Source organism: Schistocerca gregaria, chromosome 6 (assembly GCF_023897955.1).
Source record: "Schistocerca gregaria isolate iqSchGreg1 chromosome 6, iqSchGreg1.2, whole genome shotgun sequence".
NCBI lineage: Eukaryota > Metazoa > Arthropoda > Insecta > Orthoptera > Acrididae > Schistocerca > Schistocerca gregaria.
In genome coordinates this window covers 561,039,132-561,327,489 of record NC_064925.1, presented here as the reverse complement: position 1 = coordinate 561,327,489, position 288,358 = coordinate 561,039,132, and the positions used below count along the sequence as shown (strand labels likewise).

General features: G+C 41.0%; 1 protein-coding gene and 2 long non-coding RNA genes across 3 annotated transcripts; 2 read left to right on the top strand and 1 right to left on the bottom strand.

The window, feature by feature from the left end:
- Positions 1-124,984: 124,984 nt before the first annotated feature.
- On the bottom strand, positions 124,985-258,162 carry LOC126278495 (leucine-rich repeat-containing protein 9-like). Its single transcript, XM_049978654.1, has 6 exons — positions 258,078-258,162; positions 248,284-248,439; positions 207,805-208,041; positions 182,935-183,106; positions 155,528-155,721; positions 124,985-125,936 (listed from the first exon to the last, which is right to left on the bottom strand). Exons 4-6 carry the CDS (start codon positions 183,095-183,097, stop codon positions 125,775-125,777), a joined length of 519 nt encoding a protein of 172 aa, XP_049834611.1. The 5' UTR covers positions 183,098-183,106; positions 207,805-208,041; positions 248,284-248,439; positions 258,078-258,162; the 3' UTR covers positions 124,985-125,774.
- A 2,735-nt stretch (positions 258,163-260,897) lies between these two features.
- LOC126278497 (uncharacterized) lies at positions 260,898-261,658 on the top strand. Its single transcript, XR_007550712.1, has 3 exons — positions 260,898-261,045; positions 261,204-261,314; positions 261,493-261,658. It is a non-coding gene; the product is annotated as an uncharacterized LOC126278497 (long non-coding RNA).
- Positions 261,659-269,482: 7,824 nt separating this feature from the next.
- Positions 269,483-270,250, top strand: LOC126278498 (uncharacterized). Its single transcript, XR_007550713.1, has 3 exons — positions 269,483-269,630; positions 269,789-269,899; positions 270,078-270,250. It is a non-coding gene; the product is annotated as an uncharacterized LOC126278498 (long non-coding RNA).
- Positions 270,251-288,358: the final 18,108 nt, after the last annotated feature.

Sequence of the window (288,358 nt, the reverse complement as noted above, 5' to 3'; positions counted from 1 at the left end):
TATCCAAGTGGCAGCATAAACTCATGCTGATATTCTTTTATGCAGTGGAACAGGATTAATGGTGGTAGCAGCATGCTTTTACTTCTTAGAAATTACCCATAGCTAAGGGGATGCCTAGTGCACAAGCGTTAGTAGCAGGACATGGGACATTCTGGTACAAGCTGCATTGTTGCCAGAGTTTTGATGATGTCTCCAATGACAACATGCCTCATTGCCAAATTTCCCTCTTTATCCTCTCCCCACCTGTCTGATACCTTAGCCCAAATCTTCTATGTATAAAATGGTGGGAAATTCAGAAAATGGAGGGAAATTCAGAGTAACGCAGTTGTGCTACAGGTTTTTCCCCAGCTCTCTCATGTCACACCTCAGAGTCCAATTGTCCTTAATGTAAACTGGCTGTAAATTTAAAAAAATTAAAAATAAAAGCTGAACCATTGTACTATTGGACTATTGGTGAGAAATCCAAAAATCGAAAATGTTTAGTTGTGTTAAGCATAACATATTACATATTTCCAATATACTGTCGGTGAAACAGAGAACAATACAATTACTGAAAAGTATATGTTTTAGTCTATAATGGCAATTTATTTATTTTGCTTACAGGTTACCAGTTTCACTACACAGTATCATTGTGAATATTTGACACACCTTGAAAGTAGGCTGTTTAGGTTTTTATGTTGGTAACGACATGTAACGCTCTGTATGAAAATCACTGACTGTGCTGTGTGCAGTCTGTGGCTGGTTGGACTCATTGTTGGAATATTCGCTCGTGCAGTGTTGGGCAGTTGGATGTGAACAGCGTATAGCGTTGTGCAGTTGGAGGTGAGTCGCCAACAATGGTGGATGTGGAGAGAGAGAGATGCCAGAGTTTTGAGAGGTCACTATAAGCGGACGACCTGGACGTTGTCCGCCAGAAAAAAGAAATTCGTAAAGATGGATGTCATGAATTGTCTCATATATATATGATGACTTTTGAACATTATTGAGGTAAATACATCGTTTGTTCTCTATCAAATTCTTTCATTTGCTAAGTATGCCTATCAGTAGTTAGTGCCTTCAGTAGTTCGAATCTTTTATTTAGCTGGCATTATTGGCGCTCGCTGTATTGCAGTAGTTCGAGTAACGATGATTTTTGTGACGTAAGTGATTCATGAAAGGTATAGATTATTGTTAGTCAGGGCCATTCTTTTGTGGGGATAACTAAAAGTCAGACTGAAATATTGTGTGTCAGTTTAGTGAGAGAAATGTCTGAGTACGTTCAGTTTTGCTGAGCTGTTTGAAAATCAAATAACGTAAGAGGTTTTGCAGCACTGTCACTTTTAAATTTTTCTAATTTGACGTTTCATAACCTGCTTGCGAAATAAGTGTAACAGCTGCATACCAGGGGAGTCAAATACAGTATAGATTCCAAGATTTGTGACCTGGGAATACTGACATGGCCCTATGACGTCAGATTCCAAGATATCGATCCAATATGAAAGACCTGGCGTTACTGGCACAGCCTGTATGGTTGGCAGGTCACTTGTATTAACTTTAGAATGCAAGAGCTGAATGTGAAATAGCAGTAGATTCAAGAAATTCACTTACCCTAAATTTAAAACGCAGACAGCTTTCTTTTTTGAGCAGTTGCCCCCATTCCAGTAGCCACCCTACTTGCGCTGTTTAATCATTGCTGGTTTAAACATCTTTCACGCTGTGCCAACAGAGGAGTCGACGTGCAGTGCCTACATGGGGCAGAGTCATGCCGCGACCAGCTGGTGGTATTTCCGTGCACAGGGATCTACACACACAGTTCACTCACTTTCAGGAATTTACATTCAGCATGTGGTGGACGAGTCTCTCGGGCTGTACCCTTACATGTATGGATTTTATGGAACTGTCAGGCATGTCCTTACAGAGTTTACGATGCATAAGACTTCAGAACAAGTCTTTGCTACGAAATTCGATGCATGCTATGCTTTTGTATGGAGTTTGTATGACGCATCATCAATATCACTGTTGGTCGATAGTGTAGAATTATATGTGCACTTGAAGTTATTTGTATGCCCTACTATGTTAACCCAAATTACAAATGCGAATAATGAATGTTTCTCTGTCTCTCTAAACTGTGTTTAACGTCGCTAAAAATTTCAAACATTTTGAATAAAATACGCAGCTATGATTAATAAGTATAAATGGCAACTAGAATGATTTACATGTTGAATGATATACATAAAGAGGCTGTCAAGTCATATCTCAACGAAGAACTGGAGACATACTGACATCGACACAGCGAGGAAATTCGTCTGATCTGAGCATATCTGAGGCGCTACTGGATGCCTGCAGTTTCTGGCGTTCATCAGAAGTCAATTAGAAATCCAGAGGAAACGCTTGCTGTGTATGTCTGACCATTAACTCACTGCTCATCTTCTGCAGCACTTCTAGATAACCATGTGGTGCCAACAATAATAATCGATTGCAGACCTGTAACACTTGTCGCCTTTCAGCTACTGTACAGGAATGCAAGACATTCACCAATTAACATAGCTAATCTACTACGTCTACAACTGTTTATGGCATTTTCTCATTATCGTTAACAAGATAAAAACGGCAGTCTTAAAAAAGTGTCTATGTGACCTAATTCAGCGATTGTTTTAGGTTTGGTACAAAGTGATCCAAATCGCTGGAAAACGTTTGACCACAACAAAGTCACTGAAATCACGAACACCACATCTGCGTCTCAATGGTTCCAGTGTACTTAGCAAGACAATCCCCTTGATCTGCTCTCGCGACGTTTATCTGTGAAGTACGAGTATCTATGTTCGTCTTCCTTACAATGACAACATTCATTGACTTCGGCACAATATTAGCCGACATTAGCAAAAAATTGACCGATTTCGAGACATTCCCAAACCAAACCCCCGTCGGAGTTTCGAGTCCTCCCTCGGGTTTGGGTGTGTTCAAATGGCTCTGAGCACTATGGGACTTAACATCTGAGGTCATCAATCCCCTAGAACTAAGAACTACTTAAACCTAACTAACCTAAGGACATCACACACATCCATACCCGGGGCGGAATTCGAACCTGCACCGTAGCAGCCGCGTGGTTCCGGACTGTAATTATTGGTAACTTATGTAATCAGCATTACAGTTTTACAAAATATGATGATGATAATAATGATATTTTGAAATCGTTCACTTTCGAGACCCAAACATTACTAAACTCCGTTTTTTACCCCTTAGAAAATTTTATTTTACCCATCAGGAGGTAATTACCTGAAGATTCGGAACCACTGGGCTAAAGCATAAATATGCTTCATGCATTCTCAGATTTCCCACCATTTTAACGTAGGTCATAGGGTCTGTGATATCTGAGGGGTTGTGCCTCCAAAATCAATATGCTAATGGTGGAAGTAGGAACTGCTATCTTGGATTTTTTAGTTTTACAATTTTCATCTTAGGGCACGTGTGCTCTGTGGTGGCGTGGGAGATCACAGTTTGCACTAGACATCATGTAGTCAAGTCAGCAACATGCCTTCATTGTGATGCAATGGCCCTGTATGTGTCGAGCAGTCAGCAGCTGACTGTTGTAGGACTCTCACTTTGCTAGGCATTGCACCCTAACTCCTCTATCAGCGTGACGTGTAAAATGTTTAAACAAAGATCACGAATTTTTAAACAGCATAGATTCGGTGGCAACTGACGGCGAAGTTGGTTCAACCTGCAAGCTTTCTAAGTTTTCTACTTAGAATGTACGGATTTTTTTGAAATTTCTTGCAATTTTAAACTGAGAGCCTGAGTTCTAAACATAGCACAAATGACCTGACAACGATTCAGGCCGTGCTACATGTCGGCATTTTTTGATTCTATAGTTAGCACAGATGATCTGTTACCTTGCAGCCTGTGGCAGTATCTCCAAGCCAAGCATCTTCGCTCATCGTTTTGGATTCTGATGGCACATTGCTGGGGAAAACGCAGGAAACCTGACAATTATTCAGGTTGAGCCAGTATCTGCAGCTGCATTAACTTGGATCGCCATCTTGGTTTCTGATATCTTAGAGCTCTGTCAGTACCCCATGCCACTCGTCTTGAATGTATTCTTGACTCAAGTGAGAATTGCGGTATTTTGAATTTCTCGCCGGTAGGGCAATTGCCCATCTTGTATTTTTGAATTATAGATAAAGTTTACTCTTAAAACAACTCTGAGCTGTGGTGTCAGAGGGGTGGGGGAAATTGGGTTATTTTGAATTTACCCCAACTTTTTTGAACTTCATGCCATTTAATACGTAGAATACTTGTGTTATGACATCAGAGGGGTGAAGAGATGTGAGAGAGGAAAATCTTGCAATGTTCGGTGATGACATCAAATGAAATCATGACATCATTTGAAATCTGACAACAATGTAGTATGTGCCAGGAATCGACATTGTATGATTCTTATTCACTTGTGGAAATGATTAAGGCATAACTCAAAGTCATAAAGATTTAATTCTGACACATGCAAGACATGCCCCACAATATTCAGAACATCAAGAATGAAATCTACAGATGATGGTTGCATGTACGTTATTCTGGAACACATCGACAAAGCAAAAGCAAGTTGCAACACCATTACTCTAATATGAATTAAGGCCAACTCAGACACAGAAAATAACGATATTTTAGACCAGTTGGCAAAGGACAGCATCGAGAATGGGAGGTCTGGTGAGAAAGGTATATGAGACAGGCGAAATACCCTCAGACTTCAAAAAATGGTTCAAATAGCTCTGAGCACTATGGGACGTAACATCTATGGTCATCACTCCCCTAGAACTTAGAACTACTTAAACCTAATTAACCTAAGGACATCACACAACCCCCAGTCATCACGAGGCAGAGAAAATCCCTGACCCCGCCGGGAATCGAATGTAAATATTTGACTTTAAGCATGTAAGTGAGAAAAAGTTCAGGAAAGATTTGAAATTATACTTAAAGTTTGTTGTGGGTCACAAAGTGCTATCTTTACGACACACTGAATGAATATAATCTGGGAAATTTGCACTCCATTTTAAATGTTCCTGTCTGAGAGCACTCCTGCGGTGTATATGCAACGTAGCGCGACTCCGACGCAGGTATATAAGCATCAACATGTAAGCAAAGGACTAGTGTGACGTTCGCGTCTTTGCGTCGTGCGTGCTTTAAATGAAGAAAGTGCAAACAGAACCAACGTGCTGTTATTCTTTCCTGTCTGGCGAAGGACAGACACTGGTAGACATGCATCGGAGAATGTGTGCGGGACAGCACGTCTGTCGGAAATCATCGTTGTGGATCGGTGCGCCAATTTCTGGACTGGTAGCGGTTTGACACAAGACGGCGGACATCTGGGAGGCCAGCCTTACTCAAATGTGGAACAGTCGAGCACCCGCACTAAGGTCCTGACCTCTCCCTAAGTGATTAACACACCTTCGATCCCTTAAGAAAGGCCTTGAAGAGCCGACGATTCCTGTCAGACGGGGACGTGCAGCAGGTGAGTTCGGACTTTTGCACACAGGAGGACACAGTGTTTCCACATAAGTGTATCTCCAGCCTGGTGCGGCGGTGGTGCGATTGCCTCAGTGGTCACGGTGATTTACGTGATGGACCTACCGAATATGAACTGTACGGCCTTCGAAAGGAAATTTCTCATCGTCCCTTGTAGAAGCTAGTTTTCCACGCATATCGATCTTTTCGATATCACACCTCCTTAACTGTGTGTCTTACACTGACGTAAATTTGCAGGTATATTCAGTGGTATACAGAGTGTTACAAAAAGGTACGGCCAAACTTTCAGGAAACATTCCTCACACACAAATAAAGAAAAGATGTTATGTGGACATGCATCCGGAAACGCTTAATTTCCATGTTAGAGCTCATTTTAGTTTCGTCAGTATGTACTGTACTTCCTCGATTCACCGCCAGTTGGCCCAATTGAAGGAAGGTAATGTTGACTTCAGTGCTTGTGTTGACATGCGACTCATTGCTCTACAGTACTAGCATCAATCACATCAGTACGTAGCGTCAACAGGTTAGTGTTCATCACGAACGTGGTTTTGCAGTCAGTGCAAGGTTTACAAATGCGGAGTTGGCAGATGCCCATTTGATGTATGGATTAGCACGGGGCAATAGCCGTGGCGCGGTACATTTGTATCGAGACAGATTTCCAGAACGAATGTGTCCCGAGAGGAAGACATTCCAGCCCATGACTCGCGACTGGGGAAGACCTAGAACGACGAGGTCACCTACAATGGACGAGGCAATTCTTCGTGCAGTTGATGATAACCCTAATGTCAGCGTCAGAGAAGTTGCTGCTGTGCAAGGTAACGTTGACCACGTCACTGTATGGAGAGTGCTACGGGAGAAACAATTGTTTCCGTACCATGTACAGCGTGTGCAGGCACTATCAGCAGCTGATTGGTCTCCACGGGTACACTTCTCCGAATAGTTCATCCAACAATGTGTCAATCCTCACTTCAGTGCAAATGTTCTCTTTACGGATGAGGCTTCATACCTGATCAAATTGTAAATTTTCACAATGAACATGTGTGGGCTGACGAGAATCCCCACGCAATTGTGCAATCACGTCATCAACACAGGTTTTCTGTGAACGTTTGAGCAGGCATTGTTGGTGATGTCTTGATTGGGCCCCATATTCTTCCACTTACGCTCAATGGAGCACGTTATCATGATTTCATACGGGATACTCTACCTGTGCTGCTAGAACATGTGCCTTTACAAGTACGACACAACATGTGGTTCATGCACGATGGAGCTCCTGCACATTTTAGTCGAAGTGTTCGTACGCTTCTCAACAACAGATTCGGTGACCGATGTATTGGTAGAGGCGGACCTATTCCATGGCCTCCACGCTCTCCCGACCTCAACCCTCTTGACTTTCATTTATGGGGGCATTCGAAAGCTCTTGTGTACGCAACCTTGGTATCAAATGTAGAGACTCTTCGTGCTCGGATTGTGGACGGCTGTGATACATTACGCCATTCTCCAAGTCTGCATCAGCGCATCAGGGATTCCATGCGACGAAGGGTGGATGCATGTATCCTCGCTAACGGAGGACATTTTGACTATTTCCTGTAACAAAGTGTTTGAAGTCATGCTGGTACGTTCTGTTGCTGTGTGTTTTCATTCCATGATTAATGTGATTTGAAGAGAAGTAATAAGATGAGCTCTAACATGGAAAGTAAGCATTTTCGGACACATGTCCACATAATATATTTTCTTTCTTTGTGTGTGAGGAACGTTTCCTGAAAGTTTGGCCGTACCTTTTTTTAACGCCCTGTATATGGATAGTGTTTGCAAACTGGGTTGCGAACACAAGCAGTGGTTGTTGTTGTTGTGGTCTTCAGTCCTGAGACTTGTTTGATGCAGCTCTCCATGCTACTCTATCCTGTGCAAGATTCTTCATATCCCAGTACCTACTGCAACCTACATCCTTCTGAATCTGCTTAGTGTATTCATCTCTTGGTCTCCCTATACGATTTTTACCCTTCACGCTGCCCTCCAATGCTAAATTTGTGATCCCTTGATACCTCAGAACATGTCCTACCAACCGATCCCTTCTTCTGGTCAAGTTGTGCCACAAACTTCTCTTCTCCCCAATCCTATTCAATACTTCCCCATTAGTTATGTGATCCACCCATCTAATCTTCAGCATTCTTCTGTAGCACCACATTTCGAAAGGTTCTATTCTCTTCTTGTCCAAACTATTTATCGTCCATGTTTCACTTCCATACATGGCTACACTCCATACAAATACTTTCAGAAACGACTTCCTGACACTTAAATCTATGCTCGATGTTAACAAATTTCTCTTCTTCAGAAACGCTTTCCTTGCCATTGCCATGCCAGTCTACATTTTATATCCTCTCTACCTCGACCATCATCAGTTATTTTGCTCCCCAAATAGCAAAACTCCTTTACTACTTTAAGTGTCTCTAGTATTTTGCAGCTGTGACTTATTAAACTGTTAGTTCGGTAATTTTCACATCTGTCAACATCTGTTTTCTTTGGGATTGGTATTATTATATTCTTCTTGAAATCCGAGGGAATTTCGCCTGTCTCATACATCTTGTTCACCAGATGGTAGAGTTTTGTCAGGACTGGCTCCCCCAAGGCCGTCAGTAGTTCCAATGGAATGTTGTTTACTCCCGGGGCCTTGTTTCGACTCAGGTCTGTCATTGCTCTGTCAAACCCTTCACGCAGTATCGTATGTCCCATTTCATCTTCACCTACATCCTCTTCCATTTACATAATATTGTCCTCAAGTACATCGCCCTTGTATAGGCCCTCTATATACTCCTTCCACATTTCTGCTTTCCCTTCTTTGCTTAGAACTGAGTTTCCATCTGAGCTCTTGATATTCATGCAAGTGGCTCTCTTTTCTCCAAAGGTCTCTTTAATTTTCCTGTGGGCTGTATCTATCTTACTCCTAGAGAGACAACCCTCTACATCCTTACATTTGTCCTCTAGTCATGCCTGCTTAGCCATTTTGCACTTCCTGTTGATCTCATTTTTGAGGCGTTTGTATTCCTTTTTGCCTGCTTCATTTACTGCATTTTTATATTTTCTCCTTTCATCAATTAAATTCAATATTTCTTCTGTTACCCAAGGATTTCTACTAGCCCTCGTCTTTTTACCTACTTGATCCTTTGCTGCCTTCACTACTTCATCCCTCAAAGCTACCCATTCTTCTTCTACTGTATTTCTTTCCCCCATTCCTGTCAATTGTTCCCTTATGCTGTCCCTGAAACTCTGTACAACCTCTGGTTTAGTCAGTTTATCCATGTCCCATCTCCTTAAATTCCCACCTTTTTGCAATTTCTTCAGTTTTAATCTACAGTTCATAACCAATAGATTGTGGTCAGAGTCCACATCTGCCCCTGGAAATGTCCTACAATTTAAAACCTGGTTCCTAAATCTCTGTCTTACCATTAAATAATCTATCTGATACATTTTAGTATCTCCAGGATTCTTCCATATAGAGAACCTTCTTTTATGATTCTTGAACCAAGTGTTAGCTATGATTAAGTTATGCTCTGTGCAAAATTCTAACAGACGGCTTCCTCTTTCATTTCTTTTCCCCAATCCATATTCACCTACTACGTTTCCTTCTCTGCTTTTTCCTACTACCAAATTCCAGTCACCCTGTAAGTAGTCTGTTTAGGTTTTCTTATTGGTAACGCCACATAGCGTTCGGTATGAAAATCACTGGCTGTGCCGTGTGCAGTCTGTGGCTGGTTGGCATTGTTGTAATACTCGCCATTGTAGTGTTGGGCAGCGGCAGCTGTATGCTAACAGCGCGTAGCGTTGCGCAGTTGGAGGTGAGCCACCAGCAGTGGTGGACGTGGGGAGAGAGATGGCGGAGTTTTGAAATTTGTAAGAATTGGTGTCATGAACTGCTATATATATTATGACTAGTGAGGTAAATACATTGTTTGTTCTCTATTAAAATCTTTCATTTGCTAACTATGCCTATCAGTAGTTAGTGCCTTCAGTAGTTTGAATCTTTTATTGAGCTGGCAGTAGTGGCGCTCACTGTATTGCAGTAGCTTGAGTAACGAAGATTTTTGTGAGGTAAGTGATTTGTGAAACGTATAGGTTAATGCTAGTCAGGGCCATTCTTTCGTAGGGATTTTTTGAAGTCAGATTGCGTTGCGCTAAAGATATTGTGTGTCAGTTTAAGCACAGTCGTGTATAATTGTTCAAAGAGAACGTTTCACATAGACCAGTCTTGTATAAATTGTTCAAAGGGGACGTTTCATATGGCGACCCTGCCAGGATACCTCACTGGAATCTTCTGATTTTTTCTTGTAGTTTGTGTAATTAATGTAGATTTTTTTTATTGCTAGCGCATAATCATAGAGGGAATTTCCTTTGTAGTTGTAGTCTTTGATTGTTGTACAGTACAACAGTTGTGGCATGCATGTAGAGTTGCACCAAGTATTTCGCAGCTGCGCTTGCAATTATGTGTTCTCTTATTTTTGCTCTTCAAATTGTGTTTTTCTGTGATATCGTGTGAAATATTGTGACAATAACGGCATGTGAAAAACGTAATACTAGGCTACAAAGTAAACTGAGAAATGATTGTGAAGACGAAAGCAATGTGTTAGCGCCTCCATGTAATGAATTCACAAATGTTCAAAGTAGTAATTTGGTAATAGTGCATGGGGAAATGGAGCGGGCTGCAAATAATGGTGTAGGAAGTGAAACAGTTAGTGAACAGGTAAGCATTATCGATCGATTGGTCGGCAACAGCTCGCGTCAGGAATCCGATATGACAGGACACAATCTTGCAAATACTGTACATTTAGGTTTTGCGTCCTCACCGTTTTCTCAAATAAGCCGAGACACATTTTCTGCTTGTCAAACTGTGAATGTTGCCGGTGCAAATGCACTGCCGAAAAGCATAGATGATCAGATTCCAGACACTAATACATTATTTTTGCAATTAATGCAACAAATGAAACAAAACCAGAGACAAACACAGTAACAGTTAGACACAATGGAACAAAATCTTCAAAAGTTAGACACAATGGAACAAAATCTTCAAAAGTTAGACACAATGGAACAAAATCTTCGAAAGTTAGACACCACACTTGAACAAACACGTGACGATTTAACTACTGAGTTACGTAACATTGAATCGAAATGCCAAAAAATCTGTAATGACGTAAAAATACAAATTTGTGAGCATTTTCAACCTATTTTTTCGCGGCATGAAAACTCATTACAGAATCACGAAGCAGCCATAAAAGAATTGCAAACTGTTGTTCGTGAAAATCACGACACCTTGCAAGCTAAAATGGACTCAGTTGCATCCACCGATTCGGTTACGCAACTTGCAAGAACTCAGGAAAACTTAAAGGACACAGTAGATTCGATTTCCACACAAATGGACACTCTGAAACTTGGTTCAGAAAAACACACTGAGGAAATGTGTTCACTATCGGAGAAAGTAGCCGAAGTTTCGGATCAGTTCACTAATTTATCTACGAAGGTAGATGATAATTTGAATGAAACAAAACCGGTAGTCTTTAATGACACAGAAGAGTGCGAACAAATTAGGAAATTCAAACAAAGTCTGAATCAAATTAGTACGCAACACCAAAGAGAAATCCGGGAAGTACAAGATCAGCTGACACAGGTAATACAACAATTACGTATTTTAGAGGACACTCGCGCTCCAATACGGGAAGAGGGACATAGAAATACGGAACAGCCACAAAATAATAACACAGGGCACTTCGGAAGTTATGAAAGAAATTGGCAAGGTACACCGAATTCTGAGATGAGACCGCCGACACGACGTAACAATGACCGATATGCTACCCGCCGAGACGATGATTTTGACTATAAGCTGTTCATTACTACACGTAAATTCAAAACATTTAAGAATTCTGGCAACGACATTCATCCACAAGCGTGGCTCCATCAATTCTCTCATTGTTTCCCTCCCAACTGGTCACTAGAGCACAGATTAGAATTTATGTGTGGCTACTTAGAGAATGAACCAGCTGTAAGAATGCGATCGGTCATTCACGATTGCCACAGTGAAGGAGAATTTTACCATGCCTTCCTCTCAGCATATTGGTCCCAAGCCACACAAGACCGAGTAAAACATGGCATCATTATGATGAAACATTTCGAACAATCTGAATTTTCCAGTCTTGTGAAATATTTTGAAGACATGTTACATAAGAATCAATATCTTTCAAACCCATACAGCCCCACAGAACTCATCCACATTTGCTTAATGAAATTGCCTGAACATTTACGACATATTATTTTGGCAGGACGTTGCAAAGACGACATTGAAGCTTTTCAGGGACTCTTACAAGAATTAGAAATTGACACTTACAATCGCGGAACGCGAAAACAGAAGCACAATAATTACAGGTCATATCCGTCGCAATTCCGCGATGAAAGAAATAACAACTGGACACGACAAGGCTATTCTCACAACACAAATCGTGACCAAAACAGACACCACCCGTATGACAACCACTGGCAGAGTAATTGTTACAGAGAAAGATCGCATTTCCGTAGTAATGATTATAACAGAGACAATCGTAGAAACAGACAATATGGGAGCCAAAACAATTATTATCAAGGGAGACGGAATAACTTCAGACGCAACGGTCCAGCGCGCAGTTACGATTCAGGGAGAAATTCTCCACCACGTGACCGAAAAGAAATTAATTACAGAAATTACCGACATGACGACAGACAATATGATCGTTACGACAGACCTGAATTGCATCAGAACTGGCGAGCTTCAAACAGGGTAGGGCCCTCTCGGCAAGATGAATTTTCAGAAGTTAGGTGCCCTAATCCCATTAACGGCGCGCGCCAACAAAGAGACAGACAATGACTCACACCGCAGGCAGCCGCGTGCGCCGGCTGGCTCAGAGAAAAATAACGTAGACGCTAACCTTCAGAAAAAATTTTAGCATTCCGTGCCGACGTATACAACATGATAATTACTTGGAAGCTGAAACTCTGCGCACTAGAAAGGGTAAATGATTGCACCACATTTCACATGTAAAACCGTTTATTGAAATATAATCTGCTTTTTAACTTTGTCTTTGCCATAAAACATTTCACTTCACATTTCTAGTATGCTTTGTCACACTTAGAAACTGTTAACATGCAACAATGTTTTGAAGTTCACTGTCCAGTCTAGAACCTACGGAACATATTTAGACAGTATTTACGAATGCATTGTTATAGTGAACAGACGTCACAGTGTTATTGTGCGTGTACATTCTTGCTTGTTAGTTGCACGATTACATAACGACTATAAGGCTGACATACTTAGAACAGTTACCAGTACTGCTAATGAGATTTTAATGCAACATTTTGGTTTACTTGAAAATAAATTCTGGATTTAAAGTTCTTTCTGTGAGATTAAAGATGACTTAGCATTTGGTTTCTTTGATAGCTACACGATTATATCACGACACTACTAATATGTGACATGATTTACATTGTTGCTTTTGCGGTGTATCTGTTTTATATCTGCACAGTTTTTCTGTATTATTCTGGAAAGTAAAACATGTTTTAGTAGTAACTTTTGTGGTATAGCTACAATGAGACAGCCTTTATCATAGCACAACAATACGTTACATTATAGTACTTTCTTGATCACGGTAAGGCACGTAATAACTACGATATCTATACGGAAAGCATTTCACCTTCGTTTATGATGAGGTAAGTACATTGACTTCAGCAGAACTTTGCTTACAGAGGACGATAACTACGACAGTTCCACAGAATTATCTTACAGCAAAACGCACATTTAGCAACACAGGGCACGCATTTGAGTGATTAATTTGGTACTTAAACCATTTATTTATTAATATTGTTGAATTAAAAAGAAAGTTTTTTGTGATACATTTCATTCCATTGCTGTAATCTGTAACACCTGAGGGTATAATTACATTATTCCTCAGGGGGGTACACGCTTACTTTGTGTACCATGTGTTTGGCAAGCACAAGGAGCCCTAGCTAATATGGTATTTGTTTATACAACTTTACACATCGGTACCATATTTCTCTAACACAGAGTTACACAGCTATCTGATTATTTGACAGAGAAACATTTTCGGAACCATTGTGATGCTATGAGAGCTTTGAATGACATATTTGGTATTGGATCATGATTTTTTAAGTACGTTTGAGGTAGATGACACTTTTGACGTGAGCAGAGAATTTTTTTTAGGTTTTGAAATTATTGGAGGAAGCTACGACGATTTTGAGAATTTGACTGAGGTGTTGTGATGTTATTATTACGATGACGATGTGTATTATGCTGTTGTGGCATGTTTATGATCAATAAGCTGATGCTATATGAGGAATTTGATTATGCTACTTATTTGTTATGATGAAATATTGAAGAAGTGTGGACGAATATGTATATGTGTAATAAGGTAAGGAATAATGAGTAGTGGTTAGGGACTCTGGTTTGTGAAAAAGGTGGTTGGAAACCAAGAATCGTACTTTAAGAGATGAAATGTATGTAAATGCGTGAATGTACCACAATGCCGCCGAAAATTTTTTGGACACTGTTATATTTACAGGATTTTGTTTCTACAGATTTGTAACGCAAGTTCTTGACCTGTGAAATTTTTTTATATGAGACTGCCACTGTAGCGGAAACTGGTGTCGTAAATATTTCGATAAGACAGTTAAGTGACCACCTGCATGTAATGCGTCGTGGGCACCCAGCTGCGCGACAACCACCTGACAAAAGAAAGCCATTAGTGTGTGCCTGTCAGAGGCACAGGTGAAAAAAAAAGGAGGCCATTATCCTCGCTATTGACATTCCTTTGTAGAAAGCATCGCAAATACGACACGCTCATTACTTGGAAAGATAGATACATCTGCACATCTGATTATGACAAGCGTCTTTCTACGAGAATTGAGAGAATTTTTTACTACCTTATGAAATGCCATATGGCTAATGAATGATGATGTCTCATGCCTTTCTTTGTACATATTTGCTCATTTTGTTTAATATCTAGTTTCTAGCTGCACTGCAGCATTGGTTAAAATAAAATTTTATGGATGTACTAATATAAATATTTTATGCCTACAGATCCAGTAAATAATAACTTTATGATGTACTAAAAAAAAACGAAGTAGCACAAAAAGACATTTCCCTTCACAGAAATTGCATACAGAATTGTCTTTTCAAGTACATGGTAATATTTTTTTTACAATAAATTTTTGTGGTGCACCACTTTAATTGCATAGACATTAAGATGTGAATAGACATTGTCCTTATCTGCATTGTTGTCTTTAGTGTGCTATTTTTTCTGCTTGTGGGTTTGTCATGTTTAGGTATAAGTTATATCATTTGCTGCGGCTGTTTGCCATTCATAGTGCTACTGAATGTCACTTTGTATTACTAGGTTAAGCCAATTTTATTACTGATTTATTTTTCTTGTTTGCTGCGCATTGCCTTATATCAGTTTTTTTGCCAATTTCCATTTTTTTTATCATTGCTGTTTGTGTAAATTGTTTTGTGCTGCTGCATTGCCTCGTCCTTTATAGTTTAGCATTTGAGCTCAGTAGATTTAAGTTAGCTTAAGAGGGGGTAGCCTATATAAGAGAATGATTTGCGATGGATTGGAAGAAATGCATTGAGAAGTTATACGAAAAAAGTACAGAAATCAGGTATAGATAGGACTTTTTGGAAATAATGAAGAACGAAGGGAGATCTCCGAGAAGTAAAGAAAGTTTTGTTTGCAAAATACTGCAGTAAAACAAACCCTGTCCTTTCCTTGTGTTATCCCACTGTGTGTTTGTGTACCCTTGTGTATTTATGTTCTTCCTGTCTTTATATGTTCATCTGATAAGACTTATGTTGTAGAATTTTCTAATATTCAGCTACATTCACTATGATGAGGAATACTGTTATCCTCAAATATAATTTGCGTTAATAAAATGTTATTTACTTCGTAAAGATGTTTACACATTATTTATTCTGTTTTGTTCTAATGGTCATGTGTCAAGTTGATGTTGCAAAAGTTATTCTGATCTTTTATGTATGTACTTATGTCGTAATTTTTGCAACACCTATGAATTGGTTATTTCGATTCTTTTGTAAAGCCTGTACTACTGCAAATGTTCTCTGTATTGTTATGTTATTTAAAGATGTATTTTGTACCTTTGTTATTGTATTTTCATGTTATAAAATTGTAATTGACACCAGTTCCTCAAATTAAGTAACTTGTAAATTACATTTCACTGCACACATTTCTGTTGGTCATAGTATATGGACAATATGTGAGAAGTAGGGACTGATAGTGTTTGCACATGTGTTAATAACTCAGCAAGGGACTGGTTAACAGCATTGCTGGTTCTAAGGACAATTCCAAAAACTTTGTGAGTGGACAAGTGGTGGGTTATGGACTTGCTATGTTATCCGCAAGACTCTTGAATGGTGATTGTGCGCCTGCACAGTCAAACAGATGGCTGCTGGCCATCTCTACAAGGACTACAGTGGATCTACACCTTTGACGACCCCCCCGGTACCATTATTTCTACAAGGACTGCAATGGGTCTGCACCTCTGGTGGCCCACCAATACCCTAATCTCTACCAGGACTACAAGGGGTCTACTCGGTGATGACCTACCTACCAATATTCTTCAAAACTTCGACTGACTCTGCTGTGGGTTTGCTCTGTTGTGGCCCATTATCTGTCTGCATGTCAAGAGTCAGCACTGTATTTCGTTGGAAGGACAACACTACTTCTTCAAGACTGCTTAGAAATCCACTACTTCCAAGTGCAATTTCTTTTATTGCTCAGACTTTGAAAAAAACACTGCAATTTTACTGTGATGAACGATCAGGACTATCTTTATGGACTGTGAGAAAATTTTAGCTTCTGATCAACATTGTATCAATAAGTGTGTGTATTTGATATCTTTGTTATAGTAATTATGAAAAATTTTATCAAATCATTATTGGCCACTGACCAAAACAATTTGTAAAAATTTTTTGTGGGGAGCATGGGGGCTATGTAAGTAGTCTGTTTAGGTTTTCTTATTGGTAACGCCACATAGCGTTCGGTATGAAAATCACTGGCTGTGCCGTGTGCAGTCTGTGGCTGGTTGGCATTGTTGTAATACTCGCCATTGTAGTGTTGGGCAGCGGCAGCTGTATGCTAACAGCGCGTAGCGTTGCGCAGTTGGAGGTGAGCCACCAGCAGTGGTGGACGTGGGGAGAGACATGGCGGAGTTTTGAAATTTGTAAGAATTGGTGTCATGAACTGCTATATATATTATGACTAGTGAGGTAAATACATTGTTTGTTCTCTATTAAAATCTTTCATTTGCTAACTATGCCTATCAGTAGTTAGTGCCTTCAGTAGTTTGAATCTTTTATTTAGCTGGCAGTAGTGGCGCTCACTGTATTGCAGTAGCTTGAGTAACGAAGATTTTTGTGAGGTAAGTGATTTGTGAAACGTATAGGTTAATGCTAGTCAGGGCCATTCTTTCGTAGGGATTTTTTGAAGTCAGATTGCGTTGCGCTAAAGATATTGTGTGTCAGTTTAAGCACAGTCGTGTATAATTGTTCAAAGAGAACGTTTCACATAGACCAGTCTTGTATAAATTGTTCAAAGGGGACGTTTCAACCCATGACTATTAAATTATCATCACCCTTCACTATCTGAATGATTTCTTTTATTTCATCATACATTTCTTCAATTTCTTCGTCTTCTGTAGAGCTAGTTGGCATATAAACTTGTACTACTGTAGTAGGTGTGGGCTTCGTATCTGTCTTGGCCACAATAATGCGTTCACTATGCTGTTTGTAGTAGCTTACCCGCACTCCTATTTTTCTATTCATTATTAAACCTACTCCCGCATTACCCCTATTTGATTTTGTGTTTATAACCCTGTAGTCACCTGACCAGAATTCTTGTTCCTCCTGCCACCGAACTTGATTGATTCCCACGATATCTAACTTTAGCCTATACATTTCCATTTTTAAATTTTCTAACCTACCTGCCCGATTAAGTGATCTGACATTTCACGCTCCGATCCGTAGAATGGCAGTTTTCTTTCTCCTGATAACGACATCCTCTTGAGTAGTCCCCGCCCGGAGATCCGAATGGGGGACTATTTTACCTCCGGAATATTTTAACCAAGAGGATGCCATCATCATTTAATCATACAGTAAAGCTGCATGCGCTCGGGAAAAATTACGGCTGTAGTTTCCCCTTGCTTTCAGCCGTTCGCAGTAGCAGCACAGCAAGGCCATTTTGGTTATTGTTACAAGGCCAGATCAGTCAATCATCCAGACTGTTGCCACTACAACTACTGAAAAGGCTGCTGCCCCTCTTCAGGAACCACACGTTTGTCTGGCCTCTCAACAGATACCCCTCCGTTGTGGTTGCATTGGTAACAAGTCGTAAATTACTTATAAATATGACGCTGAAGTTTCACTGCATGAATAGCGAAAACATAGTAAGCGGCAAGCTTTTTTGCTGTCATCATTTCCTGTAGGGAGCGGGAGAGGGGGAAGGGGGTGTCAGCGAGGAAGACGTCCGTAAAGGGTTGAAGTTATGTGTAAAGTTTGCTGGAAGTCGCCAAATGCTCCCATTCTCAAATAATGAATGATTATATTCTGATTATCTGCGCGCCGTCGATTGTACTGTCTCAAGACGAACACTCTGTTCATAATTATTATACTTCTCTAATGAGTAGATTGATGCAGCATTTAGATTTTTAAAGTCGATCAATAACGACATGACACACTGACAGTCAAATGTTTGTTGCCTCTGGAAGCCGATAGATCGGCAACGTGCAGTTTGTACCACGTCCGAGGACAGGGGTTTAGTAATGGTACATTGCGCAACACATTTACAGAGCCACTTTTGCGAAACCTCTGCCTCCATGTGCGACACGTAAGTTGAAAATTTTGCTCAATGCTGGCGCATAGACTAAACAAACCCGTGACGAAATGCGCCACTCTTCTTTGGACCTCCTCTATCTCCTTTGTAAATTATATCTGGTCAAGGTCCCATAGTTATGAGCGGTACTCGAGCAAGTGTTTTGTAAACTATTTCTTTCGTGGGTGTCGTGGGTGGATGGCATTTTCTTAGGATTCTTCGTACAAACCGCATCCCAGCCTCTCTTTATCTTACAACTTGTTTTATGCGTTCGTTTCACTTTAGGCCGTTACAGAAAATGCTTCAAGATATTTACTGTCTTCAGCGATTTATATACAACAGCGTAACCTGATAGCAAACCTGGCCAGATAGCCGTCAAACTACCCGCTAACGAGCCACGGGAATACGGGCTGGCCATGGGTTCGATTCCCGGCGGGGTCAGGGATTTTCTCTGCTTCGTGATGGCTGGGTGTTGTGTGTGTCCTTAGGTTGGTTAGGTTTAAGTAGTTCTAAGTTCTAGGGGACTGCTGACCATAGATGTTAAGTCCCATAGTGCTTCAAGATATTTACTGTCTTCAGCGATTTATATACAACAGCGTAACCTGATAGCAAACCTGGCCAGATAGCCGTCAAACTACCCGCTAACGAGCCACGGGAGTACGGGCTGGCCACGGGTTCGATTCCCGGCGGGGTCAGGGATTTTCTCTGCCTCGTGATGGCTGGGTGTTGTGTGTGTCCTTAGGTTGGTTAGGTTTAAGTAGTTCTAAGTTCTAGGGGACTGATGACCATAGACGTTAAGTCCCATAGTGCTCAGAGCCATTTGAACCATTTGAATACAGGCTGGCCACGGATCGAACCCGACTGGCATATAAATAACAAGAGCCGGTGTGCGGGCCTGCCTGGATATGGTTCCCAGGCCATTTCCGACATGCAGTTAGCTGAATACCGGGCTAGTTCCTACATCTCGCTCAACATACGGGGTGTTAGTTCGGTAGGTGACGACAGTGTACTGAACAACACTACATCAGTGTTTACTTCAGTTACGGACTAATGGCCGAGCTGTCTACGGCGCTGCACTCATGGACTGTGCGGCTGGTCCCTCGGGCATGGGTGTGTGTGATTGTCCTTAGGGTAATTTAGGTTACGTAGTGTGTACGCTTAGGAACTGAGGGCCTTAGCAGTTAAGTCCCATAAGATCTGACACACATTTGAATATTTTTTGAACGGACTAATAAATCTACCTATCATGTTGTTATGTTGGTTAGTAACTTCAAGAAAATGTGGCACAAGCAAGCAATTACTTTTTATTTTCCCCTGGGCAGCAGGTCAGGTACTGAAATTTGGATGCGTGGACTCAAAACAGATAGCCTAAGTATATTGACAGGGATAGCCCACTTCACAGCATAGTTACGACTGTGCAAAAAACATCAAGTGGTAAAATATGCAACACGGTTGCCGCAAAACTGTTAGATGCGGAAAAAAAACAGCAACTCACTGAAGGTGGTACATATAAAGATACAAATGATTTCAATGCCTGTAGCTATACTCCTAACACCCCGTGTATGCTACCCAGACATTTAGAATACGTTTCGACACTTGAACTTGAGTTAACGCTACATCTTGAGAATGGGGTGGACAAATTTTATCCGACGGGGCTCTGAAATGCATACCTTAAGGGATTTGAGCACTTGTTCATCTTACGTACTGAGAAACACATCACTTCTATTGCAAGCTCTTTGCTTTCCATGTTTTGGAAAGAGTTAGTACAAACCAAGACAAGGAATAATGTCCAGTAAACGTGGACCCTAAACTGCGTGCCTTAAAAGCTATGAGCACTTTAACAAAAAAAGAGATCTGTTTCACAGTAGCGAACCGAAACAAGTGTCCAGAGCTCTTGTTGTTGTGGTCTTCAGTCCTGAGACTGGTTTGATGCAGCTCTCCATGCTACTCTATATTGTGCAAGCTTCTTTATCTCCCAGTATTTACTGCAACCTACTTCCTTCTGAATCTGCGTAGTGTATTCATCTCTTGGTCTCCCTATACGATTTTTACCCTCCACGCTGCCCTCCAATGCTAAATTCGTGATCTCTTGATGTCTCAGAACATGTCCTACCAACAGGTCCCTTATTCTTGTCAAGTTGTGCCACAAAATCCTCTTCTCCCCAATTCTATTCAATATCTCCTCATTAGTTATGTGATCTACCCATCTAATGTTTAGCATTCTTCTGTAGCACCACATTTCGAAAACTTCTATTCTCTTCTTGTCCAAACTATTTAACGTCCATGTTTCACTTCCATACATGGCTACACTCCATACAAATACTTTCAGAAACGACTTCCTGACACTTAAATCTATACTGGATGTTAACAAATTTCTCTTCTTCAGAAACGCTTTCCTTGCCATTGCCAGTCTACATTTTATATCCTCTCTACTTCGACCATCATCAGTTATTTTGATGTGACTTCTGAAATTTTCCCGGCGTATTTGTTCTTCTAATAATTTCCGGGTATGCAGCCGGATCCCGTCGACATTCTGCCACGATATTTCGGCCCAGAGACGTCCGGCCATCATCAGGTGAGTACACAACTACTGAAGAGCCCAGGTGCAGTCGCGGTATTTATACCGATTCTCGCGCACGTGTTGACATGCGCGGCATAGCCGAGTTGTACGTGCTGCCCTCGGTGGTGAAAGTAAAAGATCATCTAGTCATTGAGTATCGAATGACGCTGTCTATTCCGCTGTGAATGTATAATTTTAATAACAGGATTCCAAGTTTTATCCAGTTGAAAGCCGTTGTCACGATTTATAAGATTATCGGCAAGACGTATTTCCACTGATTCCTTGATTACGGAATCCCAAAATCCGGAAACCGGAGCTAAAATTTTTGTTCCATTGTATTCCATTGAATGTCCCAATGAAATACAGTGCTCTGCTACTGCCGATTTTGACGGTTGCCGCAGACGGGTTGAAGCAAAGCAAGCGCTGTATCATGTATAAGATACAGAGGCGAGCGAGTGCACGGGACTTACCCTAGTTCACTGCTAGTAGCGTCACGTCATCGTAACGCGCCTGCATATAGTATTGCACCACATTTAACATAAAAGTAAAAATTAAGATTTGTGTGTAAAACTTTGTTAAAGTATAGTTCTATGTAATAATGTTTCAGGTAACAAATCTTAATGTTATAAAATTAGTAGTTTACGTAAAATTCACGTTTTGAAAGAAAAATAGGAGGCGCTAAATAATGACGCTAGGAAGCCAAAATTTGGTGAGAAGGTGCAGTAAGAAGTCATTAATGAGTGGTGCTGGTTTCCAAAACCATAAAACTAAAATTGACTCCAGAATCCGCGTTTTTCGGAAAAATCAGAGGCGCGAAATAATAGAGCTACAATATTGAAAATTGGTAGGATGCTTCAGTTCACCCTAATAATAATAATGGAAATACCACAATCAGTTACCTCTTATAGTTTTTTAGTAATTTAGTAAAAACTACTTTTGTGAGTAAAATGTACATAAGCATTATAGATTAAGTACTTTAAATTTTAATGATAAAACAAATTCTTTAAGACCAATGATCAGATAGGACAATTAACAAAGCTACACCAAGTTTTAGTCTTGTAGCATAATTAACAGCTGATACAAGTCTTGATAAAGCTATGGTTCAGAGGTAACAATCTACCGTTAGTTCCATTGTAAAAATTCTAGAGAGTAAAGTTTTAATTTTAGCGGGCTGAGATTTTCTACGTGCTTCTGTACTGCTCAGATGTATGTATACAAAAATTGAGAAGTTTGTAAAGCTATTATTAAATGTGATATTTAAGATTATGTGCCTGAGATAGCGATCATTTGGACGCTGCAGGCATCTGCATAGGAATGGAAAGAACAGATGCTCTCTTGGCGGTACGCGCCGGAGCTATATAAAAAGAGCGGCAGAGGCAGTAGTAAGCTCACTCCGCATTAGACCAACGCCTAGTCCACGCGAGCTTAACGTCCGATCGCGCCTCGCCTCGGGTGACGTCATAGCGGGCTGTGACATGCGCGTACTTAGCAATGTAAACGGACATTGAAAATCGCGAGGACTGTACACCGTCCTGGATCGTTTAGACTTCGGTAACAAACTGTTATTGTGCCGTCCGTGTGAAGTATAATTCCGCGTGGCAAGTGGTGACTAACTCCACTTTTAAGGCGAGCATTAATCTTTTTTTTAACATTATTGCGAACTATTAATAGAGCACCGTTAGTTAGAGTAATGAACTATTCGGGAGGAACTTGCTGTAGAAGTCGCCTCTGAACTATTAAACGATTGGCTGAATTAACAATATTTAATGTCTTTAGCATTTTCAGAAGTTTCGAGTAATTTGTGTGAGCCTTTAAGATAATAAAATCTTGTTTGGAACTTTAAATTTTATTGAAGCAGCCCTAATCCCGTGAAGAACTATGGATATTTTTCGTTTAGCTGGGCTGTACAGGAATGTGGCCGTGCAGACTGGGAACTAAGGTCAGTAAGTTTCCCTTCGCTTTCTGACTGGCCACCAAATTAGTTGCCAGGCTCGCGTGATTTAAGGTGGCAATGTTCAACTTTCATTCAACATTAAACAACGACTTCTTCGCCGTCCCACATATGTTGCATCGGCAATAGTCTGTTACGTGAAATGAACATTCAAACAACTCATTCGACAACTTCTTCGCCGCCCCACATATGGTGCATCGGCCGGGAAAACTGAATTAAAAGCAAATAAAAGTGCTCGATGTGTGAAAGCGATTGGTATAAATTAACGAACTCGGTAGGCAATAACAGGACACTGAATTGAACTAGTGTGGGAACAGTGTTACCAGTAAAGGCAGGTGTAGTGTATAAACAATAAGTGTCTACCGCTGTACGTTGGTTAGTGACGATGGTGAGAAAGGCGACGATGCTGGATCGCGGCTGCCGACGGCGCTGAGACTAAAGGAAGACCGTGCGTCATCGCGGAGCTGCGCTGATCTGCGAGACAGCTGCCGGCTGCGCCGAGCGGTCAACGGTGCCTTGCTGCCCCCCCCCTGGAGCTATTGCAGTAGGCGATTCCTGTGGCGGTACTCGACGCTACAGCTGCTGCTGCTGCCTTCAATACGTCGCGACGCGTCGCATCACGATTGCTGGTACACCGCGACGACATCATTCGTCGAAATCAAGCATTTAAGTTAAGTCAAAGACTTTTAAAATATTTATTAACTGCTGCTAACAAACTAAAAGATATGGAAAGTAGTGTACATTTCAGAAGGGAACCGGTCTCTGACCAAGAATCCTCACGATCAGGAATTGAGTTTAATGAGGATGGTTCCATTAATCCCTCAAATATTGAACTAGAACGTAATTTGTCACCAGTAAATTATGACTTTAATTTAAATGAGAGTGCAGGGATGCAATCAATAAGTGAAATAGAAGTCAAAAGGGAGCCAGTAGAGTTGCTAACTTTGTCAGGTAGTGAAACTGAGCTCAATATATCTCCAGCTCAGTCAAGTCAAGAGATACAAAGTATCAAGGTAGAAGCTCCGGATTGGATGCAAATACTGTTTGCCAAACTCGAATCAAACCAAAATAAAATTGAGGCTAAAATTGAAAATAGTAATAAAGAGTTGGAGAATAAAATTGAGGTTAGTAATAAAGGGTTGGAAAAAAAAAATTGAAAATAGTAATAAAGAGTTGGAGAATAAAATTGAGGTTAGTAATAAAGGGTTGGAAAATAAAATTGAGGATAGTAATAAAGAACTAAAAGAAGAACTGCAATCAAAATGGAATAGTTTGAATTATAAGATAGATGCTATTCATCATGACATTCAAGTAAAAGTAGGGCAACAGTTAACTAAAATGCATAGTACTTTCAAATGTGAAATAGATCAAATTCAAAAAAATTATCAAGAGGCAGATGAACTTTTGGAAGTGAGGTTGTCCGAAAGATTGAGCAACGAGTCCAAACTTTGCTCTGACAAAGTTAAAGAGGTACAAATTAAAGTAGATACTTGTCAGAAAAACATTGAGAAAGTAAAAGAAACCTGTACCGAAATTCGTGGTGCAGTGGAACAAAGATGTTCTGCCAGGATAGAAGCAGTAGAGTCACAAGTAGAGGAATTAAATACTAACATTGCTAACCTAGAAAATAGAGTAACCTCTGTTAATTCTAGTCATTCTACTGTACAGCATGTGACTTCAGTTGACGCCGCTTTTATAGGGTGTCGACAGTTTTTGCGCTTTGATCCTGATAAGTACATTCACCCTCTTGAATTTTGGAATGACTTTGAGGATGTTCTCCCCAACACTTGGTCAGAAAGAGAAAAAATTTCATTTATAAGAAGTCATTTGTCAGGTGATGCTTTGCGATGGTCAGCGGATGTAATGATCAAATGTAAAACTTTATCTGAATTTAAGTCTGCATTTCTCAACGAATACTGGTCACATAACAAACAAAATGATGTGTTAAGGGAATTCTGGAGTGGTAAGAAGTTTTTCCCAGGGCGTGAATCAGTAAAGGATTTCGCTAGGAAGTGGGTTTCAAGACTGTCACATTTGACAGAAAAGATGAAGCCAGATATGATCATTATGGGTTTAGAAGGTAAGCTGCCGTGGTACTGGCAGAAGAGGATCATTTCCGCCCCTAGAGATAATATAGACAAATTTATTGAATATCTGGAAAGAGTGGAAAGAGTAGCTGCTGCTGAGGAGCAGGTGCAGCAGAATAACAAATCTTCTAACAATCACGTACAAAATAATGGAAACGTGAACGTTAGAAATATGGAAGTTAGGCACACCAAAACAAACTATCGAAACCAAAGCCGTGGCAGAGGAAGAGGGGGTAGATACTCACCACGCTTTCGTAACAACTACTATGACGAAAGTGGAGAAGTAAATCCTATGCCATTAAGACAAGAAGGGAGTCATGATGCTACTATATCTAGTGGTGTCACAGATGAACACAACAGGCCGCGTGTGGGAAACTAAATCCCGTCTATGAGGAAACTGGCGCTCACCAGGCGGTAACAGTAACACAGCCAGTAACGGAAACACAGACAATCAGCCAACATACACAGACAGACAACATGGATGACGAAATAAATACAGATAATACCAGTGATGTGTTAAGCCACTCTCACAAAATAGTGGATAGTATTTTGGATACACTAGAAAAATGGGTCAAGGAAGAACAGGAACTCAAGGTAGATAATGGGGAAGAAATAGATAATGGGTTTGAGTCTGATGGGAATAATGATGAAGTAAAAGCTTACATCTTCGATGAAAATGGCAATCTAAAAGCTGAAGTAGAAGTAGCAGAAGTAGAATCAGTACTGCAAAACTTTAGAGAGGAGGAAATGATGAATGAAGGGGGTAGAAATAGTAACGAGGTGAAAGAATCTAGTAGCTGTGTAAACGTGCCACAAATGGTTGAAGGTGACGACATTCTTATGAACAGCAATATTGCGCAGGGACGCAGTTGCTCAGAGGTAGAGGATAGTTTGGCTGATGTGCAGCAAACAAAAGTAGAAAAAGTCGTCAGATGCTTCGATTTAAAGTTAGTGGACAGATTAGAGAAAGCAGCTAAGATTATAGAGCATGATGAGCCCCAGGATGTAAATGTAAATGTAATTGCAACTGATCAGATTTACTTTAGCTGGAAGAACATAGAACGAGATTTATTAGACGAGGTGTGTGAGCAACCTGTTCAATGTAAAATAACTCACCCTGTTATCAAAGTAAACATATCAGGAGTCACTGTGCGTTGTCTGCTTGACAGTGGCAGTGAAGCAAGTGCTTTATCACAAACATTTTTTGACACCATACCCAATAAAGAGAAGTTAACAGTTATGAAAGTAAGTGGCTTAAAGATTATAGGTGCTACTGGAAAAGTCTCTAGACCAGTTCAACACGAAGCTTTGATACCCATTGGTATAAATGACGTAGTAATAGATCATCCTTGTTTGATTGTGCTAGGCTTAAGTGTTGATATGTTGATTGGTACTGATTTCTTATCAAAGTACCAGGGAAAGATCAATTTTGATCAGAACAACTTAATTTTAACTTTACCTGACTCTAAAGTGATAAGAGAGTCTTTTATAGGAAGTCATATAGGCGGTAGTAATGAAACTTGGGAACTGCCTATTAGAGTAATAAAGAATAAAGGATACTTGCAGGAAAATTTGGTTTTCAGTGAGAATGAGGAAAGTGCTAAGGTTGAAGAGAGACACATCCTAAAGGAAATAGAGGAAAAGGTACAATCAACAAAGCAAAGTGCTGACGAACAAAGATCAGAGTTAAAGAGTGTGTTAACTAAGCATAGTAATGTATTCTCAAACGCACCTGGTGAAGTTAAAGGTTATGAATGCCATTTGAATATCAAGCCTGGGAAGGTATTTTTTAAGAAGCCTTATCCAATACATGTTGCAAGAAAACAAGCAGTGCGAAATGAAATTAAACGTATGTTGGCATGGGGTGTCATAGAGCAAGCAATTAGTGAATACAATAGTCCTCTTGTTGTAGTGCCTAAGCGTGATGGAAGTGTTAGACTAGTACTGGATGCACGCTGGTTAAATGAAATTGTCATCAGAGAAAGTGATCGTCCTCAAAATATGGATGAGTTAATTCAAAAGTTCCGAGGGGTTAAGTACTTTACTTCCATGGACATAACATGTGGTTACTGGAATTTGCCGCTGGCTAAGGAATCACGTAAGTATACAGCATTTTTGTATGAAGGAGTATGCTACCAGTATAAAGTAGTTCCGTTCGGATTGAATATTTCAGTGTGTGCCTTTGTAAGAGTTATGGCTCATGTATTAGGACAGGAATTATTAGATCAAGTAACCATTTACGTAGACGATATTCTGTTGGCAACTCCCACATGGGAAGAACATATCAGTCTGTTGGATAGGGTACTAGAAGCTCTTGAAAATGGAGGTATGAAATTAAAGTTAGAAAAGACTGAATGTGTAAAGGACAGAATAAAATTCCTGGGCCATGAAATTAGCAGAGAGGGTATATTACCTGATCCATCCAAATTATCATGTATTGAAAAGTTTGAAGCGCCCCGAAATAAAAAGCAACTCAGGTCAATGTTCGGTTTGTTTGGATTCTACCGACGTTTTGTTAAAGATCATTTATTTAATGATCCATGTTTACTCAACCTGCTAAAAAAGAATACCCCATGGGTTTGGACTCCAGAATGCCAGTCTGCTTTTGAGGGATTAAAAGATTGTTTGATTAATAGTCCGCTCTTGCACCATCCCGATTTTACAAGACCCTTTTGCATGTCAGTGGATGCAAGTGGTTATGGGATTGCTGTAGAATTGTTTCAGCTAGAAACAGAAGGCGACCAGGAGGTTCATAAAACTATTGCTTTTGCAAGTCGTTCATTACAATCTGCTGAGCGAAATTATGCTATCTCAGAATTAGAGGCACTAGCCATAGTATTTGGTATGCAGAAGTTTGAGCACTATTTGTTAGGACAGAAGGTAATTATCTATAGTGATCACAAAGCACTTACATTTTTGAAGACTTGTAAACTAAGGCATCCAAGGTTGACAAGGTGGGCCATGTACCTTCAGCAGTTTGATCTTGAAATTAATTATATACAGGGAAAGAGCAATTTGGTAGCAGATGGGCTATCAAGAAGTGCTGAATTATGGAATGAATCAGAACTTCCTTTGGCAGAAAGGAATGAGGTAAGTATGTTGACAGTACATGAGCTCAGAGAGGAGAGTGCCTTAAAGAAAGTATTTAAGAATTTAAGACGAGAACAGAATGAGGATGATCAATTGAAGCTAGTTAAAAGCTATTTAGGGGACCCTAATTATCCAAAGGTAGCACAATATTACTGTCTACACAAAGGAATTTTGTTCCGTAGGAGGAAGGTAACTTTAGCAGAATGGAAAGTGTGTTTTCCTTCACAGCACGTAGATCTGCTAATAGATTATGTACATCTAAGGTATGGTCATTATGGTACAAAAAAGTGCATTGCTAAACTAAATGAGAAAGTCATCTTTGATAACATGCATCGTAGAGTTGCAGAAAGGTTAGCATCCTGTGTTATTTGTCAAAAGGTAAGAGCAGTAAATAAAATAGTGCAAGGGGATATGCATCACGTAGACCCAAGTGAACCCTTAGAGTTATGTGCAGTTGATCTTTTTGGACCTCTCCCGACATCTAAAGGAGGATGTACGCATGTTTTTGTGGTGATTGATGGGTTTAGTAAATATGTTAAACTGTATCCGATTAAGAGAGCCAATGCCAAAACACTTGTAGATAAATTGGAGAAAGATTATTTTGTGAAAATTGGCAAGCCAAAGAACCTATTGTCAGATAATGGTCCTCAATTTGTATCAGAAAAATTTAAGTTGTGTCTTGAAAGGAGCGGAACTCGGCATATAAGGATTTCAGCATACTTTCCGCAAGGAAATATGAGTGAAAGGGTTATGCGAGAACTGAATAGACTATGTAGAACCTACTGTGCTAGGAAGCATTCAACATGGGCTGATCATATTAAGTATTTTGAAGAGATAATTAATAATCTGAAACACGATGCCACAGGTTTTGCTCCATGTGAGCTGATGTTCAATCAGGAACCACATAATATCATTCCGAGTATGATTGACTTTACAGTTCTAAGTCAGAGTACATTGGATGAGAAGAAAGCACAGGCCAGGGCAAATATACGCAAAAGAGCTTTAGATAGGAAAAAGAGGCATGATGCAAGGGCTTCCCCCACTAGTTTTAAAATTGGTGAGCTAGTGCTGGTCAAAACAAAAGAAAAATCAAAGAAAATTTCTGCAGAAACTAAAAAGTTTATGCATGTATATCATGGACCATTTAGAATAGTAAGTAAACCTCATGCAAATGCCTATCGTTTGGAATATCCAAAGAGTAAGAGAGAACTAGGTCTAAGAAATATTGTGGATCTAAAGGAATTTAAAATTAACAGTAATTAATTACTGTAGGGAGTCTGCCACTCTTTGGCGGATACACGGTTTGGCGTACCGTGCAGTCCCAGCTGGGTGAAACTTTATTTCCTTTTCAAGTTTCATTCCCTTCTTCTGGTCTATCATAACAGGTAAGAATCACATATGTCTTCATGTTGTATATATGCTATTAGGTTTTAAGTATTCTTAGTAAGGATCTACCTAGTGAATGGCAAAACAAAAGTCTGAGTACCAATAAGAGGCAAACATGGCTAAAATAAATAAATCAAAATATTTCATGTAATTGTAAAGGGTTAGAAACTACAACTAAGAGAGACACTTTGCAGTATACGAAGTACGGTATGAATATGAATAATCCATGAGATTATGCAGAAGGTAGTATGTTGCTAGAAATAAGGTTGTCTGAAGGAAAACAGCGTAAGAAGGTAATGCTCATAGAGGCAAGCAATGGCGTTTTAGAATTAAATAAATGGAGATGTGTGGAAGTGGTGTGAGGATCGCACCAAATATATAGAAACAGGACGTCAATAGGCTGACAAAAGGAAAAGGGAGAAAGAAGTGGAGAAATGAAGTATTTTGAATCTGGAAGTAAAGGGAGAAAATGAATAAGGTGAAGAAGTGAAGTAAGTAAATTGAAGTAAATGATGTAGGATTAAAGAATAATTCCCTCACGTCTCGTGAAATGGTGAAAAACGCTAAATCTTGCTTGAGGCAAATAAATAGTTAAACAGACAACAGAAACACACAAATATTGGAAAATGCAGAAATTTGGAATCGGTATACTGAAAATAACTAATTTCTTTAGTAATTCATACAATAAAGCAAAGTGCTGGTCAGCAAATGACTTCTTTGATGAACTAATCCATACGATAATTAAGCCAGAGTACATTAAAACTAAAAGGTTACTCAATTTTCTAAGTTGAAGCAAGATCTTAATATATTAATTTGCTAAAAGAATTTTCACTATTTAGGAACCTAAAAGATTATTTATGAAAGAAGAAAGTAGGAGCTATTGTATCAGATACGACTTAGTGCTAAATGTCTTTCTGACAACTTCACAATTAGTAAAATAGTGCCAGAATATAAATTATAAAATGTACTTTGTCCTACCTTAGATATAAGTTGAAAACAGAAACTTAGACTGTATTGTCTGTTTCTCAGGGACATGCAGGCTGCATGAATGACTGACAACAAGCGGTAGGGAGATTGGAAGTAGAGACGCAAACCACAGTGAATACAATTTCCTCCCACAATTTTGTCAATCAGTGAAATTAAATGAGTGTTACAATAGGACACCCACCACAGTGCCGAGTATTATAGTAAAAGAAAAATGTGAGTGCGTTGCAGTGATAAAAGTCGTGTGTATTTTCTTTTTCAGGAAGAGACTGATTTTAAAGAAAAAAAAATAACTATTTTGTAACCATTGAAAAATTTATATTTCCATGTAAATGTATGTAAATAATTTGTGAATGTCTTCTGTACTAGGTTTTCTATGTGTATATGAGTATGGTTATTTTGTGTATGTAGTAATAAGGAATTTCCTAAGAAGAAGCAACTTAAGTTGAAAGAGGTATACTAAAGTAATCCATCGCTTGTTTGTTCTTTTAGAAATTTAATTTTGTTCAAAAATAGATTTTCACGAAAATTAAAAAGGGGGTGATGAAGCAAAGCAAGCGCTGTATCATGTATAAGATACAGAGGCGAGCGAGTGCACGGGACTTACCCTAGTTCACTGCTAGTAGCGTCACGTCATCGTAACGCGCCTGCATATAGTATTGCACCACATTTAACATAAAAGTAAAAATTAAGATTTGTGTGTAAAACTTTGTTAAAGTATAGTTCTATGTAATAATGTTTCAGGTAACAAATCTTAATGTTATAAAATTAGTAGTTTACGTAAAATTCACGTTTTGAAAGAAAAATAGGAGGCGCTAAATAATGACGCTAGGAAGCCAAAATTTGGTGAGAAGGTGCAGTAAGAAGTCATTAATGAGTGGTGCTGGTTTCCAAAACCATAAAACTAAAATTGACTCCAGAATCCGCGTTTTTCGGAAAAATCAGAGGCGCGAAATAATAGAGCTACAATATTGAAAATTGGTAGGATGCTTCAGTTCACCCTAATAATAATAATGGAAATACCACAATCAGTTACCTCTTATAGTTTTTTAGTAATTTAGTAAAAACTACTTTTGTGAGTAAAATGTACATAAGCATTATAGATTAAGTACTTTAAATTTTAATGATAAAACAAATTCTTTAAGACCAATGATCAGATAGGACAATTAACAAAGCTACACCAAGTTTTAGTCTTGTAGCATAATTAACAGCTGATACAAGTCTTGATAAAGCTATGGTTCAGAGGTAACAATCTACCGTTAGTTCCATTGTAAAAATTCTAGAGAGTAAAGTTTTAATTTTAGCGGGCTGAGATTTTCTACGTGCTTCTGTACTGCTCAGATGTATGTATACAAAAATTGAGAAGTTTGTAAAGCTATTATTAAATGTGATATTTAAGATTATGTGCCTGAGATAGCGATCATTTGGACGCTGCAGGCATCTGCATAGGAATGGAAAGAACAGATGCTCTCTTGGCGGTACGCGCCGGAGCTATATAAAAAGAGCGGCAGAGGCAGTAGTAAGCTCACTCCGCATTAGACCAACGCCTAGTCCACGCGAGCTTAACGTCCGATCGCGCCTCGCCTCGGGTGACGTCATAGCGGGCTGTGACATGCGCGTACTTAGCAATGTAAACGGACATTGAAAATCGCGAGGACTGTACACCGTCCTGGATCGTTTAGACTTCGGTAACAAACTGTTATTGTGCCGTCCGTGTGAAGTATAATTCCGCGTGGCAAGTGGTGACTAACTCCACTTTTAAGGCGAGCATTAATCTTTTTTTTAACATTATTGCGAACTATTAATAGAGCACCGTTAGTTAGAGTAATGAACTATTCGGGAGGAACTTGCTGTAGAAGTCGCCTCTGAACTATTAAACGATTGGCTGAATTAACAATATTTAATGTCTTTAGCATTTTCAGAAGTTTCGAGTAATTTGTGTGAGCCTTTAAGATAATAAAATCTTGTTTGGAACTTTAAATTTTATTGAAGCAGCCCTAATCCCGTGAAGAACTATGGATATTTTTCGTTTAGCTGGGCTGTACAGGAATGTGGCCGTGCAGACTGGGAACTAAGGTCAGTAAGTTTCCCTTCGCTTTCTGACTGGCCACCAAATTAGTTGCCAGGCTCGCGTGATTTAAGGTGGCAATGTTCAACTTTCATTCAACATTAAACAACGACTTCTTCGCCGTCCCACATATGTTGCATCGGCAATAGTCTGTTACGTGAAATGAACATTCAAACAACTCATTCGACAACTTCTTCGCCGCCCCACAGGGTGTATCTTTCAAGTTCTGTACATCGTTCATGGACAGTTCTTGTCGTCTGGCCAATATATGCAGAGCCACATTCACAGGGAATTTTGTAGACGCCTGCTTTCTTCAGTTGTAAATCGTCTTTAACGGATCCAACCAGGTCCCGGTTCTTTGCTGGTGGACGGAAGATAACCTTGATTTTATTCTTCTTCAGTAGTCGGCCTATTTTCGACGACACATTCCCGGCGTATGGAAGAAACGCAGTTGATTTAAAGTCGTCATCAGCGTCCTCAGTGCGCTGCTTCTTGTTATGACAGTTGCGCATGGCCTTTCTTATTTGGCGTGAAGTGTAGCCATTCTCTTTAAAAACCTTCTCCAAGTGTTGTAATTCTGCGTGGAGGTTTTCATCGTCCGATATTACATGCGCTCGATGTATTAAGGTACTGAGAACACCGGCTGTTTGTGCTGGGTGGTGGCAGCTTGACGCCTGGAGATACAGATCTCTGTGAGTCGGTTTCCTGTACACAGAATGTCCTAATGACCCATAATGACGACAAGAACTGTCCATGAACGATGTACAGAACATGAAAGATACACCCGTCTGCGGCAACCGTCAAAATCGGCAGTAGCAGAGCACTGTATTTCATTGGGACATTCAATGGAATACAATGGAACAAAAATTTTAGCTCCGGTTTCCGGATTTTGGGATTCCGTAATCAAGGAATCAGTGGAAATACGTCTTGCCGATAATCTTATAAATCGTGACAACGGCTTTCAACTGGATAAAACTTGGAATCCTGTTATTAAAATTATACATTCACAGCGGAATAGACAGCGTCATTCGATACTCAATGACTAGATTATCTTTTACTTTCACCACCGAGGGCAGCACGTACAACTCGGCTATGCCGCGCATGTCAACACGTGCGCGAGAATCGGTATAAATACCGCGACTGCACCTGCTGGTCCCGACAGTATCAAACCTCCCTTCCTCAAAAACCTTCCTGAACCCGCTATATCACATCTCACAGCCATACTAAACAACTGCCTAAAAATAAACTATTTCCCTTCAGCCTGGAAGGTTGCAAAAATCATCTCAATCCCTAAACCCAATAAAAACCATCTATTCCCACAAAACTACCGGCCAATCTCCCTGTTAAACCACCTCTCTAAAATCCTAAAAATCTTGATACAGATCCCATTGTTGCACTACCTCCAAACAAACAACATCCTCTGCCCCGAGCAATTCGGTTTTCGTGCTGGACATAGCACCATACATCAGGCCATTCGCCTGATAGAGCACATCTGTACAGAGAAATCCCAAGGACATAGCACAGCTGCAATATTTCTAGATATTGAAAAGGCGTTTGATCGAGTTTGGCATGGCGGCTTGCTCTACAAAATGTTCCAAGTAAACATCCCAACCCACATAGTAAAAATTATTAGATCCTTCCTCACAAACAGGAAGTTTTACTCAACAATAGAAGGCGCTGAAAGTGCACCGAAAACAATAGAAGCAGGGGTACCACAGGGTTCTGTGCTTGGTCCCCTCCTATACCTCTTATATACTAACGATGTACCTAAAGCACCAAGAGGAAATATAGCGCTGTATGCAGATGACACAGCGCTATATCACAGCGGCAGAAATTTAAATTACATAGTGGCCAGCCTGCAACGACACTTAGAAGATATGATCAAATGGTGCAACATCTGGAAAACGAAGATAAACCCTGACAAGTGCCAGGCAATAATATTCACAACCAAACGCAAACAGCCACTTAGGAACTTAACAGTAAACAACCAAAATCTACCGTGGAGAGAGACAGTCCAGTACCTAGGCCTAAAATTGGATAAACACCTGACATTCAAACAGCATTTAAATGAGGCGTGCAACAAGGGCGCTGCACGCCTCTTCCAGCTGTACCCCCTGTTAAAAGGAAGGGGTCTCACGACAGCAACGAAAATCAAGACATGGAAGGCAATTATCCTACCGGTTATACTATACGGATCGGAGGCATGGAGTATGGCCGCTGACACAAATTTAACAAAAATCGAAACGTTACAAAACAAAGCATTTCGCATCATAGCTGAAGCAAACCGCTATACCAGCAATGAAGAAATCCGAAACATGTTAGGACAACCCACCATCTATCATATCATCCAACAAAAATCAATCAACTTTTATGAGGCTGCACGCACATCACGATACCAACTCATCAACACCCTTGGCAGGGAAATCCACCCCCAAATTAAAACCCCAAAAACAACCATCAACCGAATCTTTAGGATCTAGATCTAACAAAGTTCAACCTCCTTACAAACACCACCATCTAAGCACCTCACAAAAATATCTTACCTACATCACTCATTAGGAAGGAGACCCCAAAATAATTACCAAAAAGTTAAAGCTCCGAAACACAAAAGAAAAGAGGAGAAGACAGAGTGCAAAAGGCACTGGTTCTTCTAAAACATGGGGGAAACCCAGCTAATTCGACTCGGCTCTTCAGTAGTTGTGTACTCACCTGATGATGGCCGGACGTCTCTGGGCCGAAATATCGTGGCAGAATGTCGACGGGATCCGGCTGCATACCCGGAAATTATTAGAAGATCAGTTATTTTGCTCCTAAATAGCAAAACTCATTTACTACTTTAACTGTCTCATTTCCTAATCTAATTCCCTCAGCATCACCCGACTTAATTCGACTACATTCCATTATCCTCATTTTGCTTGATGTTCATCTTATATCCTCCTTTCAAGACACTGTCCATTCCATTCAACTCCTCTTCCAAGTCCTTTGCTGTCTCTGAAAGAATTACAATGTCATCGCCGAACCTCAAAGTTTTTATTTCTTCTCCATGGATTTTAATACCGACTCCGAATTTTTCTTTCGTTTTCCTTACTGCTTGCTCAATATACAGATTGAATAACATTGGGGAGAGGCAACAACCCTGTCTCACTCCCTTCTCAACCACTGCTTCCCTTTCGTGCCCCTCGACTCTTATAACTGCCATGTGGTTTCTGTACAAATTGTAAATAGCCTTTCGCTCCCTGTATTTTCCCCTTGCGACCTTCAGAATTTGAAAGAGAGTATTTCAGTCAACATTGTCAAGACTTTCTCTCAGGTCTACAAATGTTAGGAACGTAGGTTTGCCTTTCCTTAATGTTTCTTCTAAGGTAAGTCGTAGGGTTAGTAATGCCTCATTTGTTCCAATATTTCTACGGTATCCAAACTGATCTTCCCTGAGGTCGGCTTCTACCAGTATTTTCATTCGTCTGTAAAGAATTCGAGTTAGTATTTTGCATCTGTGACTTATTAAACTGATAGTTCGGTAATTTTCACATCTGCCAACACCTTCTTTCTTTGGGATTGGAATTATTGTATTCTTCTTGAAGTCTGAGGGTATTTCGCCTGTCTCATACATCGTGCTCACCAGGTGGTAGAGTTTTGTCAGGACTGGTTCTCCCAAGGCTGTCAGTAGTTCTAATGGAATGTTGTGTACTCCCAGGGCCTTGTTTCGACTCAGGTCTTTCAGCGCTCTGTCAAACTCTTCAAGCAGTATCATATCTCCCATTTCATCTTCACCTACATTCCCTTCCATCTCTCAAGGGATGCATTTCCCCATGTTTACAAGACATCTTTTCGTGTTTTGGTGCAAGGAAGCAATACCCAAAGTTTGTAAAAGTATTTTTGAATCAATCTCAATAATCCCATTCTGGAACCTAAAGAGGGACGCCAATTCTCCGTGAAAATCAATTCCTGTGTCTTGGATCGTGATAGTGCATATAATAGTTCTGCTGAAACTGATTTTTTACTATCACCAACAAAAAAAAGGCCAAAAGTAAATTGAGAAATGGGTGTAAGACCTCCAGGATTGGAGTGAGAAGCCGACACTTCTGGCCTTAGCTGAACACAATGTGATGTACTTCTAAGAACAACATGTTGTGAACTGAGGTTCTTGATAAGTTTATACGTGTCACAACTCAATTTCAGCTTGTCATCGATCTAGGCCCAAACTGAATCTGCTAAGGCTCAGTTCTAAACGCTAGATTACGTTACCTGGACTGAATTTTCGCCCGTGTCTGCCGGGGTACGTGTGTCAGACGGACACTGAGGAAATAATACACAGCCCGCGAAGGACAGGTGGACTGAAATGCAGTACCTGCTCACCGCTGCGTCAGCCGACGGCCGTTGGGTCGTCGCTTAGCCTGGCTCGCAGGCGTGGCTGGGAAGGCAGACCGTGTTACTCGCACAGTGGAGGAAACGAGAGACTCAGTTAACATCGCGGACAGCCTGCAAGAACAGCTGGCGCTGCCCATGTTGTATGCGGTACGTGTGTGCTCAGGCCTGCAACGGAACCTGTTTTGCTGCCAGCGCGTGAAATATGAGGATGTGCGTAATGAATGCTGTGCGTAGGAGATTGATGTACCCACCGCCAGCACCGATAGCTACAAGGAACATTCATATTATCAACGCTTTGGCAGTGCTACATGCAGGAGGACTGTGGGAATGTACCGCAACGAAATTGAAATTAACTATTTAAACTTTATGAACTGAACGATATCTCTCTTTGGAAGTGAATAATGCTGGACTGTATCCTCGGCCATTGGAAAGATCGCAACAGTATTCTATTAGGATATTAGTGGCAAACTTACGGACTCTGTCACTTCATTTAAATATCTAGAGTGATATCCAGTGGGTCCAATAAATGAAATCTCTAGTACAGACAGTGAACGAAGTACAGTATTAACCCTTTCACTGCTCCAGACGTAAATATACGCTTATCCTTTCAGTGCTCCAGACGTATATATACCATTTGCTATAAAAAATACTTAAAGCGGTTCCCTGCTACAGTCGTATAGTTACATATAACGCCGACAATCGGGCCAGCGAGTCGGAGGTAATTGTTGCGCAAGTATGCAGTTTAATTGTTGGAATACTAGGAAATACCTGAACGACTATTGAATGCTGAATTCTCTTTTTGCTTGCTTCATTCGTAATGCTATATTACCTAGTTTGTGTGCGGCCGTTTTCGCGTTACCGAATAAAATGACGCGACGCTACCGTCCGTTTACAGACGATGAGCTGCTGAGTATTCTATACCAAAGTGACGACGAGGACATCATCATGCCCAACCCAGCTGATTATGGGTGGACAGATAATGATGATAACGAGCTGGCAGATAAATCTGTCACCACAAATATAAAAAATATTTGTGAACCAACAAACGTTGAACCAGTAAATGCAGATCCAGATTTTGATGCCATCGTCGATTCTTTCTCCGATTCCGAAGAAGAGTCTGAGGGTATGCCTGAAAAATGTCCTGAGAGACACAAAACATTTGAATTTAGACGGAAAGACTCTGATTTGCACCTTAAAGTGTATAATTTCGATAACAGTGGTTCCGGTTGCAAAATCGTCAATTTAGATGATTTATGTACTGTATATGACTGCTTCCAAGGTTTTTTAGCCAAGAAATTGTGAGCTACATAGCTGAGCAATTAATTTATATTATGAACACCTTTGCAATGATGCCAGTGAAAAATCAACTGCGACGTTGGAAAAACACAGTGACGAAGTTTACTGTTTCCTTGCTGTAAATTTTCTGATAGCTCAAGTGAGAAAAAATGAAATAACTAGTTATTGGACCAATGATCAGTTACTGTCTACTCCAATATTTGCGCAAATCATGCAGAGAGACAGATATCTTCTGTTACTTAGAATGTTACATTTTGCTGATAACAGTAAGGACCCTGGAGATGACAAAATCTGGAAATTATGTCTACTTGTGTATCATTTAAGAAAAGTATTTCCAGGCGCTTTCTATCCTTTTAAAAAGTTGTGCATTGACGAAAGTTTAGTTCTTTTTAAACGTCGTGTCTTCTTCAAGCAGTACATTCCTTCCAAACGCCACAGATCCAGTGTAAAATGTTTTGTGTTATGTGATTGTGAAACTGGTTATATTCTTGACTTTATTATTTATGTACAACAGACGTAAAAAAAGAAACTGACTTTGGTGTAAGTGTTGGAATACCAGGAAGCATCAATTCTCACTTCACTTGAACGTTACCTTGGTAATGGTCAAACATTATATGTTGACAGTTGGTACACTAGCTCAACGTTATTTTATTATTTGCATGACAGAGTGACTAATGCCTGTGGAACTGTGAGAACAAACCGCAAAGGCATGTCTGCTTTATTAAAAAAACTTTGAAAAGGCGAGATCGAGTTTATGTCAACAGATAAACTTCTTGCTCTGAAGTGGCAGGAGATGATAAACGATGTGACACAAAATATATTTGTGTAAAATTTAATGTGCCTTTATGTTTGGATTTTTGTTTCGAGAGATATCACACTCTGAAGTATTACTAATGTAATATGTTTTGTATTTTTTTCTACTAATAAAGTACCTTCTTTGAACAAAATAAGACTTTCTGAACAAAGATTTAAAAAAAGGGAAACGATTTACACCGACAATACTGGATTTTGCGTCTTATTTTCATCTCAATAATAATGGTAGACTGGTACAGTCGTACATACATGCACAGGGTGGGAGCCGCTAAGAGTAAATGCGCAGTGAAAGGGTTAAGGAAGGATCCTTCTCGGAAAGTCTCATGTACCTGCAAAGTAAATCTCGTAGAACACGACAGTACCACCAATTCAAGAATACTCTTCCAGTGTTTGGAGTCCCTAACAACGTACTGAATCAGATAAAGAATGAATTCAGATCCGGTTAGCTATGACAGTAACAAATCGGAATAGCACATTGATTTACTGACTGATTTACGTATGGAAACAAAACATTAGTCGTCTTAGCCCACTGTTGCCCGCACAGAAACTGTGTTTAGTCGGAGGCCTTTTTTTAGTTCTTTATTATACACGATTTCTTCAGGAATTAATGACCGCGAACATTCTGTGTATTTTAGTCTCCAAAGCTCCGCATTGAATGATTAAATGAGGTGCGGTTTCATCCCCCTCACCACACAGTCTGCACTTAGGGGCTTCCTTCTCTGTACCCACGTGTGTTCCTTAATGTTCCCACGGCCTGTTATCAGTCCTATCATGAGGATAATATGTCTCTTGTTCAAGCCCAAGATTACAGAACCTAGGCATCATTAGCTTGCCATGTTTCTGTTTTTGGATCATAATCCAACATTCTGCATGTTGCCTCCTAATCCAGCTACATCGTTTTGTTCCTACCCTCGCCTTAGCCCTCAAACGGAGTGGTGACTTCTTAGTATCATAAATGGTGTTGTGGGGTCCAAAAGGATACCACTCAATTTTATCCATAAAAATTAATTTACTTTACTTTCATTAGAAATATTTATTTAGAAATTCCTTAATTGCCAATGTTACAACACAAAACTTCTGTTAAACTAAAAAAATCTCTATAAAAATCACAAGAGGAACACAAGTTTATGCAACACTACTTAACATTGAAATGAAATGCATGTGAACATATGTTACAAGATGCCTGAGAATTGTGAACTATTCTATCGAAAATCCAAAAAATCGCTGCGGCAGGGTCATTTTTCTTTTTCTCATCTCTGCTATAAGCAGCAACATCAGCACTCTCTTCATGGATAGTGTGCCGCGGAAAATATCTCTTCCAGTCCGTCTGTTGCAAACATAGACTCCAGATTTTCATGATTATATTTGAAAATGGCACTTAAGTATAATAATCCAAATAGTGCCCTAAGTTCATTGACGTTCATGTCTCGTAGTTCTGTGCGCTACTGATCAAAAAATTTTGATCGATATGAAGAAATTTTCACATTGGTATGACACAATTTCTCCTAACATATCTCTGGTATACAAACACTCCCACACTTCCAATGGATTGCATGAGTCTCCCAATCGGCTTGCAGGGCCTTTCAGTGTAGGAACTTTTATTATCAAGTTGTGGGCTGGTGTTCTTACATTCCTTTGAGATTCTAGAGTGTACTACTTATACCTGTTTCTGCCATAGAAACTAGATGATTCCCCTCTGTGTTTTTTTCCCTCTAATTTATCTGATTCACTAGAGTCACGACTTTGTTCGGAAGCAGTTTCATGTTCACTGTTGCAAGAAGGGTCATTTCATCGTCCAGATCATTTGCATCACTACCCTATTCTCCTTCTTCTAGTTCTTCTAGCGTTTTCCTCACAAAGCCTGGAAAACTTGGATCGAGCACTGACATACGTGAATGAGAGCTCGAAGCCATAGTTACACTGACAATAAATGAAAACACTCACTATGCCTAAAAATAAAATGACATTTCGTTAATAAGTAAACTTTTGACGTAGGGCAAACAGAAACACTTACGGTGTCGTGGGGTCAATAACGGCACCACCCAAAATTTACAGCTGTACACTGGGAACGAGAACAGCTCGGCAATGGTGCTAGTTCGTCAGGAGGTTCACTATCAACTGCCGAGAAGGTATGTAGAACCACCAACAATAGAATGATCAACAGAGGAAATGGCACGTGTGTACAGTTTGACTGGTATCAAAAAGGACCCCACAGTTCCGTTTGAGGGTTAGTTATGGTTAGCAGGGGTTCCTGTCCAACAAATGGAGTCGTCGCACCTGTTCTCTCCAGCCTAACAGCTTGTTCAATGCCACTGATTCCAGAGCGGTAAGGGACCCACAATAAGTTTATTTACCCTGCCTCACAAAGGCTTCGTGGCATTCCAAAACGCTCTTTGATCTCATTGCGGAGGCTGATAGAGATTTCAGAGCTACTTGACTCCCTGAGTGAATGTGGATGCCACGATCCTTGTAGTACCTACACAGATTCTCCTTCGTGCACACTCTGAAAACAGATATTTCCGGGACGTCCACACTGCTTCAGTTCTGTGCTGTTGACAATTCTGTTATACAAATCGTAGTTTCCTATTGCAGGATCACCAAATCACTTGAGAATGGCCTAGAAAGGTGACATTAGTCTTGAGCAAATAAAATTAATACAGCAAAACTGGAAAATGCCACCTTCTTTTAACAAAAAAGATGCTATGAAAAAAACATAGTTTCATACTAAATTTGCTCATTTTGTTACGGCCGTATACAACCTTTTGACTTATAGCAGTAGTAACCATAACTAAAATAAATGTATTGATTTTACTTATATCAACTGACCTGCTTAAACATATTTCAGTTTAATAATTAATAGTTTAACATATATGTGTTAGTGTAGCTGCGGGAATCGAACCATAGCCAACAAAGTACCAGTCACTTGTGACGGTACGTCACATAAATGGACATTTGGAGAAAGGGAAAGAAAGTTTTTGTTATGAGACGTGTGAATTATAAATTATTTCAAGACTGTGTACCTGTGCGTGATGTATAACAAATAGTAAAGAACGTAAGTTATTATTATCAAAACACAAATATCGATGTAATTAAGAAAACATTACTTTTTGGTACAATCTCTGTGTAACATAGGCCATGAAGATCAGAGACAATGCTTTGACTGAACTAGCTCTCCTGTTTTGTTTCGTCTAGCGGTAGGCCGCCATTGTAGTGCTGTTTGATAATTAACGTAAGTTTTATCTGTATTTTGAAAAATATAATAGACATTGTCATCAGAAATGTGTATCATTGACTTAGTTGTCACCTCTCATTATTGCAACCATTAATTATAATTAACAAAGTTTTTACAGAACTTCGCAGTACAAGGAGCTCATCGCCCCTAGCAGGATTTAGTCGACCATTACGCTGACTGTATTATTTAATTAAAATATCATGTCATAATATACCTCAGTTAATCTTTATGTAATTTGGTACATAAATAACCAGTAGCCCCTGAGAGCCATATTAATAATTACAGTCTGCATAAGAATACGGATATTTTCTTTTCTCAATAGCAGCGCTCACGCAAACTATTTATAAAAAGGCGGTGAGTCGCGCTCTGTGTTTAAAAAATGTTATATCGTACGTACTTCGGGGCAGCCGATGTCCGTACGAGTGTTATCGCGGTATAAGTGAATTAAAAGTCTCATGCTAGCCCACAATATTTAAAGCCACCCCAACCAAAATCATAAAATATATTATTCTAAATAAATAAAAATAATACACTTATACCGTGATACACTGTAGCCAACCACTCGCCCCCGGAGCTGCTGGCGCAACCACTCCTCAAAACCCCCCACACTCTACGCTTGCACTATACATTTCACGCAATTTCAGATAAAAATATTGACTTGGTACTGTGAGCCATGTGGCATTCGTAGTGCTGGAAGGGATGACTTGGCATCAGAGCAAGCGCAGTAGTGCGATTTTGGCTCGCATTCGTATAGAAATGGCGTAATTTTAATGCGATCTCAGACTCGCATCAGAACAGAAATGGCACAGTTTTAGTGCGATATTTACAGAGCGCCATAGCACATTAGCACATGATAACCGGCCACCACTGCAGTCAATAAGAAACATCCAGCCAAACACAGCTCCGTAATTTTATCAACAAAAAATATGCACCTAGCGAAGATGCTCTCTGTCTGTTGAAAGTTAAAGACAATGAACAAAACAGATATTCACAATTTAGAAATGACAGTTTCGAAAAAGAAAAAATCAAAGCTTTCTCACGTTATCACAAAGGTAAAACCGCCGACAACGGAGAAGGAAGCAATACTTTAATTGTGAAACCAAAGACAGCATTAGTTTCCCAAAGATATACTATTGCTGCAGCCGAGAGAAGCATTCACATGGCTAAATCAAGAGGAGAAACTATGAAAGATATTTTTGTGATATGGTCAGTTGCTAACTGATATAATGTTTGATAGTAGTCGCTACATAAGTAAACGAGGAAAGAATGTACTATTAAGTGAATTAGAGAAGAACCTCAATCAGATGCAACATTGTTTTCAATAGTGTCATGTCATGGGTACTGCTGCCATAGTTGACTTTATCCCACAAATTCGACATTCAGAACTAAGGATTGCTAACTTTAAAAAATATATTTGATGATTTGTGGGCTAATACTAGTAATTACAAGAGAATTAAAAAAGCAGACATTGTGTTTGACAGCTGCATTGAGCAGACACTTAAAGAAGACGAAAGAGAAAGATGGAGAAATACTGACCCAATCGAGCTGATAAGAATCAACCAGGAGAGTCTTATTCCTATACAGACGGACAGTTTCAGGTCTTCAGAAAAAAACAAAGAAATGATCCAACTGGCTGCTGCTACTAGCTTGATCGAAAAGGCAAAAATAGCTGACTTCACTACAGTGCCAAGTGGAACAGTCACAGGAGATAATGACTGCAGAGATCCATAAATATTAACGAACAAAGAAGTTTACACTTGCTCGGGCCTTCGAACCTTTGTTGAAGAATGAGATAGCAAAATTATAGTCCACATTTCCATGATTTCCAGTCGGGCATAACGTAACTAAGTGCTATCAAGTTACACTGATGTCATTGTTGTTATCCTTGAGTATACCTATTTGAACTATTCAGTGATAGATTGAAACAATTGTGGAGCAAAGTAGGAGTGTTTGATAAAATGCTCCATGTGCCTTTGCATACACTAGGGAGGCAACTGGGAGCTGCATTTTGCACCACAGTTTGCTGTATACGACTTCACACACAACAGTAAGGAGAGGTAGGTACAGAGTGGTGTGACAAATGTCATCAGAGGACAGTTGGATAGGAGAAGAAATGATTAGCGATCAAGTTAACACAGTAAATAGAAGATTTACATAACTGGTATTCTCCAAATGTACAAAGACTCATTAGGAATAGTGCAGCGAGAAATATAGAGTCCAGCTAATACAGCAGCAACCAGGATTAGGCTCTCTGGATTGGCGTCGGGGCCGTGCTGGGCGGCGTCTGCGTAGCTTCACGTAGCGGAGAGTGCAAGTTGGCTTAGCGGTTGCAAGCGGTCGTCCTAGACTGCAGCGCCAGAGGACGCTGCTGGAGGCGAGGTCCAATCAGTGGGCGCACACCATTGGGTATAGTACATCCCGCGCAGCATTAGGAATTTGCAGCGAAATGCAGGAAGACCTGCAGCGGATAGGCACTTGGTGCAGGGAGTGGCAACTGACCCTTAACATAGACAAATGTAACGTATTGCGAATACATAGAAAGAAGGATCCTTTATTGTATGATTATATGATATCGGAACAAACACGTAGCAGTTACTTCTGCAAAATATCTGGGAGTGTGCGTGCAGAACGGTTTGAAGTGGAGTGATCATATAAAATTAGTTGTTGGTAAGGCGGATACCAGGTTGAGCTTCATTGAGAGAATGCTTACAAAATGTAGTCCATCGACAAAGAAGGTGGCTTACAAAACACTCGTTCGACCTATACTTGAGTATTGCTCATCAGTGTGGGATCCGTACCAGGTCGGGTTGACGGAGGAGATAGAGAAGATCCAAAGAAGAGCGGCGCGTTTCGTCACAGGGTTATTTGGTAACCGTGATAGCGTTACGGAGACGTTTAACAAACTCAAGTGGCAAACTCTGCAAGAGAGGCGCTCTGCATCGCGGTATAGCTTGCTGTCCAGGTTTCGAGAGGGTGCGTTACTGGATGAGGTATCGAATATATTGCTTCTCCCTACTTATACCTCCCGAGGAGATCATGAGTGTAAAATTAGAGAGATTCGAACGCGCACGGAGGCTTTCCGGCAGTCGTTCTTCCCGCGAACCATACGCGACTGGAACCGGAAAGGGAGGTAATGACAGTGGCACGTAAAGTGCCCTCCGCCACACACCGTTGGGTGGCTTGCGGAGTATAAATGTAGATGTAGATGTAGATGTAGACCGCTATCGACGTCAGGCGGAAATTTCCAATTCACTTGGCAACTTTTGACGCTGGTATGGTGGTATCGATAAGCGATACCACGTTAAGACAGGCCCACATACCTTTTTCAATAATAAATGGAAATATCAGAAATTGTTTTCGTTTTTTGTTTTACGGGAATGCTTAAACCTGTCAGAAAGCTGTTTTCCTGATACAAGCCTGCAGGTGATAGTTGGGGGAGGATGCAAAGATGTAAATGGCGTGCTGAAGAATGACCTGTGCCTTAACAAAATATCTTCTGAAACATTAATACAGTGTATTTGTACAGCAAGTGCTGCTTGTGGGTGTAAATGTAAAATGGAATATTTGACAAGAATAGAGTATTGAAAATGTGGTTCACCGTGTAGAAGAGAGAGTGAGAAAAAAGTAGGTTACTTTTATATTCAGTTTTCCATAACAGTGTTTATTTCTGTGTCTATAAAAATGTTGTGAAAATATAATTACATTTTGTATTGTAAAAATTACTTTCGACATATTTAAAATCCGAAAAACTGATTTTCTTAAGTAAACAGCAGTCAAGTAACTTCACAAACCACGTTAATCGATTCCATGCCTTTAAAAGCATATATTTAGATACCTAGATGATGAGTATGACTGTCAGGAGCGGAACTTTATACAAACTAAAATCGGTGCCAACTATTTTGGAAAATGGCATCTAAAACACCCGGTCGGGAATGTGGTGGTGTCTAGCCAAGTTTTGCTAACTCTTGTATATGTATCTGACTTATTCTGTTGGTTAGACAAATCGCTACTAAAATTTTTACGAGTCTCCATTACAGGGACAAAAATAGAGACTGCACTCCCTAGTGCAGGCTCTATTCCCATACATCCCAGCCCCAACGCCTTCACCTGTTTCTAACTCTTCATTAAACCAGACTGTGTCTCCTGAACGGTACTATGGCCCGTTCTTCTACAACCCCCTGCTTTCAATTATTATCTCTAAAGATTTATTGAAGCAGCTGGAAGTTGTTATACAGTGCACCGATATTTTCCCGACCATTTCTACATTCATCGCACTGACTTGCATTGGGATGAAATTCTGTGTTTTCGTAAAGGTTTCCAGTTATTTCCAGTTTTTAGCGTTATGTCCCTTCCGCTGTCTCCATTATAACCAAAAGTTGTAATGGGGACATAACCAGTATGATCTCCATTCCAATAGTGGTTGTGCTGTTAATTCCGCCAGTTTGGGTTAAATAGGTCAAATCTCTGCACCTTACCAAGCAGGTATATCCCACACCCAAAGGAAGCGCAAATTGTGACTAGTAAAAGTTAGCACAAATTCGTACGTCCGTAAGAAGGTCAGTGCGTGAAGCGCACAACTTCCACTGTCACACCTTAGGGAGAGATCTAGCCGAGAACCAGAGAAAAATTCTGGTCATACGTAAAATCACCAAGAGGGCAAAAGGTTTCTATCCAGTGATCCGTCGTCCACTCTTGGGAGGCAATAGAAGATAGCAAATGGAAAGCTGCAATACTGCAATATTAAATTTTGCTTTTAAGAAACCATTCACTCACGACGATCATACAAACATACCGTCATTTGAGTGTCGCACCGACTCCCGCAGGGAGGACTTAGAAATAGACATCCGCGGGTAGAGAAGCAACTGAAAGAGTTGAAAACAATACGTCTGCAGGTGCAGATGGAATCCTAGTCCAGCTTTACAGAGACTACTCTGCGGCACTAGCCCCGTATGTAGCCTGCATTTATCGGGATCGTCTCGCCCAGCTCGAATTCCCAAGTGACTGGAAGATAAACGCAGGCGACTCTCGTACATAAGAATGGCAAAAGAGCGTACCCGCGAAATCACAGACCAATGCCCTTAACATATACTGCAAATTTGTGAAACATATTCTCAGTTCGAATGTGACGTTGTCCTCGGCGGTGAGTCTTCAGCAGAAAGAAGCGTATGGTGAGGAGTGCCCCAGGGAGGTGTGAGAGGACGGCTCTTATTCGCCATATACATAAATGATATGGCGTACAGGTCATCAGCAATTTACGGTTGTTTGCTGATGGTGCTGTGGGAACGCTACTGCAACCCATTCTTGAGTACTTCCCGAATGTTTGGGTCGTAGTAAAGGAAGACATTGAAGCAATTCAGAGGCATGCCGCTACATTTACTACCGGTAGTTTCGATCAGCCCACAAGTATTACGGAGGTGCTTCGTAAACTGGGAATCTCGGGAGGGAAGACGACGTTCTTTTCGCGCGGCAATATTGCGGAAATTCAGAGAATCGTCATTTGAGGCCGACTGCAGAAAGATTGTACTGTCGCCAGCGCACATTTCGTGTAAGGACCACGAAGATAACCGCAGAAAAGCCAAGTCTAAATGCAGTTGTTCTCAGACGATACACCAGAAATCATACGGGGAGATAGAGTTAACAGAGGACGCCAGGCGTGTCAGAGGGGTCACAAAAGATAACGACGCAGCCAGATAGCCGAGGCGGCGGTCCAAGCGGCCAGGCAGCTGCGCGTGATAAGCAAGGAAGCAGACTCAGCTATTAACATAAAAAGGGCGCTCTGGGCAGGTCCCTTAATAAGCAATAACTTACAGTATCAACACTCTTGGCTAGAGGGAGAAGTCTGGGAGCGGAGAGAGAAAGAAAGGGGGCCCTAGGTGGGGACCGCACTACGTCATGAGGAGCCAATGAAGGGCTCAGGACGCAGTGCGTGACCATATAGGGAGAGGCCCCTCTACCCCTCCACCCAGCTTCTGAAGAAAAGTACTGAAGTTAATACTAAAACAATCCCTAATAAGGAAAAGTTGCACTCGACGCTACGTCATGCCAAGCGCTGGCGGGGTCGAAGGGGAAGAGCTAACAAAACTCGGAGGCACGCCGCTCCGGGGATCTCTCTCTCTCTCGGGTTTAGGCAGCGACGGTAGTCAGCGTGAGTAGCAGCCGACTTGGGCTGAGGGCGGGCTGCAGGCAGACAGTTGGAGATAGTCGCCGATGAGCGTTTAGGCAGCGACCGCGGGACTCTGACGTAGGGTGCTAGTGTGGGCAGCAAAGTGCTGGAAAGTTCTATCAGGCAGCCAGAACGGTGGAAGTCAGTCACCGTCTCTGTATGGGCTTGGCTATTCTGTAGGTACAATCACTACGCAGTTAGGGTGATCTGTATTCTTTATGAATAAATTAGAACTTTTATAACGTCCATACGAGTTTACTTCTACCAACATCCTAGCCTTGTACCTTCACACCAGGGAATTTAACATCTTAGCCAGATCAAAAGTCTCCCTCTCAATTAGGTCAACCGGCTAATTCCCGTTTACGAACCGTGTCGCTCAATCCCTCGCAAAACCCACGCTTGGGACGCGACATAAATAAAAGTTTTGGTGCCAGGTGTGGGGTACCACAAAGGCATATAGGCAAAAAGGAGATAGGAGCCAGTAGATTTTGCTACAGCGACTGTGGCAATTAGCAGGAAGTTGTGGCGACTCGCGACTTTCAGCATTAGTAGCCCCACTACGACAGAGTCCAGAGAAGTAGTCCTCGCGGGTGCAGGGCAACGCAGGATAGCGGCAGCACGACGCGGAGCGACGAGGCACAGAGGTGCCTAAGCAGCCAGCGTTCGAGACCGGGGGTCCGGGCCGAGCAGCGGCAGCAGCCGTAGCAGCGGCAGCCGAGGCGAGCGACGGGGTCGGCACAGCCCAGCAGAGCGGCGGCCGACGCATCGCGGCAGCGCGGAACAGCGCGGGCATAGAGAGCAGAGACAGCGCGGAGCAGCGCGGCACAACGCGGGACAACGCGGATCAGCGGAACAGACGGCGCTCCACAAGAGAAGCGGTACATATAAAATTATATTAAGAATTTTGTATCTTGTATTGTAAAGTGCTAACATAGTTAAGTTGGTAAGATGGCCCAAACTAACGAAGTTCCGCCATCCTCCAGTAGCGGTAAGATATCAGTGAAAGAAGCCTTGTGTATAGTTCCAAAAGTGTTTGAAGGAAATAAGAGAGATCTTAGGGAGTTTATTGAAAATGTAGACGCTGCATTTGAACTTGTGAAACCGGAGGAACACGAAACGTTACTGAAGTTTGTTAAAGCCAAAATAACCGGAGAGGCCAGATCGAGGCTGCAAGTAAGGGAACGCACGGGGACATGGCAGGAAGTAAAACATGTTCTAGAGGAAAATTATGCGAGTAAGCGTACCATTGACTACTACGCGTGCAAGATATTTCAATCGAGACAGGGACAAGGAGAGCCAATTGCGACATGGGCAAGCCGAATAGATGAAATGCAAAGGGATTTCAGGGAAGCAGTAAGCAGAGTTACGGCTAGGGAGAACTTAAAGGGCGCAATAGAACTGGTTGATTCACTAGGAAGAGCATGCTTTATACAAGGGTTAAGCAATGATAGAATACAGACGATAGTAAGAAGTAGAGGCGATGAAATCACGCTAGCAGCGGCCGTGGAACTAGCATTGCAAGAAGAAAGTGCAATACTGTCAATGAAAGAGCGGGGACTAGCCCCAAGAGTAACTTTCAACCGGGGAAAGGAAACGGTGAAGAATACCAGAGATATTAGAGATTTGAAATGTTTCAATTGTGGATTGAGAGGGCACATGGCAAGCAAGTGTAGAAAGAATAGGCCAGAGGGAAGAGTACGGATAATGACGGGCAAAGAGTTTACGAATTTTTGTTACGGGTGCGACAAGCCAGGACATACAGACGCGGAATGACGGGTAAGATTAAGAAAAATTCAGCCGATAGATACAAGAGACTTTAGAGGAAATCATAGGGAAGCTGATGGAGGGTTACGAGAGTGGAGGTGCCCACAATGTAATCTACCAGGGAACTGTGGAGTTCGGTGTACGAGGGTAAAAGACGTTTCTTGTTTCAAGTGTAAGCGGCCGGGACATTACGCGAAAGATTGTCACGCAGGGCCCTGGCACGCATGGAGAAAAGGCAGGGTGCCAGTATCGAACAAAACCGGTGAAGTGGTGCAGGGAAACTAAGAGGCGGCAAGGCCGCACAGTCGGGCCTTGTTGCGATAGGTAAACCCTCAGTTAGGGTAATCGACTGTGCAACAGAAAATGACGTTTTGGTTTTATACTGCATAGAATTAAAAAGATATTTGAAGTTGCTAATAGACACTGGAGCACAGTTGTGTCTGCTCAAGAGAACGAGTATTCCGATAAATAGTACACTTGCAATTAATGAAGCGGAAAGGCTTCGGCTAAAAGGTGTAACCAGTGAGGCCGTCAGCACAATAGGTACGGTACAGGTACACTTAAGTGTGGACGGTTCTGAGCAAGTAGGGCAAAAATTCCACGTGTACGGGAGAGGATTAGATATTCCGTACGACGGAATGATAGGCAGAAATTTCTTGACAGAGCATAGAGTTAAGTTAGACTATGCAGGTAAAATAGTGAGACTAAAAGGGCGAGATATACCCTTAGTAGTAGAGGAAGAGCCAAAGGGACATGAGAACGAACAAGATTCAGAAGTAGGCGGGGAAATAGGGCCCCGAGAGGAAAAAATAATGTTATTAAAGGTGGAAGGAAATGTAAAAAGGGGAAACGAAAAGGAAATGATTATTCCTAGGCAGGAGATTGCACAAGGGGTACATGTACCTGAAGCGTTAGTAAAAGTGCGAAATGGGAAATGCATAGTAAGTGCATTAAACTTGTCAGAAGACAGACGCAGTTAGGAAACGTCAGGTTAATGACGGAAGAATTAGAAAAAGTAGGGAAAATACGCGAAGTAAAATGTTGTACTAATGTCATAGGAAAGACAGAAAGTCGTACTAGTGTGTTGCGAAGGCAATTAAGAATGGATCATTTGAATGCTGAAGAGAAAAGCGCTCTAGCAGAGGTTTGCGCGGAATACGGAGATGTATTTCATCTACCCGGGGACAACCTGTCCTATACTTCCGCAGTGAAGCACAGAATACCGATTGCACCGGAACACGCGGGAAAGGTAGTAAACGCTAGACCGTACAGGATCCCGGAAGCGCAAAAGGAAGTGCTAAGGGAGCAAATAGAGCAGATGCTAAGAGATGACATAATTGTTGAGAGTAAGAGCGCTTGGAACGCACCGTTACTGTTAGTTTCAAAGAAGCTAGACGCTAGTGGCAAACAGAAATGGAGAATCGTAGTGGACTACAGACGATTAAATATCACTGTAGGCGATGCATTTCCACTACCGAATATCTCCGAGATACTGGATCAGTTAGGGCAAGCTAAGTACTTCTCGACGCTTGACCTCGCAAGCGGGTACCATCAAATATTGACGGACGAGAAGGACAGAGAGAAAACGGCATTTAGCTCAAACTATCAGCATTACGAATACAAACGAATGCCGATGGGACTGAAGGGAGCCCCAGGATGTTTTCCGAGACTGATGAATACAGTCTTGGCAGGTTTACAAGGAGTGAAATGCTTTGTATATCTAGACGACATAGTATGCTATGGGAAAAACCTGCAGGAGCATAACGAAAAGCTCCGGGAAATATTTGACAGGTTGCGAGAGCACAATTTGAAGCTGCAACCAGACAAGTGTGAATTCCTGAGGAAGGAAGTAATCTTCCTAGGTCATTGCATCACTGACAAAGGAATATCACCAGATATGGCGAAGGTGGAGAAGGTGAAGTTCTTCCCACAGCCAAAGACAACTAAGGAACTAAAAGTGTTTTTCTCGGATTGATAGGTTACTACCGCCGTTTCATTGCTAACTTCAGCAAGATTGCGAAACCTCTCCATGAGCTCTTAAAAAAGGGAGTGGAGTACCGATGGAGCGAACGTCAGAACAATGCGTTCGAAGAACTAAAAGAGAAATTAATAAACCCTCCGTTACTTCAGTACCCTGACTTTACGAAACCGTTCATCATTACAACGGATGCGAGTAACGCAGCCTTGGGTGCAGTGTTATCGCAAGGTAAGAAGATTGGCGAAGACTTGCCCATCGCATATGCATCCAGAGCATTGAACAAAGCCGAACTAAATTATAGCACAACGGAAAAAGAGTTGTTGGCTATAGTTTACGCAGTAAAACAGTTCAGACCATATGTATATGGCAGAAAGTTCACTGTAGTGACAGACCATAAGCCACTAACGTGGATATTTAGTGTCAAAGATCCGAGTTCGAGACTCCTGAAGTGGAGACTGAAACTCGAGGAGTATGATTATGAAGTAATATACAAGCCAGGAAAGTTAAATAGTAATGCGGATGCGCTGAGTAGAATAAGGCATGAAGGGAAGGAAGAGATAGATGCGAAGCAGAAGGTGGAGACAGAGATCTCGGCAGCAAAAGCAAATGGGGAAGAAAGTTCCGTAAACGTGCGGCAAACACAAGTGTCGAGTGAAATACAACAGGAAACGGATAGTGGTGAGGAAATTAGTCCCGAAGAAAAAGAAAATATACTAAAGGAAATGCATGACAATCCCTTGGGAGGTCACCAAGGAATGCACAGGACACTCGAAAGAATTAAAGCATACAAGCAGTGGCGCGGAATGAAGCGTGACATTGAAAATTACATTAGGAAATGCCCATCGTGTCAAAAGAATAAAAACACACAAATGAAAACTAGGATGCCCTTAGAAATTACAGACACAGCAGAAACAGTATTCGGAAAGTGTGCGATGGATATAGTGGGTCCACTAGATGTATCTAGGTACATGTTAACATTCCAAGACGATCTGAGTAAATTTACCTTAGCAATCCCAATTGACAAACAAGATGCCGAAACAGTAGCTGAGGCATTTGTGGAAAACGTAGTATTAAGGTATGGAATTCCATCAGTATTATTAACAGATCAAGGGTCTAACTTTCTGAGTGATGTATTTAAAAGTGTATGTAAATTGTTGAAGGTAAAGCGTATAAATACTACAGCGTACCACCCTGAATCAAATGGTGCACTAGAAAGAAGTCATAGAACTATTGTAGAGTATCTCAGACACTTTGTAACAGGAGATCAAAGTTCTTGGGACAAATGGGTACCGTATGCAATTTTTGTGTTCAACACTACACCACACAGCAGCATAGGATACACACCATTTGAATTACTATACGGAAGAAAGGTTAACATACCAGGAGTACTGCAGCAAGAAACACAGCAGGTAAGTTACAATTATGAAATGTATGTAAATAAACTAAGAGCGAAAATGCAAGGAGCTAAGTAAAAATAGGAGACTGTGCAAACAAGTATTCGCCTTGCTGTCAACATTCGACCACGAAGAGTGCGAAGCCAAATTGTTGCAACCGGTAAGAGAAATTCCGGAAGATTGTGTGCGAAAAATAGTCGCACTGAATCAGAGCCTTTGGACTCATCTAAACAGTAACGAATGGCTATATGTAGCACCGAAGGAAGAAGGCTTAACAGTATTGTGTGGAAGGGTTACCACGAAAGGACCTAGTAATAAAAGGGGTAGGAAAAATTAGTTTTTTACAGTAAATGTGAGGGGTATGGCACTAGAGTGTTCATACAAACAGATAGAGTGATTCAGAGTAATGTGACGAAGAAAGACATAGTTCCGCAGATCAATCTAGAATTCGATTGTTGCGTGGTAAACAAGGAAAAAAGGAATGTCTCAACGTTAGCATTAGATTTGCCATTGGACCAGGTAATAACACAGTTAGACGACTTGAAAGTCGCAGGAAAAAGACTGGATGATGTCCAGAAGATGTTAGAGAGACAAGAGGAGGAAATGAAGTACTCCAAGTACTTCACACATTACTCCATAACTACGTATGTAGCCATATCAATAGTTATTCTAATCATAATAACATGCTGTTGTAAAAACTGTAAATGTTGTAAAGACTGTTTTAAAAGTATATGGAAATATTTTGAAGACAGTGATTGTTGTGGAAAAGTATGTATAAGAAATACCATAGTGAACCAATACCCAGAGACTAGTTCAGCTAGAAGACACAGTAATAAAGAAACTGAAGAGATAGTAATTTATGAAAGATGTGGAAAAGACCAAGGTGATACGGTCGCTTTCAGAAACAGACGTTAAATAACTGTATTTGAAATGTGTAATTGAAATGTAACTGTATTTGAAATATGTAATTGAAATGTAACTGTATTTGAAATGTGTAATTGAAATGTAACTGTATTTGAAATGTAATTCTAATTGAAATGTGAATGTATGTATCAATGAAAGTGTCTTTTGATTTTAATGCAAATGCTTTTGACATAACTGAATGTTAGGCATGTATAATGTAATTGTATTATTGTGTGTTTAATGAATTTGACTTTACTAAATGAATATGAAAAATATAACATATCAGATGCTAATGTAATAAACAAATCTGTAAAGCATGTAATGGAAAAAAAATAAAAGAGTCACAATTGACGCTACTCTGAGGAGTAACGCCAATTTCCCTGGCGGGGGAGGTGTTGTAACCGCAGAAAAGCCAAGTCTAAATGCAGTTGTTCTCAGACGATACACCAGAAATCATACGGGGAGATAGAGTTAACAGGGGACGCCAGGCGTGTCAGAGGGGTCACAAAAGATAACGACGCAGCCAGATAGCCGAGGCGGCGGTCCAAGCGGCCAGGCAGCTGCGCGTGATAAGCAAGGAAGCAGACTCAGCTATTAACATAAAAAGGGCGCTCTGGGCAGGTCCCTTAATAAGCAATAACTTACAGTATCAACACTCTTGGCTAGAGGGAGAAGTCTGGGAGCGGAGAGAGAAAGAAAGGGGGCCCTAGGTGGGGACCGCACTACGTCATGAGGAGCCAATGAAGGGCTCAGGACGCAGTGCGTGACCATATAGGGAGAGGCCCCTCTACCCCTCCACCCAGCTTCTGAAGAAAAGTACTGATGTTAATACTAAAACAATCCCTAATAAGGAAAAGTTGCACTCGACGCTACGTCATGCCAAGCGCTGGCGGGGTCGAAGGGGAAGAGCTAACAAAACTCGGAGGCACGCCGCTCCGGGGATCTCTCTCTCTCTCGGGTTTAGGCAGCGACGGTAGTCAGCGTGAGTAGCAGCCGACTTGGGCTGAGGGCGGGCTGCAGGCAGACAGTTGGAGATAGTCGCCGATGAGCGTTTAGGCAGCGACCGCGGGACTCTGACGTAGGGTGCTAGTGTGGGCAGCAAAGTGCTGGAAAGTTCTATCAGGCAGCCAGAACGGTGGAAGTCAGTCACCGTCTCTGTATGGGCTTGGCTATTCTGTAGGTACAATCACTACGCAGTTAGGGTGATCTGTATTCTTTATGAATAAATTAGAACTTTTATAACGTCCATACGAGTTTACTTCTACCAACATCCTAGCCTTGTACCTTCACACCAGGGAATTTAACATCTTAGCCAGATCAAAAGTCTCCCTCTCAATTAGGTCAACCGGCTAATTCCCGTTTACGAACCGTGTCGCTCAATCCCTCGCAAAACCCACGCTTGGGACGCGACACCAACGCACATTTCGTGTAAGGACCACGAAGATAAGATTAGAGAAATCAGAGCTCGTACGATGGCTTATAGAAATTTGTGTTTGCCTAGCTCTGTTTGCGAGCGGAACAGGAAAAGGCATACATAGTAGTGGTACATAGTACCTTCCACCATGCACAGTACGATGTCTACTGAAGTACGTATGTAGATGTAAATGTAGCTACACTGAAGTGTAACAGAGATGATTGTGGAAGTTAAATGGTTATTAGGAAGAAAAATGACGCAATTATCACGAAGCTCAGTACCGTGAATTAAAGGACCTCTTTTCAAAGAAGATGGAGCAACTCCAACAAGCTGTTGTGTCTCATAAACGAAAGTCGGTATGCGTGTTTCTATACCTGAAAGATGACGTCTATTCAAATATCGCGCTAGACGCGTAAGAGTGGGGTTAGTAGCGTTACTATGAGGATGCACACGAGGTCGGTATAAGTATAGGCCGTAATGGTATTGAGCGTTAGGTACCTTTGAGATTGGACAGGTGAGTCAATGTTAGTCAGCAATGCCTTTAAGGCAACAAAGATGCCATTATCACTGAGCTCAAACGAGGACTTGTAAAAGGTCTATGAGAAACTGGACGTTCCTTCTGGGATACTGCAGAAAGACTTGGCAGGAATGTAGCCACTGTACGCGACTGTTGGCAGCGGTGGTCACGAGAATGTACAGTCGGAGAATACTGGGCTCGGGACGGCCACTGGGCACTAACGAGAGAGAAGATCATCGCATTCGGGGTATGTCTCTGGCGCATCGTACTGCACCTGCAGCAGCAGTTTGAGCAGCAGGTGTCACCTCAGTGACGAACTGTTACACATCGGTTGTAAGGTGGCATGGTCTCCTGACCTTCATTTCATACATATTCCGACCTCACCATCGTATTCTGCGTATCAAGACATTTCATTCGATCCCAAACTCCAGAGGGTAGAGTCAGTTTTACATATTTCCATTTAATCGATATGCAAATCTAATAAATAAATCGCAGGTGCGCACCGAGTTTAAAAAGCCAAGGCAGGCGTACACAAACATTCAAGACATAACGGCCACAGGAACTTTTGTTCGGCGGAGGTAACCAGCCCGCTGGAAAGTATGTAGGAGGGTGAGTTAGCACACAGCTGCGCCGGCCAGCCGACCACCCAGGGACCAAAACAGTTTTTGCCAGAGAAAATTGATACTGGCCTGTGTGTTCACCTTAAAAGCAAAACCCCGCTGTATTGTTTGGGAGAGCCCCTGCATACACATTTTTGACGGACCTACTGCGCAGTTTCAGAGTTCTCACAGGTGGACAGTAAACGCCTAATGCAGATGCTATATATTTCCAGATTGTGTCAGCTTAAATGGAGCGCCCTTCTCCCGTTTGTAAGAGTAACGCTAATTGGCGGATTATTTCTGACGAAACGAGCTGGAGGAGTGAGGGAAAGACAACGGATGATATGCCCTTTCGCTTTTTGAGTGGAGAGGGATCATTTTAGTGACGCTCTTGAAGCGGGAACACGTAGTGGGAGCGAGTGCGCTCGTGCGTGTACTCAGCGAGGAACCAAGTCTCTACTCAGTACTGCACTGAGAGAGCACCTCTGTATCTAGCGAATTCGAGTGACACTCTATATTGAGTCACACGTGATTAAGCGGTTGTTCACTGCGTTGGCTGCGACACTTAATGTGTGGTGTGAACACAGACAGAGTATTAGTTAGCGCCTGCGAGCGAACATTGAGTGCCATTACGGTGAACTGGTTATCTGACAGGTGTACCACACCAATAGTTAGACAAGGGGCAGATAGGACTCCTTGACTTTATCAAGGCATAGTGAGAGTTCGATTGGCGAAGGTCAATCCTGATAGAAAGAGATAGTTTTGTTATCGAAACTTCCTGGCAGATTAAAACTGTGTGCTGGACCGAGACTTGAACTCTGGACCTTTGCCTTTCGCAGGCAAGTGCTCTACCATCTGAGCTACCCAGGCACGACTCACTCTCCGTCCTCACAGCTTTACTTCTGCCAGTATCTCGTCTCCTACCTTCCAAACCTTCGAATCGCGGTACAGCACACAGTTTTAATCTGCCAGGAAGTTTCAAATCAGTGCACACCCCACTGCAGAGTAAAAATCTCATTCTGGAAACATCCCTCAGGCTGTGGCTAAGCCACGTCTCCACAGTATCCTTTCTTTCAGGAGTGCTAGTTCTGCAAGGTTCGCAGGAGAGCTTCTGTAAAGTTTTGAAGATAGGAGACGAGATACTGGCAGAAGTAAAGCTGTGAGGATGGGGCGTGAGTCGTGCCTGGGTAGCTCAGATGATAGAAAACTTGCCCGCGAAAGGCAAACGTCCCGAGTTCGAGTCTCGGTCGGGCACACAGTTCTAATCCGCCAGGAAGTTTCACATCAGCGCTCACTCCGCTGCAGAGTGAAAATCTCATTCCAGTTTTGTTATTTTTCAGAGGCGAACTACGCAGGCAGCAGTTGTCGCAGCGCACAGTATTGTGCGACAGTCTAGGCGAGCCCCATCTTTCCTCCATTAAAAATAACATACTTCATTCACGTCACTCCATTACATTTCTCACACGCCAGCCTCGACCGTTCTTAGAAAAATTCAATCGGGTAATTATTCAGGTTGAGTAGGCGCGGCTCTCAGCCATTCTGCCGAGTAAATAACATTATTAAAGAAAAGGAATAAAAGAGCTTTCCCACACTTTGTATATAAATTTCATTAACAACATTCCTATCCCTAAGAGGTAACCTCCTATCCCGAAAAGAACCAAGTAATTTGTGTATCAGTTTATAAATAAAGGATTCACTTCCAGTACCCAAGTATCCCACTAGTTACGTAAAAAAAATCCTCACTGCGGACGACTCCAGAAGATACTTATTGCTGAAAGTTTTTCAGGCATTTTTGGTACCTTAGGAGCGTTTGTCTGACTTCTGTAGTAGTGTGGGGTGGAAACTGCTTCTTGCAAGAGCCAAAGGGTACTTGTCAGATCAATCCGTTGCGCAACTCGGCAACATAACACCCACCTAGTTACACAGGTACTTCAAAGACAGATTTAAGCCAGACGCCCTGTGACCTGCATACCACTGACCCCAAATCACCGCCATTTGCGACTTCAGTGGTGTCAAGTGACAGCTCACTGGAGGACACAGTGGAGGTCTCTTGCTTTTTCCAATGAAAGGTGCTCCTGTCTCGGTGGCAGTGATGGCCGTGTGTTGGTTAGAAGGACCTGCAACTAACCCGTCTGTGTACTAGACTAGACACATCGGACCTTCACGTGGACTATTGGCCTGGGGTGCAATTTCGGGTTCACTCTCGTGGTTGTCTCATGCACCCTGACTACAAATTTGTACGTCAATCTGGTGAATCGACCTGTTGTGCTACCATTCACGAACAGCTTTCCAGGGGGCATTCTGCAACAGGATGACACCCGCCCACATACCCCTGCTGTGATGTAACATGCTCTACAGTGTGTCGCAACATGTTGCCTTGGCGTGCTCCATCTCACAGACGTCAGACACCTGCACAACACCCTGCACGCACATTTTCGTGCTTTCATTCAACATTCTACCAATTACTCTGGTTATTAATGTACCAACATTTCGCATTTGTGGTGGCTTATCTCCCTGTTACATTAACCTGTGATCTTGCAATGTTAATCACTCAAACATGTTACCTAGATAAATGTATCCCCAGATTTTCAGTACTCTACATGATTTATTTTTTGTTGTCATGATTCTCTTTTCCGTCTGTGTTGCGAACTTTACTGCCAACATTGTATATCTCACGTAGTGATCATGAGAGCGAGGTAAGAGAGATTAAGGCACATACAGAGGCATACAGATAGTCATTTCTCCCGCAAAGACATAAAGAGAGTCATTTCTATCTCGAACTTATTATAAAAGAAAACTGATAATACTGGTACGAAGTGCTGTCTGCCACACACTGTATACTCATGAGTCAAAATATTATGACCATCCCTGCTCACCGCGACACTGATGGCCGCCTGGTGGTGTTGGAGCAAGTGACGTGGTAAAGACAGTATGCAAGCGAAGCGTGTAATGCCGGAGATGCATATCCTCCTATTTCCATCTATTGTGCTATAATTTTTTTTACTTATTTCGTTACCTGAAGATATGACATTTCTGTGTCTTTATATATTGTAATTCTTTTACTATTTACGCATTTATGTCGATATATAATTGGTTTGTTTTGTAAATATTATTTGTATTTTTACGCTGGGTCTGGCCTAGGTAAAACTATGCTATCGAACGATTACATCGATACGCCGTGTGGAGAACCAAAGTGTTTAGGATCTTTGGTAGTGTTAACTTTGCTACATGGAGCGCAGGCAGAGCGGGGAGTCTGGCTGGAGTAGGGCAGTGGAGCAGGTGTGTTGTGTGATGCTCCCGCGAGTTGCCGCACTTTCTGGGTTTGGCAGCATGTAATTGCGCTTGACTTGCTATGATAGTTTCTGACACGGTGTCGCGCACGGGAAGCATTAGCTGGCGCACATCAAGAGCCCGTTTCGCCTGGTGACAGGATCGAGAAGAAGGCGCGCCAACATCCAGCTTCTGCAACAGCGACGGCCGACAATGGGTGACTGTCTCCCCCTCCTCGATCGACAACTTCAAACCTTCAATCCATCAGCAAGGAAGACTGGAAGCACGTAAAATTTTAGAACTGTATGGCAGACCTCAGCTTTTAAAATTGTTCCATTTGCCTCTTTAAATTACAGCAACGTAGCATGAACCTTTGTTGCTCATTGTCCCAATTGCATTACCAAGCAGGGTCCCTCCCTTTTCTGGAATGAACCCGAGTGTTGTAGAAATTCAAACGCCATCATTAAAGTAATATCATTCGATTTCACTGCTTTAATTTCAAAGTTCAGTTAAAGTATTCATAGCTGGCTACAATATTTAGATTACACAAGCACAAATTAAGAGTGGGAGTTTTGTTACCATATTTTAGCTTACCTGTGACTGCAGCTCAGCTTGGTACATACTAAATTTTACTATTGTTAATTGTTCAGAATCATTTAATTCAAGTTCAAAGTTAAATCTCTCATTTCTAAATTGCAAAGATTCCAGTAGCTTTTGAAATGATTGTTGAGGTAGCCCAAGACCAATCCTATTTTATTGAATTTCGTAGTGCTTCAGAAACAAAGTTCACTATTAATTTCAGTCACTAAATTAACTTTCAATTTTTCAGTTTTATTAATTCTTTTGCTAAATTAAGTCAGAATGTAGCGAAATTTATTACTTCTGACAAGCATTCAGTTTTCACACAACACATGTCAAGCTTCAGTTGCCACGCTTTTAGTGCTAATTATATGTGCATTAATCTTTCATTTTCAGTTATTATAGTAGTTGTCCATAGGACTGGCGACCGCAATTTCCCCCAAATCTCAAATATCTAATTAACGCCAGTTAACTGTTAACGCAACGACTGCACATTTACTTTCTTTATTAATTTTACCCTTTTCTCAAATTTAATTTCCACCGATTTCATTTGCATTTTTTCTTTGATTTAGATGCACTCCTTTCCTCCCTCTTTACCGACAGATTAACTTCGGTGACGATTGCTTTTCCCAAATTTCCATTAGGTACACACGGTTTAATTTTTCACTGTCATTAAGGTCGATAAGTGAGGGGGAGGTTACAAGCAGAAAGGAGTGGGGAATCATTACAGCGACGAAACGGGCCGAAACGGGGAAATCCACTGATATGAGCAAATCTGACGAAGGAGTGACTGATATAGCTGTGCGCCTGAGAACGAGCGTATCGGAACCGAGGAAACTGGACGACCGTTCGTGTAATACTGTTGTCATCTCTATGGAAAGTCGTTGAAGGACGGTGAAACCACGAGTAGGTGACCAGGTGCTCGACGTCCACGCCTCATCACAGAACATGGAGGTCGTTGTTTGCAAGCTCTGTATTCGCAGATCTAACGAGAGAGAATAAAGCCGGTGCTGCACAAGTGTTGCGGAGCACGCCTTTCATCGCACATTCTTAAACATGGCGCTCCGTGGCAGACCGCGCCTGCATATTCCTATGTTGATCAAACAACATCGTCAGTTACAAATGCAGTCGGCACATGACCATCGAGTCTTTACCGTGGCTCAATAGAAAAGTGTCGCCTGGGCGGATGAATGACGTTTGTCTTACACCAGATTGATAATTTTGTCCGGACAAACCGTCATCCAGGGGAATGGCTCCTCGATATCTGCACCGAGCCACAGATGCAGTTTGGTTCATTCAATACTGGGCTTCGGGTGGGACATTCATCAGAGCTTCTTTGAAAGCTATCGTAGTAATCAAAGCCACCATGGTAGATGTGGACTATCTGGACACAGGTGCAGACCACGTGCATCATTTCTTGCTTGATACTTTCCCCGACGGCGATGGTATTTCCAGCAGGAGAAAGGTCCTTCTCACTCACCCAGAATGATAGTGACTCGATGGAACACATTACCTGGTATCGGGAGGACGTTTTGCGAACACGAACAATCGGATCGTAAATTACGGATATTGTGTGACCTGTGGGTAGACATTTAGCATCACATACGCCCAGCATGCTTGTCGAATGCATACCACACAGATTCGCTGCTGTATTGCGTTCCAAAGCTGGACTGACAGGTTGTCAAATGGTTCATATGGCTCTAAGCACTATCGGACTTAACATCTGAGGTCATCAGTCCCCCAGACTTAGAACTACTTAAACCTAATTAACCTAAGGACATCACACACATCCATGCCCTAGACAAGATTCGAACCTGCGACCGTAGCAGCAGCGTGGTTTCGGGCTGAAGCGCCAACAGCTTGTCAATCGTGATGTCTTGGCTCATCGGTGTATGAGGATGTAAAACAGTATCACAAGATGAAAGTTTCGTGAATGACCGACGGACCAAGATCTATTCTACTAATAGGTCTTGCCCACATAAAAACAGGTGGCATAAAACCTGGTTAAAATATGTGACACACACTAAGGTGATTAAAGTCCTAGGACAGCGAAATGCACGTATATACATGGTGGTAGAATCGCTTCAAATGGTATAAAACGTAGTGCGTCAGCGGAGCTGTCATTTCATTTCATGTGATTCATGAGAAAAGGTTTCCAACGCGAGTATGACCGCACGATGGGAATTGACGGACTTTGTGAGTTGGAGAGAGACACATGGGACATTCCATTTCGGAAATCGTTAGGGAATTTAGTATTCCGCGATACCCAGTATCAAGAATGTGCCGAGAATACCACATATTACCTCTCACGAAAGACAATGCAGTGGCCGACGGCCTTCACTTAACTACCGAGAGCAGCGGCGTTTGCGCAGTGTTGTCAGTGCTAACAGACAAGGAAGACTGCGTGAAATAATCGCAGAAATCGAAGTGGTAGTACAACGAAGGGCAATCGTGGCCAATAATCGGGTCCACATCACAACATTCCGAGCAGCAGACTTGCCAACCTGGGAAGTTGCTCAAAGTGTGGACCGGAGCCAAAGTGATGTGGTGCGGACGTGGAATCGGTTCCCATTGACAGGAAGTGTTGAGGACCTGCACCACACAGACTGTCCACTTCGACACTGCACAGGATGGTCGATATTTACGTTCGTGTCAAAGGAACCATGGGCTGAGTGCTGCAGAATTGAATTAGCCACTTTAAGAAGCTACAGGACGTCATGTACGGCATCAGACTGTTAGGAGGTGACTGAATGTTGCGAATCTCTATTCCCGACTACCACAAGGGGTGAGGCAAAACTTTTGTCGATGTATATAAAGTTTTGGGGTTTGCCGACGACACTGTAATTCTGTGAGAGGCGGCAAAGAGCTTGGATGGAATGAACAGTGTCTTGCAAAGCGATTATAACGTGAACAAAAGTAAAACATGGTTAACTGAAAGTAGTCCAATTAAATCAGACTATGCTGAGAGAATTAGATTTGAAATGAGACACTAAAAGTAGCACATAAGTTTTTGCTATTTAGCCAGAAAAATAACTGAAGATGGCTAAAGCAGATAGGACATAAACTGCAGGCTGATATCAGGAAAAAAATCTGAATAAGAGAGACTCGAATATAAATTTAGATGTTAGGATGACTTTTCTGGAGACGGACGATAAACAGTACAGACGACAAGAGGACAGAAGATTTTGGAAATGCGGTGGCATAGAAGAATGTTGAAGATTAGATGGGTAAATTGAATAACTTACGGAGATGCACGGGGGAGAAGAGAAAATTATGGCACAACCTGACTAAAAGAAGGGTTCGGGTGAGAGGGCACATACTGAGCCATGAAGGAATCTTCAATTTTGCAATAGAGAGGAGTGTTGAGGGTAAAAATTGTAGAGGGAGACAAAAGGTGGAATACAGTAAGCGTTTCCAAACAGATGTAGGTTGCAGTAGTTATTCAGAGATAAAGGGAGTTGCTGAAGATGGACTAGCAGGAAGAGCTGTGTCAAATCACACATCAGACTGAAGACCGCAACAGCAATAACAAGGAAGCAGTATATGTTTCTAAAACGTTCCACATTCGCGGAGGGTTCACGATATTGTGAAATTATGCAATAATATAGAAATTGAAACAGCATTGTCAAAAATTAATATATTATTCGGATAAAATCTGAATACTCTCCGAAAGCATCGTGGAAGGACAGTCTGTAGCTACAAGTTGTGAACAGCTGAGGATGCTAATCGCTTAAAGACTTAGCGGTAACAATAGCAAGAAGTATGAAGTGATAAGATGAGGACAAATGATGTCAGAGGCGGATAGTGGAAGTCGTGGATTAGTTGGAAGTGTTGTGAGAAGGCACAGGACATCCAAAAAGGAAAGGTCGTACAAGACCGTTGCGACCCGTTTCATAACATGCATCAGTTCTGGAATCCTTATCCAGCAGTCAGTAGAACAGACAGCCAACGTGTTGACACATGCGCTACTAGGATCCTAACGGGCCTGTCAAGCTCGCGCGAAAACTGTAACAGAGATGATCATAGAGCTTAAGTGTAAATCACTGTAAAATGCTCGATGTTGTTCTCGCGAAGCCATGTTTAGTAAATACAGAGGGTCGGTATTCGAGGAAGATGGTGTGACATTTCCATTGTTACCATCTAATGAGCCAGAATTGCTTACACTGAGCTGCTACGGGACTCAACTCAATAGGAGAGTTATGCTAGTAATACACATCGCATGCCAAAAACAGCGAAGCACTCAAAAAACCTTGATGTCAATTTAGCATCGTACACATATGCAGCATCAGCAAGTGTGGAAATGATTGGAGCTACAGCTAGAATGACCATCAAAGTGCGTTATTGTTGTTCGTGTTTAGTGTTGTTATTAGGCAAGGTGGGCTGCTTAAGTGGAGGAGCAATGTCGGATGTTGAGTGATCACTGTGAAGAACACTGAGATGCCGCTTACTCGTGTCAGAAGGCCTCATCAGTGCCTGACGGGGTTTGAAATAGGCTTGATTTCGAGGCATTTAGCTCTGATGTTGGCCCAATGTTGGACTACATGGGAATATGAGGGTAGGCAACTCGTCGTCAAGCTTGTGGCCAAACACATCTGACCACAATAAAGGTGGATCGCCATATTGCACATCATAACCTAATCACATCTTCACTTGCCTTGACAGAACAAGTGTCATTCCTCACCGCTGGCTGGAGACCAGACTAGGGGTTACCACCCCATGTGCGGCCTGCTGCTAACAGCGCAACACAGATGACTGCATTTGGAGTAGTGCCGTCACTCTGTATGGAGTCTGGATTTTACAGACCTTACATGAGCATGATCCATTTTGACAGGACGAGACAGTATGCGATCCTCAGAAAATAATAATTAAATTATATGCAAAAAAAGGCAATTGCAGGTAATCTCATATACCGAGAACTAACGAAACAATCTCTACCAATATGGACAATGGCATGGAACAAACAAGTTAAAGTGAAACACATTTTGGAGATGAACCGAGCAGATGGCTAATGATATTGTAAAACTCCCATTTAGCAAGAGAATGGCGAGATTCAGTGCAGAAAGGTATAAGGCCAGAACAGTACAGTATTCCCTTTAACGTAAAAAAGGCTGGACCGAGGGGTAAGTGGCTGCATGTCATTACCAGGACTAGGCTGTGATCGAGCAAGAAAAAATATTTATTCACCTCTAGCGAGACAGTGATTGGCTGAAGACATACTTGCCGACACAGATGCGACGTCGTGGGGAGATCTCCATTATATAAAAACATTTTCAGACTTAAAGGCTCTATCTCTGTCTCTCTTGTCTCATGGTTGACCACACAAGTGTGTGGAATTCAGCGAGGGCATTGAGAGCTTTGCTCTCTGTGACGTGAGGACGATATGCTTCACGTATCATGACAACAGGTAGCAAAGCGATAGTTAATTATTCCTGTGGGAATTTTTGAGGGCAAAGAAATTGTGCACATCGCTCCAACCCATAACAAGTGTGCAATAGCCGTTATTTCGACTAGGGAAAGATTAACATTCTATGGAATGCAGGAAAGTTGCGACTGAGTGAATTCAGTCAAGGCCAGAGTAGGGAATTAGTGTTTCAGACCCAGCACACAGACAACCGTTGCAGATGCCACTTCGTAGAGTAGCACTGTGCATTAGGCCACAATAAATGTTGAGTCTGCTCACTCCAACTTGCTATTGCTATGACCATTGAATATCAAAAGCTTGGATACTAACCTACTCTAACATTGTTTACATGAGAGTTTGTTTTATATTGGTTCAAAAAGTAAATTTATTTTCCGCCAACTCAGTGCACTGACCAGCTACAACAATGTAGATTTTAATGAGATAATGAGGATTTTTAATAATCATTCTTTCCTGTGATAAAAAATTTTAATTTGTAGAGATAACGATTTTAATAATATCCATTTCAATATGTCCATGACTTAAATATTCTGTTACTGAGTGTCAGAAGTAACTGAACATGATTGTTGTTTATCACTTGACCCCTGAAAGCAACAGTTGATGAACATTATGTAGAATTAAAAGGGAATAGCTGTTCTGTCTTTCTAGAATAGACCGCAGACTTTCACTTTTAATAATTCATGCATTCTAGGTATGTGACAACAGCATTTCTAATGATATTTGTTATGATCTGCACCTGATATTAGCTGCCTTACAGGGCCAGGTTATTTACAATGTCTGTTTGACACCCTTGGCTTGAGATGACAGTTCAGAACTATTTGTGCCCTAAGTGGTAAGCTAAGTTTGCACACATTAGTACACTCACTGTGCAGATACAAAGGTCAGACATATGACCCTGCTAGGATGCTAAATTACAGCAGTCTGATAGATTGAGGGTTTGTTTTAGATAGATACAAAACACATAAACCTCCCAAACAATAAGCTGACACAAATTGGAGCAAAAAATATATAAATGTAAATGTGAATCAACTATGAGAATTGTTTTCATGTATTTCTTATTTGCTGGCGCACCACATCATTGAATTGGGTTGTGTTGGGTTCTGACTCAACTCCCATAACCAAAAGGCTATATAAAAGAGGAGGAAATGGGTTCAGATATTGAATATAGGACACTGGATGATATTTTGGGGTAGAATCAAGTCTTATGATCAGATGTTAACGCGTAGTGAGGTTTGGAAAATTCGCGAACTGCAACGCTTTAGTGGAACGCTGAAAAATGACAGAAAATAACCGATTAAAACAAAGAGAAGTCATGGAAGACCTTGATAGGATCGAGTTGGACACGCAATAGGTATATCAGCGTGAACAACACGAGACAGAACGCGTAGAAATACCGAATGAGACCGAAACTGCAACACATGATGTTCAACATTGTCCAAAGAATGGACGTGAGAACGGCGTTGCTAACGAATCAGACGTTGAGTCTGTAGATAGTGATTTACAGTATACCGAACCAAACATAATCATATTGAATCAGTCAGGCTTGCAATTGAATGAAAGTACAAGTGTTAGTGCTCCTACACTATGTTCAGAAGTGAAGGAATATCTCACAAGAAACGAGACAAGGAACGGTTGCATCAGATGGCAACTAGCGAAAATAGTGTAGGTGAAAACGCCAACATATCTGGAATGTTGCAGCGTTTATTACAACAATCTCAGGAATCAGAAAACCGTATAGATGGGCGTATAAAACATCAAACAACACAGTTTCAAGAATCAGTAATGCGTATAGAAGGGCGTATAACACAGGGGTAAAAAGGATTAGAAGGACGCATAACGCTGTGGCTGAAAGAAACTAACAAGGGAATACAAAAGACGCGTGATAATATTCAAGGCCAATTAGATCAAATGTGAACTGAAGATAAGGAAACGCAAACCACGCTTCAAACGTTCGTTAGAGGGCACAAACAATTGAAAACAGACACTGACATTGTCCAAAGAGACATGGCTACGTTGCGTGAAGATACGCATCAAAGCATCAAAAAGTTTAAACAACAGGTCGAAGTTTTGCCATCAAAGCGACGACGAAGGAGAAACATGTAATTGCTGAGACGATCCCTCATAAAAGAATGACAAAAACAGCATTAAAGAAATTCGATGCTCGTATTTGAAAAATACGAGAGAAAAACGAACACCAATTTTAACGGCTGAGGTCGGAAGTTTTACGTTCGATCGAAAGTCGTGGTGACGTAGAAAGCGTTAGTGAGGAGTCTCAGACGACGACAGAATCCACTATAGTGTCGGTAGATACTACTGTGAATACTGCAGAATCAACAGTTGTCGACAATACGACTGAAAGAGTACGCGAAATTACGTGTGAAAGATGGAAAGGCACATGTGGATGCCAGTCCGAAACCGCAAACCGCGAATGGCAAATTAGTCCAAACCAGCGTATGCCAGAGCATCACGGTAACGGTAGGGGACAGTTTGTATTGCGACCACTTGTTCAAGAAAGAACAACAGATCGAGCTGGAATAGAAGAGCGTGGTTTGCAGCAAGGTTCAGTACGTCGAGCACAAAGCGTGACATACGCTGATCAAACAACAGTGGCTCGTTACGCATCGCCACAACCTGTAGGACGAATACCGACGGGTTACAGTACGAGTCATAATTGCTTGCACGTCAGGACACAGAGCCGGTAGCGGGCGTTATGCAAGCGTATTGCGGGATGAGACCTGCGAGTGATTCTGCGGCACAAATGTCACAGAATGAACCAAGTTATACACGTTTGCGTATATCTGACGCAGACCAAGAACAGAATTAGTCTTCGAAACCCAGCAGGTACATCATAGAGACAATGCAGAGGTTTTGATGACAACCACTTTCTTACAGTGCGGAAATACCAGCAGTATAAGGAAGATGCAAATATTCTCCACCCCCCCCCCCCCCCCCCCACATTTATTGGTCAATTTAAAGTAGGAATGCCGACTCATTGGCCATTGAAGCATAAGTTAGATTTTATATGCTCACTTATGGAGTGAAGTGTTCCTGAAACTACGCAGAAGATAGCATAAACTTGCGATTCATATCATTCGTTTAGAGCTGCCTTGATAGCAAGATATTGGTCTCCTGAGGCTCAGATGAGAATAAAACGTGGATTATTACAGAATGTCTCATTCGAAAATTCGCGTGAGAAAACAGATTCTTTGAGAATATGGCTAAAAGGAACCACAGATAACCCATATAGCGTTGGAGAATTGATTCAAATATGTAAAACGAAACTGTCACTGAAGTATCAGCAAGCCTTGATAAGACGCGGGGACGATAATGTAGAAACTTTCAAAGGTGTTTTGAGAGAAGTAGAATTTATGTATGAAAACGACACTCAAAGACGTCGCGATTCAGGACAGAGTAATTCTGGAAGAACAAGAACAACAATAATGGTATCGATGGTAGGCTATTATTGGAATTGAATTTTGGACGAAATGGAAAAAAATTGCGGAAATGGGAGTAGTTGAAACACTAGACCATAGCGTAATGGATATGGTTTTAATAGTGGTTGGAACCCCCCCATGAACCATGGACCTTGCCGTTGGTGGGGAGGCTTGCGTGCCTCAGCGATACAGATGGCCGTACCGTAGGTGCAACCACAACGGAGGGGTATCTGTTGAGAGGCCAGACAAACGTGTGGTTCCTGAAGAGGGGCAGCAGCCTTTTCAGTAGTTGCAGGGGCAACAGTCTGGATGATTGACTGATCTGGCCTTGCAACATTAACCAAAACGGCCTTGCTGTGCTGGTACTGCGAACGGCTGAAAGCAAGGGGAAAGTACAGCCGTAATTTTTCCCGAGGACATGCAGCTTTACTGTATGATTAAATGATGATGGCATCCTCTTGGGTAAAATATTCCGGAGGTAAAATAGTCCCCCATTCGGATCTCCGGGCGGGGACTTCTCAGGAGGATGTCGTTATCAGGAGGAAGAAAACTGGCGTTCTACGGATCGGAGCGTGGAATGTCAGATCCCTTAATCGGGCAGGTAGGTTAGAAAATTTAAAAAGGGAAATGGATAGGTTAAAGTTAGATATAGTGGGAATTAGTGAAGTTCGGTGGCAGAAGGAACAAGACTTCTGGTCAGGTGACTACAGGGTTATAAACACAAAATCAAATAGGGGTAAAGTAGGAGTAGGTTTAATAATGAATAGGAAAATTGGAATGCGGGTAAGCTACTACAAACAGCATAGTGAACGCATTATTGTGGCCAAGATAGATACGAAGCCCACACCTACTACAGTAGTACAAGTTTATATGCCAACTAGCTCTGCAGATGATGAAGAAATTGAAGAAATGTACGATGAAATAAAAGAAATTGTTCAGATAGTGAAGGGAGACGAAAATTTAATAGTAATGGGTGACTGGAATTCGAGTGTAGGAAAAGGGAGAGAAGGAAACATAGTAGGTGAATATGGATTGGGGCTAAGAAATGAAAGAGAAAGCCGCCTAGTAGAATTTTACACAGAGCACAACTTAATCATAGCTAACACTTGGTTTAAGAATCATGAAAGAAGGTTGTATACGTGGAAGAACCCTGGAGATACTAAAAGGTATCAAATAGATTATATAATGGTAAGACAGAGATTTAGGAACCAGGTTTTAAGTTGTAAGACATTTCCAGGGGCAGATGTGGACTCTGACCACAATCTATTGGTTATGACCTGTAGATTAAAACTGAAGAAACTGCAAAAATGTGGGAAATTAAGGAGATGGGACCTGGATAAACTGAAAGATCCAGAGGTTGTACAGAGTTTCAGGGAGAGCATAAGGGGACAATTGACAGGAATAGGGGAAAGAAATACAGTAGAAGAAGAATGGGTAGATCTGAGGGATGAAGTAGTGAAGGCAGCAGAGGATAAAGTAGGTAAAAAGACAAGGGCTGCTAGAAATCCTTGGGTTACAGAAGAAATATTGAATTTAATTGATGAAAGGAGAAAATATAAAAATGCAGTAAATGAAGCAGGCAAAAAGGAATACAGACGTCTCAAAAATGAGATCGACAGGAAGTGCAAAATGGCTAAACAGGGATGGCTAGAGGACAAATGTAAGGATGTAGCAGCTTATCTCACTAGGGGTAAGATAGATACTGCCTACAGGAAAATTAAAGAGACCTTTGGAGAGAAGAGAACCACGTGTATGAATATCAAGAGCTCAGATGGCAACCCAGTTCTAAGCAAAGAAGGGAAGGCAGAAAGGTGGAACGAGTATATAGAAGGTTTATACAAGGGCGATGTACTTGAGGACAATATTATGGAAATGAAAGAGGATGTAGATGAAGACGAAATGGGAGGTAAGATACTGCGTGAAGAGTTTGACAGAGCACTTAAAGATCAGAGTCGAAACAAGGCCCCCGGAGTAGACAACATTCCTTTAGAACTACTGACGGCCTTGGGAGAGCCAGTCATGACAAAACTCTACCAGCTGGTGAGCAATATGTATGAGACAGGCGAAATACCCTCAGACTTCAAGAAGAATATAATAATTCCAATACCAAAGAAAGCAGGTGCTGACAGATGTGAAAATTACCGAACTATCAGTTTAATAAGTCACAGCTGCAAAATAACACGAATTCTTTACAGACGAATGGAAAAACTGGTAGAAGCCGACCTCTGGGACGATCAGTTTGGATTCCGTAGAAATGTTGGAACACGTGAGGCAAAACTGACCTTACGACTTATCTTAGAAGAAAGATTAAGAAAAGGCAAACCTACGTTTCTAGCATTTGTAGACTTAGAGAAAGCTTTTGACAATGTTGACTGGAATACTCTTTTTCAAATTCTAAAGGTGGCAGGGGTAAAATACAGGGAGCGAAAGGCTATTTACAATTTGTACAGAAACCAGATGGCAGTCATAAAAGTCGAGGGGCATGAAAGGGAAGCAGTGGTTGGGAAAGGAGTGAGACAGGGTTGTAGCCTCTCCCCGATGTTATTCAATCTGTATATTGAGCAAGCAGTAAAGGAAACAAAAGAAAAATTTGGAGTAGGTATTAAAATTCATGGAGACGAAGTAAAAACTTTGAGGTTCGCCGATGACATTGTAATTCTGTCAGAGACGGCAAAGGACTGGGAAGAGCAGTTGAACGGAATGGACAGTGTCTTGAAAGGAGGATATAAGATGAACATCAACAAAAGCAAAACGAGGATAATGGAATGTAGTCAAATTAAATCTGGTGATGCTGAGGGAATTAGATTAGGAAATGAGACACTTCAAGTAGTAAATGAGTTTTGCTATTTAGGAAGTAAAATAACTGATGATGGTCGAAGTAGAGAGGATATAAAATGTAGACTGGCAATGGCAAGGAAAGCGTTTCTGAAGAAGAGAAATTTGTTAACATCGAGTATAGATTTATGTATCAGGAAGTCGTTTCTGAAAGTATTTGTTTGGAGTGTAGCCATGTATGGAAGTGAAACATGGACGATAACTAGTTTGGACAAGAAGAGAATAGAAGCTTTCGAAATGTGGTGCTACAGAAGAATACTGAAGATAAGGTGGATAGATCACGTAACTAATGAGGACGTATTGAATAGGATTGGGGAGAAGAGAAGTTTGTGGCACAACTTGACTAGAAGAAGGGATCGGTTGGTAGGACATGTTTTGAGGCATCAAGGGATCACAAATTTAGCGTTGGAGGGCAGCGTGGAGGGTAAAAATCGTAGAGGGAGACCGAGAGATGAGTACACTAAGCAGATCCAGAAGGATGTAGGTTGCAGTAGGTACTGGGAGATGAAGCAGCTCGCACAGGATAGAGTAGCATGGAGAGCTGCATCAAACCAGTCTCAGGACTGAAGACAACAACAACAACAGTGGTTGGAACAGTCGGAATATAAACGAAAACAGGAATGGAGGCTAGAGAACCAGGGATAACTGACAGACTGACTTTAATCAGCGACCTCCAGGTCAATGGAGAGAAAGTAGATGGGGAGACAAATACTTTGGGTGATTACCGGAGAAACGAACCACAGATGGATGTGGAATCACGACCACCAAATCCTGGGAATTGGGAGGACTGACTGACGTCAGGTACTGCAGGAGTTCAAGCAGATAACACATTTTTCGCAGAAACGGATGACAAAGCGTCCGCAGCAATAAGTAGTGCAGGTATGACGTACAAGAGTCGTAATTGGGAACAGGAACGACAGAAGTATCATCAAAGGTATCTGCACAGATACTACAATTAGGGAGGAAGTCACAACTGAAGCGTCGGGACGAGATGGGTTGGGTTGACACTGGCGATAAGGATGAACTCCCAGCATTACCCACTAATGAAGCTCTTGATTACGACGAAGCATTAATGTATATGGTGAAGATGTTGGATTCTGCCCGGACGAAACATGAATTTCAGCAGGATAATACATATCCTACTGTAACCTGTGACGCTACGATTGATCAAGACAATAGTATTAACCGACAAAATACGGCTAATACAGGATATAGGAAAGGTTCAACACGCTACAGGATCTAATAAAATCCTTCCACAAAACATTGGTAGAAAAGCAGAAAGAGTCTGAGGCATTGTGGATTGCGGGAATCGAACAAAATCGGGAAGAAAATGTTGATCATGGAAAGGAAAATGACAGGGAAAATATGCCGTCTGGATCGGAAAACGAACCAGATTATAAAGTATGTGAAACGTCTGATAAATCAGATTCAAATGTATACAATTTTGGCACATTCGAGGACATAGTACGGCAGTATTACGGAGACTATGTTATCATCACACCAGACACAGAAAACAGCATCGTAATAAATGACGAACCAGCTGAAAATTTGAATCTGCAACTCTCAGTGGCAGATAACAAATATGATAACGAGTTGAATCAGGGTGAGAGTACACATACACTGAACGTGGAGTCTGACGACTCCCCGGAATCTAAGGGTGAAGTCCTGTCACACTTAAAGGACACTTGTCATGCTCTAAAATTCAAATGAAACACGATTACACAGATATGTGACGAGGAGACAAACTTAAAGGAAGTAGCAAGGAATGAAAATGAGGATTTAAAGTCTATATCAGTTACTTTAGAAGCTGATCTAGAAGCAGCGAGACTAGTTGGACAACTTAAAAAAGGGAAGTACTTCTCCCCAAACTCTCGATGAAGACAAAATTACTATATATTACATAAGAGGAGTACCTTTTGAAAACTACATAACAGCTTTCTCACACATTTCAAACGAACGGAACAAAGTTGTTAAGGGTCAAACGTAAGTGGAAATACAAGAACTCGGTTGACATTCGTCAGCATTATTTGCTGACGAATGACATGCTGTTCTACAGACGAGACCCAAGTACACGTTTATGGACAGTATGTGTTCCTGATGAACTCGTGAACAAGTATGTATGGTACACTCACTTAAGTAATGGGCAATTTGGGTCGAAGAAACTTAAAGATACTGCATATTCACCAACATGGAAAAACGTATTCGGCAAGTACTCAAAAACTGTAAGGATTGCTAATGTACCAAACATGTTACTTTTCAGACTAGACTTCTATTTTCACCCATAATACCGAAAAAGTTAAAACATTTAGCACTAACAGATTTGGTGTGACCGTTACCAAGGACAAATAATGGGAACACATTTATCTTTGTAGTTTTAGATTTAACATCAAAGTATGCCACTTTGACCCATTTGAAATGTGCAACTGGTGTCACGATCAGTAAGGCACTACAATGTGATTTTCTCAAGCAGGTAGGACATGTAGAAAGGTTAATTTCTGATAATGGGCCCCAATATAGATCTAAACCTTGGTTGGCGACTTTAAAAAGACATAAAATTAAACACATCTTCATATGCAGGTACAAACCAAGAGCCAATTGTGGAAAACGGATGATAAAGAATATTGGGGTGCCAATTTACATCATTTACAGACTATTATTAACGAAATGCCACACAGAACTACACGATCGCCAACAGCCACAGAGCTCAAAAATAAAAGACCATTGGATAGGGTAAGGGTAGTTGTATGTTTCCCCCCATACAGAAGACCCTCACACCAGCAGATAATAAAATAAGTACTCGATATAACTGAACAAGTAGTTGCAAAAAGGTAGCCCAGAGGAGACAAAGGTGCATCAACATCGGTATTCGCCGTGGGATAGTTGATTGTTGTTAGAACTCAATTATTGTCTAATAAAGGAAAACAGGTTTGACATAAATTTTAGACAGTTTATAAAGTGCCCATGTTAATTAGTAAAGTGGTTCATGCAAATGTGGTAGAACTGATGAACCCAAGAGTGGGAAAAATATAGGTCTACATCACGTCAGTCACCTTAAGGCTCATAATGAATGCTAATTCTTGCAGTGGTCATATGGCAATTAGCCATGAAAACTAAACTGTAAATGGATCACAGACGATACAGCAAAAGAATGTAGATATGTTTCAGGTAGCAGCAGATCTCCAGAGGCAGACAGGACGAGCTACAAACATGTAAACATGCAAATATAAGTACAATAATAGTAACCATTTAAATCATCAAAAGTAGGCTAGAAAAAATTTAAAGAAAACTAATTGCATGATGTACTTATCAACTAACCTACACATCATCAACCCATGGCCATTCAGGAAGCAAAGAAAGCGTTATAAAATGAAGTAACTTAATATGTCAGAGATCTATTTCAATTTCGTCTGTAAAGTACTGAAAAAACCATTTACACATTCTTTTGTATTATTCATGTAAATGTTCAAATGTAAAGCTCATAGTAAGTTTAGATATAGAAATTTGTAAGCAGTAACATTAAGCAAAAGTCATTGTAAAACAATTGAAACAAAGAAGGCACGCAACACAACGTCACTACAATCCTCTGGGGAAGGGAGCCAAGAACAAGACAGAAGCAGAAAGTCGATGGGTAGCTACGGTCTGAGTGTGAGAGTTTATACTATTGCACCATATGTGACTGACGACAAACTGAAGGCAGAAGTGAGGAATTTACTGTCTTTCGCTTCACAATAGTGCAGAGACGGAATATTTTGAAGAATATCGTCCCACACCTCACCCCAATAGCGAGAGGACGGGAAAACTCAGTAGCAGCGAGGGACACAAAGGCCGCACACCTGCGAGGAAGGCCAAGCGAACCCATTAGCAGGGACGCACAAGAGCAGACTGTCTGCAGCTGCTCATTACTACAACCGCCTGGAAAAATAAACTCAGAATATTTCTCTCAGTATTCCAGAAGGAGAAGCTGATAACTGAAAACAGATATGTCACTTCAGAAATTATCTATTCAGACTTGACCATATCTCAAAACAACATAGCTGGTAGTCCTTCCGAATAACTTTCGCTGAATAAGATATCCTATCCCTATGCCTGAGAAATATCAAGTTCCAAGAAAGAAGACATGAAGACACAGCAAGTAACAAAGCGAAGAAAAGGCCCCAAGAGGAGAGCATAAGACCGCAAGATTCCTTTCTATATCGTATTTCCTAAACCAATATGAGGTTTTACAGAGTCAACAGAAAGCAATATTCAACAAAACCATGGCAATTATTTTATTCTAACTATCAAACCAACCAAAAGCGGTCAAACCATAAAAAGGAGTACACATTATGGGGACATCAAAATGCAGCAACCATTGAGAGCCTACACATAACACCCTCAATGGTAACAACACCAATAAAGGACTACACCACCTATGTTGTCACACCATGGCATTGTCTTGGACGAGCAGTTTGTCGTCAAAACAATGCAACAAGGAATCGACCAGCTAATGGCATTCGTGCTTGAACGCTCCAATGTCGATAATCTTCATCAACATGACGCAGAATCTACAACTGCCTAGCAGCATCAACCACCACTGATCGACAGCAGCATCGGGAAGCAAACCCAGCCCAAATTTTAAAGTGTAAAGTGCGTTAAGAAAGAAAGTGAAGCATGTGACAAATTCATTGCAATATTTTGCATTCCTTAACTTCACTCTTCTTTCACAATCATCAATATCATGAATGTTTGAGAATTGTGGAATGCCTGAAGTTATTGTAAAGAGAGAATGAAAAGGGTTGATGAACCATGTCAGTATAAGTTAATAACAAGTACTAGAGAAAATTAGTCAAATAGCTGTCTATAAAGGATTGTAAAGCCAATTAATAATCATCTAAATGGAAAATGCGTTATAAAGCAATAAATTTAAGATCAAAATATAATGTCAAAACGACATCATCTAGCATAAGATAGACAAGAAGTCGGGCAATGATTAAATTATTTGAAAATTATAATTTTGCACCACAATGAACAATGCCTCAACCATTGATCACAGTAGCACAAAATTAATTAGGAAGGGAATGCATGTGTAAGGAATCCGGATTTTATGGATTTTACATAAGCTTGATCCATAATGACAAGACGATACAGTGTAAGATCCTCAGAAAATAATAATTACGTTATTTCAAGAAAAGGCAATTGCATTTAATCTCATATACCAAAAACTAACAAGACAATCTCTGCCAATATGGACAATGGTATGGAACAAACAAGTTAAAGTGAAATGCATTTTGCAGATGAAACGAGCAGGTGGTAAATGATATCATAAAACACCTATTTAGCAAGAGAACGGCTTCTTCAGTGACGAGATGGTTAAGACCGGAACAATACATTAATCCCTTTAACGTAAATAAGGCCAGGACCGAGGGTAACAGAGCTAGGCTGCGAACCAACAATAAAAAAAAATTTTATTCACCTCTAGCAAGACGGTGATTGGGTTAAGCCATACTTGGTGACGCAGACGTGACACGGTGGGGAGATCCCCATTATATGAAAACATCTTGATACCTTAAGGCTCTACCTCTCTCACTCTCATCTCGTGGTGGACCGCACAAGTGTGTGGAATTAAGTGAGGGTGTTGAGAGCTTTGCTTAATGCAAAGTGAGGACGATATGCTTCACATATCTTGCCAACAGATAGCAAAGCGGTAGTAAATTATTCCTGTGGGAATTTTTGAAGGCAAAGAAATTGTGCACATCGCTCCAACCCATAGCAAGTGTGCAATAGCCGTTATTTTGGCTAGGGAAATATTAACATTCTATGTAATGCAGGAAAGTTGCGACTGAGTGAATTCAGTCAAGGCCAGAGTAGGGAATTAGTGTTTCAGATCCAGCACGGAGAAAACGTCATTGCAGATACCACTTGGTAAAGTACCATCACGCATTAGGTCTCAGTAAATGTTGATTCTAGATTTGCTCACTTCAGCTTGTATAGGCTTTGACCATTGAATATCAAAAGCTTGGATACTAACCTGCCCTAACATTGTTTACATGAGACTTTTTTATATTGGTTCAAAAAGTAAATTTATTTTCCGCCAACTCAGTGCACTGACTAGCTACAACAATGTGGAACTTTATGATATAATGAGCATTTTTAATAATCACTCTTTCATGTGATAACAAATTTTCATTTGTAGAGATAACGATTTTAATAATATTCATTTCATTTTGTCCATGACTTAAATATTTTGTTATTGAGTGTCAAAAGTAATTGATCATGATTGTTGTTTATCACTTGACCCCTTAAAGTAACAATTGATAAATAATATGTAGAATAAAGAGGGAGTAGCTGTTTCATCTTCCTGGAATAGACCCCAAACTTTTACTTTTATTAATTCATGCATTCTAGGTGCGTGATGCAGCATTTCTAATGATATTTGTTATGTTCCACACCTGATATTAGCTGCCTTACAGGGCCAGGTTCATATTTATTTAGAATCTCTGTTTGACACCTCGGGCTTGAGATGATAGTTCACATCCATTTGCTCACTAAGTGGTAAGCTAAGTTTGCACACACTAGTACACCCTCTGTACAGATACAAAGGTCAGATGTATGACAACTGGGAAGGAAGCGTGTATTCTCAGAAATGTCTTCTTCATATTAGTGCCACTGTTAGGTAGCAGTGAAGCGGTATAAAGCTAGTAGTGGTAAGGTAATCCTCTGAACATATTTATTTACCACAGGTGCCAAATTTAACATCGCCAAAATACTTAATCGCCACAGAGACCAAGTTTAACACAAACAATTACGAAGCATTAAGCTCAAGAAAACACCCTGCAAAAAAAATTTAAATTACCGTTTCCATAATACTACAGAGAATTCCCCTTTTGTAATCAAATCCATAGAAACTCTTTGCACTTTATAGTATTAGAAAATCGCCCTAGAGGCAATTGCTGGCGCTAACAACAGTTTTGACTACTTGTAAAACAACACAACAAACATGACAATGTGCATACACTTTAATCATAAAAAGAATACTTTCAAGCTAACTGATTATGCAGCTCCCATACAGGATTCGAAACAAAAAAAGTTAGCATCAAAAATCAGCAAGCACAAGCAATTATTCACAAGAGCAACAAGGACAAATCCAAAGCAAATAAAGGGGCTGAAACGCATAGATTAACCAACACACCACAACCAACTTGAGCTCGGCCCACACCCCAAACAGTTGCTCCATTCAATCCACATTCTAAAACATACTGACAGAAAATACCTTAAATTTACATACCAAATCAAAGGCAAATAGCACATCGGCCTCCAAACATGACAGAGAAATCGAGGGCAGACAATTGAGTTCGTTTGATCCACGAGCACCTTGGGTTAACAGAGTGGGGTTTACATAACTAAACAAACGAACACAAGGGTCTTTTAATCCTAGCTGACAACGAAAAATATTAACGATGCGTAAACTTGGGGTATGCACCAGAATGCAGGTAAAGCCAAATATTTCTAGTTGAAAGTTAAGATCCCCAAACCTAAAAAACACATGCACCAGTAGCGCAGGTAAAGGCAAATCTTTCCACATCATGATTAACAGACAACAAAAAACCTTTAAAGACACCTAAGCGTAGAAAACACACACACCTGTAGCGTAGTTAAAAGCTAGTTTTTTCTAGAGCAGGTACTCACAAACAGAACAAGGTAAAATGGAACACCTCTTACAGTCGAATAAATGTTTAACTCGGGAACAATCAACAATGCTTACAGGAACAATAATATTTTAAAATGCGCATATTTTAACTAAATTTGGTGAATTCAGCTGTGAGCTAAGTGAAGTTTGGCGCTTACGTCTGTGACAGAGCGGTATGCAGCATGGCCTACAGAGGCTTAAGCATACAGGATACTTACAAATGGTGGAAAAATTGAAATTTATTTCATAACTCTGTTAAATTCTATAGTCTTTCCTGATTACATTGATTATAAGGTTTCAAATGAAAAATAACCTATATATACCAAATTTGAAAGCTACGGTCATGTATGCCGCCATGCCCCCTTTGTTTCTGTTACAGAAACCAGTATTATTTCGAAAAGAACTGTGATATTTCTGTTTCCAGCTATTATACGTACGATACAGTTTATATGTTGGTGACAGTGCAGGTTTCTAGTGTCTGTAAATGATTATCTTTTTAGTATTTTCTTTTGTTTTTCTGAAGCAGTCTGTTCACGTGTTACTGGATGTTTGCTGCCCAAGTGCTACATATATTTGTGGAAGTACATATCAGCCAGCCGCAGTAGCCGAGCGGTTCTAGGCGCTTCAGTCTGAAACCGCGCGACTGCTACGGTCGCAGGTTCGAATCCTGCATCGGGCATGGATGTATGTGATGTCCTTAGGTTAGTTAAGTTTCCGTAGTTCTAAGTTCTAGGGGACTGATGACCTCAGATGTTAAGTCCTATAGTGCTTAGAGCCATTTTTTTAATACCTATCCTATATTGTGCAATAAATGTGAACTGTGCCAGGCATCAAGAAATACAATAAAAGGAAATTCCGTGGTAACCAGTTCACACACAAAGCAAGCCACACTGTTGAAAGTAACCTAAGCATCAGCTCTTTAGGGAAGAAACACCAACATGGCATGCCTTCTGGTGGTTCAAACGTTTTTTGTTAACAATGACGCTGTTTGTAGTGGATTTGTTGTTGTTGATGTGGGCATATTATCTTCTTTGATAAAGGAAGTGGCGAAATGTAAACAATTAGATGGCTCAGGCTGATTAGATTGGATTAGATTAATACTTGTTCCATAGATCATGAATACGACACTTCGTAATGATGTGGAACGTGTCAGGTTAATAAAAGATGTCTGTACAAGATATTACATTATACAAAATATTGCATCACACTAATGTTTTAGTTCTTTTTGTTTTTTTTCCTCAATTTATATCTAAAAATTAAGACAATGAGTAGAAGGAGTTGTCATCTAGAAATTCTTTTAATTTATTTTTAAATGTTAGTTGGCTATCTGTCAGGCATTTGATGCTGTTTGGTAGGTGACCAAAGACTTTTGTGGCAGCATAATTTACCCCTTTCTGTACCAAAGTAAGATTTAACCCTGCATAGTGAAGATCATTCTTTCTCCTGGTGTTATAGCTATGCACACAGCTATTACTTTTGAACTGGGTCGGATTATTAACAACAAATTTCATAAGTGAATATATATATTGTAAGGATCCCTATATCCTTAAATAGATGTCTGCAGGATGACCGTGGGTGGGCTCCAGCAATTATTCTGATTACACGTTTTTTAGCAATGAATACTGTTCTACTCAACGATGAATTACCCCCGAATATGATGCCATACGAAAGCAGTGAATGAAAGTCGGCATAGTAAGCTAATTTACTGAGATTCTTATCACCAAAATTTGCAATAATCCTAATAGCATATGTAGCTGAACTCAGACGTTTCAGCAGACCATCAATGTGTTGCTTCCAGTTTAAACTCTCATCAATGGACACACCTAAAAAGTTTGAAAATTCTACCTTAGCTACAGACTTCTGTTCGAAGGTTATATTTATTACTGGAGTTGCGCCATTTACTGTACGGAACTGTATATATTGTGTTTTATCAAAATTTAAAGAGAGTCCGTTTGCTGAGAACCACTTAATAATTTTGTGAAAAACATCATTTACAATTACATCACTTAGTTCTTGGTTTTTGGATGTTATTACTATACTTGTATCATCAGCAAAAAGAACTAACTTTGCATCTTCATCAATGTGGAATGGTAAGTCATTAATGTATATCAAGAACAGTAAAGAACCTAAGACCTAAGCCTGTGGGACCCCATACTTGATAGCCCCCCAGTTTGAGGAATCAGCTGTTGTTTTAACATTACATGAAACACTTATTTCAACTTTCTGCATTCTTCCAGTTAAGTATGAATTAAACCATTTGTGCACTGCCCACTCAAACCATAATGATTTAGCTTATCTAAAAGAATTCCACGATTTACACAATCAAAGGCCTTTGAAAGATCACAAAAAATACCAATGGGTGATGTCCGGTAATTCAGAGCATTTAATATTTGATCAGTGAAAGCGTATATAGCATTTTCTGTTGAAAAGCCTTTCTGAAAACCAAACTGACATTTTGTTAGTACTTTATTTTTACAAATATGAGAGGCTACTCTTGAATACATTACCTTCTCAAAAATTTTTAATAGAGCTCTCAGAAGAGAGATTGGGCGGTAGTTGTTGACATCTGACGTATCCCCCTTTTTTTGCAATGGTTTTACGATGGCATATTTCAGTCTATCTGGGAAAACACCCTGCTCCAGAGAGATATTAGATACATGACTGAGAATCCTACTTATCTGTGGGGAACAAGCTGTAAGTAGCTTGCTGGAAATGCCATCAATTCCGTAAGAGCTTGTACTTTTCACTGAGAGGGAGAGGTTGCTGGAATTACAGTTGTTTCAAACTGCACAGGTATGGCCTCTTCTATTAGTGGCCTTGCCTCTTCTAGTGAAGATCTAGATCCAATTTTCTCCATAACATTAAAAAAAATCGTTATTGAAAATATTTCCAATTTCTGATTGTTTGTTAGTACACTTGTCATTCAGTTTTATGGCACTAAAGTCTTCCTGTGCTCTTGGTTGCCCTGTTTCCCTTTCAATAATATTCAAAATTGCTTTAATTGTATTATCAGAGTTGCTGATCTCAGACATGATATACATGTTTCTGGACTTTTTAATAGCTTTTCTTAGTACCGCACAATAGTTTTTATAATACTGAACAATTTCGGGGTCAGTACTCTCTCTTGCTATCAGATACAGTTCTCTTTTACGGTTGCAAGATATTCTTATTCCTTTAGTCAGCCAAGGTTTTTTATATGTTCTCTTGGAATTATGTTTAACTATTTTCTTGGGAAAACAATTTTCAAATACCATTAAAAATGTATCGTGAAATAAGTTATATTTCAAGCTTGCATCAGGTTCCTTATACACTTCATCCCAGTCTAGCTGCTGTAGGCTTACCATAAAGTTTGCAATATTTATATTGTTAATTGAATGCACTGCTTTGAAAGTCTGATTTGATATACTGCATGGAGCTATGTCATGTACTGTAACTAGCTGTGCACCGTGATCTGAAAAACCATTCTCAACAGGATAAGCATTTATGTCCTTAAACTTATCTTGGTCTATGAAAAAGTGATCTATCAATGTACTGCTGTTCTTTGTTATCCGAGTAGGAAAATCAATGACAGAGCTCAAACTGAAAGAACTGAGAAATACTACAACGTCATTCTTCCTATTACACTCTTTCAGGGAATCAACATTGAAATCCCCACAAATGATAATTTGCTTCCCCCTGTCTGACAAATAGCACAACAAAGCATCCACGTTTTCTAGAAATAGCTGGAAATTTCCTGAGTGGGACCTATACACTGTTACAATTATGAAAGTGCCATCATTTACTTTAAGTTCAGTGGTAAATGCTTCCATATGTTGCTCTACACAAAATATTTTACTTTCTAAGTTTTTTACACTGTGGAAGCTTTTGACATATATGGCAACTCCTCCTCTCATCATATTATCTCTACTTACATGTGCAGCTAATTTGTACCCATTGATGCTAACCTTTTGCATATCAGTGACAATGTGATGCTCAGACAGGCATAGTACATCTATTACATTCTCAGTTTCTATATCTTCTAAACAAAGCAGAAGCTCATCAATTTTATTCTTCAATCCCCAAATGTTTTGATGAAATATACTAACATTATTTTTCACTTTACTTTTGTGAGTATCTTTAACATTTTTAACATATTCAGCACCTGCCTGGCTGAGTTTCCCACTGGACACCAATCTTACACTAAAAAAGAGTTTCCACCATGAGATGTAGTTCCTCCCCCCTTTAAATTTCCTGCTATCAGCCCAGCCAGTTTACCCTTCCCTTTCCTGTTGAGGTGTAGGCCATGTCTAGTATAGTCCCACCTACAGAGTGAATCAACAGGAACCACACCAATGTGTGACCCTGCACCAGATCCAAGTAGCCGTTCCAACTCCAAATTAACTCTCCTGACAGAAGAGGTCAAATGAGGTCGGTCGTGGCGCTCCAGAACCGACACAAACCCAACACTGGTATGACTCGATGCCGATGCAATCTTTGCCAGGTCACACTTTATGCTGTACCCCGGATCTCTGTCAATACTGTTGCCCGGCCCACCCACAATAACCACGGTGTCTTCCTTAGTAAAACCTTTACATAGTGAACCTAAATCCTCTGTAACCTGCCCAAGTTCAGCACTAGGTTTGAAAAAACTTGTGACCTGGTAATCCAACCCTAATTCATCCTGCAGAAGTTGGCCCACACCCCTAGCATGCGAACTACCTAGCAACAAGACTTTCTTTCTCTTTGCAGACTTCCCTACATTCTCATTCAATTTGCTGCTGAAAGCTTGTTGAGCACTGTCTACATCTACGTCTGTGAGAGGCTCATCAGTTTCTGACTGAGGCAACAGGTCAAACCTATTTTGTACATTAATAACAAAGCTGTCAGAAGAATTTCTTGGCCTGTTCCTCATGCCTGTTGCCACTTCCCACCTCTGTTTACCCTTCTCCCCCCTTAACCTGGCCAGTTCTCGCCTAGCCTCATCTAACTGAGCCTGAAGGGCAGCAATTTTCCCCTCCTGTTCCACAATCTTTCTATCTCTACTGCATAGCCTACAGAACCACTGATGAGTCTCGCTCATTTTCCCAATTCCCACGCCACTACAATCGCCCCAGTGAAAAAAAGTTACTACGTCCATCACACCAGACCCCGGAGCTAACGATCCTACGGCACGTCAGGCTCTTTACACTCATGGTACAAATAGATTTTAGTGGCAGAAAGACAATTAAGTTACCGGAAAACAATGAAAATACGTGTACGAAAAATTAGGCCTACTCGCGTCTATGTAAACAGTGGTTCAGAAGTTTTTTTACTGGAAATTACTTAAGAGATGACGATACTCTACAGATATAAAGGGAAATAGCTGTCTTCATGGGGGCACTTAGAACATAAATGAAAGTTTCTTCCATTGCATACGGGAAAGATTACCCAAGGATGCTTTTGTAGGACTAAATACATAAAAAGCTGGTGTACTAAATGCAGTGATTTGTTTCAATGATAGAGTGATAGGAAGCTTGGAAGTCCTGAGAAATTTAGGTATAAAATGTGGCTCTTATATGGAAGATCAATTGCTTGCGTGTGGCAGACAACGGGTGCATGAAGCTAAAAGATTCGCCCTTCAAGTTACCAGAGAAGAAAGAAGTGCTAAAAGGAATGCCAAGAGGAAGCTCGGATATGAAGAGATGCTTCAGGATGAAGACTATCCTTCAGGAATTTTCTGAAGCACAGTTTAATTGGACTCATATCTTCATTCGCAGTTTCCTTCAAGTTGTATTTTTCAGAATTCAGGTACAAATATTTCATAAATTTTATAAAGCATTGCTATAATTATTTTCTGTAACTTGCAATAGTCCATACTTGTGTAGTAGACCTGAGCTTTATTAAAGGAACAACTAAATAATAGAAAATAACATTTTTATTATGAAAAAATTATAAAAAATATAAGATTTTATGTTTTTTACCCTTGTAATATACATAATATGTGGAATTAAATAGGTCTAGTACCTGAGCCATCCTGTCATGCATATATGGTAAAAATGTGTTCTCCTTCAAACGTATAACGTTGGATTAAATGGTAGGCCAATTTGAGGAAGCATTTTGGAAAAAAAACTGCATCCATTTCTTTGTAATTTTTTTAATAACCTTAAGCAGGTTAAAAAATATTCAAAATACTTCTGATTTGTTTAGAAAGTGTGCTGCATTACCTGATATCAACAAAAATCTGTAAAACATATACATTATACGCAGTGCTTGAAAGAAATAGGTGATTTTTAAATAATATTCAGCTGGAAAAGTGCCCTATATCCTTAATAGAATTGAGTCCACGGCTGACAGCTCACGAACGTGTGCAGTTAGTACCGATCAGCTGCTATGTTATAAATGTCAAACGGAAGTAACATGGATCCGGGAATCACCTTGCAGACGCGGTCATTTTCAAATGTGTCACGTACTTCTAGCAAGTAATATGAAATCGAATTAAGGCTGCTGTAATGGAATGCAAAGGGTAAAAGAAAAATTGTATTCAAAACATTTAGTAAACGTTTGTGATCGCGTCATTGCATTTACTGTTATTAGGAACACACTAATTTATGTAGTTTAAGATCCCAATATATTTTTAATAGGTGGTGCTCCACAGTTCGTACGTATTTAGTCAGGATAACAGTGTCCAATTCTCGGGTTTGCCATTTCACAATAATGATTTTATATTTTGCTTAACAGGAAGCTATGACAACTTTTATGAATCTGATGAAGGTTAATCGACCGAAACTGGTTGTATAAATAAAGAAATTCACCGGCGGTTAAAGGCGGTAATACAGGATGACATATTTCAAATAGTAAGATCGGTAGAGGAGGATGTAGTGAAGTAGCCAGGACTGGAAGAGTGGTGACTGCGTATTTTTTGCTGTGGATGGCGCTACTGCCTGCCGAGCAGTGGTCAGACTAGTTGATACAAAACTTCCCGGCAGATTAAAACTGTGTGCTGGACCGAGACCCGAACTCGGGACCTCTGATTTTCAAGGCCAAGTGCCCTCTCGACATAACTACACAAGTACGATTCATGAGGCCTCCTCAAAGCCTTACTTACGCCAGCACCTTATCTCCTTCTAGTTCCATACCCATGTCACTGTTGTCAGTGAATCTGACAGAGGAAGCTCGTTCCATTATTTTTTAGTAAAACGCTTTTTACCGAGCGAGGTGGCGCAGTGGTTATCACACTTGACTCGCATTCGGGCGGACGACGGTTCAAAGCCGCGTCCGCCAATCCTGATTTAGGTTTTCCACTGTCTCCCTAAATCGCTTCAGACAAATGCCGGGATGGTTCCTCTGCAAGGGCACGACCGACTTCGTTCCCAATACTTCCCTAATCCGATGGGACCGATGACCTCGCTGTTGCCGGCGGTTCTAGGCACTTCAGTCCGGAACCGCGCGACTGCTAGGGTCGCAGGTTCGAATCCTGCCTCGGCATGGATGTGTGTGATGCCCTTACGTTAGTTAGGTTTAAGTAGTTCTAAATTCTAGGGGACTGATGACCTCAGATGTTAAGTCCCATAGTGCTCAGAGCCATTTGAACCTCGCTGTTTGGTCCCGTCCCCCAAATCAAACAAACAAACAAACAAAATTTTGTTTTCGAGCCGTCTGACGCAAGGTAAGTGATTTACATTATTCTTGTTAGCTCACATACATGGAGAGTAATAATTTTATAATATCAATGTTTAAACAACGTCTTTTGGCCAACAAATGTAGTTCCTTCTTATTTATTTCAGTCTGATACTTTCTGCTGTGGATCACTAATGTCGAATGTCGAATGTCGGCCGACTGGGAAAAGTAACCAAAGTGTTCCCCCCAATGGGAGTTAGCTACTTAAAAACCACCCATAATGCAACATATATAACTGACTTCTAAACCCTTTTATATACGAAGCTCTCATTCTTTCTCATTGTGACAATTTCGAAGTAATTAAGTTATATTACTTAAAATCCCCTCTGGTCTGTTACATCTGACCTGCTGCAGCTGCTAGGCGTTTTTCCAGACATTAGGGCATCAAGATGGCTGGAAAATGTGTCCGAAAACCAGAAAAACAAACATAAGATCCTCTTGCGATGGCACTGGCCACAGTAGCCACTGAAGTATAGAAATTGGTCACTATGTAAGCATTTAGAAAAATATATCTACATCCAGTATAATATTTTCTTTTTCAGTTGAAAATATTTGGTGTGGTATTTTACAAATGTAGATGCAAAATGTGTAAACGATAAGCTACTATGGTGAAAATTAAATTGAATTTCACTTTCTGTGGCCACTTTAACCCCTTCCACACCCTGCTTATAAGGTCTGACGCGTCACCTTACGATGACAGTATTGGATCTTAATCAAAATAGTTTGGCGACTATTGCTCCAGTGTGAGGTAAGCGCGGCTGAATCCTGCTCGAGGCGCTGTTAAGAGCGCCACCTACCGAGACGCCAGAGAACCAGAGCTAAGGTGTTTCGCAAGCGAACGTATCTATGTGAGCGCGCGCAAGGCTCAACTAGTAACTTTGTTTGGACATGAATGCCCTCTTTGCCTGTGATAGTCTGCTTTCATTCTTTATGTACTATTTTGTTTCGAAGGACTAAAATTCCTCTACCTCGTCTCCTTCATGGCACTTAATTTTGATGCTAAGTTTCTCACTAATCTCGCTTCGGTTACTCTTCATTACTTTCGTCTTTCTTCGGTTTATTCTCAGTCCATGTTCTATCCTCCCTTAACTGTTCATTCCAGTCAATCTGCCCTGCAGTTCCTTCACTCTATGACTGAGGATAGCAACTCTTTTACGAACCGTGTCACTGATAGTCTCTGACCCGTACAGTCTTATTGTTCTTTCTTCGTTTTTATACTTATTGTAGTTTACCCTTGTTTCTCTATAGCTTACATCTTTTTTTCTGAGAATTTCGAACGGCTTGTACCATTTTAAATTATCGAATTTTTTGTAGATTGACAAATCCTATGAATATGTTTCGATTTTTCTTAAGTCCTATTTCAATTTTCATGTTCAACGTCAGAACTGCCTCATTGGTGCCTTTATATTTCCCATGGCCAAACTAATCGTCATCTAGTAGAACCACAATATTTTCTGTTCCATTGTTTTGTCTCTTGTCTCGGTCGCTATATTCTGCTTATTATACTCTTTATCGTGGTCATCACGTTTATTCGAATCATCGTTATTTTATAAAAGTCTGATTCATCCATTCTAATGTAGCTTTCTTTGTAGGACAGACATATTTGATGATACTGTTACAACGAACCCCATTATGAGTTCAACAGAAAGAATTTAGCGGCCAAGAGAAGAGTATATGACTTATAGTGTGATAGTTATTCGCACTAATATACCCTTATACCTTCAGGATTGTGCAGATGACATTTTCCCGAAAGTCTGAACGTATGTCTCAAGAGTCATACATTCTCATTTAACATGAGAACAAAGTAAAGATATTAGGGTGGACACAGTCGCACGTAATCATTTTCCCTCGCTCAGTACGCGAGTACAAAAGAAAATTGCCACGGCACGAAAGATTAAATATGTTGTTGTCGTCAGATCTTCGCATCTGCGTCTACATCTGTGTGACTACTGTTTAAATGTGTGTGAGTTCTTATGGGACCAAACTGCATAGGTCATCGGTCCCTAGACTGACACACTGCTTAAACTAACTTACGCTAATAACACCAGACACACCCATATCCGAAGGAGCCCGCCGCGCAGTTCGTTACATGACGCCTTAAACCGCGCGGCCACTCCGCGCCGATATGTAACTACTCCACAGTTAAGTGCTTGGCAAAGGGTTCATCGAACAACCTTCAAGTTGCATCTTCTACCGTTCCGCTCTCGTAGAGCGCGCGGGAAAGATGAACACTTAAATATTTCCGTTCGAGCCCTAATTGCTCTTAGTTTGGTGATCATTTCTCCCTATGCAGGTGGAGGCCAACAAAATATTTTCGGATTCGTAGGGGAAACTTGGTGATTTAAATTTCGAGAAAAGATTCAGCCCCAACGGAAGACGCTCTATTTTAATTTTTGTCACCCCAACCCGCATTTCAAATCCGTGACAGCCTCTCCCATATTTGCCGATAATACAGAGCAAGCTGTCCTTATTTGAACTTTTTCGATGTTCTCCGTCAACCTATATGATGCGCATCCCGTACTGCGCAACTGTACTCTACAAGAGAACAGACAAGCTTAGTGTACGGAGTCTCTTTAGTAGACCTATTACAATTTCTAAAGAGTTCTGTCAATAAACAGGAGCAATATTATATTTGAGATCGTTGCAGTTGAAGTTATCCGTAATTGTAATCCCCAAGTAATTAGTTGAATTTACGGGATTTGCAGAGGTGTTCTTCATTACGCAAACGAAATTTAACGGATTCTTCTTAATGCTCATGTAGATGACTTCACACTTTCCATTTTTTAGAGTCAATTGCCAATTTTCACACCGTACAGATATCTTGTCTAAATCATTTTGCAATTAATTGCCAGCCGGTGTGGCCGAGCGGTTCTAGGCGCTTCAGTCTGGAACCGCACCGCTGCTACGGTCGCAAGTTCGAATCCTGCCTCGGGCATGGATGTGTGTGATGTCATCGTTCTTGTAACACAGCTTTACAAGAAGAACGCGATCCAGAATGAGATTTTCACTCTGCAGCGGAGTGTGCGCTGATATGAAACTTTCTGGCAGATTAAAACTGTGTGCCCGACCGAGACTCGAACTCGGGACCTTTGCATTTCGCGGGCAAGTGCTCTACCAACTGAGCTACCCAACCACGACTCACGTCCCGTTCTCACAGCTTTATTTTGCCAGTATCTCGTCTCCTACCTTCCAAACTTTACAGAAGCTCTCCTGCGAACCTTGCAGAACTAGCACTCCTGAAAGAAAGGATGTTGAAGAGACATAGCTTAACCGCAGCCTGGGGAATGTTTCCAGAGTGAGATTTTCACTCTGCAGCGGAGTGTGCGCTGATATGAAACTTCCTGGCAGATTAAAACTGTGTGCCGGAGCACTTGCCCGCGAAAGGCAAAGGTCCCGAGTTCGAGTCTCGGTCGGGCACACAGTTTTAATCTGCCAGAAAGTTTCATATCAGCGCACACTCCGCTGCAGAGTGAAAATCTCTTTCTGGATCGCGTTCTTCTTGTAAAGCTGTGTTACAAGAAATATGACTGTGCACACGTGGCTCTGAAGAAGTTCCGGGCACTGAAGGGTTTGAAAAAGGCGTCGGTCCGATGACTGCCGTGGGTCTGCAGAAGATGATTCGGAAATTCGAAAAGACGGGTTCTTTCGGTGTGCAACCTATTAGAGGGAGGAAACGAATTGATTCGACGTCAGTGGAAGCAGCGGCCGCAGCAATGCAGGAGGAGACGAGAGGTGGTGTGCAAACGTATAGTGCACGGAGAATTGCCCGAACACTGGACATAACCCGTGGGCACGGTGCAGAAAATCCTACGAAACATCCTTCTTTGTTATCAATTCAAAATTACCCATGTGCACGAGTTGCTTCCTGTTGACCTGCCAGCAAGACAGGCCTTTGCTTTAGAATCTCTTGCTCACATGGAAGTGGACAATAATTGGCCGTGGAAGATTTTGTGAACAGATGAAGCCCACTTCGATCTGACAGGATATGTCAGGACACAGAATTATCTAATATGGGCAACGGAGAACCCACACACAAATCAACCAGTAGCACCTCAGCCTGAGAAGGTCAGTGGCGCAGGTTTGCGGCATCTTTTATCATACGGCCATGTTTTTTCGAAGAGACAGGTGCTTCCGGTCCTGTTACCTGTACAGTCACTGGTAAGTGCTACGAGTGTCTTGTGCGCAACCACGTCATTCCAGCTCTCCAAGAGCCTGGATGTGTGGGATCATTTTTATACAAGATGGCGCAAATCCAGTTAAGCAGCTGCTGGAGCGCCATTTCGGAAATGCTAGAATTATCAACCGCCATTTCCCTACAGCCTGGCCGTCTCGATCACCTCATGTTAATCCGTGTGACTTCTGGCTGTGGGGCTATCTGGAAGATGTCGTGTTCAGTGTTCCGACTGCAAACTTAGCTGCAGTAAAGGCGCCCATTGCGCAACACATTCTGAACGTAACCACGGAAACATTTTAATCAGTTGTGGAACATGCTGTTTCTCGACTTCAACTTGTTGCAGAAAACAGTGGACATCTTTTTCTCCAGTTACATGGAAATTAATAATCCGATTTGATTTTGACTTATGCTCATTATGCGATTTTTGGCCTCAGGACAATTAAAATCCAATTTTTCCAATCCGATGTGATATGACCTTGCTGTGGTGAATGGTCTTACGGAACTAACAGTATCACACCTATACACTCACGCACATTGAGTAGAACAGGTTGTTTAACGTCGAACGTCACCTCAGGCATTGTTTTACGATTCATCAGTCAAAGAAGAAGGAGAAACATATGCAGATTTACCAAAATCCTTATTAGCCAATTCCGAAATGTGGTAAGTGCGAAAGGCAATAATGTCTCTGTCAACAAAACTTTCAAGTCCAGGAACACTTGGTACTCCAGTACCTCCTCGAACAATGGCAACAGTTAACCATCCGTTACCATGACCAAACGTATCGTTTATATCTAAACTAAAATTAAGTCTACAACCGACGAAAACAGCAGGACCATCCAGCAGAGCTTGTGCAGCGACAGACTTAACTGGAATACGATTCTTCTTGTCTCCAGCTGTTGTGGCAAACTCGATGTTCTCGATGGTCTTGTAGACTGTTTGTTTAGAACGGCGGCGATATCTTCTGTAAGGCATCTTGGCAGCGTTCAATGCAGTTGCCTGTGCAGCAGCAGCAGCGCGACGTGCCACTATCAAATTATGATGCTTACAGCGCCATCTATTGCTACATTTTGTGACTATATATTTTTCTTCTGCCATACGTTTTCCTCCTACTCCGATAGTATTTAGTTGTCATTTCAGGTCACTCTGACCAGTGGTGTTATTTCTACAGCGTTTTGAAAGTTTAACTTTAATTATAACCACCCTGTAGATTATGAGCAAAAGAGGGCCTACAACACCTCCTTGAGGAACGCCAGATATCACTTCCGTTTTACTCGATGATTTTTCGTCAGTTTTTACCAAATGACTCCATTCTGACAGGAGATCACGAGTCCAATCGCACAGTTGAGACGATACTCCATAGATATGCAAGTACATCGCCTGCAGTATTGTGTTTCAACCTCCCATGCCGCAGTACTGTCGTTTAAGACGAAACAGTATCTCACATTCAGACAATTTTGAAGCACGAACTGCAACACCGCGACGATTCTCAGCTGAATAATATTTTGTACACTGGTACCGGCGATGAAGTAATACATCGGTATTGTTCTCTTTTCCAAAGTGTTCCTTCGTTTATCTTATTTATCCTTGCAGAAACTTGGATCGCATATTTACGTACTTGAGCTACTTTCTCGCCCTGATGACATGCGCGCAAATCTTTGTGTCGGTGGCTTCCTTAGAAGAATACCTGTCAAGCACCACTTACACACCAACGTGCTTGGCGGATTAGACTCTCCGAAGGCTTTCGCTTCCTCCTGCAACGCTATTACCGATGCGAGAAAAGGCAATTACGTGCCGGTACAGCAATTCCTGCTGTTTCGAGCACTTGCCAGAAAATTACGCAGACATGAAAAGAGCGATTTCGTTTCCCGCCTTCCAGCTGAAAACCTTGGGAGACACAATAGTTTACGGGCAGCCTCGGCGTCCCCCGTCATACACGGTTGACCATTCGTGTTGTTAAGGCATTTTAAGAAAAGTGGCGGGCCATCATGGCGGCGGTGAGAGCCATTAGGTGCCGAGCGGGCAGGGAGGAGAGAGGGATGTTGGGGCGGGGTAGAGGGGGTAGGGGAGGGGGAGCGCCTAATTATGGGCCCTCATTAGGCTGCGGGCTCTCAAGGTCGCGTCGCAAGGCGAGCGTTGGAACATCCAGTGTACTAGAGCTGCGCTATGAACCCCCCCGCCTGTTACACGTAAACACATCCCGGAGCTCCTTTTTTGGCGCACCAATGTTTTCTTTTCACTCTTTTTTGCTCCATAACGTGTTTTGGGCACACAGCGCGGATATCTGCAAAGTGAGGTACGCAGACGAGAATTTTTGTCTCCGATATAAATTACGGCAAGCTTCTGATTATCCGGGTTATACGGGTAACCGAATACAGTAAGGCCATTATAATCCGGCGCTAGATAATCTAGCAGACCCAATAGTCCGGCACGCATCAGCAATGTTTCCATATTTTTAACTTGGCACAGTCGGAAGCACGGAAACATAGGAACCGCTCGGCGCGCCGCGTCGTCAGTAACAGTTGCCTGTCTCACTGAGCGATTATATTCTCGCCAAGATCAGCTAGTTGCATTGGCCTAAAGTGGTCGCTATATAACTTACGATGAGTCGACAATTGATCGCTGTGAAATTCTACGACTGGTAAGTTCTGTATCCTCTAATGATCTCAGTACGTTTTCAGCTGAAAAAGATGACACATGGACGGATATTGTCAGATATTTAGCTGTCGAAGGAGAGCTACTGACGATACGATATACAACGTGTTTTCATATCGCAGGAGGCACCATAAGCCGAGATTAACGAGGAGGAACGCCCACCACTTGTATCTCTTGGGCTGAGGCTTCAGAAGACTTAAATAGTTTTGTGCAATTCGCTCACAGTAGTCGACAAACAAACTTCTGAAGTTACGAATCTCCACACCATATGAAATAATTTTCGTTAAAAAAAAGCACAGTCCATGAAACAAGTTACCATTTCTGTGATATTCCAGAGGGCTCAGAAGAAAACTTCAGCTAAAATTCATCAGTGGTAGAAACCATAGCTACTTATTCTAAGCCCTCGATAATGTCAGATGTCTCTGCTATTTCTAAAGACAGTGATTCGAATTAAATTGCGCAAAATTCTTGGTAATACTTTTTATTAATTACCTCATTCTTGATTCTACCAGGTAAATAGTGCTAATTTTATTTCCTAACTGGCGTAAATAAAATTTTTATGTAAATTCTTCTGTAAATTTTGAGCCTTAAACTGATTTAATAGAACATTACGGTATTCGACTTCATAATTAATATTGCTTTTATGGAAAAGTTACACATACTTTTAATTTTTTATACTGTACCCTCGACTGTTATGTTTATCAAATAGCAGTTACTTGTTTTTGTACATTACAAATGTATGTTTTTCTAAAGCAGGTTTGTACAAATGACATTGATGATCCGACGTATTAGATAATCTAGCGTTGATAAATCCCCGAGCATGCCGGATTATCAAGGACCCAATGTAATCCAACGTACGCATTTTTTTTCCGGAAACTGTTACGAATTGTATTTACTGAACATGCTAGACGTCACATATTTGGGAGAGCACTTTACTTACACGTTACTCGCCAGAAACTGACAATTCATTTACAAAGTTACGCTTAAAAAGAAAAAAAAAAAGACACTCTGTTGCGTATCACTTCCTTTCCTTTCATTTTCGAAAAATAATCGTCCAATATCTTTTTCTGTTCCCGTTTTTCACTCGTTTTTCCCCTGACGACTGTTATCAATTATCAGAGATTCAGAACATCGATATAATCAAACGAATTTCGTCCTGCGTACGCTTTAATTCATCAACGCATAGCAGTGTTCCGGCATGCTTGATGAACTTCCTCAGTCGTGTCGTCTTCGTCACTTAGCTGTTCAGTCTCGGTGCACCGCCGTCCCTATTTAACCACTCGCGAACATCATCTGTTTCTTCATAACCAGAACATTGTATTCTACATGAAAAAATTCGTTCTAATTATGGCAGAACCCCCCACCACGAATCTTTAAAGAATCGAATTCTCTTGTACAAACCAGCGAGAGAAAGTTTGAAATTATGTTTAAAATTCGTTGGGATTAGCTAAGTTATCAACCTCTGAATGAGTATAGCACCAATAATTTGCCTCCGGTTTTAAGGTAAGCTAGTTTTTCGCACATTTCACTGTTAAATCGTCGTATTGCTTGAACTACGTATATGTCGTGCAGTGATATACACTCCTGGAAATGGAAAAAAGAACACATTGACACCGGTGTGTCAGACCCACCATACTTGCTCCGGACACTGCGAGGGGGCTGTACAAGCAATGATCACACGCACGGCACAGCGGACACACCAGGAACCACGGTGTTGGCCGTCGAATGGCGCTAGCTGCGCAGCATTTGTGCACCGCCGCCGTCAGTGTCAGCCAGTTTGCCGTGGCATACGGAGCTCCATCGCAGTCTTTAACACTGGTAGCATGCCGCGACAGCGTGGACGTGAACCGTATGTGCAGTTGATGGACTTTGAGCGAGGGCGTATAGTGGGCATGCGGGAGGCCAGGTGGACGTACCGCCGAATTGCTCAACACGTGGGGCGTGAGGTCTCCACAGTACATCGATGTTGTCGCCAGTGGTCGGCGGAAGGTGCACGTGCCCGTCGACCTGGGACCGGACCGCAGCGACGCACGGATGCACGCCAAGACCGTAGGATCCTACGCAGTGCCGTAGGGGACCGCACCGCCACTTCCCAGCAAATTAGGGACACTGTTGCTCCTGGGGTATCGACGAGGACCATTCGCAACCGTCTCCATGAAGCTGGGCTACGGTCCCGCACACAGTTAGGCCGTCTTCCGCTCACGCCCCAACATCGTGCAGCCCGCCTCCAGTGGTGAATGGAGGGACGAATGGAGACGTGTCGTCTTCAGCGATGAGAGTCGCTTCTGCCTTGGTGCCAATGATGGTCGTATGCGTGTTTGGTGCCGTGCAGGTGAGCGCCACAATCAGGACTGCATACGACCGAGGCACACAGGGCCAACACTCGGCATCATGGTGTGGGGAGCGATCTCCTACACTGGCCGTACACCTCTGATGATCGTCGAGGGGACACTGAATAGCGCACGGTACATCCAAACCGTCATCGAACCCATCGTTCTACCATTCCTAGACCGGCAAGGGAACTTGCTGTTCCAACAGGACAATGCACGTCCGCATGTATCCCGTGCCACCCAACGTGCTCTAGAAGGTGTAAGTCAACTACCCTGGCCAGCAAGATCTCCGGATCTGTCCCCCATTGAGCATGTTTGGGACTGGATGAAGCGTCGTCTCACGCGGTCTGCACGTCCAGCACGAACGCTGGTCCAACTGAGGCGCCAGGTGGAAATGGCATGGCAAGCCGTTCCACAGGACTACATCCAGCATCTCTACGATCGTCTCCATGGGAGAATAGCAGCCTGCATTGCTGCGAAAGGTGGATATACACTGTACTAGTGCCGACATTGTGCATGCTCTGTTGCCTGTGTCTATGTGCCTGTGGTTCTGTCAGTGTGATCATGTGATGTATCTGAGCCCAGGAATGTGTCAATAAAGTTTCCCCTTCCTGGGATAATGAATTCACGGTGTTCTTATTTCAATTTCCAGGAGTGTACTTTTGCATGTACACATGCAAAATGTGTTGCCAATATAGTAGTAAAGAAGTAATAAATAAGAAAGTCAGGCCCAGTCCTGAAGTTTTGCTTCATCTAAATCTACAAACATGTTCCGCAAGTAAGTGTAGGGTGCATGACGGAGGGTAGAACCTAGCACCATCAGTCATTTCCTTTCCTGTTCACTCGCAAACAGAGAGAGGAAAAATGACTATCTATCAGCCTCCGTAGGAACTAAAGGTCCTCCAATCTTTTTTGCGTGGTGCATAGGCGAAATCGGATTCAACTACCAGTTCTCTAAATTTTTCCAACAGTGCCTCGCGAAAAAAAAGTCGTCTTCCCTCCACGGATTCCCATTTAAGTCCACGAAGGATCTCCGTAATACTACCGGTAACAGCATATCGCAGAGGTGCTTCGACATCTTCCTTTAATCCGACCTGCTGGGGGATCTCAAACACTCGAGCAGTTCTCAAGAATGGGTTGCAGTAGCGTTCAATACGCCGTCTCCTTTACGAATGAGCTACACTTGCCCAAAATTCTGCCAATAAAACGAAGTCGAGTATTCCATATACCAAAGTGACGTGACCATTCCATTTTATATCGCTTGGCACTGTTACGTCTAGATATTTAATCATAGTTACTGTGACAAGCAGTACACAACTAACGTTCTACTCGAAATTATTATGGAATGGTTTTTGCTACTCATCTGCATTAACTTACACTTTTCTACGTTCAAAGCTAGCTCCATTAATCACACCAACTAGAAATTTTGCTGAAGTCACATCGTATCCTCCTACAGTCCCTCAGCGACAACAGCATCCTCACTAAACAGCCGTAAACTGCTTCTCAGCGTGTCCGTAAGGTCATTTATGTATGCTCTGAATAAGAAAGCTCCTTGGACGGTTCCTCGAGGCACTCCTGACGATACCTTTGTCTCTGATGTACACTCGGTGTCGAAGACAGCGTACTTGGTTCTGTAATGTAAGAAGTCTCCGTACGCTCACACCTTCGTAAGCAATCTACAGTGGGGCACAACGTCAAATGCTTTTCGGACATTTAGGATTATGCAATCTGTCTGTTGCCCTTGATCCGTGGTTCGCAGGGTATCACGCGAGAAAGGGGCTGTCTGAGTTACGCACGAGCGATGCTTTCTAAATCCGTCCTAATTTGTGGACAGAAGCTTTCCTGACTCGAGGAAATTTATTACTTCGAACTCAGAAATTGTTCAATAATTCTGTAGCAAACCGATGATAAGGATATCGGTATGTAATAGTATGGGTCCGTTCTTTTACCTTTCTTATAAACAGAAGTAAACTGCGCTTTCTTAACATAGACTACATAAATGCTCTTACGGTCAGGCTGAGCAGCAGTTACGCCTGTTTACTGATGATGCTGTGGAACTTTGTGCTGGGCGAGAGATTTGCGACAAACGCGAGCTAAGTAAGAGGCCAACGCGGCGCGGATTTTTGCTTTCGTTATTTTCTGTGGAGGGGTGTAGTGGAGAAAAAACTGCCCAACTGGACTGTTGGTGATGTGAAGAGTATATGCGGAACAACAGCCATTGCTAAACCAGTACCTGCCGGACCTCGTGTATTGACGGATAAGGACCGTCGAACATTGCGAACGATGGGGTAAAAATTGCATGAAATCAGCGAAAGGAATCGCTTCTGATTCCCAAACTGCTACCGGCAGTCCAGCTAATACAATTACTGTGCGTAGGGAGTCGAAAAGAACGGCTGACAATGGTCGAAGAGCTCCACATTTCTACAGTCAATGCTAAGCGACGCTTGAGGGGTGATGTTAAAAGCGACGCCACTGTAGACGAGTGGCAATTCTATGGAAGGACCTTGGTTTGACGAGTTCTTGCAGACCGTTACCTACCGTCATCTGTAGTGCCAACGGAGAAGATGGTGTTATAGTGTCGGAGTGTTCCACGGCCATGGCGTAGTCCTCCCACTGTACTCAAGGAACACCAAATGTGGAATGATGTGAGTACATCTTACAGCATTGTGTACTGCGTGCAGTAGGGAAAGGAGTTCCGAGATTTGATGATTGTTTGCACCAGGCTTGATAATGCTCCCAGTCATAAAGCGGCATCTTTGAAACAGTGGTTTGCAGATCTACGAATTTCCGGACCGGGGCGAAAACTTGATAGTGCCTTACACTCGAGCGTGTGAGATGCGGCGTCAACAATTCAAAAAACGATTTTTCAAAAACATATTAGTTTTGGAGCGCACATCTTTCACAAGATGTTTATATGTAAAACATATATGTTCGAGGAAATGTAAGACGTGTTGTCTGGTCTTAAGTGCGCCAGAGTGCGGTGCCACGCCTCTTCACACAGCATACTTTCATCACCCGTCACTGTATTTCGCTCTGTGGAATTTAAACGCGTATATTTTTTAATGGAAGCCATCAAACCTATATTCAGGATAGTGGAAATTATAATGTTTTGTGGTGCCTCTCCAGTCGGCCGGTATAACAACCCACACACACACACACACACACACACACACACACAAACACAAACACACAAACAAATAAAAAGGAGAGAACTGGGTGGCATTATTTGTGACCGAGAGAATAAGAACTCTTCAGAAAATTTGCTCTCTTTATTGCCTATTAGCTAATAACTTTCTATTTTGTGTGACATATAATCAAATATAGGAAAATCAAATGAGTAAATACAAGACACAAGCAAGATAGTATACATTTCCTCAATCCTTAGGTCCCAGAATTCTTTTCTCTTGCTGCAGATTTACACGGACTGCTTTCCTTTCTGCGAAATAGTCTATTACCTCATCAAACGTTTTGCTACATGAAGAATCAAAATGTCGTTGTCTAATACTGAAAAAGTTGTTCATACGAATAGTACCCAAAATTGGTGTGGTCTATTTGGTTACGTGTAGTTTGGCACTGTTTGCTAGATAAAACGAAATGGGCCTTTCTAATATTGCAGCAATTGTAATACGCGCCAAATAAGCGACATTGTTTTGGCACAAATTCTCATTTTTATTTATCTCGTTTACAAAGATAACACGAGAACATAATTAGTCCCATTACAGGCATTACATTTCACATTTCATTCATAAGCTCCAGTTTGTCAAATAATAGATTGAAAAATAGTGGTAAAAATTTTTGTATAAATTTGGAATCCTCATATTCTCCCATATAATTTGTGTGATATCCCGTTTCTTCTCCTTATTCGTTGTAACAAACAATCTTGTCATCACTAATTCTGTAACTATTCCTGCCATTGATAACACACATTCTCCGGTTAACTTTACTAACCCTGCCAGCATCACATCCCGCGTTTATTCTCCGGTTAGACATTATTACGTGTTCGTATAAAGTTTCTCCCGCGCAGTTCCGAGAACAGAACTTACTCGTTTACTAACCGGGGACTGTACAACTAGCCCTTAGCAGTGTAGCGATCTGGCAAAATCTCGTTTTCTTGGATCCATTCCCGTTAGCCGTTTGTTTCCACTCTGGTAGTCTGAAACTATGGATTTCGCTAATAATTATAATAACGCTTATCATTCGCACACCATATCAACCCCATAAAGAAACAGCGATTGGTTTTCACCCGTTCGCGTTTATTCGGCTCAGGTCGTATAGCCTCGTCCTCTCCTGTCATTTCTTGCTGCGACGGCGATTCCCTTGGTAGAGACATCAGGTATACCGCGCACGCATTCAAAAATCAACTTACGTTTCGTTCAGAAATCAGCGTAGAATACGTTCATAAATGTTTAAAAAAACAACAGGGACACGTTTAAAAATCATATGAGGTATCGTCAGATCAACGTGCGCTTTGTGAAACTGGCGCCCGGGACAGATACCCCGGTTTGTCCCCCCCCCCCCCCCCCCCCCCCCCCACGCCAACCACCAGATCCGTGCCTTGTAGACAGTAGTATTCCTGGAATAGACTGAACTGCCCAAAGTCCCGACTTGAACCCAATGGAACACCTTTGAGATGGGCGGGAACGTCGAGCTCACCCCATACACCAGTGTGCAACAACAGTACCTTCTCTGGTTCTGGCCTAATGAAGAAGAATGGACTGCCGTTAAAAGTCATGCACGATGCGGCAGTTTTTCATGCATCTCATTGTTTATGACATCATGTCTCCTGAACTAGGATAGTCAGGTGGTTCCTGTCCCCACAGCTATAGTTACCAGACGGTAAGGGCTACGTGTACAATTATACATCCGTTTTTATAATATATATATATATATATATATATATATATATATATATATATATATATATATTAGTTTCGCGACCATATTGAGTTCTCTGCTAATAAGTAATACTATGAGTTTCTTCGTTAATCCTAGGGTTTTGATAACACCAGGGGGTATATCTGCCATATAGTTGAAGTCTGGCGCAAAGCTGGTTTTTTTCTGCTAAAATGTGTCCCCTTTGTCTTTACGGGATTCACTTTTACCTTACCTTTTCTACACCAGTCTGCCATAGTATCTAATTGACACTGGAGTCGCCGAACGGCGACTGACTTGTCCCTGTCGTAAGGAATGCTGTGTCGTCAGCAAATTAAGCAGTCTGGCCATGCGGAGCGTATGGGATGTCATTGATAAAGATCGTAAATAGCACAGTCGACAACGCCGACCCTTGTGGCAGTCTGGCGGTTGATATCTTCTTATCTTTGATTGACCTTCGACATACTGTCAGTTGTCTACTTGTATTGGGGACAAAGTTGGCAAAAAGAGGTTTGTAACATATTTTAAAGAGATTCTCCTTCCAAATTTTGTCGTACGCACTTTCAATGTATAGAAAGACAGCAACTATCGATCTGGCGTATTTGGTGTTGTTTGTAAAATGTTTGTAAGCTTTAGAAGTTCTTCTGCCGAAATTTGGGTTCTTCGGGGCATGTAACTGCATTCACACGAATGCTGCCTCTTCATTCCACTTCTTAATCAAACGTTTAAAAATTCTGCTCAAGCTGCTGAGTAAGTTAATAGGACGGTGATCAGTGACTTATGTTAAGTGTTTGTCTGTCTTCCGGATTGATACCACTTTAAGCCTCTTTCCAGGTATCTGGGGAGTAATTGTTTAAAAATCAGGCACTACATATCCAGGTGAGTATTACTAACAGTAATACAAACGGCTTCCTCAGGATATGCTTGATCTATGTATTTCTTTTCGGGGCCAGACACCTTTGAATTGTTCCACTTGTGAAGAATAGTTCTTACTTCCGATTGAGTTGTAACTGCACCTTCGTTTCATTGACTGAGATGTGCCCCAAGTTGGTTCGTTGTGAACTCATGTGTTAGTTCTGCTACACCCACATTCCCAACATTCTCACGGGAAGCGTGCAAGGGATACGTCCCTGCAGTCACGCTATTCGTCTGTGCCCTCGGTGGATCAGATCATAGAGCGTCTGCCATGAAGCAGGAGATCCCGGGTTCAAGTCCCAGTCGGGGCACACATTTTCAGCTGTCCACATCGAGGTATATTAACAACACCTATCGGCACCTGGGGTTGTCAGTTAGTCATCATTTATTCCAGGGAAAAGTTGCACAGTAATCAACAGTAACCGTTCTTTCGAGAACAAGTTACTGTCTTCGAATATATAGTTAAAAGGCTACCCAGCCACTGACCTTCATCTGTGTGAATGCGCACAGGTTGCCCAAACACTTACGGAAATCGCCAAAGTGTGCGCGAGTAATGAGTGGGTGGGCAAATGTCTATAAGGTACAGTACATATGTAGAATTGTGGACAGTTGGGAATGTGAGTCTCATGGGAAGCGTGCAAGGGATAAGTCCCTGCAGTTGCGCTATTTGTCTGTGTCCTCGGTGGCTCAGATGGATAGAGTGTCTGCCATGTAAGCAGAAGATCCCGGGTTTGAGTCCCGGTGGGGGCACACATTTTCAGCTGTCCACATCGAGGTATATCAACAACATCTGTCAGCATCTGAGGTTGCCAGTTAGTCATCATTTATACTAGGGATATGGACAAAAATGATCTTGTAGTTTGTGACATGTAAGCTCCCCTGCTTGGCAGGAGTGCTGTGTAGGCCTGCCTAATAAACCTGCTTTGCACGGCAGACTACATCTTAGGGGTAAGAACAGAGAGGACAGTCAGAGAGAGGGTAAATAAGAGAATATGGCCAGAGTGAGAGGGAGAGAGGAAACTGTCAGAGAGAGAGGGGGAGGAGGAGGTGGTCAGAGTGAGGGGGAGCAGGGGATGGACAGAGAGAGGGTGAAGGCTTAATTGGACACAGAGAGGGAGAGGAGGGGTGGACAGCGAGAGAGGGGGGGGAATCAGATGGGGAGGGAGATCAGGGAGGAGATAGACAGATAGAGGTGGGAGATGAGGTGGACAGAGAATTGAGGAGGAAGGGGTGTTCGCACTGGAAGGAGCGGAGAATACGTATGTATGTCTGGGAACTCCTCCAAGGCACCTAAACTGAAATGGTCCAAATCTGGGATACGAACTCCTTGCCCTGACAGGACCAACATACAGGTGTTTATAATGCTCTAGCCCTAATATTTGCCGAGATTCAGAGAGTGATGCTTTGAAGCCCCTGCTGTATTGGATGCCATTACCTGGATTGTTGTATGGGAATAATGACCAGCCTTATCTAAGTATTATGCAGAGCAGCCTATACATCAGGGGCAATAAATGGTTCTCAAGCCCCCTATGTGTAGGCTGCCCTGCATGCTGTGTTGGAGCAGTATCAACCTGATTTACATGGCAGCCAATACATCTTGGGAAAAAAAGAGTAGCCAAGCCCTTGACATATAGGTTGTGCTGAATGGGAGAGATGAGACAAGAAGGGATGGATAGGGGAAGAGGAGAAAGGAGGGGACGAGTAGGGAGTGAGGGGACTGAATGGGATGTACAGAAAAAGGGGGAGGAGACAGAGGGAGTGGAGGAGATAGACAGTGCAAGGGGGGAGGGGGATATGGACAGAAACAGGGAAGGAAATACGAGATGGGTTGAGAGGTGGGAGCAGATGAACAGATACTGAGGTGAGGAGGTGATGGGAAAAAAGGAAGGAGGAGGAGATATGAGCCCCTGGATTAATTTCAATCAAATTTTACACACAAACAACAAGATTCACGAACATTAGCACTGTGGGGCTTCTAACCTAGCTTCAATAGGAGCAGAGACATGGGCAAAAAGATTTTTTTCAGCCCCTAACATATAGACTGCTTTGCATGAAAAGTGCGTTGTGTAGGAGTAGTACTGGCCTGCTGTATCAACCTGCTGTGCAGGGCTTCCTAAGCATCAGGGACAAGAATTGTTTTCCTGACCGCAGCATGTAGGCTGCTCAGCATAATAGGCATCTTTTATTGGACTAGTGTCGGCCCGCCTTATTGATCTGCTTTGCATAGCAGCCAGCATACATGTGAGTCGTCAGAAAAGCTTTTAAGGCCCCTAAAAGTAGGCGGCCATGCATAATGTGCATCTTGTGGAAATAGTGAAACCTGCTTTACTGACCTGCTTTGCAGAGCCTACACGTGTGGGCTGGCATAGCTGCAGGGGGTTGAGAGGGGTACAGGTGGAGGTGGACAGAGAGAGGGGTCAGGCAGGGATTGATAGGGGTAGAGGAGGAGGAGGAGGTGGACAAAGAGTGAAAGTATGGGGGGAGTTGAGGCACTCGAAATGGAAAGGGAAGGAGGAGATGAACATAAAGGAGAAGATGAGTGCAATGCCTCTGATGAAATGCTACATACGTAGATTTTCTGATCTTTGACCTTTCTTCTAAGGTAAGCTGTAGGGTCAGTTTTGACTCACATGTTCCAAATTTTTCCTGAACTCAAATTGATCTCCTCTGAGGTCAGCTGATAACAGATTTTCCATTCTTCTGTAAATAATTCATGTCAGTATTTTGCAACCATTTGTTATCAAACTAGTAGTTTGGCAATACTCACACCTGTCAATACCTGCCATTATTGGAAACTGAGTTATTACACTCTTCTTGAAGGCTGAAGGTAGTTCGCCTGTCTTACATATTTTGTAAACCATCTGTAATAGTATTGTCATGGCTATCTCCCCCAGGTATCTCAATAATTCTGAGGGAATATTGTCTGCTTGAGGGGCCTCACTTTGAATAAGATCCTTCAGTGCTGTGTCAAATTTTTCTTGCAGTACTGCACCCCTAACCTCTTCTTCATCCACTTCTTCTTCTCTTTCTGTAACACTGCATTTGAATTCTTTCCTTCTAATAGCCTTTCTAAATAGTCCTTCAATCTTTCAGCTTTCCTTTCCTTGCTTAGTATTGGTTTTACATATGAGCTCTTGACTCCATACTCCTGCATTTCTTTTCTACAGATGTCTCTCTAATTATTCTATATATGGCTTCTATAGCCTTGCATTTGTCTGTCAGATATACCTGTCAGCCATATTGCATTTTCTCTCGATACAGTGTAGCCTCATTAACATGAATCCAAAGGGACTGAAAAATCAAGAGCTCATGTTAAAAAATTCACATTAAGTGAGAAACACAGATTGTAGGATGTATATGTGTACAGTACTACAGTAAAGTGTAATACAATGTATTATCAATCACTTTACATTACTGTAGACTTATAATACCATAAAGTGATTGTAGAAGTATTAGTACTGGCAAATTACACAATTTTCATGAAAAAAATTTAAGCATGGTTTGCTGATGTTCACGGGAATGAAAATATCTTGTAATTTCACAATTAGTCATAAATATAGTGTCTGTAAACCCAGCAGTGACATCATTGAAGTAAAGTGTTCTAAACTGTCCAAGACTGAAACATCTTCTGTTGGGCAGTTGGAACAGTATCTGTATTCTCCTCCTCCTCACTTTAACACCTCCTGCACCTCACTCATAGCTTTTAATGCATCAAATTCCACAGAAGCACATACAGGAATACCGTTATCTGCACTAATGCATTCCTTGAAATCAATCCCAGGGCTCAAAATGTCTTGCAGAATTGTACATTCAACTGGTGAAGAGGCACCATGTAACTAATGGACATCTTGAGTGCTGCTATGTCTCCAGGAAAATCTCATATAAAGATGTGAAACAATTACTAACAAAGAGATAGAGGGGCTGGCCAGTACTTACCTCAGCTCAGTACAGCCAATAGAAACACAAAAAACAACTGAAAATTTAAGTTCCTAGCTTTCGGAATAAATGTTCCTTCATCAGGGAGGAGGGAGGGGAAAGAAAGGGAAGAAGGGAAAGTGGATTTAGTTACTCACAACCCAGGTTATGAAGCAACAGGGAAAGGAAAACAGGGAAGGCCACTGTAGAAGAGCCACACTAAAAGAGCCACACAAGAAGAGGTGCAGTGATATTAACGATAGCAGTGACTTATGAACTTGTATAATTAGGTTGCATGGAAATTGTATATATCAAAGGACAGTGATTATTTGCATGTCGTCAATTGATTGTGGCCCATCATGTAGAAATGAAAGTAAAGTATTGTCAGTTCAGATACTGTAATAAACTCCATTAATATGATTGGCTTATGGGTTTTCTAGCTATTCGAGAACAGCTTCTTAGGCACCCTATAAGAGACGAGTGGGCAGGAGCTACAGAATAAGTTTACAAAAGCAATGAAGAAATGTTAAAACAAAATATTACATACAAATGTACACATTGTTAACATTCCTCATGATTATGATTTGCCTTCCTAGTCCTGTGTCAACCAACAAATTTGCATTATAAATAAACTAATCTCGTAAATATGTTCTACCTTCCATAACACAGAGATCAGAGTATCTTGCAAACTGAATTTTGTAAATGTACTCCATATCTGATGACAGAGAAGCTCTCTCCTGGAAAACATGTATTTACAAGCATAGTAAAGCCAGTGCGCAAAAGTGCCAGATTGATTGCATCATATTGCATTGTATTTTATGTTAAACATATCATGCTTAACAAGAGAAAATTATGTATAATGCCCATAGAAAGAATTTTCTCTGCTGAAAAATATGTTTATACAAACATTATGATAATGACCCTAGCAAATATTATTCAATGTAACAATGTTTAAATTAATTAAATATTGTCCAACATATGTACCACAAAGATTTCAGTATGTAAATAAAAAAAAATAAATTATTGATACACACCTTTTGGGAAGGAGATTTCATACAGCTCATCGTCAACATTTAAAAATGAAACTTTCTGACAGATTAAAACTGTGTGACAGACCAAGACTCAGACTCAGGACTTTTCCCTTTTGTGGGCAAGCGCTCTACCAACTGACCTACCCAAGCACGACTCATGACCTGTCCTCACAGCTTCAGTTCTGCCAGTACCTCGTCTCCTACCTTCCAAACTTCACAGAAGCTCTTCTTTGAATCTTGCAGAACTAGCACTCCTGGAAGAAAGGATATTGTGGTCTCATTCTGGAAACATCCCTTAGGCTGTGGCTCTGCAATATCCTTTCTTCCAGGAGTGCTAGTTTTGCAAGGTTCAGGGAAGAGCTTCTGTGAAGTTCGGAAGGTAGGAGATGAGGTACTGGCAGTATTGAAGCTGTGAAGACAGGTCATGAGTCGTGCTTGGGTAGCTCAGTTGGTAGAGCACTTGCCCGCGAAAGGCAAAGGTCCCAAGTTTGAGTCTCCGTCCGGCACACAGTTTTAATCTGTCAGGAAGTTTCTTATCAGCTCACATTCTACTGAAGAGTGAAAACCTCATTCTACATTTAAATATGTTTGGAAAAGACCAACTAGTAGAAAAGGTACAAAATCATATCTCAAGTAAACACCCCAAGTTTCAAAATAACTATGCAAACACAAACTACAGAACGGCTTAGACCAGAACCAAGAGAAGTATCAGCATAAGCAGAACAGTGTCAGCTACTCAAAATTATCTCATCTCTAGAAAATTTCCTTCAAGATGCCGCAAACAAAAACAATCAACATTGCAAAATTCTTATGGCAAGTGCTTTGTCAGAACCACTATTCTAAGATACTCACTAAGAAGCAACTATTGTAGGCAATTTTCCACATATGGTGGTGCAGCCACCTTTCTAAAGCACCAGACAATACTCTGTGAGGTTGGCCTAAATAAACGTCTTGCACTATCAGTAAATAATGACTTTGAGCTTTCTATGGTTAAGTATCCTGAACTAAACTATATACTTATAAACATAATAGAGGGAAACATTCCACGTGGGAAAAATATATCCACTCCCGGGATTGAAATAACTCCTTACCCTCTCCCTTAAAGCCCACATCCTTTCGTCTTTCCCTCTCCTTTCCTCTTTCCTGGTGAAGCAACTGTGGGTTGTGAAAGCTTGAAATCTGTGTGTGTGTTTGTGTTTGTTATTGTCTCTATCAACGTACCAACACTTCCATTTGGTAAGTTGCAGAACCTTTGTTTTTAGATATAATTATAAACATATATGTATGATTCGGTTACGATTATGGACGGGGCCATAATCAGTTACTATTGGTTGCCCTTTACAGTTACACACAATTTACTGTAAACCAGTAATTCCAGACTCAACAATAAATAAATTGTGTAAATAATAGCGTTTTCAGTGAGTTACAATTTAGTAAATCACCATTAAAGACAGATACAGCAGATAATATTTTAAAAGCAAGCAACTATGATCTGGGCAGAAGGCCTTACACACCAAGACTGGCAATAAATTAAGAATTGTTTAAGAACTCGCTGCATTTTACAACTTACAGGTACTGAAATATTAAAGGTAAGTCACTACAAATACAGCAGAAGGTATCAACTGCCATGAATGGCAGTAAATAAGGTTTTAAAGCTTACATCTAAAATACCAATACTACACTAGAATTTTAAGGCAAATGACCACAAAAATATATGTGAAGGCCATACACGCCAGGGAAGGCAATAATATAAAATTTTTAGAAGCCTCCTGTAAAACAGCAAATACAATAGCAAAGCTTAATTAATAAACAAGCAGCTGATCACCAAACGGGTGAAATAAGATGACGGTAAACTTTGTAACACAACCCTTAACATCCACTGAACACTATACTGCTACATTTATTCCAGAAGGCGATCAGAACTATTAACTACACATATATAACCTTTAGTGTAGGCATTGCAAGTTATTGTAATAAATAATAAAACAATAACACACAAGGACCAGTAGATAAGTTCCTTATAGGGTACTGAGGCAGATTATATCCACAGAAGGCATGGACTGAATGAACATTACACTGAGCTAATGGCCATCAGACCTCCTTTTACAACACACATGTCTTACAAGAACCAAGGGGCACATACGTGTTCCAGGAATTGACCTCTAAGAAGGTCCAGCAACAAACACTTTCACGAGTGATGAGGTAGGCAGCCAAGAGTTGCATTCACTTCACAAGATCGTAACTCAGACTAGTGGCACTCTAACGAATGACTAATGAGAATCTTGCTGAAGCTACAGAATGCCCGATAAACCAAATGCAATTATGGAACAATACACCAGAGCCGGAACAGGGGGTCTGCACTATGCCCCCAGAATACTGTGTTTAGAGTGCCTGGAATGAGAAAGGAACCTCTACCACCAGAGTAGAAGGGTCACCTCTGGCCTACAATCAAGAATGCTGTCAAAACTACATGCCTTACCAGACAGCAGCAGCAAGGCAAGGAAACATACACTGCTGTTACATACACAAACCAGCAGGGCAGGTAACTGGGGTTTTAGGGGCCACCAGACTAGAAAAATTATAACAAGTTGAACACAGTAAATAGTAATAAGAAGTCGAGGAAATCTAATCAGATCCACCTTCCCCAAACACTCCACTTGCTGCTCTTCACCTCAGCAACACTAAGAGCAGCAACATTAGCCCAAGTCACTGGAGAACTGCAAGATATCACAATGGTAGAGGTTTCTCTACTAGGTTTGAAATGCACTCATGTTAAAGCTTGTTGGATCTGCTTTACAACGAGGTCATGCATCCTCATGACCACAGCCCTTCCATCTGGCAGTCCGTGTGTGCTGCCAGTGGTTCCGGCATTCTCTGGCACTGCACAGATCTGGCTCGTCCTGAGTCTCCAACCAAACTGGCCCACTCACGACCCAGAAAAACAATGACGTCACCCCAAAGGTTGGGCAACAGTTACTACATATCGATAACTACTGCTGCTTCCACTAGCGGACAGGCAACACTTGTGAAACTGAGGGGCACCAATCAACATGAGAAGGAGACAAACAACCACAACCATGCCAACTAAACAACACTGTCTGGCCTCCAATGGAGGGCGGAAACCTACAAACACCACCAATGTGAGCCGCAGCACGGTTCAGACATCATCATACCAAAAAAACTATAATTCACCTTGCTGTCATATTACACAATAAGTATCCATATAAAATAAAACTTTCTCTAGTTCCACTATTTAAAAACAAACTGAAGGCATTTCTAATGAAGAAATTCTTCTACTCAGTGCAAGAATTCCTGGAAATGAAAAGTTAAAAAAGTGTTAATTAAATATTAACAACTTACTATAAGCTGACCTGGTAAACATGAAACTTCTGCTTCCTTTGTGAAATACTGTGATTAAATGTAGAACATTTGTATTTAAATAGTAACCTATAATTCTACAATGTTATTGTTGTGGTCTTCAGTCCTGAGATTGGTTTGATGCAGCTCTCCATGATAATCTATCCTGTGCAAGCTCCTTCATCTCCCAGTACCTACTGCAACCTACATCCTTCTGAATCTGCTTAGTGTATTCATCTCTTGGTCTCCCTCTACAATTTTTACCTTCCATGCTGCCCTCCAATGCTAAATTTGTAATCCCTTGATGCCTCAGGACATGTCCTAACAACCGATCCCTTCTTCTAGTCAAATTGTGCCACAAACTTCTCTTCTCCCCAATCCTATTCAATACCTCCCCATTAGTTATGTGATCTACCCACCTAATCTTCAACATTCCTCTGTAGCATCACATTTCAAAAGCTTCTATTCTAATCTTGTCCAAACTACTTATTGTCCATGTTTCACTTCCATACATGGCTACACTCCATACCAATACTTTCAGAAACGACTTCCTGACACTTAAATCCATACTCGATGTTAACAAGTTTTTCTTCTTCAGAAACGATTTCCTTGCCATTGCCAGTCTACATTCTATATATCCTCTCTACTTCGACCATCATCAGTTATTTTGCTCCCCAAATGGCAAAACTCCTTTAATACTTTAAGAGTCTCATTTCCTAATCTAATTCCCTCAGCATCACCCGACTTAATTCGACTACATTCCATTATCCGTGTTTTGCTTTTGTTGATGTTCATCTTATACCCTCCTTTCAAGACTGTCCATTCCGTTCAACTGTGCTTCCGAGTCCTTTGCTGTCTCTGACAGAATTACAATGTCATCGGCGAACCTCAAAGTTTTTATTTCTTCTTCATGGATTTTAATACCTACTCCAAATTTTTCTTTTGTTTCCTTTACTGCTTGCTCAATATACAGAGTGAATAACATCGGGGAGAGACTACAACCCTGTCTTACTCTCTTCCCAACCACTGCTTCCCTTTCATGCCCCTCGACTCTTATAACTGCCATCTGGTTTCTGTACAAATTATAAATAGCCTTTTGCTTGGAATTATTATATTCTTCTTGAAGTCTGAGGGTATTTCGCCTGTCTTGTACATCTTGGTCACCAGATGGTAGAGTTTTGTCAGGACTGGGTCTCCCAAGGCTGTCAGTAGTTCTAATGGAATGTTGTCTACTCCCGGAGCCGTGTTTCGACTCAGGTCTTTCAGTTCTCTATCAAACTCTTCAAGCAGTGTCGTATCTCCCATTTCATCTTCATCTACATCCTCTTCTATTTCCATAATATTGTCCTCAAGTACATCGCCCTTGTATAAACCCTCTATATACTCCTTCCACCTTTCTGCTTTCCCCTCTTTGCTTAGAACTGAGTTTCCATCTGAGCTCTTGATATTCATGCAAGTGGCTCTCTTTTCTCCAAAGGTCTCTTTAATTTTCCTGTGGGCTGTATCTATCTTACTCCTAGAGAGACAACCCTCTACATCCTTACATTTGTCCTCTAGTCATGCCTGCTTAGCCATTTTGCACTTCCTGTTGATCTCATTTTTGAGACGTTTGTATTCCTTTTTGCCTGCTTCATTTACTGCATTTTTATATTTTCTCCATTCATCAATTAAATTCAATATTTCTTCTGTTACCCAAGGATTTCTACTAGCCCTCGTCTTTTTACCTACTCGATCCTTTGCTGCCTTCACTACTTCATCCCTCAAAGCTACCCATTCTTCTTCTACTGTATTTCTTTCCCCCAATCCTGTCAATTGTTCCCTTATGCTGTCCCTGAAACTCTGTACAACCTCTGGTTTAGTCAGTTTATCCATGTCCCATCTCCTTAAATTCCCACCTTTTTGCAATTTCTTCAGTTATAATCTACAGTTCATAACCAATAGATTGTGGTCAGAGTCCACATCTGCCCCTGGAAATGTCCTACAATTTAAAACCTGGTTCCTAAATCTCTGTCTTACCATTAAATAATCTATCTGATACATTTTAGTATCTCCAGGATTCTTCCATATAGAGAACCTTCTTTTATGATTCTTGAACCAAGTGTTAGCTATGATTAAGTTATGCTCTGTGCAAAATTCTAACAGACGGCTTTCTCTTTCATTTCTTAGCCCCAATCCATATTCACCAACTATGTTTACTTCTCTCCCTTTTCCTACTGTCGAATTTCAGTCACCCTTCACTATCTGAATAATTTCTTTTATCTCATCATACATTTCTTCAATTTCTTTGTCATCTGCAGAGATAGTTGGCATATAAACTTGCACTACTGTAGTAGGCATGGGCTTCGTGTCTATCTTGGCCACAATAATGCGTTCACTATGCTGTTTGTCATAGCTTACCTGCACTCCTATTTTGTTATTCATTATTAAACCTACTCCTGCATTACCCCTATTTGATTTTGTATATATAATCCTGTATTCACCTGACCAGAAGTCTTGTTCCTCCTGCCACCGAACTTCACTAATTCCCACTATATCTAACTTTAACCTATCCATTTCCCTTTTTAAATTTTCTAACCTACCTGCCTGATTAAGGGATCTGACATTCCACGCTCCGATCCGTAGAATGCCGGTTTTCTTTCTCCTGATTACGACGTCCTCTTGAGTAGTCCCCACCCGGAGATCCACATGGGGGACTATTTTACCTCCGGAATATTTTACCCAAGAGGATGCCATCATCATTTAACCAAACAGTAAAGATGCATGCCTTCGGGAAAAATTACAACTGTAGTTTCCCCTTGCTTTCAGCCGTTCGCAGTACCATAACAGCAAGGCCGTTTTGGGTAGTGTTACAAGGCCAGATCAGTCAATCATCCAGACTGTTGCCCCTGCAACTACTGAAAAGGCTGCTGCCCCTCTTCAGGAACCACATGTTTGTCTGGCCTCTCAACAGATACCCCTCCATTGTGGTTGCATCTACAGTACAGCTATCTGTATCGTTGAGGCACGCAAGCCTCCCCAGAAATGGCAAGGTCCATGATTCATGGGGGGGAAGAATTCTACAATATACAAGTATATTTCAGTTACACTTCTCAAAAAATTTTAATACTTTTAATGTACCTAGAGCTTTTGTTAGTAGTAAATTTCACTATCTGTGATTCTCAATGGTTAATTACATGTCTGTGTATTTTTAAATGTTGTTCTCATTCTGCTGTATTTTCAAAGGTCTATCAGTGAATATTTGCATATTTTCACGAATGGCAATTCATTTGCCTACTTATTTTATTGTTGCTCGTATTCATTGTTTGTATACTCTGTGTGTTACTATCATCATCACTGAGCAAATTTTTATAAATTCTTGAGTGACAATCCATACCTCCATGTTTCTTAGTAGAGTAGAGTAGAGTTTTGATGTTAGGAAGAACTCTGCAAACAGCTGTTAACATTATTCTTTATTAAAACACAAACAGTTTCACAACCTAAGGCCACATCATCAGTTACAACCTACATGGTTAAAAGGAAAGTACAGTGTTGCCACATTTTGCAGATGTTAAAATGAATTAAGGAATGTCTCAAATATATCCACAATGTCAAAAGATCTTAGGCAAGTCCAAATTTACTCTTCAATGAATATCATCAATGCTACAGTGCGCAAGAGGTAAGCAAGACATGCTCCATTCTTTAAAATTTGCCTACATCTAGAAAAAAAAAGAAAAAGAGAAATATTTTATAGTGAGTGGATGCTAGAAGTATTTGAAAAATTGTCCAGATTGGCAATAAAAACAGTCATTAGTAACATGATTCATGGGGGGGAAGAATTCTACAATATACAAGTATATTTCAGTTACACTTCTCAAAAAATTTTAATACTTTTAATGTACCTAGAGCTTTTGTTAGTAGTAAATTTCACTATCTGTGATTCTCAATGGTTAATTACATGTCTGTGTATTTTTAAATGTTGTTCTCATTCTGCTGTATTTTCAAAGGTCTATCAGTGAATATTTGCATATTTTCACGAATGGCAATTCATTTGCCTACTTATTTTATTGTTGCTCGTATTCATTGTTTGTATACTCTGTGTGTTACTATCATCATCACTGAGCAAATTTTTATAAATTCTTGAGTGACAATCCATACCTCCATGTTTCTTAGTAGAGTAGAGTAGAGTTTTGATGTTAGGAAGAACTCTGCAAACAGCTGTTAACATTATTCTTTATTAAAACACAAACAGTTTCACAACCTAAGGCCACATCATCAGTTACAACCTACATGGTTAAAAGGAAAGTACAGTGTTGCCACATTTTGCAGATGTTAAAATGAATTAAGGAATGTCTCAAATATATCCACAATGTCAAAAGATCTTAGGCAAGTCCAAATTTACTCTTCAATGAATATCATCAATGCTACAGTGCGCAAGAGGTAAGCAAGACATGCTCCATTCTTTAAAATTTGCCTACATCTAGAAAAAAAAAGAAAAAGAGAAATATTTTATAGTGAGTGGATGCTAGAAGTATTTGAAAAATTGTCCAGATTGGCAATAAAAACAGTCATTAGTAACATGATTAGTCATGGCCCTATGCTAATTACTATGTGGAAAGTATCAGGTGGCAGTGTCTTACTGGTGTGACGGCAGGGCAGCTTGGTGCAGGGCAAGGCAAAAGTGGCCTGCAAAAATTCAATGAGAGACTATTTGTCTGATGGAACAAAAGCTACACAAGTGGACAGTGTGATATTGCATACTCATGATTCACTCGTAAAGGTAACGAACCAGCACTCCTTGTCATGAGTATATGACATCACACTGTCCTCATGGATAGCTTCCGTTCTGCCAGCCAGGTCATCTCTCTTTGTTGTTCATGCAGGCTGCCATCACACCTGTAAGACACTGCCACCTGGTACTTACCACAAAGCAATTTGCATAGTGCTATGACTAATCACGTAAGCATAATAATTTTTTATCACCAATCCAGTCCATTTTTAAAAAACTTTTAGAGTCTGATCACTATAAAATATTGTCCTTTTTTTTAAGGAGTGATGTGTGTGCCCATGATTATTAAATTATTAATATTGTGAGTATATTTTACACATCCCTTTATCAATTTTAATTTCCACAAAATGTGTTGACACTTTACTTTGGGGGGGGGGGGGAGGGGGGAGTGCTCTTTACTGAGCATGTTGCACCTGATGATGCAGCTTTAGGCTGTGACATTGGTTGTGTTTTAATAAACAACAATTTTACCAGCTGTTTGTGGAGTTCTTCCTAACATCATGGATTTCAACAGCTGCAATTCCCCAGAATATAAAATAGTTTGAGTGCAGAGTTTACCATCATCCTCAGGTCTTAAAAATCTTTTTTTCTGTTCAATGTGTTAATGCAACCAGCTGTTCAAACTTTCTTCATCCACTTTATTTGCTTCACCACATGTTTGTACAGATGAAATTGCGTTGAACCTCATGCCAAATTGTCAAGCAGATAAAAATCAGTACATTATAGGAGGTTTCCCAGAACTAAAATATTTAAAAAAATAAAGCACCTTGTGCAATAGGCCATGTTCGTATATACAGGTCATCGCTCACAGATGCTTGTTACACTACAAAACAACACTACACAGTAGCACATCTGTTTACATAAGACTATGTAAACAGTAGCACATCTCCTCCTCACTCTATTCTTTATGTCCATCTCCACCTCCCTTCCTCTCTATCTTTTGAAACTTTGTTGAATGTCAAATTTGGAACTGATACAACTTTATTTGTACAGGCAAAAGTTCTTGAAGACATTATGGTTATCCATTATCTACCCTTCTGAAGAGAAAAGGACTCAACAAAATATACCAATGTTTTTGGAAATTGCAACACTGTGAAATGCACACAGTTTAAGTTCTTGTGAGTATACAAGTGATTATTATTAGAACTGTACATGATCTCTGACTTAGAGAATTAAATATGACCGTGAAGCCCCCATTTGCTACAGTTAGAACTTTTAATGTCTGTGTGGACTCAAACAGGGCCCGACAATTTGCCCTCCACAAAGTCTGTCCCTGAGCCCACCCTGTAACAGCAGTGGTTGCTGGATGATCATAATGAACAAGTTGCAGACTAACCCTACCCCAGGCAGTTCAAAGGGTGACAGCTTAGGTGCAACCCATGCAAACAGTGGTACCTGACATTTTTCAAAGAAGAATTACACATCCTGTCAGCTGATATACAGTGATGGGAGCAGCCTAACAGGAGAGCAGTTTCTTCAGCTTTCCCAATATAGAGGTAGTTGTTCAGACTTGTAAGGATACAAGAGGGATCTACCTGCAGATTAATGTTACCTCTTGGTAATTGCACCTCTGGTACTTTAGCTGAGGATGTGCGTGATAGGATTGTATCTTTTAATAAATGAAAAGAAAAGGCCAGTAGTCCTTTCCAAATATTCACACAAAATCACTTTGCATATTTATTTATGAAGTTTTATTCCTACCACTAAAGACCAGGCCTCATTACAGATCAAAAATGTTTATGCAGGTCTCTTTGTACTCATATTTCATGGATAACTTTAAATTATATTCCAACAAAAGGATGAGAACCATGACTTAACCAGTACACAAAGTAATTTTTCCTACAGATTAACAAATTGTCTACAAGGTACACAGAATGATGATAATACATGCATCAAAAAAAGTTTTGCATCACCCTGGTTCCAAGAATTCCTGAAGGTAGATAGATGCTGATTGTGGATATTGTATCACAGACACAGTCCCTTTGACTGTTCAGAGATGTTACTAAACCCACCCAAAGAAGTTAACAACCATGCATGAACATCACCTATTAAACGGAGGGTGTCCAACAGCCGATCAGTTCCAGTCATTCACCAGGAAGGAGGTACACGGCTCATGTGGTCTGTAGTTCAACTGTACCTAGATGGTCAATGCCGCGGTTCAATCACATCCGCATTGTTACTTAGTGCAAGAAAGGACTCTCAAACAAGGGAAGTGTCCAGGCATCTCGGAGTGAACCAAAGCGATGTTGTTCAGACATGGAGGAGATACAGAGAGACAGGCCACCCAAGGGCTACTGCAGTGGATGACTGCTACCTACAGATTGTGGCTCGGAGGAACCCTGACAGCAGTGCCACCATGTTGAATAATGCTTTTCGTGCAACCAGAGGATACGGTGTTACGACTCAAACTGTGTGCAATAGGCTGCATGATGTGCAACTTCACTCCTGGTGTCCACGACGAGGTCCATCTTTGCAACCATGACACCATGAAGTGTGGTAAAGAGTGCCCCAACAACATTCCAAATGGACCGCTCAGGATTGGCATCATGTTCTCTTCACCGATGAGTGTCGCATATGCCTTCAACCAGACAATCATCGGAGATGTGTTTGGAGGCAAGCCAGTCAGGCTGAATGCCTTAGACACACTTTCCAGTGAGTGCAGCAAAGTGGAGGTTCTCTGAGGTTTTGGGGTGGCATAATGTGGGGCTGACGTATGCTGGTGGTGGCCATGGAAGGTGCCGTAACAGCTGTACAATTCGTGAATGCCATCCTCCGACTGATAGTGCAACCATATCGGCAACATATTGGTGAGGAATTCCTGTTCAAGGACAATAATTTGTGCTCCCATCATGCACATGTTGTGAATGACTTCCTTAAGGATAATAACATCACTCAACTAGAGTGGCCAGCATGTTCTCCAGACATGAATCCTATCAAACATGCCTGGGCTAGATTATTAAGGGCTGTTTATGGATGATGTGACCCACCAACCAATCTGAGGAATCTACGCTGAATCGCCATTGAGGAGTGGGACAGTCTGGACCAACAGTATCTTGATGAATTTGTGAATAGTATGTCATGATGAATGCAGGCATGCATCAATGCAAGAGGACATGCTACTGGGTATTAGAGGTACCGGTGTGTACAGCAATCTGGACCACCACCTCTGAACATCTCGCTGAATGGTGGTACAACATGCAATGTGTGGTTTTCATAAGCAATAAAAGGGCAGAAATGATGTTTATGTTGATCTGTATTCAAATTTTCTGTGCAGATTCCAGAACTCTTGGAACTGAGGTGATCCAAAACTTTTTTTGGTGTGTATAGTTTGTTACGAGATAGTGGCAAGTTTACAAATGTTATTTGTTAAGACTATAACTGAGTCTAATAGTCACTGCTCATATCCTTGAATAATCCCAAAGCTAGTCCAAACAACACTAGAACACACAGTCTACAGAATTCTGAAAACCTGGAGCAATTTACAAACTGAACAAGTCTTAACTCCAAGAAAAATTAGAGCTTTATAACAGAACTTTCATTCTTATATAGATTTGTGCTATATTACTATGTGATTTCAGTTATTTGATTATTATTATATGAGTTTTTCCCAGGTAAAATATTACTGTTTAAATAGATACAATAAGTACTGTCAGATTTTAAGTACTGTCAGATTTTATCAAATTACTGATATGAGAAGTGGCTATTAAAATATACAGAACCAAGTTATGCTTAGTCTAAGGGATTATCTGACTTTTAAATATGGCATCCATATGAATTATGAAAGTTTGGATATTAAAAATTATGCTCCCAGAATGAGATTTTCACTCTGCAGCGGAGTGTGCGCTGATATGAAACTTCCTGGCAGATTAAAACTGTGTACCTGACCGAGACTCGAACTCGGGACCTTTGCCTTTCGCGGGCAAGTGCTCTACCAACTGAGCTATTGAAGCACGACTCACGACCGGTACTCACAGCTTTACTTCTGCCAGTATCCGTCTCCTACCTTCCAAACTTTACAGAAGCTCTTCTACGAAACATGCAGAACTAGCACTCCTGAAAGAAAGGATACTGTGGAGACATGGCTTAGCCACAGCCTGGGGGATGTTTCCAGAATGAGTTCGAGTCTCGGTCGGGCACACAGTTTTAATCTGCCAGGAAGTTTCAAAAATTATGCTGTTATTAATTATGGCAATTACATACTTGTTATTGGAGTCATTGGGTTCAGAAAATTTAGCCAATCAATAGTACATTAACATATTCCAGCAATTCATACTGGTTTGGTCACAATATGAGCTAGAAGTCTGGGCTGGTTGAAATCTTGAATTAATTATATCTCTCTGAATCAATGAAGTTTAAGCTAAAATAAACATGTTTTTGAAATGAGCAAAAATTGGTCAACAGTTCAAAGACAATCTATTTTTCTGAAACTAGATTTTTATGGATGTCTTTTAAATCAAAAACTATGAAATACAATAACTTTTGAAATACATCATTTCCAGTGCAACTAATTAATACAAAATATTCAGGACAATGAATTGCATAATCTCAATAAAAAGGTTTTAAATCTGAATAAACAGGTTTACAGAGGAAATTAATTAACAGTAGTTCGTAAATTCATGTAATATATGCTCAGATAACGGATTCCACTATCAAAACCTTTAGGAAGAATAACAGCTAGAAAAAAAGTCCATAGACCCTAACTGTTGTAATCAGGAGTATAAAAGAAAAAAGTATGATGGTCGAGGCCAAAACAGCTTTGTCACAGGCTGACCACAAGATTTAATTTACAAGGGAATGCTGAAAACTAATACTTCCAAATTTCTTATGTGAAAAGTCTTAAAGCTCTTTAAATAAAACAAATGTTATTAGCATTCTAATCCTTTATTCTTCATGTCTACATATTTATTTCTCAACATAATCACCCTGGAGACGAACATATTTCTCCCAAAGAGAGGCCAGTTTGTAGATACTGTCACTGTGGAATGCTTGACTTTGTTGATGGAGCAACAATGTCACTCCTGCTTGCGCCACTTTTTCACTATCAAAGTGAAATCGTTTAAGGTGTTCTTTAAGTTTTGGAAACAGATGAAAATTGGATGCGGCTCAGTCAGGACTGTATGGAGGATGATCGATGATGGTGAACCCAAGGAAACTGTTTCTCATGCGACAAGCATAGTTTACATTACACATCACAATTTTGAGATGCTAGTGGCAGAGGGGTGCAAAAATACAGACTTGAAGAATAAAGATGTAGAATATAATAACGTTTATTTTATTTAAAAAGCTTTAAGAGTTTTCATATAAAAATTTGGTGGCATTAGTTTTCAGCATGTCCTCATCCAATCAGTATTTCAGTTTTGACTTATGGCTGTGTGAGATGAACTTCTAATGACAAAGAAAAATACTCAAATTTCAGAGTTTTGAACTCAGAGTTCAGTTCTCTTGACAGATTATCCAGTGCAGCACTGTAGTGTCAAACTTTCTGAAGTTTGTATCACTCACTCATATGGCCCTTTTCAACTATAATGGTGTTTTCAGGTGCTACAACACCAATGTCTGCAATGACAAAAATCATACACTACACTTATCTCATGTTACCAGTTGGGCTGGAGTTCTACAACATAAATTAGTAGTACTTACTTGCTGTCACAGCATTTGAATAGTCCACATAAACTATTGTTTATTCATGATGTGCTTTCATGGTTCTGGTATTTGTATCTCTTGTGCCTGCAATGGTATGCAGTTTCAGTACAATGATGCACTATTAATGCCTATGAGCACCTGAACAACAGGTGTCCTCGTCAATGAAACTGAATAAGAATTATTGGTCCATGGTCTTTGTGGTCAGTGGATTTCTCTCCTGTTTTTTTTTTTTTTTTTGCCAACAGAGTTATGTAAAATCTTTGATGTATGAAATTCCTGTAGAAACTGAAGAGGAACATGTGGGGGGGGGGGGGGGGGGGGACCTAACTTTCAGTCAATTTGTGCATCAGAAACAGAGATTTAAGAGAGATCAAACAATGGAAAATACAGGATAAAATAATAACAATAATGCGAAAAGTAAAGTTGCTACTCACCGTACAGCAGACATGCTGGGTCATAGATAGACACAACAGAAAGACTGTCAAAGAAACCTTTCGACCAAACAGCCTTTCATCAGAGTAGTCACAGGCCAGGCTTCACTTGGCAGGCAGGAACTGTGGTCATGTGTGTGAGAGTTATGATTGCTTGTGTGTGTGTGTGTGTGTGTGAGTTATGATTGCTTGTGTGTGTGTGTGTGTGTGTGTGTGTGTGTGTGTGTGTGTGTGTGTGTGTGTGTGTGTGAGTGAGTGAGTGAGTGAGAGAGAGAGAGAGAGAGAGAGAGAGAGAGAGAGAGAGAGAGAGAAAGAGAGAGTGTCTGTCTGTCTGTCTGTATCTGGGTGCGTTGTCTATTCTAATGAATGCCAGTTTGGCTGAAAACTTTGTTCAAGAGTCTTCTTGTTGTGCCTATCTGCAACCCACCATCTCCACTATATGATGAGTAACAACTTTCCTTCTCAGAATATGTGAGAGAGTGAGAGAAAATTTCTTACACCACTGAAATGAATGCTTTGAGCCTGGTTATCATCAGTGTCAACAGTTGCTACAAGCTTAAGTTTTTGCTATAAGATGCAAGCTGTTTATGCTGAGAAATGCTAAATATTCATATCTAATGATTAGACTCTTATATCACCTTCTTTTCTATGAATATATCTCAAGCACTATGCAACCAGTGCTACCAAGATTATGACTATCAGTGAACTACATAAACTTCTACAACATTATAACAGCACCTGTGGTATTTCTGTTATATTGGGCTTTTTTATTTCTGAACTCTCTAGAAATGCTTTTCCATAAACCTAGAGTTCCTGTTTACTTGTTGAAATACCATCTAAGGATTTAATATATTCATTAAATGCCTTTCTTAAAAGTAGTTTGTGTTGCTATCTTGATATTGTTTAAGCTCTTTAAACCAACACTGGTCTGTTGCCAATTTCTGGATTAGATTGACAGTCTTTAATAACAAACAGATTTGAATTTGAAACTTCAAGGCAGATTAAAAGTGTGTGTCAAACAAAGATTCAAAATCAGGGCCTTTACCTTTGACGGGTAAGTGCTTTACCATCTGAGCTACCCAAGCATGAATCACAACCCATCCTCACAGCTTTACTTCCATCAATACCTCATCTCCTATATTACAAACTTCAGGTGCCCTCCTGCAAATCTTGCAGAACAATCACTGCTGGAAGAAAAGATATTGTGGAAACTTGGCTTAGTAACAGCCTGAAGGATGTTTCCAGAATGAAATTTTTGCTCTGCAGCAGAGTGTGTGCTGATATGAAACTTCCTGGTAGATTCAAACTTTGTGGCAGACAGACTCTCAAACTCAGGAATTTTACCTATCATGGGCAAGTACTCTACTGACTGAGCTACCCAAGCATGACTCACAACCCATTCTCACGGCTTTACTTTCATCAATACCTAGCCTCCTACCTTCCAAACTTCGCAGAAATTCTCCTGTGAACCCTGCACGACTAGCACTCCTGGAAGAAAGGATATTGGGGAGACATGGCTTAGCCACAGCCTGGGGGATGTTTCCAGAATGAGATTTTCACTCTGCAACGGAGTGTGCTCTGATATGAAACTTCCTGACAGATTAAAACTGCGTGCTGGACCGAGACTCAAACTCGGGACCTTTGCCTTTCGTGGGCAAGTGCTCTACCAACTGAGCTACGCAAGCACAACTCACGCCCCGTCCTCACAGCCTTACTTCTACCAGTACCTCATCTCCTACCTTCCAAACTTCACAGAAAGGTAGGAGATGAGGCACTGGCAGCAGTAAAGCTGTGAGGACAGGTCGTGAGTCATGCTAAGGTAGTTCAGTCAGTAGAGCACTTGCCCACAAAAGGCAAAGATCCGAAGTTCGAGTCTTGGTCTGGCACACAGTTTTAATCTGCCAGGAAGATACATATCAGTGTACACTCCACCGCAGAGTGAAAATTTCAATCTGGGAACATCTCACAGGCTGTGGCAAAGCCACATCTCAACATTATCCTTTCTTCCAGGAGTGCTAGTTCTGCTAGGTTCACACAAGAGCTTGTGCAATGTTTGGAAGTTAGGAGATGAGGTACAGGCAGAAGTAAGGCTGCGAGAATGGGTCATGACTCATGGTTGCATAGGTAGAGCACTTGGCCATGAATGGCAAAGTTCTGAACTTCCAGTATCAGTCCTGCACACAGTTTTAATCTGCCAGGAAGTTTCACATCAGTGCACATTCCGCTGAAGAGTGAAAATTTCATTCTAGATCCAAATTTACTTGAGGGAAGGTTTCTCCTGATCAAATTATATCTTCTTTGATAAGTAATGCACTCTTGCCATTAGAGAGCAGAAATGTGGGTAAGGGGACATATCTAGAGAATATGGTAATATACTTTCTTTCTAATCCTAGATAAGTTGCTGATCTCATAGAAGGTGACTGTTTCTCAATAAGAAGGAATTCCTTCAGATGTATATGATGTTTTGTTGCTGCCAGTTATAAAAGTATTTTGTAACCTTACTGATGTTTAACAACTGTCCCAGTCTCATGGCTGCATACAGACAAAGAATTATCATATATTATGCCACCAAACTTCAATTTGATCTAAAAGTTCTCAAGAAAAGACTACAAAGATAGAGGACATGTTTGTATGCAAACTGTAGTATTATTTTTCCCTCATATAATACCAATATACGAAAAGTTTCATGTAGAAATACCAAGTGTGAAACTACATGATATCAACGTGTATGTTGTATCCATGTATAAACCTCTTTATGGTAACAATTCTGCCTTTTCAACACAACGCTGCTTGACAAATTAGGCAATAGTAAACTCAGTCATATTTTAAAGTAGGGAAGGTTAGGGTTTAATGATGTGTCGACAACAGGTTCATTAAAGCTAAGTGATCTTATTGTCTCATCCTTCTTAAGTTGTGCATGTGCTCTACTTTTTATGATGTTGGTGCTAATATTAAAATCTAATCTAGCTTAATTTCTATAAAGAAATTTAAGCTTGACCTTGCCTGAAAAAAAGTTTAAAGTTAATTTCATTTCAATACAATCTGCCACTGTCTGTAAGTGAGAAAGAACTGGACCACTGGTTTGCTAGGTGATTAATTTTACATAAATGTTTATTGTGACTGTAAGTGAAAATAGATTTACTCTTTTACAAATGTATATGAACACAACAGTTATTGAGACACTTTCATTAATGAATGGAAAGAAAAGCAGCTTCTTGGTTTCTCATACTTGGTCATGCATAATGATGTTTCTTGTGTGCAAACCTCACAAAATGACACAAGACATCAGATGAATGAATGCATATAAGAATCCAAGAAATGTCTGAACATGGGGCATTATATGCATTAAGTAAAGGAAAAATATGTATACAATATGATCAAGTGTTACAATTCTTACTGTAAACAAAAATACATACTGGTATCACAATCTGTATATACTGCTACGCACATCTTCCCATTGCATCTGGTTATAATATGATGTCAACAAACACACGCAATCATTTTAATTATAGAATCCATCCCTCAATGTACACTATATGTTCACAGTTGTTTAAACTGTAACGCCTCTGAAATTTACTTTGCTCTATAGAATGAAGCTGAAGATCAGGAGAAGAGTTACTTCCACATATATGAATATAAAATTAACATTCCTTTTCTGTAAATGAGCAAGCCTTTATAGATTTTCAAATCCATTTCCTCACAAGGATCTTTTCCACTGACTTGCCTTCCAAATATTGTGCACAACTGTGACTCATAGCTAACATTGATGGAGTTTCCTCTATGAATATCAATAAAATATTCCATGCTTTGACAGTAGTGGATGGGATCAAGATACTGGACAGACACAGAAATACAAACCAAATTTCCACACTCACAAGTCATCTGAATCACAACTATGAATATAAATATAGAAACGTGGAAGAATTGCAGTTAAATCATGATATGCTGTATGATGGGGACAGATGGGGTTAGCAATAAGCGTAAGTTCTTCCAAGTGATTCAGTGCAGCAACATACTTCAGTTGATCAAAATCCTGAAACACAGAAACAGTGTACATATGCACTGCTGGAAATCTACAGCCATTAGTTCTTACAACATCCATAAACATTTTATATTTATATAAATTAGGCAAGGGAGAAATGCAGAGAATTGGTAGGATTATGAGGGACATTCTGATTGTTCTGAGACTAATCTCATTATTATATTTTGAAACTCACACCCTTTTGAAGTACTCTCCCTGTAGTCCTATGCAACACTGCAGCTATTAAAACTATCTGGCAAAGGTTTTATAGCAATCATCTTTTTGGAGATTTTTGGTAATACCCCTTACTATGAGACGGCTGCTCTTGGAGATTCACATACATGACCACAAGGAAAAATTATGTGGAGTTAGATGAGAACTATAGGGTGGATGAAGAAATGCCTGAACAAAGGATTTCTCACAGAGATTTGCTTTTGTTAAGTGTTAAATTAAATAAATAGAATACATATAAAATGGAACATTGTCATGGTAGGCCAGGATTTCTCATAGTCCTTGATGCTTTAAAAGAGTCTGAGCAGGCAGTTTCCAGAATAAGAACCAGAAACTGGTGTCTTGTCTTCATCCACAAAAATAATGGAGAAGTAGACCTCACTTCAAAGAGTGTTCTTTTAACTCTTGTTAAGCCAGCTACTTCTTGGAAGAATACAATGGTGACTGCTCTTCTGTTTCAGAGTTGACATGCTAATGCCTCATTTCATGATCAGTAATGGCATTAATTAATATCTTAGATTAAAATCTAATGTTTCTAGTGCTTTCTGGTAGGATTCAACACAAAGAGATTTTTTCCTCAGGGGATTAGAAGATTAATACCCATGACTGCAAACCTTTTTATCTACACTTTCATCTACATTTATACTCTACAAATTACCATGAGGTGCATGGCAGAGGGTACATCCAATTGTACCAATTGTTAGGGTTTCTTCCTTTTCCATTCACAAATGAGGTGCAGGATGAACAATTGTTTGAATGCCTCTATGTGTGCAGTAATTATTCTAATCTTGTCCTCATGATCCCTAGGTGAGTGATAAATAGGGAGCTGTAGTACATTCCTAGAGTAATCATTTAAAGTCAGTTCTTGAAACTCTGTTAATAGACTTTCTCAGGATAGTTTACCTCTATCTTCAAGAGTCTTCCAGTTCAATTCTGACAACATCTCTGTGACATTCTCCCATGCATTAAACAACCCTGTGACCATTCAAGCTGCCCTTCCCTTTAAATGTCTAATGTCCCCTGTTAGTCCTATATGGTAAACGTCCCATCCATTTGAGCAATATTCAAGAGCTGTTCACATGAGTGCTTTATAAACAATCTCCTCTGTAAACTGATTGCACTTCCCCAGCTTTCTACCAATAAACCAAACTCTACCACCTGCTTTATCAATGACTTAACCTTTGTGATCATTCCATTTCATATCCCTATGAAGTGCTACACCCAGTTATTTGTATGAGTTGGCCGATACGAACAGTGACTCACTGATATTATAGTCATAGAATTCTATGTCTTTTCATTTTGTGAAGTTTAAAATTTTGTGTTTCTGAACATTTACTGCAAGCTGACAATACTTGCACCACATTGAGATCTTATCAAGATCTGACTGAATATTTATGTAGTTACTTTCAGAGAGTGCTTCATTATAGATAATTTCACCACCTGCAAAAAGCTTGATTTTATTATTAATATTGTCTGCAATGTCATTAATATACAACATGAACAGCAAGGTCCCAATGCACTTCCCTGGGGCACATCTGAAGTTTCTTCTACATCTGATGATGACTCTCCATCCAAGATAACGTGCTGTGTCCTCCCTACCAAAAACTGCTTAACCCAGACACAAATTTCTCTTGATACCACATAAGGTCATTCTTTTGACAATAAGTATAGGTGTAGTACTGAACTGCATGCCTTTCAGAAATCAAGAAATATTGAATCTACCTGGTTGCTTTGATCCAAAGCTCTCAGTATGTCATGTGAGAAAAGTGTGAGTTGGATTTTACATTGTGACGAAGCAAGTATTTTTTACTTCCCCTCTTGTTTTGCCATCTGCCTCCTTAAAATTCATTTTTGAACTAATTACCATTAACATACACAAGTATAATCTGCATTTTCATAAAACAGAAAGGTTGGCCCTCAGTTTTAAAGAATATAACACCAGATCTAATTTTGTGCTTAGTTTTCTGTATGTAAATGATTTCCTGATTTATTTGTACTATTCCTAGTTAATACTTTTATTATGGGGAGAAATCAAGAATTGTTTTGTAACTTAAAATTCTACTGTTGATCTATAAACAAATATAAATTCTGCACTAATTATAAACATTTGGAGGAACAACTAATATTATTCCTAAAGGATATATTTGGCTCTATTATAAAACAAGTTAGCAAAACCAGCCCTTCATTAATTCCAAAGTAATTAACAGTTTTGTCAAATGTATTGTTTACACAATGATACATGTTAATTTCATGATTTAAACATATAATTCGGCCTAAACCTTGTAGTAGAAGAAATTGTTAAAAAGACAGAATTTTTCGATGTATTCAGTTAATTTAATGAATTAATTTTTAATTGTAATTTTGGTAAATTAAACTTTGAACAATGGGTAGCTTCAGTACCTATTACTGTGATGATACATAAGGGCCCAAATTTTGGTCACTAAACAGTCTGTCCATGGCAAAATTTCAGACAAGGATCCTGTGTTGGTTAGAATGACAACAATGCATTAACTCAAGAGTGAAATAAGTGTTACACATTAGGCATGTGTTAAAGCAATGACAGTGTTGAATTTATTTGAAAGACCATGAACTGTGTGGTTAGGTTTTTACTGCTCATAGATGTTCAACAGTAAACTATTCTAGCAGTATGTGGATGTTCACCTGCAACCTATTAATGGGGCTTATTGAAAGTTAAACAATAGTGCGCTGGCCATATAACTCTGTAATATTGGGGGGGGGGGGGGGTTGTGACAGGGAATGCAAAAGACTGTGAAACACAACTGTGCATCTGTTGGCTACATCATTAACGGTAGACAGTAGCTGTACATCCACACCCATTTTCCAGCCCGTGTAGCAACACATTACGTTGACACCGAGGACATTAAACAAAGAGATAAAGCAGGGAACATTGTCACATGTGGTGCCTCAGGTGAGGAATATTGTACATAACCACAACAAACAAGGACTCTGGAATTGTGAGCTGTGAACTCGACAGCGGCTTACAGTGCAGTGGCGCAACAGCCAATCAACACATGGGTTTCATGGCCACACTATATGACAGTAGACAATCAGTGAGTGGGTTCTATGGAAGCAGCCATTGAGTACAGGAGCAGCCAATGAGTACGCAGGTGGACACAGTAGACTGGAGATAAAAAAAAGATGCCTTCCCGAGAGAATTACAACTTGCTGCAGCCTTGCAGATCCAGATGACAACAGCAATGGCAACAGCAGCAGCAGAGCAGCAGAAGAAGAGTGAATAAGAATAAGGTTATTTCAAAGCAAAAGCTGTTTTATGTTAAGTGATACATAATGAGTCGCCTTAACAAACAAGACAGTGTGACTGAAAATAAAGCTGTAGAGGATAAGTTTTTAAATAAACTGAAAGATTTAACAGGGAATGATTTGCAGGACTGTAGTCATTACGGAAAATTGGAAGCAGTTTTAAGGCAAATTATGAGTCGTAAGTGTACAAAAGACGATATTAATAGTCTGAAAGAAGACATTAATAGTTTGAAAGAAGACATTAGGTGGGTGGGAAATAGTACAAAGAAAGTACGAGGTGCATTCAAGTTCTAAGGCCTCCGATTTTTTTTTCTAATTAACTACTCACCCGAAATCGATGAAACTGGCATTACTTCTCGACATAATCACCCTGCAGACGTACACATTTTTCACAATGCTGATGCCATGATTCCATGGCAGCGGCGAAGGCTTCTTTAGGAGTCTGCTTTGACCACTGGAAAATCGTTGAGGCAATAGCAGCACGGCTGGTGAATGTGCAGCCATGGAGTGTCTCTTTCATTGTTGGAAAAAGCCAAAAGTCACTAGGAGCCAGGTCAGAGGAATCACTTCAAAGTTGTTATCATGAAGAAACTGTTGCATAACGTTAGCTCGATGTGTGGGTGCGTTGTCTTGGTGAAACAGCAAACCCGCAGCCCTTCCCGGATGTTTTTGTTGCAGTGCAGGAAGGAATTTGTTCTTCAAAACATTTTCGTAGGATGCACCTGTTACCGTAGTGCCCTTTGGAATGCAATGGGTAAGGATTATGCCCTCGCTGTCCCAGAACATGGACACCATCATTTTTTCAGCTCTGGCGGTTACCCGAAATTTTTTTGGTGGCGGTGAATCTGTGTGCTTCCATTGAGCTGAGTGGCACTTTGTTTCTGGATTGAAAAATGGCATACACATCTCATCCATTGTCACAACCAATGAAAAGAAAGTCTCATTCACGCTGTCGTTGTGCGTCAACATTGCTTGGCAACATGCCACACGGGCAGCCATGTTGTTGTCCGTCAGCATTCGTGACAACCACCTGGATGACGCTTTTCGCATTTTCAGGTCGTCATACAGGATTGTGTGCACAGAACCCACAGAAATGCCAACTCTGGAGGCGATCTGTGCAACAGTCATTCGGCGATCCCCCAAAACAATTCTCTCCACTTTCTCGATCATGTCGTCAGACCGGCTTGTGCGAGCCCGAGGTTGTTTTGGTTTGTCAGCACACGATGTTCTGCCTTCATTAAACTGACGCACCCATGAACATACTTTCGACACATCCATAACTCCATCACCACATGTCTCCTTCAACAGTCGATGAATTTCAATTGGTTTCACACCACGCAAATTCAGAAAACGAATGATTGCGCGCTGTTCAAGTAAGGAAAACGTCACCATTTTAAGTATTTAAAACAGTTCTCATTCTCGCCGCTGATGGTAAAATTCCATCTGCCATACAGTGCTGCCATCTCTGGGACATATTGACAATGAATGCGGCCTCATTTTAAAACAATGTGCATGTTTATATCTCTTTCCAGTCTGGAGAAAAAAAATCGGAGGCCTTAGAACTTGAATGCACCTCGTAGTACATAATAAGAGAAATTGACATTGAATAGTAAATGTATAGAAGAGAGAAACTTTGTGGTGACAGTAGTAGTAGGAAGGTGGAGGTTTTCGAGAAACAGTATGCTGAAAATAGGGTTAAACCTGAGAACCAAATCAATCAGCTTAAAAATGATTTTGAAACAGAGGTAAAAGCAAAGTGTGCGGTAGTGGTAGAGGAAAAACTGGAAAAAGTAAATGAAAATGTAGATTCAAAATCTGCTAAAAAAGAGAAGAAGGTGGAAGAAGTACAAAATCTAAAGCATGGAGAAGGAGACAATGCCTCTGATAATCATTTTGGTAAGCAGGATGACAGTTTTTCCACAGAAAAGATTGAGTATCTAATTGTGAACTAGGCAAATTGGATACTGTTTATATTGTGCAATTCATGACACTGCAGCTAGGAATGAGAGTGTAACAGAAAAGAGCAAAATTTTAGTGAGGTACAAGCCATATAACACTGCATCAGTGGATCTATATGTTATCTGTAAACTTCTATTTTTGTTCTGATGAATTATGAGCTTGAGTTGATAATACTGGAATAAAATACAATAATTTTGCCGATTAACTGATAACTAGGCTGATGTGAATATTCTGACAGGTCAACTATTTGGTAGCATTTTGTGAGTATTTAATTTTCTGGTTGAATGAGAGTGGTGCTGGGTTGAAAAGAGAAGTGGGACAACGATTTGGTACAAATTCCATCCCCCTAAATTTGATTAAATATTAATTAGGTTATGTAAAGGTGACTCTATTCTTTGTCATCATGATTTGTAAATCTATGGTACTGTGCATTTTGAGTTTTGCTATTTTGCAAATGGGAAAGAAACAAAAGTCTTTCAAGTGTGACCAGTTTCAGACAGTTATGACTTAGAGTAAGGTTTTGCCTTGTAATGTGCATCTGATTTTAAATTTTTACTAATCAACACCTTTCATACAACAGTCAGTTTTAGTGCTAATTATCGTAATGTTAAGAGAACTATGTAATGTATATATTTATGAAGTAATGACTATCACATTTTTCCTTAGACTTAAGTTAGAAGTAAAAGTAAGTGTCCTAAAGCACGATATTTTGTCTGATTTTTTCATGTATTCTGGCAGAGAACTACCTCCAAGTGAACTGATAGCAGTGCATTCCTTACCATCTGCCACTTGGAGCTGTTCAAGGTGTGGACAACTTGCTGACAAAGTTTGGAAAAGCTCATTAAAAGTGTGAAAGCGCTTGTGAAAAATGCCAAACTTTGAGCAAGTGAAAATTTTTGTCTAAACATGAACTGCAATATGCAGTGTAATTTAGCTTCTTTGCTACCCACGAGGATTAATTTTTTGTTAAGCAAGACAGGACTTGAATAAAATGATGTGTATCTTTAAATGTAATCTTCACTTACGCAAAAAGGATGTCACTTATGATGTAGATGCACAAATTTTGCTGAAAGTATAACTTGTGGATCTTTTGTGACATTGTACAATGCGCTGTATGTAAATATTTTATATGGGAAAGTTCGGGTTAGTTACATCAAACAACCTCAATTCAGCAGTAGTTCATTTATTCACCCCAAACACAAGCAAGGCTCACAAAGAACAGGACGTGCAGAAGAGGCCAAAGATAATATTAGCTTAGTTCAAAGATGGATGCATTGATGTCAGTGTCGATTTCATTGGGTCCACATTGCCCCTTCCACAGTACAGAGTACTCTTGACAGGCCGGGGGGAGAGGAGGGTGGGGTGACTATGGCGTCGGCAGGAGTGGTCCGCAGAAGCCGGACCATGGTCAGGTCGACAGTGTCATCAGGGAGCTGTGTGGGTAGATGTTGTGAAGGAAGGTTCGGCCACCGAAACTGTAAGTCGTTGAAGCGAGCCGGGCGTCGTACTGGGCGTGTGCTGGTCATGTGGCGACAGGTGTGCCGGCAGTTTGCGGGTGGAACGGAGCGACGACGGCGATGTCTCCGGTGGGTGTGGCGAACACACGAAGCATGTCCAGATCAACATCGGGAGAAAGGGAAACACATTTCACCAGGTGGCAGGGAACGGCAGAGGTTGTGTCATGGGCCCTGGATGAAGAGAAACACACGACAAACAGTGTATAACGGCACAGTATTATTGAGATGTCATAGATTATGTCCGGGGGAACAGGCACAAACACCTTGAGCAAGGGCACGTTCAAGATGGAGAAGGACCCAGTGGCGAGGGCGTGATCGTAGGTAAGTTCGACATGGGGAGCATGTGGTCACTCAATGGAGCCCGTGAGACTGGAGTAGAGGGCGAGGTCGGAGGAGAGCTCGACGATTGGTGCTGGAAGTCACTCGACCGAGTGTGTAAGTGCGACATGGAGGGAGTGGTCGGAGCATCATGAGCCACAACAGTGAGTGGCGTGGTCGTGGCCTGAAGAGGGGTAGAAGAAGGTTCGACATGAGCAGGCTTAAGTCTGTTGAGAGTGACTCTAACACCTGAATCTTTCATCTCAATGTCATAGGTGTTGACTGAGCGCTGGAGAACTCGGTACGGGCCGGTATATGGAGGTTGGAGGGGAGCACGGTCAGTGTTATCTCGGAGCATGATGTACTCGCAATTGTCCAGAAATTTCGGGACGTGAACATTAGAGTCGGATTGGCTGGCGGGCGGAGGGATATGGAGGTTGATGAAGTGGTGTCTGACACGGTCCATGAAGGAAGGAAAGTCAGACTGAGGGAGAGAAGCAGAAGGACTCACAAGTTCACCAGGGAGGACAATGCCCTGGCTGTAAACGAACTTGGCTATTGTGCCTTTGAGGTCTTCCTTATACACTCCTGGAAATGGAAAAAAGAACACATTGACACCGGTGTGTCAGACCCACCATACTTGCTCCGGACACTGCGAGAGGGCTGTACAAGCAATGATCACACACACGGCACAGCGGACACACCAGGAACCATGGTGTTGGCCGTTGAATGGCGCTAGCTGTGCAGCATTTGTGCACCGCCGCCGTCAGTGTCAGCCAGTTTGCCGTGGCACAGTCTTTAACACTGGTAGCATGCCGCGACAGTGTGGACGTGAACCGTATGTGCAGTTGACAGACTTTGAGCGAGGGCATATAGTGGGCATGCGGGAGGCCGGGTGGACGTACCGCCAAATTGCTCAACACGTGGGGCGTGAGGTCTCCACAGTACATCGATGTTGTCGCCACTGGTCGGCGGAAGGTGCACGTGCCCGTCGACCTGGGACCGGACCGCAGCGACGCACGGATGCACGTCAAGACTGTAGGATCCTACGCAGTGCCGTAGAGGACCGCACCGCCACTTCCCAGCAAATTAGGGACACTGTTGCTCCTGGGGTATCGGCGAGGACCATTCACAACCGTCTCCATGAAGCTGGGCTACGGTCCCGAACACCGTTAGGCCGTCTTCCGCTCACGCCCCAACATCGTGCAGCCCGCCTCCAATGGTGTCGCGACAGTCGTGAATGGAGGGACGAATGGAGACGTGTCGTCTTCAGCGATGAGAGTCGCTTCTGCCTTGGTGCCAATGATGGTCGTATGCGTGTTTGGTGCCGTGCAGGTGAGCGCCACAATCAGGACTGCATATGATCGAGGCACACAGGGCCAACACCCGGCATCATGGTGTGGGGAGCGATCTCCTACACTGGCCGTAAACCTCTGGTGATCGTCGAGGGGACACTGAATAGTGCACGGTACATCCAAACTGTCATCGAACCCATCATTCTACCATTCCTAGACCGGCAAGGGAACTTACTGTTCCAACAGGACAATGCATGTCCGCATGTATCCCGTGCCACCCAACATGCTCTAGAAGGTGTAAGTCAACTACCCTGGCCAGCAAGATCTCCGGATCTGTCCCCCATTGAGCATGTTTGGGACTGGATGAAGTGTCGTCTCATGCGGTCTGCACGTCCAGCACAAACGCTGGTCCAACTGAGGCGCCAGGTGGAAATGGCATGGCAAGCCGTTCCACAGGACTACATCCAGCATCTCTACGATCGTCTCCATGGGAGAATAGCAGCCTGCATTGCTGCAAAAGGTGGATATACACTGTACTAGTGCCGACATTGTGCATGCTCTGTTGCCTGTGTCTATGTGCCTGTGTTTCTGTCAGTGTGATCATGTGATGTATCTCACCCCAGGAACGTGTCAATAAAGTTTCCCCTTCCTGGGACAATGAATTCACGGTGTTCTTATTTCAATTTCCAGGAGTGTAGATCGCACAAATGCCGAGTAGCACAAGGGGAATGGCCTCTGTCCATAGAGAGTCATGGCATCGAAGAGCCACCTTGAAAGCGAGGTGCCAGCCCTCAACTAGCCCGTTACTTTGCGGGTGATATGCTGTGGTATGGATGCGCCAGATGCTACAAATCTTACAAATCTCGTTGAACAGGGCCGACTCAAATTGTCTGCCCTGGCCAGTCGTGATGATAGCTGGACATCCGAATGCGATACCCATGACTCAACAATAGCTCAAGCAACAGTATCTGCCATAATACTGGGGAGGGGGACAGCCTCTACTGAGTGAGTTGTTCGGTCGATAGACAAGAGAACGTAACGAAAGCCGTTAGAGAGGGTAGAGGACCAACAATGTCATTATGAAAATCCTGGAAATGCCCAGGAGGGATCGAAAAGGCGCTGAAGGGGGTAGAAGTGTGCTTGTGTACTTTGCAGCATTGGCGCGCAATGCAGGAGCGTGCCCATTGCTGGCAGTTCTTGTTGACTTTTCTCCACACAAAGCACTACGCTACAAGGCGGGCTGACGCACGAACACTGGTGTGGGCTAAATTATGCATTGCGTTGAAGACAGCTCAATGGAGTGTGGTTGGGATAAGGGGGCGTAACATGCCCGTACTGTCGTCGTACCAGATCTCACCAGAAATGCTAGGGAAGGTGATGCGGACGAAGTGTAGTGAAGAGGTAGAGTCTGAAATCAGGTTTTGTGTTTCCTCGTCGGCGGGTTGGAGCTTACGCAGTTCAGAGAGGTCTAACAGCGAATGGACGGCATTGACTCGTGAAAGGAAATCAGCAACTATATTGTCAGCACCCTTTAAGTGTCTGCCATCAGTGGTGAACTGGGATATGAAGTCCATGTATCTGAAATGGCGAGGAGGCGGGTCAGCTGGCGGGTTTGCAATGGCCGCAGCCAGGGATTTGTCATCCGTTAAATCAAAGAAAGGGCATCCCTCAATATCAGTTTTAAAATGATTGATCGCTTCGTAGTCCTTGAGCAACTCCGTGTCAAATGCGGAATATTTCCATTGTGCATTGGTGAGCTTGCGTGAGAAGAACTGCAGAGATGAAGTATGGCCGTCGACTGTCTGGCTAAGGACAGTGCCGATGGCAGTATCGCTCGTGTCTGTGGTGATGAAAAGCTGCACATTGGGATGAGGATGCGCGATGGTGCAGGCCTCAGCAAGGACATTTTTGAGGGCAGTGGAAAAGACAGTCATAACAGGGGTCCATGGAAGGGGCCGAGATCCAGAAATGTTGGTGCCTGCCAAGGCATCCGTTAGTGGAGCCTGAAACTCTGCAGCCCGAGGTAGATGTCGGCAATAATAATTAACCGTCCCCAGAAAGCGCCAGAGCTCTTTGAATGACAAATGTCTCGGTAGGTTTAGTATTGTTTGTACTTTCTCAGGGGGTGGTGAAATGCTGTCGGAAGCGACCCCGAAGACCAAGAAAAGTGACAGCGGGTTGATGTAGCTGTGACTTGTGCTGGTTGGTCTCGATGCCTGCTGCCATGAGAGAGTTCTTAACATTTTGCACATGTCGAATGTTGTCCTCGACAGAGGAGCTGAACACAAGAATGTCATCAAGATATGCAAATCAGAATTTTAGGTCAGATAGCACTTCGTTGATGAAGTGTTGCCAGGTCTGGGTTGCATTTTTCAGACTGAAGGGCATGAATCGAAACTGAAATAACCTGATCGAGGTGGTGATTGCTGTCTTCTCGATGTCTTTAGGTGCCATGGGGATCTGATGGTAGGCCCGTTTGCAATCAATGATAGAGAACGTGGTCGCACCTGCGAGGGAACTGGTAAGTCGGCAATGTTGGGTATGGGGTAGGTGTACATAATTGTTCGTGCGTTTAGTCAACGGTAGTCTCCGCACATGCGCCAGGACCCATCTTTACTGGGTGTCATATGTATGGGTGTAGACCAGCTACTGGCAGAGGGTTCAATGACACCGGAGCTTAGTAGTTCAGAAATCTGATTTTTATGGTCGGAGAGGCGCTCACGACAAAATGGACGTGGTTTACTGGAGATCGTGGGAACTGATGTGAGGCGAAGCTTGTGAACCGTGCCATTGGTAATGATGGAAATGTTGCCAGCGGGGCGGGAGGTGGTTTGTTTACAATGTGTGGTGGACAGGAAAGGTGAGGCGTAGTCGTGGTGTTCAGAGCCACTTGGCACATCCGACAGGAGCCGAGGCGGCAAATTGTCCCAGGAGTCAATGTGACAAGATGGCCGCCAGCCCGAAGTTGTGGCACCGTGGTCAGGTGAGCTTGGTAGAGCTCGTGAGCCGTTAGTGAGTCCATTGTCCGAGGGCGCGGCCTATGGCAGCACGGTCGCAGGTGAAATGCTTGGCTCGAGTGCACTGTTTGTGTTGTCAGTGGTTATTGCACGGCGGCACGCAGGAGCTGAAGTTGCGTAGTTTGAGGTGCTGTCCACAAGGGGCGGGGTAGGAGCCGTTTGTGTCTGGCCAAGTGTCAAACGCTGCCATGTTAGTAGGGTGTGGCCCTGTGGAGCTGTGAGTACATTGAAGCAAAGCAAGCGCTGTATCATGTATAAGATACAGAGGCGAGCGAGTGCACGGGACTTACCCTAGTTCACTGCTAGTAGCGTCACGTCATCGTAACGCGCCTGCATATAGTATTGCACCACATTTAACATAAAAGTAAAAATTAAGATTTGTGTGTAAAACTTTGTTAAAGTATAGTTCTATGTAATAATGTTTCAGGTAACAAATCTTAATGTTATAAAATTAGTAGTTTACGTAAAATTCACGTTTTGAAAGAAAAATAGGAGGCGCTAAATAATGACGCTAGGAAGCCAAAATTTGGTGAGAAGGTGCAGTAAGAAGTCATTAATGAGTGGTGCTGGTTTCAAAAACCATAAAACTAAAATTGACTCCAGAATCCGCGTTTTTCGGAAAAATCAGAGGCGCGAAATAATAGAGCTACAATATTGAAAATTGGTAGGATGCTTCAGTTCACCCTAATAATAATAATAATGGAAATACCACAATCAGTTACCTCTTCTAGTTTTTTAGTAATTTAGTAAAAACTACTTTTGTGAGTAAAATGTACATAAGCATTATAGATTAAGTACTTTAAATTTTAATGATAAAACAAATTCTTTAAGACCAATGATCAGATAGGAGAATTAACAAAGCTACACCAAGTTTTAGTCTTGTAGCATAATTAACAGCTGATACAAGTCTTGATAAAGCTATGGTTCAGAGGTAACAATCTACCGTTAGTTCCATTGTAAAAATTCTAGAGAGTAAAGTTTTAATTTTAGCGGGCTGAGATTTTCTACGTGCTTCTGTACTGCTCAGATGTATGTATACAAAAATTGAGAAGTTTGTAAAGCTATTATTAAATGTGATATTTAAGATTATGTGCCTGAGATAGCGATCATTTGGAGGCTGCAGGCATCTGCATAGGAACGGAAAGAACAGATGCTCTCTTGGCGGTACGCGCCGGAGCTATATAAAAAGAGCGGCAGAGGCAGTAGTAAGCTCACTCCGCATTAGACCAACGCCTAGTCCACGCGAGCTTAACGTCCGATCGCGCCTCGCCTCGGGTGACGTCATAGCGGGCTGTGATATGCGCGTACTTAGCAATGTAAACGGACATTGAAAATCGCGAGGACTGTACACCGTCCTGGATCGTTTAGACTTCGGTAACAAACTGTTATTGTGCCGTCCGTGTGAAGTATAATTCCGCGTGGCAAGTGGTGACTAACTCCACTTTTAAGGCGAGCATTAATCTTTTTTTTTAAACATTATTGCGAACTATTAATAGAGCACCGTTAGTTAGAGTAATGAACTATTCGGGAGGAACTTGCTGTAGAAGTCGCCTCTGAACTATTAAACGATTGGCTGAATTAACAATATTTAATGTCTTTAGCATTTTCAGAAGTTTCGAGTAATTTGTGTGAGCCTTTAAGATAATAAAATCTTGTTTGGAACTTTAAATTTTATTGAAGCAGCCCTAATCCCGTGAAGAACTATGGATATTTTTCGTTTAGCTGGGCTGTACAGGAATGTGGCCGTGCAGACTGGGAACTAAGGTCAGTAAGTTTCCCTTCGCTTTCTGACTGGCCACCAAATTAGTTGCCAGGCTCGCGTGATTTAAGGTGGCAATGTTCAACTTTCATTCAACATTAAACAACGACTTCTTCGCCGTCCCACATATGTTGCATCGGCAATAGTCTGTTACGTGAAATGAACATTCAAACAACTCATTCGACAACTTCTTCGCCGCCCCACATATGGTGCTTATTGGCCGGGAAAACTGAATTAAAAGCAAATAAAAGTGCTCGATGTGTGGGTGAAAGCGATTGGTATAAATTAACGAACTCGGTAGGCAATAACAGGACACTGAATTGAACTAGTGTGGGAACAGTGTTACCAGTAAAGGCGGGTGTAGTGTATAAACAATAAGTGTCTACCGCTGTACGTTGGTTAGTGACGATGGTGAGGAAGGCGACGATGCTGGATCGCGGCTGCCGACGGCGCTGAGACTAAAGGAAGACGGTGCGTCATCGCGGAGCTGCGCTGATCTGCGAGACAGCTGCCGGCTGCGCCGAGCGGTCAACGGTGCCTTGCTGCCCCCCCCCCCCCCCCCCCTGGAGCTATTGCAGTAGGCGATTCCTGTGGCGGTACTCGACGCTACAGCTGCTGCTGCTGCCTTCAATACGTCGCGACGCGTCGCATCACGATTGCTGGTACACCGCGACGACATCATTCGTCGAAATCAAGCATTTAAGTTAAGTCAAAGACTTTTAAAATATTTATTAACTGCTGCTAACAAACTAAAAGATATGGAAAGTAGTGTACATTTCAGAAGGGAACCGGTCTCTGACCAAGAATCCTCAGGATCAGGAATTGAGTTTAATGAGGATGGTTCCATTAATCCCTCAAATATTGAACTAGAACGTAATTTGTCACCAGTAAATTATGACTTTAATTTAAATGAGAGTGCAGGGATGCAATCAATAAGTGAAATAGAAGTCAAAAGGGAGCCAGTAGAGTTGCTAACTTTGTCAGGTAGTGAAACTGAGCTCAATATATCTCCAGCTCAGTCAAGTCAAGAGATACAAAGTATCAAGGTAGAAGCTCCGGATTGGATGCAAATACTGTTTGCCAAACTCGAATCAAACCAAAATAAAATTGAGGCTAAAATTGAAAATAGTAATAAAGAGTTGGAGAATAAAATTGAGGTTAGTAATAAAGGGTTGGAAAATAAAATTGAGGCTAAAATTGAGGATAGTAATAAAGAACTAAAAGAAGAACTGCAATCAAAATGGAATAGTTTGAATTATAAGATAGATGCTATTCATCATGACATTCAAGTAAAAGTAGGGCAACAGTTAACTAAAATGCATAGTACTTTCAAATGTGAAATAGATCAAATTCAAAAAAATTATCAAGAGGCAGATGAACTTTTGGAAGTGAGGTTGTCCGAAAGATTGAGCAACGAGTTCAAACTTTGCTCTGACAAAGTTAAAGAGGTACAAATTAAAGTAGATACTTGTCAGAAAAACATTGAGAAAGTAAAAGAAACCTGTACCGAAATTCGTGGTGCAGTGGAACAAAGATGTTCTGCCAGGATAGAAGCAGTAGAGTCACAAGTAGAGGAATTAAATACTAACATTGCTAACCTAGAAAATAGAGTAACCTCTGTTAATTCTAGTCATTCTACTGTACAGCATGTGACTTCAGTTGACGCCGCTTTTATAGGGTGTCGACAGTTTTTGCGCTTTGATCCTGATAAGTACATTCACCCTCTTGAATTTTGGAATGACTTTGAGGATGTTCTCCCCAACACTTGGTCAGAAAGAGAAAAAATTTCATTTATAAGAAGTCATTTGTCAGGTGATGCTTTGCGATGGTCAGCGGATGTAATGATCAAATGTAAAACTTTATCTGAATTTAAGTCTGCATTTCTCAACGAATACTGGTCACATAACAAACAAAATGATGTGTTAAGGGAATTCTGGAGTGGTAAGAAGTTTTTCCCAGGGCGTGAATCAGTAAAGGATTTCGCTAGGAAGTGGGTTTCAAGACTGTCACATTTGACAGAAAAGATGAAGCCAGATATGATCATTATGGGTTTAGAAGGTAAGCTGCCGTGGTACTGGCAGAAGAGGATCATTTCCGCCCCTAGAGATAATATAGACAAATTTATTGAATATCTGGAAAGAGTGGAAAGAGTAGCTGCTGCTGAGGAGCAGGTGCAGCAGAATAACAAATCTTCTAACAATCACATACAAAATAATGGAAACGTGAACGTTAGAAATATGGAAGTTAGGCACACCAAAACAAACTATCGAAACCAAAGCCGTGGCAGAGGAAGAGGGGGTAGATACTCACCACGCTTTCGTAACAACTACTATGACGAAAGTGGAGAAGTAAATACTATGCCATTAAGACAAGAAGGGAGTCATGATGCCACTATATCTAGTGGTGTCACAGATGAACCCAACAGGCCGCGTGTGGGAAACTAAATCCCGTCTATGAGGAAACTGGCGCTCACCAGGCGGTAACAGTAACACAGCCAGTAACGGAAACACAGACAATCAGCCAACATACACAGACAGACAACATGGATGACGAAATAAATACAGATAATACCAGTGATGTGTTAAGCCACTCTCACAAAATAGTGGATAGTATTTTGGATACACTAGAAAAATGGGTCAAGGAAGAACAGGAACTCAAGGTAGATAATGGGGAAGAAATAGATAATGGGTTTGAGTCTGATGGGAATAATGATGAAGTAAAAGCTTACATCTTCGATGAAAATGGCAATCTAAAAGCTGAAGTAGAAGTAGCAGAAGTAGAATCAGTACTGCAAAACTTTAGAGAGGAGGAAATGATGAATGAAGGGGGTAGAAATAGTAACGAGGTGAAAGAATCTAGTAGCTGTGTAAACGTGCCACAAATGGTTGAAGGTGACGACATTCTTATGAACAGCAATATTGCGCAGGGACGCAGTTGCTCAGAGGTAGAGGATAGTTTGGCTGATGTGCAGCAAACAAAAGTAGAAAAAGTCGTCAGATGCTTCGATTTAAAGTTAGTGGACAGATTAGAGAAAGCAGCTAAGATTATAGAGCATGATGAGCCCCAGGATGTAAATGTAAATGTAATTGCAACTGATCAGAATTACTTTAGCTGGAAGAACATAGAACGAGATTTATTAGACGAGGTGTGTGAGCAACCTGTTCAATGTAAAATAACTCACCCTGTTATCAAAGTAAACATATCAGGAGTCACTGTGCGTTGTCTGCTTGACAGTGGCAGTGAAGCAAGTGCTTTATCACAAACATTTTTTGACACCATACCCAATAAAGAGAAGTTAACAGTTATGAAAGTAAGTGGCTTAAAGATTATAGGTGCTACTGGAAAAGTCTCTAGACCAGTTCAACACGAAGCTTTGATACCCATTGGTATAAATGACGTAGTAATAGATCATCCTTGTTTGATTGTGCTAGGCTTAAGTGTTGATATGTTGATTGGTACTGATTTCTTATCAAAGTACCAGGGAAAGATCAATTTTGATCAGAACAACTTAATTTTAACTTTACCTGACTCTAAAGTGATAAGAGAGTCTTTTATAGGAAGTCATATAGGCGGTAGTAATGAAACTTGGGAACTGCCTATTAGAGTAATAAAGAATAAAGGATACTTGCAGGAAAATTTGGTTTTCAGTGAGAATGAGGAAAGTGCTAAGGTTGAAGAGAGACACTTTGCAGTATACGAAGTACGGTATGAATATGAATAATCCATGAGATTATGCAGAAGGTAGTATGTTGCTAGAAATAAGGTTGTCTGAAGGAAAACAGCGTAAGAAGGTAATGCTCATAGAGGCAAGCAATGGCGTTTTAAAATTAAATAAATGGAGATGTGTGGAAGTGGTGTGAGGATCGCACCAAATATATAGAAACAGGACGTCAATAGGCTGACAAAAGGAAAAGGGAGAAAGAAGTGGAGAAATGAAGTATTTTGAATCTGGAAGAAAAGGGAGAAAATGAATAAGGTGAAGAAGTGAAGTAAGTAAATTGAAGTAAATGATGTAGGATTAAAGAATAATTCCCTCACGTCTCGTGAAATGGTGAAAAACGCTAAATCTTGCTTGAGGCAAATAAATAGTTAAACAGACAACAGAAACACACAAATATTGGAAAATGCAGAAATTTGGAATCGGTATACTGAAAATAACTAATTTCTTTAGTAATTCATACAATAAAGCAAAGTGCTGGTCAGCAAATGACTTCTTTGATGAACTAATCCATACGATAATTAAGCCAGAGTACATTAAAACTAAAAGGTTACTCAATTTTCTAAGTTGAAGCAAGATCTTAATATATTAATTTGCTAAAAGAATTTTCACTATTTAGGAACCTAAAAGATTATTTATGAAAGAAGAAAGTAGGAGCTATTGTATCAGATACGACTTAGTGCTAAATGTCTTTCTGACAACTTCACAATTAGTAAAATAGTGCCAGAATATAAACTATAAAATGTACTTTGTCCTACCTTAGATATAAGTTGAAAACAGAAACTTAGACTGTATTGTCTGTTTCTCAGGGACATGCAGGCTGCATGAATGACTGACAACAAGCGGTAGGGAGATTGGAAGTAGAGACGCAAACCACAGTGAATACAATTTCCTCCCACAATTTTGTCAATCAGTGAAATTAAATGAGTGTTACAATAGGACACCCACCACAGTGCCGAGTATTATAGTAAAAGAAAAATGTGAGTGCGTTGCAGTGATAAAAGTCGTGTGTATTTTCTTTTTCAGGAAGAGACTGATTTTAAAGAAAAAAAAAATAACTATTTTGTAACCATTGAAAAATTTATATTTCCATGTAAATGTATGTAAATAATTTGTGAATGTCTTCTGTACTAGGTTTTCTATGTGTATATGAGTATGGTTATTTTGTGTATGTAGTAATAAGGAATTTCCTAAGAAGAAGCAACTTAAGTTGAAAGAGGTATACTAAAGTAATCCATCGCTTGTTTGTTCTTTTAGAAATTTAATTTTGTTCAAAAATAGATTTTCACGAAAATTAAAAAGGGGGTGATGAAGCAAAGCAAGCGCTGTATCATGTATAAGATACAGAGGCGAGCGAGTGCACGGGACTTACCCTAGTTCACTGCTAGTAGCGTCACGTCATCGTAACGCGCCTGCATATAGTATTGCACCACATTTAACATAAAAGTAAAAATTAAGATTTGTGTGTAAAACTTTGTTAAAGTATAGTTCTATGTAATAATGTTTCAGGTAACAAATCTTAATGTTATAAAATTAGTAGTTTACGTAAAATTCACGTTTTGAAAGAAAAATAGGAGGCGCTAAATAATGACGCTAGGAAGCCAAAATTTGGTGAGAAGGTGCAGTAAGAAGTCATTAATGAGTGGTGCTGGTTTCCAAAACCATAAAACTAAAATTGACTCCAGAATCCGCGTTTTTCGGAAAAATCAGAGGCGCGAAATAATAGAGCTACAATATTGAAAATTGGTAGGATGCTTCAGTTCACCCTAATAATAATAATGGAAATACCACAATCAGTTACCTCTTATAGTTTTTTAGTAATTTAGTAAAAACTACTTTTGTGAGTAAAATGTACATAAGCATTATAGATTAAGTACTTTAAATTTTAATGATAAAACAAATTCTTTAAGACCAATGATCAGATAGGACAATTAACAAAGCTACACCAAGTTTTAGTCTTGTAGCATAATTAACAGCTGATGCAAGTCTTGATAAAGCTATGGTTCAGAGGTAACAATCTACCGTTAGTTCCATTGTAAAAATTCTAGAGAGTAAAGTTTTAATTTTAGCGGGCTGAGATTTTCTACGTGCTTCTGTACTGCTCAGATGTATGTATACAAAAATTGAGAAGTTTGTAAAGCTATTATTAAATGTGATATTTAAGATTATGTGCCTGAGATAGCGATCATTTGGAGGCTGCAGGCATCTGCATAGGAACGGAAAGAACAGATGCTCTCTTGGCGGTACGCGCCGGAGCTATATAAAAAGAGCGGCAGAGGCAGTAGTAAGCTCACTCCGCATTAGACCAACGCCTAGTCCACGCGAGCTTAACGTCCGATCGCGCCTCGCCTCGGGTGACGCCATAGCGGGCTGTGACATGCGCGTACTTAGCAATGTAAACGGACATTGAAAATCGCGAGGACTGTACACCGTCCTGGATCGTTTAGACTTCGGTAACAAACTGTTATTGTGCCGTCCGTGTGAAGTATAATTCCGCGTGGCAAGTGGTGACTAACTCCACTTTTAAGGCGAGCATTAATCTTTTTTTTTAAACATTATTGCGAACTATTAATAGAGCACCATTAGTTAGAGTAATGAACTATTCGGGAGGAACTTGCTGTAGAAGTCGCCTCTGAACTATTAAACGATTGGCTGAATTAACAATATTTAATGTCTTTAGCATTTTCAGAAGTTTCGAGTAATTTGTGTGAGCCTTTAAGATAATAAAATCTTGTTTGGAACTTTAAATTTTATTGAAGCAGCCCTAATCCCGTGAAGAACTATGGATATTTTTCGTTTAGCTGGGCTGTACAGGAATGTGGCCGTGCAGACTGGGAACTAAGGTCAGTAAGTTTCCCTTCGCTTTCTGACTGGCCACCAAATTAGTTGCCAGGCTCGTGTGATTTAAGGTGGCAATGTTCAACTTTCATTCAACATTAAACAACGACTTCTTCGCCGTCCCACATATGTTGCATCGGCAATAGTCTGTTACGTGAAATGAACATTCAAACAACTCATTCGACAACTTCTTCGCCGCCCCACAACATGATATGGCAGTCTTGATAGCACAGTTGTGAGGGGTAGCGGGGGGTAAACACACGGAGGCTCGATTGCTGGGACTGCACTTACTGACCTCGCTTTGTCCTTGCTGTAGTGTCTGTAATTCCTTTGCAGCATCGGAGAGCTGGAGCTGAGTTTCATGGAACCAGAGGGAGAGCTCGAAGTTTTCCTTGCGTAGGCAGGCGATGTTTTCAAGCTCAACAAGGCCCTTGTGCATAGTTTCTTGTAACGTCATCGACAGAGACGAGCATGTACAGATGAGATGAGCTCAGACCAAGGTGTCATGGAGGGGTTTGCTCGACGGAGCACAGGGGAAGTGAGTCTTGGACGGGTGATGAAACACGGTGTTTCGCACTAGGTCCAGTGAAAGTTTGTGGTGTCACAAGAAGTCAATGCCTAGTATAGGTTCATCAATTTCGCACACTAAAAAAGACCACTTGAGTTTACAGTTTGCGGAGAGTGAAGCCGAGCATTGCAGTTTAGTTGAATTCACGGCCTGCAGTGAAGTATGATGAGAGTGGATATTCGATGATGCTAAGGACGTAGGCAGCAGTGAAACATCGGCGCCTGTGTCCACTAGGGAAAGGTATCCCGACGAAATGTCTTTAATGTAAAGTCGTCCGCAATTACCTGGTCGTTCCTGGACAGAATGGAGCACTGGAGGGTGTCTGTCATGTTGTGTGCAGGAGGCAACGCCCGGACCTACCTGCGATTGGCCTTTGGGAAGTCACAGGGTGGTCTGCAGTTCCGTGCCCCCTCACCAAACTGTATGTAGAAGTAACAGTATGGGTAGTGCGGTTGCATTTCCTGTGGAACATTCGTTGCCAGTGGCAGTGGCCAAGGTTCGGTGGCCGCACCAGGCTCAGTTGCAGGAGGGGGCATGACCATAGGCGGAGTCAGTGACATTCCAGTAGCTTATTTACTGCTTCCCGGAGTGAGAGGAATGGTCGGCACAGTGCAGCCGGATGATGAGCCTGAACCTGAGACTTGTCAGGTAGGCAGTGGCTGACGAAACAGAGCAGTGATACATTGTGCAGCCTGTCAGCAATTGTCATTCTTTGCTCGACAGGTTCGGGAGACCCCTAAGCCAGAGCAAAGTGGATGTGCGGAGATAGTTTATCTGACCAGATGGCGACGAGATCTGTGTCAGAGAGTAGACCAGGGCAAGTAGCCATCTCCAGAGCTGGGAAAGTTTGTCAATGCCTAGTTGCTCGACATGGAGCACTTGCTGTATTGCTGCCTCAGTTGAGCGTGCAAACCGATGTAGAATTGTCTTTTTGGCTAGAGTGTACCAGGTAGATGAGTCCGGGGCGTCGACCAGGTCAGAAATCAAGTCCTACTGGTTGTGCAGGTGGGTGATGAGGCACAGAAACCTGGCTGACTCTCAAGTTTGTAATGGTCGAACACCTCATCTGCAATTTTGAACCAGGTTGTAGCTCTTTCGGAATTAAACGGCGGCAGCATCGGTAAGCGTTGTAGGATGTTTGGAAGAACAGCTTGAGTTAGGAGGTGAACTACTCATGCATCAAATAAACATTACATTTGCCCCAGGTTTTTTTTATTATAAACTAGCTACACACCATCACTTCAAACAGAAGTTAAAGAAGGACCTTTGCCAACCATTGCTTTTTAGGGTTCCATGCCTCAACTCGTAAAAAATGGAACCATTATAGAATCACTTTGTCCAAAAGTTCTTTTTTCACAGCCAAGAAGTCAAATATAAGTGAAACCAATCAAAAGAAACAAAGCAATTTCAGTCAGTTTTTAATACATAAAGCAAAATCAGTAAATACATATGTCCTAACCAAGTAAATTCAATATTAGCCTCTTCTCCCAGAGATAGGCATGCAGCACTTAATTCTGTCACTGACACATAATTCCAAAAATACTTGTATCACCGAGGTAAAAAATTAACAGTGACATCTGTTGGTTCTTTGGTGTACTGCAAAACTAACAGTGCCTGCTATTGGTTATTTGGTATACTATGCTATCACTAAAATATACATCTGACCACCACATTCAGCAGACTCTTAAAACTTTAATTTACATTATCCTTTTTTGTCTTCATCACATTTTGCTAAAATAAAGCCCATATGTTGCCCCATACTCACGTTACATGTGGAAACCCCATGCCAATTGGTATAGCAATTTTGAAGATTAATGTGTTCAAACAGGCAAACAGAAAGACATGAAAGTTATAGACAAAAATTTAAATCGCGGAAACTTTTTCCCCTGATCCATTTTTTATTAGATAAAACCTATACATTTCCCCAAGCTATAATCAAGTTACCTGTGAAAATCACTTGAATATTCACCAAGTTGTTTTGGAGATTAGCATGTTCAAACAGATGAACGGGCATGCATGACAGTTTTACAGTTTGATTATTGGTATAGATCTCACAAGTATTTTCATAGCTATTAAAAATTCACAATCATAGATTTTCAGAACAATATACACTGTGCTAGGAATCTGTATTGGGCTAGGTGAAATCATTTTATACTTTATACTCTGATTTAAAAACATATTACATTAAAAACTTAATTTTATTTAAATAACTATGTTCTGCTTTTTAGTCTTGTGTGACTGAAATTTCTAAATGGAAAGACATGTGTTAAACCTCAGGTTTGTTTCAATGTCTTTTTAATGTGATTGTATCTGAAATAGAATAGTATTCTACCTACCTAATAACAATACAAATATCCATTTCATTGTTGTTTTCCTAAAAATTACACAAGCAAAAATTAATTTTATACATTTTTATAGGATTTTTATTTCAATACTACATCTACATCGATGCTCTGCAAATTACATTTAAGTGCCTGGCAGAGGGTTCATCGAACCACCTTCACAATTCTCTATTATTTCAATCTCGTATAGCGCGCGGTAAGAATGAACACCTATATCTTTCCATACAAAATCTAATTTCCCTTATTTTGTCTTGGTGATTGTTCCTCCCTATGTAAGTCAGTGTCAACAAAATATTTTCACATTTGGAGGAGAAAGTTGGTGATTGGAATTTTGTGAGAAGATTCCGTCGCAACGAAAAACACCTTTTTTTAAATGATGTCCATCCCAAATCCTGTATCATTTCTGTGATACTCTCTCCCATATTTTGTGATAATACAAAACATGCTGCCTTTCTTTGAACTTTTTCAATGTACTCAGTCAGTCCTATCTGGTAAGGATCCCACACCTTGCAACAGTATTCTAAAAGAGCACAGACAAGAGTAGTGTAGGCAGTCTCCTCAGTAGTAGTATACTGCCAATAAAACGCAGTCTTTGGTTAGCCTTCCCCACAACATTTTCTATGGGTTCCTTCCAATTTAAACTGTTCGTAATTGTAATACCCAGGCATTTAGTTGAATTTACTGCTTTTAGATTAGACTGATTTATTGTGTAACCAAAATTTAATGTGTTCCTTTTAGCACTCATGTGGATGACCTCACACTTTTTGTTATTTAAGGTCAAGTGCCACTTTTCGCACCATTCCGATATTTCTTCTAAATCATTCTGCAGTTTGTTTTGATCTACTGATGAATTTATTAGTCAATAAATGACAGCGTCATCTGCAAACAACTGAAGACGGTTGTTCAGATTGTCTCCCAAATCATTTATATAGATAAGGAACAGCAAAGGGCCTATGACACTACCTTGGGGAATGCCAGAAATCACTTTTGTTTTACTCGATGACTTTCCGTCAATTACAATGAACTGTGACCTCTCTGACAGGAAATCACAGATCCAGTCACATAGCTGAGATGATATTCCATAAGCATGCAATTTCACTACAAGCTGCTTGTGTGGCACAGTGTCAAAAGCCTTCCAGAAATCCAGAAATACAGAATTGATAGGAAATCCCTTGTCAGTAGCACTCAGCACTTCATGTGAATAAAGAGCTACTTGTGTTTCACAAGAACAATGTTTTCTAAACCCATGTTGACTGTATGTCAATAGACCATTTTCTTCGAGGTAATTCATTATGTTCTAAAATCCTGCTGCATATCAACGTTAACAATATGAGCCTGTAATTTAGTGGATTACTCCTACTTCCTTTCTAGTATATTGGTGTGAACTGTGCAACTTTCCAGTCTTTGGGTTCGGATCTTTCGTCAAGTGAACGGTTGTATATGAGTGTTAAGTATGGAGCTAATGCATCAGTGTACACCGAAAGGAACCTAATTGGTATACAGTCTGGACCAGATGACTTGCTTTTATTAAGTGATTTCAGTTGCGCCACTACTTCGAGGATATTTACTTCTACGTTACTCATGTTGGCAGCTGTTCTCAATTCGTATTCTGGAATATTTACTTTGTCTTCTTTTGTGAAGACATTTCGGAAGGCAGGCTGTGTTTAGTAACTCTGCTTTGGCGGCATCCCTGTCTTTGATGGTATCTCCATTACTATCATGCAGAGAAGGCATTGATTGTTTCTTGCCACTAACATACTTCAAATACGACCAGAATCGCTTTGGATTTTCTGCCAGGTTACTAGACAAAGTTTCATTGTGGGAATAGTTATAAGTAGCTTGCATTGAAGTCTGCTTGTGTCTGTGTATGTGCGGATGGATATGTGTGTGTGTGTGTGTGTGTGTGTGTGTGTGTGTGTGTGTGTGTGTGTGTGTGTGTGTGTGCGCGCGAGTGTACACCTGTCCTTTTTTTCCCCTAAGGGAAGTCTTTCCGCTCCCGGGATTGGAATGACTCCTTACCCTCTCCCTTAAAACCCACATTCTTTCATCTTTCCCTCTCCTTCCTGAAGAAGCAACCATCGGTTGCGAAAGCTAGTAATTCTGTGTGTGTGTGTGTGTGTGTTTTGTTCATGTGCCTGTCTGCCGGCGCTTTCCCGCTTGGTAAGTCTTGGAATCTTTGTTTTTAATATATTTTTCCCATGTGGAAGTTACTTTCTATTTTATTTACTACTTTTTAAACTTTTGTTTTACTAACAGAGTGGGGGACAGGCTTTGAGTTGCTCTGCCCAACAGGTACATAAACAGCCATGGAGATAGAAGCAGTACACAGAGAATATTTCACCAACTCATGCAGTAATGGCTATGTGTGTTTTGCACTGAATATCGGCATGAAAGTACAAGTGATGTTGTTAAGGCTTTTGTGGCCACTTGTTGACAAACTGCCTATTGGCTTCTGTCTTGGGTTCTTTGGCCGATGTTTTTCTGACGTTTCACCATGATCGTGAAGAAGCCCTCGGACGTTTGCGCGCCAGGTACATATAGTCTGCGGCCGCAAGCTCGGCTCCAGTTCACCACTGGCAATGGAGGGTGAAGCTTTGATAATTTCAGCCACTTGTGCTGGTGAAACGTCAGAAAAATCATTAGATGAACGTCGGCCAAAGAACTCGAGACAGAAGGCAATAGGCAGTTTTTCTACAAGTGATGTGCTGAAGTGGTGAGTACTTAAATTATTAATGAAAATGACTTATCCGAATGTTAATGTTCAATACTGGTATTTATTGTTGTAAATTATGTTTCAGTTTTAAAAAGAATACTCGACAACATTGTTAACTACATTCCTCACATGACTCCATATTACAGCAAGGATTAACAGGTAGCTCCTGTGATAAACCCAGTACTGCCTCATTGGACCAGGAAAAGTTTCATAAGTAGTAGTAGACTGTGTGTACATTTTTTATTAATTACAAAAAGGATAACTGCTACTCACCATATGGCAGAGATGCTGAGCTGCAGATACGCACAACAAAAAGGCATTCACGAAACAAGCTTTCGATTAACAACACCATTGTCAGTGTGTGTGTGCGTGTGTGATCAATTTTTGACAAAGGCATTGTTGGCCGAGAGCTTATTTTGTGACAGTCTTTTAGTTGTGCTTATCTGTGACTCAGTATCTTCACTATATGGTGAGTAGCAACTATCCTTTTCATAATTTTGTTATATTCCATCTTGGATTTTTTATTAACTTAATTATAATTGCAAGAACCCAAATTCAATCACATAAACACATATAGTTAATATTAGTTCTAATGCTTGTTGTTAACTATTATACAGAATGTACATATTTAATTCTATATGATTTGAATAGATGCATATAGGAATTTTAACTCTGTTCATTAGAAATGACCTGACTAGGTTATAAACTCTACCTGGATTTTCTGTGTGTCACTGAGTCACAATTTTAACCTAGTGGCCAAGGATATTATGTTCCTGGAAGGCAGTAATAGTTATATCATGAGCAAATGACAAAATGTAGTATCCCGTCTTTTGTTACAGCTGTTCTGATCCATGATACAATGGTATGTCAACCAAGGAACCAATTTTTCAATAATTTAAATTTTCATAGAAGATCACACAACTTTTTCCCCTCCTTGCCATTACTTGTCCCAGAAGGCTTCCTGAGATTTGCATAACTCAGATACAGGGTGAAGTTTTCTCTGTGTGCACACATAAAATACTTCCAGTCTTCCAAGCTGTGCTATTGCTTCACTTCATCCATTGTAATCAGACAACCTGATTGTCAGAGTTGAGGAAGGATCTTTTAGGGAAAACTCTGTTTCAAATACCTATGTTATACAGTCTCCTCTGGGTACTCAATGAGAAAAAGCAGATACAGTAGCTATAACCTTTTAGCAAAGTAATTTTTAGCCACAAATTATTACACATATCAGCAGGTACAGTTTGTCATCATCATCTTCTGGCCACAAATTTGACTGAAATTCCTTGTAAAGCATAATGTTTGCCAGTGCCAGTAAACTGAAAAGCTAATATGCAGTATGCCTTTGTGAAATTTGCTATGTATGATCTTTGTCCCATTTTAAAGTACTCAACCTTTCCCACCACTCATATAACAAATATATCACAGCCTTTGCTAAACACAATGAATGAGACTGGCTTGCTTCTTAGCAAAAAAAAAAAAAAAAAAAAAAAAAAAAAAAAAAAAAAAAAAAAAAAAAAAAAAAAAAAAAAAAAAAAAGAGTAATTCAGGCATCTAAACAAATACACTACGAGAAGAAGATAGCAATGTCAGGGAACAAAATAAAAACAATATGGGATATAGTGAAAGAGGAGACTGGTAGAACCAGAAAGGAACAGGAGCAAATAGCACTAAGGGTAGATGATACATTAGTAACCGATGGGTATAGTGTGGCAAATCTATTTAACAAGTACTTTATATCCGTTACTGATAGAATGGGATTGTCAGGATCAGTAAATAATGCCCCTGTATATCTAAAACTAGGCTTTACAAATAGCTTCAGGAACATGAATATGTCACTCACATCACCAGAGAAATAACTTCCATAATAAAATCTTTAAAAACAAAGCATTCTAGTGGTTACAATGAAATATCAACAAAGTTAATTAAGGCATGTTCTTGTGAGTTTAGTACAATTCTAAGTTACTTGTGTAACCAGTCAATTATAACTGGGACATTTCCTGACTGGCTGAAATATGCAGATGTTAAGCCTCTATTTAAGAAAGGGGATAAAGAGATGCCATCAAACTACAGACCGATTTCACTTTTTCCAGCATTCTCAAAAATTTTAGAAAAAGTAATCTACAGGCAGCTTCTCAACCATCTGACAACAAATAACATATTATCAAGAACACATTTTGGATTTCTGAAGGGTTCTGATATCGAAAAGGCTATTTACAACTACAGTAAAAATGTACTTAATTCATTAAATAACAAGTTACAAGCAGCAGGTATTTTCTGTGATTTGTCAAAGGCAACCGATTGTGTAAACCACAACATCCTTTTAAATAAATTAGAATTCTATGGTGTCACAGGCAGTGCTGCAAAATGGTTCAAGTCATACCTCGCTAACAGGAAACAAAGGGTGTCAGTGCAAGGGACTAGTGAATTGAGTTCATTTTGTTTGCAGATGACACAAGTATTGCAATAAATAGTATGTCAAGTGTAGTTCTAGAAAGATCTGCTTATGATATTTTCATGGATATTAATAAATGGTTTAAAGCCAACTCACTGACATTAAACTTCGAAAAGACTCACTATATGCAATTCAGAACCTGTAAGAGCTTTCCACCCAGCATATGCATAAAGTACGAAGAAGAGCAGATAGAAGAGGTTGACAGTCTTAAAGTCCTGGGATTACAACTTGATAATAAATTCAGTTGGGAGGAGCACACCACAGAACTGCAGAAACGCCTTAACAAATCTGTATTTGCAATTCGAGTGTTAGCAGACATAGGCGACATAAAAGTGAAAAAGCTTACATACTTTGCCTACTTTCATTCCATAATGTCATATGGTATAATATTTTGGGGTAACTCTTCAAGTCAAACAAAAGTTTTCAGAGTACAAAAGCGTGTAATACGTATTATTTGTGGAGTAAACTCACGGACGTCTTGTAGAAACCTCTTCAAAGAACTGGGTATACTAACTACTGCCTCTCAGTATATTTACTCCTTAATGAAATTTGTCCTAAATAATATATCTCTTTTTCCAACAAACAGCTCAGTTCATACATACAATACCAGGAACAAAAATGATCTCCACAAGGACTTAAAAGCACTTACTTTAGTTCAAAAAGGGGTCCACTACTCAGGAACACTCATCTTCAATAATTTGCCAGCAAACATAAAAAATTTTGTTACAAATACAGATCAGTTTAAAAGGAGCCTGAAAGACTTACTAGTGGCCAACTCCTTCTACTCCACTGACGAATTTTATGATAGAAACAAATGATGTGTTGTATATATTTATACTATTAGTATTGTTATTTCAGCTTAAAAAGAAATAAAAATAAAAAATAAAAAAAAGGTGACATGTTGCACATCCACGAGGATCTCCTCAACACGGATCTATGGAACGAAAAACTAACCTAATCTCTAATCTAATCTAAGATATTCACTAAGTAGTCATCTCCCACTCAACTTCATTCCATGTTACACACAGGTATTTTGAGTGGCTCTTAACTTCAACATGCCAGTCAATTATTTTCTTTTTGGTCTGAAGATGTTAATTAATAATATTGCTTAAAATGCAAATGTAACAATAGAATATTTTACACACTTTAATTGGTTAGATAAAAAATTTACTCACCAAGTGGCAGCAGAGCACAGACTCCTTCTTCAGGCAGAAGGATTGACGGAGAAGGAACAGGGGTGGAGGAAAAGGACTGGGGAGGTCTAGGACAAGAGGTAGATTTTGGAGAAGTCATCAAGAACCATGGGACAGGGGAGACTTACTTAACAGGATGAGAATAAAAGTCTGGTAACTCTCCCCTGGCCCACAGTTCTTGATGATTTTTCCAAAATCCACCCCTTGTCCTGCACCTCTCCAGTTCTTTTCCTTCACACCTCTTCCTTCCCCTTCAACCCTTCTGCCTGAAGGAGTTACTGGCTCCAAAAGCTTGCCTAATTATAATCTTCTATTATGTGTGCGTTCTGCTGCCAACTTCATGATTAGATTTTTTATGTATGCAATTACATTATAGTGTCAAAAACTGATATGCTTACATGTATTTTATTGTAACTCAAGTATAGCCGCTGTAATTGCTTTAGTTGCTTTAGAAATCCTAAGTTACTTATTCTGTTTCTTTCAAGATGAAGTTCATTTAGATTGGAAAATGCAGCCACTTGTTCACGAGCCACACTTGTTATTCTGTTCCAGTCAATTACTAAAGCAATTAAATCTGATAATCCTTCCAAACCTGTTAAAAGGAAACAACTGTTAAAAAGTTAACAAACCACTTGAGAAAAAAGATTAACTGATTCTAATGTGAGTAATAAAACCAATAATAATTTCTGAAAAAAACGATAATGAGCTTATAAGCCCTTTCTGCTGCATGAACAGTCAGAGTGATTAATTTTGACTGTGGTTTGTAAAACACAAATTTATCTTATAGTACACAGGGAAATTTTAATATTCAGTACATTTTATGCATAAAAATGGAGAGAATTCTCTGGAATGTGGAAAAAAATCAAGAGCATACATTTTATGTAAGTACAATATAAATTAATGACATATAATTATAGCTGGAGGTGATCTGGGACATCACTTAGAGACCTTATTAAAATATAAGACACCACGTGTAATCTTTAAAGTCATAGTCATTACCAGTATTTCATACTTCTCAGAACAAAATAATATGAAGCATAATTATAATACTGCAATCAATAACAATGGATACAAAGATTTCAAGAGCTTGAAATAAGCATAGAAAAGACTTAGGCTTATAAGTAGAAATATGTTCAACAACCTGCAGAGCATATTCCATGTCTTGTGAGTTATTCAGTGGTACCAATGAATGAGTTAAGGATGTTTCTGTGCAACTCCTATTCTATTGGAAAATAACTTCAGAGAAATTTTTAAAACTAGTTTATCTGGTTATTATTCATAATATTGTGAACTTTAAAAAGAAATATGAGAGGCAATACATAACAAAAGAAGGATGTTAAAAAAGGAAGTGTGCTTGTTGCATGCAATGCATGCCCCCCCCCCCCCCCCTTCCCCAGTCAACATCATAAAGTAGTTCTTGGATTCATTCAATTGAGACATCAACTATTCCACTCGCAACTCTGATATGGTACCTTTAGATTTTCATCTTTTTACCTCACTGTAGTTGTTTATGCATGGGAAAAGGTCTTATGCTAACACTGAGTTTCAGAGTGCCATCGAACAATGGGCCAATCACGCGAATTAGTAATTTTTTATAAATATGTCACCTTTTAAATTTTTAAACAGTCAAGTAATCTCAGTTTCTGGAAATTCCTTGTTTCTTATTGGACCTGTAGGGCACTTCCGTATCCTCCAAAATGCACCTGTACATTCCATACGTACTTCACTTATCCTAACAGGTGATTCTTGTGCACATTGGAGGAGGGAGATCCTACACTTCTCTATCCAGTAGTGGAGATCAAGGAAATCAGTATGTAAGATCGTGACAGAGTCGTCTGAGCTTCTGGTCTGAACCTTTCACTTGGCCCCAAATTGGAGGGCCACAAATGGTTCTTGGAACAGCATTCACAAGAATATTAAGTAATACATGGAAGTGGAGGAAAATGGTTGTCTGCCTTTCCTAGAGTTCCTTTAATTGTGTCAGAAGCATCAAATACTTTACATAACAATAAAAAAAGATGATACTTTTAAAGATAACATTTGTACAACTAAAGGTGTAATATTACAGGGCTCAGAAATTTTAGATCACAAGCTACTACATTTGGGGTAGCACTCATGAGCTCTTCAACAGTGCAAGTGCTTGGGCATAGCTCACACTGAATATGGGGGAAGTGGGCTGCTGTTTTACACACCTATTCATGTTGCTTTTGGTTTTTACAACTCTGGAACATAATTTGTTCAATGATCTACATATGTCATATTCCTCTGTAGACTCTCTCCTCTCCCCCTCCCCACCTCCCCCCCCCCCCCCTCTTCCAACCTGGGGAGCAGGTGTTGTATGGATATTGCACATTGGTATGGTGCAAACCAAGGTGGAAAGTGCGGTGATTGACCACAGTGGAAGGTGGAGAGGGCCAGCCTTGGTCCTTCCATTGTTCACAACAGTGTTGAATCATCTGTGGTTGGTGGATGGTTGTAATGCCTAGCTGATGTCAGCTAGCTGCTCAGAGTGGTAGCCAATGGAGTGATTTTGAGTTCACTTGGCAAAGAGAGTCATGAGGACACTGCTGTGTAATGCACTGCCACTTAGGCAGAATGTCCTAACCAGGCTCGTAGCAATTGTTGTGGTCATGGTGTCTGTGGCTGTTTTCGACTAGCTTAAGCATGACGGTATATGGCAGGGAGTATCAGACGTCAACTAAGAGCAGCTCCGGTTCGGCACATCATGATGTGTTCATGTGAGAGATATCTGGATTTTTGATGTAGTGAAGGTTGTTCACATCCTTCTCAGTTACAAGAGTCCATGTGGGTTTTAGTCTGTTAAAAGAGACCATTATAGGGTTGCCGTTGATATCAATATTGAAAGTATAGCTGCCACACTTTAACACTTGGAATTGGTCAGTGTAGTGAGGCTGTAAGGTCAGCTGTAATGTGTCTTCAAGGAGCATCACATATTTGATGAACTGCGAATGTGGGTTTTGACCCATTGCACTATTATGGGGAGATTGGATGGTACTGGTGTAGGCATTGGTAAAATTATTGTTTATGGCAGTGTGAGCATCTTGAGGTAAAGGGTCTCTGTTACCGAAGCATATACTTCATCCTTGAAGGTCATACAGGTGCCGGGAAGCACCCACTGAATGGCCTAAGTCCATGCACCACCAAGGCATTTGAATGCTCTCTTCAAAACGTGGTGCCACTGTCCCACCAGGTCATTGCTCTGTGCATGGTACGCCATGGTGCAATCATGGGACATGCCACTAGAGCTACAGAGAGCAGTGATGAGTGTTGATTTTAAATGGCACCCTTAATGTATGGTGATGGTACCTGAGCAAGCAAAATGTGATATTCATGTCATTATGAAGGCCTTGGCCATTGATGCCACCATGATAATCTGTCAAAGGAACAGCTTCTAATCAGCACAAAACTTGCTCTGCCTATTGTATCCTTCTGAATCTGGTAGCAATCCCGCAAGGTCTGCCAAGGGGTGTCTGCGCACATCAGTCCATCTTACTTCACTGAAAATTGAGACTTGTGTGCATCCTTACACAGCAGTTGTGTCTGACACCCAGCCAAACAAAGCACTCGTGGTGAGCCAGTTCATCTGTCGAACATTTGGATGCATGAGATTGTGTAGGCAAATCAAAGGCTGCCCACAACATTGACATGGGTAGATCAATTGTATTTTAAGTAGAGCCACATTGCAAAAGACCATGTCCCTGTAATTGATCACCATTCAATTTTGTGAGTAAAGCTTGAATTGTCAGGTCCCGTTCTTGTTCATCGGCTAACTTTTTGTAATCCAAAAAGAAGGAGATTGTCTGCACTGAAGGAAAGTAGTTGGCCACAATGTCAACTGTCTCATGCAGGTGCTCGATATCAGTTGAGTATTGAGCAATCAGGGCAAGATAGTGGAACTGCCTCGGCTGTGCATCACTGATAGGTGTGATATGGTATCTGCCAGTGGTCTGTGGCCAGTGTAACTGATAAGGTGATGGTCAATCTATATCTTCCCAAAAGTATCATACAGCCTGGTAAACTGTCAGTAATTGCACGATACCAACAGTGTTGTAGCTGAGGGGCTGCAGGATCAACTGGTGCCATGTTCACTGCAGACAGGGGGGTACCATTTGCAATCGGTGGTTTAATGGCTTAGAGAGTGACCTGTCATGTTAGCTTTATGGGCAGTGCTGAATTTGTTTGGGGCATATGTAGATTCTCCATACCTCTGCTCCATCATGTAGGTCAGCAATCTTCTTTGTCTTGATGTCCCTACAGAGTAACAACTAAGTTTGTAAGCTGCTGAGTGAAGATTAACAACCAATTCAGACATTTTTCTGTATATACCGATTTTTAAGTAAAACCAAAGTATCACCTACAGAAATAAGTAAAATAAGAATTATGGTGCATTGACAGTTAGTGGTGAAACATACTCACAGAATATAAATAAGACTGGATCTAGTATGAATCCTTGTGGGACATCATGGAGTACTGTTTTCCATTCAAAATAATAATTTGCCTAATTTGAAGTAGTCATTTCCTGTTCCACAAATATGATTTACACCACTGCATGGCACTGCCATTAATGCCATACTTGTCAAGTTTATAGATAAGCAAGGTCAGTGAAATTTGAGTTTGTCCAAGCACATAAAATGCTCAAACAACTTCCACAATTGCAAGCAGGTGACATCTTCGACAAATGACAGAATTAAACAGGAGAAAACTCTAATCATTTTCAAGGCACAAATGTGATAAGAGAATGCCACGCAAGTAAATTTAAACCTGCTGTATGTAGGGGCTACTCCAACAAAGAAATGTAATATGACAAATGCAGAAGGCAAGTCAGCAAAATTTAATGTCAACTATTTCCTTAACATTTATGGTGCTGATCTTGAAGGTGGCTGGCTGCCATTATTTGTGGACTGGCTAAAATATTACTCCTGTGGCATTCTTACTATATTTATCTTAGAGAACCTTAAGCTGCCAATGATGAGTCAGTGGTCACTTTCCAAGGAAACTACATCACCTTAACACCCACCAATCCATTTAGCAGTTTTTTCTCATTCAAAATGCAGTATGTAACAGATTTTCTTTTTTCATCTCATCCATACCTTTGATCTTACGACTCTTTTGTTTTTGATGCTGAGAGTTCCTTACTACTAGGTTGTTCCTCAAACAGAAGTCAATGAGTCTATTACTTTTAGGGTTTCATGGTCCTCCTCTGTGTGACTCCAGAACCCTCTCATACTATCTTTTGCAATCCCCACTTGGGCATTCATATTATCTGTGATAATTGCTCCTTCCCCTATTATTCTTTCCTCAAGGCTGTCTTCAATGTTATCTTGTTCTTCTTCTTCTTCACACCAGCACTGAATGATGTTGATATTCTAGGAAAAATTTCATTTTAGCCCAGTGAGAGAGATCCAATAAGAAACAGATCTTACATCTGCCAGATGATCTTTTATTTGAAGATCAATAATAACACTGACTTCATTTTTTGCTTGGACTCTTCCTGACAAGAACAGATGATGTTCCCTTTGTAACAGTTCCACCTGCTTTATATATATCTTTGTTTGTCGTCCTTGGTGTCGACATACTGCGTTACAACACTGGCTGAAAATTGGGATTTGTAATTTGAACACTGACTACTGTAAATGATGTATCCAACAGCTGTATATTTGCATTTCACAGTACTTTAATGTCACTGTTCACAACCCCCCATATACACATTTATATGGCCAGTGCACTATTGTTTAACTTTCCATAAGCCTCATTAATCGTTTGCTGGCAAACCTCCACATACTGCTACAATAGTTTACTATTGAACATCTATGAGCAGTAAAAACCTAACCACAAAATTCACAGTTCTTGAAGAATAATCAGATATGTATGGAGCAGACACTGTCACTGTTTTTGCACACAGCTAAATTGTTTAACACTTATTACACAGTTAATTTGAAGCATTGTTGTTGTTGTTGTTCTAAGCAGCAGAGGTCACACATCTGAAACTCGGCCGTGGACTGACTCTCTCGTGATCAAAAATTGGGCCCTTATATATCATCACAATAATAGGTACTGAAACTACACATTGTTCAAAGTTTAATTTACAGAAATTACAATTAACTCATTAAATTAACTGAATACATATAAAAATACCTCCTTTTTAACAGTTTCTACTACTACAAGAGTTATGCCAAATTATTTGGTTAAATTGTGAAAGTAACATATATCGTTATGCAAACAATACTTTTGACAAAACTGTTAATTACTTTGGAATTATTGAATGGCTGATTTTGCTAATATGTTTCCAACTAAAGCCAAATAGATACTTTAAGATTACCAGCATTTTGTCTTCCAAATGTTTATAATTAGTATAGAATTTAGATTTGTTTATCTGTCAAAAATAGAATTTAAGGTAAGAAACAATTAGTGATTTCACCCTATAATGAAGGATACTAACTAGGAATAGTCAAAATAACTAGATATGTCTGCTTGTGTCTGTGTATGTGCGGATGGATATGTGTGTGTGTGTGTGTGTGTGTGTGTGTGTGTGTGTGTGTGTGTGTGCGAGTGTACATCTGTCCTTTTTTTCCCCTAAGGGAAGTCTTTCCGCTCCCGGGATTGGAATGACTCCTTACCCTCTCCCTTAAAACCCACATCCTTTCGTCTTTCCCTCTCCTTCCTGAAGAAGCAACCATCGGTTGCGAAAGCTAGCAATTCTGTGTGTGTGTTTGTGTGTTTTGTTCATGTGCCTGTCTGCCGGCGCTTTCCCGCTTGGTAAGTCTTGGAATCTTTGTTTTTAATATATTTTTCCCATGTGGAAGTTTCTTTCTATTTTATTTAGAAAATCAATTACATACATAAAACTATGCACAAAATTAGATCTGGTGTTACATTATTTAAAACTGAAGGCCAACCTTTCTCTTTTATGAAAATGCATATTATATTCACATATGCTAATGGTAAATAGTTAACGTAACAAAACGAATCTAAGGAGACAGATGGCAAAACAAGAGGGGAATTAAAATATCCCAGCTTACTTCGTCACATCATCCCTTCATTGGAGTGACCAGATAGATATTGCTAATAGCTAAATAGACAATTCAATGACCACAAGTGACACCAGAAACTGGGTTTAAAATATACACACAAAAAAATTATTACATAAGAAATCCTATAAAAACTACAGTACATAAATTTTTTTCAAATTTGTGCTTATGTGAACTGGCCACATGAAAATCCCCATCTACAATATTTACATATAGATCACAAAAATCTACAAGCTATACTTCTAACAAAAGTTATGAATTTTCATCATAAGAGATGTTCTTTTTGGGTTAAACAAGCATTATGTTTTAAAAAACATACCACTTTGTAAAAGTCATCCCTTGCAAAAGAAAATAAATCCTCATGACAAAATAAAAGTCAAATTACACTGTGCATTGCAGTTCAATCTTAAGACAAAAAATTTCACTTGATCAATGTTAAGTTTTTTTCACAATCACTTCTAATGAGCTTTAACACACTTTCTCGGCAAGCTCTCCATGCCTTCAACAGGTCCGAGTAGCAGTTAGTTAGAAAATGCACTGCAATTAGTTCCCTTGGAAATAGTTCTCCTCCACCACAGTACATGAGTAAATGAGACAAAATACCCTATTTTCATACACTTACTTTTACTTCTAACTTAAGTCTAAGAAAAAATGTTTAACACTAGTGGCCAATGAAACCATTACATATAAATAAATACATAGTTCTCATAACATTGCAACAATTAGCACTAAATTTGACTATAGTATGAAAGACGGTTCTATGAAAAATTTTAAATTCGAGCACACATTACACGACAACACATTACTTTAAGTCATAACTGTCTGAAACTGGTAAACTTGAGAGCTTTTCGTTTCTTTTCCATTTGCAAAATATCAAAAACTCAAGATGTGCATTACCTCTAGTAAAAACTAGAGACGTACTGTAGCATATATTTACAAATCATTATGAAAAAAGAATAGAGTCCCATTACATAGCTTAATTACTATTCAAATCAAAATTAGGGGGATAGAAGTTGTACCAAATCATTGCCATATTTCTCTACTCTGAGTACTAATCTCATTGAACCAGCATGTGGTGCCTCTGCCATAAAGCACCCTATCTTTGGACATGATGTTCTTTGATTTTCTTTGTCTATGTTCTCTCTGCACACTACATTTGTACAGCCATGTTGAATTTGCCTTGTATTGCGCTTAAATAAATGTTCATTCGACAGCTAAAGTGTGTTGTTACTGATCTACGACACATAATATCCACAAGTAAATTCAATCCTCACAAAATCACAAACTGTTATCAAATAGTTTCCCTGTCTGAATATTCCCATCATCCTAGCACCACAGTTATAAGTAAATCAGCAAAATTACTTTTCTTCATCCAAGTATTACCACTTTCAGCTCATAACAGAAGTTTTCAGATAACCCATTGATCCAATGATGCAGCATTATATGTCTTGTACCTCCCTGATAGAGTGTAATAGGAAGAATGACCTTGTAGTATTACTCAGTTCTTTCAATTTGAGCTCCGTCATTGATTTTCCTACTCGGATAACAAAGAACAGCAGGCCATTGATAGATAACTTTTTATAGACCAAGATAAGTTTAAGGACATAAATGCTTATCCTGTTGAGTATGGTCTGTCAGATCATGGTGCACAGCTAGTTACAGTACATGACATAGCTCCATGCAGTATATAAAATCAGAATTTCAAAGCAGTGCGTTCAATTAACAATATAAATACTGCAAACTTTAGGGAAAGCCTAAAGGAGCTAGACTGGGATGAAGTGTATATGGAACCCGATGCAAACTTGAAATATAACTTATTTCACAATACATTTTTAAGGGTATTTGAAAATTGTTTTCCCAAGAAAATAGTTAAACATAATTCCAAGAAAACATATAAAAAACCTTGGCTAACTAAAGGAATAAGAATATCTTGCAACCGTAAAAGAGAACTGTATCTAACAGCAAGAGGGAGTACTGACCCCGAAATTGTTCAATATTATAAAAACTATTGCGTGGTACTAAGAAAAGTTATTAAAAAGTCCAGAACCATGTGTATCATGTCTGAGATCAGTAACTCTGATAATAAAATTAAAGCAATTTGGAATATTATTGAAAGGGAAACAGGGCAACCAAGAGCACAGGAAGACTTTAGTGCCATAAAACTGAATGACAAGTGTACTAACAAACAATCTGCAATTGGAAATATATTCAATAATCATTTTTTAAATGTTGTGGAGAAAATACGATCTAGATCTTCGCTAGAAGAGGCAAGGCTTCTAATAGAAGAGGCATTACGTATGCAGTTTGAAACAACTGTATTTCCATGAACCTCTCCCTCTGAAATCAGTAAAATAATAAACTCACTGAAAAGTAAAAGCTCTTACGGAATTGATGGCATTTCCAGCAAGATACTTAAAGCTTGTTCCCCACAGATAAGTAGGATTCTCAGCCACGTATGTAATAGCTCTTTGGAGCAGGGTGTTTTCCCCGATAGACTGAAATATGCCATTGTAAAACCATTGCATAAAAAGGGGGATACGTCGGATGTCAACAACTATCGCCCAATCTCTCTTCTGACAGCTCTATAAAAAATTTTTGAGAAAGTAATGAATTCAAGAGTAGCCTCCCATATTTGTAAAAATAAAGTACTAACAAAATGTCAGTTTGGTTTTCAGAAAGGCTTTTCAACAGAAAATGCTATATACGCTTTCACTGATCAAATATTAAATGCTCTGAATAACCGAACATCACCCATTGGTATTGTTTGTGATCTCTCAAAGGCCTTTGACTGTGTAAATCATGGAATTCTTTTAGATAAGCTAAATCATTATGGTTTGAGGGGGGCAGTGCACAAATGGTTTAATTCATACTTAACTGGAAGAATGCAGAAAGTGGAAATAAGTGGTTCATGTAATGTTAATACAACAGCTGATTCCTCAAACGGAATCCCACAGGGTTCGGTCTTAGGTCCTTTACTGTTCTTGATATACATTAATGACTTACCATTCCATATTGATGAAGATGCAAAGTTAGTTCTTTTTGCTGATGATACAAGTATAGTAGTAACATCCAAAAACCAAGAACTAAGTGATGTAATTGTAAACGATGTTTTTCACAAAATTATTAAGTGGTTCTCAGCAAACGGACTCTCTTTAAATTTTGATAAAACACAGTATATACAGTTCCGTACAGTAAATGGCATAACTCCAGTAATAAATATAGACTTTGAACAGAAGTCTGTAGATAAGGTAGAATTTTCAAAATTTTTAGGTGTGTCCATTGATGAGAGGTTAAACTGGAAGCAACACATTGATGGTCTGCTGAAACGTCTGAGTTCGGCTATGTATGCTATTAGGGTTATTGCAAATTTTGGTGATAAGAATCTCAGTAAATTAGCTTACTATGCTGACTTTCATTCACTGCTTTCGTATGGCATCATATTGGGGGGTAATTCATCGTTGAGTAGAAAAGTATTCATTGCTCAAAAACGTGTAATCAGAATAATTGCTGGAGTCCACCCACAGTCATCCTGCAGATATCTATTTAAGGATCTAGGGATCCTCACAGTAACCTCACAGTATGAATATTCACTTATGAAATTTGTTGTTAATAATACAGCCCAGTTCAAGAGTAATAGCAGTGTGCATAGCTATAACACCAGGAGAAAGGATGATCTTCACTATGCAGGGTTAAATCTGACTTTGGCACAGAAGGGAGTAAATTATGCTGCCACAAAAGTCTTTGGTCACCTACCAAACAGCATCAAAAGCCTGACAGATAGTCAACCAACATTTAAAAATAAATTAAAAGAATTTCTAGATGACAACTCCTTCTACTCATTGGCTGAATTTTTAGATATAAATTAAGGGAGGGAAAAAAAACTAACTTAAAGCATTAGTGTCATGCAATATTTTGTGTAATGTAATATCTTGTACAAACATCTTTCTTTAACCTGACATATTCCACATCATTACGAAGTGTCGTATTCATGATCTATGGAACAAGTATTAATCTAATCTAATCTAATCTACTGAAATATTGCTGTTTCTGTTAAGCTCTCATTACCAGCTGCAGTGTCATGAAATGCGCAATACACAGCACCCAGTGTTGCCTAGTTCACAATTAGATCATCATTACAGTTACACCACATTTGTTTGTATACAGTTGTGGTGCCTCTGGCATAAAGCACCATATCTTTGGACTTGTTCATCTTTGATTTATCTTTGTCTTTGTCCACTCAGTGCACTATGTTTGTACAGCCATGTTGTATTTGCTTTCTTAAATGTATAAATAAATGTATATTCGACATCTAAAGTGTGTTTTTACTGCTCTACGACACGTAATATCCACAGTGATGACCACGACATCATCATCGTGTGTTTGTGAATTATTTTGTGCTTCTTTTTATCATTAACAGGCTTGATGTGCCGGCCCACATTGTCTGCGAAACAACAGATCTACCAGTGTCTTTCAGTGCTAGTGCCTTGGATTCTATTAACTGTGTTTGCACCCTCCAGGTGTACCTAATGTGTGTTTGGTTAAAAGCGAACAATTACCTATGCCCAGCCATGCTGGTGACCACTTAACCGTAAGTGGTTCAACATGGCCACCATTACATGCAACAATGCAGCAAGGACTGCTACATGGACTGTGCATGCCACTTAGTGACATTGTGAACGACAATTGAATAAAGGACATTGTGGTTCACCCCTCAGCTATGCAGTCTCCTTCAATTTGGTTTGATGTGCCGCCGAAGTTTGAGAACTGTAATTCAAATGTTCAAGTGAACGGGGTCACACATTCTTATATACCAGATTTCATAACAGCCCCCCCCATCCCCGTACACCGTCTTGGCGACATGCCAATTTCTGAGACCATCACTTCATGTTCACACCATGTTCACCTTCTGGCCTGCTTTCGTAATGGCACTGAATGTTGCACTTGCTCCGGTTACCAGATCAGCCCCCCTGTGGCTGCATCACTGTTACAATGGCACCAGCCTTTACACCTCTGTCACATTCACTATCGGGGCTGCAGTTGGTGCACATTATGCCACCGGTTGCACCTGCTCATTCTACACCGTGTGCTACATGCGATCCCCCCCCCCCCCTCCCCCCCCCCCCATACACACACACACAGATCTTGGGTAAAGCACTGTCCACCATTACTGCACTCCCGGTGTCAGGGGCTTCCTGCCCTGCATGCACAGATCTTCGCCTCCCAGGGCTGCCTGCCTTCTAAAAGGACAACCCTAATACTTGGTTTGCATTGGTGGATCAACTCCTGGATATCCAAGCGGTTTTGGACGACGACGAACATTCTGCCTGCCGGGTAAGTCACCTCCATGCTCATCTGGAACTCATCAGTGATCTGCTCCTCTTTCCGCCCACCTCACCCAAGTATTTAACAGTGAAAACATTGCTCATTCAATGCTTTTCTCACTCACCAGCAGAGGGTAGTCACCACATTATTCATGACAAGCACTTCAACGACCTGACACTTGCGCAGAGTTGGTGGCACCTTCATGCATTAATTGGTGGTCAAGCTCTACTGGACACCGCACTTTGGACTCCGTGGATGGCCAAACTGTCACGGGAGACATGTACATCACCGTCAGTTTGCACCTTCGGTTCCACATTCCATCAGCAGCGGCCAGTGCACTCAGCTCAGCTGGCTGTCAGGAGCTGCCACCTAGTGGCCTACAGGAGGTACCGCCCACGGCCCCTCCGACAGACCCCGACCTTGTCCGAGCAGTAACCCGGTCCGCTACCAGCCCCGACGCAGTCAGCCACACTGTGCTGGTTCCATGCTACTTATGGGGACATCACCTGCAACTGCTGCACACCTTGCACCTTCCCCAACCTGAACCAGTGGGCACACTTAGGCATCACGTCCCACCACGATCCTTCACAACACCTAACATCCTTTGCTGCACCACTTGCTCCAGCAGTGCGATGCCTCTACGTCACTGACTGGTCATCGGGCACTCACTTTCTTGTTGATACTGGTGCCAACGTCAGCATTATCTTGACCAAGCATGCGAGCAACATGCTTTCACCTGTTAACCTCGCTTTGATCACTGAAAATCGTTTTCCTATCATGGTCCTTGGCTCCATCAATATGTCGCTTAGCCTACCATCAGTTGCCACCTTCCGTTGTACTTTCCACGTTGCTGACATGAATGAACCTGTGATCAGATTGGACTTTCTGCACCTTTACAAACGTTCACCAGACCTGCAAGGTGCCACACTCCGACACATATCTGGTTCTACTGTTATGTGCTTGAACGAGTTCAGCACAACTTCGCTGTCTGCCTCCTTGGCTATGGTTTCCACATGTGCATATCTGCTTGAGCGTATTACTACACAGCTCTCAGATTTTCCGGACATGAGCACACAAATCGATGAGTTCTGCACATGGAACGGGGCATTATGCCTCACATTGCTGGCACCTCTGCTGATTTGTCACATGCTCGGAGTATGATTCACAGCCTGTCTACAGAGCCACAACAAGGTGAACCAACACTCGCACCTATTCTGTCTTCACACTACATTGCTCTTTTACTGTGCTTTCCTCCACCTGCTGCCATTTCCGCATTGTTGCCGATGAATCTACAGGACGCTTATGTTCTCGCTTTGCGGGATTCCTCACATTGCGTGGCTGCTGCACCATGTCATCCCTAATTGTCTGCATCCTATGCAGTTCCCTTGCCGTTTCAGCCTGGCAAGGTCAGTGAATCATCGTCGCATCTGCCCAACCTATTCCCCCCACCCCCCACCCCCTTGCCTGCTTCCCTTTGCGGGTATCAGCCATCAGCAATGGCACTGGTCATAGAATCTGCACCACAGATGGCCCACCTGTACGTTATAAGGCCAGCTGCATTGATGCTTCCAATCTGCCTGACAATGCAGCCGCCATGCCTGCTGGCACCACTGCTGTGACCTTGGCTGATGTTCTGCCACCTTCGCAGCAGTCCAATGCACGAGACTCTGACGGTGCGGTTTCCAACATGCCCACTTCTCACTCTGGATGCAGCCTTCAACTGCCATGCTGGCACTTAGATTTTGTGTTTGAGTAGGAAAGCTTCCATCCACCATGCTCCACACTGCTGGGGGAGGGGGACTTGGGACCTCTGGTGTAAAGTGCCATGTGCCATATCTTCGGACACTTTCATCTATGATTTAGCTTTGTGTTTGTTCACTCGGAGCACTACATTTGTACAGCCACGCTGTATTTGCTTTCTTGTGTGTTCAAATAAATGTGTATTCGACATCTAAAGTGTGTTATTACCACTCTACGACATGTAATAGCCACACAGTTATCTTTTTCATTAATCATATCTGTCAGCACATTACTTTACTTACCTTTCCCTCTGAGTTAACTTGTGGGGTGCATTCTCAAAAAAATAAAAAATAAATTTAAAAAAAATTTAAAAAGATATCTCTACTGCAGAGACAGGCTCCCTAACCATTAAGATCCTAACATTACTAATTATTTTATTATTTTATTATTGTTTCACTATATAATAAATAAACACTGTTCTGCTTATCTAATGCAAAATTGATTTGTCTGAAAAACACTCCACAGTAAGCGATCCTTATGCTAAGACAAACAACTCTCATTAGTGATCAGACAAAATTATCACTCATTAAAACTACTATTTCACTGTATTCCATGAAGTTGCTTGATATTCTAGCCTGAAGGGCAAATGTACATACAAATCTTGCTTACTCTTCCACACACATTACTCCAGGCAACTATGTCTAAAGCTGCAACTCCTTCATGTTAAACAAGGCTGTACCATGACACTTCTATGGGTAGATAGTTATCTCCATACACTGATTGCACCAAACACAAAAAAACTTGTATTATTTCACAATTAATATTAAGATCTAGTATTTAAGGTGGTCCATACCGCACATTGCCTCTGTTGCTGCACCAAATTATACTAATTTCACACATGAGCTAATTACTTCAGATGTTAATTATCCTTCATATATGTAATGCGATAACTGTCCTGCCAATTCCACAGTTAGTTTCTCTTGTTTCATACTCTTTGACAGCTTCCAGAAGCACCAATAATTCTTATTCCAGAAACATGCATCACTATTATACCCTCAGTGTTCTGCGTGGATTCAAAAAAGGCCTGTGACATGCCATTCGTATCATTAGCACTTAACATGGGGTTGATACACTTTATTTTCACTTACAATAAGATGACCTTCATACAACAAATCCTCATCAATCCTTTCTTTACTTTATACATTGCCCTCATTATTAGTTATAAATTCAGATACCTCATTCTCATCACTACTGCATTCGTCTTTCCTACCTTCATTAGAACTACAGTCAGAATCAGACACACTTTCACTTTCTCTATGCTTCAGATTTTGTACCACTTCGACTTTTTTCTACATTTCAGTCAATTTTGAATCTACATTTTCATTTACTTTTACCAGCTTTTCCTCTATCACTACTGCAGACTTGGTTTATACCTCAGTTTCTGAATCATTTGTAATCTGATCGATTTGTTTCTCAAGTTTAACTGTACTTTCAGCACAAAATTTCTCAGAAACCTCCACCTTCCTACTATTGTCATCACAAACTTTCTCTCTCCCTTCTACACATGTACTACTAAATGTTAATTTCTCATTAGTATTATGTACTACTTTCTTTATTCTATTTTCCACCCTGTTCATGGCTTTTTTCACCCTATGCATATTACTTTCCACATCTTCGTGTCCATAGCTATGTTATTCAGCATACTCATACTCATAATTTGCATTATTATCACTTCCAGTTCTCCGCATGTCATAAACTTTAGCCCTTGCTAACTTTTGCTACTAGATTGCTTCTCCTTAACCTTAATGACCACTTCAGTACTGTTTTTGTACATTTCACTCTTTACAATAGCACTTTTGTCCCGATCATTCAGAGTTACATTCATTTTTTATTTGTAATCGGTTACAAAGCCAGTCCCACGCCGGCCTTTTTGTTCACTTAAAACTTAACATCTACGTCTTTGTCCTCAGTCACACTGTCTTGTTTGTTAAAGCCGCTCATTATGTATCACTTAACACAAAACAGCTTTTGCAATGAATTAACTTGTTTTTAATTACTCATCCTCTGCTGCCACTGTTGTTGCAGCTGTCATCTCAATTTTTCATCTGCTGTGTGTTGTAATTCTCTCAGTGAGGTGTCTTGTTTATCTCGGTCAGCTGTATCCACCTGTGTGCTGATTGACTGCTCCCGTACTCAATGGCTGCTTCCATAGAACTCGTTTGCTGATTAGCTGCTGTCATACTTCTTTGTGATGAAACCCCAGTGCTGATTGGCTGTATCACCTCTTCACTGTAAAGTGCTGGTGATTTCACTGTTTCATGTTCACTTGTCCTTGTTGTATTGTGGTTACAAACAATAATCCTCACCCAGGTGGGCACCACATGAAGGCGTAGTAACACTGTTCACGTTTTATGTCGCACTTCACTTAGCGTAGACCAGAACTGTGTTCTAGGCATGCCCGATTTTAACTGACTGAGCACGGCCTGTGCTGCCTGAGTTGTTGTTGTTGTTGTTGTTCTGTCGGCAGAGGTCACGTCTGAATTCTCGCATGCCCTCTGGTGGACGGGACTCTACTTGCCGCAACTACTGTCCATGACGCACCGTGCCGATGTGCTGTGCCCGCGATCTTTCTGGTGGCTACTGCACTCCTCCTCCTTTGGGGGGTGAAGCCACTGTGATCCACTGCGTCGGAAGATGGAGCATCGAGCAGGAGCGATGTCCTCCACATCCATCAGAAGGCCGGAGTCGAGGGGATCTGCCAACCCTCGAGCTGGAACCTTCGAATACGGCTAGAAGTGACCCACATGAAGAGGCCCCCGTCGTCCCACCACCGGAGCCCGGGACAGAATGGGCGACAAGCTATTGAACTCCAGATTCTGTTCCATCTCGGGAGGGGCAAGACGCAGTGGCGGGGACGATAGGGATGGGATGACCACAGGTGAACCAGCCGCCTGAGAAGCCGGGCCTGCGAGGGTGGCCGGCTCTCGCTGGGGCATCTTTAACGATGGCGATGCCGGTGCTGGAGCTACTGGAGGCTGCCGAGGCTGAGAACCATTGCAGTGCAGCAGAGTCACAGCGGGGAGAGGTGGTAACGTCCCTTGAGAAACCAACACGGGTGCCGGCAATGGGGAACCGGTGTCCAAGAGATCGGAGGGTTGGTGCCCACACATGGACGTAGCTGATTTTAGTGACGACGTACCACCCAGTCCCCCGCCTGCAAGGTATAGAGCCAGTGGCCATTTCGGCACAGGACCACCGCCAGTATCCAACGTGGATTGTGACCAAACCCATGTGCCCAGACCGACATATCCAGTGGAAAGCCAGGTACTCCGTTTTGCGAAAACTGGCGAGGACCAGGCTGGAGGAGGTGCAGCAGAGTCCTAGGTTGGCGCCCGTGGAGGAGCTCTGTGGGGCTGCGTTCTCCCATTGGTGTGGTCCAGTATGCCACCAGGAAAAACGTCAACGCCTCCTCCGCAGGAAATTCGGCAACATACTTTGTCATCTGCATCTTAAATGCGCGCACCATGTGCTTGGCTTCCCCATTCAAATGTGGATGAAAGGGGGGAGAGCAAACGTGCCGAATACCGAAGCGCCTACAAAAATCCTGGAAGGTCTGCGAAATAAACTGCGGTCCATTGTCCGAGACCAGGGTGATTGGCAGACCTTCCACAGAAAAGATTTTTGCTAGTGCCTGGATTGCAACTTCTGAACTGGTTGAGGAGCAGCGAACCACATATGGGAATCGGGAATAAGCATCAATGACAATGAGCCAAAAGTCATTGAGAAACGGGCCCGAAAAATCGATGTGAACACGCTCCCATGCTTGGGTTGCCGGCGGCCATGAAGAGAACGCTGCCCTGGGAGATGCCTATTGGCTCGCACTCTGGGAACAGGCAGCCACCAAGTGCTCAATTTCTCTGTCAATACCAGGCCAGTACACATGTTGCGAGCCAAGGTTTTAGTACGGGAAACACCCCAGTGCCCCTCATGTAATAACGTGAGAACCTCCCTTCGTAAACTTGCAGGAACAACCACGCGAGGAGAACTCCTTCCAACACTGAGAGGCGGTCTCGTAGAATAAAATAATTATGAAGAGGGTCCGAGACCCAGCCTGGAGGGCGGGATGACCAACCGTGCTGAATGAGGCAAACTACTTGCCAGAGAACCAGGTGATCGGGAAGCCATCAACCGCTTGGCAGAACTCAACATCCAAATGAAAACACATAATCTCCTCTCGATCGAACTTAGGATCCGGGCCCACCGGAAGACGGGAAAGAGCGTTGGCGTTATCATGCTGTCCAGTAGGGTGAAAATGAATGTCATAATGGTACTTGGAGAGGAACAAGGCCCAGCGATGTAGTCTGTGGACTGCCCTATCTGAATCTGAGATGTGGGGCCAAATAACAATATAACGGCTTATGGTCAGTGATTAACTGAAACTTCATGCCATACAAGAAAGGGTGAAACTTGGTAACAACGTAGACAATGGCCAAAGCCTCTTTTTCCACCTGGGAGTAATGGGCCTGCGCGGGACTAAGAGTTTTAGATGCAAACGCCAGTGGTTGCTCGGAACCATCTGCATTGTGATGGGCCAGGACCGCCCCCACCCCATACTGCGAAGCATCTGTAGCCAGGACCAACGGCTTATGGTGGTCAAAAGTAGCCAAACAAGGCACTGACGGGAGGAGGCCCTTCAACGAGGTGAACGCTCCCTAGGATGCAGGCGACCAATCAAAAGCAACACCTTTGCACAGAAGGCAGTACAGGGGGCGGGCTATGGTGGAAGTCCTGGGAATGAACCAGTGGTAATAGGCTATCTTGCCTAAAAAAGCTTGTAACTCTTTCAGGAAGGTTGACGATACCTTGGACCAAATTTCCTAATGGCTGGACGCCGTGTCGAGAGATGGTGTAGCCCACATACTCAATGGACGGTTGGAAGAAGTTTGACTTACGCAAGTTGCAACACAAGCCCACAGACCTGAATTTGAGAAAGAGGGTGCGAAGATTGTGCAAGTGTTCCTTCGTTCTGTGGCCTATGACAATTATGTCATCCAGGTAATTAATACAATGAGGGATTGTCGACATGACGTGCTCAAGATAACGCTGGAATATCGGCGGGGCACTGGATATTCCAAAGGCCAACCGCTGGTATTGGTAAAAGCCAAATGGGGTGTTGATGACCGCCAGCCGTTTGGAGTCCTCATCAAGTGGTATCTGATGATAAGCCTCCGAAAGATCGATTTTCGAAAAATATTGGCCTCCCGCCATGGGGGGAGAACAATTCGTCAGCACGAGGCGAAGGATAGGTGTAATCCACCAATTGGGAATTAATGGTGGCCTTGAAATCGCAACAAAGACGTAATTTTCCCGAGGGCTTCCTGACAATAATGAGGGGCGAAGCCCGCTCACTAGAAGAAATGGGAAGAACAACCCCTAGGGCTGTCAGCCGGTCTAACTCTTCCTTTACCTGAGGGCAAAGAGCCAAGGGGATCTGCCTTGCACGTAGAAAACGCAAACAATCCGATGTCTTCAACGTTAAGTGAGCTGCAAAGTATGAAACACGCCCCAGGCCCTCCTCAAAGATATCTGGAAAGTCTGAGATCAAAGATTCCGATGAGTGATAGGGAACGTCTTTGGAGACCAACTGTATGGTGTCAGCGATAGAAAAACCGAAAGCTTGAAAGGCATCCAGGCCAAAAAGGTTAGCGGAGCTCTCATCACTGACAACAATAAAAGTAATAGACCGAGTGACTGATTTGTAAGTCACGTCGGTAGTGAATTGACCCGGTAGGGGAATGAACTGGTTACCATAAGCGTGTAGACGCCAGTAAACTGGTGCCAATGGCGGCGACCCAAGGTTGGAATAAGTTTGTGCATTCAACAACAAAACTGTCGCACCCATATCTACTTGCAGTTGTAACTGGCATGACCGAACCGACACCTTGGTAAAGAGTTAGCGTGCCGATGCATCGGGAGCCTGGCCCAATGAAACTTCCTGAATGTCAAAGTCTATGTTATCTGTACCTGCTTCCTTCGATGCTTTTGAGGCTGAGCGGCAAACTTTAGCAATGTGTCCTTTTTTTATTACATTTGAGACAAACGGCCCAACGCTGGCACTCTGACCCATCATGATGTATATAGCACGACGCACAGGGCAGCAACAGGGGCCGGCGGCCGGAATTCTGTTTACGCTCCGTGCAGGAGCGGCCATAATGGCCGGATTGTACCGCTCGCACATCGTCCACCCCAGACAAAGTGGACGCCGACGCCCCGCCCTGAACCGCCGCGACGTCGCACAACGCTTCCAGCTATTGACCTGCGGCGTGAGAGACTTCATACGATTGAGCAATGGACAGAACTTCCTCAATGGAAGGGTCTTCTAACTGCAGCGCCCGTTGCCAAACCTCCCTATCAGGGGCCGAACGAACAAAGATGTCGCGCACCGTAACGTGTGCATACGACTCTCGCGACTGCTCCTTGACAAAATGACATTTGCGACTAAGACCGTGCAGGGTAGCGGCCCACGCCCGGTAAGACTGATGGGGCTGTTTCTTGCATTGATAGAACTCGACCCTAGCTGCCACAACATGCGTGCAGTGGCGATAATATGAAGACAGCAATGAACACAATGCGTCAAAAGACAAGGACGAGGGTTCTTGCAACGGCGCTAGCTGCTGCAAAATTTGATACAGCAAGGGAGATATCCAAAACAAGAAGAGAGCATGACATACCTCCGCATTGGCAACATGAAACGCCTGGAAATGCTGCCGAAGGCGATGTTCATATGCGTCTCAATCCTCCGCCGTCTCGTCAAATGGGGGAAAGGGAGGAGGGAACGGCGCTGGAGCAGACTGCGTGGAGAGCAACACTGGAAGCACTTGTTTCATGGTGGCCATGAGCTCTGTCTGCTGCTCAACCAAAACCCACACTAAATCCTCCATAACGTGGATAAGCTGTGAAACCAGAACAACGACGCAACACTCGAAGAAATGACCCTACTCGTCGCCAATTGTGTAGTAACACTGTTCACGTTTACGTTGCACTTCACTTAGTGTAGGCCGGGACTGTGTCCTAGGCATGCCTGATGTTAACTGACTGAGCACGGCCCGTGCTGCCTGAGTTGTTGTTGTAGTTGTTTCACCGGCAGAGGTCGCGTCCGAATTCTCGCTTGCTCTCTGGTGGACGGGACTCTACTTGCGGCAACTACCGTCCGTGACGCGCCGTGCCGATGTGTGCCTCCCGCGATCTTTCTGGTGGCTACTGCAGCAGGGGTTCCACCTGCTTTACATATATCTTCATTTGTTGTCCTCATTGTTGACGTGCTGCATTGCTGCACTGGCTGAAAAGTGGGGTTTGTAATTTGGACACTGACTGCTGTAAATGATGTAGCCAACAGCTGCACATTTGCAGTTCACAGTACTTTAATGTCACTGTTCACAGCCCCCATATACACATTTATATGGGCAGTGCACTATTGTTTAACTTTCCATAAGCCTCATTAATAGTTTGCAGGCAAAAATCCACATACTGCTACAATAGTTTACTATTGAAGATCTACGAGTAGTAAAAACCTAACCACAGAGTTCATAGTTCTTGAAGAATAATCAGATAAACATGGAGCAGACCCTGTCATTGTTTTTACACACAGTCTATTGTTTAAAACTTATTCCACAGTTAATTTGAAGCATTCTTGTTGTTTTCCTAACCAGCCCAGGTTACTCATCTGAAACTCAGTATGGACTGACTGTCTCACAATCAAAATTTGGACCCTTATACATCATCACAATAATATGTACTGAAACTACACGTTGTTTGAAGTTTAATTTACAGAAATTACAATTAAAACTTAACTTATTAAATTAACTGAATACATAAAAAAATTCCACCTTTTTAACAGTTTCTACTACTACAAGAGTTATGCCAAATTTTTTGGTTATATTGTGAAAGCAACATATATCATTACACAAACAATGCTTTTGACAAAGCTTTTAATTACTTTGAAATTAATGAATGGCTGGTTCTGCTAACATGTTTCCAACTAAAGCCAAATAGATACTTTAAGATTACTAGCATTTCTTCTTCCAAATGTATATAATTAGTACAGAATTCATATTTGTTTATGTGTCAACAATAGAATTTAAGGTAAGAAATAATTACTGATTTTGCGCTACAATGAAAGATACTAACCAGGCATAGTCAAAATAATTTAGAAAATCAATTACATACATAAAAGTAAGCATAAAATTAGATCTGGTGTTATATTCTTTGAAACTGGGGGCCAACCTTTCTCATTTATAAAAATGTAGATTATATTCACATCTGCTAATGGTAAATAGTTAACATAACAAAACGAATCTAAGGAGACAGATGGCAAAACAAGAGGGGAATTAAAATTATCCCAGCTTGCTTCATCACACCTTCTAAATTCTTTTGTTCCTTGTCTCTTCCAATTGATTTCTCTGTGTCCAAGTATGGCGATTTTCTTCGATTTTCATCAAGTCTATCTATTCCTCTATCTTGCTAGTTAGTGTCAGAATATTAACTCTGATTTGAGTCATATAGCAAGGTTTGTATATTCTCCTCTCAGGTTGTGATGTAGCATTGGGTACTGCACTTTCATTAATTATCATTGCCAGAAGGAAAGCTAGCACAAATTTTCAAAAATTACAGTGATTCCATTTGAAGTCTCATTTATGTTTGAAAGCAATTGCATTTGTCTGGAAGCTGACTTACTAGGCCTGTCACTTCCAATTATTTGTCTCTCACATTTATAGATCTTAAGCTTCAGAATTCCCCCCTCCCCTCCCCCCCTCCTCACCTCAAGCAGTGCTTCCCTTCTCATTTAATTCATTTTCCTGCCTTATTTGTGAAAGAGTTATTATATTTATGCCACAAAAGTATCATACTTACTACCCTCATTTGTCAGATCACTGAAATAGGTCAATACATTAGTGTAAACTGGAAGTGCTAATATTTACGCAATTAATACACTGTCAGAATGAAACATTGTTAAGCACTTTTAATAAATATATTGTACAAAACATACCTAATCTTGATTGTTGTAATCAAGTGTTGTCAAAAATGAAACCAAAGAGACATTTTTACTTAAGCTTGTCTAACAGTCCCTGTTAAGATATACATCTATATACTAGAACTGATACAGATGGACATCAAACGTCTTCAAAGCAGGACTGCAAATGCTGCAAGTATTTGCATTTATTCTACGATTTGCCATCCCAGCTTGGTGTAGCAAGGCAAGCCATTAGGTAAGGAGCTCGCCATCATAATGTTAACAGCATCACAGTAAACAAAAGAAGTCCACAGAACTGTCATATGATTCGATCCTAGAATGAAGGCTTTCATGGCAGGTGTTGCCATCACTTAACACTTCCAGGCTGAGATGCCATGGTCCATACATAAGAGTCTCCCCTGACAATTCGCCTTCGACTGCAGGAGGCATCCTCTGAGGGCAATCAGCGAACTGCGATGAGAGCATGAGTGAGTGCCGTATACATAAGCCATCCAGAGGGCGCCGCTGTCAATCGTGATGTCGGCTGTGCTATGATTTCTAATATTGCCAACTTTCTCAATTGAAATAAATTGCCTCGCTGCTGAAACCTCATGTTAGTGGAACTGACAGTCATGTTAAAAAATTCATATCACTTCATCGATATTATTAAGGAAGTTAGCGTGGGCCCTAATGATAGCCTGGTCAGTTTTAATTTGGTGTCACTGTTTACCATGATTCCAGTGGCTGAAGCAATCACATGTATAGCAGACATTTTTCCTAGTGATATTTTAGCATTATTCAGACATTGCCCTATAACAATTTATTTTCAATATAATAATGTTTTTTATGAACAGATTGACAGGGTGGCTATGGGAAGTCCTCTTAGTCCAGCTGTGGCTAACTAGTTCATTAAGAACTTTGAACAACAGGCGCTGTAAACAGCTAGAAAAAGACCAGCCAGATAGTATCGTTATGTAGACGATACATTTGTTGTATGGACCCATGGGGAAGAGGAACTGGATGCCTTCCTGTTACATCTGAATAGTATTAATCTAAGAATTCGATTCACTATGGAAAAGGAAATTGTTGGTCACCTGAACTTCTTAGATGTGACTGTAATCAGATGAGAGGATGGATCATTGAAACGACACATACACTGATCATTATCTGCAGAAAGATTCTAACCACCACCCAAGACATAAAAGAGGGGTGATTAAAACATTAACAGAAAGGGTACACAAAATACAGCTCACTTAGATGATGAGACTGAACACCTTAGAGTGACCTTCAAGAAGAATGGGTATTCCAACAGAGAGATAGATTGTGCACTACGCCCTAGACTGACAACCAGGGTGGACGAAGATCAACACCAACAGAAGGGGAAAGTGTTCTTACCATTCATCAGTAAGGTCACTGCTCACATTGGAAAAATTTTAAGCAAGTACGATGTGGAAACTGTTTTCAGACCCATCACAAAAATACAAGAATATTTGAGAGCCGCAAAAGATAAACGACATCCTCTAGCTACACCAGGTGTCTATAAAATTCCATGCAGTTGTGCAAAGGTCTATATAGGTACAAGAAAAAGAAGTGTCAACACCTGTCTGGGTGAACATAAAAGGAACTGCCACCTCGGATATACTGATAAATCGGCTATAGCGAAACATGTGTTTCAGGAAGGTGATCATGAAATAAAGTTTAGTGAGATGACCGTCATAGCAAAGACGTTGCATATTTATGCGTGAAAGTACAGAGAGGCCATTGAGATTGCCAATCACTGCAACAATTTTAATAGAAAAGATGAAGGCATTAAGTTGAATAAGATATGGATGTCAACATTACAGCAACAGCATGACAATCGATTAACTTCAATTGAGAAAGTTGGCAATATCAGAGATCATAGCACAGCCGACGTCACATGATTGACAGTGGTACCCTCCGAATGGCTTATACACTCCTGGAAATGGAAAAAAGAACACATTGACACCGGTGTGTCAGACCCACCATACTTGCTCCGGACACTGTGAGAGGGCTATACAAGCAATGATCACACGCATGGCACAGCGGACATACCAGGAACCGCGGTGTTGGCCGTCGAATGGCGCTAGCTGCGCAGCATTTGTGCACCGCCGCCGTCAGTGTCAGCCAGTTTGCTGTGGCATAGTCTTTAACACTGGTAGCATGCCGCGACAGCGTGGACGTGAACCGTATGTGCAGTTGACGGACTTTGAACGAGGGCGTATAGTGGGCATGCGGGAGGCCGGGTGGACGTACCACCGAATTGCTCAACACGTGGGGCGTGAGGTCTCCACAGTACATTGATGTTGTCGCCAGTGGTCGGCAGAAGGTGCACGTGCCTGTCGACCTGGGACCGGACCGCAGCGACGCACGGATGCACGCCAAGACCGTAGGATCCTGCGCAGTGCCGTAGGGGACCGCACTGCCACTTTCCAGCAAATTAGGGACACTGTTGCTCCTGGGGTATCGGCGAGGACCATTCGCAACCGTCTCCATGAAGCTGGGCTACGGTCCCGCACACCGTTAGGCCGTCTTCCGCTCACGCCCCAACATCGTGCAGCCCGCCTCCAGTGGTGTCGCGACAGGCATGAATGGAGGGACGTGTCGTCTTCAGCGATGAGAGTCGCTTCTGCCTTGGTGCCAATGAAGGTCGTATGCGTGTTTGGCGCCGTGCAGGTGAGCGCCACAATCAGGACTGCATACAACTGAGGCACACAGGGCCAACACCCAGCATCATGGTGTGGGGAGCGATCTCCTACACTGGCCGTACACCTCTGGTGATCGTCGAGGGGACACTGAATAGTGCACGGTACATCCAAACCGTCATCGAACCCATCGTTCTACCATTCCTAGACCGGCAAGGGAACTTGCTATTCCAACAGGACAATGCACGTCGGCATGTATCCCGTGCCACCCAACGTGCTTTAGAAGGTGTAAGTCAACTACCCTGGCCAGCAAGATCTCCGGATCTGTCCCCCATTGAGCATGTTTGGGACAGGATGAAGAGTCGTCTCACGCGGTCTGCACGTCCAGCACGAACGCTGGTCCAACTGAGGCGCCAGGTGGAAATGGCATGGCAAGCCGTTCCACAGGACTACATCCAGCATCTCTACGATCGTCTCCATGGGAGAATAGCAGCCTGCATTGCTGCAAAAGGTGGATATACACTGTACTAGTGCCGACATTGTGCATGCTCTGTTGCCTGTGTCTATGTGCCTGTGGTTCTGTCAGTGTGATCATGTGATGTATCTCACCCCAGGAATGTGTCAATAAAGTTTCCCCTTACTGGGACAATGAATTCACGGTGTTCTTATTTCAATTTTCAGGAGTGTATATACGGTACTCACTTGTGCTCTCATTGCAGTTTGCCAATTGTCCTCAGAGGATGACTTCCACAGTCGAAGGCGAAATGTCAGGGGAGAGTCTTATGAATGGACCGCGGCATCTCAGCCCGGAAGTATTAAGTGATGCCATATGATTCATTTTCGTATTAAAGATGTGTTTTCTGATGTCAGACTAAGTGGAGAGACAACATTTCCTGTTACTAACTGGTTAATACTGAAAGTTGGAATACAATTTGTTAAAATAAGTGTGGTGTTTTCCTTTGTAGCAAATTTGAAATTACTTGAAGACTCCAGCACAACTGCAATGGAGGCAAAGTCAAGACACTTGTTTTTCGCATGGTTCACAAAGAAGATTTATTCACAGGTGCAGCATTTTGGAGTTTTAAAAATTTAAAGTTGACAAATGAACAGAAAAATGTAATAGACTTGTTCATATTTCATTGAAAGAAATGCAATGAGGCATTGTTTGGTTTCATGATTAATTAGCCAGATACAGTATTTATTTCTTTACTATTTACTAGTGACCTGCTCTGGTTTCACAGAGATAGCACTATCTATGCCTGAGTGACCTGGTGCAACACACAAACCTTCCTTGTGACTCAATCTGTCTATTAGTGAAAAACCATATCAACATCCCTACAGCAACTCCTGAGACTAGCATTCACACACAGACAGAAAAACACAACAGGGGACTTAAATTGATAATGCCTATAGATGTTGTTTCACTTGTAGACCAATCTGCTTCTATCAAATAATTACTGTTGGCTGCTAACTCATACCTGGTGCAACAAACCTAGTGATCTCTCAAGGTCTTGGAAAACCTAAAAATGATTAATGTGGTATTTTATTATGATACACAGTCCTATTTTCAAAAAAACAGTTTCACAAACAATGTTTATCTAATGACATAGTCAGCAGTAGAACCTGATGTCATTTAACGTGATTCTATTACAGTGTAAATTGAAAATGATAAGAATTTCTTGATGCGACTTGATTTGTTAAGGCTATGAAAGAACTAATTCTTCCATTTTATCATCAGCATTGTGTATCCCACATCAAAGTTGTAGCATGAAAGTTGAAGCTGTGGTGCTATAGGGGAATGAAAGCCTGGCAAAGGCTGTCAGAGGCACATGATGACACATACTGATTGTTTGACAAAATATCGTAAGTTTTTGGTGCATGTACAAACAAAACTATTCCCATAACTAATTAAATGAGGAATTTTTAAACTGCATATTACTAACCAGAGCTCTGTAATAATCCACAATTAATAAATCAGAAAGACATTCTTATGAGGTGGCCATCTGAGTTTGTTTTCTCACCTTGTAAGCTGTCAATCATGTTACATTGTAAATACAGGCGTGTAAGTTTCCTTAGCCGTCCAAGCTCCAGAGGAGTAATTGAGAAAATACCATTGTTGTCAAGGTACAGTGTTTTTAACTGAGGATACACTTCACAGATATTGCTGTCTTCTGTCAAACCCATCTCAGTGACCTGTTTTGAAAATTAGTATCATGGAAAGAACAGTGATTCCACATAAGCCAAACAGAATAACAAATTGCTATATTACATTAAGACTAAATTAATCGTTACACAAGAAACTGATGTTTACAGCACTACATGTAGACATGTGCTTGCTTGCTTGTATATGTTGACTTAATTTCTAACACAAATGTTTTATTTCGCCTTTGAGCATATTTACATGCAATTGGTGCCACCAGTGTTAACACAATAATAACAACAACAATAATAATAATATGAACGTGTATAAATGTCATTAACTACTATATAATAATCCAATATGGATACAATACATATTTATGAAAATGTCAATAACACAAAAAGTTTCCTAACAGCTCACTTACAAGATGAATGAACTACACAGTTCAGTGAATGAAAATAAATAATCAAACAGGCAATTAACAAGAAGTACATGAAACAGTAATAAAATAGTCGCACAGTGCGGCATATGTATAGTTTGCAGTTACTTTATTGTTCATTCCCATAAGGAAAGTGGGTCATCTATCACATACTCAAGGAACTCTTGATCAGAGCACGTTACTTTACTTTTCATCCACCTCAAGGACTAGTTTTAAATTTATTGACTGTCATTGTGTAGACATTTACAGGTAATTTGTTGACGTAGACAGGACCAAGATATTTGTTACCATTATGTGTCTTTGTAAGTGTAGCATATGACATAGCAATTGTATGTCCACATCTTATGTTGTGATCATAAATTGTCCTCCTTAATTCCAATTTACTCAGATTCTCTTTAACGAAGACAAGGCAGTTGTAAATATACAGGCCAGGCACTGTCATTATATTTTGTTTCTTAAAATAATCTCGACATGATACATATAGGCTAAGTCCTGCTATGCATCTTAAGGCTTTCTTTTGCCATTTAAACACTAATTTTTTAGCCTTGAAATTTCCCCCATAATAGTATTCTATAGCTCAGGTGGGATTGGATGAATGCAAAATATGCATGTAACAGAAGTTATTTATTGACACTGCTCCTAAGCTTGTACAGCAGATAGATGACATGTGCCAATTTTCCATATAACTTCTGTGTTCTTTATAGCTTCTGATTGATATGAAATCCTAATAATTTTACTGTTTTGTTACCATGAGTGGAAGCATTCATATTGAATATAATAGCTTCAGTTTTACTATCATTCTTCTGCAGTACATTTGCCTCAAACCAAGTAGTGCATATCTCCATTACCACTGGCATGCTGTGTTGCACATTTTCAAGGTTGCTATCACATGTGATGAGTGTTGGATCATAAGCATATAGCACTGCATCACATGGTACAACAGCAGGTAAATCATTTATCTAAATAATGAAAAGGAAAGGTCCAAGAACAAATCCTAGAGGTATACCCTTTGCAACTGGGAGACATTCAGACATTTGATTATTTATCTTAACTAATTATTTTCTATTGTCCAAGTAAGATTGTATTAGAAATAGAGCATTCTCTCTCAGTAAGTAGTTATAGAACTTTTTTATGAGAGTATTGTGGGAGACCATATCAAAAACTTTCCTGAGGTCCAACAGTATTGCACAGATAGTATCTTTATTTTCATAATGATTGTATACTTTTGATACTATAATGGGTCACTCTCCTCTACTTTGTAGTTTGTGGAGTGATAGAAGTGCAAATTGTAAAGTCAGTGTAATTTAGAGGAATGGGATAAAATAAAAAGAAATTTATATAAACAGGCAAATCTTCCAGTTATTTTGTCTTCAGGAAAGCAGAACATAAAATCAAAATTTCAGGTGCAAGAATGTACCCCTAGACAAGGCTTAGAGCCAAGAATGAGATAATGAAGATAAGTAAAAAGCTTTCCTTTTGTATAGCTTATACCTTTTGAACATTTCAAAATTTGTGAAAAGACAGAGAATTATAATAGTAAAGTGTGGAAGAGTAAGATAACAGCTGTGGGCATCAGCCGTGATCTGTTACTGATAACAAAGTCTTGTCTGTTGCAGAAGAAGAAGGAGCAGTAATTTATGTCAATTACAGTTATAAAACTCCAATCACTTTAAGAAACAAGACTGAGAGCTGCCCAACAATGTCGTATCAACAGTGACAAGATGGGTTGTATGAATTAAAAGAGGACTTTGCAAATACGATGAAGGACACCAGAAAAGCTAAGTACAAATCGACTGGGAAATTAATTTCTTTTCGGTGGACTTGTGTGATTACTGGAAAAATGAATAGAGAGAAGGATAGTGACGTAGATGTGAAAGCTGTAGGACCCAGTCAAGACATGTTTAAACCAAGTAAAAGTGTAGTCAGCAAAGAAACAGTGAAAACAAATATATTACTAACAAAGAGATAGAGGGGCTGGCCCGTACTTACCTCAGCTCAGTACAGCCGATAGAAACACAAAAAACAACCGAAAATTTAAGTTTCTAGCTTTCGGAATAAATGTTCCTTCATCAGGGAGGAGAGAGGGGAAAGAAAGGGAAGAAGGGAAAGTGGATTTAGTTACTCACAACCCAGGTTATGAAGCAACAGGGAAAGGAAAACAGGGAAGGTAGCAAGGATGGAGGCATGGTTGTCAGAGGGAAGCCAAAGATATTCTATTGCAGGTACTGTGCCAGCTTCAAACCAAAGAGGATGCATACAGAAGTAAAGAGGTGTATAGTATAAAGATGTAGGATGGAAAGATGCATGAATGGCTAAAGAGGAAAGGGAAAGAGGAGAAGACTGAAAAGTAAATGGGAGTGAGGTTGTTTAACGTAGGTTCAGTCCAGGGGGATGGCGGAATGAAAGGATGTGCTGGAGTGCAAGTTCCCATCTCCGCAGTTCAGAGGGACTGGTGTTGGGTGGGAGAAGCCAAATGGCACATACAGTGTAGCAGGTTCCTAGGTCCCTAGAATTATGCTGGAGGGCATGCTCCGCTACTGGGTATTGGACATCTCCTAGGCGGACAGTTCGTCTGTGTCCGTTCATGCGCTCAGCCAGTTTAGTTGTTGTCATACCAATGTAAAAGGCTGTGCAGTGCAGGCATGTCAGCTGACAAATGACATGTGTAGTCTCACACGTGGCCCTGCCTTGAATTGTGTATGTTTTCCTAGTAGCGGGGCTGGAGTAGGTGGTTGTGGGGGGATGCGTGGGGCAGGTTTTGCAGCGGGGTCGGTTACAGGGGTAGGAACCGCTGGGTAGAGAAGGTAGTCTGGGAATATTGCAGGGTTTAACAAGGATGTTATGGAGGTTAGGGGGACGACGAAAGGCAACTCTGGGTGGTGTGGGGAGAATTTTGTCAAGGGATGATCTCATTTCAGGGGTTGACTTGAGAAAGTCATATCCCTGGCGGAGTAATTTATTGATGTATTCGAGGCCAGGATAATATTGGGTGACAAGGGGGATGCTTCTGTGTGGTCTGAGTGTAGGAATATTGTTGTTGGACGGGGAGTAATGTATTGCTCGGGAGATCTGTTTGTGGACAAGGTCTGCAGGATAGTTGCGGGAGAGGAAAGCACTGGTCAGGTTATTGGTGTAATTGTTGAGGGATTTGTCACTGGAGCAGATACGTTTGCCACGAATACCTAGGCTGTAGGGATCCTCCTCCCCTCCCCCAAAACCATCCCTTGCAGACGTTTCAGGAATTCCTCACATCCAGTGTTGCCTCCCAGTCCTTCTTGAAGAACATTCCGACAACCCCCAACATCACCCCAGCTGAATCCCGTGCCATTAAGCAGCTGAAAACAGACCGCTCTATTGTAATCCTTCCGGCGGATAAAGGCTCCACAACTGTGGTACTTGACCATGTGGAGTATGTGGCAGAAGGACTGTGTCAACTCTCCGACACCTCAACCTACAAAGCTGTTACCCAGGATCCCATTCCCTCCATTCAGACTGACCCCTTCCCTACAGCCTAGGTATTCGTGGCAAACGTATCTGCTCCAGTGACGAATCCCTCAACAATTACACCAATAACCTGACCAGTGCTTTCCTCTCCCGCAACTATCCTGCAGACCTTGTCCACAAACAGATCTCCCGAGCAATACATTACTCCCCGTCCAACAACAATATTCCTACCCTCAGACCACACAGAAGCATCCCCCTTGTCACCCAATATTATCCTGGCCTCGAACACATCAATAAATTACTCCGCCAGGGATATGACTTTCTCAAGTCAACCCCTGAAATGAGATCATCCCTTGACAAAATTCTCCCCACACCACCCAGAGTTGCCTTTCGTCGTCCCCCTAACCTCCGTAACATCCTTGTTAAACCCTGCAATATTCCCAGACTACCTTCTCTACCCAGCGGTTCCTACCCCTGTAACCGACCCCGCTGCAAAACCTGCCCCACGCATCCCCCCACAACCACCTACTCCAGCCCCGCTACTAGGAAAACATACACAATTCAAGGCAGGGCCACGTGTGAGACTACACATGTCATTTATCAGCTGACATGCCTGCACTGCACAGCCTTTTACATTGGTATGACAACAACTAAACTGGCTGAGCGCATGAACGGACACAGACGAACTGTCCGCCTAGGAGATGTCCAATACCCAGTAGCGGAGCATGCCCTCCAGCATAATTCTAGGGACCTAGGAACCTGCTACACTGTATGTGCCATTTGGCTTCTCCCACCCAACACCAGTCCCTCTGAACTGCGGAGATGGGAACTTGCACTCCAGCACATCCTTTCATCCCGCCATCCCCCTGGACTGAACCTACGTTAAACAACCTCACTCCCATTTACTTTTCAGTCTTCTCCTCTTTCCCTTTCCTCTTTAGCCATTCATGCATCTTTCCATCCTACATCTTTATACTATTCACCTCTTTACTTCTGTATGCATCCTCTTTGGTTTGAAGCTGGCACAGTACCTGCAATAGAATATCTTTGGCTTCCCTCTGACAACCATGCCTCCATCCTTGCTACCTTCCCTGTTTTCCTTTCCCTGTTGCTTCATAACCTGGGTTGTGAGTAACTAAATCCACTTTCCCTTCTTCCCTTTCTTTCCCCTCTCTCCTCCCTGATGAAGGAACATTTATTCCAAAAGCTAGGAACTTAAATTTTCGGTTGTTTTTTGTGTTTCTATCGGCTGTACTGAGCTGAGGTAAGTACTGGCCAGCCCCTCTATCTCTTTGTTAGTAATTGTTCCACATCTTTATATGAGATTTTCCATTAATTAGTTAAAACCAATATATTGCAACTGATTTTATTAAAATTACAGGAAATGAAGATGGACAATGATAGTGAACTTAGTGCAGTTAATGATCAGTTAACACAAATAAAAACATCTACATCTACATGGTTACTCTGCAATTCACATTTAAGTGCTTGGCAGAGAGTTCATCAAACCACAATCATACTATCTCCCTGTCATTCCGACAATAGCAAAGTTAGTGCAGTCCATGACCATTTAATGGAAACACAGTCTGAAGACAATGATAAAATGGACTGGGTACAACATCAAATAGACCAACTAAGTAGCCAGGTTTCAAAATTTAAAAAATGGATTGTCAGAAACATTAAAAAATGTGAATGAAAAAGTTGATGTATCAGAAAATAAATTTATTGTTTTGGAAAATGAGCTCATGGCATAATATGCACAACAAAAAAATAATGTTGATGGTGTCAGAGTTGAACAGAAAGCTGTAGCAGAAAGAATGGAACAGAACTTCAGTACCTTAGATCAAAAAATTTTAAATGTTGAAAACAGCATGGTAATTAATGTAAATGTTTTAGATCAAAAAATTTCAGCAGTTCAGGAAAATTGTAGTCACAAAAATCTTTATGCAAACAATGGTATTACGTGGTCCAATGTTCCAGTCAAAAGTTTTCCACCAGACAGTTCACATCCAGTGGATTTTTTATACCACTGTAGAGATAGTTTTATGTTGGGCATGAGTGATGATTGAAAGATTAAATTTGTTAAAAGATGTCTAGAAGGCGAAGCTCTGCCATGGTTAAATCTAAATTTAAGTCAATGGGAAACATACCAAAGTTTCAAAAAAAGTGTTTTAAATAAATTTTGGTCAGAAGCTGAATAATGGAGAATTAAAAATGAATTTCTGAATGATCCAAATTATAGGAATAGGGACAGTGCACTGAAAGAGTATTGTAAAAATTAACTTAAGAAATTAGCACACCTTGACAGGCTATATGAAGAAATGACATTGATTGATGCACTAAAAAGGATATTACCAAAGTGGTTGCAGTGGGATTTAGTACACGGACCTGATGATTGTCTAGAACAGTTTTTACGATATGTAGACAGGATGGATAGGGCAGTACAAAGAAACATATACCATAATAACTGTAATGATAGAAATCACAATGGTAATAACTACAGAAACAGAGATAGTGGTAATTTCTATCAGGGTCAAAATGGTAATAGAGACAGAAACTCTGAACATCAGTAGAATAGGAACCATGGGGATAACTATGGACAATTTAATAGGAAGAAGAATCATAGAGGCAACTGTTGAGGAAAAGGTGCTCCACTTCAATTAATGTGATGAAACACAAGTACAGGACCCCCAATTTATACCTACAATTAGACAATAATAACAGTATTGATAATGTGGGACAGATATCTGAAGTTGGACAGAAGGGGCATGTGATCTTTCATTTATGTTTTTATCAAAAGTTTTGGAATACTGTGAAACACAACAAGTACAGGACCCCCAGTTTACACTTACAATTAGACAATAACAACAGTACTGGTAATGTGGCACAGATATCTGAAGTTGGACAGAAGGAACAAGGAAATTCTCATCTATGTTTTGATCAAAAGTTTTGGAAAACTATGTTTAATTATTATGATGCTTAGCTCTGTTTTGGGTATCCCTGGTCATCGCAGCTGTGTGTGTGTGTGTGTGTGTGTGTGTGTGTGTGTGTGTGTGTGAGAGAGAGAGAGAGAGAGAGAGAGAGAGAGAGAGAGAGAGAGAGTGAGTGTACTCAAGGAGAACATACAACCACTGATTGAAGCTAGATGCTTCTCACAATGACTCTTTGCATATGATTGAACTTACTGATATGATTATGAACTTTATTCATTTTGTTGTGTCAAAACTTTCTAGCTGGTTTGAATTCAATGTGGTTTGGATTTGTGGGTCAGTCCCCACATCATAAATTCAGGCCCTAATATTTTTTCCATTATTTTGTTCTTTTATGAGTCAACATATCCTTGAATACTGTGGGTTATGTGGCTGATTCCTGCTCATGGTTGAGTATATTCTTATGGTCTATACCTGCCGTTGTGAGTTTTTCGAGTCAGCTCACTCATCATACACTTAGGCTCTGAAATTTTTTCTCTTCTCTTTTGAAGATTTTGAAGATCTGATTGTATACATCTTAACTTAAAATTTATAAATTCTAGTAATTTACATTTTCTCTGTAATTATTTCTATGGTTTAGTGGTGTAATGTTGTATTTTTGACCTTCTATTATTTGTCTTGTGACAGTACGTTCCACAAATCTGAAACTCTGACTGCCATATCCTGATATATGTGTAGATTATGATTTGTAAAGTAGATACTTTTCTTGTGTTTTTTATAATATGTTGTGTCAGATACTTCTATACATCTATCTGCTATCCTGGACATAATTTTGCACACCGTTTGGCAAACCTTATTTTCCTAGGCCATACTGTCTCTGCCAATGGCCTCCAACTGATGAGTTCTCATGTAACAACCATAGCTGATCTCTTCCTGAAGATTACCCTCAGCTCCATTGTTTTCTGGGTATGGCTAACTTTTACCAATGCCATATTCCTCAGACTACCTCCATCCAATTGGCCATCACGGACGCCCTCTCCGGCAAAAACACCATGGGGAAACCAAAGTTGGACTGGACCAAACCCATGCACGATGCATTTGATAACCTTGAAACTGCCCACCCCAAAGCCGTTACACTCGCCCACCCTGACCCTGATGCTCATGTTTTGATCATGACTGATGCCAGTGACTCAGCTGTGTGTGCTGTTTTACAACAGCACACCACTGATTCAACCCAACCACTCTGATTCTTTTCCAAGAAACTGACTAAGAGCCGGTGTAAGTGGTCGGTTTTTGCTCGTGAGCTTCTTGCTGTGTACGAGGTGTTTAAACACTTCTGTAGTGACCTTTCTTGATCTACTCAGATCACAAGCCCCTTGTGGATGGTATTTGTAGCCTGGCTAAGGACCTTCTACCAAGGCATTTTTACCATATGGACTACACTTGTCACCACTCTTCCGACACATGCCATATTTGTGGCACTAAGAATGTTGTAGCAGACTACATATCCTGCATCTGCATGCTAACCACACCGTTGAACTTGGGAGAAATGCCTAACTTCAGGCTGAAGACAATGACAAAGCGATTAATTTCGCACAATGAGCCATCACTCTCTGTCCAACCCCATATCCTACAAGGGTCGATGACCCTAGTCCTTCGTGACATCTCTGCAGGCACTCCCTGCCCCTGGTCCCTGTCACTCTTCGGCGCAGGTTCTTTACTGCTTTGCATGGCTTGACCCACCCAGGAATGCGGGCCATGTCGAGGCTGGTTACTGAGAGTTTTGTCTGGTATGGCGTGAAGCACAACTACGCACTTGGACCCGCGCTTTTGTACCTAGCCATTGTAGCAAAGGTTGGCAGGCATGCTCAACCTCCATTAGGCAAGTCTAACATTCCAAGAGGACACCTTTGGCAAGTCCACATGACAGCATTGGGCCCGTCCCCACTTCCAAGGGGTGAAGATACATCTTACCAATCATCGAGCGCGTAACCTGCTGGGTTGAGGTGGTCCCTCTTGTCAACATCATAGCCAAGACCATCACTCATTCTTTCATATCTGCATGGGTCACCCAATTCAGTTGTTCTCTTTCCCTCACAACTGACCAGGGATGACATTTCAAGTCCATTCTCTTTTAATGGCTGTGAAAACTCTGCGGTGTTGCTAAATTCCACGCCATGGCCTACCACCCGCAAGTGGATCACCTGGTACAACAGTAGGACCGCACGCTTATGTGCCATGGTGGCTTATGGTCCAATGCCCTCCCATGGGTACTGCTGGGCATTCACTCAGCACATGAAGAGGACTTTAATGCATTGCTCGCTGGGATTCTATATGGCGAGCCCATTCTCCTTCAAGCAGAGTTCGTGGAGGACTCACCGTCAGCCAATAATATGGGTATCCCACCTCTGGTTGATTAGGTTCATGTGTACATTGCATGCCTCTGAACCCTCCCCTACCCTACCTCGCCTCCCCGCCCTGCCATGCCCTCATTTCACCCTGTCTGTATTCATCCACAAGGACCTTACATCATGTGAATTTGTGATGATGCGTGACGACTCCAAGTGAACGGCCTTGCAACCACCTGATTCTGGCCCTCATTGTGTGTTACATCAAGGTGTGAACACATTTGAAATTCACCTACATGGACGATCACAGACCGTGTCTGTCAGTCACCTGAAACTGGCATGGTCACTCTCCGACCTACCTTCTGATGCTTCCAAACTGCCTTCCGTCGCTGCCGCTCTGCCTCCTGATATTGCTGACCTGACTTTGACCAATGTCTGTCTGCCTATGCAGCAGTTGGCCACACAGGACTCTTGCAGTGCAGTTTCCGGCGCGCCTACTTCTCATGCCGGCTGCCATCTAAAACCGCAACACTGGCACGACGATTCCACATTTGAGTGATGAAGCCGTATCTTTGACTCTGACCTCTTTGAACTGTTCTCGTTCTATGTCTCTCTCAGTGTGCAACTTGTGTACTGCCATGTTTTGCTCTACTTGCTTTGTGTCTAATAAATGCATTCATGATATTTAAAGTGTGTTATTACTGATCAGCATAACATGAGAATCACAGCTTAAATTTGAAATCTTCCAGCAATCTAAGCTACAAACTTCAAAATTTACTCATTCCTCTCTCAGAATATATGAACATAAAAAATCATTTCTTTAAATGAACATTGGCTTAGTTCCAATACAATAAATATTTTAAATAAAACTGAAAATTTCAATGTTGCAATCAGCCATTGCAGGGAGAAAAAATCTCTTAGAGGTTACTGCATACTCCTGGATTCTTCTATAAACTATGAAGACCTAAACATGTTAGTCATTTCAATTTATAGAATTCTAGATAGGGTATTATTCATGCCATTCCTCTCTAACAGCAGATAATTTTAAAATAAACGTTGCAAATGACAATAAAGAATCAACAGAATTTATTAATTAAGTTGAAAAGTCGAATTTTAACATCAATTTTTGAGAGTTCACCTGAGAAAGTATTCTTTCATTAACATGCATTAACAAATTACTACTTTGATAATGTACATAAATTATGTCTAGACTTAACACTCTTTCTGATCACACAGTCTTGTTTGTCTCACTGCCAAAAACTGATAACCACAATACAACAAAAAATTAGCAAAAAAAGCTTCACTAAAGCAAATATTGAAATATTCTACACAAAACTAAGTAAAGTTAAGAGACCTCTCAGGGATAGCGATTCAACAAATGAAAACCTTAGTACATTCTTAAAAAGTTTTCTTGAAGTATGTAAAGAAATTTTCCCACCAAGATCACATTTCTATAAAATATCAAGTAAGGTAAGATGGATCACACCAGGAGTAAAAAATTTCCAGTGAGAGAAAAAGGAAGCTACACAATCAGCTGAAATACAACAAAGATCCTCATTTTGTAAAAAAAAAAAGGTTAAAACTATAAAACTATTTTTAAGAACGTTGCGAAAGTATCAAAACAAACAGCAAATAATAGATTCATGCAAGGGCAAAAAACTAAAACAAGGGAAAAGTGGTCTACAGTTAAGTCTGAAGAATTAGGTGTCAAAAATTACAAGCAAGACATTACAGAAATCAGTCTTACAGAAAACTCTGTTGTAATTCCAGCTCAAATATCAGATTCCTTCATTGAGAACTTAACAAATGTAGCAAAATTTGATTTAGATGTAGCAAATTATGAGCAAAAAGCAAATAATTTTAAGTTGAAAGACAATATAAGTGAATGTCTTTAAAAAATTCAACACATCTCAACAAATTTGTTGAAAATGTAATGCTCTTCTTAAAAAACAACAACTCTGCAAGCTGTGATGGGATACCCACTGAGTTAATTAAAGAAGTTTACAACCTAATAGGTCATTACTTTCTCTCATAATAAACATCTCATTTCAGAAAGATTACTTCCCTGATCTCTTGAAATATGCTGAAGTAAACCCATTGTTTACAAAAGTTTCAAAATGTGACATAGGAAATTATCACACCATTTCTATACTCCAAGTTATATCACATATATCTGAAAAAAATTGCTGCTTTAAAGATACAGAGGTGGTGGTGGTGATTAGTGTTTAACGTCCCGTCGACAACGAGGTCATTAGAGACGGAGCGCAAGCTCGGGTTAGGGAAGGATTGGGTAGGAAATCGGCCGTGCCCTTTCAAAGGAACCATCCCGGCATTTGCCTGAAACGATTTAGGGAAATCACGGAAAACCTAAATCAGGATGGCTGGAGACGGGATTGAACCGTCGTCCTCCCGAATGCGAGGCCAGTGTGCTAACCACTGCGCTACCTCGCTCGGTAAAAAAGATACAGAGCTTCATCACACAATGTGATATCATTTCAAATTACCAATTTGGCTTCCAACTAGGTAAAAACACAGTAGAAGTGATAAATGAGTTTATTGAAAAAATTACTACAGTGTTAGATAGGAAAGTTTAAGTTGCAGGAATATTTTGTCATCTTAGAAAAGGATTTGTCTCTGTAAATCATGACTTGCTGCTTTTCAAACTCAGCAGGTACAGAATAAGGGATATTGCTTTGAAATAGTTGAATCATATATCATGGAGAGGAAACAAAGTGTAATCATCACATCAAATGGAGCAGTTTATTTCGCAGACTGGAAAACTGTGTCACAAGGTGCTCCTCACAGCTGAATCCTTAGAACAATTTTATTCCTGTTCTACATACATACTTGCCTCTAAAAATAAATACTCATCTAACATTGTTTGCAGATGATACTTCTGCCCTTGTTCAAAATGACAATTCTGACAGTATACCATAGAGTGTCATGAATATGCTAAGTAGCTTGGAAGCATGGTTCAGTCTTGGTAGTGTTAGTCACCAGTCAGGCAGCAGCAGCCACAGGGAAATAACTGATTTTGTGACTTTTATGAGTTCCTAACCAGGAGTGAATTGTATAATTTCATCTGCATGCTTTGATAATTTAGTTTCTCGAGTTTCTGCATGTTAATTTAATATGTAATAGCCATAGGTCTCATGTTTTTGTTTGTGTTGGAAAGTAAGCCAATTTTGTGACATATTACAAGTTCCTAAACAGGGGCAAATTATTTAGTCCCACGTGAGTGCTTTGGTAGTTTGGTTTTTGAACCTCTGTGTATTAATGTAATTCATTAGACACAGTTCCTGCATTTTCGTCAGCATCTACCATAAAGTTCCATAGTGTGAGTTGATAGTCATTTGTTCATTTGCTTTGATAGCTAGTGACCACTTGTTGGCATTAGTCAGTCAGTGAGACAGCAGCAGCCAGCCGAGAGAATCAGCCACAGGGAAGTAACAAATTTTGTTACTTTTACAAGATCCTAACCAGGAGCAAATTGTATAATTTCATCTGTGTGCATTGATAGTTTAGTTTCTTGCATTTCTGAATCTTAATTTTATATCTAATAGCCACAGTTCTCACACTTTTGATTGCATCGGAAAGTAAACTGATTCTGTGACATATTACAAGTTGGAAGAGAGAAAGGAATCAATGGAAATATTACCTTGAATGGAGAACCCCTCAAAGTGGTAGAAAGTTTCACTTACTTAGGGAGTGAAATATCTAGGGATGGAAGAATAACTAACGAAATTAATAGGAGGTTACAGAAGGGAGGCAATTTCTACCAAACAATAAAACATCTGATTTGGAATAATGAGGTTTCAGAAAGAGCAAAACTCCTTATGTATAAGAATTATTACATCCCTATTGTCACCTATGGTGGAGAAACATGGACAATGACAGAAAGGGACTGGAACAGACTGCAAGCAGGGGAAATGAAATTTCTCAGAGCAGTTAAGGGAAAAACAAGAATGGACAGAGTAAGGAATGTAGAGATTAGAAAGGACCTCAAACAAGAAAGTATGAGAGAAGAAATTGAAAGAAAGAGATTAAGATGGTATGGGCATGTTAAGAGGATGCATGGGCAGCGACTCCCCAAAATTATGGAAGAACTAAAGATGGATGGGAAAAGACCTCGAGGGCGCCCAAGAACACGGTGGAAAGGGGAGGTGTGACCTGGCAGCAAGTGGAGGAAGGAAAGTGGTGGGAGGACCGAGTCAAATGGAGAGGACTCGTCAGCACCAAGACCCGACAGTAGCTGGAGCGGGATTCGGATATAGATAGATAGATAGATAGATAGATTACAAGTTCCTAACCAGGGGATTATTTGGTCTCCCCTGAGTGTTTTGGCAGTTCAGTTTTTGAATCTCTATGTATTAATCTAATTTATTAGACATAGTTCCCGTGTTTTCATCAGTGTCTACAGTAAAGTTCCGCAGCGTGTGCTAATAGTTTGTTTATTTGGGTAATGTAGTTTTCCACAGGCTTTAGTATGTATAGGAACTGTGATTGCTGTGTGCGTATGCAAGCAGTGTTGGTGACACTTCGCTCTCAGCTCCAGGCTGTGATGGCTTCAGTTACACAGCTTGGAACTGCAGTGGACGTCCACCACTGATGTGAGCCAGCTGTGAGAATCTAGTGGACATCCAGCGTGTCCAACTCCTCCGATCAGTCCTCACCAGTGGCCAGACCAATTAATGCTCACACTGTGGTTGACTCCTCACCTTGGTCAAGTAAAAGGTCACCTCTGGGCATGGCAGGGAGCATGTAAGGCATCCCCAGTTAGTCTGGCAAACAGGTTCCACATGCTGTCTGTGGCTGACACTGTTGCTCAGCCAGATGCAGTCACCTGTCCTGTTGCAGGGGAAACCTGCAGGATAGGGGCAATCACAGAGGATGGGATATTTGATAGTTGGGAGCTCCAACATAAGATGTGTTGTGGGACCCTTAGGGACATGGCTGCCAAGATGGGGAAGAAAGCCAATGTGCACTCTATGTGCATACCAGGTGGACTCATTCCAGATGTGGAATGGATCCTTCTGGATGCCCTTTAGTGCAAGGTGCAGCTAATTGTAGGTGGTGGCTCACATTGGTATCAATGATGTGTGTCACTTTGCATTGGAAGAGATTCTCTCTGGTTTGGAGGAGCTAACATTAAGTGGTAAAGGCTGCCAGTCATGCTTGTGAGATGAAAGCAGAGCTGAAAATTAGCAGTACAGTCGACAGGGCTGATTGTGGACATCAGGTACAGAGCCAAGTCTGAATTAGAGGCTCAGATGGTTCTGCAACCATGTAGGTTGCAAATTCCTCGACTTGCACCATAGGGTGGTTGAGTTTCAGGTTCCGCTGAATAGATCAGGAGACCACTACATGCAAGAGGCAGCTACACAGGTAGCAGGGGCTGTGTGGTGTGGACTGGGTGGTTTATCAGGTTAGAGGGTCTCGGGGAAACACAAAAGGGCTTCAGTCACAAAGGGTTCAGGCCGAACATAGGAAGTATGTAGATACAGGAATCATTGGTATAACAGATGTAAATTGTTGCAGCTGGGTTGGGAAAGAACCAAAGCCTCTAGTGCTAATAGAAAGTGCTGATGCTCAAATTGTTATAGGCTCTGAAAGCTGGATAAATCTGGAAATAAGTTCAGCCATAATTTTTGCATGGTGTTTAGAAACGATAGGCCAAACACAGTTAGCAGTGGTGTGTTTGTTGGTGATAGAAGTAGTTTATCTTGGTGTGAAGTTGAAGTAGATAGTTCCTATGGGTTAGTATGCACAGAGGTCATTCTTGTCAACTGGAATAAAATAATAATTGGATCCTTTTACTGGCCTCTCAATTCAGATGATACAGTTGCTGAAAGATTCAAAGAAAACTTGAGTTTGATTCCAAAAACTTATGTGGCTCATAAAATTATAGTTGGTGGTGACTTAAATATATTCTTGATATATTGGGAAAAAATCATGTTTAATTCCAGAGGTACGAATAAAACATCATCAGAAATTGTGCTAAAGACATTCTCTGAAAATTATTTCGAGAATTTAGTTCATGAGCCTAAGCGATTAGTAAATGCTTGCGAAAACACACTTGACCCCTTAGCAACAAATAATCCTGAGCTAATAACAAGCATCAAAACGGATGCAGGGATTAGTGAACACAAGGTTGTTGTAGTGAGATCGAATATTGTAATTCCCAAATCCTCCAAAAATAAATGAAAAATATACCTATTCAAAAAAGTAGATAAAAATTCACTTGACACCTTCCTGAGAGACAGTCTCCATTCCTTCCAAATTAACAATGTAAGTGTAGACCAGATGTGGCTTTAATTCAAAGAAACAGTGTCAGCAGCACTTGAGAGATTTATACCAAATAAATTAAGAAACGACAGAGCTGATCCTCCTTGATACGGGTCAGAACACTGTTGCAGAAGCAACAAGAAAAACATGAAAAACTTAAACAGATACAAAATCTCCAAGATCGCTGCTCTTTTACAGAAGCTCAAAATTCAGCACAGATTTCCACAACAAAACATTGTCTCAAAATGTGGAAGAAAATCCAAAGAGATTCTGGTTGTATGTGAAGTATGCTAGCAGCAAGACATAATCAATGCCTTCACTGTGTGATAGCAATGTAGATACTATTGAAGACAGTGCTGCCAAAGCAGAGTTACTAAACACATTCTTCTGAAATTCATTCACCAAACAAGATGAAGTAAATATTCCAGAATTCAAATGCTGATGTAATCACATACAACTGTTCATTTGACAAATGACATCTATCCAAAGACTGGAAAGATGCACAGGTGACACTAATATTCAAGAAGGGTAATAGGAATAATCCACAAAATCACAGGCCCATATAATTAACATCGATCGTCAATGTGGAGGAGGACTTTGGACACGTATTGTGTTTGAACATTATGAATTATCTTGAAGAAAACAGTCTTTTGACACACAGTCAACACAGATTTACAAAACATTGTTCTTGTGAAACAGAATTAGCTCTTTACTCACATGAAATTCTGAGTGCTATTGACAAGGGATTTCACATTGATTCCATATTTCTGGATTTCTGGAAGGCTTTTGACACTGTACCACACAAGCGACTTGTAGTGAAATTGCGTGCTTATGGAATATCATCTCAGTTATGTGACTTGATTCAGGATTTCCTGTCAGAGAGGTCATAGTTTGTAGTAATTGACAGAAAGGCATTGAGTAAAACAGAAGCGATTTCTGACATTCCTCAAGGTAGTGTTATAGCCCATTGCTGTACCTTATCTATATAAACAATTTGGGAGACAATTTGAGCACCTGTCTTAGATTGTTTGCAGAATAATGCTGTCATTTATCGACTAGTAAAGTCATCAGAAGAGGAAAACAAATTGCGAAACAATTTAGAAAAGATATCCGTATGGTGCAGAAATTGGCAATTGACCCTAAATAATGAAAAAAGGAATCCATTAAACTTTGATTACATGATAAATCAGCTAAATCTAAAGGTCGTAAATTCAACTAAATACCTAGCAATTACAATTACAAACAACTTAAATTGAAAGAAACACATATAAAATGTTGTGGGGAAGGCTAACCAATGACTGTCTTTTATTGGGATGACACATAGAAAATGTAACAGATCTCTTAAAGAGAATTCCTACACTATGCTTGATCCTGCTCTTTTAGAATACTGTTGTGCAGTGTGGGATTTTTATCAGACAGGATTGACAGAGTACATCAAAAAAGTTCAAAGAAAGACAGCATATTTTGTATTATCATGAAATACGGATGAGAGTGTCACTGAAACTATACAGGATTTGGAATGTACATAATTAAAACAAAGATATTTTTCACTGCAGTGGAATCGTCTCACAAAATTTCTATCACCAGCTTTCTCTTCCGAATGCAAAAATATTTTGTTGATGCTGATGTACATAGGGAGAAACAATCATCATAATAACATAAGGGAAATCAGAGCTCACACAGAATGACATAGATGTTCATTCTTTCCACACGCTATACAAGATTGGAATAACAGAGAATTGCGAAGATGGTTCAACGAACTCTCTGCCAGGAGCTTAAACGTGATTTTCAGAGTATTGATGTAGATGTAGAAATGGCGTGAGGCTAAAAAATTTCAAAAACCCACAAGATGAATTTTAAAGCAAAACAGTCACAAACTGAAGCAATCTGTATTACTCACAACATTCAAGAAGCTTGTAAAAATATATAACAAACAATAAACTGCTTGTCCACTGCCACCAAAATGATCTATTTCGTGTAAGGCCCCAATTCAGTTGAAAAGCAGTAACAGGGTGCATACACAGACAAGGGAAAAAATTCCCAGCTTTCCCAGTTATACCCCAGGTGAAAAAATTAAATGCACAAACAAAGTGTGCTGTGTCTGATGGGAGATACTGTACATGGGAAATGCATTTACGGTTGCTACCAGCAGCCACCGCATCGAGCATCAACTTTGTTTGTGGATAAAGTACAGTATACCATGGGTGAAAGTACATTTTTCCTTGTTAAGTGACAATATACTTTCCTTCATATCTGCACAACTTTTCAATCCATTCCATTTTAAAAGCTATATACACTGGCATAGAACTTCCTAGCACTTAAAGAAATGAAACCCAGCACAAATAACGTGTTTTGGAAATATCTTCATATTATGAAAGTATAAATATGAACTACACCAAATAAAGCATAGTAGTTCCTGAAGTGTTAATATCCAGACTGCACTCTGTGATGTACATGTGTCAATCATAGCTCATTTCACATGAGCTTACCAGCCAATGACACTAGACTTTCAGGGCATAGGACACATGATGCAATCAGCCAGTAGAAACATCACTGTTAAGTAGCATAAAACACAAACAGGGGAAATTAATGGTTTAAATTAACATACATACAGTATAGTTACAAGAAAGTTAAGCTTTCATATATTATATTGGTCATCATAAACGTTTTAATGTTTTTTCATGAGGATATGTTTAGGGAGAATCCTAAGAGCACAGCTTCAATTGCAGCAGCTTAATATTTATGACAAGAGTGATCATAAATTTCACTGCTGTGCACCAAATGTTTCTTGGAATACCTGGCTGAATAAATCTTCTATCGAGTACTTTGTCTGTTCCATAGAAATGCCAGTTGAATGTGAAATTGCTCAAGAAATCAACACACACTTTATTTGGAGGATACTTTTTTTTAACACTGTAATTGCATCTACATCTAAATCTTTACCCTGAAAACCAACATAGGATTGTAATACAACAACCACTTGGGGTTACTCTACAAAAATTAATTAGTTGCTTCGATGTCTATCATTCAATGAAACTAATCATTCTGTTAACCTGTAAATGATAGCTTGATTTTTCTTTAAGTTAGATAATAAATGCAAATTAATGAGATATATTATTGCAATGCTAAAACATGTAATCTGTAGTCTTAATAGGAACAGATTCTTTCCTGTCTTTGTATGAAATTATTCACTTTTATTCCACATTAATTTCTGTGTAATTTGGGAAGACATATGTAAAAACTTTAATTGTATAAATGCAAAATTCAGTATGTAATAATGACAGTAATTGTTTAAAACCATATAAATAGAGGTAATTTGTATACCACCATACTTCAGTCTTACACATAATATTGTATCAACAGCATGTAGTCAGACTTTGTAAGTTTTACGTTCGCCGCCAAACATTTAGTGTGCGAAATAAAATCTATTGTAAACATGAAGCACTGAAACTTATTTAAACTATTACATAAATTCCATGTGATGATGCAGTAATGTCTAAATGAACCTATGGTAGCATCAAGAAGCAGCACCCTGGATTACACAAGATACATATATAATTGGCAGAAAATATGAGTGGTAAAACATGGTGTACTGTACGTTGTTTTTCTTGTGTTAAACAATGACACACATCCCAAACTTAACAAAAACATTTTTCGCCACATTTTACTACAAGATGCATGTCAGAATGTACGTCCTATTCTACCAGTTATTAGGGTTCTTCCTGTTCCATTCAAATATGGAGCATGGGATGAATGACTTTTTGAATGCCTCTGTGCATACAGTAATATCCTAATCTTATCCTCATGATCCCTATGTGAGTAATGTGTAGGGGTTTGTAGTAATCAGTTAAAGGTGATTCTTGAAACTTTGTTAATAGTCTTTCTTGGTATAGTTTACATCTGTCTTCAAGAGTCTTCCAGTTCAGATTGTTGTATCTCTGTAACACTCTCCCATGGATTAAACAAACCTGTGACCATTCACACAATCCTTCTCTGTATAGGTTCAATATCCCCTGTTAGTTCTAACTGGTATGGGTCCCACACATTTGAGCAATATTCTGGAACTGGTTGCATAAGTGATTTGTAAGCAGTCTCTTCTGTACTGCGATTGCTCTTACCCAGTATTCTACCAATAACTAAAATCTACCATCTGCTATGAAAGACCTAAAATGAAAATGATAAACTAAACTTGAAGCTTGGTCTTTTTTAGCATGTGTTACATTTTAAGATGTATAAAACACAAATGTGTCAGTAAAAATTTTAAGTAATGGCATAAATGGCTGGTCTTCCAGGCAAGAATTTTTCTAAATAGCTGGTCCTCAAAGTGTTAAGTTTTGAATGAGACTCAACTGCTCCACTATTTAAGAAATTCATCATACATTCTCACATGTAACATAGTTTACCACTGCCGCCACTCCAACCTTCTTCATGCTTCCTAAAGTCCATAAACCCAACCACCCAGGATGCCCCATTGTGGCCGGTTACTGTGCCCCCACTGAGAGAATCTCTGCTCTCGTAGACCAACACCCTCAACCTATTACCCAGAACCTATCCTCCTATATAAAATATACCAACCATTTCCTCAACTGACTCTCCACAGTTCCTGCCCCTTTACCATAAGGTGCCCTGCTCGACACTATTGATGCCACCTCCCTGTACACTAACATTCCTAATGCTCATGGCCTTAAGGCTATTGAAGACTACCTTTCCAGCCGCCCTATGGGTTTCAGTCCAAGAATCTCCTTCCTAGTCTCCATGACCAACTGATCCTCACCCACAATTACTTCTCCTTTGAAGGCATCACCTACAAACAAATCTGTGGTATGGCTATGGGCACCCGCATGGCACCATTGTATGCTAACCTATTCATGGATCATCTAGAAGAATCCTTCCTAAAAACCCAGAATCCTAAACCCCTCACCTGGTTCAAATTCGTTGATGACATCTTTGCTATCTGGATTGAAGATGAAGACACCTTATTCACTTTCCATCAGAACCTCAACAACTTCTCCCCCATTTGCTTCGCCTGGTCCTACTCAACCCAACAAGTCACCTTCCCAGATATTGACCTCCACCTCAGTACCTCCATCCATATCAAACCTACTAACCATAAGCAATACCTCCACTTCCACAGCTGCCAACCATTCCATACCCCAGGAGTCCCTTTCATACAGCCTAGCCACCTCTGGTCATCGCATCTACAGTGATGAGCAGGCCCTCTCAAAATATACTGAGGGTCTCACTAAAGCCTTCACTGACCCTAATTATCCTCCCATCCTTGTACAGAAACAAATCTCCCACACCTCATTTTTCCAGTCTCCCACCACCTCCCAAAGTCCCACAGTCCAGCCACAGAGGAGCATTCCCACCATAACTCAGTACCATTCGGGACTGGAGCAACTGAATTACATTCTCCGCCACGGTTTCCATTACTTTTTGTCGTGTCCTGAAATGAGAAATGTCCTGCCCACTATCCTTCCCACCCCTCCTACTGTGGTGTTCCGCCGACCACCGAATCTACACAATATACTCGTCCATCCTTACATAACCCCTGCTACCAATCCCTTACCTCATGGCTCATACCCTGTAATAGACGTAGATGAAAGACCTGTCCCATACATCCTACTACTACCAACTACTCCAGTTCTGTTGCTAATATCACCTATCCCATTAAAGGCTGGACTACCTGTGAAACCAATCATATGATTTACAAGCTAAGTTGCACCCACTGTGCTTCATTCTATGTAGGCATGACAACCAACAATCTGTCTGACCATATGAATGGCCACCAACAAACTGTGGCCACCCTGTTGCAGAGCACACTGCCAAACATGATATCCCTCATCTCAATGACTGCTTCACAGCCAGTGCCATATGGATCCTTCCCACCAACACCAGCTTTTCTGAATTGCACAGGTGGGAACTCTCCCTGCAATACACCCTATGTTCCCGTAACCCTCCTGGCCTCAACCTTTGTTAGTCACTGTCCTCAACTACCCAGCCCCCTCCCTGTTCCCATTCCAGCACTACACAGCCATCATTTCACTGCCACACCCAGTCTTTTAATTTCTCTCCTTTCCTCTACTTACCCCCTCCCCCCTCCGCAGCTTCTCTCCTGCCCTCCATCTAAACTGCAACACTTCACTGTCCACTACTCCCACCATACTATCCCTCCCCCTCCCTGCCCCAGCCTCCTCCTTACCCCCACCCAGTCACCACTCATGCACTGTTGATGCTGCTCGCAGTGTGGTTTCAGCTCTGTGAGACTGAAGATGTGTGTGTGTGTGTGTGTGTGTGTGTGTGTGTGTGTGTGTGTGTCTACTGCTGACAAAGGTCTTAATGGCCGAAAGCTACAACTGTGTGAATCTTTTTGTTGTGCCTATCACAACTCAGCATCTCTGCTATATGGTGAGTATCAACTTTCCTTCTTTGGTATTGTTACATTCCATCCTGGATTTTCCATTGTTTGATAATTTATCTTCCATATAAGGAAATTTACTTTGAATGTAACACTTCTCAAATTGTCATTTGCAATATTTTCCTGTGACCAGTTAGAAATGTACCCCTCCCACTCTTCTTCCACTTGTACCATGTGGTGCAACAGAAAATTGCAGAACTGCAACATTACAATTCAGACTATGAACTGCCATATTCCAAATACAAACCTCAAGACATACTAGAAAATGACAAGTGGCCAAATCTACTAGAACAAAGTAGTACTCACACACTACAGAATAGCCATCACATTCCTAGAGAAATGAATGCATTCTTTACAATATATCTTAAAATAATTAATGTTTGAAATCCTGAAAGGGGAGAGGGCACTGGTGTATGCTGAACTGATTACTGAAACACACCATTGCATCAAGAAAGGCCAAGTAACAAGGGTAATGCAACTGTCACAAATCAGCAGTGTGACAACATTGCACAGTAAATAGCAGCACTGTGTAACAAACAGTTCCTGGCATTCTACAAGCCAGAGAGGAGACAACAAAGTCTACCTATTAATGATGGGCTTGTGACAACCACTGCTTTGACTCCAGTCCCTGCTGCCTTGATGAACCTCTCCTTATATTAAGCCATTGCCACCTCTGTAAATACCAACATAGAATAATAAAAATGGTTACCTATTTCCAACATTGGATGGATGCTATTCCAACAGCTTTTGGTGAAAAATATATCCATCATCTTGAACTGAAGCCATCCTGATGTTTAACGTTCACCAGTGCCTACCATCCATGCGGCACTCTCATGTTACTCTTGAGTTGCACTGGAGAACAACCTACTGAACCATCTGCCCTCTTGGTAATCAAGAAGTTGTCCTGAGAGCACACCTAGATTAGCCATCCTCACCTGTAGTGGAAATTGGCAGCCTGGCTGGGCTGAAATCTTGGAGGGGCTGCTGCAGTAAGAAACATTCTGTTGTCATCTTCAAAATGAAGATCTGCCCCACTCAAGCCTCTTCATTTCCGAATAACTAATGCAATCCATATCCACCTGAAGCTGCTTCCTGTACTCACCTCTTGGTCTTGTTCTGCAATTTTTTGATCCCCTCACTTCCCTTCAATACTAAACTGACAATTCCTTTATAGCACAAAATAAGTCCTATCATCTGATCCCCCCACCCCATTTTTTTCCTTAAAGCTGTGCAAAATATTTCTTTTCTTTACAATTCTATTCAGTTCCTCCTCATTAATTACAAAACAGCTTACAAACCAGTCCCCTTCAGGGAGCACTCCCCCCCCCCCCCCCTCCCCCATCTCAATATCTGCAGTGCCGTCATGTCCTCACCACAGACTATTGTTCATGTGTTTGTCTGCACTGCTCAAAGATTTACTTGCTTCATTTTATTGCATGGAATAACTATTTCAAATATTGTTGGAAATAGTGTTGAGAAAATTGGTGGTTCTCAAAAATGTTCTGCAGTTTGTCCCTATGCTGCACCTGCCATGGTCAGTAGTGAAAAAGGGTTTATCAATCCATTAAAATGAACTGAATCAATTGTTTAATATTCCATTTAGTCATCAATCAGGAAGCATTATGTTTGAAAAGTGTCAGAATGCTGTCTGTAATAAAAGATGGAATGAAAATTACTAATGCAACATATGGAGGAAATCTATCACTATCTCATTCAAAACTTAATAAATTTTTGGAAGAAGTTGACTCAGATAGTATTTCATTTCTTCACTCTGAAATTTGTTGGCAGAGAACAGGAAAACATTTGGCTCTCCTTCTTCTTCTCCCCCCCCCCCAACCCCCCTCCTCCAACCCCCTCCCCCCCCCCCCCCAACCCCACACCCCCAAGCACCCACAATGTTTTCAAGTTTTTAAATAAAGAAGTAATAGAAGATACTACAGAATTTGAAAATAAACTAAAGGACTCATTTTTTATCATAATTAGTACTTCTAATACATTTCACATACCACTTAAATAATTTGAATTTATGTTCAGAAGGAATTATGAATTCCAGTCTAAACTTACATTGTTTAAATTGCAACTAAATAAGGAAAATGTTTATAATTTTCTAAGTTACTTTGATTTGCAACATGAATACAAGGAAGTAAAATGTCATACCACACATCTTCTTTCAGATGGCGAGGGTGAATGCATGGGCTCAAGAGGAAGTACATCTGCATAGACGGGAGTTATCCTTGCAACAAATCCTTTGCTTCTATAACTGTCCTGGCCTCAGTCTCCAGTAATCACTGCCCCCACATCCTACTCCCAACAGTTTCCTCCTCCTCCATTCTGTCACCCCTCCCATTTCATATCCCCAAGTCACTTTGCCCATGTGCCTCTCACCACTGGCTCCAACACACATGTATTATGTGCCTAGCGTGAGCACCTGACACCCCTCCCTCCCACATCCCTAACCAGCAAATCAGCAGCCTTCCTCTGAACCACTAGCCATCCACCTCAGCCTCTCTCCCCACTTCCTTATTCTCTTCCCCTCAACCAACCCTCCATAACAACCCCCAACCCACATAGTCCAAGTGCTGAAATGTACTTCCAGCCAATGCCATGTATGGGCACAGAAAAATTATTCCAAAAGCTAGCAAGGTCTCTTTCTTTTTTGGTACATCTGATGTTGACTAAAAGCTTCTGCTTTCTGGTGATTGGTCTCCTTGAGGAGAGATTTAAAGTGGGGCCCCATAATTCAATCCATTGTTTAGAAAGGGATAAATCAGTCCATACCACACTGTGTTTAATGTTAATAGTGATTGTAATATAAGAAGTGATCAAAAACTATCCATTCAAAGGCCACACTAACCCCTCGCCTACATGCCAGTGCATATATACTCACGTTGGAGTCATGATGGGTTGCATATATGCTGCAGCAATGCACTCAAATGGAAACTTTTTGATGGCCCCATATAAGATATGTATTCAGTCAATGATGCAAATCTAGTTATACCTTATTTCCTGAAAGACAAAGAGTCTCAAGTTGTGGTAATTCATGGAGCCCTGAAAGGCATGTTATATTGTTGTTGGAAAGATCGATGCTTAACACTGATGGTAGTGCATCTCCTGGCAACTCAATCTGAAATAATTTAAATTAAAATTAATTCAGAAATATGTCTTATTAATATATATGTAACACAGTATTTTCAGGTCATATAAGAAAATACTACAAAAATAAAATGCAGCTGAGAAAACTGATAAATTACAAATACAAAGAAAAGTGGCCAGTACATACTTACAGAAGACAGTGAGTATAGTGACACAGAATTCATGCTATAACACTCAGATTTTGCCACCTCCACTATATATTGTTACAGTAGTGAAGCAGTTCCTTTTAGATGAATCTTGTTACAGTATTGATGAATTTCTTAGCAAAAATGCATAGACTCTCTTGTTTGTGCTTAAACCTTACTGTGTGACCTCTACAATTGATTAATCATACTCTGTAAGTACAGTGTAACTTAATACAATACCCAAATTTATGTCTGTCTGTATATGACACCTCTATCACTTAAGTACAACACCCAAATTTATGTATGACTGTATAGTCTTTCAGATGTCCTGTATCTCAACTAATATGTAAGGGTATATGCTAAACTTCACAGTTTCTTTAATCTAATAAGATCAATGTATATAATCTGTAAAAAAACCTGACTCGTTCTATATCCAGGAATATGTTCCCATATGGATCTATGGAACATGAAATAAATAAATAAATAAATAAACAAAAATAAAATAAATTAATTTAATGGTTTTATCATAGGGATTATTGATTATAAATGTCATAACGTCATCAGCAGCAAGTTTTGCTCGTAGGCTCCCATCATCAGTTTATAATAGGCATTGTTTTGTGGTGACATACTATTCTTACGTACACTCAGTTCTTAGCTGTAGGTTTTTTCTGGGTATCTAAGGCATAAAATCTAAGCATAATAACTAGAAGTAGTAATCAGGCTCATTGTAAAGGTCTGTCAAAAACAACCATATCCAGCAAAAAGTGAATACCTCTTCCATTCTGTTCTGTATATCAAAGAAAACATTACCAGAAATAAGTAAGTCACTAATAGTTCACATGTAATGATGGAACAAGAGGCAGATTGGATTTCTATTTACTTTGTGACACACAATATATCTACGCCTACATCTACATGACCACTCTGCATTCACACTTAAGTGGTTGGTAGTGAGTTCATTGAACTATTTTTACATTATTTCTATACCAGTTCACTTGTAGGGAAGCAGCCTACTCACACCATATAGAATTCATTTGCTTTCCATTGTGTGCCAGCCTAGGCCGATGTAACTAGCTATGACGTCACGAATGTTGCGCAGTACCTTAAAAGTAAAGTAAGTAATCTGAAAAGTTAATAGCATGTCAGGAATGATGCTAAAATGATAATGTGTTAAGTTTCAGTTTAGTAGCTTTAACATTTTCGAAATTTGGACGTTTTACGTAAAAATCATCGGCGTAACAGGAAGGAGCTAGAAAGTTCAAAATTTAAATTCAGATTTCTTTTTCATTGTAATTTAATGGAAAGAGCATGCTGGATCTCACAAAGTAATATTTTGGTTGAAATTCATGATTTTCTGTTTTTGTGTCCTAAAAGTTCAGAAGCAAGATAGATTAAGTAAGTGATTAGATAAAGGATGTTTAGATTTATGTAGAATGGAGATACTATAGCTGTAGCATCTCTCCAAAAGGCAGGTTCAGAGCTCATATATTGTGTGCAGTGCAACTAAATAATTCTCTCACCAAAAGTGTTTAACCTAGCCATATCAGAATTTTATCAGGTGTACTGATTGCACAATTAAATTGAGAGCTTCATTGGCCTTCAGTGAATGAAGCAATTAATTATTTATTTACTTAAAGTGGTGCTTTACTAGCCCAAGTGGCTAGTCAGAAAGGAAAATGTTGCTGGCTGCACCTTCGGCGGTTCGCATTGTGGCTATATAAATAAGAGTGCTGCGAGCTAGAGCCAGGCCCCAGTTCTCTTCTAGATTCATATCAGTGCACACTCTGTGTCAGGAGCCATGTCACATTTGTACAGTTGCAAGGAACAGCCTTGGATGCTGCATTACGTAACTCAGTATGCACTTAACAATGAGTCCGCATTGGGGTAAAGTGTTAATTACAGAACGCCTCCAGTGATTTATTCTCAGTTTGCGTATGTTGTATTTTCATGTGCAGGACAGACCTTCTAGCATTACTAGCGTGGCGTTTGATGAGTATTAACATCAAAGTTTGGCGAGCATTCACTTTGAACATTTACATCGCTAACGATTATTGAACAGTTTAGTTATCTAGGGATAATAGGATCTGCACAATAGACTCTGAACAGCTCTGACAGTACAATAGCTGATAGTAGCATAGCTTGGGTAATAATTTGTCTGGAATTTTATGATTTATCATTAAGAATATAGTGAATATTGTTATAGTAAACTGAATTTTCTATGAATTCCAGACATCCTAAATCCTCAGAGTAATGAACTTCAATGATAAATAACTTTATTTCTCCATCAGGCACAGTGAACTTTAATTACAGGCATCACATTTTTGCTAATCACTCTGTGGTTGCCAACATTGTAGTTAGAGAGCCCAATGTTTAATGTTCACCAGTGCCTACCATCCATGCGGCACTGTCATGTTACTCTTGAGTTGCACTGGAGAACAACCTACTGAACCATCTGCCCTCTTGGTAATCAAGAAGTTGTCCTGAGAGCACACCTAGATCAGCTATCCTCACCTGTAGTGGAAATTGGCAGCCTGGCTGGGCTGAAATCTTGGAGGGGCTGCTGCAGTAAGAAACATACTGTTGTCATCTTCAAAATGAAGATCTGCCCCATTCAAGCCTCTTCATTTCCGAATAACTAATGCAATCCATATCCACCTGAAGCTGCTTCCTGTACTCACCTCTTGGTCTTGTTCTGCAATTTTTTGATCCCCTCACTTCCCTTCAGTACTAAACTGACAATTCCTTTATAGCACAAAATAAGTCCTATCATCTGATCCCCCCACCCCATTTTTTTCCTTAAAGCTGTGCAAAATATTTCTTTTCTTTACAATTCTATTCAGTTCCTCCTCATTAATTACAAAACAGCTTACAAACCAGTCCCCTTCAGAGAGCACTCCCCCCCACCCCCCTCCCCCATCTCAATATCTGCAGTGCCGTCATGTCCTCACCACAGCCTATTGTTCATGTGTTTATCTGCACTGCTCAAAGATTTACTTGCTTCATTTTATTGCATGGTATAACTATTTCAAATATTGTTGGAAATGATAAATAACTTTATTTCACCATCAGGCACAGTGAACTTTAATTACAGGCATCACATTTTTGCTAATCCCTCTCTGGTTGCCAGCATTGTAGTTGGAGAGCCTGTGTTGAGAAAGACAACAATACAATAGAAATAAAAACTTTACACACGCCACCCCACATATGGTGCTAATTGGCCGGGAAAACACTGTTAAACTGAGTGAAAGTGATTTTAATTATTTGTATTCAGGAGTGAAATTTGACACGCAACTGAACAATAGAACAGTGATAAACAGTGTTATGTGTGAACACTGATGACACAATTGGATTAACGATGCCTTGGATTACAATGTATCTGGATTGACGAAGCTGGAGCTGAATTTAGTGGTGCCACCGACATCGCAAGAAGCCAGTCTCGCCCCACTGCAGTCATCTTTTGCAGCCGGAGCTGCACCTGCTGTTGTGGGCCACACACACACACACACACACACATACACACACACACACACACACACAATCAGCAGCTGTTGTAGTGATGTCTACGCACCATGCCGCATCAGTAATCCTGGTTTGCCATGCCGGCATCACCATACGTTGTGCAGGAGGAACTAAGTTAAGTGCAAAGCTGTTCAGCTTTTTACTAACCTTTGCTAAAAGACTGTTAGCAGTGGAACTGCTAAAAGAATCTGAGGTTAAAATTAAATCAGAACCAATGGCTGATGAAGGAAGTGCAAATCCAGACAATGGTTCAAATGTAAATCAGCTCGAAAATAGTGACATTCAAGTGAAATCTGAACCATTGTCTCCTGACAATAATGTGAAAAGAGGCAATGGTTCAATAACAGAAGCCCATATAGTAAAGCAGAAATCAGAGATTGTTAATTTACTGGATGATAGTTTCTCTGATGATTTAAAAATGAAACGGCCATCAGAGGTGGTAATGTTTAAAAAGGAGCAGCTGGATATAACAGATCAATCAAGTCTACATCTACATCCATACTCCACAAGCCACCTGACCGTTTGTGGCGGAGGGTACTTTGAGTACCTCTATTGGTTCTCCCTTCTGTTCCAGTCTCGTACTGTTCTTGGAAAGAAAGAGTGTCGGTATGCCTCTGTGTGGGCTATAATCTCTCTGATTTTATCCCCATGGTCTCTTCGCGAGATATACGTAGGAGGAAGCAATATACTGCTTGACTCCTCGGTGAAGGTATGTTCTCGAAACTTAAACAAAAGCCCGTACCGAGCTACTGAGCGTCTCTCCTGCAGAGTCTTCCACTGGAGTGTATCTATCATCTCCATAACGCTTTTGCGATTACTAAATGATCCTGTAACGAACCGCACTGCTCTCCGTTGGATCGTCTCTATCTCTTCTATCAACCCTATCTGGTACAGATCCCACACTGGTGAGCAATATTCAAGCAGTGGGTGAACAATTGTACTGTAACCTACTTCCTTTGTTTTGAGATTACATTTCCTTAGGATTCTTCCAATGAATGTCAGTCTGGCATCTGCTTTACCAACAGTCAACTTTATATGATCATTCCATTTTAAATCACTCCTAATGCGTACTCCCAGATAATTTATGGAATTAACTGCTTCCAGTTGCTGACCTGCTATATTGTAGCTAAATGATAAAGGATCTTTCTTTCTATCTATTCACAGCACATTACACATTGAGATTAAATTGCCATTCCCTGCACCATGCATCAATTCGTTGCAGATTCTCTTGCATTTCAGTAGAATTTTCCTTTGTTACTACCTCTCGATATACCACAGCATCATGCACAAAAAGCCTCAGTGAACTTCCGATGTTATCCACAAGGTCATTTATGTATATTGTGAATAGCAACAGTCCTCCGACACTCTCCTGCGGCACACCTGAAATTACTCTTACTTCTGAAGACTTCTCTCCATTGAGAATGACATGTTGCATTCTGTTATCCAGGAACTCATCAATACAATCACACAATTGGTCTGGTAGTCCATATCCTCTTACTCTTATCATTAATCGACTGTGGGGAACTGTGTCGAATGCCTTGCAGAAGTCAAGAAACACGGCATCTATCTGGTAACCCATGTCTATGGCCCTCTGAGTCTCGTGGATGAATAGCGTGAGCTGGGTTTCACATGATCATATTTTTCGAAACACATGATGATTCCTACAGAGTAGATTTCTAGTCTCCAGAAAAGTCATTATGCTAGAACATAATACGTGTTTCAAAATTCTGCAACTGATTGATGTTAGAGATATAGGTCTATAGTTCTGCACATCTGTTTGACGTCCCTTCTTGAAAATGGGGATGACCTGTGCACTTTTCCAATCCTTTGGAATGCTACGCTCTTCTAGAGACCTACAGTAGACCGCAACAAGAAGGGAGGCAAGTTCCTTCACATAATCTGTGTAAAATCGAACTGGTATCCCATCAGGTCCAGCGGCCTTTACTCTTTTGAGCAATTTTAATTGTTTCTCTATCCCTTCAGTGTCTATTTCGATATCCACCACTTTGTCGTCTGTGCGACAATCTGCAGAAGGAGCTACAGTGCAGTCTTCCTCTGTAAAACAACTTTGCAAGAAGACATTTATTATTTCGGCCTTTAGTTTGTCATCCTCTGTTTCAGTACCATTTTGGTCACAGAGTATCTGGACATTTTGTTTTGATCCACCTACCACTTTGACATAAGACCAAAATTTCTTAGGATTTTCTGCCAAGTCAGTACATAGAACTTTACTTTCTAATTCATTGAATGCCTCTCACATAACCCTCCTCAGACTACATTTCGCTTCACGTAATTTTTGTTTGTCTGCAAGGCTTTGGCTATGTTTATGTTTGCTGTGAAGTTCACTTTGCTTCCGCAGCAGTTTCATAACTCAGTTGTTGTACCACAGTGGCTCTTTTCCATCTCTTACAATCTTGCTTGGCACATACTCATCTAATGCATACTGTACAATGGTTCTGAACTTTGTCCACTGATCCTCATCACTATCTGCACTTGAGACAAAACTTTTGTGTTGAGCCATCAAGTACTCTGAAATCTGCTTTTTGTCACTTTTGCTAAACAGAAAAATCTTCCTATCTTTTTTAATATTTCTATTTACAGCTGAAATCATCGCAGTAACCTCTTTATAGTCAATGATTCCCTGTTCTGCATTAACTGTTTCAAATATTTCGGGTCTGTTTGTCACCAGAAGGTCTAATATGTTATCGCCATGAGTCGGTTCGCCATTTAACTGCTCAAGGTAGTTTTCAGATAATACACTTACAAAAATTTCACTGGGTTCTTTGTCAATGCCACCCGTTATAAACATTTGAGTCTCCCAGTCTATATCCAGCAAATTAAAATCTCCCCCCAGAACTGTAACATCATCGGGAAATCTACTAGAAATATTTTCCAAATTTTCCTTCAGGTGCTCTGCCACCACAGCTGCTGAGCCAGGGGGCCTATAGAGACATCCAATTACCATGTTTGAGCCTGCTTCAACCGTGACCTTGACCCAAATTATTTCACTTTTCGGATCTCTGTCAATTTCCTGTGATACTACTGCACTTTTTATCGCTATACACATGCCTTCCCCTTCACTGTCCAGCCTGTCTCTGTGGTATACATTCCAATCTGAGTTTAGAATTTCATTACTATTTACATCTAGTTTCAGCAAACATTCTGTCCCTAGTACTATGTGGGCATTGTGTCTGTTTATTAATGAGATCAGTCCTGGGACCTTTCTACAGACATTCCTGCAGTTTACTATTACCACATTAATATTGCTATTCCGTGTTGCGTTTTGCCTACTACTACCTAGTCGCGTCTCAGGAGGCATCTTGTCAGGCCTAGGGAGGGAATTCTCTAACTTAAAAAACACACATGTTCACTCCAGGTGTTTCATTTAGTTTTGATGATTCTGGTATTGGGTCTAGTTTTTCGTCACCTGAGTGTGATAAGAAACCAGCTAATGAGCAACCCAAATTGATTGAAATGTAATATTGCAGGCAGTATCAGCCAGTAATGCTAAAATGACAGCCAGTAATGGTAAAATGATGGCTGAATTAAAATCTGATATAACTGAAGTAAATAACAGGATTATGGACAGCCAAACTAATTTTAGTAAACGGTTTCAAGTAATGGACAATAAATTAGAATCCACTAAAGCAGAATTAGAAACATCCTTGAAGGCTGACTGCAATAAGTTGAAAGAGGATTTAAAAGCTGAGCTCAAAGAAGATCTGGACAGTTTAAATTATAAGATTGACTCCAACCATACTGACATTAAGGAAAAGGTTGCTCAGCAATTATCTGAGTTGCATAAAATGGTATAGTCCAAAGTTGCTGAGGTTCGCAAAGACTTCCAAAACAAAGATGCAAAACTGGAGCAAAAGTTAACAGAAAAGATAGAGGCGGAATCTGAACTGTGCTCAGATAGATTTAAAGATGTTAATGTAAAAGTGAACATACGTCAAGCAGAGGTAGAAGCCATTAAGACTGATACTACTCATGTTGTGCAAAGGGTAGGTAATGTTGAAATGAAAGTAGAAACTATTAGCACTAACATTGCTAAAATCGAGAGTAAAGTAGTTTCAGTAGCTTCTGGTAATAGTAGTATGCAACAAGTTGTAGCTGCAGATGCGCTTTTATCAGGTGCCAGCAGTTCTTACAGTTCGATCTAGACAAAAATATCCATCTGCTAGATTTCTGGAACGATTTCTAAGATGTGTTTCAATCAGTTTGGTCTGAACGTAAGAAAATTTCATTTATTCGAAATCATATGGCAGGTGACTCAATGCATTGGTCAGCTGATGTCATGTTGAAGGGTAAAACATTAGCGGAATTTAAAACAGCTTTCATTAATGAGTATTGGTCTAGTAATAAGCAGCAATGCTTCAATGCAGGCAGGGAATCTGTCAAAGAGTTTGCCAGATCTTGGATTTCACGTCTGTCTCATTTGATGGAAAAGCTGAAACCTGAAATCATAATACTAGGTCTTGAAGCTAAATTTCCACGGTATTGACACACTAGAATCATATCCACCCCTACAGACAATCTCGACTATTTCATTGAATATTTGGAACATGTAGAGCCAATGAGGAGCAGGCATGTAATCATAGAAATAGTAATAGCATTAACAGTAATTTTAAGAATGATCAGAATGGCAATGTAAACATCCAAACAGTAGGTTTTCGCCATCCTAAGAAAGGTAGGAAATGGAGAAATAATAACCATAACCAACAATGGCAACCTGATCGTAATAATTTTGTTCATAACAAAAATGTGCAGGCAAACAACAGTGTTAAAAGCAATGGTGTTCCAGTTAATAATAATGGCAATAAAGGAAACAGTAGTTGGCAGAGACAGGAAAACTAGTCTATGAGAACACTGGCGCTCACCAGGTGGTTACTTTTCCTAAGCCAGTAATTACAGCGATTGGTAAGACAGATCAAAATACTTGAACCAAGCATTTGGATGATGAGTCGGTATCCTCCAATGATATAGTGTGAATATTAAACCACTCACAGTATTTAGTTGATACCGTGTTATAGACGCTTTCTAAGTGAGAAGAGAAAGAGAAGGCGCAGCAGTATAATGGTAGGGAAGAGCTACAAAATACTGAATTGTCAGGTGAAGAAGCAGAAGAAATTCACGCTTATATTTACGATAAGGATGATGTGCTCTTATCTAAAGTGCCTGCGCAGGATGTTGATACTGTGCTGATATATTTAGGGCAGGAGGTAAGTGAAAATGTAGAGGGTAGCCTGTTTTAGGTTGATGAACCCAGGTGGCTGTGACCAGTTGTCACTTGAGAAGGAACCCAACAATAATAATGAAAGTGGTTTAGCTGTAACTAGTGTTATGCCAGGTTTGGAGGAGCGGAGTTGCTCTGACCACAATAATTCGGGTCACATTCTGCAAACTAAATGTAATAAAGTCGTGCAGTGTTTTGATTTAAAATTAGTAGACCGACTGGAAAAGGCAGCTGAAAATGTGGTTCAGGAAACCCCTACACACCTTGACCTAAATGTAGTGAAGACAGGTGTTGATCACTTTAGCTGGAGACAAATTCAAAAGGAGCTGTTGGATGAATTTGAGGAAGGACCTGTACAACCTAGAATAAGCCACCCTATAATACTAGTAAATATATTAGGTATCAATGTACGTTGTCTCTTAGACAGTGGCAGTGAGGTGAGTGCTTAGTCTAAGTCCTTCTTTGATGCATTACCTAGTAAAGATAAGGTTACAGTAATGTGGGTATCAGGACTGATAATAATTAGTGCTACTGGAAAGGTGTCAAAAACAGTAAAGCAAGAAGTTTTGTTGCCCTTTAATATTAATGGCGATGTAATTGATCATCCATACTTAATAGTAAACCACCTACTCCAGCCCCGCTACTGGTAAAACATACACAATTCAAGGCAGGGCCACGTGTGAAACCACACATGTCATATATCAGCTGACATGCCTGCACTGCACACCCTTTTACATTGGTATGACAACAACTAAACTGGCTGAGCGCATGAACGGACACAGACGAACTGTCCGCCTAGGAGATGTCCAATACCCAGTAGCAGAGCATGGCCTCCAGCATAATTCTAGGGACCTTGGAACCTGCTACACCGTATGTGGCATTTGGCTTCTCCCACCCAACACCAGTCCCTCTGAACTGCGGAGATGGGAACTTGCACTCCAACACATCCTTTCATCCCGCCATCCCCCTGGACTGAACCTACATTAACCAACCTCACTCCCATTTACTCTTCAGTCTTCTCCTCTTTCCCTTTCCTCTTTAGCCATTCATGCATGTTTTCATCCTACAGCCTTATACTATATACCTCTTTACTTCTGTATACATCCTCTTTGGTTTGAAGCTGCCACTGTACCTACAGTAGAATATCTTTGGCTTCCCTCTGACAACCATGCCTCCATCCTTGCTACCCTCCCTGTTTTCCTTTCCCTGTTGCTTCATAACTTGGGTTGTGAGTAATTAAATCCACTTTCCTTTCTTCCATTTCTTTCCCCTCTCTCCTCCCTGATAAAGGAACATTTATTCCGAAAGCTAGGAACTTAAATTTTCGGTTGTTTCTTGTGTATCTATCGGCTGTACTGAGCTGAGGTAAGTACTGGCCAGCCCCTCTATCTCTTTGTTAGTATTTGTTTCACATCTTTATATAAGATTTTCCATTAATTATTTATTTTAATAGTAAACAATCTCAGTATTGAGGTTCTAATTGGCATAAATTTCTTGGCAAAGTATCAGGGTGTTGTTAACTTTGAAAGAAGGCAGTTAAAAATGGTCTTGCCAATAACCGGAGTAATTACAGTAGCAGTTATTGACAAATACAAAGTAACTAATGGTGAGACTTGGGAGCTGCCTATATGAGTTCTGAAAAATAGAAGGTATTGGGACAAAGATGTTGATTTTAATCAAGGTAGGTTGAACACAGCAGAAGCAAAAACAAAGAAATTCATCTTCATATACCAAGGACCTTTCAGGAGTATAGGAAAATCACATGCAAATGTGTATAGACTGGAGTACCTGAAGAGTAAAAAAGTATTAGGTCACAGAAACATGATCGACCTAAAGAAATTCATAGGTAGCCAATGAATTCTGTAGGGAGGAGGTTGTTCTGTAACCTCTACACAGTGAGGCAGCTGTGCAGTCCCAGCTGTGTGAGATCTTCTTTCCCCATTTCAGGTCTCACTCATTCTTAATATTTCCTATCCACCATAGTTTCAACCCCTTCTTTTCAGTACTAAAATTTTCCGATATGGCTATCAAGCCAGTAATAAGCCAAAGGATTCTGTAGGGAGGAGGTTGTTCTGTAACCTCTACACAGTGTGGCAGCTGTGCAGTCCCAACTGTGTGAAATCTTCTTTCTTCATTTCAGGTCTCACTCATTCTTCATCTTTTCTGTCCACCAAAGTTTCAACCCCTTCTTTTCAACACTAAAATTTTCCAAAATGGCTATCAAGCCAGTAACAAACCATGAGTTCTGTAACCATTCTATCCACCAATTACTGAAGAAACTACTGGATGTGACAAACCTAATAGTGACAAGTAAACAATAGAGAGATATGAAGTAATGAAAATGCAAATGTATCTGAGTAACAAGTATGTATATATACATTTTAGGAAGAACCTTGGTAATATTATAAGTACAAAGTATTGTTTTATTGGAAATGGTTCCACAGTTATATTAAAACGGATATGCAAATTCGTTTATATTCAGAAGCTGAAGTTGCAATGAGACCTATTGTCTGCATTAGAGCTAACTAATAAATAGTAGAAGAGATTGCTTAGTGTTATGGAATAAATGCAGATAAGTTGTAATGATTAACTCACCTTGTATAGCAAGGATTGGCAATAATAATGAAATTGAACAGTGTTTGTGGTTGAGACGTGAAGGACATGTCATTGAAGTATTTATGAGGTTGGAGCTGGCCATTATTTGGGTGTAGTGTGTGCTAGGACACGCCTACACATATTAAGGTTATGATTTGGAGGCGTGAATGTGACCATAGGTACCCTTATGTTAGATGAGACAAAGCAGCTCATGGTGTCCTATAGATTTAAGGAATTTAGCATAACGCATATCCATGATTACTTAATGCACTTTAGTGGTAGTCGAGAGAGACTACCTGTGGTTTTCAGAACCCGATCGAGTGGAAATGGATTGCCATGTGAGCAAACTGATCAGCTGCAAACACACCATAGAAATGAAACCATTGTGCTTTCCTGTGCTTTAAATTGTTAATATAGTGAGTATTACATAATCATATACACTAAAAAACGTAATGGAATAACATAGCTGCAGACTTGAAACATTACTGATAGCTCAGCATAATTACACTTCAATGAAATGTGGCACTGACACAGCAATGAAGAACCAATAAGTTAATTTAGTAACTGACTAATCATAGTGTGTTTTGAACACTACGCAATTGTTCTCCTATTACCACAAGTTACTCAAATGTACAGAGAAGCTAAGAATGACAACTAATAATTAATTATAATCATACCATCTCTAAGAATGAGACAGTTGACGATGAGTCAGCCTGTAAATAAATACAGATGTGTCAGGAATGTACCGAGCACTGGTTCAGTGTTCCGGCCCAGAAATAATAATTTAAGATTTAAAGGTTTCATGATTGCATGGCTTGGGCATAAAATTTTCTTTAGTACGTGATTAATGCTGTATTGAGCCATTTGTTTACCAATTTCATTACAGTAAAGTAACCATGAGACTGAAATAGAAAACCGTTCTGTTAACTTTGTTTCAGTAACGAGTGAGAGGTAAAATGTATATATCCCTATTTCATTGTGACCCTCCCTTAGCTATTAAGTGAATGGAGTCTGAGGCACTCTTTTTGTTTGTTCTACAAGACAAACCAGATAATGTCAGCCTGGTAGCTGTGTGAAAGTGTGGAGTAACTTGGACACAACACACAGTGCATTTTCTATTAATCCCAGACATCCTAAATCCTCAGAGTAATGAACTTCAGTGATCAATAACTTTATTTCTCCATCATAGTTGGCACAGTGAACTTTAATTACAGGCATCACATTTTTGTTAATCACTTTCTGGTTGCCAACATTCTAGTTAGAGAGCCTGTGCTGAGAATTGCAACAGTAGAAATAATTTTCCACCCACTGCCCCACACACTCTTGAACAGCGCACAGGGAAATGAACACTTAAATATTTCCATGCAAGTTCTGATTCCTCTTTTATTTTTTTATAATGATCATTTCTGCCTATGTATGAGGAAGACACAACTAAATATTTTCTTGTTTGGAGGAGGAAGTTGGAGATTGTAATTTTTGTGAAAAGATCTCACCACAACAGAAAATACTTTTTATTCAATGGTTGCCACCTGAAGACTCTCTCCCTTATTTCACAATAATACAAGATGAGCTGCCCTTCTTTGAACATTTTTGATGTCCTCCATCATCCTTCACCAATTTATTTGCAAATGAGACAGCTACTTTCCTACCCTCCACTTACCCTGTTTATATGCAGTTCTTTCTTGTTTGTTTTTTGCCAAAATGCTCTGACTGAATTTTACCGCTATCTCCTACATTACCTTATTTGTCAAGCAAAGCAATTAACATTATCTCCTGTGACTTTCTCTTTCTTTCTGCCCAGTTTTCATTATTCTGTCTCCTTTCATGATTTTCCCTATCAGTTTTTTTATCATTTTTTCCAATAATATAGACCACTCTTATGGCAAGAAATTCTCACCCGCTCATTGCTTCTTGTTAAGCATTGTCTGTTTTCAAGATTTTCGTGCAAATTTTTGTGATTTTTCTGAACTTTTCCGCTTCTTTTATTCTCTTTTTCTATCTTGCCACCCTCTGCCTCTCATTTTTGTCACTCCCACCATTTCTAACATTCCAAACTCAACTCTCTTGCCATGATGAAACCCATCATATATTATGTCTATTCGTTTTGAAAACATATTTCTGCAGTATCAAAATTAAGATCCCACATTCTGTTTGTTGAAACCTGCTTGTTCCTTTGAGTTACTCCCAAAGGCCTTACACAGAAAGTCCTGTTTCTGAATGTAATCCAGTTCTACACCAGGCTCTTTTACAGTTTCAGATACAGCAATCTCTTGTACTTACCTAACTAATCGTGACCTGTATGCCTGCCTCATCTGCCACTTTCCACTCCAAAAAAAGACCTCATGTCTTCTGCAAATTCCTGTAGTTGTCTGCCCCTCATGTTTCCCTGGATGGTATCATCCACCAAGCCAACTTCAGATTGCAACAATATGCTAGACTTCACCTCAAAAATCTATCCCACCTTTCCTAAACTACCTCAAAAACGGTGTTTCCCTTGCTGTCCCTCTGCAGTTCCAAAACAGCCACATCATAAACCACCACTCCCCTCATACCAACCACACTTGGCCAACCTCTTTAACATCCCACATCTTTCACCTTTGCCTCCAGACCAGCAATAACTCATAATCACAAGAACGAGTCACAACAGTGTAGTGCTCTCAACCTCTCATCTAAAGTCCCCTCTACTCCTGAATTACCTGTACTATCCAAGAGTCACAATTTCAGCCCTAAATCTGTATTGAACCATGCTGCTTTGGAGAAGGACCTACTTTCCTTTACACATAATGTCAACTGGAAATATCACGTTCCAACCCAATCACAAAACCACTCCAACAGCAAAGCTGACACAGAACCCTGTCTTGAACAGCTCCGAACACAATCCCAACTTGATCCACCACCACTACCTCAAAATCATCCCTTCCAAGCCTTCCAAGAAGTCCTCACATTCAACATTGTTTCTTAAACCTTCCTCAGGTCCCTAAAACATGATCATAACCTGTCCTCTGCAGAACTCCAGGCTCTATGCTCCCTAAAAGCTGATGACTCCGTCATTATCCTCCCAGCAGACAAAGTACCTAGCACTGAGGTAGTCAACTGACAGGAGTGTGTTAGTGAATGTCTATGACAGCTGTCTAATACCCTTACATTCAGCATCTGCCATGAAGATCCCATACCTATGATTCAATCTAACCTACAGTCCCTCCCAAAAACCTCAGGCCCTTCACAAGGACTTAAACCTCAGTCCACAGAACTTCTTACCCGACCCAAATCACACGGCCCCATCTTTTACCTTCTTCCTAAGATCCACAAACTCAATCATCCTGGCTGTCCTATAGTTTCTGGCTTCAAAACAATCACCAAACGTATATCTGCCTTAGTTGATCAACACCTGCAACCCCTAGTACAAAGACTTCCTTCCTATATTAAAGATACCAACCACTTCCTAGATAGTCTGAAATCTGTTACTGTCCCAATCCCACCCAACACACCTTGATTATCAACAATGATGCCATCCCCCTCTACACTAACATCCACCCACATACATGGTCTTTCTGCTGCTGGACATTTCATCAGTCAATGCCCACTTGACTCCCAACCTGTGACATCCTCCTTGCTCACCTTAATCAACTTTATACTTACAAACAATTATTTCACATTTGAGAGGCAGACGTATAAACCGATCAGGGGTATGGCAATGGGAACCAAGATGGCTCCTTCCTATGCCAACCTTCTCATGGGTCCCTTGAAGGGGGCTTTCCTGGAATCAATAAGCCTTCAGCCACTGGTTTGGATTAGATACATTGATGACATCTTTGCTGTATGGACTAATAGTGAGGCTGACTTGTTAAAATTCCTGGAATCTCTAAATATCTTTTCCCAGTTAAATTTCATATGGTCCTATTCCAAATCCCATTACATGCCACTTCCCTTGATGTTGATCTTGGGGTGGATGCTTGGATGAGATACACCCAACAACACCTTATAATCAGGAGTTCATTTATTCACCTCTTTACACACGTAAGGTTTACAAAGAACCGGATGGCGGAACGACACAAAGATAATGTTTTGCTTAGTTCAAAAGTGATGCTCAGATTGATACTGGTATCGATCTCATCGGCGCCACATAGCCCCCCCCCCCCCCTCCCGCAGTACGGAGTGCTCCTGATAGGCCAGGGGAGGGGGGGGGGGGGGAAACTATGGCATCGGCAGGGGTGGTCCACGGGAGCCGGACCACGGTCAGCTCGATAGTGTTGTCAGGGAGTTGTGTGGGCAGATGTCGTGAAGGAAGGTCCGACCACCGAACCTGGAAGTCGTTGAAGTGCACCGGGCGTCATACTGGGTGTGCTGGTCGTGTGGCCAACAGGCAGACTGGCGGTTTGCGGGAGGAACAGAGTGACAACGATGATGTCTCCGGTGGATGTGGCGAACACACGAAGCATGTCCAGGTCGACGTCGGGTGAGAGGGGAACACATTTCACCAGGTGGCAGGGAATGGTGGAGGTTGTGTCATGAGCACCGGATGAAGGGAAACACATGATGAACAGTGTGTCATCATGTAGTATTACAGAGATGTTGTGGATTTATGTCCAGGGTGACAGGCACAAACACCTCGAGCAAGGGCACGTTCAAGATGGGGGGGCGGGGCCATAAGAAACCTCGACAGGGCGAGGCAGGCGACGATGGAGAGTTCGAAGGGACCAGAGAAGGGCCCGGCGGCGAGGGCGTGATCGTAGGTAAGCTCAACGTGGGGAGCATGTGACAACTCCATGCAGTGTGTGAGACCAGAGTAGAGGGTGAGGTCGGAGAAGAGCACGACGATTGGAGCTGGAAGTCACTCAACTGAGTGAGTAAGTCCGACGTGGAGGGAGTGGTCAAAGCGTCATGAGCCACGACAGTGAGTGGCAGGGTCGTGGCTTGAAGGGGGGTTGGGGGAAGCTCAACATGAGGAGGCTTAAGTCTGTTGAGAGAGACTGTAACAGCTGAATATTTAATCTGGATGTCATAGATGTTGGCCTAGCGCCGGAGAACTTGGTATGGGCCTTAATATGGGGGTTGGAGGGGAGCACGGTCAGTGTCATCTCGGAGCATGATGTACTAGCAATTGTTCAGAGATTTCAGGACGTGAACCTTAGTGTGGGAATGGCTGGTGGGCAGAGGGATGTGGAGGTTGACAAAGTGGTGTCTGACGCAGTCCACATAGGAAGGTAAGTCAGACTGTGGGAGAGAAACAGAAGGGCTCACAAGTTTGCCAGGGAGAACTATGTTCTGGCCATATACGAACTCAGCTATTGTGCGTTTGAGGTCTTCCTCATAGATCGCACGAATGCCGAGTAGTACAAGGGGAAGGATCTCCATCCAAAGAGAGTTGTGGCATCGAAGAGCGCCTTGAAAGTGCGGTACCAGCACTCAACTAGCCCGTTACTTTGCGGGTGACATGCTCCAGTATCGATGCGCCAGATGCCACAAATGTTACAAATCTCATTGAACAGGACCGACTCAAATTGTCTGCCCTGGTCAGCCGTGATGATAGCTGGAATGCGATACCCATGACTCGACGAAAGCTAGAGCAACAGTTTCTGCCATAATATTGGGGAGGGGGACAGCCTCGACCCAGTGAGTTGTTCAGTTGATACATCTACATCTACATCTACATTTATACTCCGCAAGCCACCCAACGGTGTGTGGCGAGAGAACATAACGAAAGACGTTAGAGTGGGGGGGAGGGGGGGGGGGGGGGAAGGACTGACAATGTCAATATGAATATGCTGGAAACGCCCAGGAGGGATCGAAAAGGCGCCGAGGGGATGTGAAGTGTGCTTGTGTACTTTGCAGCGTTGGCACGCGATGCAGGTGTGTGCCCATTGCTGGCAGTCCTTGTTGACGTTTCTCCACACAAAGCACTCCACTACGAGGCGAGCTGATGCACGAACACCGGAGTGGGCCAAATTATGCAGTGAGTTGAAGACAGCTCGACGGAGTGTGGTTGGGATGAGGGGGCGTAACGTGCTCGTACTGTTGTCGCACCACATCTCACCAAAAATGTCAGGTGGTGCGTACGAAGTGTAGAGAAGAGGTAGAGTCTGAAATCAGGTTTTGTGTGTCCTTATCAGCGGGTTGGAGGTTAGGCTGTTCAGAGAGGTCTAACAGTGAATGAACGGCATCGACTCGTGATGTGTCAGAGAGCTGGAGAGGAGTTTTGCAGAGCCAAAGGAAGAGCTCGAAGTTTTCCTTGCATAGGCAAGTGACGTTTTCGAGGTCGACAAGGCACTTATGCATGGTTTCTTGTAACGTCGTCGACAGATACGAGTATGTACGGATGAGATGAGCCCGGATCGATTTATCACGGGGTAGTTTGCACGAGAGAACACAGGGGAAGTGAGTCTTGGATGGGTGATGAAACACAGTGTTTCGCACTAGGTTTGGTGAAAGTTTGTGGTGTCGCAAGAAGTCAATGCCTAGTATAGGTTCGTCAATTTTGCACACTAAAAGAGTCCATTCATGTTTGTGGAGAGTGACACAACATGGGAAGTTGAACCTGAGCATTGTAGTTTAGTTGAATTCACAGCCCGCAGTGAAGTATGATGAGGGCAGATGTTTGACGATGCCATGGTTGTGGGCAGCAGTGAAACATCGGTGCCTTTGTCCACTAGGAAAAGGTATCCTGACAAAATGTCTTTAATGTAAAGTCGTCCACAATTATCCAGTCGTTACCAGACAGAATGTAGCATTGGGTGGGGGGGGGGGGGGGCTTTCATGTTGTGTGCAGGAGGCGTTTGGGAACTAGCAGGGTGGTCTGCAGTTCTGTACTGCCTCACCAAACCGTGTGTGGAAGTAACAGTACAGGTGGTGCGGTTGCATTTCCTGCGGAACGTTCATTGCCAGTGGGAGTGGCCGAGGTTTGGTAGTCACAGCAGGCTCAGTTGTAGGAGGGGGCATGACCGTGGGCAGAGCCAGTGACATCCCAGTAGCTCGTTTACTGCTTTCCGGAGCGAGCGGAACGGTCGGCACAGTACGGTCACGGCTGCGTCCGGCCGCAGGACGATGAGTCTGAACCTGAGATTGCCAGGTAGGCAGTGGCTGGTGAAATGGAGCAGTGATGCATCGTGTAGCTTGTCAGCAATTGTCACTGTTTGCTCGACAGGTTTGGGAGGCCTCTGAGCCAGAGCAAAGTGGATTTGAGCTGCATCAGAGAGTAGATCGGCACTGACCAGGGTGCTCTAACAACCCTACCACAACAAAGGTCAAAATTTCAATAACGATTGTGGTGTTGCTCACGCTGCTAAATACTGAATTATCGGGCAACAACAGTCATATTACGTTGTAGGTGTCATTAGAGCACAGTTAATAGTCATTTCATGTAATAATGAAAAAAACTAGGCACTCATCTTTTTGTGTTTCCCATGCTGATCTCGTCGTAAAATCATGGCTCAATCATTGAAAATCTAGGTGGTTATGATTCCAAGCTCGGATGCAAAGAGGCCTAGGTTTTATCCTGCTATATTCAAAAGTTATGTAGATGCGCTTCACAAACCATCCTTGAAGATTACACTTTTGCTGGACAATGGTGATGTAAAAAAATAATCAGCACTCCGAAATTAAGTTACACTTCCTTTTAACTGCTTTTATTGCAATATCACGTGAACACAAAACATCACTTCACAATACAAAACATATGTGAAAACATCTCTCTCACAGTCACTGTTAAAGTTCACATTTTATAAGTGGACTACGTTATGCGTCTTTCCAACATGACATCCAACACTTGACTTTTTCAAGGTCCAACTCTCTAACAACTCAACAACTAACTAACTAACTAACTAACTAACTATCGCTTACGCGCCCAAAAATTAGAGTTACAAGTACATCAAAGATCATAGTGACAAAAGAAAGAATACACATAAGAGTAATATCATTACAATATAAACATATCGATGTATCACAAATGAAATCAATTCTGAATGTTGTCTCAGAAATATGTAAACTACTTTACAGAAACACAGTAGAATATTACTGGTATCGAGAGGTTCAGATGAGGTACCATAATGGTTACGTAATTCAAGTACCATTACAGCGCATAGCCATCTCCAGAGTTGGGAAGGTATGTCATTGCCTAGTTTCTCGATGTGGAGCACTTGCCCTATTGGTGCCTCAGTTGAGCATGCAAGCCGACGTAAAACTGTCTCTTTGGCTAGAGTGTACTGGTTAGATGAGTCCGGGGCGTCAACCAGGTCAGACATCAAGTCCTCCTGGTCATGCAGGCGAGTGATGAGGCACAGAAACCTGACTGACTCGTTGAGTTTGTAATGGTTGAACACTTCATCCACAATTTTGAACCAGGTTGTTCCTCTGTTGGGATTAAATGGTGGCAGTGTCGGTAAGCATTGCAGAATGTTTGTAAGAACAGGTTGAGCTGAATTCGTCGCGACACTGCCTGAAACACGCTGTTGTTGCTGTAGTATTCCAGGATAGTGCACTTGCCGGGGATGTGGTGATGATGGCTGGTAGGGCGGGTGCATGAAGATGACGTGTTGCGGTTGAGTGCGAACCGTCCTAACGCGGAAGGCCGACGTGAGTGAGACACCATAATGTGTCAATTGCTGTTGCGGAAGCTCAACACGTTGTGGTTTGGTTCAGATTTATGTGTCGCGGAAGACCAACATGGATGAGGCACCGGGATGTGCCGAGAATGGTAGCAGAAGCGTGACTAGTGCCAGCTGTCCAGAAGCACAGTGTGGAAAGTGATGTCAAACGTCAGACAGAATAAGTGAATGTTCACTGTTCATAGTCACTCCACTCAAAACAGTGTGCGGATAAGGTGAATGTCATGGCACAAAACATTGAGGCGTAGCAGTGCGACGGAGATGGAGATCAGGCACAGATAACAAGTTATTGTCCCTGTTGCAGGCCGAGGTATCGAAGTAGGAAGGCGTGTGCTGATCCTTAACCGAGGCAGGCGCGGGCATGGTCGGATGCTGAGGAGGTTGACCTGTGAACGAAGCAGTTCTGGCCATGTGGCAGGAATCTGTGTGGTACTGCATGGATTGCGGCATGGCAAATCCTTGTTCTGGTGGTGGTAGGTTGTCCAAAGAAGCATTTGCAGAAATCGGCATTGAGCTCACACTGCACGGAGATCTGTAAGAGGTAACTGCACCATTGCTGAGGGAGGGCACATGTGGTGGGAACAAAGGTGTCAGATAGCCGGAGTCATGCACACTCCTAACCTCACTTAGGATTAGTTAATGTGAAGAAATGCTGAGATGGAAGGAATTAACTTAAATTAAGGTCGCGTTGGTGATGAGAACCAAGGACATGTTATAGTATTAGTTCCCACCTACGGAGTTCTGAGAAACTGGTGTCGGGGGAAAATCCAGATGGTGTGAGGCATAAAACAGACACTGAAGTCATGACTATCATGCTGTAGAGCATGCTTCGCAACAGGATATTATGTTTTACAGTGAACACATAGTGAATCGTGGGGCGATCATTCTGTTGTAGAAACAAATCAAAAGCCAAGATCGCTTAAATCCTTCCTATACAGCCTTGGCTTTCAGGGCAAGCATATTTGTTCAGATACAGACTTATCCAAAAACCTACATTGGAGCACACCACTTGTCACCCAGAATTATCCTGGTCTTGAATGTACTATCACTCACTTCGACAAGGCCATGACTTCCTAAACTCATGCCCTGAAATGAGATCCATTCTGTTTGAGATTTTGCCCACCAGACCTAGAATAGCTTTTTGTCACCCTCCTGAGCTCCACAATATCCTTGTCAGACCCTATGCTCCTTCTGCAGCCATCTGCCTACCACATGGCTCCTATCCCTGTGACTGTCCCTGCTGCAAGACTTGCCCTATGCACCCTCCTACCACCAGCTATTCCTGCCCTGTAACTGGCAAAACATACACTATCAAAGGAAGAGCCACCTGTAAAACACATACATCATACATGAGCTGTTATGGAAACACTGTTCAGCCTTTTACATCAACATGATTACCACCAGTTATCAGTCACTATGAATGGGCACAGACAGAGGGTGTAAACTGGCAACACACAATATCCTAGAAATAATTCAAAAGCCAAGATCACTTAAATACTGTTTACTGGATAGGCAGTTTCGACACACTAAAGGTGCCATCATCATATCTGAATGATGGTACCTTTAGTGTGCTGAAACCAGTGGTCCAGTAAACAGTATTTAAGCAATCTTGGCTTTTGATTTGTTTCTACAACAGAGTGATCGCCCCACTATTCACTATGTGTTCATTGCAAAACATAATATCCTGTTGCGAAGCATGCTCTACAACATGACAGTCATGACTTTGGTGTCTGTTTTATCACTCACACCATCTGGATTTTCCCCCCGACACCAGTTTCTCAGAACTCCATAGGTGGGAACTAATACTATAACATGTCCTTGGTTCTCACCACCAACATGACCTTAATTTAAGTTAATTCCTTCCGTCTCAGCATTTCTTCACAGTAACTAATCCTTTCTTCACTCCCTTTTAGTTTTCTACATCTTTCATTTTCTGACCTGTCTTTTTTTTTTTTTTTTTGCTGTCCCCCCTGTCACCTTTGTTACGTACAATGGACTGAGCTTTTCACTCTTATTAACCCATGCACGATGTTTTAGTAGTGAACTCTTGCATAATAGCCTGTCTTCCACTTTTAAGCTCTCAGGTTTTTAAATCTTGTTCGGTGCAGTCCCAAACAATCAGTCTTCTCTTCTCATCTCATCAGGTAAGTCTCCCCTGATCAAGGGTTCTGGGTGACTTTTCTGGACTGCACCCCTTTCCCTAAACCTCTCCAGCCCTTTTCCTTCAGCCCTCTTTCTTCCCCTTCAACTCTTCTGCCAGAGGAAGGGGCACAGGCTCCAAAATCTTTAAAGTGAAACATTTTGATGTTTTTGTTCTCCTGCCACCACTTCTTGAGTAGAATTTTTATCGATCCAATTATGTTATATGTTGTTGTTGTGGTCTTCAGTCCTGAGACTGACTTGATGCAGCTCTCCATGCTACTCTATCTTGTGCAAGCTTCTTCATCTCCCAGTACCTACTGCAACCTACATCCTTCTGATTCTGCTTAGTGTATTCATCTCTTGGTCTCCCTCTGCGATTTTTACCCTCACGCTGCCCTCCAATACTAAATTGGTGATCCCTTGATGCCTCAGAACATGTCCTACCAACCGATCCCTTCTTCTGGTCAAGTTATATTGTCAAAGCAAATTTTGCTAGTAATGTGGAACAATTACAGGTGAAACTGTATAATGTACAACCTACTTGTTCAAATATCAGGCAGCACGTCTTTAATATGCAGTAAATGAAATTAAATGTCAGAAGATTCCTCTAAATTGACAAATGCCATAAACATAGGTTTGCCTTTCTTCAACCCACCTTCTAAGTCAATGAGTCACAACTGTTTCCCAAGTTCCTACGTTTGTCAGAAACCCCAAATGATCTTTCCCGAAGTTGAACTCTATCAGACTTTTCTTTTGCAAATAATTAGTACCAATATTTTGCAATTATGAGTAATTAAAATAATAATTTGGTAATATTTGTACTTTCAGTAACGGCCTTTTTGTAAAATTGGAATTATTAGTGCCCATCTGCAAACTTGATGTGTCTTCTGTATAATGTATCAGTCTGTGTTTTCCTACATTGATAAATATTACAGTCATCTTGACATTTGAGGGTGTTTCAACTGCCTGACATACTTTGCATTCAAGTTGGGAAATATCTGTAGTGGCTGGCTTTTCCAAGGATCTCAACTATTCTGAGGCAATGTCATCTACTCTATGGACCTTGTTTTGACAAATGTCCTTCACTTCTCAGTTGCTTCAATGCTCTGTAAAATTCTTCTCACTTTTTCGTATAACCTGTTTCATCTTCATTCACTTCTCACTTCTGTTTCTATAAACTGTCTTCAAGTTCATTTCTCTTGTATAGCCCTTCTATACACCAGTTCCACCATTCAGATCTCCTTTCTTTTCTTAGTACTGGCTAAGCTTTGATATTCATACAACTGCTTCTGTAATGTCCTAAGGTCTCTTTAATTGTGTTGTAGGTTGCATTATCTTGTCCCTAGTCCTGCATACTTGTATGACTTATACACTTAAGAGCCAAAGAAACTGGTACACCTGCCTAATATCGTTTATGGCCCCTGTGAGCAAGTAGAAGTGCCACAACATGATGTGGCATGGACTTGACTGATGTCTGAAGTAGTGCTGGAGGGAACTGACACCATGAATCCTCCAGGGATATCCATAAATCCATAAGAGTAAGAGGGAATGAAGTCTCTTCTGAATAGCACGTTGCAAGGCATCCAAGATATGCTCAATAATGTTCATATCTAGGGAGTTTGGTGGCCAGCAGAAGTGTTTAAACTCAGAAGATTGTTCCTGTAGCCACGCTGTAGCAATTCTGGATGAGTGGGGTATCACATTGTCCTGTTGGAGTTGCCCAAGACCATCGGAATGCACAATGGACATGAATGGTTGCAGGTGATCAGACATGATGCTTACATACATGTCACCTGTCAGATTCATATACAGACAGATCCATGTATCACTCCAACTGCACGTGCCCCACACCATTACAGAGCCTCTGCCAGCTTGAACAGTCCCCTGCTGAGGTTCTCTCCATAACCGTACACATCCATCTGCTCAACACAATTTGAAACGAGACTCATCTGACCAGGCAACATGTTTCCAGTGATCAGTAGTCCAACATTGATGTTGACAGGCCCAGGAAAGGAGTAAAGCTTTGTCTTATGCAGTCATCAAGGCTACATGAGTGAACCTTTGGCTCCAAAATCCCATATCAATGATATTTCGTTGGATGGTTCACACACTTACATTTGTGATGGCCCAGCATTGAAATCTGCAACATTTTGCAGAAAGGTTGCACTTCTGCCATGTTCAACAATTCTCTTCAGTCATTTGTACTTCTGTCATGCTGAATGATTCTCTTCAGTCATCACTGGTTAAGTTCTTGCAGGATCTTTTTCTGGCCACAGCAATGCTGGAGATTTGGTGTTTTATCAGATTCCTGATATTCATGGTACACTCGTGAAATGGTTGTGCAGGAAAATCCCAACTTCACTGTTGCCTTGGAGATGCTGTGTCCCACTGCTTGTGTGCTGACTATAACCCCATGTTCAAATTCACTTAAACCTTCATAACCTGCCATTGTAGCAGCAGTAACCAATCTAATAACTGTGCCAGACACTTGTTGCTTATATAGGCATTGGTGACTGCAGTGCCATATTCTGCCTGTTTACATATCTCTGTATTGGAATATGCATGACTGTACCAGTTTCTTTGGTGCTTCAGTATGTATGTCCTCTAACCATTCCTGTTTACCTAAAGTGCACTTTCTTTCAATATCAGTACCAAATTTCAGTATTCCTTTTTGCATGCTTCTTTTGCTACATTATTACATTTCCTCTTTTTGTCATTTAAATTCAATGTCTCAGTTGTCACCCAAAGAGGATGTCTTCCTTCCTGCTAAACCTCTTCAATATTTCATTCTTGAAAGCTACTCATTTGTCTTCTATTGTATCTCTCCCCCCCCCCCCCCCCCCCCCCTGTTTCTGTCAATTATTAACTTATGCTTCCTCTGAAACTCTAATCTCAGAATGGGCATACATAGCACGTGGGATCCCACAAGCATCCTGGATTGCTTACTTTCACTGATGCAGCATACTTATCGCTGTTAATCATTACTTTGTCTAACGCTTTCTGTGTAGGCAACATAACTCTGGTTGGCAAATCTACTGTTTGTTCTAGATTATATGCTTTTACTACATTTAATAAAATACCATTATGTTTTTTTCTGTGACAAGTATATGTCTATATAATCAGAAATTTCTGCCTCATGATTCATTGCAATTACATTGTATAAGAATGTTTTCCAAGAATATTTTGAAATTTTCAGATGGAGAATAGCATACAAATCAGCTGTTAAATTTATTTTTGAAACTTGAATAATGCAGTCTTGCAGTCTTTGTGAACACTAAGTGAGGTGATGTTAGTTACACTACTGACCTATATGTTAGTTCTACAGTCAAAGAGATTGTCAGATCTCCAGTAGGACTAAGCCAGAGCAAAAGTTTTGGAAGGAGATGATCAGATAGTGTGGAGTCAGCCAGTGTCTTGAAGAGTATGACATGGTAATATCTTCCAATTCACTGACTATTAACACATTTTCTATTTTGTTAGGTAGAGACTACACCTCGTAGTGGTAGTTTTTAATTAGTTTCATAACTTTCTTGATTTTTACAAGACCTGCCTACAGTATTACTCACATACAGTTTAACATCAGAATGGCAAAGTTTCAGACTTTCCTAAAAAGGTTGACAGGGCTCATTTTGATCCTGTATAAAATATTTCCATATTTGTATTAATCAAGTGCTTCATTTTAATGTATATTAATCCTCATGTTTTCAAAAGATGTAACAACAATTATTTAACATTATAATTGATGTACATTCACTCACGATGTGCACGATTTCTGAGATTGTACACCCATACAGTTCGCAAGCCTGCTTATAGAGGCCACCTGGGTTTGCCCCTGCCATGCTCTGTTATTATTATTATTATTATTATTATTATTATTATTATTATTATTATTATTATTTTAGCAATTGCAAATGAGTGCTTGGCCTATTCTGTAACCCGTATTACTGTTGTCCATTCAATGTGTTCAGTACTATGTGCAACCTTTACTTCATCGTATCTTATGTTGGTTCTATAAAGTACTATGTTCCATAAAACATATTTGTTCTTGCTATAACAATAAATAATATATTATATTATTTCAGCAAGAAAAATCTTAATGGTTTATTGTTGCTCACACTAACAAACATTATAAACTGTGGACTTTCATCTATATAGTACTTGTAGAACCTTTTAGATACATTATGTACATATAGTCCATATTATACTCACATGTGTTTCACATGTGCCTTTGTTGTACCTTTTTATTCAAGTCATTGGAATTGCTAGAGACATTTAGTACAGGTGATTTCTGTTTCATGCACATAACTTTGTGGCACTTGATTAAGTTGGTGCTTCTCTTATTTCCATCTCAGAGGCCAGTTTGGTGCTTCTTTTGCTTCCTAGATGATTTTACCTCATATCCTCTTCTTCTGTCTGTTTCTCCTGCTCTTTTGTTCCCTTGAATACATTTGCTAGCTGAAATATTAACTTATTCCTTTCCATCTTCTTGTTTGTATCTATTTTGTAGTTGCTCCATGCACTTATTGCCACCATGTCCAAAATTTGTAGAAGACATGCATTGGCGATCTCCTCCATGCAATTTTACAGCTTATTTATGGATCATTTGATCAACAAAGACCACCTGTACTTTTTTGTGTTGTACAATGTCATTTTTTCAGGCTTCTTCTTTCCTTCTTTGCTTATTGCTACCTCAGCATGTAGTTATGGCAACAGGATTTGATTATCGGTCAAATGCAATAACTATCCCCATTAAATTCCACATAGAGATATATTTCATGGTTAGTAATAAATGTGTACACAGCTTGAGATACAGAACAGAACTAAAAGCTAACACAGAGACTCGGCAGAGCAAATGAAGAGTCCAAAGATGGTGTTAATTATGGTCGATACGACCTATCAATGCCCTCCCCCCCCCCCCCCCCCTCCCCCTATGGTAAGGGGTATCACCTGATCACCTGTGAGGCTTGAGTAGAGGTCATGTGGGTGTCGGTGTCAGTAGTAGTCATGCGAGGCAGCAGGCGCATGTCCGGGATTTGCACCTCGGTCGAGGCAGAGTGCGGAGGCGGAATGATTGGCGGAAGGCAGGTCCACCTCGTAGTCAGTCAACCAGTGGGGGGCAGACAATGCGTTGGCTTCCCCAAGAGCAGGTGTGTGGAACAGCCTGTGGTGTGGTGCAGGTGTGCACACCCCGAATGCACATCAAGCCGTCCAAGAAAATGAACGCGCTAATTTCTGATGGATCGTAATTGTGGGGGAGAGACAGGCTATGCACTACACTGACATTTAACTTCAAATTGGAGGGTGAGGCCACAGTGTCTGTTAGGAGCACGAGCACACAGTCATCAAAGGCGATGATTGACACATCGTCCACATGGTGCAGTGGCACGTTGCAGCACAGGCTGAATGTGGGCGAGCAAGTCTCCGCAGTCGGTGAAGTGGTGGCAAAACCCGCACATGGGGTGGATGGCGACGTGCCTGAAAAACCTGCAAATGGCAACGATGAATCATGGGTTGGAGAAAACAGTGCCATGGGATGAGACAAAGTATTTTCATGCTCTGCAATGGAAAGGTCGTCAGGAGGGACCGACTGAGACGGCAGAGGGGCATCAGAGTCCATGAAAACAGGTTTGAGCTTGTGTGATGAAACAGTTTGAGGACGATCTTTAACAATCATGTCGAACATTGTCTCTCCCAATCGGAGAACTTTAAAGGGTCCGAGGTAGGGTGATTTCAGGGGCTGTCTAAGAGAATCATCCATGAGCATAACTTGGGAGGAAGTGTTGAGTGTGTTTGGCACGTAAGTGCCTGGGGGGGAATGGCTGATAGGAGGGTGTAGCCATGCATGTTTGAAGTGAGTGCACATGTGACTAATGAAATCTGGGGAGTGGGGAAAATCCTCAGGTACTCAAGGCAGGATACGTTCCCCTGGTAGGACTGGGTTCATCCCAAAAACAAATTCAGAGATGGTTCCATGTAAGTCTGGTTTAAAGGTCGAACAGAGACTTACTAACACCCATGGAAGCACCTCAGACCAGAGGCAATAATGGCACCTGAGGGCAGATTTGAGGGTGCGGTGCCACTGTTCAACTAACCTGTTGCTTTGCGGGTGGTAGGCTGTTGTATGAATTTTTTAATGCTGCAGATGTTACATAAAATGGTGAACAGGGCAGACTCATACTGAAGACCTTGGTTGGTGGTGATGGTGGTGGGGCAACCGCACCCTGGCAATCCATGAGGAGACAAAACCATTGGCCTTGGTTTCAGCGATGATGTTGGGTTGTGGAACAGCTTAAATCCAGCAAGACATGTGGTTGATTGTGGATGGAATAAATCTGTGGCCCTCCGATGATGGTAGTGGACTGATAAGGTCAATATGTACATGACAAAATCTTCCTTGCAGAATGTCGAACTTGTCTAGTGGAGTGTTTTAAAGCCTTGAAGGCCTCCAGCATAGGTTCAGTCCAGCAAACTGGTTTAAGGCTTGAAGTCTGTTTGCCCAACAGCGAGTCTGTCAGCGGGGCCTGCACGGCAGAAGCAGAAGGCAGATGCCGACGGTAGTAGTTTACTGTAGCCAAGAAACGTCAGAGTTCTTCGTAAGTAGCTGGAGGAAGCAGTGATGTGATGGCATGCATGTGGGATTTGGAAGGATGTATTCTGTCTGTGGAGACTGTGTAACCCAAAAATGTGACAAGCCTGGTGCAATTGGAATTTGTCCTTGTTGACCTCAACGCCATTTGAGTTCAAGGTCTGGAGGACCTTGGATAAATGATTTTCTTGTTCCTCAGCCGAGTTTCTGGAAATGAGTATGTCATCCAGATATGCAAAGCAGAACTCGAACTGTCATAAGACTTAGTCCATGAAATGTTGCCATGTGTGTGCCATGTTTTTCAGACCGAACAACATGAAGTTGTATTGGAACAAATCAAGCAGCATGATGATAGCTGTCTTTGTAATGTCTTCTGATGCTACGAGAATCTGGTGATAGGCACATTTACAGTCAATACCACTGAAGATTGTGGCACCCAATAACATATGAGTGAAATCGTTTATGTTCAACAGTGGGTAATTGTCCATGACGGTATGAGTGTTTAAGCGTCTGAGGTCACCGCAAATTCGGAAAAAACTGTCATGTTTGGTGATGAGGTGAATCAGTGAAGACTAGTTGCTGTCTGACGGTTGCAGGATACCTGCCTCCAAATGTTTGTTAATTTGCTGCTGGGCCACACGCAACTTAAGGGGGTTGAGGCATCACGTAACTTATGGGGTTGAGGCGTCACGCAACTTAATGGGGTTGAGGCATCACACAACTTAATGGGGTTGAGGCATCACACAACTTAATGAGGTTGAGGCATCTAACCTTGTCCCTAATAAGAGGGCCAGAAGTGGTAACTATTTTGTGTGTCATTCCATCAGTGATGGAAGAAACAGAGAACTGAACAAGAGACTGACCAACGTCCTGATGTGAAGTTTTTGGACGAGTAGGGTACAACAAGGCGTAACAGTTAGCGCAAGTGGGAAAAAGGCAGCACGAGAGTCACATGTCTTTTACGTGAGCACGGCCTATGCGTGTTTGGAGAGGTCAGCTGTGCGGGCAGCATGGAGCGGGTTGGGACACGCAGACGTTATCTGTTGTCATCCTTGCCTTGGGTAACTGGTGCAGGTGAGAGAGGCATTGGCATCGTGCGAGGAACAGTTATGGCCACTGAATCATGTCACTGGCATCTGAGAGAGGGGGAATGTTTATCAGCATTCGGGGCAGCTGCCTGTGCAGTGGGCATGCTCATATCGCATTCAAGACTGTCATTAGAAGCACTGTTTGAAACGCATGGCTCTGAATGTGGCGAGCGTGTTGGGGTGCAGTGTCTACTGGATGTGAATCATGTTTTTGGACTAACCTGCTGAGTGTCCAAGCTGATGTCTGCTGGAGAAACATGACTAGGTGGTGGCACTGTGGACTGCAGTTTCAGCAGCGAGGTACGAGCCGCAACGAGCTGATTGTAAGAGTATGCTATTCGTTGTTTCAGCTCGACGTTTTCCCGGCAGAGTTGTGCCGCTGAGTCATATTCTGACAGAAAATTCGTGATGCAGGTCACAATGTCACCCACGAGGATGGAGCACTCATGTACTACCTCACGTCACAAGAGAGACAAAATGAGGAACATAAGTGCAGGAGCACAGTATCTGAGTGTTAGTGGGATGATGTAGTATGGAGCCCTGAAACACATTTGGAGAGAGTTTGTAATGTGACAAAAAATCCATACCGAGAATTGGTTCATCGATGTCAGCAATGTAGAAAGTCTACAGAAAACACAGAGAAGGAGACAAGTGCACCATAACTTTGACAGAGTCTGAGGTTTGTAATGTTGATACATTGACTGCTTGTAGAAGTGATCTTCTACATCTACATCTACATCCATACTCCGCAAGCCACCTGACGGTGTGTGGCGGAGGGTACCCTGAGTACCTCTATCGGTTCTCCCTTCTATTCCAGTCTCGTATTGTACGTGGAAAGAAGGATTGTCGGTATGCTTCTGTGTGGGCTCTAATCTCTCTGATTTTATCCTCATGGTCTCTTCGCGAGATATACGTAGGAGGGAGCAATATACTGCTTGACTCTTCAGTGAAGGTATGTTCTCTAAACTTTAACAAAAGCCCGTACCGAGCTACTGAGCGTCTCTCCTGCAGAGTCTTCCACTGGAGTTTATCTATCATCTCCGTAACGCTTTCGCAATTACTAAATGATCCTGTAACGAAGCGCGCTGCTCTCCGTTGGATCTTCTCTATCTCTTGTATCAACCCTACCTGGTGCGGATCCCACACTGCTGAGCAGTATTCAAGCATTGGGCGAACAAGCGTACTGTAACCTACTTCCTTTGTTGTCGGATTGCATTTCCTTAGGATTCTTCCAATGAATCTCAGTCTGGCATCTGCTTTACCGACGATCATCTTTATATGATCATTCCATTTTAAATCACTCCTAATGAGTACTCCCAGATAATTTATGGAATTAACTGCTTCCAGTTGCTGACCTGCTATTTTGTAGCTAAATGATAAGGGACCTATCTTTCTATGTATTTGCATCACATTACACTTGTCTACATTGAGATTCAATTGCCATTCCGTGCACCATGCGTCAATTCGCTGCAGATCCTCCTGCATTTCAGTACAATTTTCCATTGTTGCAACCTCTCGATACACCACAGCATCATCTGCAAAAAGCCTCAGTGAACTTCCGATGTCATCCACCAGGTCATTTATGTATATTGTGAATAGCAACGGTCCTATGACACTCCCCTGCGGCACACCTGAAATCACTCTTACTTCGGAAGACTTCTCTCCATTGAGAATGACATGCTGCGTTCTGTTATCTAGGAACTCCTCAATCCAATCACACAATTGATCTGATAGTCCGTATGCTCTTACTTTGTTCATTAAACGACTGTGGGGAACTGTGTCAACCGCCTTGCGGAAGTCAAGAAACACGGCATCTACCTGTGAACCTGTGTCTAAGGCCCTCTGAGTCTCGTGGACGAATAGCGCGAGCTGGGTTTCACACGACCGTCTTTTTCGAAACCCATGCTGATTCCTACAGAGTAGATTTCTAGTCTCCAGAAAAGACATTATACTCGAACATAATACGTGTTCCAAAATTCTACAACTGATCGACGTTAGAGATATAGGTCTATAGTTCTGCACATCTGTTCGACGTCCCTTCTTGAAAACGGGGATGACCTGTGCCCTTTTCCAATCCTTTGGAACGCTTTGCTCTTCTAGAGACCTACAGTACACCGCTGCAAGGGGGCAAGTTCCTTCGCATACTCTGTGTAAAATCGAACTGGTATTCCATCAGGACCAGTGGCCTTTCCTCTTTTGAGCGATTTTAATTGTTTCTCTATCCCTCTGTCGTCTACTTCAATATCTACCATTTTGTCAACTGTGCGACAATCTAGAGAAGGGAGCACAGTGCAGTCTTCCTCTGTGAAACAGCTTTGGAAGAAGACATTTAGTAATTCGGCCTTTAGTCTGTCATCCTCTGTTTCAGTACCATTTTGGTCACAGAGTGTCTGGACATTTTGTTTTGATCCACCTACCGCTTTGACATAGGACCAAAATTTCTTAGGATTTTCTGCCAAGTCAGTACATAGAACTTTACTTTCGAATTCATTGAAAGCCTCTCGCATAGTAGCCCTCCTCACACTGCATTTCGCTAATTTTTGTTTGTCTGCAAGGCTTTGGCTATGTTTATGTCTTGTTGGTGAAAAGGCGGGAGGAGCCAACAATGTGGGTATGATAGACATGTCAGCACCTGTGTTAACTAGGAAGATGCCGGTCATGTATAAACAACTGCTCGGCCAGGTGGACGAGTGGACAGAGTGCAATATGTGAGGATGCTTGTGAGGTTCCCCACAGGACTTGGTGTCTTCTACATCCTGCGGTCAGTGTTTGGATGCTGGCATGGTAATCGACACTTCTTGGCATCATTACCAAAAATCTTGTGGTACCAACAACACGGATGAACAGGATGTGGTGGTGGTGGTGGCGAATGTAGAAGCGGAGGAGGCTTGTCCTTATTGATTTGTTCCGGAATGTATACTGGCACTTATGGTGCTTGGGCGATTCTTGAGTGCTCAGACAGAGGAGAGAGGGATGGGATACTGCCAGGCTGTGTAGACGGTGTGGAGGTGGAGGTGGAACGAGCTCTGCCTCTGCCCTCAGACGGCAGGTAAACAGGAGCAGTTGTGCCAGCCAGTAGTGAGTGGTGTGCTGATTGGTGTTGTAGCAGTGCATACATCTGGTATGCGATGCAAAGACGAGATCCGATTGACTTGAAGGAGTGCGGTAGCAGGTGAATCTGTAGGTCAGTATGTAACTTGGCAGCAGACCATACTGTCAACAGAATAATGTCCGGCATCATATGTTCACTCACAAGTAATCAAATGCAGCCCCAGAGTTGTGATGGAGTTTGGTCCCCCAGGTGCTCCTCGTATGAGATCTTGATGATTAATTCTTGTGGTGAACAGGCGAGTTGGTCCAATATTGTTTTCTTTGTGAATTTGTACTTCAGTGGAGGTGGTGGCGAGAGGAACAGATCACAAATTATGTCTGACTGATCATGGAGGCGTGTGACAAGACATAGGAATTTAGAGTTGTCATCGGACACATACTGTAACTCGAACAGATGCTCCACCACAAGTGCAAACCATAATAAGGGTTTGTCAGCGTATAAAGGGGACAGCTGCAGCAGATGGCCAGGAGGGTGGGATGGGGGGGGGGGGTGAAGAGGGGGGGGGCGGGAGCGTCTTTGATGTATCTTGGAAAGCTTGCTGGTCTGTGGTAGGAAGGGCCATACTGCAGCCAGCACCATAGGCGTAGGCGTGTTATTGGTAAGCACATCCAAAGCAACAGCAGGTTGCATTGTCGTGTTGACGTGTTGCGAAAACATGATGCGGCTGGCACGGTCGGTACCGTGGGAATGAGCGGTTGCGCAATATGTGTGGCAGTCCTGTAAACTGTACCGGAGTTTAGAGGTACAGATTTGAAATTGTCCACCTCAAAAATGACACAGAAGGCTGGCACAGCAGACACATGCAGAACTGTGGGAGAGGCGAGTGGCTGAATGGTCAGATTTGGGGCCCCCTGTGGATTTGGGGGGGGGGGGGGGGGGGGGGAGGGCAGGGCAGGGGTGTTAGGGTTTGTACTTCATGCAACAACAGTGTGAGTTTTCTGTGCATATTGGGAACACACCTTGTGTGGTCAGACTATAAATTACTGGTGGAACTTCCTGAAGATCACATTGTTGCGGTAAAACATTCCTGGAGTGCGAAGCGCCGTAAGATGTGCTCGAGCCCACGTGTTCGAAAAACTGAGCAACAGGACTGGTGGGTGAGCAAGTGGAATTTGGTACATGAAAATGTCCATCATTAGCTTGTGAGTGAGTCAAATCTGGAATGGGTTGATAGCGGTTATAGCGTGTGCGTTTTGCACAAATGGCAGCATTGCACATTGCATGACTGTACCTGATGTTTCGGCACATTGAGAGTCAAAGTACGTGTGCAAATGTAGATCGCTTTGAATATTACACGATCAAACAGTAGTTACACAGTTCTGAAAATTATCCACTTTACATTTCACATGTTGGCGAGCACAGTGCAGTGACATGAAACCTGAGTCCCTTGTTTGAGTTAACGGCGCAGCACCCTGCCATTGTAGAACAACAAAGTTTGAGAGTAACTTGGTAGGAGATTGCAAATCACTGTCGATTAGTGAAGAGCTGGACGTTGGTGAAGGATTGGAGTGGTCTGGTTGTCATAGTTGACCTCCACATCTTTGAACAAAGCATTAGGTGAGGTAGCCATGGTGTCGTGTGCATAACCTATTGATTTACAACACCCAGCAGAAGATGTAGGAACTTTGGGGTCACCAGTATGGGACCGGGGTACGATTATCAGCCGAATGCAATAACTATCCCCATTAAATTCCATATAGAGATATATTTTGTAGTTAGCCATAAACGTGTACACATCTTGAGATATAGAACAGAACTAAAAGCTAACACACAAGCTCGGCAGAGCAAATAAGAGTCCAAAGATGGTGCTAATCGTGGTCGATACGACCTATTGACGCCACACAGTATACCCTGAATAAGGCCATTTTTGTTCTTCTTTCATAAGTATACAGTTGCAGTGGAGTCCATGTTACGATTCTGGTGCAGGATGGTGGTGGAGCATGTTTCAGCATTGGGCTTCTTTCTTCATCATGAATTTCATGATGAAATTTTTTTCTTTGAGCTTCTTAGCTAATTGAGGAGCTGTGAAGAAGTCGTTTGTCATCAAATTTCTTCCTTGATTTCGAAATGGCTCCATAAAATGGAGAATTATGTATTTTACAAGTGGTTGCTTCTCTCTATGCATGTTATCTTTTCTGAGTTATGGGAAGCATTATGTATATGTATTTGAGATCATATTTTTGGATTTGTTTGGCATGAATTGTGTAAACCTGTATCTTGTTATTCTTGGTAATATCTGCATGTCTATGGTTAACTTTTCACCAGGGTGGTAAAAATGAATAGTGTTTTCCATGAAGTTTTCCCAAATTTCAGATACAAGAGTGAATTTGTTCCTTGACACGCCTATAGCTCAGCTTTATTTTTCATCATAATGAAGAAATCTGAGAAGTTTCTGAACTCTATCCCTTGGCATAATGTCCCTTATGAAAGTAGGCCCTTAGCATGTGACCAAAGATCATCTTCAGACATATCCTTTGTAAGAATAACATCCCAATGTTATGCAACAGCCTCCCCCCTGAGTTCATTATGAACTGTCCGACACCACCTTTTTTATATGAATTGCTGTATTTATCGTATGATTCAGTGCTTCCTAGGGCCTTTGATGTGTATTTTTATAGGGATCATTCAGTTCAGTTTGCCCAAAAACCCATTCTTCTTTGTAAATACATATAGAATATTCTGAAATGATGTACATTCTCATGATTGTTAATAGATTATTGTCATTAATCGAAATATGTACATATGCCAAATTAAATATCAGATCGTGAGACTGAAGTAATAACTGTTTAGCAACAAACATTAAGAGGCTGTGGAAATGTTAGCATAAATACCTAACGCTTAGCATAAATACCTAACGCCTCTAATTACCATAATTGCAATTTGTAAATTCATTAACATAAAGTCCTCATCATGATTCAAATGAAAATAACAATCATTATCCGGTGATGTAATTTCATTTGCTGTTCATTTTTATGTAATTAATTATAATTAATGGTGCTTGTAAATTACACAACTTGTTAGTTGCACCACCCAAATTTATGAAATTCCATATTTGAGAAAACGTGTGTATTTAATTTTTGTAATCTGGCGAAGCACAATGTGTATACTTTGAACAAATGTTACCAATAAAATCCATATAGTCACTAATTACGAAATTACAGTAAAATCAAAATAATTGTTGAAATCAGATTGTAAATTAATTTTCACACATAAAACCAAGACGATAATAAAAATATTATGCTATTTGACAACATACTTCATAACCTGTACAAATTTAACAGCATGTTAGTTTATATGAAATTGTTTTTAATTGGAAGCTACATTTTGTAATAAATTAACAATGGTAGCAATTGTTAAAATTGTATTTAAAGCAACACAGTGATGCTGCGTGGGGAGTCAGTCAAGTTTTGTTTACTTCAGGAGTCAGTGTAGTTCAGTTTGGTTTTGCTCAGTTTCGTCAGTTGTTTTGCACTTACGTCAGTTCTATCAACTGACGTCGACAACTAATTTGTCAAGTTTGAAATTTTCATGATGTTCTCATTATTTGCAACATCCACAACATTGATGAACCACAGGCCAACGCAAGGTAAATAGTAATGTTTAAAGATCGTTATACAGAGCACATATGACAGTGTCATTGTTTTCTGTTCCTCATGTGATACAGTCCAACTGTTGTTTTTCATACTATTCAAGCATTTCATTCTTTGCATTTCTTCATGAAATGTAGCAGTGCTTCATCAAAAATATGACAGATAGTCATGATGACAGATTCATTTACTCACTGACAAGCTATAATTGTGGAATTGTCTGCTCCTCCTTTAGAACGTTCACACCAACCTTCTTCCAGAAGATGAAAAACTGACACGCTACCAACTGGTTCCATCCCTAAAGACTATCTTTGTAAATTCATCCGACAGGGTCTGCTGTGATGGATGGGGTGAGGAATGACATAGAGCAGCTGTTGAAACCTACTCCACCAATCCCTTCTTGTTCATAATATCTTCATCTTCATGTTCTGCTTCACTTGTATCTGATACGAAATATTCATCTTCATCAGTTAAGGCCATTTATGATTCAATGATGGAATTCTCTAAAAGACATAACATTTCTTGATGAGAAAGTCCACCCTCATAAGAGACATAGGAAAACATCTTTCACGAAGAAAGAATACTTCCTGATATAAAACACTACAGATTAGAATTTGCGTATGCCAAGATGTAACAATGAGTATTAACAATCCTACATGATTTCTAGTTGTTGCACTGTCAGATTCTATACATAAAAAAGAGAAAACAGAGGTGAGAAAAGTTAGGAAGACTCAAGTGATTTCACAAATGAAGCAAAAGAATAGGCTATAACCTTGAAAATATATATATCTAAAAACAAAGATGATATGGCTTACCAAACAAAAGCGCTGGCAGGTCGACAGACACACAAACATACACACAAAATTCAAGCTTTCACAACCTACGGTTGCTTCTTCAGGAAAGAGGGAAGGAGAGGGAAAGATGAAAGGATGTGGGTTTTAAGGGAGAGAGTAAGGAGTCATTCCAATCCCGGGAACAGAAAGACTTACCTTAGGGGGAAAAAAGAACAGGTACACACACACACACACACACACACACACACACACACACACACACACACACACACACACTCTTCACATCTCTTCAATGGTTTGATAAATACTGCTAATACTTAGAGGTAAACCAAAGAGATAATGCAGTGATATGTGACTTTTTAGTGGTGTAGTTGGTTCGCACTTCCTCTTCCCGATTATGAAGTCCATGTACACAGAGCTCCTCTGGTGAATGAATTTTATTTCGGGGAAGATACCACCTGCTTCAACTGACCAGTAACATCCTCAAGTCTGAGTCTGATAGAGAATGACTGGGATGTAACAGGGGGACCGGGTGATGAATTACAGCCTGTCAGACACCACCATAATCCTTTCAAATCTCCATATAGCTCTTTTTCAGGATCTGAATCAACTGCCAACAGAACTCTTCTACTACCCCAAAGAGATTACATTGCATCAATGGCAAGTATGTGCAGTAGCTAGAAATAACTGTGCCCTTATTAACTGCTCTGATGGCAAAAAACTGCAACATCAAAAAGGGGTTGTAGAACATAAACAGAAGTTGGTAGGTGTGTTTCTACATGTGAAAGATTAGATCTCACATAAGAATAATAGCACCACTATGAAGACAAAAATCAGGTTTTCTTAAAATACATTCTGCAAAGGTTATGAGAGTAGTTACCTTTGAGAGTTTACGTGGTGAGTTGTTGTTAGTAAAGAATGCCTTTGAGAGGACAAAGGCACCATTATTAACACCTCACTGAGTTTAAATGAGTTCATGTAATAGGGTTATGAGAAGCTGGATGTTCCTTCCATGATACTATAGAAAAACGTGGCAGGCATGTAGATGCTGTACATGATTGCTAGCAGCATCAGTCATGGAAATGTACAATCACACAAAGACCGGACTTCAGATGGCCGCGTGGCACTACCGAGAGGGAAATCCATCACGTTCAGCATATGGTTCTGGCACATCTAATCTATCTGCAACAGCAGTCTGAGCAGCAGTTGGCACAACAGTGACATAATGAATTGTTACAAATTCGTTACTTTAAGAACAGCTCCCAGCCAGACATCCTGAAGTGTGCATTCCACTGATCCCAAAATACTGCCATTTATGATGTCAGTGGTGTCAAGGTAGAGTTCATGGGAGAGAAGGGTGGAGATCTATTCTGTTTCCTTATGAAAGCTGGTGCTGAATCAGTGCCAGTGATGGCTATGATGGTTAGAAGGGGGCCAGTTGAGTGCCTGCAACCAATCTGTCTGTGTGATAGATACTCTGGACCTATACCTCGAGTTATAGTCTGAAGTGTGTTTTCACATGACAGCAGGAGCACTCTCATGGATATTCCATGCACCCTGACTGCAAAACTGTACATAAATTTTGTAATTCGACCTGTTATGCCACCATTCATGAAGAGCATTTCGGAGGCTGTTTTCTACCAGGATAACATTCGCCCACACACCAATGTCGTAACCCAACATACTCTACAGAGTGTTGATATGTTGCCTTGGCCTGCTCAATCAGCTGATCTGTCTCCAGTTAAACACATATTGGTCATCATCAGATGACAACTCCAGTGTCATCCACAAACAGCATTAATCATCACTGTATTGAATGACAATTGCAACAGGCATGGAACTCCATCCCACAAATTGCATTCAATATGCTAACAGTTACACCAGTTACCAGTGTAGCAGCAGTTCCCATTTGCAGTGGCTTACCTAGCACTTATGTTAACCAGTGATCTTCCAGTGTTCATCATTTACATATATGCTGCCTAGTCAAATGTATGCCTGAAATTTCATTATTCCACATTGATCATTTTTTGGTGCTGCAATTTTTTTCCATCAGTCTACTTCAGTGTTGTGGAAGGGATTTTAGGATTTTTCTGACTTTTGTTTTAGAATTTATCTGATAAAGTGTTTTGCAAATTGTCTTGTAATTAAATTTTGCCTTGGTCTAATATCCCATTCTGGAAATATGTTTGCATTTTTTAATTCCACTTAACTTGTAAATAGTTTATTTATGTTTCTTGTTGGCTGTCAACTCAGAAGGCATATTGTCCCCCCCCCCCCCCCCTCAAAAGGTACTCTAAATCCTTACAAAGTTCATCACAATTTGGAAATTTTACTGAATGTATGGGTGATTATATTGTGTTACTTCTGCAGAAAAAGATTCTGTATGAGATTATGAATTTTAGGGTTTCACTAATGATAGTATGAAACAAGATACATCATGAGTACAGTATTATCAATAGAAGTTAACTTATCTTTTAAAACATACATTCGCATGTAGGTGCAACAAAATACAAATACTAGTTGGTACAGCTCTCATCTTTGTCATCTACTACGCAGAAAACAACACAATTTAAGAAAAGAGAAGCATTTATCATCATTTACAACTTCATCTTCAGAGCTTGTGCATGGCTTTTTCTCCTACCACTACAGTATTAGTTCCCTGTTACTTCACCATTATATCTGAACAATTTTTTTTAGGAGTTGGTGCATATTCTCATTTAAGAGTACCTAATCTAAACATAATCAACAAACGTTTTTAATAAACATCTGCCTTTGGAGTATGTATATTTTCAATGTCTGTTACTGCCATGTACTGCCAATCATAAATACCTTTTTAATTGCACAATGGGTCAGTGTCACTTCTGTTAGTTTAGATAAGTCTGTAGTGTACAGCTCCTTCAAGAGGTAGTTCTTGTCCAAAATACCACAAAATACTTGACTGGCTTCAGCAATGTCTGAGGGCTGAATCTGATAACCATTGACTATCTAAAAGAAATGGAAATAAATATCAGCTGTCACAGCTTTATCAAATTTACTTAAGCTAAACTGAAATTAAACACTCTGCAAATAGTTATCACATAGCAATTCTTAAGAAGCACTCATAATTTAAGCATTGGGATGGGAGCAGAGTGGAAACAGTAGAGAAAAAGAACACTCAAAGATGAGGCAGAACTCATGAAAAATATTCAGAATATTGAACAAAACAATATAGAAAATAATTTTCTCAATAGAACTTTCATTTTAAACTTGCTGTTACAAATAATCTTCTTGGGAAGTGCACCCATGATCAATAAAAGATTTAGAGTACTAGTAATAATGACTAGAACTCATAATCAAATATATTTCAGAGGCTCTTTCAAGACTGTTGGAATTCTTAAACTTACATGAGAGTACATTTACTATTTAGTCTTAATCATAGCAAATAATAAATGTACTGCCAATGGAAACAGCAGAAAACAAAATTTCTTGGTTTCAGAAGGATAAGCTCTTTCTGCAGGAAGGAGAAATGGAAAGGGTGGGAGGGATACAATTTCCATAGTTCTAGTAACAGGTGAACTCCCCACCATAGAAACTTACAGTTATGACAGTTATGAAAGCAAGTACATTAATTTCTCCTTCTCTTTGTAATTTTAACAATTTCCTGTTATGCAAACAACTACCCTATGTGGTATACAGCTAATGTGAATGTGGGTTCTGCAATCATATCTACACTACAAAAAGGAAATTAATAAACAGTTGTAAAGCATTTTAACCAGTATTCCACAGTCATAACACAGAAAATTGGAGTACTTTAAAATATGTGTTGCCAGCCTCTCCTGCTATAAATTACACAGTTAGGCTAAAAGTGTGTTGACATCTATGGACCAGCAGTCTGGTCTCAGCAGCTAGAGACAATGATCATGTGTGTGCCATGCTTGGGACAATGTGTATGTGCTTCCTACTTTAGCAGAAAACCTTTTGGCCGAACTCTCAAATGTATAACAGTCTTCTGTTGTATGTATCTGCAACTCAATGTCTCCTATGTACATTGAGTAGCAGATATCCTTTTCATAATACTGTTGTTAATCCATAGTGGATTTTCCATTGTTTGATTTATATACAATCTTTTATTCGATGACTGCAATAAAGGGAACGCCAAATGACAATTTCAACAATAAATCTATTTAAGAAGCTGTGAAAATAAAAAATGAGTGGTGCTTGAGGAGTAAGATAATGTGAAGCAGGAACTGGCTCTAATGTCAGGTGCAAAATGCATTCATGCCAGTTGGTAGAATTGGGAGATGGGGTTTCACTAGGGAAGCGAAGTGAAGTGAAGGTGGTGGAGTTAATAAGTAAGAGTATAAAGGATGAATATGGAGCTCTGTATGGTCAAATCTCTGTTGTCATAACTAGAATAACTAGACCTTATTAACAATACATCACAGTAATAGGTTGTCCTTCTTAAAAAGAAAGTTTGAAACAGTTTAGGGATTTTTGCAACAGGTTCAGGAAAGATAGAATGAATGAGAATTGTGGGTACACATACATACTCACAGTAGATATAAGAAAGGAAAAAAAATGTAAGAACAAACACCAAAGAAGTGTTCATAAAGTTATCAGTCCTTTATCAAACAATGCAGTCTGTAAAAACCTTTAAGTTGAATTACAGTCTTTGAACAGTCCAATATTATGCAGTATGGGGCATGGTATACACACAGTGAAATACCACATGTTGAGGAAAGAGAGGCTGCACCTTTAGAACTATTATAAAGGATGTGAGGTGACAGGCTGTGGGGGCAGATAAAAGACTGCAATTTTCTGTAGTAAAAATCAGGGCAAAGTGGCAGTCAAGAATGTGGAGTGTTTACACCTTGATGGGTGTGTGTCAGCCATCTTGACAGCAGCAAAAGCGTCCTAGTTTCAGCACTGACTGACAGATGGCAATACTTTAAAATGAGTACAGTCAGTTTGGCATCCAACCATGTGACGGGGAAACTCAATGGCTGGCATGATAACTCATGGTGGGCTTTCTCAGGGCCGCTTTTAGCATAGAGCTAAAGTGAATGTATGATGTAGAAATAAATAATAACTGATCCCAATGTGGCACAAAGGAGCTTGTAGGTTCATTTTAAAGCAGAAAATTAACCGGTTGTGCTCTTATAAATGCGTCTCCAGTTACCCTGGTAGTTTTTGAATTATAATAACTTGAAGATTTTAATAACTAAGTTAGATTGTAAACTGGACACCTTGGAGATGCTTTGACAAACTTTTATGAACAAGGGGCCAAATGAAAGGTCTGAATGAGTAGTACTAAGATATCTATGTAACTTTTTTTACATGTTTTAAAAATTCAAATGAGGAGCCAGAATGCTGTCTTCATGATAAAAGAATTTTGATAAATAAAAAACAGGAACTATAAAGATAGCAGCAATACAGAAAAGTAGACATAAGGAAATAGGTAATACAATAATAATATCAGTTATTTATGCATTGAAAGTATTGTAAATGATGAAAAGTTTTATATGAAGAACACATAAATTTTAATAATAAGAGAATAAGATCCCATACAGAAATTCTGATCATGAATCTGAATTCAGTGGAAAATTTCTGTCTGAATAGAAGTGTTACATGCATTTTTTTGTATCTATATTAAGTGAAAAGTAAATTTTATGTGCAAACAAACTTGATCTGACTTCAGTGTGTTCAAACCAAGGGCTTTTAAGGGTGGCCATCATTTTCTATGGATGGGGGAAGTCATTCAGATGAGTTGAAATGGGTAGCATGTGTGACTGGCAAAAGTCCGTGCACCAGTTGAACTTAGAATTCTTTCGTACAGCAACATCGCGTGGAACTTGTGATTTTCAGCAGTTGCATGCTACTGGACTTGGAAGAATTCTCGGTGGTGCATTTGTGAGACTTGTGAAAATTTCATGCATGAATTGAACTTGGAATATTTTTGTACTGCGAAGTCATGTCAAAGTTTAACTCTGAACAACCACTGTAGGGCATTGTGATTTCAGCTTGCAGTTGGACTTCAGATTGTTTGGTTTATTATTATTTTTTGAGAAGCATTCTCTACTTGGAACTTTGTTCATTTTGGGGTTTCAGTTATTTTAAAAGAAACATTAAGTGAATAATTGGTGAATGATTGTGATAAATATTTGAGTGGTGCTGTTGAACTAACTTGGTAAATATCTGAGGTCAAATCAACAACATTTAACAATATTTCAGTCAAATCAACAACACTTAATAATATTTCAGTAAAATCTGTCCTGAACAAGTTAAAATAAACTCCAATTAGTTAAAACTGTGTTGTGTTCACTAAAAACTATTCCTGCCTGCTATTTTTTTTCCCCATGCAGAAGCACATGGTGGCTTGAGCCATCTAGTTTTACTAGATAACTGACTTTGAACTAATATTACTGTGATCACCCAGTGCAACCAGTGTGTTTCTCCCATTCTCATGCATAGAGAGAAACCATAGCATATAAATGGTTTTCTTGACCCAGAGAAGCTCTCAAAAGGGTAATTCTCATCTACAGTAGATCTCAAGGGTAAGAAATCATGCAGATATTTCAGAAACTGGACATAGTTCAAAGATAAGCAAGATACAGATCACAGTTATTGTAGATAAACATTTTGAAATATATATCAGCCAATGAGCTAACAAAGCTTGACGTGACATTGTGTGAGAACTGCTCACCTTGTGTCAATATCTTAAAAGTTAACTGAAGCTGTGGATAGAATCTGAGTTCTCAAAACCAATGTAATCTTTCATAGATATGTGAACATAAACAAGACTGATTAGCGAGTAAATTAGTAGAAACAGTCAAGATTGCAGAATATTTCATTTGTTAAAGTGATTGCTCTTGGCAAGTTTAATCAGCAATTTTCAGATATGAGAATTATTTGCTGGAGCTGGTGGCATGGTGAATGGCAACATTCACTACACTGCTGGCTCCAGCTAGTTGCTGCTATAAACTGAAGATGGCTGATTAAACATTCCAAAACAAGTCTTTTTAATAAATGAGTTATTCTGAAATCTTGACTATATTTACTAATGAACATCAAGAACACATGACTGTTACCACCTCACCATACTGCTCAAAATTACAACTAGTTTAAGATAAAGCTAGAAAAAACATCCTAAATAATTATAGAAGGTGACTATTAACAGCCGCCAAGTAATGTATAAAATGCATGTTTGACAATGATCTGCTTTTTTATGCGAAACCCAAATATCAACTGGTTTCAGTCGCAGAGCATCTTCGTGGATTACGTTTAAAAGAATTCAAACTGCAACATCACATCTGTCTACATATGAGATGTCTCATGTGTAGAGAACATCACGAATTCCAGAATACAACACAGGACTCTTACATCTACATATATATACTCCACTAGCCATAAAGTGGTGTGTGGTGGAGGGCACTATTTGCAATGTTGGTGGTAATAATATATCCGCTGCATCCTCAGTGAAGATCAGGTTTTTTGAATTTAGTGAGCAACCCCTTCCATTTAGCGCTTCATACAAGGTGCATTCAAGTTCAAAGGCCTCCGATTTTTTTTCTAATTAACTACTCACCCGAAATCGATGAAACTGGCATTACTTCTCGACATAACCGCCCTGCAGACATACAAATTTTTCACAATGCTGACGCCATGATTCCATGGCAGCGGCGAAGGCTTCTTTAGGAGTCTGTTTCGACCACTGGAAAATCGCTGAGGCAATAGCAGCACGGCTGGTGAATGTGCGGCCACGGAGTGTCTTTCATTGTTGGAAAAAGCCAAAAGTCACTAGGAGCCAGGTCAGGTGAGTAGGGAGCATGAGGAATCACTTCAAAGTTGTTATCACGAAGAAACTGTTGTGTAACATTAGCTTGATGTTCGGGTGCATTGTCTGGGTGAAACAGCACAAGCGCAGCCCTTCCCGGACGTTTCCGTTGCAGTGCAGGAAGGAATTTGTTCTTCAAAATATTTTCATAGGATTCACCTGTTACCGTAGTATCCTTTGGAACGCAATGGGTTAGGATTACACCCTCGCTGTCCCAGAACATGGACACCATCAGTTTTTCAGCACTGGCGGTTACCCGAAATTTTTTTGGTGGCGGTGAATCTGTGTGCTTCCATTGAGCTGAGTGGCGCTTTGTTTCTGAATTGAAAAATGGCATCCACGTCTCATGCATTGTCACAACCGACGAAACGAAAGTCCCATTCATGCTGTCGTTGCACATCAACATTGCTTGGCAACATGCCACATTGGCAGCCATGTGGTCATCTGCCAGCATTCGTGGCATGCACCTGGATGACACTTTTCACATTTTCAGGTTGTCGTGCAGGATTGTGTGCACAGAACCCATAGAAATGCCAACTCTGGAGGCGATCTGTTCAACAGTCATTCGGCAATCCCCCAAAACAATTCTCTCCACTTTCTCGATCATGTCGTCAGACCGGCTTGTGCGAGCCCGAGGTTGTTTCGGTTTGTTGTCACACGATGTTCTGCCTTCATTAAACTGTCGCACCCATGAACGCACTTTCGACACATCCATAACTCCATCACCACACGTCTCCTTCAACTGTCGATGAATTTCAATTGGTTTCACACCACGCAAAATCAGAAAACGAATGATTGCGCGCTGTTCAAGTAAGGAAAACATCGCCATTTTAAGTATTTAAAACAGTTCTCATTGTCGCCGCTGGTGGTAAAATTCCATCTGCCGTACAGTGCTGCTATCTCTGGGACGTAGTGACAATGAAAGCGGCCTCATTTTAAATCAATGCATATGTTTCTATCTCTTTCCAGTCCGGGAAAAAAAATCAGAGGCCTTAGAATTGAATGCACCTCGTATATCTGCAAGTGTGTCCCACTTCAAACTTTCTATGAGATGTGTAATGCTCTCACAATGGTTAAATGTACCAGTCACAAATATTGGAACTCTTCTTTGGACCTTCTCAATCCCTTGTATCAGACACAACTGGTAACAGTCCCATACAGATGAACAATACTCTAAGACTGGATGAATTAAAGTATTGTAAGCTATTTCCTTTGTTGAAGGACTGCATCACTTCAGGAGTCTACCAATAAACTGAAATTTAGAGTTCACCTTACCCATTACTTGTGTAATCTGATCATTTCATTTGAGATCATTTCGAATAGTCACACCCAGATGCTTGACAGATGTTACTGCTTCCAAAGACTGGGCATTTATTTTGTACTTGTACATTAATGGGGATTTTCACTTTGTTATACACAGTAAGTTACACTAACTAATATTGAGAGATAATTGCCAGTCATTACACCACGCATTTATTTTCTGCAAATCCTCACTGATTTGTTCACAACTTTTCTGTGATTCTACTTTCCTGTAGACTACAGCATCATCAGCAAACAGTCTAATGCCACTGTCAATACCATCAACCAGATCGTTTATGTAAATCATAAAAAGCAGCAGACCTATTACGCTACTCTGGGGCACACCTGATGGTATGCTTGTTCCTGCTGAAGTCTCCCCATTCAGGATGACATACTGCTCTCTGTCTGTTAGAAAACTTTCTATCCAGCCACGTATGTTATTGGATAGACCGTAAGCACACACTTTTTGGAGCAAGTGACAATGTGGAACTGAGTCGAATGCCTTTTGAAAGTCGAGGAATATGGCATCAACCTGAGAGCTGGTATCTAGAGCCTGTTGTATATCATGCACAAAGAGGGGCAGCTGTGTCTCGCATGACCACTGGTTTCTGCATATGAGCTTCTCAGAGTCTAGCAAGGTCACTATATCTCAACACAAAATATGTTCCATTATTCTACAACAAATCAATGTAAGTGAAATTGCTATGACCTGGGCCTTCTTCCAGTCCTGTGGAACTTTCTGCTGTTCCAATTATCTTCTGATAGATGATGGATAAGGATGGTCCTCTATTTGTAGCATAGTCAACATAAAAGTTTATGGGAATGCCGTCTGGGGCAGATGTCTTCCTGGCGTCTAAGGATCTTAACTGTTTTACAATCCGAGATACAGTAAATGCTATGTCAGCCATTCTTGTGTTTGTTCGATAATTGAAAGGTGGAATGGTGCTGCAGTCCTCTACCATAAATGAGTTTTTGAAAGCTAGGTCTAGAATTTTGGCCTTCTGCTTACCATAATCCATTACATTACCCATACTGTCAGCAAGAGAAGGTACTGAATTATTTGTAGTGTTCATAGATTTTACACACAACCAAAATTTTTGGGGTTATTTTTAGAATCTGCTGATAAAATGTTGCTTTCAAATTCTTTAAAAGAATCTCTCATTGACCTTTAGACAGGTGCTTTCATTTTGCATAATTTATGTTTGTCAGTGGGGCAGTGACTACATTTTAAACGACTGTGCAAAATTCTGTGCTTTCTCAGCAACTTCCTAATGTTTGTTGAACCAAGGTGGATCCTTCCCCCCCCCCCCCCCCCCCCTATATTTTTGTTAGGCACATATTTTTCTAGCATATGGTGGACAGTACCTCTAAATTCCAACCAAAGATGCTGAATATCTTTGTGTCACGTGGTGAATGGGGCTGACTATGCAGATATTCATTAATGACACTTTGCTTTTCCAAACAAGAAAACTCTACACTGTTTCTTTGGTTTTTTTGCAACTTCGACTGACATAGAAGCCACAACAACATTATTGTTGCTAATACCTTCTTCTAGATTAACTTCCTCAAAAAGATCAAGTATGTCTGTCACCAATATATCTAATATGTTCCCATCTCAAGTTGGTTTTCTAACCAATTGCTCAAGGTTGCCCTGAAACATACTGTGACATTTGTTGCAGAATAACTTCAAATAAGTCTTTGCTTCTGTCACCTGTGATAAACATGTAATTTTCCCAATCAATGGATGCCAGATTAATGTCTCCACCTATAATCGATAATATGGACATTTATTTTCTATGAACTCAAGACTTTCCCTGAAACATTCTGCGACACTTGTTGCGGATGCTGGTGGTCTATAAAAAATCCTAATGCAATGGTCACTCCTTGTCTGATTGGCAGCTTTATCCAGAGTATTTCACAGTCCGACCCAGTACATATCTCAACTGCATTTAAACAGCTTTTAACTGCAATGAACACACCACCTCCCTTAGCATCAGTCCTATCCTTCCTACACATTGTCCAATCTGAGTTCAAAATTTCACTGCTATTTATGTATGGTTTCAACCAGCTTTTGGTACCTAACATAATATTGGCATTACTATTGTTTATTTCGGAGAGTAACTCGAGGATCTTGCTACAGACACTTCAGCAATTTACTAACATGAGATTTAGCATATTTAAATCCTTTGGAATGACCTGTTTAGGCGAACAATTTTTCCAGTTGGCGCACCCACATCAGTGTCAAGAACAGGTAACTTTTCAGAACAACGATTTTTTCCCCTGGGGAGAAACCCAATCTAAAAAAAAAAAGCCATGTGCACGCCACAAGTACTGTGCTACCCATGTAGCTGCTTCCTGTGTGTAGTGCACCCCTGATCTATGGAGGGCATCCTACAACCTTCACCCCACAGCATAGGTTGAGGAATTTACAACCATTTCCATCACAGAGTCAAAGTAGCCTCTGGTTTAGATTCTCCACTCGACTCCAAACAAGAGGACCCCGGACTCTTAAAGGCAAACATACAGATAACAAGCATAAGCTGAGCATTACTGAAGAGAAGATCAGAAGTATAATTGTTGTAACTCTAATCTTTGAAAATGGCCTATGAGTGAAACTAATTGATGTTTGGATTTTAAATTAAAAAAAAAAAAAAAAACAGTTGACAATCAAACATGCATTTTATACAATATCAGAAATGTTTTGAATACTTTTGGTGTGGCACAAATGATAAACACTGCTACAAGGTGTAACAGGGTGTATACGTGGACAAGGAAAAAAAATTCACGGATTTCCCGGTTAAAAATACGCTTTCTCCTGGGTGAAAAAACACTTTTTCCGCGTTAAGTGAAATATTTTCCCTGTGAAACTTATCAGTCCTTTGAATGGTTGTGATTTTATACACGGGCATTGAATTCCCGGCACTTTAGAAAACGAAACTCAGGGAATAAACCAACAAAATGTTCGCTGCGTATTTTCGTATTACGAAAGTATACATTGGAATTCCACCAAACACCGCATGTTACTTTCCGAATCACTGAAATCTAGGTTGACATGCGCTTCTGTAAGCCAGTTATAGCTCATGTCACGTGATCCAGCCAGCCGATGAAGGCGTATATTCAGAGCATGGGACACGTGACGTAGTCAGCCAACAGCAACATCACTGTTACGTAGCACGAACACACAAACAGGGAAAGTTAATGGTTTAAATTAGTATATATAGTGTTGCTACAAGAAAAACAAAGCGTTCACATATAACATTGGTATCTAAGGTTAATAAGCTGCAAGAGAAGCTAAGCTTTTGCATATTAATGTTGATCTTTTTTGCGCGTGTTACACTTTAAGATGTATCACACAAATGTGCCAGTAAAATTTTTAATAGTGACATCTTCAGGGTTTGAAATTCTTCTAAGTGGTTCATCATCAAAGAGTTGATTTTGAAGTGAGAGTCAAACGCTCTGTGATTTAAGAAATTCATGGTACATAGTTCAACTTACGTAAAAGGATATTTACTTTGAAAGTAACGCCTTTCAAACCACCATTCACAATATTTTCCCGCGACTTGTTAGAAATAGGCTCGTTTCAGCAGTTGCCTGAGAGCCCAGGTAACACGCGACACCGCGCTTGTGCAGCTACCATGACGTCGGAAGCCCGTATGCACGTGCGCATTAAACATTGAAAGATAATACATCATGTCATAAAAGAAACAAGACATCAGAGGATACTCCAAGAGCATCGGAATTTCGTGAATCTTAAGTGCACACTTAAAGTGCACATTGATATGTCCATATTCCCAGTGGAGTAGACCTCGACTTGATATTAAGTTTTTCAGTGTGGTTTTCGGGATTTAAATTTTCTTGGAGTACCAGTACTGTATTACATCGTGTTTGGTTCTTTATTATGGCATAACGACAAACGTGCTAGAAGATGAAAACGTGTGCTTGAAATTTCTTTAGCAAATAGACAAAAATAACTTCACTGTCAGGAAAGTTGGGAATAAAATAAAATCTGAAACTAATAACACGTTTTAGCCTTCCATAATTATGTGAATGTATTTTAATTCACTTGATTGATCCCGGCCACAGATATCCGTTTTCTTTTCATTTGACGTGAGAGTAAACGTAGGAGAAACAGCAAAATCACTAAATGTAAACACCGGTCACGTGGAGACTACCCACTAACTCAGACTGCTCTGCGCATCAGCCCCTGATCTACGATATTTGCTAACCGAGTCAATACTAAAAAAAAAAAAAAAAAAAAAAAAAAAAAAAAAAAAAAAAAAAAAAAAAAAAAAAAAATTTCATCTTGTAGCGCACATCTTTCTCAAAAGTCTGAAACACAAAACATATGCGTTCGAGGAAATGTAAGACATGTTGTTTGGTCGTAAGTGAGCCAAAGTGCAGTGCCATTTCTCTTCAGACAGCATTCTTCCATCGCACGTCAATGTATTTCGCTCTGTGGAATTGAAACGTGTATATTTTGTAATGGATGCCATCAAACTATATTCAGGACAGTGGAAACTGAAATGTCCTGTGATGCCTTCCTGCTCAGAGTCAGCCGGTTTGACAGCCTGCCCTCTAAAAAAATCTCGCAATTAATAGCGAATGGGATTATTTGTAATCGGGGGAACAAGAACTCTTCAGAAAATTTGCGCTCTTTATTGCCTATTAGCTAACAACTTGCTGTTTTGTGTGGCATAAAGTTAAGTATAGGATACATAAAACCAATAAAGACAGGGGCCGAACAATAAAGTACACATTTCTTCAATTAGCTCCTTGGATTTTTTTTCTACCTAATCTTGCTGCAGGTTTACATGGTGTGCTTTCCTTTCTGCGAAAGAATCTATTACCTCATCAAAGTTCATCAAACGTTTTGCTACATGAAAAATCGAAATGTAGTTGTCTAATACTGAAAAAAACTGGTAATACAAATAATACCCAAGACTGGTGAGGTTCCTCGATTTGATTACGTCTATTTTGTCACTATCTGCTAGATAAAACAAAGTAGGCCTTTCTAATATTGCAGAAATTTTGTAACACACATCTAATAAACGAGATTGTTTTGGCAGAAATGGTCATTTTTATAACATGACAGAATATAATTCACAAAGTACCAATATCAAATGCCTATGAGGCCTACTACAAACAAAAAGCTTTATGTTAGGAAATAGTTTCACATTTCATTCATACGCATCCGTGTCTCAAGCACAAGATCGAAAAGTAGTATTACGAAATTTCTATATAAATTTGGAATTGTCTTATTCTTCCATAATTTGTGTGATGTCCCCGTTTCTTCTCCTTCCTCATTCTAACAAACAATCGTGTCATCACCAATTCTGTAGGTATTTCTGCCATTGTCAAAATCTGTTCGCCGATTAACTTCACTAACCTGGCCAGAATCACAGGTTTAGTTATCCCGCGATTATTGTCCCGTTAGACATTGTTACGTGTTCGTACAACACGTTTTCCGCGTTACTTCCGGAATAGAACTTAAACGGCTGCTAGCCGGGGCCTGTACAAATGGTCCTCACTAGCGTAGCGATCTGGCCAAAAATTTTCTGTCAAAATTTCATTTTCTTGGATACGCCGAGAAGATAATATGTAATTTTTCTCACCTATTATTCCTGTTAGTTGTTTATTTCCATTATGGTAGTCTGATTCTATGGATTTCGCTAGTAATTATAACAACGCTGATCATTCGCAAACCCAATCAACCACATAATCAGACGACGATTGGCATTCATCCGTTCGGCTTTACTCCGCTCAGCTCGTATATCCCCGTCTCCTTTTGTCTGCGGAAAGTTTATTTCTATATGCAACGAGGATTCTCCTGACAGAGACATAACGAACTATGTATGCATTCAAAAGTCAACTTATGATTCATTCAGAAATCAACTTAAAACGTGTTCAAAAATGTTCAACATGGATGCAGTTCAAAATCATATGAATAATCGATAGACCAACATGCACTGGATGCTAAGCGCTTTGTAAATCAAGCTTTTTTTTTCCCTCAAGAATATGAACTTGGCGCCCCCTTTTCCCGGTAGCATCTACCTGCTTGTTGCGACTGCTTACACAGCCAACTACATTCCTGTAGCTAGAAGCGGGAGAATCTACTGTTCAAACGTGACTCAACTGTGCATGCGCAACAGCCCGCTCGTAACTGCTAAAATGAATCTAATAGTGATGGGCTAAACTGCGATTTTCCGATATCAGTGATATCTATGAATGCTACTTTTCAGTATCTGCTATTCTTAACTGTGATTTGTTGCAGTTCAGAGTCGCAGTTAAGGAACGTAGGTCGCGTATCCCTCCGCCAGTGCTATTTCTGCTACTTCCGCGATTTCTGTGACTTCTGCGATTTTTGTGACTTCTGCTACTTCTGCGATTTCTGTGACTTCTGCGATTTCTGTGACTTACCACCGTATGAAAAAGTTACATCTGCCCACACAGAAAATTGCATCTCAACAAATCTGTCATTGGTAAGTAAGTTTTACATTTGTTCTTCCGTTGGCTTTAATTATGTATTAAAGAAACAACTGTGAAAATATTAATAGTGTAATTAATATGTAAGTAGCCATACAGTAGCGTAATAGTTCATGTTTAGAAAATGAATTCTAACATATTGTTATGTTCACAGGTACACGAACTACATTTCAGTCACTCAGTAAATTGATAACTCAAAATATCATTGTCAACAGATCTGGAGACATTGCCACTGCGTCTTTAGACCGTTTTCGTCAGACGAGAGGTTAGTTTCTAAGTGTTTCGATGGACTTAATTACTTCAGTGAGATCGTTTTTGCAAATGTGAAATATACTCCACTGAGTGGCTTTCATTACAACAAATATTAGCAATCTACTCTGTCAATTATATTGCTTGTAATTAGTGACAGCAAAAATCGTTTAATAATCCTTGTGACTTTGCAGACACAGTTCTGACTCTTGATTACTGGTTGCTGTACGTATCTATCCACATCAAGGCTATTGAGAGAGACTCGTGAAGATTCAAGACAGCTATTAGAGGATTTGCAGTTTAAAAGTGACATAATTGTGAAATAAGTGTGCAGATGAATGATTAAACTGTGTTTTATTGAAGTTGTTATGCGATTTTAAAGGAATAATAAATGATAAATACAGTGATTGAATAATGAAAATCTAATTTTCCACATGTTTAAGCCTTCCTATACTCGTAATTTTCCGCCACATATTTTCTGGTAAACACTAGCTGAAGAGTGACATGCCGCCGCCCCCCCCCCCCCCTCCCCTTCTCCGCAATCTTGGTGTGGCACTGACCTGTACCATAGCACGGGTACAGAATATGCATTTTGAGGCTGTTGATATGAAAGTGGGAAGTACAGATCTTCCAGTTAAATCATGAATAGCTTAAGTGCAATACTTGAAACTAACACAGGAAAAGCTTATTTATGCAGGTGGTTGTGGTGTCGGCAAAAAGTTCGTGTGTGTGAAGTTGCCATGTAGAACACCAGAAGCAAAACTTTTATCCCGAGTCTTGAACTGTGCCGGAATAAAACTGAGGCATTCATATGACTCAATAATGCTGTTTTCATTTCACTACACTTATACAGATGTCTGAGTTCTCCTGTGTTAACATTGCAAAGTCCTGTAGACATGTGGAGTATTAACCAAAATTGTCATATTGGAAGCAGAATCACATTTGTTACGTTACTTGATATTTTCAGGAGAAAAAGGCAATGTTGCTTCTTATTAATATAATACATTCAGAGTCACAGCTGTGTTTAACTAATCATAACGGATGCTGAATGTGCATGTCGTCATATAATGTGAAGGGCTTATTTCAATAGTGGTACAAGTCCATTACCTCCACTTTTCTGTCTATAATGCTTCTGAAATTAATGATCCAAACAAACATTAATAAAGGGTCATTTCTAGCAAGAAGCCATATGCTTGAATATTTCTGGTATCTCAACTGTAGATTTTTCAGCCCTCATTTAACTTCACGACTCCGTATCTCAAAACGAACAAATATGGACTTGTACCACTAATGAAATAAGTCCTTCACACGCACACACATCACACCGATCTCGTGAGGCACAAGGCTCTTATAACTAAGTACTTACGTCGTTCAACAGATGGCACTAGGAAAAGAATGTTAACTGCTCTTTTTAGTTGCTACTTGCGACTCTTAGTTGCGACTTGTCACGGAAATCGCAGTTAGACTCGATAGCGTGTCGCAGAGATGAGCGTAGTACAAACTTTGGCCAACAGATGGCACTGTTAACTGCGCTTTTTAGTTGCTACTTGCGACTCTTAGTTGCGATTTATCACTGAAATCGCAGAAAGCAGTATGGAATTCGGCCAACAGATGGCTCACGGCGTTTATTGTGAAACTCTACTTGCGACTGCTAACTGTGACTGAAATCGCAGTTAGATTTTGTAAAGTTGTTACTGTGATATCTGTGACTTCTCAATCACTGTGATTTCTGACAACCGCGATTTCCTGCCCACCACTAGAAACTAATGTATACAGTTGTGACTTCACACTCATCGGAGATAGTTTGTTGTTAAGAAGCACTGCATAGTCTTCCTAAAGCCTTTGACAGATTTTGCTTTTGGCACACGCTTCCATGAGCACTGTGTGTCGTCGTTGCATATGGCGCATTTCCTTTGATATTTGAGTATTCTTCGTTTTTTTCTCTCGTTTATATTTTATTGTTGAAGTGTTATTCTGCAGTAGCGGGATACAGTAATATCCATCGTTAGAGTATCGGTTTTTACCAGTCAAAATTACAAAAAGTTAACAGAAAACTAAAACAATGAAACATTCCCGGAATTCTAAAAAAATTCCAGGGTTTTTCCCGGTTTTCTACCGGATGAAAAAATTCCCGGGCTTTCCCCGGATCTCCCGGTTATCCCGGGTCGTATAAACCCTGTGTAATGTTAGCAGCAGTATCACACAGTTATTTTATAGTTTTTCAAGATGGTATTATGTAGCAACAAAAATAATCAATGTTTGAAAAATATTACATATTACAATTAGATAAATAAATCTACTCAACAAGTTCATACAGAGGAAAACAAATATAAAAGATGTGGAAACGTGCATCCTTTTGGAACTAGTAGATCCTTCTGGCAAAAGGGTTAAAGGGAAAGGAAAAAATCAGAAAGAATAATTACTGGCAAAGTTTAAAAATTGAAAGAGTTATAGGAAATTCACCCAGAACTCCAGGTCAGGGGAGATTTACTGGATGGGATAAGAAGGAATGATTGATTGTCGATGCGTGCACCAAATGAGATTTGAAAACCTATGAACCTCAAGACAGGATAATAAGCATGACAGAGAGCACTGAAAAAAATATCGCACAAGGGTCAATAAGAATGGGAAACTAAGTGCATTATAGATGTCAGGCAAGTGAGGGATGTGGGGGAAAATAGACAGGCCAGGAGGAAAAAAAAGGAATAGTTATTGAAAAGAAATGCTGAGACCACAAAAATGAAAGTAAATGTAGGCCATATGGGCAGAAAGAACCATGCACAAGTTGATTCTATCTGCTGAATTCTGAGAAATAGCTGTCAGGAGGGAAAATCCAGATGGTGTGTGTTGCGGTGAAACAAGTACTAAGGTCATGATAGTACATAAAATTTGATACACAACGTCTCTTTTCACAGGTTGCTCTCCCTTTCATTCTACAGTGCTGCCCTTACAGCAGAGATGGTCACAGAGTTAGGAGCCAAAGGGTAAGAAATTCATGCGGAATGAGCACAGGGGCTGGCCAGGATATTGTGGAGGGGTGAGGGAGGGAGGTAGTTGGTGGTGAGCAAAATGTCAAATGGAATGTACCTCATTTAAAGGCAGAATTTAAGGAAGTCATAGCCTTCTTGAAGCAGCTGATCAACACATTCAAGACCCAGAAAGTGAAGGACGGCATACTGAGGATTCTGATTGCTCAAGTACTGGAGCACAGCTTGTTCCAATATGAATCCTTGAAGTGGGCATGCTGTGGTTGAATGAGGTGCTGTGGGCTTAGCAGAGCCCACATGGCCTGGACTGCTTACTGCTTTGATGTTGTGGCTGTTATAGCAGTTCTATGTGTGCAGACTCAAGTTGCCTCTGATATATTCCCACCAATTTATGGAACAACACTCATATCAATTTAATTATGCTATACACTTATATCCCTGCATTGTTGTGTGTAATGCTTTAGACAACAAAGAAAATTTGAAAAGTTAAAAGTGTCACACCATATCAGCTGTTCTGTTAAACTGCCATGTCAGTTCACATGCAACTGTAGGCAACAAAATTCAATTTCAATCATCTTAAAGCTTTTGTAGATATACATTTATTATTTTTCATGCAATTTCTTTGTTTACAAATACCTGTATCTCTAGTATCAATAATGTAGGAAAAGACAGATTGCTACTTACCATAAAGAAGGCATGTAAAGTTGCAAATGGGAAGAACTAGAGACTTACACAAAGCTTTTGGTCACAGCCTTCATCAGCAAAAGAGAAACAGAGAAACACACCATACACACACATAGGCAAACATATGTTACATACACATGATTTTGTAATTAACATGTGTGATTTCTGGTGGGTTGTAGTCCAAGGAAACACACTCATTTCCGTAAGACTCTGTACATTACATACAGATGTCCACATTACAACAAATCACGCAGAGAACTGAACAAGCAAGATGTCATGGGCCGTTAGGTTACAGAGTCCAAAGAACTTGCTATGACGGAGATATGTCATTCATACTTGTCGATGCCACACAGCCTCCCCCTGAGCCTCCCACTGATTGAATGCAGTGGAAGGGGAGTGTGCCCGGCTGTGAAAGCAGTGAGGGAGACTGCAGTGATGTGATTGGGATGTGCATCTCCAGAGGTCGTTGTGGCAGGGACCACACAGGGAGGTCGACATGGGGATGCTGTGGGTGGACACAGCATCAGCCCGCACTAGAGGATGGAGCGGTGTGAGGAAGGACTGTGTCCCCCACATGATCACCTGGCAGCATTCAAACTGTGACCCTCCCAAGGGCAGTTACCATAGCTCGGAGGAGCATGTGGTCGATCCCGAGTGGGAGTTGGCAAGAGCCAGTGATCGACTGATGAACTGGGACCACAATTGGGTGGACCGAGTTATCTTGCAGCAGGATGAAGATGTGATTGTTGTTGTCATCGATGGGTATGGGCCATCCTCCACATGTTCGGGCAGGGCGTCAGTTTGCAGTACCACTAGAGGGGGTAAGGGGGAGGAGGTAAAGAGAGAAGGTGAAAACATGAGGAATCATATTGATGGTGATGCAGATGCATGTTTGTGTGAGGGCTGTGGCAGCAGCTCTGAGGGGTCATAGCTTGGGCGTGAGTCCTCCACACTGGGAGGCTACATAACGTTATCGGGTGTGGAAGACGCTGGGTCGAGGTGTGCCAGTTTCACATGGTGGAGAGAAACAGTGAGTGGCAAATCCTTAATCTGGATGTCCATCATGTTAGCAATGTATGGGCCTGAATATGGTGGGGCAAGTGAAACATGGATGGCTTCATTGCAGAGACAAATGAACTTGCAGGAAAGGAGATCAGAGGGCATGTAGGAGTGGGGGGAGGGGGGGTGGGGGTTGGGGGAGTTTGGCAAGATGGGCGGGGGCTCAGGAAAATGTTTGCAAAACGCATTCATATCCAGCTTACAAAGTTGGGAAGGGGGGGGGGGGGATTGTCAGGGAAGGTAGATTGTAACAGTTCCCCAGGGAGGTCAGGGTTTTCAACATAGATGAACTCACTCGTGGTGCCCTCAATATCTGGTCTGTATGATGACCATAAGGTGAAGAGTACCCAAGGGAGTTCCTTGGTCCTAAGACTATCATGACACCACAGTGCTGTCTTGAAAGTGTGATGTCACGGTTCTATCAGTCCATTTGCTTGGTGGCTTTGGCAGTTATGTTGGTGAGAGGTAGGGGCTCTACCCACAGAGATGATTGATTCCCTCTGAGGGGAAAAGGGAGCTGATGAGGTTCAGCTGTATGTGGTGAAAGTGGCCAGATGGAATGTCGAATATGTGGAAAGGTGGAACAGTGTGCCAGATGTCTTTGTTGCACTGGCAGATGATGCATTTCCAAGCCCAGGTCTGACAATCACACTTCATGTCTCGCCACATGAATCATTCATACATGAGGCATGTCAATGACTTAATGCTGGGGTGTGCTAGGGAATGTAGTGTGTCAAACAGAGAATGGCAGAGGGAGGTGGGGATGAGAGGCATCCTGGTTTTGTATGGATGCACGTGCGCATTAAACATTGAAAGATAATACATCATGTCATAAAAGAAACAAGACATCAGAGGATACTCCAAGAGCATCGGAATTTCGTGAATCTTAAGTGCACACTTAAAGTGCACATTGATATGTCCATATTCCCAGTGGAGTAGACCTCGACTTGATATTAAGTTTTTCAGTGTGGTTTTCGGGATTTAAATTTTCTTGGAGTACCAGTACTGTATTACATCGTGTTTGGTTCTTTATTATGGCATAACGACAAACGTGCTAGAAGATGAAAACGTGTGCTTGAAATTTCTTTAGCAAATAGACAAAAATAACTTCACTGTCAGGAAAGTTGGGAATAAAATAAAATCTGAAACTAATAACACGTTTTAGCCTTCCATAATTATGTGAATGTATTTTAATTCACTTGATTGATCCCGGCCACAGATATCCGTTTTCTTTTCATTTGACGTGAGAGTAAACGTAGGAGAAACAGCAAAATCACTAAATGTAAACACCGGTCACGTGGAGACTACCCACTAACTCAGACTGCTCTGCGCATCAGCCCCTGATCTACGATATTTGCTAACCGAGTCAATACTAAAAAAAAAAAAAAAAAAAAAAAAAAAAAAAAAAAAAAAAAAAAATTTCATCTTGTAGCGCACATCTTTCTCAAAAGTCTGAAACACAAAACATATGCGTTCGAGGAAATGTAAGACATGTTGTTTGGTCGTAAGTGAGCCAAAGTGCAGTGCCATTTCTCTTCAGACAGCATTCTTCCATCGCACGTCAATGTATTTCGCTCTGTGGAATTGAAACGTGTATATTTTGTAATGGATGCCATCAAACTATATTCAGGACAGTGGAAACTGAAATGTCCTGTGATGCCTTCCTGCTCAGAGTCAGCCGGTTTGACAGCCTGCCCTCTAAAAAAATCTCGCAATTAATAGCGAATGGGATTATTTGTAATCGGGGGAACAAGAACTCTTCAGAAAATTTGCGCTCTTTATTGCCTATTAGCTAACAACTTGCTGTTTTGTGTGGCATAAAGTTAAGTATAGGATACATAAAACCAATAAAGACAGGGGCCGAACAATAAAGTACACATTTCTTCAATTAGCTCCTTGGATTTTTTTTCTACCTAATCTTGCTGCAGGTTTACATGGTGTGCTTTCCTTTCTGCGAAAGAATCTATTACCTCATCAAAGTTCATCAAACGTTTTGCTACATGAAAAATCGAAATGTAGTTGTCTAATACTGAAAAAAACTGGTAATACAAATAATACCCAAGACTGGTGAGGTTCCTCGATTTGATTACGTCTATTTTGTCACTATCTGCTAGATAAAACAAAGTAGGCCTTTCTAATATTGCAGAAATTTTGTAACACACATCTAATAAACGAGATTGTTTTGGCAGAAATGGTCATTTTTATAACATGACAGAATATAATTCACAAAGTACCAATATCAAATGCCTATGAGGCCTACTACAAACAAAAAGCTTTATGTTAGGAAATAGTTTCACATTTCATTCATACGCATCCGTGTCTCAAGCACAAGATCGAAAAGTAGTATTACGAAATTTCTATATAAATTTGGAATTGTCTTATTCTTCCATAATTTGTGTGATGTCCCCGTTTCTTCTCCTTCCTCATTCTAACAAACAATCGTGTCATCACCAATTCTGTAGGTATTTCTGCCATTGTCAAAATCTGTTCGCCGATTAACTTCACTAACCTGGCCAGAATCACAGGTTTAGTTATCCCGCGATTATTGTCCCGTTAGACATTGTTACGTGTTCGTACAACACGTTTTCCGCGTTACTTCCGGAATAGAACTTAAACGGCTGCTAGCCGGGGCCTGTACAAATGGTCCTCACTAGCGTAGCGATCTGGCCAAAAATTTTCTGTCAAAATTTCATTTTCTTGGATACGCCGAGAAGATAATATGTAATTTTTCTCACCTATTATTCCTGTTAGTTGTTTATTTCCATTATGGTAGTCTGATTCTATGGATTTCGCTAGTAATTATAACAACGCTGATCATTCGCAAACCCAATCAACCACATAATCAGACGACGATTGGCATTCATCCGTTCGGCTTTACTCCGCTCAGCTCGTATATCCCCGTCTCCTTTTGTCTGCGGAAAGTTTATTTCTATATGCAACGAGGATTCTCCTGACAGAGACATAACGAACTATGTATGCATTCAAAAGTCAACTTATGATTCATTCAGAAATCAACTTAAAACGTGTTCAAAAATGTTCAACATGGATGCAGTTCAAAATCATATGAATAATCGATAGACCAACATGCACTGGATGCTAAGCGCTTTGTAAATCAAGCTTTTTTTTTCCCTCAAGAATATGAACTTGGCGCCCCCTTTTCCCGGTAGCATCTACCTGCTTGTTGCGACTGCTTACACAGCCAACTACATTCCTGTAGCTAGAAGCGGGAGAATCTACTGTTCAAACGTGACTCAACTGTGCATGCGCAACAGCCCGCTCGTAACTGCTAAAATGAATCTAATAGTGATGGGCTAAACTGCGATTTTCCGATATCAGTGATATCTATGAATGCTACTTTTCAGTATCTGCTATTCTTAACTGTGATTTGTTGCAGTTCAGAGTCGCAGTTAAGGAACGTAGGTCGCGTATCCCTCCGCCAGTGCTATTTCTGCTACTTCCGCGATTTCTGTGACTTCTGCGATTTTTGTGACTTCTGCTACTTCTGCGATTTCTGTGACTTCTGCGATTTCTGTGACTTACCACCGTATGAAAAAGTTACATCTGCCCACACAGAAAATTGCATCTCAACAAATCTGTCATTGGTAAGTAAGTTTTACATTTGTTCTTCCGTTGGCTTTAATTATGTATTAAAGAAACAACTGTGAAAATATTAATAGTGTAATTAATATGTAAGTAGCCATACAGTAGCGTAATAGTTCATGTTTAGAAAATGAATTCTAACATATTGTTATGTTCACAGGTACACGAACTACATTTCAGTCACTCAGTAAATTGATAACTCAAAATATCATTGTCAACAGATCTGGAGACATTGCCACTGCGTCTTTAGACCGTTTTCGTCAGACGAGAGGTTAGTTTCTAAGTGTTTCGATGGACTTAATTACTTCAGTGAGATCGTTTTTGCAAATGTGAAATATACTCCACTGAGTGGCTTTCATTACAACAAATATTAGCAATCTACTCTGTCAATTATATTGCTTGTAATTAGTGACAGCAAAAATCGTTTAATAATCCTTGTGACTTTGCAGACACAGTTCTGACTCTTGATTACTGGTTGCTGTACGTATCTATCCACATCAAGGCTATTGAGAGAGACTCGTGAAGATTCAAGACAGCTATTAGAGGATTTGCAGTTTAAAAGTGACATAATTGTGAAATAAGTGTGCAGATGAATGATTAAACTGTGTTTTATTGAAGTTGTTATGCGATTTTAAAGGAATAATAAATGATAAATACAGTGATTGAATAATGAAAATCTAATTTTCCACATGTTTAAGCCTTCCTATACTCGTAATTTTCCGCCACATATTTTCTGGTAAACACTAGCTGAAGAGTGACATGCCGCCGCCCCCCCCCCCCCCCTCCCCTTCTCCGCAATCTTGGTGTGGCACTGACCTGTACCATAGCACGGGTACAGAATATGCATTTTGAGGCTGTTGATATGAAAGTGGGAAGTACAGATCTTCCAGTTAAATCATGAATAGCTTAAGTGCAATACTTGAAACTAACACAGGAAAAGCTTATTTATGCAGGTGGTTGTGGTGTCGGCAAAAAGTTCGTGTGTGTGAAGTTGCCATGTAGAACACCAGAAGCAAAACTTTTATCCCGAGTCTTGAACTGTGCCGGAATAAAACTGAGGCATTCATATGACTCAATAATGCTGTTTTCATTTCACTACACTTATACAGATGTCTGAGTTCTCCTGTGTTAACATTGCAAAGTCCTGTAGACATGTGGAGTATTAACCAAAATTGTCATATTGGAAGCAGAATCACATTTGTTACGTTACTTGATATTTTCAGGAGAAAAAGGCAATGTTGCTTCTTATTAATATAATACATTCAGAGTCACAGCTGTGTTTAACTAATCATAACGGATGCTGAATGTGCATGTCGTCATATAATGTGAAGGGCTTATTTCAATAGTGGTACAAGTCCATTACCTCCACTTTTCTGTCTATAATGCTTCTGAAATTAATGATCCAAACAAACATTAATAAAGGGTCATTTCTAGCAAGAAGCCATATGCTTGAATATTTCTGGTATCTCAACTGTAGATTTTTCAGCCCTCATTTAACTTCACGACTCCGTATCTCAAAACGAACAAATATGGACTTGTACCACTAATGAAATAAGTCCTTCACACGCACACACATCACACCGATCTCGTGAGGCACAAGGCTCTTATAACTAAGTACTTACGTCGTTCAACAGATGGCACTAGGAAAAGAATGTTAACTGCTCTTTTTAGTTGCTACTTGCGACTCTTAGTTGCGACTTGTCACGGAAATCGCAGTTAGACTCGATAGCGTGTCGCAGAGATGAGCGTAGTACAAACTTTGGCCAACAGATGGCACTGTTAACTGCGCTTTTTAGTTGCTACTTGCGACTCTTAGTTGCGATTTATCACTGAAATCGCAGAAAGCAGTATGGAATTCGGCCAACAGATGGCTCACGGCGTTTATTGTGAAACTCTACTTGCGACTGCTAACTGTGACTGAAATCGCAGTTAGATTTTGTAAAGTTGTTACTGTGATATCTGTGACTTCTCAATCACTGTGATTTCTGACAACCGCGATTTCCTGCCCACCACTAGAAACTAATGTATACAGTTGTGACTTCACACTCATCGGAGATAGTTTGTTGTTAAGAAGCACTGCATAGTCTTCCTAAAGCCTTTGACAGATTTTGCTTTTGGCACACGCTTCCATGAGCACTGTGTGTCGTCGTTGCATATGGCGCATTTCCTTTGATATTTGAGTATTCTTCGTTTTTTTCTCTCGTTTATATTTTATTGTTGAAGTGTTATTCTGCAGTAGCGGGATACAGTAATATCCATCGTTAGAGTATCGGTTTTTACCAGTCAAAATTACAAAAAGTTAACAGAAAACTAAAACAATGAAACATTCCCGGAATTCTAAAAAAATTCCAGGGTTTTTCCCGGTTTTCTACCGGATGAAAAAATTCCCGGGCTTTCCCCGGATCTCCCGGTTATCCCGGGTCGTATAAACCCTGTGTAATGTTAGCAGCAGTATCACACAGTTATTTTATAGTTTTTCAAGATGGTATTATGTAGCAACAAAAATAATCAATGTTTGAAAAATATTACATATTACAATTAGATAAATAAATCTACTCAACAAGTTCATACAGAGGAAAACAAATATAAAAGATGTGGAAACGTGCATCCTTTTGGAACTAGTAGATCCTTCTGGCAAAAGGGTTAAAGGGAAAGGAAAAAATCAGAAAGAATAATTACTGGCAAAGTTTAAAAATTGAAAGAGTTATAGGAAATTCACCCAGAACTCCAGGTCAGGGGAGATTTACTGGATGGGATAAGAAGGAATGATTGATTGTCGATGCGTGCACCAAATGAGATTTGAAAACCTATGAACCTCAAGACAGGATAATAAGCATGACAGAGAGCACTGAAAAAAATATCGCACAAGGGTCAATAAGAATGGGAAACTAAGTGCATTATAGATGTCAGGCAAGTGAGGGATGTGGGGGAAAATAGACAGGCCAGGAGGAAAAAAAAGGAATAGTTATTGAAAAGAAATGCTGAGACCACAAAAATGAAAGTAAATGTAGGCCATATGGGCAGAAAGAACCATGCACAAGTTGATTCTATCTGCTGAATTCTGAGAAATAGCTGTCAGGAGGGAAAATCCAGATGGTGTGTGTTGCGGTGAAACAAGTACTAAGGTCATGATAGTACATAAAATTTGATACACAACGTCTCTTTTCACAGGTTGCTCTCCCTTTCATTCTACAGTGCTGCCCTTACAGCAGAGATGGTCACAGAGTTAGGAGCCAAAGGGTAAGAAATTCATGCGGAATGAGCACAGGGGCTGGCCAGGATATTGTGGAGGGGTGAGGGAGGGAGGTAGTTGGTGGTGAGCAAAATGTCAAATGGAATGTACCTCATTTAAAGGCAGAATTTAAGGAAGTCATAGCCTTCTTGAAGCAGCTGATCAACACATTCAAGACCCAGAAAGTGAAGGACGGCATACTGAGGATTCTGATTGCTCAAGTACTGGAGCACAGCTTGTTCCAATATGAATCCTTGAAGTGGGCATGCTGTGGTTGAATGAGGTGCTGTGGGCTTAGCAGAGCCCACATGGCCTGGACTGCTTACTGCTTTGATGTTGTGGCTGTTATAGCAGTTCTATGTGTGCAGACTCAAGTTGCCTCTGATATATTCCCACCAATTTATGGAACAACACTCATATCAATTTAATTATGCTATACACTTATATCCCTGCATTGTTGTGTGTAATGCTTTAGACAACAAAGAAAATTTGAAAAGTTAAAAGTGTCACACCATATCAGCTGTTCTGTTAAACTGCCATGTCAGTTCACATGCAACTGTAGGCAACAAAATTCAATTTCAATCATCTTAAAGCTTTTGTAGATATACATTTATTATTTTTCATGCAATTTCTTTGTTTACAAATACCTGTATCTCTAGTATCAATAATGTAGGAAAAGACAGATTGCTACTTACCATAAAGAAGGCATGTAAAGTTGCAAATGGGAAGAACTAGAGACTTACACAAAGCTTTTGGTCACAGCCTTCATCAGCAAAAGAGAAACAGAGAAACACACCATACACACACATAGGCAAACATATGTTACATACACATGATTTTGTAATTAACATGTGTGATTTCTGGTGGGTTGTAGTCCAAGGAAACACACTCATTTCCGTAAGACTCTGTACATTACATACAGATGTCCACATTACAACAAATCACGCAGAGAACTGAACAAGCAAGATGTCATGGGCCGTTAGGTTACAGAGTCCAAAGAACTTGCTATGACGGAGATATGTCATTCATACTTGTCGATGCCACACAGCCTCCCCCTGAGCCTCCCACTGATTGAATGCAGTGGAAGGGGAGTGTGCCCGGCTGTGAAAGCAGTGAGGGAGACTGCAGTGATGTGATTGGGATGTGCATCTCCAGAGGTCGTTGTGGCAGGGACCACACAGGGAGGTCGACATGGGGATGCTGTGGGTGGACACAGCATCAGCCCGCACTAGAGGATGGAGCGGTGTGAGGAAGGACTGTGTCCCCCACATGATCACCTGGCAGCATTCAAACTGTGACCCTCCCAAGGGCAGTTACCATAGCTCGGAGGAGCATGTGGTCGATCCCGAGTGGGAGTTGGCAAGAGCCAGTGATCGACTGATGAACTGGGACCACAATTGGGTGGACCGAGTTATCTTGCAGCAGGATGAAGATGTGATTGTTGTTGTCATCGATGGGTATGGGCCATCCTCCACATGTTCGGGCAGGGCGTCAGTTTGCAGTACCACTAGAGGGGGTAAGGGGGAGGAGGTAAAGAGAGAAGGTGAAAACATGAGGAATCATATTGATGGTGATGCAGATGCATGTTTGTGTGAGGGCTGTGGCAGCAGCTCTGAGGGGTCATAGCTTGGGCGTGAGTCCTCCACACTGGGAGGCTACATAACGTTATCGGGTGTGGAAGACGCTGGGTCGAGGTGTGCCAGTTTCACATGGTGGAGAGAAACAGTGAGTGGCAAATCCTTAATCTGGATGTCCATCATGTTAGCAATGTATGGGCCTGAATATGGTGGGGCAAGTGAAACATGGATGGCTTCATTGCAGAGACAAATGAACTTGCAGGAAAGGAGATCAGAGGGCATGTAGGAGTGGGGGGAGGGGGGGGTGGGGGTTGGGGGAGTTTGGCAAGATGGGCGGGGGCTCAGGAAAATGTTTGCAAAACGCATTCATATCCAGCTTACAAAGTTGGGAAGGGGGGGGGGGGATTGTCAGGGAAGGTAGATTGTAACAGTTCCCCAGGGAGGTCAGGGTTTTCAACATAGATGAACTCACTCGTGGTGCCCTCAATATCTGGTCTGTATGATGACCATAAGGTGAAGAGTACCCAAGGGAGTTCCTTGGTCCTAAGACTATCATGACACCACAGTGCTGTCTTGAAAGTGTGATGTCACGGTTCTATCAGTCCATTTGCTTGGTGGCTTTGGCAGTTATGTTGGTGAGAGGTAGGGGCTCTACCCACAGAGATGATTGATTCCCTCTGAGGGGAAAAGGGAGCTGATGAGGTTCAGCTGTATGTGGTGAAAGTGGCCAGATGGAATGTCGAATATGTGGAAAGGTGGAACAGTGTGCCAGATGTCTTTGTTGCACTGGCAGATGATGCATTTCCAAGCCCAGGTCTGACAATCACACTTCATGTCTCGCCACATGAATCATTCATACATGAGGCATGTCAATGACTTAACGCTGGGGTGTGCTAGGGAATGTAGTGTGTCAAACAGAGAATGGCAGAGGGAGGTGGGGATGAGAGGCATCCTGGTTTTGTATGGATGCAAGGTCGGAAAGGTTGAAGACTGTTGAGATGGTGCTAATGTGGGAAAGGAAATCTGCAACAATGTGGTGGATATCAGTAGAGAATTGAGAGATTAAACTTAAATGTCGAAAGTGTCAGGGATGAGGGTGATAGGTGGAGGGGGAGGGTCGAGATAGGGGTGGCGTATTGCTTCTGCTGCTGTTTTATGGTCAGTCAGGTTGTGGAAAGGTTGGTTCTCGATGTCAGGGTGTGTTTCACTGCCTCATAAACTGCTAAAGGTTCGCTGAATATTTTTATTGGGTGCGGGGAAGTTTCTTCAAAAAGAAGTGAAGTGTTGTAACCACGCCATTGTAGCATTGTTGTAGGACTGTGCTTACTCCGGAGTCACTGGCATCCACAGTGATGAAGAGTTCAGCATCCAAAATTGGATGAGCGAGGGTGATGGCTCGTGTGTAAGAGTCTTTCAGGGCATGGAAGACTGCGCACATTGGTTCCATCCACAGAATGGGACGTGTCCCTGAAGTTTGCTTGCTGGTGAGGGTGTTCGTGAGTACTACCTAGGCATCAGCTGCTGCAGGCAAATGATGACAGTAGTAGTTTATCATTCCCAGGAACCAACGGAGCTCTTTGTATGTGGCCGGGAGTGGCATGGATGAGATTGATTGCACCTTCAATTCAGGGGGAAGTATACCTGCGGCCAAGACTGTGTACTCGAAAAACGGGACAGATTGTTGGCTCAGTTGCAGTTCGTCAGTGTTGATCTTGACTCCATTAGATGAGAGAGTGTCCTTTACCATCATGATGTGGCATTCATGATCTTACATGGATTTTCTGCAGATCAGGATATCATTGACATATATGAAACAGAAGTTGAACTGGAGCAAGAGTGAGTCAATAAGGCATTGCCAAGTCTGTGTGCCATTTTTTAATCTGAATGGCATGAAATGGTACTTGTAAAACTTGATGGAGTGATAATTGACATTTTCAGAATGTCTTTGGGTGCAACCGGGATTTGGTGATAAGCACGTTTCCAATCCAGTACACTGAAAATTATAGTACCCACGAGAAGTTGAGTGAAGTCCAAAATATTTGGTATAGGATAATTATCCATCACAGTTTTAGTGTTCATGTGTTTGTAATCACTACACGTATGAAAGGAGCCAACCTGTTTAGGGGTGAGGTGTATGGTTGATGACCAGTTACTACCAGAGGGCTGTAAAATTCCCATCTCAAGAAGTTCCTGTATTTGGTGGTGAGCCGAGCGTAACTTGAGTGGGTTAAGGTGGCGAGCCTTGTGGTAAATAGGTGGGCCCTTGGACGAGATGATGCGATAAACATTTCTGTTTGTGATAGTGGAAAGCGAATGACTGGGCATGCTGCCAGTTGATTTAATTGGAGCACATGGCTTAAGAGCACCATAGTTGTCTGCTCGAGAGAGGAATGGCAGCAAAAAATTCACAGTGTGAATGGCAGTTTGTGAGTGCTGAGAGTGAGGTGGGTGCAAGTGATCCAGGTAGAGGCTGCCTATTGTCCATAGCGTGCGAGAGAGGCGTGATCGGTGGTCGCAACACAGCTGACAAGCTTGGAGCTATGGAGCAAGCCACGTGAGGAGGCGCAAGAAGGGGGGGAATGTTTAACAATGCACTGGACAAGCACGTGCATGGAGGGGTGGGCATGGTCGGAGGCCAGTCAGCTGTATAGTCATGAGGCATGCGAGTGTTAGTTTATGAAACAAGTGAGAGAGGCGTTCAGTGGAACACACTCGATGAGGGTGGGGGGAGCAATGTGATATTTCAAAATGGCGTTTCTGCCAGAACATGATTCACAGTTGCACAAGTCCTGATTGTGAGAGCCATGCACTGACGCACTAAATAATGAATGGCCGTTATACTCAGAGCAGGTGGTGGTGCATGGTCACACAGGATGTCAGAGTTAGAGGTGTGATGAAACAGGGAATCTCAAACAACAGTTGGAGACAGGTGGTGATGTGATACAAAGTCAATTCTCAGGATCAGTTCTGTGATGTCCACCACATGGAAGATCCAGGGGAGGGAGAGGCCATTGAAGGGATGGAGTTGAAACTTGATGGATCCACAGGTATGGAATGTAGATGAGTTCACAGTGCACAGGAGAGAGTGTGTGCATGTGAGGAGGCATGTGACCATCGATTTAGGTACAATTGAGATGTGAGCACCAGTATCCATGAGAAAGTACTAGCACGAAGAATAGTCTTTGACATAAGGCAGCCATTCGATGGGACAGAGGTGTGGATGGAATGTGGCATGGGTTGGGGCTTATTGGATGACTGGCTTTTCGGATGCCTGCATGAGGGGGCCCACATTTTGTGTCATTGCTGAATACAGTGTGATACCAACAGTGATGGTATTTGGGAGACGAGATGGCTGGTCATTCTCTATGTGTTCGGATTTGTACACTGGGATGGTCAGTGCAGGTGTAATATGCACTGGCTCAGTGGGCAGAGAGTGCGCATGCTGGGTGTCAGTGGCGCAGCAGTCTGCGGGGGCAGAGCACAGCCTACCCCTGCCTGTGTCTGGGTGAACTACTGGTGCAGGAGTGCCAACCTGTTGTGTAAGCTCCTGCTGATGGCGAAGGTGTGTGAGCGAATAGACCTGGTCAGCCATCTGCAGCCGCAAACTGATGGATTCCAGGGTGTGGGAAAGGAGATGAACCTGGAGATATGTAGGCAGTTTTGATAAGCACACCAACCACAGGGTTTCATCTACATCTACATCCATACTCCGCAAGCCACCTGGTGGTGTGTGGTGGAGTGTACTTTGAGTACCTCTATCTGTTCTCCCTTCTATTCCAGTCTTGTATTGTTCTTGGAAAGAAAGATTGTCGGTATGCCTCTGTGTGGGCTATAATCTCTGTGATTTTATCCTCATGGTCTCTTCACGAGATATACATAGGAGGGAACAAAATACTGCTTGACTCCTCGGTGAACGTATGTTCTCCAAACTTCATGAAAAGCCCATACCAAGCTACTGAGCGTCTCTCCTGCAGAGTCTTCCACTGGAGTTTATCTATCATCTCCATAATGCTTTTGTGATTACCAAATGATCCTGTAACGAACCGCACTGCTCTCTGTTGGATCTTCTCTATCTCTTCTATCAACCCTATCTGGTATGGATCCCACACTGGTGAGCAATATTCAAGCAGTGGGTGAACAAGTGTACTGTAACCTACTTCCTTTGTTTTCAGATTACATTTCCTTAGGATTCTTCCAATGAATCTCAGTCTGGCATCTGCTTTGCCAACGATAAACTTTATATGAACATTCTATTTCAAAACACTCCTAATGCCTACTCCCAGATAATTTATGGAATTAACTGCTTCCAGTTGCTGACCTGCTATATTGTAGTTAAATGATAAAGGATCTTTCTTTCTATGTATTCGCAGCACATTACACTTGTCTACATTGAGATTCAATTGCCATTCCCTGCACGATGTGTCAATTTGTTGCAGATCCTTCTGCATTTCAGTACAATTTTCCATTGTTACAACCTCTCGATATACCTCAGCATCATCCGCAAAAAGCCTCGGTGAACTTCTGATGTTATCCACAAGGTCATTTATACACTCCTGGAAATGGAAAAAAGAACACATAGACACCGGTGTGTCAGACCCACCATACTTGCTCCGGACACTGCGAGAGGGCTGTACAAGCAATGATCACACGCATGGCACAGCGGACACACCAGGAACCGCGGTGTTGGCCGTCGAATGGCGCTAGCTGCGCAGCATTTGTGCACCACTGCCGTCAGTGTCAGCCAGTTTGCCGTGGCATACGGAGCTCCATCGCAGTCTTTAACACTGGTAGCATGCCGCGACAGCGTGGACGTGAACCGTATGTGCAGTTGACGGACTTTGAACGAGGGCGTATAGTGGGCATGCGGGAGGCCGGGTGGACGTACCGCCGAATTGCTCAACACGTGGGGCGTGAGGTCTCCACAGTACATCGATGTTGTCGCCAGTGGTCAGCGGAAGGTGCACGTGCCCGTCGACCTGGGACCAGACCGCAGCGAAGCACGGATGCACGCCAAGACCATAGGATCCTACGCAGTGCCGTAGGGGACCGCACCGCCACTTCCCAGCAAATTAGGGACACTGTTGCTCCTGGGGTATCGGCGAGGACCATTCGCAACCGTCTCCATGAAGCTGGGCTACGATCCTGCACACCGTTAGGCCGTCTTCCGCTCACACCCCAACATCGTGCAGCCCGCCTCCAGTGGTGTCGCGACAGGCGTGAATGGAGGGACGAATGAAGATGTGTCATCTTCAGCGATGAGAGTCGCTTCTGCCTTGGTGCCAATGATGGTCATATGCGTGTTTGGCGCCGTGCAGGTGAGTGCCACAATCAGGACTGCATACAACCGAGGCACACAGGGCCAACACCCGGCATCATAGTGTGGGGAGCGATCTCCTACACTGGCCGTACACCCATCGTTCTACCATTCCTAGACTGGCAAGGGAACTTGCTGTTCCAACAGGACAATGCACGTCCGCATGTATCACGTGCCACCCAACGTGCTCTAGAAGGTGTAAGTCAACTACCCTGGCCAGCAAGATCTCTGGATCTGTCCCCCATTGAGCATGTTTGGGACTGGATGAAGCGTCGTCTCACAAGGTCTGCACGTCCAGCACGAACGCTGGTCCAACTGAGGCGCCAGGTGGAAATGGCATGGCAAGCCGTTCAACAGGACTACATCCAGCACTCTCTACGATCGTCTCCATGGGAGAATAGCAGCCTGTATTGCTGCAAAAGGTGGATATACACTGTACTAGTGCCGACATTGTGCATGCTCTGTTGCCTGTGTCTATGTGCCTGTGGTTCTGTCAGTGTGATCATGTGATGTATCTGACCCCAGGAATGTGTCAATAAAGTTTCCCCTTCCTGGGACAATGAATTCACGGTGTTCTTATTTCAATTTCCAGGAGTGTATATAATGCGAATAGCAATGGTCCTATGACACTCCCCTGCAGCACACCTGAAATCATTCTTCCTTCGGAAGACTTCTCTCCAATGAGAATGGCATGTTGTGTTCTGCAGCGGCATCATATGCTCACTGACAAGGAAGTGTAGCCATTTCAGACCTGGGAGGGGTACATTCGTCAAGATGTTCCCCATACAGTATTCACAGAATAATCTCTTATGGGGAATGTGAGAGGTGCTCAATGATAGTCTGTTTTGTGAAATCATACTTTGAAGTTAGTGGTGCATCAGAAGTAGGTCGCAGATCAGGTCTGTGTGCCTATGCAGTTGAGTCATGAGGCACAGGAATTTTGAATTGTTGTTGGTGACACAGTGCAGTTCAAACAAGTTCTCCACCAGTGCATACCACGTTGCTCAGTTGTCCTTGGATAGTGGGGGCAGGGTTGGTAAGAGGCCTGGTGGTGGCAATGAAGGCACAGTTAGTTCCGTATCTAAGTCCCTCTCATCACTCATATGATGATGCAGTCGACACAGAGGGCACTGCATAGGGTGTGAGCGAGCAGTCTACTGAAGTGGATGAGAATGGAACCAAAGCTCTAGAGAATGGTGCTGAAGAACTGTCCGATGCAACATTCGTGGTGCAGAAGTCCAATGTGGAAATCATGGCTGGTGCCATACGAAAAGTGAGCGGGTGAACGGCTGCAGCTGAAACCCCCTGCAAGTTTGCTTGCAGTGGCAGGGGGTGGAAGAGCAAATGTGCTTGGAGTTGAACAGTAAAATGTTCCCATGGGGCTGTTGACATGACAAGCTGGGTCATGTTTGGAGGGGCAGAAATCACAACAGTTAGTACCACTATGTGGCACATTGTTCACGTCAAGTGGGGGCCCGTAAAGTGCACTGAGGGGCCAAATGATCACTGGGGGTGGAAAATGGCCTACAAATGTTCATGATATATACTGGTCATTGTCCACTTTGTAAACCAATGAAGTGGTAAAGCACATAGGCATCGCAGAGGCACAATCAGTACATGTGGGCTGTCCTAACAAAGGCGAGTTTGGGCGTGGCACTGCTGTAACAGGTAACAGTCCCCTGGCCGCCGGTGTCTGATACATGGTTTGTGCACGAAATGCAGAAGCCATGTCAACATGATGAAATGTAGGAACTTTGCCCTTCCCATTATCATTTTCGAAATGCATGTGTCAATGCACGCTCACTGGAGAGGAAAATACTGAGTTTGCAGTCACATGTTGCACGGTTGAGTGGTGAAAGTGTTGAGGCAACAAAACTGCAGGAAACGTGTCGTAGAATACAAGTGGTGATGAAGCAACAAAATGTCCTGTTCCAGGTGCAGGAGCTTCGATATCCACATGCTGCATGGCAGGATATATGGTCAAGTTGAACCATTGAAGGTGTATACAAATCCGGCACAGTAGACACAAAAATGGTTGCACTACAATAAAACGGCGCATGAATTCTAACTCGGGGTCACCACTGTGGGATTTCTGTTGGGTTGTAGTCCAAGGAAACACACTCATTACTGTAAGATTCAGTATATTTCATACAGAGGTCTAAATTACAAAAATCATACAGAGAACTGAACACGCAAGATGGTATGAGCAATTAGGTTACAGAATCCAAAGAACTTGCAATGTTTTTCATACTTGTTGATGCCACAAACATAAAAATTACATAACAGTAATGGTCTAAATTTGGGTTGTTACATGCAGTCTCAATTTTGATTCATTTCAACCATTTTGACAGTATGAATAACCAGTACCATTTTCATTTTTGTTTGCTGAGAACAAAGCCAAAATACATCCCACATGGAAAAAGGAAGAAATGGAAGGAAACAATTTTGACCAAGGTGATTCATGCAGTCAGAAATGAAACCATACAGACACGGAAGTCTACTAGATAATTTAATGTGCTACAGTCAATGTTACAGGCATTTAAGTATCTTGATGTTTCTCCTTAAAAATGGAGAATTGGAAGGAAACTTCCATTAGGTGTAGAACTGGAAAAGGAGCTACTGTCTTACTTACTTCACACAGAAGACACATTCTATAGCTTCACACATGGTGACCTACAATGAATGGCAGTTAGTGGCAAGGAATGCTCTACAAAGTGACAAGGAATGGGCCGCAACATCTGTTTAACAAGGGAGGGGTAGGAAGAGCAAGAGTGGATACATTTTTGCAGTGTCATAAGAAATGGACATGACTTAATGGCTTCTATGATGCAATCTGTGGCCTACTGTATGACCAGAGATGATTCTCCAGTGCAATTGATCATAGCCAAGTGAAAAATTCATAGACATTTGGAGTTTTCTGACCTTAAACTAAACACATGCAAAGTCCATTGGCATTATGTTACAGTAATTTCTGTGGTCCAGCATTTCTCTTTAGTAACTATTCTTTTTTCATCACTCCCTCTGATTATTATTTTTATACATTTTCTGACCTGTCTAGTTTTGGCCACACCCCTTGCCATGTATAGTACACTTTGCTTTCCATTCTTACTGACTGTTGCACGATTTCAGTAACACCTGTCTTGCTTATTACCCTAGCTCCTGCCTTTAATTTGTCAAGTTTTCCAATCTCAGCTGGTGCAGGCATCAATAATTAGTCATTCTTTCTTATCTGGTCCAGTGATCCTCTCCTAACCCACGTTGTGGGCAAATTTTCCATAATACTTCCCATTTGCTAACCCACACCAGTCCTTTTCCTTCATCCCTCTTCCTTTCCCTTCAAACCTTCTGCCAGAAGAAGAGGCCACCATATGCTGAGTAGACTTTTTATGAAAGCCTATTATGTTACGAGTATTATGTAATTCATTTATACTTTTTTAGATGCAAGCTTCATTAGTCACTCAACAGACTGGGGTGACCACATACGGCTGTTACTCATGCATTGCCCCTCATGCAGCCACACTACACATGGTGTGGTCTATACATAAACGTTTCCACTAAGAGATTTCGTACTTGTCTAATTACTAGAAACATAAATTGTCACCAGAATACTGTCCAATAACTGTGATTTCCAATATTTTCACAAGCTTTCTTTACAGTACATATCTCCAAAACACAGAGATTTCCAATAACAATACAGAATGATGAAAAATTTGCACACTCAGACCTCGCAGCAAGTTCCTAATGTACTACCAACATTAAAATGTCTCTCACACAAATTCGTACTGTGCATATTTCAGGCAGTAAATGGATGTTTAAGATTGGCAGTCTGTCAACAATGTCTACATCTACATCAACTGTAATCACATGTATGGTAACTATCTCTGTCAAGCTGTGTTCTATTCTGGATCAAGGATTATTTGTTTTTATTTGCTAAAAGTAATCTGGGTGGTACACTATCTGGTGTCTTAATTGTTGTACAATGATTTCAGTGCGTCATTTACAAAACATTTGCTGTTATGTACTATGCACAGAATGGAAATACAATCATTTTCTTTGGTCAGCTCTTAAAGAAACCTTTTGTACATCATGGATAAGTGTTTTGCTCCACTTCATCTACTAAATTCCAACTTGTTTTGTGTGTATCCTCCCTGAGTAGTACCATTGATGAATACTAACTATTATTATTGCCATGTTCAGGTCCATTACAATTAGTTAGGGCCTTACTTCACCAATAGGGCTAGCAACATGCTTTCCAAACAATTCTGGTGTGATCACAGGGGGTTTCTGGTGATTAAGTGGGGCAGTGTGGTACTGGTGTGCAAGACTCACATTCCCCATTGGCTATTGAAATTACTTGGAGTTGCTTCGCTGATCTCTTTTTCAGGATAGTGGCTGCGATGTCCTGCACAACTTCTTCTCCGAAGATAAGATGCTACTTTGGAGGAATTTTTTATACTTTTAAAATAACTCCATACACTCGAGAATACTTTGAACTTAGTCTCACTGTATTTTCAACACACATAACAGTTTTCATACTTTTCATACAACTAAAACAATTTTTGTAAGCTCAACACTGTCCAGTCCATCAGAAACTATCACATTAATCTTTCCATAAATACAGTCTACAAATTTCTCCAGGTTTAAAAAGACAACTGTCCAGACCTTATGAAAGTAAGAGAATTAATGAATAAGTAATTGCCTTGTCTCTTCTTTCAACAACATTCAAATGTTCACACAATAATGTATGACGTCGCACCATCTTGGTTACTCTTTGTGCTGGACGTGTAACATCTTAGGTGGGCTCGACAACTACCTGCCCGCACTGATCATCCATCCGATACACATCTGTCCTGCACACACATAAGTGCAGTAGACACAGTTCTACTTTACCATTCCCATCTCTAAAATAACATGTGTTCGAGATGGTGGATATACTAGGGTCTCTAGAATTTATCCCAAAATTTTTGAGGCACTATAGGGTATACAGAAAACAGGTTTGGAATCTAGTGGATGCAGTGGTGTGAAACAATTCATGTCCACAATATGCAAAAGACTTCTTTAAAAGCTGACCAATGAAAATGATTGTACTTCCATTTCTGTGTTTGTAGTACGTAACTGCAAATGTGTTGTAGAAGACCCACTGTAATTGCTGTATGATGATTAAGAAGCCAGACACCATACCAGGCAGACTACTTTTAGCAAATAAAAACAAATAATCCTCAACCCAGACATGAATGCTACATGCTAGCCCAAAATGCTATTCACTGTAACAACTGCAGAGCACTGCTTTGTTTGCTGACAAAGGTAGTTACCTTACATTTGATTACAGTGTCACCAGATTTCAGTCTTTAATGTCCATTTACTGCCTAAAATATGTGCTGGATTAAATTTTGTGAGAAATTTTTTGGATTTGGAGTATTTGAGGAATCGTGCTGTGAAGTCCAAGTACACAAATTTTTCTTTACCCTGTAAAGAAACAACTGCAATAATAAATGGAGGAAAAGAAAATGGCCAGCTTAGGTATTACATTGGTTAACAATCATAACACTTTTGGACTTCACCATTAAAATATAAAAAACATGTTTGATAAGAAAGGTGAGTTTATCATGCCAGTACCAGATACTGAAAAATCAAAAGCTTTTAATACAAATGTGCTATGCATAGCAGGACTTCATCTGGAAATCACAGAAATTGGACAGATGCACCTAGACTGACACAGGTTTGTACCATATGACTGTAAGCATAATATGAGGTATGGGGGAATGGCTATATAGACATAAAGGGAATAAACTCCCAGGCCTAAACCCACAATGAATACTGCATTTAACAGTTATTTGAGTGCTAAGTTTCAGTAATAGATTGGAAACCTGCAAGATAGCAGTTCTCACTGTCTATTGGCTCACAGCAGATACATTTTCAACTTCATTTTACAATTAGAGAGGGCCTTAATAAGACTTTGCAGAAGTAACTGTGAAGTCCTGGTATGTGGAGACTTCATTTTAGATTTCATCTCAGATAATTCTGTTTCAGAGTACCTCAAGTTACTAATGCGGACCTTGGTTTGACCTTCATAATTACATTCCTGCCAAGAATAGAATGTCACAGCTCAACACCAATTGATAATTTATTTGTAAATTCAACTGTCTTTAATGAAATACAAGTAATTCCAATAACAAATTATTTCTCTGATCAAGATGGTCAAATGGCAGAAATAAAGCATCACCATCAATAAAGTTTAACTGGGGATGGAAAAGGAAAATTTTACAGAATTGTAAATGCTTATTCTATTACATTGTTCAGAGACAATTTAGAGGTTAAAAGTGGGAAGAAGTTTACCAAAAGCACAGAACAGATGAGAAATTTATTTGTTTCATAAAAATATTCTTATAATGCTATGAATTCAGTTATTCTTTACAATAGGTGTGGAACACATACACTAGGGGAAGAGAAAAATCATAGCTAACATCTGAGATAAAGTATCTTGTAGTAGGAAGAGTGAACACTATTTAATGCAAAGGTCTAGCTCTAATCAGAAGCCGCATGAGGTAGCCACATGATCTGACATGTCTGGTCACAGTCCGCACGGCTCCTCCTGTCGGAGGTTCGAGTCCTCCCTTGGGCATGGGTGTGTGTGTTGTCCTTAGCATAAGTTTAAGCAAGATTAATTAGTACATAAGCTTAGAGACTGATGACCTCGGCAGTTTGGTCCCGTAAGATCTTACCACAAATTTCCAATTTTTTCTAATCAAGATTTTTTTTAAATGAACTAGAAGTAGTATTGTAAAAGCCATCAAAAAGCCAAAACCATGTACTATGCACAAAAAATTTAAAATTCCAAGATCAAAGAAAGGACAATTTGGAGGTTTATTAGACATGAAATGAAGAAACTCAGCAAGACAAATGAGACTAAACTCCCAGGTAATAGTAGCAGATGGACAGATAGTACGAAATTGCTCGCTACTATATTCAATGAATTCTATCTAACAGTAGCTGAAAACATGAGGACAATAAAGCAGATCAAATAAACTTACTTTGACAGGCAATACATACCCCCCCATGCCCTGTAACTCATCTGTTACAGAGGCCACAATAATCATTAGGTCACTATAAAACAGTAACTACAATGGTATCTTAGCCAAAGTACTAAAATCTTGTGTTGATTTGGTGATGCCACTCTTGAGTAAACATTCAATAAGTCAAGGTGTATTTCCAGAGAAACTGAAGTGGCAGTAATAACACCAGCACACAAAAGTGGAGATAAGAAACTGATGTTTAAGTTGTAGACACTTCTGCTCCCTTCTCAAAAAATCATAAAATGCTGTTACAGAAACTAAATGTTACGGCATTTAAATTTTCTTTCTTGTTTGGATGGAGGCAAATCTTAACAGTGAAAAACAGAGGGTTACATTAGCAAATGATACAACAGGAATAAGACTAATGCATAGTGGGCAAACATTAAATATGAGGTGTGCTCGTAAAGAAATCAAACTTTTGCTATAACAGCTTTGTTGCTTATTGTAAAACATTTTAAGCACTGTCCCTGTCAAAATAGTCCTCTCTTCTGTCAATACCCTACTCCCATCATTTCCTCCACTTTTGAAAAAGCATTTTGTGGAATGCTGTGTAGGTCTCATATAACATTTTCCAGAATATCAAATATCATTTGAAATGTTGTCCTTTCAATGTGGTTTTAAGTTTGGGAAACAATAAAATGTCTGTTGGGACTAGGTCTGGAGAATATGGTGGATGGAGCAAAATGGGAATGTGTTGTTTCACTAGTTAGCTGCAGACACAGTGTGATATGTGAGCTGAAGCACTGTCATGTTGCCACATGCAAGTCTCATTTTCTCAAATTCATGTCTACACTAATATCTACTTCATCAACAACTTCTTAAACAGTCAAATGGAGATTTCCATAAATCACAGCATGAATTCTATTGACATGGTCATCATCTGTTGATGTGGAAATTCGTACAGGCTCAGTATCACCTCCAACTAATTCTGTCCTGCCCAAAATGCTTAAAACACTCATGTAACTCACACAGTCCTCCTCACTCCTCATATGTTTGGCTAAGCAACTGAAAAGTCTTTGTGAAGGCTCTGCAAAGTCTGTAGCAAAGAACAATGATGTAGAATTCAAAAACATTATTAATCAGAATTGTAAATTGTATTACAGGCAAATTTCACGCAGCACTGAATTTTTCCACATTCAAGTCAGTCAATACAGTCCGTAAAAGACCCTTTCAAAAATTCTAAAGTTAAAGTTCCATATCCATAATTTTTTTCTCTTCAAAAAATCAATAAATTTAATTTTTTTCAAATTTATTTCGCCACAAAACACACACACACACACACACACACACACACACACACACACACACACACACACACAAACACAAACACAAACACACACACACACACACACACACACACACACACACACACACACACACACACCTTGCTTCAATCTCTTTCATTGTCACTAATCTGACAAGCAGCTTCTGCACGTACTAACCTCACTGTCTGTAGCTCATTTACTGATGGTCAGAGCAAAACACAGCAAATGGCAGTTTGTTGCCTAATCCTGCTGCTATATATGCTCAGTAG

Bases quoted from the DNA above. Each gene is read 5' to 3' on its own strand.
- LOC126278495 (XM_049978654.1), bottom strand. From the start codon at position 183,097: ATGGGTTTGACAGAAGACAGCAATATCTGTGAAGTGTATCCTCAGTTA. The intron at 155,722-182,934 runs GTGAGAAAACAA...TCCTTTTAACAG, and splicing joins CATGATTGACAGCTTACAAG to GTTTGGAAGGATTATCAGAT. The intron at 125,937-155,527 runs GTAAGCATATCA...TCTGTGTTTCAG, and splicing joins TGAGTTACAATAAAATACAT to GATTTTGATCAACTGAAGTA.